At 40.0% G+C, this 288358-nt stretch overlaps 2 protein-coding genes across 10 annotated transcripts; both read right to left on the reverse strand.

Annotated features, from left to right (window-relative positions):
- Positions 1 to 881: 881 nt before the first annotated feature.
- Positions 882 to 122147, reverse strand: AMPH (amphiphysin). Of its 7 annotated transcripts, none has more exons than XM_049816838.1 (23): positions 121938 to 122146; positions 65412 to 65492; positions 53401 to 53455; positions 47179 to 47273; positions 44469 to 44564; positions 43009 to 43116; positions 42524 to 42609; positions 40514 to 40589; positions 39517 to 39599; positions 36698 to 36836; positions 35070 to 35198; positions 30125 to 30232; positions 26815 to 26838; positions 25143 to 25166; positions 23062 to 24852; positions 22468 to 22500; positions 20994 to 21044; positions 18816 to 18932; positions 12467 to 12523; positions 8251 to 8394; positions 6725 to 6991; positions 4819 to 4920; positions 882 to 2048 (listed from the first exon to the last, which is right to left on the reverse strand). In XM_049816838.1, exons 1-23 carry the CDS (start codon positions 122004 to 122006, stop codon positions 1941 to 1943), a joined length of 3843 nt encoding a protein of 1280 aa, XP_049672795.1. In that variant the 5' UTR covers positions 122007 to 122146; the 3' UTR covers positions 882 to 1940. The 7 variants fall into 7 exon arrangements, with proteins under 7 accessions (XP_049672795.1, XP_049672799.1, XP_049672797.1 ...); XM_049816842.1 differs by having other exon boundaries at positions 24352 to 24852; positions 121938 to 122144; XM_049816840.1 differs by lacking the exon at positions 121938 to 122146 and adding an exon at positions 66698 to 66739.
- A 34411-nt stretch (positions 122148 to 156558) lies between these two features.
- VPS41 (VPS41 subunit of HOPS complex) lies at positions 156559 to 272395 on the reverse strand. 3 transcript variants are annotated; one of them, XM_049816474.1, is made up of 29 exons: positions 272343 to 272395; positions 268302 to 268340; positions 250819 to 250926; positions 247784 to 247861; positions 222550 to 222624; positions 217915 to 217977; positions 216697 to 216762; positions 206281 to 206400; positions 203040 to 203186; positions 201770 to 201836; positions 193387 to 193484; positions 190846 to 190975; positions 189356 to 189471; positions 187733 to 187789; positions 185413 to 185474; positions 184561 to 184642; positions 180363 to 180455; positions 179730 to 179857; positions 178803 to 178947; positions 177512 to 177553; positions 177335 to 177385; positions 175943 to 176080; positions 172953 to 173007; positions 171718 to 171858; positions 170053 to 170189; positions 161749 to 161848; positions 160898 to 160942; positions 159369 to 159448; positions 156562 to 158071 (listed from the first exon to the last, which is right to left on the reverse strand). In XM_049816474.1, exons 1-29 carry the CDS (start codon positions 272361 to 272363, stop codon positions 157991 to 157993), a joined length of 2565 nt encoding a protein of 854 aa, XP_049672431.1. In that variant the 5' UTR covers positions 272364 to 272395; the 3' UTR covers positions 156562 to 157990. The 3 variants fall into 3 exon arrangements, with proteins under 3 accessions (XP_049672432.1, XP_049672431.1, XP_049672430.1); XM_049816473.1 differs by lacking the exon at positions 272343 to 272395 and adding an exon at positions 271579 to 271926; XM_049816475.1 differs by lacking the exons at positions 189356 to 189471; positions 190846 to 190975; positions 272343 to 272395 and adding an exon at positions 271579 to 271926 and having other exon boundaries at positions 156559 to 158071.
- Between the last annotated feature and the right edge of the window lie 15963 nt (positions 272396 to 288358).

Raw genomic sequence — 288358 nt, forward strand, 5'->3', positions numbered from 1 at the left:
CACCACAAATCAGGTGTAATAGGTTATTATGACCACCTCACAGTGGTGCCACTTGAGTCTGGAATTTATTGTAACACACCAAAACCAAAAGAAAGTTGTTTCCTTGATGAGATTCTTGGCCCTGGATCACTACTGACTGCCAAACCTGTTAAAGGAATGAACAGAAAACCAAGGAGCTTTCCTGCAACCTCCTTAGACTGTGATTGCTCATTGTGACATTTCAAAGCCAAAATCCCAGCTACCACAGTTGAGCCATTCAGCTATTTCACAAAACACAGCTATCATTAGACTTGCTTTTGAAAGCTAGTGTATTCTGAAAAAGAGACAAACCAACTTTCCTCCTCTTCCAGAGCAACAAAAACACTGTTTCTTCAACCGAAATCTGAGAAATTATAAATAGAGCAGAAACACATACCATTTGTACACAAAACGAGCCCCCATCCAAAATATCATGAAAAATAACTGAATTGCTAGGAAAATGTAGCTGCTCCTAAATATTTGCAGCTTCTAGGCATCAGCAAACACAACAGGGCAGATTCATGGAGAAAATGGACAAGTGAAAAATTATTGAGAGGTAGCAATCTTCAGTTGAGTGATGGTCAAACACAGACAAGCTCCCTTGGCGCTTGTGGACAGATATTAGCTGGCAGTCAGAGTCTAGAACAGGAAGAGCAGCTAGGAGATGTGCTAAGCTGGGTTCAGACCTTTTGGAGCTCTGGCCATAACTAGGGTTGAGAGCAAGTGCACCTGTTATGCTGTGATCCTTTGGAAAAAGAGGTATTAAATTAACATTAGATTCTCTAATACAACATATAAACCATATGAACTTCAGTGTTACAAAACTTCAAAAGCACCACAGATGAAACAGCTTCTTTGGATCAAAGGTTTATTTTTTAATGACACAGCACTGGAAAACATAAGTTACAGATGACTTTTTGATACAGGATACATTATATATCTTATTTTAAAAGGATCTGTGAAGGTACGCTGCATAAATACATATAGTGAAAATATATTGTGTTTATTTCTTCTCAGAGATTAGTTCTATTTCTTTTTTTAAATTTATTCAGCCAATTAAATAAAAAAGTATAGATTAGCATCATAACAACTCCACCTCCAGACTATCTCATTGTAACTACTGCAGCTGGAAGAGGAGACTGAGCCATGCCTTCTCAAAGGTTTAGCAGCTTGGAACATGATGTTATTCATCATCTCAGAATGAAAATTTCACATTACAAACACAGATACTGTATCACGTTTTGGCAATGGAGCAGCTAGTTTTGCTTTAGAACAAAACCATTTCCTGTAATGCCAGACAGTGAAAAAGCAATGTGTGTATTGATGATACTACACAGCCAAAGAACTACAATGAAGTCGTGAAAATGCATATATATCCATATGCACTTATATATACACATATAAGTTCTTGTGTGTATATATATTATGCATGTCCAAAAATAACATTGAAAAACATTGCAGCAGTTAATTATTTTTTTAAACACATGAAACTTATAATAGTTTGACCTCATTACTACAGGATAACTAATAAAATCTTCTGCAGTGCAACTCAATACAATACACTTAGTGCAGAGAAGTTAAGGTTTTGGTATTGAGGAGGCTAATTTCAGATTTCATGGGAAAGGACCAAATACAGGATCACCATAGCTCTGACAAAGCACAAACAAACCTTTTGCCACATACATGTGAACAAATAAGGACATTTCTTTTTTATTTGATTTTGTTTCATGTACTGCTTCAGAAATTGCTAGCTTAACTGTTCGCATTCATGCTCATTTTGATATGTTTCAACAAGCTTTGTCTGGCACCAGTCTGTAAACCATTAACAGCTTAAACTACAAAAAGGTGGGCTCCTGTGTTTCAAAGAGGTTAAAAACCTACTGACTGAGCTTTGTACCACATTCGCCTGCCGGAGCGGAGAACTACTCCAGATGGCGTGTGAAGTTCTCTGGGAAAAGTCCTTTATAACTATTTGCATCTCTGTACTGAAGCCACTCGGATTCCTTAATGCCTGTCAACCAGCCAGCCTCCTGCAAGGAAAAAACAGAGAGTCTCTTAAACTTCAGGTCTCCCCCCTTCCTTGCTATGAGCTTCAGACCTGAAGACATTTCAGAGTCACATGGCTAAAAGATTTGGTGCTTTGGTTAAAAAGCAGCCTCCGATTTTGCAAAGACTGTTTTCTCTGTTCTGCCAGACCACAATTTTGTGAGACCAAGTGACTGTGAGCATACTGTATGGCCTTTAGCCTATCTAACGCTTAGCTGAACTCAAAACTGGATAATCGGTCTTCCAGGTCATCCAGTATTAATTACACCAGATCTGCATTTGTGCAAATATCTGTTGAGACTTTTTCAAAGTTGCCACAATAATATTGGCACACTTGCACAATAAGAACATAGCAGTGGGCCAGAAATATTACACAATAACATAGATGGGGAAAAAAAATAGTTTTCAAACTGAATTTTTTCCCCTGGGAGTTCTTTTCTCTCGTTCATATATCAGCAGGCAGAAGAAATAACAATTCTTGTAATCTCTGAATTACTATCTCTAGAAACTCAAACTTAGTTAATATCCAATTATTTTTCCAAAAACTCCTGCAAATCTAAACCAGAATTTGACATGCAAAATGGCAAACAAATCACCAGCAGTCCATGCAATCAAGAGAGAGATTTCTTATTAGAAAGTGCTGGGTTCTCTTCAGTGTGATCAATTCTACCTAGAATAAAATCAATTCAGTATTTTTAAAAATGATCAACCTATTCTCATCTCACTAACTCAGCAACTCCATGCTTTGTTCCTTTCAGGAACAGGAGCCAGAGTAAAGCCATGACAAACAGAATTTCTAATGCTGCCATATTATTATTGCACAAAGGGTACCCAAGGAGATAGAGTAGCTTGAAGAGATCTTCACATACACCACCAAGCCATGATTGCTCAGTGGCTGCATGTGGTGGTGTACTGGCTCTCTGCCCCAAAATAAACAGCATTAAAGCAGATACAGCTTATGTATGGCAATGGCCGGGTACATGTAACTGGGGACATGTTTTTGAAGCACATGGAATATCTGAGAGAAAGGAGAGAGGAACTGCAGCTTTCTAGCACAGGCAGCATACACTGTATGAAGGAATGAACAGTTTTACTGGATAATAACTTCAACTCAAGACTAATGGAAAAATTGAAGCCACTGGGTGGGACTGGTTTGCTTCAAATGGGGAACACAGGCTGATGTTATCAGCTATATTAGAATTATGGTTTTAGACAGGTCAATTTTGAAGGAGAATAAAGAATAACAAAGATAAAAAGACTCTATATAAATCAACAAAGTACCTGGCAAAGGACAAAAATATTAAACTTTATGGTGATGTTAAACATGAAGGGCAAATATGTACTGAGTAATAAAGATATTACCAGAATGGTTTCAGAAACATGAATACATAAAGGTTTATTTTCTCTATCATTGCACACAATTTACTCCAATTAATGCTAATGGAATTTCGATGCACACCACAAGAGAAGAACATATTTCATGGATTCACCAAGTGAAGATTAAGCATATTTAATACATAACATCCTAAGAAAAACAGACTGAAGACGAGAGCAGATTTTGCTATCCTTACAGCAGTGTCCTATTCTGCAAATACTGATAATGAAATCAGTTGAACTGCCCATGAAGTAAGACACAGTATAATTTTAGTAAGGATAACAGAATCTATCCCTATAAAAAGAGCAAAGTGCTCTGCTGAAAAAGAAAATCTTTTATTTGAAATAAAAAAAAAGAAACACAAACACAAAAAACAATTACTTGTCTCTTGTATTAAAAGAAGGCTCAGCTGAGATGATGAACACTGGTTATTACCTACCTTTGGACAGCATCACCATCAAAACAATTTCAAATAGAGTCCCCAGCACGCATATGTGCTTAGGGCATTAGTATTTAAACCTATTTTAAGAGATACTCTTCATTCAGAGCAGTGGTCTTAGCTACGTGACTAGACAGGATCCAGTACCCCATCTCTCAACCCCCAAATCAACGGGAGACTTTTCACCAATACTACGGATGCTAAGAGATGCCTGCAAAGTGGCTGGTGCTAACAGTGTGCAGGATGGTCTTCTCTTTTAAAGCAGTGGCCAAAAATCAATTCACGTCACTGTAATTCAATTTAACACATGGAATAAAATTGTTTAAAAATTTACCTGAAATGCACTGTTAAAACAAAATTAGATGTCTTATATGAAATTAAACTGTTGTTTAATTCAGGTTCAGGCTTCCAGAGGGCAGAGTTAGCTGTAGAGGCATGCAGCACACATAGCAGCATCTCCATACATTTTGGCTGTAGGACAGCACAATTTGTGTGAAGTGTCAGTGCTCCCTGTGGGTGAATTCATATTATTTCTCCAAATTCACATGTAAGAACTGTGAACATCTAGGGACCATGTAATCAGTTCTACTGCAACGTTAAGACAAGATGATATATAGCAACATAATGCACAATTGATAAGTCATCTTCTGTATTAAGTCTTTGTGTACATGTGTGCCTGTATAAAATCCACCATGAAGTAGCATAAAAAAAGCCCTAGAAAATATGCTGACATTGGATACTGCTAGTAGCATGTATCTGGAACTTTAGCTGTAGCCAACTGTGCTACTTAGTCTCAAATGAAACCAAGTACAAAGACAAAATCTTCACGTTTCCTAACAGTAATGACATTTTGAACACATATTCCCATGAACTATAATCTGTGAGAAAAAAGTTGAGAGAAACAAAAATGTCAACAAAAGAAAGAACTACATGTTTTTACCTGATCAGCTGTGGTCTCAGAAGGAATTACTAGTACAATATCTCCTCGTTTTAAATTCAGCTCATCACTGTTAGCTGCCTCGAAATCGTGTAGAACTTCAACCTGAAGAAAGCAACACCGAACATATAGACATGATCTAAATGGAGGTATTTTCTCAACAGAATTATCTGTTAAATCTATATTGCAGGAAAAAAAAAAAAAAAAAGAATAATGTGCCTTCTTTATGCAAATGTGGCTATAGACAGGTACATTCAAATCATTAATGTTGACACTGATTCATGTCAAAGTTTTGTATTCATATGCTTAGAAGCAGGGACAGAGTTAAGTAAGTCTTCCTGAGGCTACCACAGGAAACCTAAGATCCTTTCCTAAGGTTACAGGATCTCAAGGACAGATGATACTGCAACACCCCACAAGTCCTGCCTCTTGGACAAGTCCTGCCACCTTTATTCCTTCTGTGTAAGGAACTTTCTTTCATTCCCCACTATCATTAACTAGATCTGAGAGAGGGGTGGCAGGATTTTGCAAGTAAAATTGGGAAAGACTCCCAGGAATGAATATTTCAGACTCTCTCCCGTTCTCTTGTTGGGACCACTGGATATTATTCTTGCTGTAAACATCCATGGAAATTTGAGGGGTACGTACAGCACCCATTTCAACAGGTGATCAAAGAGGCGAGTAATGGGAACACTACTTAATGCTTGCCCTGGAAAGAGCTCTCATTTACTGGCAGATGGGTATGCCAAAAATATCTGTCTTTCAAAGGGGTGATTATTAAAACATTGGCAGGATCAGCATGTCATTGTGAACAGACCATTTTAACTAAATGGTTCTACCTCCTTAAGAGATATGCTATTCTAATTTTCTCAAAGCACAGCCAATTCCATGGTAACTCTGCAATAATGAAAGAAAATGGCATCAAGAACCAGATGGCTATATATTCTGCTGCTTCTTATTTATGTCTGACCCAAGAGAGTGTGAGGAAAAACAAAAGGTGAACTATGTCAGCGTGTCTGAGTCAGAGTTGCATGATACTGCTCAGCCTCACCTTAATGTTATTCTCAAAGTTTGCTGAAAATATTGAGCAATGAGAATAGACCAAGAAGAATGGCATACTTATGGAGTGCTATGGGACTAATTAGTTTGAACTATGCAAATTATAATAGGAAGCATGTAAAGTTCATCCATCCTCAAGGAGCTTTTCTGCTGCTCAGTTATTCTGAAGTGAGAAGCATTATCAGAGAACCTTGTGAACCAGAAAACCCTAGGGGTGCTGCCAGCCAAGGAGAGAATTTCTCTTATGACTCGTTAAACTTTTCTGTTTGATTACCCTAACAGTTTATAACTATAATATTACTAAAGTCACAGAATGACATCTTGGCTTCATTACTGTGAATTATAGAAGTCCCATGGGTTTCGATAGAACCAGGACCTCCACTATAGATTTTCAGGCCAGAAAAATGCTATTTTCTGATATGCATAGAATCATGGAATGGTTTAGGTTGGAAGGGACCTTAAAGATCAAATATATTGTTAGTATATCAGATATATTGTTAGCATATATCATACAATATTGCTGACTAAGTCTGTGGCAATGCAGTTTTACTCAATATGTTAATTTTCAGTAGTAATTTGGTGAGATGAAAGGGTTCTTGTACTTCAGTGAGTCTTACAGCTACACAGGGATATGCACAGCAACAACCGTGTGCAGAAAATATATCTTCTCAGACTTCATGTATGAAGCAACAACACAATGTTAAAGTTGTGTTTGTGTGTATTTGTGTGTGCATGTATCTGGCTGTTAAACTAAGCATCCTTTGGCCTCAAGAAATCATCACACTACCTGTGCAGACAGACACATCCACAGATCTGAAGGGATGTCTAAAAGAAGAATGAAGAAGCAGACCTTAAAAAGAAAGCCGGGTGGCATGGCAGAAGCTGTGTCTTCTGCTGGAACAGGCTGCTCTTGAGAAGGTGCAGCCTGGATTTCTTTAGCGGGTTGCTGCTCACTTCCAGCTTGGGAAGTTTCACTGTGAGAAGTGTCAGCACCCTGGGTGCCCATCTCTGCTGCGGCATCTTTGGACTCGTTCACGATGACGTCATGTTCTTCTCCCTCTCCCTCGTTGTTTGATGCTGGCTCTATTACTACTGAAGGGATGCTGCTGACCTTTTCCTGGGGAAAAAAACCAAAAAAACCACAAAAGCACCGCAAGAGTATTTAGTACTTTATTTCAAGCAGGAAGACACAATTGTCTGTTTATTGCACAGGGCATATATGGGAATGGGGATTTCTTTCTTCTCCACAGCGGATTCTTACATTAAGAAAAGAAATAGTACTTGTGCAAGAATGTTAAGGAGTAATCCCTTCCCTGTTTTCCCTGTTCCCCTCAGTCCTCCAAAGTCTGCTTTCCACATTACCACAAATCATTGCATTAAATAATAAAAATGCTCTGCAGGTTGTTTGGGTTTCATTTTCAATGTGCATGGAAATTAACAACCTTTCTCCTCCACCTTGCTCTTAACTTTGGGTGGGTTTGGGTTAAGCCACAAGTTCCAGGAGTCACTGTCCTATATTTCTTCGGGAATTCAAGTCAGCAGGGTAATAATGATATAAAGGTGAAGAAAGAAGGAAACATGACCTTTTTCTTTGACTGATTGAGAGGATTTCTCCTGATTTACAACAATGTAACTGGGAGCAGAGAAAGCAAAAAGATTAAGTAGGTAGCACCTGACCAATAATGAAGCCTAGGATAAAAAGCATTTAATGAAACTTGGAGTATCCAACCTGAAAAGAACATGTTCACAGATCCTCTGCCCGACCATCCTATTCTGGTGCACAGAAGAAATACAACGTGCAATGACGGGAGGTGGCAACTGGCTGCCCAGCTGCAGGGTCTGCTCTAGTAGCTGTTCCCTAGCTCCTCAGAGGTTGCAGAAGAAAAGACAGCAGGCCAGATACAGATACATAGCTTGACCACCATGATTTACATAACACAAAGTAATGCTATTGATAGGACATGGTGCCAGGAAACAAGAAAAATCCCTTACTTTCTCTGCCTATTTCTCCAGAAAGCCCTGTTAGGTTATGTGATAAAGCTCATCTCCACAGAGGAGCACAGAGAGGCAATGGCAGGAGGGGGAGCCCAAACAATACCCTGCCCACGCTACTCCCAGGTCCATCACAGGAGCCATCAGCCCATCAAGTCCCATCTCCACAAGCCCAGGGGAGCACAGGGGCACAAAGGCAGGTGCAACCCAAATTAAGGACTCAGAAAGAAAGGTGTGGGTCGCTCCAGGGCTATCCCAGGAGAGCCTCAGCGTTGCCACTGTTTGGCCCTGGGGGCACAGAGCTGCAGCAGCCTTGCCTTTCTCCAGCTGCTGAATCTGTCCTGATTCCCCTAACACACTCTCCCATGCACCGACATGAGTTACCTGAGACACGTCAGCCTCCTTTTCTTCTCCCTGAGGTTTGTCACCTTCAGCAACACCCTCCTGCTCAGTGGTAGCAGCACCAGCTCCAGCTGCCACAGCCGCACTGTCTTCTGCTGCCACAGCCCCCTCGGTGACAGGTACCACCTACAAACAACAGGAGGGAGGGACCTTTCAGGATATGAGTTCTGGGTATCTGCTGGAGACACCATGAACCAGCCTCTGCTCTGAGACCTCCCTGGGTGGTGCCAACCCACGGCCTTGCTTTCCTTAGAGTTCCTCTTGATTTGTGGGGCAGAGCAGCGCTGGGGGCAAGCTTGTGCAGGGAAGCTGATTAGCAGGTGGGAGACAGACATTTGTGAAAGCTCACTAGGCACCGCTTAGCAGAGTCCTCAGGTGTTACTAGGGGAGTAACAGTTCGCCAAGGCTCTAGTACACTTTCCTTCTCTTGCCTTCAGGCTGTATTGTGGAAGGAATTCACCACAGGTTTCTGCTGAGGAAGAGGAGCTTGCAAGCTGTCCAGCGGTCCACAGGACCCTGCTAGCGGAGTCTGTTCTTGGGAAGAGGCTCCAAGTGTTCTCCAGCTACCATCACCTATCTCTAGACCTTGGCTGGCTTCAAAATATTGCCTTAATTACATACTCCTTTCTAACAGAGAGAAATTGGGCTGTATCAGCAGAAGCAAATATATTCTACAGCTGGATAAAGATCAGAAATCTTCAGATTTCGTCAGATATCAGAAAAAAAAAAATAACCATAAAGATCTATAGCTAGGTCAGCATTAAAAAAAAAGAAACATACATAAAAGCCCCTTCAGTCCGGATATGACTGAACCATGTGTAATCAGTACATGTTGAAAAGTTAATGCATATTTTGTTCCAGTTCTTGAAAGATGGATAGAAAAGCACCTGCCTATAGATCAATGTTGAATCCTTCATCCAGCAGAGACTGTTGTTGTAATTTATATATCACACTAACATTTGTATTGGTATATACTGGTATATGCTTACAGTAGCATATTGGATATATACTTACAGTGGATTAATCTTAAGGGTTGGAAGGTGGAAGGTAAATGACAAAACTCATTCTGTTAATCCAATTAGCTTCAACATGTAATTTTTAATGTACAGCAGATAGCACCAGGATAAAGTAAAAACACTGAAGAAAAATTGTTTTCTAGGTACCAATGTCAAGCTACAATTAGCAGAAATATCTCTGATCTCCAGTTAACAGCCTGATGCTCTTTGTTTCCTCAGTTTGATCTTTCCTCCATGGGAAACCAAGCTAACTCAGCTATATGAACTCAACTTGAACTACCTGCAATTGTTCAGGGGCACTCTTGAGGCTTTTTTTTTTTTTTTTTAGCAATATCTAATATTCAGCACTACTCCTATTCACTGCTATTAATTGATGTGCTAAAGAAATTCTTCTGGAGTCCCTGACAACAGAAAATACTATAGGGTTTATAGAAATCACTGGAGAAGCTTTAGTTTAAATTGAAAATGCTGCTGATGAAGGATACCCTACCATAAAAACAAGTAACATCAAAAGACATGGACAGATGTTGACATCTTCTCCTGCGACTTGCAAGGCATGCAAGCCTGCCACTCATAGTATTGCCAATTTTAGCAGTCTTGACCCATGAAGATACTCAAATAAATGATAAGTGTAAAAGCCCTGGAAGAGGCTAGTAGGAAAAAGGGTAACAGAGTGCATATCAGATTGATTTTATACCATGTACTTCTAACAGCATGCTGCAGAAATTGATCTTGCTGTCTGTTGATTAGGATCAACACTTCTTTTCTATTTATTGGATTTGTATAGCCCATTTTATTTCACTAAGGAGGAGAATACTAATTTACATGAATCAGCTTCCAAATGCCCTGCAGTGAAAGGGTGATGCTTTCACAGTCTGTAGCCATGAGTCACTGAACGTATACCACAGCTCGCACTTGCATAATCATTTGTTATTGTGTCTTAAGAGTACAAAACCAATGCAAACTAGATGATTAAAAAAAGCTTTTACAAAAATGCATGTGAGGTAGCACAGAATGAACCTCACTATCAGCCTCAAATATATTTGATTAGTAAAGAAAATAAAAAAAAAAGAGGGAGGCTCATCCCATTGAATTCATACCCAGCTATGGGGAACCACATACTTGCAGATATAGTTACCTGTATTACCTTACTTCATATTGAAAACCAGTCCTACAAATCTCTTCTCCATAGGTCATCAATAATATTAGACTGTCTAATAGTATTTCAAATTAGATCTATCTAGCAGTATTATTGAAATTTGGACAGTTGTCCCTTTATACCAACCACACGGGGGACAAAGAAACGGTCACCCAGTATAATGAGGGCTGTGACAGAAGAACCACTTGACTGTTTTAATTGCAGCAGAAATGAATGCTTCTTCACCCAAGATGCAGCTGATTCACTCGGTTGCACTCTTGACTCTTTAACATTGCTGTCAGCTCAACACAATGCTACAGACTCGGCAGCAGCAAGAACGAGCCCAGGGAGAGCAGAAGGAGGGTACTGAGTCTGCTGCTGGGGGTCTGCCAGAGGACCTCCCTGAGCTACTCCAGTTTTCCAGAGCTGAAGATCTCACCCCATGGCTGGATTTAGAAAAGGACTGGGTAATTTTTATGACAATTGATTATAATTGCAGGTAAGCTAGCTAATATATTGCCAAGAAGAACTAATCACCATGCTTTAGGGAATACATCAATTGCTTGCAAAGTCTTGGAAGACTTTTGGGGTAGTACTGAAGAATTTGTTATGCAAGTTACAGTATCAAAGGGATGACCCTCCACTGGAGGCCAGATACCAGCTTAGCAAATAGCTTGACCTCTTACGGCAGCTCTTCTGCATGCAGTAATACTGCTATTTTAAACAGAACACAGAGTCAAACTCACCAGATAAGAGACCTCAACTTTATAAGGACAAGTGGTATTAGAAAAAAGCAGAAAAGATTTCAAAGACTTAGTCTTGGTGCTCACAGGATAGTGAGGAATTTCTTGCACATTTCTTCTTGGACCAGACTTTTTAGGAGTGACAAGCCAATGCTAGAGAAGCAACGCAACACTCTCTTGCACTGTGTCAAAACCAAGCTTGGCTTGATCTACCACTCCTGGCCTGTACCTTCTTCCTAGTGTAATTCCAAGGATTTCTATGCGGATGTGGCAGCACTGGTGAGGAATATCGCACCAGAGTCCCAAACTCGCTTCCACGGATATATCCTTAACTCTAGCAGACCTAATGCTGTTTTACAGCAGGGCCACAAACCCAAGCTTGGACACCTGGACTTAACATGTTCTGAAATCAAAGTGAATGGAGACCAGTTCATGATCTTTTTGTATACATTGTGGCACCAAAATGAATAACAACAAAAAGGAGGTTGTGAGCACCTTGAGGTACAAATCCTAAGTGATTAATAACTAGAAGTTACAATCTCTTTCTCAGTCCCTACTTCTGTCCATGCATTTTGTATGTAGCCACTCCTCTTTTGCTGCTCTCTGTGGACATTTGAACACGTTACAGTTTCACTTTAGTATAGAAGGATTCAGGGTAAGTAGTTTTATCACCTCTGAAGATACACAAACAAAATACAATCATTCGAGTCTACACATGCACAGCTTAAAATATGTCACTGACCTTTTCAGTTGCTTTGTAATTTGATTTTAACTGTATCTAACTTGATGCAGAATTTGTGCTTTAGCAAACAAATTTGTAACATGATTATTTTCAAATATCTGTTTTAGTTCAGGGCATATTGTGCTTGGAAAAATAAATGAATAATCAATTATTTTTTTCTTTTTATAAAGGTGTTTGCAGGAAGGCTAGGCAAACAAATTTATGGAAAGTGTAAAAACTACTGGGAATCTATGCAACATATTTCCCAATGTCAATAGAAACAGCATTATACCTCCTACCACAGAGCTGCTTTGTTTGCTGCCCTGATATTTATCACTCTGTACTGCTGCAACAGGCAGTTTCTAAGGCATATCCTGCATTGAATGAAAGGTGCTCTGGTGTTAGAATATATACCGCAGCTATAGGTATATCTGTACAGTGTTAGGATACCACAGCTAGGTCACAGTTGCATTGTATCAGCCTGCATATTGATGACATGCAAATGGCAAATACATTTTTTGCCATGATTCTCTTGAAGATATTAAAGCACAACCACACTCTTGAGGCTGTTCGTATGTACCTCGCTTTCTTTCTCAGCAACTCCAGTTGTCTCCTTATCCCCTGCCTCGACACTGTCCTGTATGAAGAGGAAATATGGTCATCACCTTACTCATATTGAGGCAATGGCTGCAGAGAAATTGGTATTAATCAAGCTTAATGGAAGCACGGTATGTATGGGATGCAATGAAATGAATGGCTGGAACTGAATGGGATAGTTTATAGCAAGCAGGAAGATTCTTGCTGCCACATATAATCTGAAATAAAAGCAGTTATAGGCTAAAAACCAACACATAAAACCTTTTACGTATGTCATCATCATCACACAGTAAATGTTAAGGACAATTTTATCTACTCTTATTATCAGTATTCTCATAATAGCACCAGCTTTGAAGAATTTTTTAGTAAGCAACCCACAACACTGCTGACCTTGCTGTTTCCAGCAAGCTCAAATTTCTCCCACCCAAGACTTAAACTGTTCCCATTATAACCTGCTGCTGCCTCTGCAATTCACCAGAGTTTCAAGGTAAACTTTCTAAAACACTTACTTCTTCCACCCAAGCTGGGACTGCAACTAATTTAAAAGGGCTGTTCAAAAGAGGTGGGTCACAAAGTTCATAATTTTTTTGCAGAATCACCTTTCTCTACATCCACATTTAGTGGTACATGCAGCAGGTGCCTGACATTTCCAAAATTAGACATGTGTCAGTGGTTTTCCAAATCAGACACCCATTTAGGTGTTCAAGGGATCGAATGCACTGAACAGTAGTGGGTTCCCCCCAAATAGTACTTTTGACAGCACAGATGCCATCTAACACTAGGTCCTTTTCTACAGAAGGTCCTTAGTCAAAATCGCTAACATTCAGGCCTGGTTTGAAACAGTTGCAAGTGCTTTTTTTCTGTTCAGGTTTGACTCCCAGCAGACACAGGCTATTTCTAAAGACACTCTGCTGAGGACAAGAAAATCAAAGCCTTGTTATGGGAATCCACCTTGCTAATAAATTTTGAGGCTGCTTTGCAAACACAGGTAGGTCAGATTTTTCAAGAGTTGTAAGGGTGAAGAAAATTTATGCAGACCTATGTGAGGGCATGGTAGATTGGACCGTCCACTTCAGCACTCAGAAATGAGGATACCTCAAGTACTCAGGCTCCAGCTAACTGCCTTCACATGCCCACAGCTGTCACCCCAAAACTTCTACAAGTTTCAGCTAAAATGCCTGCAAGTTTCTTTTTTAATAAAAAGATGCTGAGTTATATCCAAACTTCATATCACTCATGTTTTTTTCTAATTTAATCTTCTAGTATTGCCTGCAGTCACCTCACAAGCCCCAAACATGTCCAGATGCCAGGGCAAGGCAGCTGCTGACAGCAGCGTTACCATGGAAACCTCTCACAGCTTTAGCCCCTTAAAATTACAGTGTTATATAACATTTTTTAAATGATTAATTCTTCTTTTTTTTTTTTTTTTTGGAAGCTGCCAAGCCTCTGCCATGGAGTCCTCGATTTTATAGTATATTTGAGGAGACTGTGGAGGGTCTTAAATAGAAAAAACAAATATCAAAAGCAAAATATAATTATTTCTTACTCCAGCGATGCACGCATGAACACAGCTACCCACAGAAGTCTCACTATTTTTGTTTTTTGCTTTTTTTTTTTACAGAAGAGATGTACACAAACATTTCTGTTGCCCATAAAAGCTTTCTTTCCAACTGCAAGTCAGTAGATAGATGCCTTCCCTACTTTTACTATTAAAAAGTGCTGAATTTCTGCCATCAGCTGTATTTACAAGTCAATCTGCCTTCAGAAATGAGCATCATCCTGCACTTTATAGTCAGGAACGCACCAGCCTCTGCCCTTCTCTTAATAATACACTGGCAACGTTCTCTGAAAAGAATCCCATCAGCCCAGCTTTGGACCTCTTTGCAGAAGAATCTAATATATACATATACATATTTTTAAATGAGTGCTTTTTTCCAGGGTAACTGAAAACACAGTTCTGGTGGGAAAGGGGAAAGTAAGGAGAGTTACCCTTGCTTCCCAAAGCTAATTTGACTGTTGTGCACTAGTCAAATTAGTAGCATTTTGCTTTTGCTTTTTTGATTAGCTGGAAGTTGTGATTTTGTGGATGGGAGGTTTGAGAAGAAAGGCATGGTAGCATGAACTGTACCATTTTTAGGGCATGAAAGCCTTTAGTAAAAAGGATGACTGAAATAACATCTGAGTAAAGTAACACCCTGGTTCAATAAACAGAGAAAAATCTGCTTCTGCAGACGTCAACAGAATGACACTATTCTACATCAGTCCTCCCCCGTATACAAGAGCCATATATTTTTAACAGCCTCATGCTCCAACTTTGCACCTGCACTTAGCCACACACTTAGAATTTCAACACAGTTGACCGCTCTTCTCTATCTAACCATTGTATTGCTCTCCCAAATGATATGCTCTGCCATCTGGGCACTGTGAATTGTACCTACAGTGGGATTCAACCATAATTAGATACCCTCAAAGCTGCAGGCTGTTTCCTGGCCTCTGCTGTACTTGCTCAGTGTCTGCAAAGAGCTTACCAGGAGGTAGTTTCATATGTGCTTATACACAGCTTCGAAAACCACAGTATTTAGCTGAGTGTCTGACTGCTTTAATGGGAGAACATCAGAGTCCAGGCAGGCATCAGACCCAAAGTACTGAAAGCCTCTTTCCAAACTAATGAGCATAACAGAAGTAAAAAAGCTGATCTCCGAGTAGTGCTCTCAAATCCAAGCGCTATGTCTCACATGTAGGAGAAGACGAAAGGGAAATAACAAGATTTCATAAACTTTCACTTTATTATAATGTCCTCATGTCATCTTTGAACGTGAAAAATTGATGTGTGATCCCCAAACGGGATCAACTGTTAACAGCTACTAATAAAAATTTCATTTGTTCTGTGGCATTTGAGACCTGAGATCCCAGGCAGCAATTCTGACGAGCTCTTGTAATGAAGTCTTGGCAATCTTGTTCAGGCAGACTACGAAACAGCAAGTAACTGAATCCAAAAATCCCTGAGTGGCAAGTGGTACTCTATCCCCTGGACCATTCTCTTCTTAATTTAAATGAAAACCCTACCAGAAAATTTACTGCAAAGCTCCTACAATGAAGAATGTATGCCATAAATTTTCTGGATTAATGGGATGTGACAGGAAATTTACCACAGAAAAATGAAACTGATTAGTGGCTGTCACTCCAAACTGGAAGCTACTAAACTTGATAAAAGATTCCCAATAAGAAAGTATCTATCAATATTTTACAACTCTACTTCTAAAGCAAACTGCCACTCATAAAGCAAACGAATGCAGAACTGCTGTCGAGAAATGACACGTTTTCATCTCTTGCAACTCAGTGTGCTTTTCCTTAGCTTTGATCATATTTGTCATTAATCCTAATCTTCAAAACTCTTCTTTGTAAGTCCTGGAAAGCCCTTCCTGAAATAGAAACCCCTCAGAGCCTAATTCAGAATGACTCAAATTCAGAAGTTTTTAAAATCAATACTTCTGGCTTATTTTCCCAAATCAGCAAGGACAACTTCATATTCAAAAAGCAACAAAGCACAAACCTTATCAAAACTGTCTAACTTCTATTTAATGCCTATGGTCTTCCTCCCAGATTGCTCTTAAGTTGCCTGGCTCTTGCACTGTGTTTCTCTCTGCCTCTCTCCCAACAGCTCTGCAGTCCTGTGCCTCGGCTAGAGCAGCTGCTGACAGACTGTGGACCCAGAACTCCTCATGGACGGTCAGGCAGCAAACCAGATCATCTGAAAAGGTTGCGCCAGCCAGCGAGCAGATGCGTGGTGCTGCAGCCACAGCCTGTCATTTAATTAGCGCTCAAGACATGCAACAGGCTTCAGAGCATTGCTTTGTCTTAGTGCATGACAAAAAGGAGCTGGCTTCCTTTTAGAAAAATGGTGAACTTCTTTTACAATTTTTTTTCTTCATTAAATCCTTCCAGATAATCAAAATAAAACCATACTTTCAGCTTCATTAATATCTGTTCTCCCACATTATTCCCTGCCATTGACTCATGGGAAGAGGAGAGCTCCAGACCAATGACTGATTTCCCATTCCTCCTCTCTCCACCTTCCCTCCCTCCTTCTTTATTCCAAACTATCAAATTTACTCTGACTAGACATGAGGCATTCTGGACAAGAGTTTGACAAAACGATGTGCCTCAGACAGGCAACTTCATTCTTTGCCCTACCATAGAGCTGACAAGTTATTATGGTGATTTGTATCAACTGAAAAGAAAACACACAGGAGGGGGAGAGCCTGGTCTCCACAGACTGTGGGGCTTCCTTCGTTCAGTTATGTTATTGGAAGGGGATGATCCTCAAGTTACTTGCTCCAGTGTGTACCATGGAACCAAAAAAAAAGAATTATAAAAAAAAGAAATAAATACTCAAAATTCATGCAAGTGTAATCAGAATTAAACCCTAAACATAGTTCTGGGGAACACATCAGGACTGCTTCCCTTCATAGCTGCAATGCTGCTAGGAGTCCACGAAGAATGGGAAGGATTAGACAGAGACAGGCATTATCTTCCCTTTCCCTCAAAGTCCTCCAGAACAGCCCACCCAGCACTGCCCCCCTTTCCTTCTGCAATAGATTATTTTTCCTGTCTTAGGAAGATGGGAGCAAGGGAAGAATGAATTAGGCAGGTGCTACAGTTGAAGTTTAACCTGCCTCTTTGTATCATTTGTGCTGGATACCACTTTTTAATCCCATGGTACAGACAGCTGGAACCACTCAGGCAAACTCATCAATTCATCTTTAAGAAAGGCTTTAATAAACTACATTTGTACTCCAGAGCCTTGCACACCGACACTAGTACTTCCTTCTTTCTGCTGAAGACAGTTTGCTTAGTATCAGCTGTGGCTTTTGCATGGGTCTAACACAGCCAGCGGATAACCAGCCTGTCCTTGGTGGGTAGAGCTAGTTGGCCTAATGCTACCCTCCTAAATTAATCACACTACCCAATCTGGAGTCAGCGATAAATGTCACCATTAGGCTTGTAGTCTCTGAGCCACTGACATTAATGAAAATGTTAAACAAGATCAGCTCCGGAGATAGATCCATGAGACGCTACAGTAGCTGCATATCTGGTAAGTCTTCTGTCCATGCTCTGCACTGTCACATCTATAGGTGCCACTTCTTCAGCTAATTTGCATCTACATAAGCTTAGTATTGCTTCCCATGGGGCAGTGTATCAAATGCTTACTGAGAAACACCTAATTTTATGATGAATTGGGTATACCACCCCTACTTAGCAGATGAAGATACACAGAGACTCACTCAAGGCCAAGAGCAATTCAGCAAGCTGAACCTTGTTCTTCTGGGAACATTCGCGGCACCAAACTGTGCCGATGGTCAAAAAGCACAGCTGTACAGCTTCCACTGGCTTCTGTGGCAGAGGAACCAACCCACAAAACTACCCCTTTTTCTGTCCAGTTTTTCAGTAGTAATCTGTATATTCTAACAGTGACAAACATTCATTAGAGACTTCGAACATGTCATTGTCTCGAGGAAAGCATGAAAACTGTTGGTCTACAAAAACAGATGCATTTTTCCTCCAGGGTTTCTTAGCCTGTGGGCATTGCCCACCATCAAGACCTTCTGACAGTAGTATGTAGAAGAGGAACCTCTGTTGGATAAAAAGGATATTCACTGAGATACCTGTTATAAAAAGGGATGCTAGTCAGCAGAAAAACCCCACACATACTGTCTCAGACCACCTCCTAATTTGTAGTGATATCAGGTGCCCTTCTTTGTTCTTCTTGCAGAGCTATTATTTCTTCTCCTCCCACTGTTTCCTTAATGCTGACATGTAAAAATCTCCAAACTGGTGCTTGAAGCTCCCTCTTCAGCTCATGGCTGGCTTCTAAAACCATGAGCCTTGTAGACATTTATATATTATATTATAGACACACACTTTTTTTCTGGTATTTTCATGCTCTAGTAAGGGCCATACGAAATGTACATTGGCTTAGTGCTTACAGCTCAGCTTGAAATGAAATGAGAAAACTGCTAATAAGGTCATTTAGAAATGGCATCAGTTCTTTCCCCTTCTGAAGTTCACCTGGAATCAAACAAGCTGTGAAACTACAATCACTCAGCTGAACTTCAGTCTAAAATGCCAAACATAAGAGGAATGACATTTTAGGGCTGAAAGGAGGACATGTGCTGGAGAGGCATGCTGTGACACAGTCAGGTGCTGGGGAAACCAGCCATGGATGGATGGTGATGATGGAAAGGATGGCTGAAATGCAGCAGGCACATTCACCATGACAAAAGGTGGCTCAGATGAGGTCCAGGAGGTGTCATGGGGGACAGGTCACTCACCATAGCCTGCTCTGCTGGCTCAGCAGGCTCAGCAGGGACGGCCTCCTTTTCCGCAACAGCAGCAGCAGGGGTTTCCTCAACCTTGGGTTCCCCAGGTGGAGCTTCTTCAGCCTCAGTCTTTTGTTTTATTGATTTTTAAGTAGACAGTGGAAAAATTGTTGAGGAGCACATGATAGTGGGGAGGGAGGAGGGAAACAGGAACTGTGCCTGGCACAGTGCTGCTTCAGGGTCAATCTTGCTGGGCTTTGCCAGGGAGAGAAGAGCAGTGCTTGGCCTTAGAGCATCTAAAGGGCATTTTCATCCTCAGTGTTCTATGTGTAAACTGAGCCAGTCCTACATCCCTCCCTCACAAGGAAAGAAAGCATCAGCTTCCTGAGCTAAAAAAGGGGTGATGGAAGTAGGGGGAAGGCACTCAGTTTGCTCAGAAATACTCCAGAAACTGATAGCAAGCCTGGGAGTTGAAACTGGCACTCGTGTGTACCAACCCTGGGCTTCAAATATGAGTTTTTTAAAATTATCCCCATTCCCTAGTTCTGTCTGTTCTCAGACAATATAGTCCCTTCTCCAGTGAAGGCAGAGAAGCAATTAGCAGAGACTCAAACAGTTTTTCTAAGCACAAGGGCAACCACTGACTACTTGAATTCTGGCAGTGTGAAAATCATCCCTGCTTTCTTATCAAAACACATTCCCTCTTGAGCTCTCAATCACCTATAAGGCATCCATTTATCAACCCACTGTTGGAATTTCCACCCTTTTAAATTCTGGCCTAAGCTTGCTTTTTAGCGAGAGGATCTAGTAAATATCACCAGCCCTGCAACACATTCAGTCCTGTGGCAAAATAGCTCACAGCAAAAGTGCGATCTCCAATGGAGACATCACTTTTCAAATACACATGCATACAAGGGGAGAGCTGCAAGCTGTGCTCAGCATATTCCATTTATAAGATGGCTGACTCAACCAGATAAAATAACCCCAGTAGATAAATTTGCCATAAACAAATTGCTCAGCATAATATGAAGCTCAAAAGCTATTTAGCTGCTTTGCAGTTGATAATAAGCAGCTGGCTAGGTCTCCTGTGATGAAGAGACGGCTTCCATGAAATTCTTAAAGATACTAAAATCCTCTCTTCCCTGAAATTTTTCATGAAAACCCCATAGCTCTCACTCCTTTTCTCACATACTCCTTAAGCAGACCGACTTTTAATGAGGTACAGAGAAGTCTGCCTAAGCAAGACCTTCAGGATTTGGCATAGCATAAAGAAACATTCATTTTTTTATACCATGCTGTGCAGAAATCTCTCTGTATATTGTGTTAATGCCAGCTCTAGGGAATTTCACAAAGAAGAAACAGGACTGAAATGAGAAACACAAAGTAGATTTATCCCAGGTAAGATGACTAATTAGTTTCCTGAGGTTTAATGCTGGAAGAAACTTCCAGGCTTAAAATCACAGGTAACATGTTATAACGCAGATTGCATTGATGTGCTTCAAGTCACTTGTTGACAAGCAGTCTTCAGACTAGTTACCACATTTCAGCTACAAGTAAAAATACTCTCACCGTATTCAATAACCATTATGAACACAAGCACCACCAGAGGCATTATACAAAAGCCACATTAAATAAAACTGAGTATCACTCTGCTGCTATTAAGTAGCTATAGCACTCACCCAGCAATGCTGCTGTTCCACATCCTTACTCCAGGCTAACCAAAGACTGTAAGAGAAACTAAGAAACTGCCCAAGTATGATCACTTCCAAAAAAATTCTCCACTGCATAGAAGTAGACTGTGCCTACTATTAATATGTGGAGAGTGGATAAAACTACAGCAATATTGGACACATATGTACTATCACCTGCTTGCTGTACACTAGACCACAGTACTCATTCTTGTCATTTCTTAAATGCAAAAAATGAACAAACTGTTTGACTATACCTTTGAAAAGTAAACATATCTTAGAATATCCTGGTTTTCTTCTCTTTCTCTGTGCTATCCTTGTGAAGGACTGTTTCAGTGAGTAAAGATTTACAACTACAATGATATTACCCACCAACTTCTCCAGGTTGATGTTTTGTGATTTAGAGGATGGAAAATACAAAAAAGGAGAAAATATTTTTGCATAAAGGAAAAAGGATGCCATTTTTTACAAGGCATTTAAAAAGGAAGCAAAAGCCACTCACCAAAGGCTCTGTCACATTCTCATTTGATTGCACTGTAAATGCAGAGGTATCCTAGGTATAGAAATGAAAAACAATGATGCAAAAATATTTGAGATGGGATGTTTGCAGGTGTCTATCAAAGACTTGATTTTTTAAATGGTTTATTCAGGTAAAGTCATAAGTAAATTCACATAGAATAAGATGACAAATAGATAATCTAAATCGATATTAATAATAATTATTAGTTAAGCACTATTAATATTAAAGACATTCCCTTTTCAATTATATATTCTATGCTTCTAAACTGTGCAATTTTATTAAAGGCAGTGAAAACCCCCTCATTAAATACATGTGAATTGCAAGGACTTTGTTTCAGGCACAATGCACTTCTAACTTGTGAAACTCAATCTTTTTTGCAGACTACACGTGCCTGCACTTGAGGAGCACACGAGCTCTAAGCTACCCTCACATCCTTTTGATTCTGGGCTTTTATTTGAGTAGTAACTGTAGTAATTACAGATACAAAATTTTACCTGCATTAAGAAGGTACAAAAATGGAGATGTTTTCCAACATCTTACTCATTCAGAACCAATTAATTTGCAAAATATTGATGGGCCAAATCCTTTTCCTACTGCAGTGGGGGCATCATCGTTTGATTTCCTCGGGGCAAACATTTTGCCTTAATGGTTAGAGGTGGTAGCCTTATGGTTTGCCCCTTCCTTCTTGATCCTTTACTAACTTAAACATCCTGGAGCAGAATGGTTAAGCATTGGAAGACTCATTTCCATCCTTGTATAAGCTCAGCCTTTTTGGGTGCTTTAAAAAAATGGTGTACAGGGTGTGCTGTGGATAAGCCACTCTCTAAAAGGATGCTGGAAATTAAGGCCCCAGATTATCCACCTGAAATCTGGGATCTTGGCACAGCCCTGGAATTTGAAACCATTTGAAACCATATTTGAAACCATAAATCATGCACTGTATCTCTGTGATGCCTGACACAGAGTCTCACCATCAGCACAGCAGCAAACAAATAATTTTGGTTTAACTTCCAGATTAAAATATATCTCAAATGAAAATAGAGATGCAGAAACAAATGAAACTCATTTTATATATACACACACAGAGTCACTGAAAGTATGTGAAACTGAGGAAACCATGCTTTACAGGATTTTGGGATTGTGAGAAAAATCCGCAAAAGAGCACAATAACAAAGCTAAACCAGTCCTTTTAGGAGGAAAAAATCAATTCCACTAAGGTAGTCGGATTTTTGCTATTAAATTCAGTCAGGCCAAAAGTACCAAGACTATTAGCATCATTATAGTAACATCCAGGAATAATTTCTGAGAACAAACAAGGTTTGAATTTGAGTCAGTATGATTGTTGTGCAGCTCTTCTGTAGAACAGATTTCCTGAAATTGTACAGCCAGTCCTAATCCATTCCTAACAGCACAGAAAAAAAAAAAAAAGAAATCTCAAAACATGTTTACTTCTTACCTGTGCAAATCCATTAAATGCTGTGCTGGATGCCTAAGTAGAAGTGAAGATCAGAACAAATTATCATCTGTTCACTAAATCAGAACACGAGTCAAAACATTTTTATTTGCAAAATAAAAATGTAGGCCAGACATTAAAAAAAAATATAAATAAATAAAATGAAGGGTAAGGCAGCAAGAAATTTGACAACAGTGCTATTTGATAAGAGGTGACACAGGCTTATAGAAAACAACAAAACCAAAAAGCAGAGTAACTGAAGTATTTTTATAAAATAATAATAATAATAATAATATTAATAAAGACTAGGTGCATTTAAAGTTATACATATAAAACACAAAACCTGCGAGACACAACGTGCCTTCGCAGTTCAAAGCTTCATTCACTGTTTTGAAATGCATTTTTGTCAGCCTGCTTCATTACACGGCTGAAGGGCACCACACTATGAACAGTTGCATGGCAATTTTTCAAAAAAAGAATAGCACGGGCTTAGGAGAGGCAGTGGGAAACACACAAATGGATTGTTTTTAAACGACAAGGTTATGCATGGCCTAAGGAACTCTTTGTCTAGACTAGGCTACACACTGGGGTAGGTACCTCTTCTTTATCAGCCTCAATTTCCTGGTACAACAATCCATATCTCCGGTTAGCAATTTCATCTTCAGATAAATCTGAGTTGTTGGTCTCATTGTCTTTAGGACTAGTTGAACTCTCGGTGCTAGCATTTCTGGAATTTCCCATTTGAAACAGAGCCAAGGGTCTAGCTATCTCCTTGCTCGGTCCAGGATTGCTAATGCCTGCCTGCTCCCCAGGCAAGCCTTGTTTTACTGGTGCCTCCTGACTTTTATTGCTTGTGCTCGCACCTACTTCTCCCCAGCTGTTATCAGTCCCTCCTAGGTCTTGTGTAGACCATTTATCACTAATGCCTAACCAAACATTTTCCATGTTACCTTCCTCTGAGTCTTGCTGCTTGGGGAAAAAGGGCCAATTATCCAGTCCATTGGCTTGGCCATCTGACAGATTAGAAAAACCCCAGGAATCATTAGTAACTGTTGGATCCCAGTTTGCCAGCCAGGGGTCTGTTTCCAAGGCTTCAGGAACACCACTGCTACTAGGATGCTCTTCAGCGACTGCTGCTGCTGCCCTACCTGTCATTTGGTCTTCTGCATTATCTAGACAAGGACTACCACAGCTTGCGCTAGCAGCATCAGCTGTCTCAGGCAGCAATGCCCACTCTTTTTCAGCAGCAGCTTGACCTTCAGCAGCAGCACTACCATTTGGGAGGAGGCTGATGCTACTGTCTTCAGTTCCTTTACCAGACTCTTCTGCACTGAATAATTCAGCATCACACAGAACATTTCCAGTATCTGTAGGATCCTTTTCTGTGTGGTCAGTTACCTCTAGGTCAACATGGGCTGTCATATTTATACACTCCATGGATGTACTCTCTCCAGTACCACTGTCAGTTTGGTCTAAGCCATCCTCAAATGTCCTTTCATGGTCCTGATCCCAGATACCAAAGACTCTCTCAGGTTCAGCGCCAGTGCTTTCTACAGTTTTACAGTTGTCCACTACTATTTTGTCCCCACCTTCCAGCCCTGTGGTCAACAATGGTATTTCTCCATCTGTCTCCTCAGTGACATTGACCCATTTGAATTCTTCTTCCCTAGGGTTTTCTACGTTAGCACCACTAGCTCTCCCAGTATCCCCATCATTATCTTCCAACTCATGTAAATTTTCAACCTCTGTGCTGACTAAATTTTGAAGATCTGATTTTGCTATACCCTTATGAAGTTCTGCCTCACTGTTTCCTTTGGTTTCACAACCTTGCTCTTCCAGTTCCTCTGTACCTTCTACCTCCTTGTAGTTAACAGCTCTGGTCTCTACCTTTTCACTTGGCTTGACACCTGCCCACTTGTCTTCCTCTCGCTCTTCCTCTGCCTTTTGCACATCACATGGGAGGGGTTCATCCAACAAGCTATCAGTTCCCAGGATGGGCGTCTCAAAACTGGTTATGTTCTCTAAAGGCTGATTTGTCACCACATCTTCCCATGGGACATTTTTGCCATCCAACTGGTCCTCCAGTGAAGTCCTCTGGTTTTCGTTTACAGAAGCTGACCCTGGTGCAGCATCCTCCTGCTCACCTACAGCAGGCCAAACACTAGCAGGCAGAGTACCCGTGGATTCGCTTGAGGTTTGCTCTGCCACAGGGAAAAGCAAAGAACCACCTGCAGCGATTTCCTGGCTGACACTGGGTGTGCTAACATCTAGGCCCCAGTTGAGTGAACCTAGATCAGTTTGAGATCTGTTAGTATCTTCTGATGACCCACTGTTTGGGGTTTCCTCCATGACCAGGTTACACAGGGAAAGACTTTTTGAAGAATCAGGCTTTAAGCAGACAGAAAAGCAAAGAAAAAACACAAGATGAAAAAGATAAAGGAGGACTTGATGACAAAACACAAAATTTATATTTTACTAGAGCAATTTTAATTTAAAGAATGAAAGTGACTAAATTAAGCTGTTTAAGGAAAAGCTATGTGGTTTGCAACATCTGGAGGCAATAGATTGCAATGTAAAAGAGCAGCACTGATAGACAAAACCAGAAAACTACATATTACACCACACTGATTAAAGCATGTCTCTAGAGTGGTTGTGATTTTTGGGGGAGGTTTGCTTACCGGCTGCACCAATTCGCTGCTTGTCTGTATAGAAGAAAATCAAACTTATAAAATACAGAAAAGAATAACATGATGTACTTTGTTACAGCAGCATTTTGTTAATTAGCAGTACTTTAACCAGCAGCAGCTACCAAACTGGTGTGGGGAAGGAACGGCGGGTCCTCTCCTGCCGCTCCACAAGAAGACTAATCCCAGGCCCCTGAATTTAAGCCACGCTTCCAGCCTCTGCATTACATTATAAAAGAAGTTCTACATGTATGTTGAATATTTATCACACTTTGCTTTCCTCTGCAAGCCACTGACATTTTTATTGCAGGAACCTTACTACATCTCAGTTGAAAAGAGGGGTTGCTCTGGGAGATGGTGACCAAGGTAGGAAAGAGCACAAGTGGCAGTGGGGCTTACTTGTATTTGCCCTAAGGCATCACTGCATCACTCAGGCAGTGCAGAGGGCCCTGAGCGTGCAGCTCTGATTCTACATCACCCTCTGCCATGCAGAGGCATTTACATCCACACAGAGTAAGGTATCAAGTCACAAAGCCTGCTGTCTATGCTGCTATTTTGAACAGATACAAATGCTGCAAGGAAGACCAACAACTACTCAGCGCTCAATTTATTAAGAGAAACTCAGTAAAAGGTTGAGTATCCCTAACTTCAAACATTTAGCTGTGAAGCTCACTACTTTATTTTTTTTTTAATCTACAGCAAGGAGGAAAATAATTATAATACAGAACACATATGTAATATTAACAAGCTATAAATCAAACTGTGCAAAAGGAAGACTGATAAAGCTATCTAAGTTTAGAGCAATAAATTCAAAACATTTCTGGGTTATTTTAGATGGTCTAGATATTGGCAGCCTTGAAATTTTGGCTAGCCTACATACATGACTGTTTTTTCAGGCTTTTTTAACCTTTCCCAATAGAAAGAGGTGAGCATTTAATATACATCACATATGCCATGTGTTGACAAATCAGTGCTGCAAATCTAAATGCATGAGAAGCATCCACAGATTTCTGTGCTGGCTGAAGCTGCAAAAGGTAAAAAATGAGCGTACCAGGCTCAACGTCACATCAGCTCAACTATCTCCGTGACATAAAGTCAAAAGAAAGCTCACAAAAATGAGTTATTTTCTTCCTGCAGATCATTGTATTTGATCTGGCACCAGGATGAAGAAGAAAGTTTTCATGCAGTTTCCTGAAGTAGCAGCTTCTTTTGTGAATAACTCCAGTTCACTCTGTGCCCACAGAGACAATTCTCTCTTCACTCATTAATTCTGAGAAAATGGTTGTCCATTGGGTTAAAGTCCTGAGGAACTACACTTTCAGATAATTAAAACAGGTGACTAGCATCCATTCCTACCCTCTTATAGCTGTAATTCAGGCAGGCATGAGAATAAAAGCAACACACACTTAGCTATAATGTTTGTGAATCTTATTAGCCTAGATTTCTGACATCATTTAGGTTTTGTAGGCCAAGCAATAGAGATTATTTTTTGTTGGTGGTGGTTTCAAAAGATCCCCAGTGGCTTCATATACTTGAAAGCGTTTGTCACGGTCTGTAAATTCTTTATCTTGGCTTTTGGTAAAAGCACTGTAAATATGAGTTTATGGTGTTACAAAATCAGAACCACAGAAACATCCCAATTCACAATGATAAATGTCAGGCTTACCGTCCATAGATCCCATGGCAATGTCTGAAAAAAGAGCGGAAAAAAGAAGATCTTAGAAAAACACTGTTCATATACTGTATGTTCAACATGCTACCTAACTGTGTGCATTAACTAACAAGAGAAAACTTATTTATATGCATATTTAGAATACATATATATTTTATTTATTAGTGCATGTGTGTGTGGGGGGGTACATATCTGCATAATATGCTTTTTTGGTTAAATAGGATGGGCAGTATGCAATGGATTGTGGCATTTCCTACTTCAAAGCAGTTGGTGCTTTCCAGCAAACTCACACCGCCACGTGCCTGAGTAACAGCCAGATTCTGAGCTGGTGACATTCAACAGGTACAGGAGTGTATGCAAGGTGTAAGCCTTAAAAAGCTTACATAGGTCAGGTTTTTTAGCCTATTAAAAAATGATTGAGCTATCCACTGAGAACAAGTGGGTTTTCTCATAACTGACACCAGAAATGAAAATGGCATGCTTTTGGGGAAAGAAAACAAGAAAGTTGTTTTCATTTGCTTGTCCAGTCTGTTAAGTAATAAATGTTAATGAACTCTCAGCAGAAGAGCTGAATGGACAGATGAAAGAAAAGCAGCAGACTTTATGACTACCACACGAGAAGGAACTCTGCTGGTTGGTCCCAAAAGCTGTCTGAGATGCTGCAAACCATATGTACTATATTCACACCTAGGTTAAAGTCCATGAAAAACAAAACCTAAAGGTGTTCATAAAGTAAAATGTAAAACTGTTCCTGAAATATTTGCAAATATTAAATGTGACATCTAACATTTGCCTGAGAGAAAGGATTGCTGCATTTAGCTTCTTTTCTTGCCTGCTTCTTATTTTATAAGGACAGAATGGCTCTCTGAGCAACTTCTGCTTTGACAAAAAGACACAGTAACAACTCACTACTCAGATTTACAGCAAATCAACATCAACAGCCATTCTTCAATCAGTTTAATTTGGTTTAAGTCCAGGTACATGCTTATTCTGTGGACGTAATTCACAAGTGCACCTGTTTACTCTGCTGTAACGTTATTAGCTGAACATTCAAGCTTTAAGGAAAAAATGATAGGTCTGTTCTTACGGTGCTAACTGGTATCAACCCTAGATGTCCTACTGACTTCCATGGAAGGAAAGATTGCTCATTTTTAATTTTTTTGTTTTCCCTTCATTGCTCGTGAGACTTTGAGCATGAGGGTGAAGGAACAAACTGAGGGAAAGGTGAGACAAACCACAGCTAGTAAAAGGAGGTGAGGGCCAGGCATGTTTAGAAAGGTCACTTCTGAAGCAGCCATAGAAACAGAAAAGCAAGTGAGGAAGGGTAGACCAGGGCTCACTTACTGTGGTCTGATCACCCTGGCAGAGCAGTGGAGGGAGGTAATTAATTAAATGATCAATAGGGAAGTCACGCCACATCTCCTGAGGCATCATGGCACAGATGACTACTATCTTCACGTCACTACTTCAGCAGTTTGCTGAGGGGAAAATATCCATGACTGAGGCAAAAACTATACACATATAGAAATACCACTTAAGGCACTCATCTTAATCTCCCTGCAAGGTAGCACAGGGCTCTCCAAAGACTGCAACCACAGGTTTCATTCTGTCTATGCTGCCACAACAATGACCTGCCACATACAGTGAGACCAAGACCCAGACTGCAGGACTGTCTTCCCTTCTAAAAATACTGTGGTCTGACTCATCCACGCTCTTGTGAATGTGGACCATCCTTTCTCATAAACATATGTTGGGAGGAAAAGTGAAAGGAGAGGAGAGACTGAAGGTGCTCAATGAATGCTTCCTACTCACCTAGATGAGAACTTACAATGTACTTTTCTACATGGAATTATATTCTGTATTTCACGATACTGTTGAATCTAAACTAACTCTTTTTCACTAAACTAATGAACTTCTACAATCTGTACAATAGGATGTCAGGACAAATGTGCTCTGTCACAAAAGTTAAATGTCTTTGGTTTAATGATCCCACTGCTCTAATCAGCATTATTACAAGACAAGCTGACAGGGTAGAGTTAGGAATGTCACAGCTAGAGTTTTCTGTCACTGCTGAATGCCAAGGAATTTCTTTCCCCTTCGCCTTCCCCTTCCTCTTCCCTGTTCAGAGGGAGCAAAAAAAATAACAAGATGCACAAAGCCTCTGCTATAATTAGACAATTCTCCTAGCAAACCACAATGAAAAATTTCAGCTAACGTTCTGAGTGCTGACAATGCACTGTTTTTCTGACAGTGCGTAACGCATCAGAAATCACTACAGATCTCATTATATAACTAGGACTGCACACCAAATAAGAAATTAACTGAGGAAGAGATCAGCAGAGAACCAGGACTATCTCAGCCTTAAAACTTCTTTGTCTTCTCACTCCTTTCCCAGAGCTACATTCCTGAACAGCTGATTAGTCCTCTCATGTCTCACAGTACAAGCCAGGTTAGTGATAGCCACAGGGATAATAGGTTTTGCTAACAGTGTGTTAATATTGTTTCCTTCTTTGTGTACAACACAGAGCTACAGCTCTGCTGGCCAGGAGAACTACCCTACTGTACTATCAGCGCTATGGGTAGTGAGGGCAAGTTCTGGATCTTAAAATAGCAGGTCTCCTAGAGTAAGTCAATGAAAATCAGCAATTTGATATATCAGCCTTTTTTTTTCCTTTTCCTTTTCTTCTTTTTTTCATATTGCTGCAAGAAACTACCATGGCAAATAACTACCATAGAATGCAGAATTTCTTTAACACAACATCCCGCAAGGAAACATCCTATTCCATCCTCTCATTTTCCTTGAGGTTAGGTCTAAAATAGATTTACAAAAGCAAAACCACTCAGATCATATCCACTGCTTGGTACAGAAACTCCATCACAGCAAAGCAATCACATGCTGACTCCACGAGACCTAGGTCCCCTAAGGCATCTTTCCAGACATGAAGAGTCAAAGCCAGGTCAGAAAAATTGTCAAAAAACCAGGCGCTGGAGAATTATGTTGGCACTAAGAGTTATTCTAAAGATGGAAAATAATGGCATGCCAAAGTCAGGGCCAAGGTACCAGCAACCACTCTCACTGGCAGACATCTCATTTTACCACCTGACAATTTCCTCTACTTCCAGTGCATCATCAAGTACAGAGATACTTAAGAGGAAAGATAGATGGCTGACTAGAACTGCTCAGTAAGATCAAGTTTTTCAGACACTGCAGATACACTGCTCATTAGTACAAGAGGCAAATCTTTGCTACAAAACTCAGCACGTTGTGTTCATATGCTTTGCCTATATCAAGGCAAAGAGATACCTGAGACATGGGTGAGTGAGTAACTCCTGTTGATACAACTTCTGGCTTGAAAGGGTCGAAGTCCAAATCTAGCAAAGATTCCTCTTTCTTAGCTTCAGGAACTTCATTCTGTTAGAAAAGAAACATAACTCTTGAAAAACTCATCTTTCAAAAGCTGCCTTGAGCAGCAAAATATTAAGAGGCCCAAGAAAAAAAAAAATTATATCACAGACTTTCTAGCTGTGGTGCAAGCCAGGAGGGGAGGAAGCTCTGAATACTTTCCTGAGCTTTAATGTAACTTTTAATTTTAATTTTACGAGCTTCACTCTTATGATGCCTGTGTTTTCTCTGTAGTGCAGCTTTGCCTTTTCAGCCTAAACAAGTCACAGCCCTTTTGAAAAAGTGCTGAGTGTTCAACATTTGACTGTGAAGGCCCTTTTAAAGTGCTTTGAGACAGAAACCAAAATTAAAAACTACATAAATGTCACCCAATGTCCATATATTCTAATAAGTGAATCTCTCCCTAAACACAAACATAGTAAAAAGCCAATACAGAAGGACATAAATGCATTTGAATTAAATTTCAATTCTGAACATGAATACCAATTTACATTTAATGCTGCCCTTAGCTCTAAACTTTAGGAAACATCTTACATAACACTAACTGATTCTTGCTACACTGATCTGCTCTTACAAAACTGTATTACATGGTAGAGCCTTTTTTTGCTTGCAATTAATGAATTAGCCAAGGCCTCTGAGGTCACTGTAAATATATATATATATTGGTTCAATGGGCTACAGGTCTTTTCCACTGTAAAGTAACATGAACAAATAATTAGCATGCTTCAACATAAAATTTTAATTAGTGTGAAACTTAGCTGAGATTTAATTATCACTAATGATAAACATTCTAGGCAAGCATCTTGGTTTTAGTAACAAGGCTAGTACTGCCTACTGCTAGCTGTTCAGTGTTTATTAAATAGTGAGAGAAGCTTGCCTTTTGATGTACATAATATGTAGATAGTAAAGTATTCATTAGAATGCTATTTTGGAAAGTGTTCAGATTGGAAATGGTACCATGGGAAATTATTTGTACACATACATTCACATATAATCTTTTGTAAGAATGGTAACCACGTAGCCCAATGTCCTGTCCCTGACTGTGACCAAAGTGTACACCAGGGGATGTCCACAACAACAGGGCAGTCATAAAAACAGCAAAACTAGGAGGTAATAATAATGATGATGATGATGGTAGTAAAATAAACAAACAAAGCCTTTCTATTATTAAAACATTCAAGAGTGTAAACTTTCCAAATTAGTGTTACTATTGGTAAACAGATGTTGGTAATTAATGGCTTCCATATGCCACAAGACATCTGAGCTCTCTGTGTCATCTGAAAATGTGGTCAAATTAGCTCCTCAGCTCCCATGCTAGGAATGACAGAGTGACCTGGAACTCTTCAGTCTAGAAGAGGAGTGCTAGGGGTGATGTGAGCCGGGTCTACACTAGCCTGAGAGGCACAGGGGTCTTGCTGCTCCATGACTCCTCCAAAGCAGGAAGGCAAATACCAGCAAAGTTGATGGGGGCAGATGTGGAATAAAGAAAAGGTGGTGGTGCTCCGTGTGGCAGAGTTCAGCTGGGGACTTCCTTGCCATCGGGTAGTATGAATATGAAATATTTATATGTGCTGAAAGACTGAACAAATCTGTGGCAAAGTAGTCTGTTGAGGATTACTAAATAGGAAGAAATCATGTTGAAGAAGCCCCCAAGCCGCAAATGGCTGGAGGCTAGGAGACTATAGGAAAAGGGGGTGTAAGGATTACCAACTTTGCTTGCCTTGTTTTATATTCTTCCCTTGGCCTATGCTTTTGGCCACTGGTGATGACAGGTAACTGGTCTGACACACTGAAGCCAGTGTTATGGTCTCACACTTTAAAAAGTCAAAGCCAAAACAGCCTTTACCACCAGTGACCAGCATTACATTCATTCTGTCATGCCTTTCATCCAATGTATTTAGATTTCATCACATATGCCCTTGAGGCACTAGTACTCATATGGTCATACAGCTTGATGAAACAACACAGCACTAGCTAGCACATAATCAGAAATGGATGGAGAAGGAAAAGTTAATTATCTATCAGTGAGATTGGAAAATGAAGCTGTTATTTATAAGAACTGAATCAAATGAATAGGAGTCTCACTTAGGCCAGGTGTGATGACAGCTAAGGTATCAGTAGTGACAGGGTACTGATCACTGACTTCAAAAACTACCATTACCTGTTACCTTCAGATCAAAATGAAGAGAACACTTGTTGTAACTTTAAGAACAAAGGCCCAAATAAACATATAGAATAACTGAGATAACACGTTAGATGAGGAGAAACAGGAACCTCAGGAAATCCCTTAATAAGGGACAAAACTGTGACAGGAAGGCTTGCAAATCATCCTGTCTTAATTCCCAATAGCATGACAAAGCATGAATAAATGCCACATTTGAAAGAGGTGCCTGTGGCAGAAGCAAGGCTGTACATCTCAGAGGACATGTATGCAAAAGGGAATGGAGAAGGCACAAGAAACCTGCAAGGACCACCAGAACTGCCACCCCCTCTCTGCACACAGTCTGTACAAGCCTTAAAATAGCTCTAGCAGATATGGGTTGTTCACTTCAGAGCTGTCAGAGACACTAAGACACGTTAAGTAACTGGAGGGGGCATACTATAAAGGCCTACAATGTCCAAGCTAGTAACTGGACACTAGGGAGTGATATGATGTAAAGAAAACAAGAAATAAAGCAAGGAACACTCATTTATAAATGATCCTTTCATCTGGTCACCCAAATATCATATCTTCTTACTTCTTTCTTTTACTTAGCAGTAATTAAATCCATTCTTGACAATGAATAAACCAGAAGTATAAGCTGCTTTGTTGAATCAGGGCCAAAATGTTCAACAGCATCAAGCAGAACTGTCTTTCACCATCTTGCACAACACTGAATGCATTAGTACTGCTTGGTAAAGAAAGATGAACAACAGCAATTACAGGCTATTTGTGTTCCAGAAGAGAAAAGTGTTTGGCCTGTTAGTAATACCCTCTGAAACGTGGGTGTAAAGCAGCAAAGGTCTATTCATCAGCCTGTTGGTTTTGTGCCTCTGAGTGAGCACAGTGCCAGGGACACCAGCAGTGGTCCTTTGGGAAGTCCTGCACCATTAGATGGCTCTGCAGGCTCTATAGCTTCCTCCATAGTGCCCAACAAAGGCTCTGGGAGTACAGGAGATGCCATAAGCACCAAGAGGAGTAAGTCCATGTTTCTGGTGCATTTCATGCAATATATTTTCAATAAATGGTTCTCTTACAGAAGGATATAAAGTCTATACATCACACTGTTTGGGTATGCTTTTACATACTCAGAGATCTCAGATACAGTAAGGATGCTTTAGTCTTGGGGGTGGGTTTTGTGGAGGGAGAAGTATAGATGACTCATGAGAATGTGGCCAGGGAGGGACATAAATCACTCACTGAAGGGAGATCAATTTTTCCTTGAGAGAAGAGGGAAAGATTTCAGTTCTCAGGAGCATACCCCATCTTTATTATGCCATTCCATTTTTATACCAATCTCCTGTGGAAAGATTCTGGAAATGTGACTTACACTCATTTAAAGCCCCATTCTAGTGTCAGCTCTTAATAGAAAAGCAAACCGGTTCCATTTCTGCTTCCCTGGCTGGCCTGACAGGTGAAGATTAGGTGGATACAGCATTTAATGCAGGGGGCCACATCTAGCACAGGTTACACCAACTCTTACCACTGATGTCAAGGCTCATGCTGCCAGAGTGATAACTCCCATGAAGTCAGGGTACGTGCAAGCTCCCTTCAGCAGGAAGGCCCAGCAGTGGCTGCATACTGGGAGCTACCATTAATTCTTTAATTGCATGGGGACTTAACTATAAATAACTCTTTTCTCTTCCAAATAGATCCCTGTGGATGGCAATGCCTTTTTCTCCCCTCCACAAGAAAACAAAACATCACGTGTTCAAATTCTTTACAACAATTTTGTTTTTCATTGCTGTGCCTACACCCTCCTGTGTTGTCAAATGAAGTAGTACAAAAACAATAATTCACATGAAAACAAAAATTTGTAAACATTCTGCATAAGCTTCAGATCTGCATATTTCTCCCCAGTCTATCACACACAGGCTCACATTTCAGAGTTGTAATTACCATAACAGAAAGGGTCCATTATTGAACAACCAGCAGTTACCATAACTGCATAAAAGCTGAATAATTGAATACAAATTATACAGACTTATTTTACACAGCTCTGGCTTTTCTGTTTGTTATATGCAATTTTTAAAAATTTCACAATTTCCTAATAATGAGATAAAAGTAATTTTGACCAGTTCTCTGCTGTGTAAGTAATGTTTATATGAGTCAAAACCAAGTGAATGAATAATATAGCTGGACCAAACTTTTATACCTGCAAAATGTTGATTAAAACAGCCAAGATCCACTTTTTTTAAATCACTCAAAAGTAAAAAGGAACACTTTTTATGATTTTGATAGAAGAAACAGAAATAATGAAGGATCACTGTAAAGTGCCACTTGAGATGCTTAGGATTAGCAAAAAAGCATCTTAGATGAACTCTGAGCTTGTAATGCAATCTGGATGCAGTTAAATCTCAAATATGGCTGCTTTGCAATATTTTTAGTTAGGCGTCTCAGGATACCTCTCATTTTTTTTCAGTATGTTAGCAATATTAGCCCTTTTGAGTGATTATTTGTGGCCTATTCAAAGATGAAATACAGTATGTGTGACCCTTTCAAGATAACATAAAATGGTAATTGTGCCTCTGCCTTCTACCTGCACCCTCCTCCTCCCTCCCCACAGGGATCAGCCCCAAGGCCACTATCTTGGAGAACTTAGGGTGATTGCAAGGTTGGACCCATACACCATCCTCTGAAGCTTACCTGTGATGGGGTCGTCACATTGATTTCTGGGACAAAGTTGTCGTCAAAGAAGTTAATGATGTTCTCCTGTTGCAACTCCTTTGTGGGTGTGAGCTTAGGCAGTGGTGGGACTGGTGGACCTTTCCTCAGCTAGGCAGACAGCAAAAATGTCACAGATTAGTTCAGGGATAAAAGAAAAGAGCTTCAAGCTAGGCCTAAATAATTTATGTTGGGTTTTTATCTCTGCTGCTTCACCTTAAATGTGGGAATAAGCCATGGGTTGAAAGGAACTGTTTGGTTGTTCACCACCAAAAGCCTTGAAATAAACATTGTGGGAAAAGCAAAACAACTCTATGTTTCAAACTCATTCCAACTCAAAGTTTAAGATTTCATACAAAAGCATTTCTTGGCTGATTTTCTTCTGCTGTGACAGGCACACAGTGCAAGACACTTCCTATGCAGCCCATAGTTGGAAGGACGATACTGCACAGAACCAGGCCTCTGCAGCTTTTTGGCTTCTTAGGTTCATTCCTGTTTAGCTTTGGGCTTTTGTCCCTGCCCACCTGTTGCTACCTTTAAAGCCTGCTTAATGCTACGATCATATAATCTCTGGAAGCACAGCACCTCAAAGGTGCTTAGGTTACTAATTCCCCCTGCTTTCCAGAGATTCACATAACTATGATAAAGTAATTGCTTGGAATAATACCAAAACTATTGGATAATTTTAAAATCTGTCAAAATACCAAGAAGAAAAAAATTCCACAAAAAATCCTCAGGTGGTATAGTGACATAATACCATTGGCACCAGTAAGACTAAACTGAGTCCTACCAGATGAATTTTCAGGTAGTGAGGTGTTAAGAAAACAACTGTGCTCGCATGTATATAAATGCAAAACTAGATTTCTTCTGATGTGCTCACACCATAGAAATAGCAATCAGCACAGAAACTATGCCAATTCTGAAAACATCAGTAACGTCAACACAAGTCTTTGATACGTTCAGGAAGTATCACATACAACTCTTTTGCTACAGAAGAAACTGATGCATGAAACTGATTCTTATTCCACCAATATTGGTGAGAGTAGAAATTATTCCAGTGACTCCAACAGTGTCAAACTTCTCAGTCCAGTGTTAATAATAACCAATAAGCCTTGAATTAATAATCAGTAATTATCACAGCAGTATTTAAGCTAGCTCTATTATTTAGTGTTTTAGAGGCTGGCCAGACCAATGATAGTCACTGGCTAATTTTTTTCTAGGGTAAGCATAAATTTGAAGATGAATGAAGAGCAGAAATATATAATGTACTGAAATTCACAAGGAGGTTTTAGAAATAGGTTTTGCAAGCTATTGCTGCTGCAATACGGATCCTTAGAGGCTATGCAACTTTTAAAGAAGTTTTTTGCTTCGTCACCACAAGTCCCCCCAGTTCACCAGGCACCTTAAATTCTCTTCATTCTCCCTTATATAAAAACCACTTTCCACCTACGCTTGTGACACAGGGATGAACAACCAACGAACAGAACAGAATGCAACAGGGCCAGTAGCCCCCCTGTCACTTCTCAGTCACAGCCTAGATGAAAAAACCATCATCTCTACTGTCTTTTACTGCGCAACAGGCCAGTTTCTCCTGCTAGAGTTCCACTTACCTGTGTGGGTGACTTAGGTCGGGCTGGTGCCGGAGATGCTGGTGCCAGCATATGATTGGGACTAGCAGTAGGGCTAGGCAAGGGAGAGACCTCCTCTGGTGGTGATGGTGTTTTTGCAATGCGGAGTGGACCTGAATCACTAGACAAAAGCAAAGCAATGGTGAGGACATACATGTCGTGCTGACTTATTACCTTGACAATTTGATGCAATAGTTGAACTGCATCCCTGATGTAATGCCAGTGACCACAAAAGGTAGTACATACTGGAGATGAACCGAGCCATTATATAATGACTAAAAGTAAAACCGCAATTAAATTCAGTTAAAATTGAGCGATCTACAGTGTCAAAGAAAGTTTTAATTTTCAGTGATCTTGAATTTTTGGAACATCTGTTTACCTGATCATTATAACTTGAGGGAAACAGAGTACCTGCATTTTTAAGATTCTGTATTTGAAATAATGTTTCGCATATAAGTTTGTAACTATCATAAAACAAGAGATGGAATTATTGTCTTCATTTCACACAGTTCTCAGAATAAAAGGCTCTAATGATAAAAAAATCAGGGGAAGGCATAACAATGAATAATGCAAATAATTTTAAAAGCTTGGCAACTTCAGAAAGGTTTCAATAAAATAAAACACAACCAAGATTATTATAAAGATATCACATTTAGAGGGACAACTCATCACAACTATAAACAAGCAGTAGTCAAGTGACTTCAACAGAGCTCTGCTGATACTAAGAAAAGATCTGATGAAGTCCTGAGAACTGATGTGCCCTTCCCATGAAAGGACCTGGTGCAAACACTGAGCCATATTCAGCTACCTAGAAATGCTGAAAGCTTACAACTTGGGGAGGCTATAAACTACAGCACTCGACAATCACAGTACTCGGTAAGAGAAGAGCGACTCCTACACATCTTCAGGGAGAACAGAAGCGCTACCTGATTGAAGAGACCACACCATAAACATGTTCCTAATGCTAACACAAGAAAAATTTGTTCTTTGGAAAGGACAGACTTAGCTCACACTCACCACCTCTTTCTGTGGAAATATTAAAAAAGAAAAAATAAGCAGTTATTAAGAAATTTCTTTCCCAGATTGCCTTCAGCATAGAGTATTCAGTAGCATACAAGTTTTTGAGATGTTTCTTTGTACACAGTTCTTTAAAGGAAAGGTTAGATACTGTACTTGTCTAGTATTTACTTCTCATGCATCTAAAAAGGAAAGCTGTTTTATCTTACAAAGACCCACTCCTGAGTAGTCTTTTAGAGCATCAGAACTAATAATGGAAGTCAAAATCTATCCAGATTTTCACACAAGGCTCTGTGAACAGTACAGCAAAAGAGATGAACATGGTAACTAAAATAACAATGTATTTTTAAAAAGCTTTTTTTGAAATAAGTTAAGAAGATCACACTGCATTAACCTATGTCTACTCATTTGCAGCAATAACTATTATTTCTTTCTCTCATTGATGGAACAAGCGATTCAGTAGGAATGAGCATGTGCATGCTTGACATGGTCTAGGAGACACAGGTAGACAAAATATCTGTTTACTGCAAACAAACCTGCTTGAAGTTTTCCAACCCTACATTATTTTTGATCCCATAAAAGTATTTTACAAATCCTTTGTGGAAACATAGTCCAGCTCATGAGTCCATCCTAAAGGGGCTGGAAGTGGTGATGCATAAGCTAACAACTTGGAAGGCAGTGCGTAAGTATATATGAGCATGGATTAACACTGAACTGATCCAAATCAAAAAGTTTGGACGTGTTCTTAATTAAGTAGTTCTGAATTTTGCATTAGGTCAGAAGGTTCAGTATTTCATTCTTTGTTCTTCCAATGTGAGATCAAAACAAATGTAGAAATATCAGCCATATGTTTGAGGCAGATGTTATGTTGCTTGGTCAGTCTTAATTGTTGCTAATCTGAGCCCAGCTTGAGGGCAAAAGAGCAGTAGCTATAACATTGTTCTGATTGCTTCTGATGAGCTAGGATTGGCTGGAAATTCAGGATTTATGTATTCACTCTAAATATCATTGTATTTTTATAAGTCTCACTGTTTTATAATTTCAACCTTTTCTGCCTATCGCTATTACAGTACCGAGAGATCAACTTATAGCAGAAAGGCTACATTTGTTGCAAGCAAAAAATCAGAAATAGTGCACTGGCATCTGCCAACTTTAGGAAAGCACCTTTAAAGCACCTGACTTTAAACTTTTTTTGTTTTTGTTTTTATTTTAAGACAAGATTTCTCTTGAAAGTCATTAAAAATATGGTATTTTGTGACATTCTTTTTGCTTCAGCTTTTCAGCTTTTATGATGCGCTCTCAGATCACATTTTTTACTTTTCCCCACAAGCAGAAGAGATAAAAGCTGACTTACAAAGGTTGGGATTCTTACCTATCATATGCTTTTAGGAGCTAAAACACAGCTAAATATTTCAAGGCTTTAAAGTAAATTGAGAGTTAGCAACATTGCTGTAAACTAAGCATCTAAGAATAAATGAGCTATATACTTAGTGGGTGCAAATTGGTGAAACAGTCTACAATGAACTAGACTAAACTGCAACGGCTGAGAATTTGGCCTTTATTCTTTATTTGAAAGGAAAAATAGGTGGGTGATGAAGGAAGTTTTGCACCTTTACTCATGTTGAGAACTTCATCCAAGGTACCTTCATCTACCACCCTGAACGAACAGACCCAGCAACTGTGTTGTGCAGCAATCGCTACACATGGTGTAGGTGATTACTACATATGCTGAAACCCACAAAGCCTACTGTAGTGCAATTCATTAAAAAAACCAGTAAATTCACCTTGGTGCCCCTTGAATGGTGAAGGCTTTGTCTGCGTGCTGATCTCCAAGCTTCGTCATCACTTCATACAGTTTGTGACATAGCTAAGAAAACAAAACACTTGTCTGAGTTTATATGAAGCAGTATAGTCATGATTAAAAACACAGGTGATAAATGTGGTCTGATAACTGATAACCTGATAATACACAATCTGATAACTTTAAAATGACATATAGATCCTTCCAAAAATACTCAGTGCCACATATATCAAAAGCCTCAGTGGAAACCTATCCAAATCCATGGAATCAAAGATAACAGCAGTGCTTCAAAAACATAAGCTGGTTTTCAGAGAACAATTTTCTAAGTGTGACTGACTGCTGCCTGACCTCTGATGAAGGAGGTTGCCTAAAGTTTAAAGCAACATGGATAGCCAAGAAGTTTCATGTTTTCCCCTCAAAAACCTAATCCCAATTTACATGGGACTTCAGTCAAGTGAGTTTTCCAAACAATTTTGTTTCCTATTAGTAGGTTAGTATACATAATACACTGCAACTTAGCAAGGTACATTAGAAAGAACCTCACCGAAACTGCTTGATATGCCTAACTGACAGATAAAACGTTGCATTGCTGACAATGTATATAGCAGCCTTGAGGGGAATGCTTGACACGTTTTTCTTGCACTGATTAAAGCAGTGAGATGCTTAGCAATTGGTCACGGAAAATATACTGAAAGTAACAGTATGCTAAAAAGAATAGAGAAGTTATCAAAATAGAAAGTGAATTTAGTGCTACAACTGATAACACACTGTAATCCAAAACTGTACAGGCTGCCCTTTACTTAAGGAGAGTACAAAAATGGCAAGTACAAACAAATACAAAGGTTATACTACAAATCTGGATCTAGGGCAAATTCCCATGTGTGCCTCTGCTAGATTTTTACTGCTGCATTACAAGACATTTGCTTGCTGTTACGCATATCACATAATCCATTTTACACGAGATATTCATTTTTACTCACTAAAGCTATTTCCTTGTGAAACTTGGCTTCGAGGCTGGATACATTTTTGAAGGTGTTCACATAGAAGCCAACTCGTCTACAGAGGATGGCACAAAGAAAGGAAAAAGAGAATAAAAGATAGGGGTGGGAGGGCCACAAAGGCAAATTAATTCTTTTTTTTCCAGACTACAAGCAACATTCTTGACTATTATTCTCAGCAGAGCAAATAATTGGATCAAATGTCAAAATTTCAGACTAGTTCGTTCATGATTATTTCTGTTTGTGTTAAGAACCATCATATTTCACACTGCACAGAGTGAACCAAGTTGAGACTACTCCACAGCAGAGGGCTTCAGCTTGTTTTAGAGAAGGGGAAGACTGGAAAAGGATTGGCACGAATGCAGCACAAGCACACAGAAGGCAAGGTGCTCTGGGCACCCTGTCTCCCACTGGACAGCAGGCAACTGTTGACTGAAAGGAGAGAAGTACCACTCTGGCACTGTGAGCACCTGTGCCCGAGATGCTATCGCAGCACCTAGGTGGTGCAGGTGCATCTGGAGGCAGCTTTAAGGTATACAGCTCAGTACGGCCTGGGGGTGGGTGTCCCATTCTCAGCCCTCCTTAACGAAATCAGCCCTGAAATACATGCATATGTATGTAAAAGAAAATAATTTCTATTATAGACTAGATATTTTTCCACATGCAGTCAAAAATCTGCCTGCTTGGGGTGAGTGATTACATACCTCTTGTACACTTCGAAAGTAGAAGGTGTTTTCTTAGGTTTTGAATTATTCTTTTCCTATTTAAAACTTTCATGTGTAATTTCTCCAAACCTTTAACAAAAATCATCTTTGGCATAAGAATAAGCCTATAAAATGTCAACTCAATGGATTATTTCCTTCCTGAAGAACTGTAATGACTAAAAAAAAGGACCCTGAAAGCAATTGCTTTCTAAATTATGCCTATTGCCCAAATTAAATTCTACCTTTCCCTGAGACTAGTTAGTGGGCAACACACATATTGAAATAAAAGGGCTCTTACTCTAAATCATTCATGTGCAGTTTTACTTTTAGTAAACCCATAAAATAAATATCTTGAAGTACTAAGAAGCTTTTTAACTGAAATAGGCAGAAACACAGCAGGAAAACCCTCTATTGATCTGAAATTTAACAGGAATTAATTTAGAAGGCAGAGAAGACAAAGGATACTTTAGTGATTCACTCCAGACTCTCATTTGTTAAAGAACATAGCACACTAATGAGATGCTTATTTTTCTACTGCTTTTGTTCTCCCTTTCATTTTGTCTGCATCTCTGTATAAACACAATTGATGATTAAACATCTCGAATGCCATCAAATGCTTTTACATTGCAGATATAGTCAGTGCAAAACTATGAAATGTGTATTCTGATGTAGTTATAATGTAGTTTTTCTCTTCTTCTACTGCTTCGGTAGTACCTTATAGGAACTTGGAAATAACAATTGCCATAAAATCATTATACATTTGTAAGGTTCTTCATTTCAAGACCTTTTACAGAAAAAAGTCCTACAAGTAGACCCATTGCAAATCTGGAAAAGCATGTGGCTGCTCTGTACAGTTACTTTTGACGGAAGAAAACATTTCCTCCTTTTTTTTAACAAGTGGCTTTTTTTTCTTGAAAGGATCAGGTATCCACCACTAGAGGTGTCTGAAAAAGGTTATGGAAGCAGTGGGTCATAGTCAAGATCTGCTGTTCCATGCTCTGACACAGTTCATTACCTATAAAATGGAGACCTTTTTGTACCTCACAATGAAGATATGATAATGAATCTTCAGTGCCAAGATACACTAAAAGAAATAAGCATAAATATACTTATAGTAAGTATAATTTTGTATCATTTGCAGGCATTTTTCCTTTTATTATTTCAAAAAGGTAATGGATGGGATCTTCAAGGAGCCATCAAACCATTTTCTAACAGCTCATTAAAGTCCCCTGGTTCCCTGTCCTTACTCCCCCTTTAGGCCTTCCAGATGATATCTGCCCAGGCTTACCGTGACCACAGAGATGGCAGCTCTTCTTGTAAATCAGTGTTAAACTCTTCAAACACTTTCTGGGCTTTTTGAAATTCTTCTTCTGCCTAAACCAAAATGAAACAGTGTGACTCCTGCAATCACTACAACATAGCAAAACCTACCAAAACTGGGTTTGTGCATTTTTTCTGTGGGTCTTTTACAATTTTTCTTATTAACAAAGGATGTGACTCAGTCCCACACCATGCAGGCCAACACAGGACTTTCTGTCCCCTCAGTTCATCAAGTGAGAAAGTTAGGGCTCAAACGGGACTCATTCCTGAAAGAGGCTGAGTATGCCCTCCACATGCACCAAAATACGCCATACACATTTATGCTTAAGGATATCATTATTTCCATTTCTGAGAGAGGAAAAAGAAGAGAAACTTTGTGCTCTGCCTCTGCACAGAAACAAATGCCACCCAAGCTCCCCAAGTCTTCTGCCAGCATCCTTCCAATTGTGCTACCTTGGTAATTCTGCCTTCATCTTTTCTTTTTGAGCTCTGCAGGGCTTCTAGATGATGCCTTGCACTGTCGTAGTCCACTAGCTTTCTGCTTCGTTTTGCAATGCGAGTCTGTACAGGGGTAGAAATGAAAGTCAGCACAAATAGCACTTTTTAAAAAGCTATTTTGCCTATGTTGTCATTTAAGTTTTTGACATATTTTTATTCACCCTTATCTGCTGTTCATATCTGAATTACTGTATCATGCAGAAACATGGACATAGTAAGAGAGATAAAATATTCACCTTATTTTAAATAAGGAATCCATTTACAGATGGTTTGGAAGGGTTTTTTTGTGGGTGTAGGGCTTATAGGCCTTAAAAGGGAGATATCAATGTTATGCAAGACTCGTCTCATTCTCTAGAATAAGTGGACCTGTTAAAGTCATGGTAACACCATCTTCATCCCATATATATAGCATACAAATTTAATAAATAACAATTTTTTTCTAGACTTGGAAAAATGCTTAAAAAATACTTCTCAGTACAGTTGCTCTGACACATGTCTAAGATAACTGGAGTTCAACATACAAAAGGAATTCTCATTTACCTGCTATAATTCTTTAAAAACTAAACAAAAGTCTTTTGATATATACTGACTTTACAAAGCTATATATTATATGTAAATTCCACATGCTGAGCGGGCATAAATGCAGTTTGTTTCACAAGCAAGTTTGAGACTGAATGTCAATAACGTTGGGATTTTTTAATTATTTTTGCTTTAGTCCCTGATGTAAATGACAAAGCGGATGACTGCGTCATACCTACTCAATTATAAACCATCACAAAGAACTTCCAGCTATGTCCATACAGTCACATTCAAATATAAAAGTATCTACATCTCGCCTGTAATAATTCTTTTAACTCCATACATTTCATTTAGCAACCATCTCCCTGGACTATACACTGGATAGGCATCTGGGAGAGGCTAGAATCTGCATAATAGTTTCTTCTGATGTGCATTACAAAATCTTTTTATAACTAATTAAAAGACAGGAACCATGGCTTATTTAAGAGAAAGGTATTTAGATAGCCACAGGTACACCTGGCCAATAATAAAAGCCCTGCTTTTCATGTTTTAATTTGTCTGGCATTTTAACAGCTGAAGAGCTTAATGTGTCCCTGTTGAAGTCAGTGAGAATTACCTCATACCAAATAAATAGAAGCAGGAAAAAACAGAATTTCTATCTACAAAGGCTAATTTACTTCCAAGTACTACTGCATGAAAAATATTTTTGTTCACTTGGAAAATCAGTGCAGCCTAATGTCAGGGCTTTACTTACAGAACAACATCTTTTACATTGCAGAAGAGAATGACTTCCACCTCCCCCCCTTTTTTTGTTTTTCTTGTAATGTTGTTTTCTATTTTGTTATGACTCAACAGTGATTTTACAAATTGTCCTTTACAGGAAATCATTACTGTACTTTGATATCAGGAAATTGTCCTAGATATGTATCCAAAGTCAATAACGACCCATCCACCAGTTTTTGGTGGAAGTCTTCCCAAAGTTCATCGCATTTCTGTAAAGGTAGAAAAGAGAAAAATGTGCTTAGTACTTTAATTCCACTCCAAACCTAGGAGAAATACAAATGTAATTGGTAAAGATTAACCTTTCTGAAGTTTTAAAATGTTCTTTATGGCAATAAATCAGCGTGCACTTATAAGGTAAGTGAAAAGGAATAGCTTGACATTGCAAGTTCTAAATCACAACAAAAGAAGATTTAGCTTAATAACTAGTTTGTGTTTTCATTCTTTCAAATAGTAACTGCTATGTGAAAATAAGGATATCACGGATTCAAGGTCTTCCTCAAGGTTTCAGGTCCCTGAGGGTCAACAACGCAGAATCTGAAGCTGTCCTAGTTCTTACACCTAAGTATTTTCCCTGGCGATGAACCTTCCTTACAGAGAAAAGAAGTACAACTGAAAGTAGAAGGGTAAATAAAATAAAGGAAAAAATAAAGCAGGTTTCCCATCAGTTCAAGGATTTGTAAGCTTAGTTTTGCTTGGTCATTTTTAAAATAAAAGCTGTGGAGACCCATCCTAAGAAAGGTCTTTCCATCATGTACTTTTTGTGCCATTAAGGTACATTTGATGAAATGGCTGATACACAGACAAGAACTCTACCTCACACTGCTAGAGAACTGGGAAGCCACATATGAAACATGCCAACGTCAGCAGGCAAAATAAACACCACCACCACCCCCCCCCCCGAAGCTACAGTGCTTTTCTCCAGCCCTCTTTACAGCTCTGGGGTAGTCACCAGGAAACACTCCTTGTAGTTTTCCGGTGTTTAGGAACATGTTAGTGCAGCTGATGTGACAACGATCCCGTGGGGAGCAGGGTGATATTCCTTGCCAGAAGCAAATCCTGTTACACAGAGACATAGTGCTCGACTTGTTCTCAACTGAACAAGTCATTAGCATATGTTAAACACCATGATCCCCCTTTTCTTTGCACATTTAAAAAATCACTGAACTTCCTCCTTTGATGGGAGGGAGGCTAAAGGGGGCAAGCACTGCTCTGCAGGGCTGTAATCCTTACCAGCAAGTCCGGAAAGCTATTCCCTAGTGTTTGTTTTGTCATGATCTACTATAGGGCATATTATAAATGCTGTGTGATGCCAGCATTCAGTTCATTCATTTCCTACCCTAACAGAGTCCCTAATGAATTATTACAATCTATTAATCATGCTTAAAAGAAATACCTCATTTATTAACACAATATTTAATCACAGTGGTCTACAGAGCAGCACAGCATTTGATCATAGCAAGCAACTGCCAGTCTTGTGCATTTGCCTTTCTATCTTGCTGATACATATTTTGGACAAATTAAAATCATGAAGATTTTCTGAAAGCTAATGGGCTCAAAAAAATATTGCTGAAGAGTCCTTTAAGCTATCAACTTTCCTACCATACAGAATAAGGTAATTTAAATGGACCCCTTTTGGAATGATCATTTATATCTGGACTGCACAAATATATCATTCTTTTTTACTCTAGGTTGAGGGATGCATAAATCTACATTTGTGATTATATAGGGAAAAATACTGGGAACAGAGATTTTTTAATATTGCCCACATGAGTCTCTTATGAAGAAGACACATCTAACATTTATCCCTGTATCTAACAGAGATTAAGAGCCAAATTTTGGTCCTTTCACACACAATTGCAAGTTTCCGAGTGTAAAATCTAGTAGTCTACAGATACAAGATGAGGTGCTACAGCAATATGCAGCAAGACATCTTCCAGCTGTTTAACCTAAACCAATATAAATGGTATGGTATCTTAACTTATACAGTTTGGAAGTCGTGTGCTTTTAAAATCAAAAACACATCATGCCTTCCACAGCAGAGAAGGGCAGAGGAAGGCAGCCATAAAAAAGAAAAGCAATCATTATGCAGACTTGGGAAGAGTGCTCTGTCTTCCAGTTTCTTGTTATTTATATTATCCAGGAGGTCTTGCAAACTGAATGTCAAGTGGTTAAAAGCTGCACTGATAACAGTTTGCACTTTCTTGTCACCATCAGCACATTTGCTGACTTCCCCCAGAATTAAGGCTGTTTAAGCAGGCAATTCAGAGCACCTCAAGTCAAATTCCTGCAATGTCCTCTAGAAAAGCCTGTTCTTCTCTAATCACTGGAGAAAACTAAAAAGACTAAAATGAATAGTGTCCATCAGCCTAATCTACCCTTAAATTCCAGATTCTTGTCAGCGAGGTGAGTGTTCCATCAGATACCCTGTTTAGTGCCACTGGTTCAACAGCTGTTACATAGCACACAAAGATAAAAAGATTTGGTAATTTTTAACATTCAATTGAATTGAGAATCCTGACTGTAAAACTGCATGTAAGATACCTTGTACAAACTTGTCAATCAGTCGCTATCAGGACCAATTCTGCTCACACTGATGTTGACCTCAGTGGGAGCTTATGTCAGCTAGTTTGTAAAATAGACATTGCAAATGTGGTATCTGGTCAGCAGGAGGTGCATTTCACAAGACCAATAATTTCTATGCTCAGAAAACAGGATTTTACATGCAATGAAGCATTAAGGGAAATTTCAGACTTACACTTTTCAACAGCTTAGATTAATCCATTTGCAGCCAAAATACTTTTTTCCTCTTTCCACACATCTTACCTCTCCAATCATTTTCACATCTTCCCGTCCGTACCAATCTGGCTCATACACTTCATGAAGAGACTCTGTAAGCTTCTTTGAGGCATCTTGCATGCCTGTAATTAGAGAGAATGAGGAACATATAATTGCAACATACAAGAAACACTTGCTAAATATCTTTATTTTGACCCACGAGTACCCACTATACTACTCCCTCTGGCATGTTTAGAATATTGTTTTCAAGAGCTGAAACAAAACGTTTATTTTCACCTAGCTTCCCCAGGTCAATGAGAAAAGTCCCTTACAGAAGGATTAACCCATACTTATATGCAGAGAAAAAGTTTCTACCAGATTAAGGATTCCATTTTCTATTCTGAACTAAACATATCTGAACATGAATAACAACTCAGAGGATAGTCCTGCCCACTAAAGGTATGTAATATTCAACTGAAAGACTATCACTGAGAAGACAATCTAATAGTGACCTGCCTTTGGTTATTCTCAGCTCTTCCACCCTACGGATCAGTTTCCTACCTTGTCCATAACGAGTACCATGCCAAACTGTCTGAAAGAGGAGGCATTTCCAGGGTGGCATGGTTAAAATGGCAGAGATTTATGGGAATAGCTGGCTGTAAAAATGGACTTAGGAGAAAAGCTAGAAGAGGTCTGTGTTAACGAAAAGTGCTGCCCAGAATGGGGGAGGTGGCACACAGGTAGAACATATCTCAGGATTTCTCCGTTTCCTTGTTTTCAAAGATACTTAAGTCTCAGGAGCTTTCACATGTAAAGTGAAAATGGTTGAGCTTGTTATTCTTGTGCCCACAGTAATGATGGTGACCTAAAGGTATGTTCATAATGAAACAAAGGACTGGCAAGAGCTGAGACAGTCTCTAGGGAAAAGATATGCCTGAACTTGGGGAAAGCGCCATAATGGACCTGATTTTATGAAGGATGATTATCTTGTATGCTCACCCGGTAGGTTTAGAAGTATGTGGAGCCCAGCGCTTATTTATGCTTGCAGCGGGGTGGTGTCTACAGAGAAGTGTGCTAAACCAAACTGCATCAGCCAGCTTTGGAGCTCTTGCTACCAGAGGTGAAACAAGAATGGGGATTATTGATGGTTATCACTCTGTAATGCACAGAGGAGCTGGCTTAAATGTAAAATAGCTTCAATGATATTATGAGAAAGAGCCTAAATCTATCTTCAGTGAGATCAGTTTGACCACAGTGAATAAATTACTGCCCTCAGTGAAGGCGTTGGGGTTTGCCTTTCCGTTTGGATGGAGTGCCGATACATTAGATGATGAATATGGTTCTGAATTCAGTGAAACCAAGCTGATCTCACCTAGCATGCTAGAGTTAGTTCAGAATCAGTAATTTTAAAATGACAACTTTATTTCAATGTCTTTGCAAAATCTGTGCTGTCTTGAAAATGTCTCTAGAATGATCTTCAGATTGAACTGCTCAGTGGCTGAATTTAGGAATAACATCAATGCTTGTTTTCTGCACAAAGAAATGTTCAGGAGTTGAAGAGGAATTTGAAACTTGAATGTCTAGAAGAACAGACTTGACCTAGTCAGTAGCTATTCCACCATGCACTCCAAAACACACACTTGAGATACAAAAGGAAAATAAATGCAGTAATGCACACTTCCTAATATAAAAATGGTGGTCTATGGAATGGGTAGGATAGGAAAAATTATACTGAGAAAGCTGAAAGTAGATGGCTATTCTCAAACCTTGGGTTCAAGGGACAGAATGGTGTGGGAAAGGGGAAGAACAAGTACAAAGGAAACTGGTGTTCAGAGGGTACAAGCTTTCACCCTTAAATCAAAAGGTGCTGACCCAAAACAGAGTATTTGATCTCTTCAGGGATTGTCTTGGAGGTGCTTTTTAATGACAGAGCTCAGCTCAGAGAATTGGTATAGAACAGGAACTTAAGATGCATTTCTTCCTTTCCTCCTTTGTGGTTAATGCTTAGAATGTTGTATCACCACCTAAGAAAGGGCTCCTGAATAAAGGGGAATTTTTTGCCTAGAATATGGCAGATTACAGTAAAATACAGATAATCTTCACATATTTTTCAGGCAGGACTCATTTAAAATCTTTAATGCCACTGCAAATTAATCACCTTAGGAGGTAAGACAAAACCAGCACAGTATTGCCATGCTGAAGAAGGCTGCTTCTGTCCACTCAGGGTGAATGCACAGACCAGGAAGGTTTCCATATCCCTGCTCATGCTTGATCCTTTCTGATACCTGAACTTCTGCCCTTAAGCACGCTGCATGCTAAACCCGCCACGTACGTTCTGCCGGCAGGCAGGCTAGCACAGCTGCTCGCTAATCCCTCGTGCAGCTTACACTCAGCTCGGTCAGAGACCAGGCTTGGGTAGAGCACCTTTTCCTACGGAGGCTTTCTTTTTTAAGTACTACAGGACTGAGGCATATTATCTGTTCAAGAGAATAAGTAAAAGACACTTAATATCCCATATTAAGTCATATCAAAGTTGCACAAACTTTTACACTTGTTTCAGTTCTAAGAATCTAGTAATCCTCCATTCTACCATGCTTCCATAAAAAATGTCAATCAAATCCAGCTGCAGCATGAGGCAAGTTGGCATTACAGTACTTGGCTTCTTCAGTCAGGGGCTTCAGTCTGAAATTTCCACAGGCCAGGATCATCTGTCCTACTCCCCTCCTCCTGCATCTATACTAGGTTTACTGCAATAACGCAAATGAGTGCATGGGTAAATACCAATCCAGTGGCCTCCTATTCTTTTTCATGCCTGTGAGCATAAACTTACAATGTGCAATAATATTTTTTTTATTTGGCTGGTTTTCACATAGAATTATTTCTGATGCACTGATACCTTTTATGCATTATTCAGCACTAAAGTTAAGAGGATTAGTGTCTCAGCCATAGACTGCAGGCTGCCTCTTTCTGCTTTTTTAACTGCTATCACTGAGAAAGATAAATTGTTTAAAGCAAATCATTAAAGTACTAAGAAATTTGAAAAGAATTTTTACTGCTGGTGAACAATTAGAAATTTATATTTAATATCAATTGTTTAATTTAGTATCACTTCTTGGTAATTGGGTCACTTATTTAATAACTACAAATGCCAAAATAATTGAATCGCTTAGGAAAAATTATGCTAAATAGCCTAGTTACTTAAGTTTGAGGCTCTCTGATGAAATCATCCCTCTTTCTATGGGAAAGAGTCTCTCTCCCTGGAACCCCAAAGGACTCCTAGAGGCCCCCATGTGGTAGGGATCCTGGGGGTGGTGGTGCAGAGACATTCCCATTAAGCACCCTAGAGACAGCAGAGGGTAGGTGACTCTTTGCTATCATGATTTCAATGTAGTCAAGCTCCCATGGAAATTGAGACTGGCCTGGGACTCCATGTTGGCCGTAGGACCCATACACTGTGGGGTTTCCTCACTCCCCAGCAGGGAAATCTAGGCTGAAACATGGAGAAAATTCTATTTTCCTGATGGAGTGAGGCACCTTGGTCTGGCTCTTAATATTTAATTACGTGAGTGGGGAAGAGAGCTTCATGTGTGGTTCTCTGGGGAAATGACCTATCCTGCCATAAGGGTTGGATCTGTTATTGCTAGTTACCCACTAGATTTTCCACTGGAACAATTCAATCATTTCATAATTCATTACTAAATTTTACAGAAAGATGATTAATAGTTTTATTGCTTCTAAGAAGTTACATGATTGATTTTAAGATTTGTGTGTCTGGAGGATATGTGCAGTTCTGTCTGCCACAGACTGACAACTAAGCAGCAAAACTGCTTACAGACCTCCAAAATCTCCCCTTCCCTTCCTGTAGACCAGTTAGTATTTCTCACTACATTAAGCCACCTAAAAAGTACAGTGCTTCTTTTTTGTGATGCAGGATTCCTTTTTACCCCTGCCAGCTTGCCACCTGCATGCAGATCCAGGTTTATATCTCCCCATCTGCACTGGTGCTTGCAAAGAGCTCAGGGTAGAGAATGCAAAGTTAATTTAGGGTTTCTTTAATAAATGGCCCATAAAACCTTTCAAGTCACCTACAGCTCTCAAAAGCTTAAAAACCAAACAAACCATGAAGTAGAGAACCCAGATACATGTTGCCAAGGAGACTGGAAGAGACAGAAGACTGAGGCATGAGATGACTATAGCTATGGGGGATAGTACACAGTCTTGTCAGTACAAACACCACTGATACATAGCAGATGTTAAACTATCATGCAGGTGAAATAAAACAGCACATAAAAGCCATTCACAAGTTCAACAGCTTTATGACATGGTTCCTCCGAGTCCCTGAGTAACCAGCAGTAAAGATCAAGACCCAGCTAAGACTAAGAAGCACCTCTGAGTGAGAGAAGGATTATGAATACAGCAAAAATTCTTTAAAGACTGTGTGATACTAAACCTGAAACTGTCAAGTATATTAAAATGAAGGGATAGAGGGTCATAAGAAGGCTCAGTTGACCATTCCTTGCTTAAATTGTGCCCCGGACCTTGTAGTTCCAACTTCCAATATCCAGTCACTCAAAAGTCATACAGCAAAATGAAACTCATACTGGAGTTCACAACATACCAGATTCATAAAATCCTTTTAGTTAAAGTTAGCTATCTTGCCAGTTCCTGAAACCGTTTAAAATGAACTGCTTTTCTCACACCTGTAAAAGTACAAGGCTGTCAAGTGCATTATTTTCCAATTATATGATTGACCTTTTTCCCTGCAAAATGAGCCCCTGATGACAGTGTGCCTCCAAGGCTCAGATGTCCTAGGTGCAGAAATCCCAATCCAGTGCCTAAATATGGGGGTTCCCATGCATTTGTGCATAGCCACCCCGAAACCCTTTAATGATGGCCACCCTTCAAAGAGTAGCAACAAAGAGACTGTAGCAGTTGCTGGATCTGCTTCTGCCATCTAAAATCTGGAAAGGTCTTTGCCACTGCTGAGCTAGTCAGCTTTGGGGAAGTCCCAGCCAGAGCTGTGTATTGGGGACTACTGTCTCGGGCTGTCCTCTCACTCCACAGCACCAAGGTGTGCCAACACGTCTGCCAAGGATGCCCACTGGTGGCTTGTTGGCTTTGGAGAATAATATTTTTAAGGCTCTTGTGAGCTGCTTATGACTGAGTCTTTTTTAAGACATGAAGATAATGAGGTGCTAGCAAACAGTTTTCATTCTCAGTAAGAAAGTCAGTCCTAATTATTTTCAGATATGGACTTACAGGCTGCAACAAGAGAAAGATGCTGAACAGAAAAGCATGGCTAAAAAGGCAAAAACTTGCACAATGAAAATTTCATACCAAGTTAAAAACAAAATTTGGTGCAAAGAGTAGCCCACTAGGCAGTAAACAAGCAAAAGGACCACGAATGCACAGAGTACTAGGAAAAGAAGAGAAAGAGAGAAAGAAAACTAAACATGGAGAGGAGGATTGTTGTCAGCAACATGAAAATCAAAGCATCATGTAAACAGTCAGCCTACATGACAGAAAAGCCATCTGGCCAACAAACAGCCTCATCATGCTGTTTCTGAGTATCCATCTGATAATAGGTGTGGGGAAGGGATGACTGAAAAATAAGAAAGTAAAATCAGCATCCAATGGGTCCTCAAAAATGACTGATGCTGAAATATCATCTAAGAACAAAAGACATTGTGCAAATCCCTACATGGCAAAATATCTTTTGTCTGGTACAGGATTTTCCTTGCCCAGCCCATCCAGCAAATAATAGATGGTCAAAGACATTAAGCTACTGCTTTGCTCCCTATTTTACAATTCCCATCGAAAAGAGCTTTCTTCCCTGCCTGTCAACAGCTGCTGAATCTTTATTATGACACAGTGATTTCCAGGGATGGTAATACTCATTTGTAACATCTTCCCTACTGGACTGGAGCCAGGTTAAAAATATAACACACATATATATATATGTGTTTATGACATATATATATTTATCTCAAGAAGCCATTACTGTCTGTCAGTCACCAACTCTTATTCCCTTGGACAGCCAAGGATGAGCCGTGCACGCAAGACTGTACACACATGAGTTGACATCGAAGGTGCAGAAACCCTAGCAACAGGCTAAAGAGCCTGTGCCGGATCCAAAGCAGAAATGTGGACTACTAATGACAAAAGCAGTATTACTTGTATTTGTCTTTGTATACCTTAAACAAGCCTACCTGTCTCAATATTTTAAAAATGTTTGCTTTATGAAAACATGATGTAAAACTTAAAAATCACCTTTGATGGCTGCTAAATATCCTCTCAGTTCTCTCTGGAGCCTGGAACCCTCTGCCTGGAAAAGAAAAAACAAAAAAAAGGAAGGAAGTGAAAACACATTTCAGTTATGGTATTGAAAACACATTTCAGTTATATTTTATGCCTTAAAACTTGCATACAGTATGTCAAACTTAACAACAAAAAGCAATTTCAGGAGCTATCTGATGAAAAGTGTCACACGTTGCGAGCATGCACAGGTTCATACAGAAAAAGTGGCCTGGCCAAGATGTTATGCATAGTGTATTCTCTAGGCTAAAATTTCTGGGTTTATTTTCTCAGTCATCTGCACAGGGAAGAATTCCAGCCAAAGAAAGACAAGTATATTTTATGGCCAAGGTCCAGTTCAAGTCAGCTTGGCTAATGTCCTCACCTGAAACACAAAGAAGTATAATCAAGAACAGTGCACCTCCACTGGAAATCACTCATGTGAAGCCAGTCTAGACTTGCAGAAAATCCATGCCTTTACATAAACGGCTTACTACTTTTGCAAACAGTTTTCCAAGTATTTTAACATTTTAATATTTTGCACCAAATAGCTACTAAAAACCAATAGCATTAGTTATTTTGTTTAGCTTGGCTAGTGCATCTTGCAGTCTGCTGTGAAATCTCAACTGTTTCTTTGGCAAATACATCAAAATTATTTTTCTTTATCTTATACCAACAGCCTTTGAAAAACTCAGAATAGACAAAACAGAATGGGTTGCTTTACTTTATATCTGACTGTATCACAAGTTGGACTTCACAGCTCCTAGGATTTGCAACAAAATCTGTGTTATACTATAGCACATACTTTATTGCTAAAAAGCTGTTGTCCAGGATATCTTCCATAGCCTGAAGATTTTGGAAATGCTCCACGTTTATCAGTTCCCAATATCCTTCAATTTATTTATTTAAGCAGCTAGAAACTATAGGAATATCAGCTTTCAGTCACATTTTCTCACATATAGCTACACCATATGGGAAAATCAGCTGCAAAATATGACTGACTGCTTTGGAGTTTCTCTCATGTTTTTCATGTGAAAGTCAGAACCCAAAAGGGTGCGTGTGTGAATACTTCAGAAGGCAGAGTCTCAAGTGGTTTAAGCCGTTATCACTCCACTTAAGTCAAAGGACTTCTGATATCCATAAAGGATTTGCCATCAGCAACAGCAATGCTCAGAGCATTCAGACACAGAGGATCATAAGAAATTCAGGTTGAAAGGGACCGTCTGGGGCTTAGAATCCATCTACCTGTGGCCACATTAAACCCAGATGGTGGTTCTCAAAAAATACTCACTTGCCTCACCAGTAGACACATTGTAATGCAGATTACATCCACGAAATTCACTTGCCTCTCCCAGACCCCTGCAGGGAACTGAAGGCCTTCAGAACTGGATCAAAAACCCCAAATTGCAATGCACTGTGAGAGCAACTCTTTTAATGTCCTGGTAATATTTAAGAATTTAGAAGGTAAAAATGCCTGAGTGGGCTTAGAAAGTAGACTGAATTCACTTTACAGATTCAATGAACAGAAGGTTGCTTTTACACTGATTTGATCTGAAGTGAAACTCCTTTTTGAACCTAAATCCATTAATCAACTAAATTCTGACCATGGGAATAGGTCCACCAGGGCGATATCTGAGAAGCTGCTGAGTAACAGCAAGATCACAGGAGCACCCAGCCCACCAATCTGCCTCTGGTTTGGGACCATATTTGATGCTCCAAGGAAAGACAAACCCTTCCCTTGCTTTGGGATCAAAGCTGCATATCAAAGTAGGGGCTAGAAAGGCACAGGTTGAGTAATCAATGGATTAAACCTCAGGCTTAATTACTTATAACACAATAGAAAGTTCTGAAAGTAGTGGTAGCTTGATGTTGTGTCCCTTCAGAAAATATACGTATACATCTTAATACTATTTAGTAAAAAGTATTACCCTAATGCATCATAACGACACCTTTTATCATCCTACATAACATGGTAGCATCCTAACACACTTCAGAAGCTGACTTCTTTCTACTTCTTTCCATACTAGAATGGGAGGCAGAGAGATGACAGAAGTTGTCTGCTTTCCACGGAGCAAGATATTAAGTGAACAACACTGCCGTAGAGGAAAGATTGAACCTGGGGGCAGAATTTCTCACTATTGGATCTGAAAAGGAGTATCTGTAAACATGCAGCAGAAAGAGGAGGGAAGTTCCTTTCTATGCACGGCAGTCTCCTCCTGGGAGGATCCCTGGTAATCTGAGAAGTCTCATGAAGGTATAGAAATGATCTTTGGCCTGAGCACTTGTGGTGAAAACGGGAAGTAGATACAGCAACTTGATTCTTCATCATGGTCCAGCTTAACAGGTGCCCATACAATAACAATTTTTAGTTATTAAAGAATTTCTGATGTTTCAGGTGCAGCAAACCACTGCTGGAAGACTCAGAACCCTGATAGGTGCCCTCATGTCCAGTAAAAGGTCTGTATTTACTCACACGCATGCTGTTTTGTCACTAGGACTAACTAGCACACCACAAATGGCATGTCAGGGACACACGTTGCTCAAACACTGTTTTATATAACTGTACTGCTGTGTAGTTTTACAACTGGTACCCTAAACCACTATGAGTTCTATTGAGGTTGATTAGCATTATGCATTATCAGCAACTGCTGCTCAGGAAAATGTACAAGAAAAAGTCAAAGCAGTAAAACATGATGCAAATATTTTGCCATATGTGCTGTTATGAATTCTGACAATTCATTCAAAAGAATAATTTTAACAGGGATCTCCTTCAGTCTGGGTTATTAACAGGCCACAAACCACTGAAATATCTAAGCAGCATAGAGCCATATGAATTTTCCCTTATTAGCAAATCTTGTATGAGACGTGACATTAAAGCATCCATGTGCAAGGGCCAGCTCCCACTGAATTTGAGAGGTAATACCTCAGTTTCAATGGCAACAGAATTAGACCTTTCTATAAAATACCAGAAATAAAAATTTGCATCAAAAGTCCTCAGCCCTGTGAATTCAGCAAAACGTACCTCTGGTCTACACATTTTTCTATAGCAAACTCACTATTAGTGAAGATAGATATACTTTTACCACCTACTCACTGTTAGTGAAGATAGATATACTTTTACCACCTAACAGACTAATTAATATTCACAGGATGAAAATACTGCATTGCTGGCTCTGCACATCTTGCAAACTGTGACATACAGGTTTTAAAAAGCACTGTTTTAAAGAGTGTTACATATTTAATATTGCCCCTTCTTGATGTTTACTGACACACTCTTTCTCCTTTCTGGTCTATCAGATGAAAGCATCTGGTGGCTCTGAAACCACTCCTCCATGTATCTTCATTAAGGCCATCCATTTTGTTAACCGAGAGGCAGTTTCTTGAAGGAGAATGAAAAGTAGGTGTCATTTCACAGATGTTGTGCTCCTCTAAAATGAGATTTCCCAAGACAGCACTAATGCTTTCTTTACCATTTCATAATTTCTTTTATTTGTTCTACATGAGGCAGCAAAATGAGTCAGAGTTTCATAATATGCAAGAAAATTCCAGTGAGAAATCTCAATAGCATACTTAATAGCAAACTTCTCGCAGTCAGGTTGTTTGATAACAGGAGGCATGTTCTCACCAGGCTCCAGCACCAGAAATCAGTGCTCTTAGCTCACCTGGTCAAACTCAACATATAAATTACCAAAAATCTGTCAGGCAATCCTGTTAAACTGCACATAAGAGCAAGGGAGGCATGCTAACAACCCAAAACAACATCTCTCATTAGGAAAATCAACTCAGCTCTCCACAGTGATGTCCCAAACAACAACTTGTTACTCTGAACAGCTTAGCACATAGTCAGTGTCGCTGTCAGATCCCCTTTTCCACTCTCTGGTCTTATTACATGGTCAGTATTATGTAGCTGGTAAAGACACATGCACCCATTGAGATAAGGAGGCTCAGTGTTTCAAGATCCTGTCATCTACAGCCACAGGTCTTACACACTTTTACAGCAGCATTAGGCCTTTTCAGTACTACTAATTCTTGTGTATATTTAGTTTTGGTGCTCTTTTCAAAGACTAGTATTTAAGCATATCTTAGCACTGGAATTAAGACAATGAGAGCCATAGCACTGTTGGCTGTAAGACTGATGAGATCTACAAAAACTTAATGACTAAAACCGTAAAAAAACATGGTTTCTGTCTTACCAGCTTTTACTTCCTGATGCATTAGAAAAATCGCTGCGACTACTCAGAAATTAAAGGCCACCTTCCCTCCATGAAAGCTGGAATCACATGACCTATTTGCCAGGCATCATTTATTCCAGGCAGAACAGAAGAGTTTGATTTTTCTATCATGTCACATACAGGATGTAAACACAATACATCTTTACAGGAAAAGGCAGCACAGCATGTGCTTGATACCAAAACCAAATAAATCACTCCACTTAGCAAGAGTCAAGAGCACTGTCAATTCTGAACCTGGAGCATAGGTTAACTAATAACCTGCCCCACAGAAATGCATACCAGATAATTATTAATGCAGCTCTAAGTCTTATACTGCAATTTTGTCATTCCATTGCTAAGGGACAGAGCTCAAAAGAAAGCATTTTCTGTATCGCCTGGAAGACAGCCTTTATTGTAATGTGCAGTTATTAGCCACAATGTAAAGCAGCACTGTCTCTCTGTTCACAAGCACTTTAGGTAGTATTTACTAGTAGGCCTTTTAGGGAACTCAGAAGGATGAATGCAAAGGACTATTGCATTAAGAAAAGCTTAACAAAATAAGAGGCTGTTAGGAAAAATCCATAATTCAGTATGAAATATATCTGCATATCAGAGTACACTATTTTACCATTTCTCAGTTTCCTTATAGTTCCTAGAACTCTCACCCAAATTTTGGAATCTTTTTCATAAAGAAATACATTTCTTCTTTTCTCTTTCTACAAGCTGTAAGAGACTTGGGTTTTGAATTGTTTTGTCTAGTGCATCACTTGAAAAAAGTTGGATTTGCAACCTTCTCTGGAAACACAGAGATTTTTCGCATCCCAGTACCTACAAAAATTTGTGGTCCAGCCACTAAGAAGGCTCAAGAGTAAGAATTTCATAATGCTAGTTATTAAGTAACATGATGAGTTGAAGTAAACTGCATCGAATCAAACAGGCTCCTTAGACAATTTGATCTAGTCCAAAAAGTAGGAATTCTAAAGGTAAGAACCAGCAAGCTCTGCTCTGTGTTAGTAGTGACTCCCTGTAGCCAGATGAGAAAGCTCAGTGTCTGCAGTGATGCTTAACTAACTAAATAACCCTTTTACTGAACCAATGGTCTCTGTTTCAGATGAGGACCGACCAGAAAACATTTGGCACCTTCCTTAAATGAAATTCCAACCTTCTTGCCTCACAACTAAAGCTCTCCCTCCCCGAGCTAGATCCTACATTCATACTTATCACATCTTCCTACAAGCATACTCATGTCCTCATGCAGGGCCCAGACTAATGGTTTTAATGAAAAATTGGGGTGTGCAAAGACAGCAACTGCAGAGTCTACAAGTCTATGGCTAAAAGTAATCTATACATACTAAATGTCAAGCTAGACTTTCTGAACATGTACTTGGCCTCTATTTATGCCTATAGCTGCATATCCCTAACAATATTCTTAAATAACATATATAAGCTATGCATTAACAGGTCTGGTAGAAAACTGTCCAGAAATGTCTGCTGTGAACTGCAACATGTTCAATCCATGTGTTAAATCCCATAGCTGGGCTATGTCAACTGTCCCCAGGGTTAGTAATCCCAAAGGCTTCCTATAGAAACATATACCAGTCTGCTTTAAAAATAGTCAGAAATAACTTGATCATTCAACTGCACTTCCTGGGAGAAAACAATTAGCACTGTTACTAAAGCTGCAGAGGCATAATAGTTTATATCCAAGGGGCAATCAAAATCAGCCCAGTGTGACAATGGTTTAGACTTTAGATTTGGAGCAATCAATAGGCAGAATTAAAAAAAGCAAAACATCGGATCAGCTGCACTGTCCTTTGAAGTGAGGAATTAGTTGGAATAGATCTGGGCTGTTCCTGCAGAGATAATTTTGTAGCATGAAACAGGGGGCCTCACCTTCCTGGGTATTCTGCCTGATTGGAAATTAATGAGGTTGAGATGAGATTTAATGGTACACTATGTTTCTTCTTGCCTTGGGAAAAATGGCCCCTTAGACAGAAGATAATTATTAACCATACATTTCAGGATGAAATGGTAAACAGCAGAGAAATCCCTCCCATAGCCTCCCAAATACTTTGCACATTCTATTGCTTGTATTAGGCTTAGTGGTCATCCAGTATCTGAAGTACGCTTTGGGACTGCCCCTGAAAAGATGCCTGTGAGATGCAGTCCCCCTGAAAGCAAACACTTCATGGCTCACAGAAAAAAGCTCCCTCCCACTGGTCTAGATTGTGTTTTCCTATGTCTGGTTTACTTCGAAGTATCTATCAGGGACAGCATTTGGCAACACCTTTGTTTAGCAAAGGAGTCTCCTATGGACAGAGCTGTATTGAACCAACGATATGTTGTAGCTTAACAAGTATCAAGAACGCCCTGCAGTTTAGTATGAGATTTCACAGACAACCAAAGGAATCTGAGTTATCAGCTAAGGAGAAATAGTGTCTCCCATTCAGAGTAATTTTAAAGCTCACACTTTTTGTTTACTGCCTGAATTCTTTTCTCCATCTCAAGCCCATGTACAAGATCAGTAAAATGAAGGCATCTAAAGGGAGGACATAAGGTACGTTTAAAGATGGTCAAATAAATATATGGAGTACCTAATAATTCCTAGAGAAAAGAAGGTGTGGCAGAACACAGACTGAATTTCATGTGATTATAATACATATTGAAGCTCCCCTTCTTCATTATGTCCTTTTTTCATCTCCAGACACCTATCACTGTCTACATGAGTTGGGTGCCTCTCTTAGGGCCAATGTAGATCTCTTCAGTGCAACCTGTGTAGTCAGGAGGGCAATTAAGATAAACCTATAGTCAAAACCATTCACTCAGCATAGCTGTCTAGCACCATTTGTGATACATGCACAAATGGCAAATGCGACTGGTCCTAAGGGACCTGCCAGCTTTGTTGAACAGCATTTGGAAGCCAGGGAGGACACACTAGGGCCTCCCAAGTGGCAACAGATGCCAACATTTAGACAACTGACTCACAGCCCTCACTCACAGCAGCTGCTCAACTCAGTTGGTGGGGCTGTGCCAGGAGCCACAAGTGACCCCAGGACAGACCATGCCCTCACTGATGGTTCTGCAGGGTCTGGGCTGGGCGGGCAGAGCCAGGGCTTGGTAAGAGGCTTCACTGACACCCCCACAACCTAGCAAGGCTTTGAACCAGGTCCAGGGTCTGTCTGGGAGATCTAGATGGGAGCAGCAAGAGATGCAGCCGAAGCACAGGTCCCCTAGGCATGGGGAGCAGCCTATGGCATGGCTTAGGGAGGGACTGTGTGCCCAGGGCTGAGCTAAAATGGGACTCCTAGGCCCATGTGCAGGGTTAGGGGTCCCAGATGGGGCTGATCAGAGCCATTAAGGACCACAGATGCCCCCAAGGAACTGATGGGTTTCTGTCTTGGCCCTTCAGACCACACTGCCCAGTTCAGCACTAGTGTCTGGGGAGACCCAACTTGAGCACAGACACGCACATTCAAGTGTTGCAATCTGGAACTGGATCGCTCCCCAGGGGCAGGGTTTAGCTGCCAAAACACATGTGTCTGTTGCCACTGGAGATGCCACAGGGTGCTCAAGAGGACCACAGAGTCAGCAGGTATGATACAGGACTGTGGCCAAAGCCATGTGCCTCTGTCTGGAGCAACAGCAGGAGGCCAGGTGGGACACCTTGAGGCACATCTGTTGCCTATGCATAGGTGGTGAATCTCATCTTGGGTATCTTGACTCATGCATAAGTTTTAAGAAATCAGTGGCACATCCAATGCAAAAAAAGAGCACTTCAATAAATGTTAATTGTCTCACAGAACAACTTTAAGACAATGTTGTGCCACATCTGTAAGGCAGCTAAGCATGCTTGCAGGAAATGAAGACCTGGCCAGGATACACCTTTTCAGGACCCCTAACAATTACACCCAAGGAGCAGCTCTTACTGTGAGGCACACATTAAGTAAAGAAGTCCACACAGGCAGGTTCTGCTTACTCAAAAACAGCAAAAAAGACTCTTCATTTTCACCTAATTCTATAAATCAACAACAACAGCACTTGAGGTTTTGCTTTATTCTGACAACATGTCATAGGCAGCTGCTTTTGTAGTAGCAACTGCTACATCTCAGTGTGTACATATACAATACATAATGTCAATAAAATAAGTCTCATAACTACATATGGAAAAGTAATGAGAGGTAAATATGCATACACATTAAATAGAATATTGAACTCTTACAAAAATGAAGCAAGCACTGTGAGTCATTAAAATACACTTGGGGATAAGGAAATTTCCACTTCCTGTCAAAAAAAAAGAAAGTGTAAGATGCAGTTGCTTGAACAACAGAATAGAAATGAAATTTCAGGTAGATCCCCAATGGACTTGATATTTTCACAGTCGAGAGAAATATGCAGGAATTGTCTTTTTTTCCCCCTCTCTGAACTTTAGGGTCAATTAAGAGGCTGAGCACATCCACAATTAGCTGTGCAGAAAGAACTGTTTAAGCCTCAAGAAATTTCTTGCAATACACTGAAAATCTGTGTCATCCTGTCTCATATATGAGTTTATATATGTTTGGTTTGTTCCATAAGTTTTGATTTAGAGTGGCAATTTTCAGTTTACAACTTAAATGGAAGGTGAATAACAGCTGTATTCACTGTTAAAAATCTAAATGTTTTTACTGCTGGTTTCAGCTGCAGCAGCTTACTGCTTCTGATAGGGAAAGTCCTGAGGCTCTACAAAGCCATCTTGCTCTGTTCTCTACAGACATGGGATGACTCAGTTTCTCCATGGTGATTCATCTGAGTAATTCAAATCGGGGTTGTCAAGTCCAGAAGGGGCTCTTATCCAGCAGTATTTAGAAAGAGATGGGAACAGATCACTGGGGAGTCTAAATGAGCTTTTCCTACAGATAGAACTGCTGGACATATCCTTACACATAGCCTTCTGCTGAGTTTGGTACATACCCACCATCCAATCTGCTGTTCAGGCAAGGAATAGCATGTTAAGGTTTCAGTTTTTCAGTTACCTGTTTCCTAGGTAATGAGCACTATGCTCCTTCTCTTTCCTTTCTCTATCCTTTCCCTGAGCTGAACTGGGAGTCCTCGTTTATTATCTTTGGAGAGTATCAATAAAAATATAATTCTATACTTAAGACCGGTTGACCTCCCAATTGTTGCAGGCTTAATAAGGTAGAGGGACAAGAAAGCTTTCAGATTACCAGGATCCCCAGAGCCCATGTGGCACTAGCTGCTACAAGCAATTTACAAAGACACAGAACTGAAGTAACAGTCTTCCTCAAAACCGAATGCAGGTAGGTGAGATGGCCAGGGAACAGCCAAACCACTGCTAAGTGAGATTCCAAGAAACAAAGTAAAGGTTGGACCTTCTCTCAAACTGCCTTTGCCATAGAAAGGCCTTGTTAGGTCAGCAACCACCACGGAGACAAATAATCCCGGAGGGAACTGCAAAAGCTGGGACAGCCTCTAACAGGGGCAGTTCTGCTTGCAAGTCACCTGAATGGCCTACATCAACGGTTCAGTGGACCTCAGCACAAGGATCAATCACCCAGACTGCCTTTTTATTAAAATCTAGAATTTAAATTTTTCTTTTTCTAAAGGCTCTACCGTTGCAGAGAGAACTGTGAAAGCAGGACTTAATGTAAATCAAGGAGAGACGGCTGCCTGAGTTCACAGAAGACAGCAGTTCTGCAAGGTATTAATCAGTAAGAGTGAGAATTCAGATGCACATTGTAATGCTTCATATCTTTGCATTGCCAGTAAGTTGTAGATCAAAGTATGGACAAAACTAAGAAAATTTAAGCAATTTTTATGCTTCTTATTGGTGAACATGGCAGAAACAGTGCTTTTGCAGCATTTTTTCCCACAACAGAACTCTTTGAGAGCAAGCCCAGCAGGGCACAGTAAGCACCTGTGATTATTTTCATAAATGTACATACAGTTTCTCTCATTTGGTGTGCCAGTGAACCTAGCCTAATCTGCATGTGCCCCTCAAGAGAGCTGCAGTAGTTCCCTCGGCGCTCACTCCCTACCCAATTCCTCCCATGGCCCCAAGTCACATTCACATCCAGATTTAGCATCCAGTTCCTGCAGAGTCCTTGACAGTTTATTACTGCCTCTCTGAATATCAAAGAAGGAGGAAATAAAAAGGAAGCGATGCTAAGATCCTCCTTAGCCCTTAGCAAGACTTTCAGCTGAAAATCACCATTACAGAAAATTCTTGGTAAAGGACAGAAAAAACAAACACTTGAGACATAATTTTGCTTAAAAAGATATTTTTTTCTCTTTCATATCTCTTTAATTTCACTCCGAATTTTTAGCTAATAAAAATATTCCACAAAACCCTGTTTCTTCATGGGGATGCTCCAGCTGCTCCTTTCGCACCCAATAAGAACCTCACAGATGCACCTTATTTCTAGTAATAGTTACTAGTTGTGCAAACAGCTGGGACATTGACAGCAAGGATAAGCAGCAACATAAGGACAATCAAGAAGAAAGAAATGCTCCATTGATATCCCAGTGTACTTGGAAAAGAGGAGGGGGAAGAAAAGGGAAAATACAACATCTCTGCAGGTTTTCAAAGCTTCTGAGTGCTTCTTCAGGCCTATTAAATCCCACCATCTTCCTGACCTCGAGAAATTTGAGGGAGGAACCACCCTCCTCAGAGAAACAGATTCTTTTACTTCCCATAATTTTCATCTTTGGGGAAGAGCACAGATCTACACAACAGTCCAGTGGCTCCTGAAACCTCCCTCCCTTCTACACTGAGAGAGGAAAATAAAGGCTAAGTGACCACGAGATGCACCCCAGCCGTCAGGATGCAGGGTTTGTGTTTACACGGAAAGGACAGAAGTCCATGTGTCGGATAGGACTGATTCAGGGCAGAAGTTGCAACCACTGACATGAGCCAATTTTTACATTGTGTAAAATGTGTGGGAGTAGTTCTCTCACCCTCCAGTGCCTTTCTATATGAGCTCTAAATGATAGCTCACAAAGATGACAGACACCTCAGTTCATCTTTACATAACATGACTATTTTCTTGGTGGCATTTATCTGGCTCATGGTAGGCATTAATTTGTACTAGAAAGCTACTATATAATTAATCACAATTAATCACCTCAGAACCAAAAAGTCTGCCCAACAAAGCAAGGAGTAACTGAGGTTAGCATTAGGATGGTATTGGGAGTAGATTATAAACTCTTTGGGGCACCTTTGTTTTCACGTGTTGTGTTTACAACATTAAGAGTAATTGACCACTGCTCCCCAGTACTGCTTCATCAGCACTGCCACCACAGCCCCCTGCACAGACGGGGAGCGTAACAACACAGAGCAATCTGAATTTATTCATCTATTCACTTTGTATAACAGCAGTATTATTATACACGACTGGTGAAAGCAATCTACAAAATGAAACCAAAGAAATACATCTCTTCTTTGTAAGAAGGCAACTACAAAGCTGCATTTAGTTGGGGTTGGGTTCTATTCTCAGTTACGCTGTTGAAAATGTGCTGTCACTGCTGATACGAAATGGTTTGAGCGTGATGGTGTTATATATGATTACAATATCTCCTTTTATTATGAGCACATTTCTTAGCCCTCTGCATGCACAAATCCAACCGTTCTTTACTTGAAAATAGCAGAACAAAATCTTACATCCCCCCCCCGCAAATAATCTTCTTACCTGTTACCCTGTAGCGCCTTCTTCAAAATCAGCAAGTTCAAATACCCTGCATTCTTCTTAAGACACAATTAAAGAAACTGAAAAAGTAACTGACCTCTTGCCGTTTGAAATTTTGAACGTATTCTTCAAACTGTTCATCTTTTGTTTCATCTGCTTTTCCTAGTTTTTGAAGTACCTACATTGAAAAAAAAAAAAAAAAGAAAAAGGAATAATTTAGTATTTATGTTACAAAACAAAAATGCTGCTACTTTCAACACTTCTGTTCTTGCAGCTAAGCTTGAATAGCATTTCACTTTTGGGGTTGTTGCATGCACTACTGTTTCTGAAGTTCACACAGGAAACCATTTTGTCAAAATAAAAAGGATAAAAGCAGGAGTATGGTGTGTGTATGTGTGTGTGGAAATACACATCAAAGTATGGAGTCCTTGGGGGGGTATGTTTTTTTTTTAATGAAGCAACTTTTCTTTTAGCAAAGAATCCCAGAGAAGCAAAGAAGCTTCAAAGCAAGGAAGAATGAGAGAAATTTGCTGGCACTGCAAGTTATCCTCCAGTTCAGACAGAGAAAGGAAAATAAAAAAGAGATAAATGTCATTAGGTTTTTCTTCTGTTTATGGCTCATTACATTGAATGGTATTAACATTATCTGTTTCCATATGATTTTCAACATGAAATCATAGAGAATAAAGAACTGTAAGGCTGCATGAGAAATTTTTACAGCTGATGTGTATTTAAAACTTCTACTGGGGTTCATATTTGCTCCCCTCGTTAATTCAGAAGTGGATTGTCATTCACTAGATAATAAATATACTATAATATGTCAGCAGTTAGGGCTATTCATGTGATAGCAATCTCAAAAGTAATTTGACACAGCTACACTTTATACTGTATTTAACTACAATAAATGCACTCTATTATTAAATCCTAGCACTATCCATTCATTTTAATATTGAAGTATTACACATAGCTGCAAATAGGCTTCACCCTTCTTGTCAAGCAACCCCCAAATCTTTATAGAGCACTTCTATGTGGGATGAACCATCTCACACAGTGTCTTCAGATTGCTTTCCCATGACAAATTGACCAAACTTTCCATTTTCACAGGACACCCCCCCCACAAACAAATGAAAAAAACCCCAACACCACAAAATAGAAATAGTAGCAATTAACTGTTACTATAAGTAAACATATAAACATCACCACCTATTTTTCTCAAAACAAAGACTGTACAGCTCCAGTTCTGCCATATTCTCTCTCTGACCACCTGCCTGTTCCAACCCCAGCCAGCCCCACGCCATAGAACCAGGCTGCACAAAGGGGTGGCAAGCATTGCCACTGTGGAAACTGGGGGTCCAGATGATCATGAAGGTGATGCAACACTACCTGTGGACCTGGCATGTGGAACTTCAAGGAACTTTTGATGTATCTACTGCAGAAAGACAGAAAGAACAACATCAGAGAGGAAAAAAAAGGCAAAGACCAGCCTTTTGCAGCTGATAGCTATGTTTCAGCTTTTCGTTTCCTCTGCTCATTTGGGCATTATGGGTTGCTTTTAAGCCTGCTGACTAGTCCCAAAGACCTCATACACTCTCATCACCAACCTCTTCATAAAATATTAAAAAGTATCATAGATGGTTTTACAAAGGAATAATTTAATTTAACATTTCAAATCATCACAGGCCTTCACATTGCTCTTTGTCACCAATGAGCCAAACATCTGCCTCCAACTGTAGCACGACTTTAATTCACACCAGGCGGCTCTCTGAAAATCCAACATTTCCTTTTCAAAGAGATGGCTGCCAGGTAAGCCTCCTGACCACAGCAATACATTCAAATCACGTTGACAGGAACAAGCAGCAGGCACGTTAACTGTAGCCTGAGTGATTAATAACATAGGTAACAAACCACTGCAAGAATGGTTGTCACAATAAACTCTTTTCTCTTTTCCCAAAAATCAATGGCACACATCTATGCCTCCAGATGTGCACTCAGGCCCAATAGCACAAGGCTCAGAAGGGAACAACCTACCTCTTACAGCATCTACCTCCTATGGTTTGGTGTTTTTTTATCCTATCTCCAACTTTCAATTTCTCTACAGGTATTTAGCTGAACTGAGACTAAGATGCAGGGTTAGAATTTGGGCTCTGCAAACACCAACCCTAATCTTAATCCAGGGTTACATCAAATAACCATTAATAACATAGCTTCCCAATTTTCCTAATCCTAAACCAAACCAGAACTACAGGTATGTCACGTGGTTGGAACTAGGAGTTCCAAGCCAGAGGCTTGGCATCAGCTAAAGATACTTGCCCTCATGGAAATCCTGCAGCCCATGCCATACACACAGATAACTAGGGTTCACTCACTCTTCCTAAATGCAATCCTAATCCTAACCCCACAATTCTATAGACAGTGGAGCAGACTGGGGCTAGAATAAACTACTCCTCACAGGTTCCTTTAGATCCCATTCATATAGCCTCAAGGACCACTGAAGGTGTAGCTCAGCCTTTTACAACCATCCTAATTGTGATTACAACTTTACCACAGGTAGTCTAAACAGAGAGGTGACAAGACTGAAGGTAAGTCTTAGAAACTGATCTACCTTTCAGCACTTATTTGTGCACTTCTGTCTCAAAATGGAAGTCTCTTGTCAACAGAAGTCTATAGTTTGTAGTTTATTTTTGCTCAGTTTGGTCACCACCTACAGGGTGTCTTTGAGGTATGGTTAAGGCCAGATGAAGGCTTGTCTACACTACACATGGGTTCCTCTAACTCCAGCCCCTCTTGTGGATAGGCTAAAATAAATTTTAGACACATTGTTCATCTTGTTATATAGAGTACCTGGGTCAAGATTAGAGTCAGGGTCTGGTTTAGGGCTCGGGTTAGGAAAAGGCAAGTAGACAGCCTACTAGCATTAGGTTTAGATATTGGTCAAGAGAAAATAGACTTAAAACGCCCAGGTTACTGGAAAGCATCTGATGGCCCTCAAAGGTAAAATGAAGGCTGTGGTCAGGAGCAGGAAGTGCCTAACCTCCCCCTTAAGCCTCCATTCAACCACCCTTCTAGATAAGGATTAGATTTAGTAACAGGAATAGCTCAGTTTATTGGTGGCCCCTGAGGACATGAGAAGGGTAGATGGACAGTGTTATACAGAAGCCTTGGAGTGCTCTACAATGTGCCAAATAAAGGAGATCTGGATGCATAAGTGGCTAATATTTAATTTAGGTCCATGTGGTAAATAACCCATATTGGGGATTTGGATTCAGGCATTAGAAAAAGAAAGGGCAGACGAACCAAAGCTGTTGCTGAATATTCAATGGCCTATAAGGCTTGAATGAGGCCTGGACTCAGAGAAGGCAGGTGGCTAGCATTATTTTTTTTTCCTTAGCATGCCCATACAGAGAAATAATGTGTGGTGTTAGGGTTAAGAACATCTATCAAATACAATAATATAAAAAAATTAAAAAAACAGATATGAACTAAATCTCAATAAACTTTCTACAGTCAAGTATTGTGTAGTCTTCCGAAGACTGTATAAAAAAGCTGGTAAATACAATAATCCTATCCAAAAAAGAAATAGGTAAAAAGATACCCCATTTCATATAACTAGACTAAATCAGCTACCAGTAAGTTTTCTCTTAAAGTGCCATAAAAAGACATACATGCCCCCCCGCAAAAAAAGAAACAACAACAAAAAAGAGACAGAATTTGAAACAACTGTTTTATTTTTTTTCTGAATTTACCTGTGGTCTCCAAATGTGATATTGTATAATTTGCTTAATGCACTGCATTACGTGTTAAGGATCTAAAATGAACATCAGTGTTGACCCAGGATGTCACTAAGAATATATGAACTAAATGATTAAGTCCAATTAGAATTGAGAATGAAGTAAAAGCTAAATTTGATCTGATGGTAAATGTAGATGCTGTCGAGTGAATACATGCAGCGAGGAATTGTCTAGCAATGCGGTACTAAGATAAATAAATGACAAATACTACACAAACACATAAAATTTGAGTAAGGACATCAAGCATGTCTGATATAATTCATAAAAGTCATCAAGAGTACACATCTAGATACAAAATGCAAGAATATTTCCATGTGGGGTTGTTGCATCTTCAGTAAACCTTTTTGAAGAGGTAAGACTGAACAGCTCCCCTTTAGTCTTCTTAGTACCTTCATTTACCAAATAATACATTTCAGTTCCTTAAGGATCTGAAGTGTTAGGAAGAAAATTAGAAAAGTTAAGCATGATCCATGATACCCTGCTGGTATTTGAGAAGTGTAGGAACATAGTCTAAGAAACCCTGCTTGTTCCAGAAATAAAAGCTAACTTGGAAGACAACATATCAAAGTATGAAGCTTGGAACAGAACTAATTCCAAAATGTATCTACTGACTCTCACTCAAGCGTGCGAGCAGGGTGCTAAACACAAGAAATAGAACAAATACTCAAGATTCACTGAAGCTACATGAGATTCCCGCCTCCTCACTGTTAGCACGTGGGTAGCTGAAGTGAAACCACAGGGAGAATCATTACAAGGATGCTACTTGGTTGCTCCCCTGCAAAGGGGGACAGGAAGTGACAGTGAATTGGATTACAGATACATAAGTGTAAAGTTTATGGAACTACATGTTTAGTCCAACTAATAAAAAGTCTCCTTTCCAAAGAGGTAACATTCATACATAACTACTCAGGATCTACTTGGGTGGCATTTAAAAACAAAACAAAACTCTTTTTACCATGATGTCAAAGTCTACAGTCTTATCCTGCCTCCATTTCACTCCAGCAATGAAATCTCAAAATTTGGTCAGAAAAAGAAGATGGGCAGAAAGGTACTTTTCAATACTGTTACATGGTAGGATTAAAATATGCACAATGTATTTCATAAAAATTAGATGGAATTTCCTAATTAGAAAAATAATAAATTAAAGATTCTTTAAAAACATTTTAATTTTTTCTCTAGTGCTGTTCTTTGCTTTCTCTTTGGTTTTTCAGGGGGTTTTTTTGAGCAAAGTTACAAGTGTATATAAGCAGTAGGCATTTTAAAAATATGAAGTCCAAGAACTTTTTGGTATTTTAATAATTTCTGCAGAAATTAATTTACATAGAACATGACTTAAAGTCTCAGGGTACATGTGCAAAGCAATCGTTGTTATCTAAGTGTGAAAAGTGAGTCACGGGTAAACAAGGTGGGTTTTGTTTGGGGTTTTTTTCTTTTTTTTTGCTCCAAGAATTTCCATTTCAGCATGCTGGAGTAAGTTTCTGACTAAATAGAATGAAAGATCAACATTCTTTGACTTTCACACTAATAAGTTAGGCAGCTGAGCACTTTAGGGAGAAAACCCCCAGTATTTAACACTTTCTTTTTAGGGTTAAAGCCTTGGCTTTCCAAACAAGTTCAGGTTTTTGGCCTAGCCAGAAACCATACCATATTTAACATTACTAGGATTTTGTGAAGTAAGTAGGTCAGCAACCAGAACATACCCAATAAGTATAAATTACCATTTTATCACGGAGTTAAGATACACATCTTAAATAGCACAGTGTGTTGCTCAGTTTCAATTCTGATATGAATATTTTGATCCCAACACAGCTGCAATGCAACAGGCTCCATAGCTTCTCTTGTCCAAGAGGCTGACTGAATTTCATACTTTCCACACTATACAGCTATACACTTTCCAAGAACTCAGGCTTGCCTTTGTACTGCTGTTGCTATTCCACCATTGTGCTCCTGCAGAAACAGCAGGTGACAGCGACAAATGTTTGTCCAAGCCTCCGTTCTCATTAATATCTGCCGGAGGGTTGTGGAAAAAAATCCTTTGTCATTGACAGACTCTCAAAAGCCTGAAAACCTGTTTAAAACAGAACCCTGAGCATTTTACTAAGAGGGCTATAGAAAATGCGAAGACAGTACAATAAAGCTCTTGACTGACAAGCAATTGCTTCGTGTAGTGCTGGTTTGTAGCAGAACCACTCCAGGCATCCCGAGGGCTGCAGGTGGCCAGCAGGCAGACATGGGAGCCGAGTCAAGAAGAGTGATGCTTTGGCCTCTTTTTGAAGACTCAAGAAGATCCACTGGTGCATAAAACACAGAGATGATAATTTAAGAAAACACTCTTTAAATCATTAAGGAGCAAACAATGACCCTACAACCCAGAACACACAATACTTTTTTTTTAAAAGAAAGAATTGCCTTGGAGATGGCCAGTAAATTTACAAGAGTTCAATCAGACACAGAAGGAAGCAGAAGTCGTAGGAAACACCTATGCTCTCACTCTCCTCTGACCACTCTCCTCTTCTTCCTCTTCAGCAGAATCTGTGGTCTGCATTGTTTCTGTTACTGATCTTAAGAAATGACTAAACTTAGCTCAGGTTTCCAGATCAACATTAGGCGATCTGTAGTTACCACTCCTTTTTTCTGTGCACACTTGCACTATTAATGATATGTAGAACAACTGATCATTTGGCAAATTACAGCCAATCTTCACTGTCATGTAATGTATCTTATATCTCTATTATTTTACTGGTATTTGTTCCCCAGCCTCCCATTTAGGTCTTCTTTTACACAAGGCACAATAATCCTCATTTGCCTACCATTTACAATTGAATTTCATTGCTGAAGTTTGACACAGTAGATCATATACTAGGAGAAAGGCCATCATGGTAAACTGCAATTTGGGAATATACCATTTAGTGGAGGACTGCAACTCCACAATCACTATACTAAGATATGACAGAGCCAATTTCTGCTGTACAGTGTCACAAAGCAAAAGAGAAGTCATATCCTGAACTGCATAAATGCCCAAGCAATGGAAGAGGGCAGCTGCTAGGTACCAGGCACTCTCCAGTATGGAAGAGCATAAAAACAACTCTACAGGTCAGACAATTGTCAATATAATATACCAACCTCTCTCCAACCCCCACAAAAGAAGATGCCTAGGGAGGATACATGACAAGTGTGCAGCAACATTCCTCTAGTATGCTCTCCCAACCCCAACAAACTGCATTTCAATGAATTCCTTATGTGGTGTCTTTACATTTTATAGCCCTGATGGATTTTTCTTATTGATGGATTGTCCTGATGCATGTGAAGGTCTGATAAGGTATTTGCTGTTTCAAGAAGCATGAAGGTCCGCTTTCCTCATGGCTGCATTTCTTTTGTTAATTTTTTGTCAGCTTTTTGCTTGCTGGTGCTTTGAGTATTGTAAAATACTGTGATGCATGGGAACAGTTTGCTAACAAATGAGAAGACTACTGAATAATATCCAGACAAGCATAGAACACTATGATAAGATATGTCCTCTGAATCAAAATTGAAAGAGAGAAATGTAGTCTTTCTATGCAGCCTAAATGACAAATGTGAACATTACATTATGAGAGATGATTATAATAACCTTTCTGCAAATTACAGAATCTAATTGTACATCATTGCCCAGATAATGTAAAAATGCTCTAGAGAGATCCACAAAATAAACAAGATTAAGATTCCTCTAGAATGAAGCCACAGACTTCTACATTGCTCCTTGGTCATTTGGTTAAAACCAGAAAGTACTTTATAGAGAGCACTGACTTGCACATTGCAGTGTACCACAATGCATAGATCATTACTCACCCTTTTCTTTGCAACATCCAGCAAATTTGGTCTACTGGAAGTAGGCACCCTTGCAAAATTTAACACAATAGTAGGTGGCTATTGTTCCACGTAAGTGTGATCCTAAAAGGTACAGCAGTAAAACTTAGCTGGGCAGTAGGAATTTAAGGAGACTGAAGGATGAACTTTGAGGTTTGCAATGCCTCATTTTGCTGGTGAGAAGGGAAGGGATACTACCAGCTCTGACAATGTACTGCTAGGGACTTCTCCTTGGTGCTCGTCTTTTAGCACCTTCCCAGGGTTTAATGCTATGGGGCTCTCCCACATGGTAAGGTGGCTCATCAGACACTCTCCGCATGTATTCTGAAAGGTGCTTATCCCCACTGGATGTGAAAGCCTGGCACAGCTTCAAAGAACTGCCATGTACTTCAAAAAATAAACAAGCTGTTAGACCAGTTTTCTCCAGTCTGCTCTGTATGACTAGCTTGTATAATAGAGGACAGCATCCAGGCAGAGGTGCTGGAATGGTGCATGGCAGGTGATTTTCATGAGATGTAGCTTAAAGAGGAAAACAAAATGGAAAGAAACAACAAACAACATAGAACAAGATGTAGACAGAAAAAAAAGAGTGAGAAATCAAAGAAATAATTAAGAGGGAGAAAAACCATTATGAGAGAATAGAGACCAAGCTAAAAGCAAAGAATCAACTTTGAGAAACCATGGGTTTGATTCATTTGCCTTCCCATAGGCATCTTGGATTGCACAGGATGCCTCAAACATCTCTGTGCAGGTAGCAAACATGACACAGGACCTATGGAAGTGTCTTCTGGAATAGCAGCTTGAGGCAAGGCAGGATACAACTCAAGCAGCCTATGTGTGGGCAGCTGAATTGAGCTATTATTATCATAGCAACACCTACAATCCTCAAGCTTTTGAGTATTCTTTTTCCTCACAAAATCTCTTAATGCAGTAACAGTTCGTTCTTTGCTCACTTTACCTTTGGGGAAACAAGGTACAGGAAAGGCAAGTAACTTCTACACCAAGTTCAGAGGAAGTTAATAAAAAGGAGGGTACCAAATCTAATTATTCTAGACTAGCATCTTAACCTCTGGGCCATCCTCCTGTGAAAAGGAGTTTCATAGCACAGAAGTCTGCTGTGTTCAGATTATCTGCACTAGAGCTATACAGAAGAGGAAGAGTGAACAAAAAGGCATCATAAAGAACTGGAAAGACAATCTGTTTGCCCTTCTCTGGCTATTGTTGCTCTCACGCTTCTTGAAAAGATTGTTCACTCCTTTTGGTTGAACAAGAGCTAAATTTAACTGCCTGCACAATTAGCAATAATATCCTTGGCTGAATTTCTGTGACCTTTACTGCATCCCAGATAAATCAAAGCGCTACTCTGCTGAATTAATAAAAAATCCTGTTAGTTGCTGTTGTTTCTGTCTATAATTACTTATCTAGCTGCAAAGTACCTGGATAGCTTTCTAGTAGTGACCAGAGTGTCTCAGCACTGTAGAAACTTGTGTGCATCCAGGCTCACTTACAGTCTCCTCATTGCCTTTTATTTCCCTCCTTCTTACCAGCTCCTCCATTTTCCTACTCCCCTTTGGTTTGTCCTCTATACTCTACTGTTGAGCAGACACTTTTCTTAATACTGCTCGCTCCAAAAAATAACAACAGTGGAAGAAATATGTTATTTACTGCCCTGATAATGTTTCACTGTTCATGTGACTACTTCATTTACCTGATCTTCTGTTCACTTTCTGCCCTATTTGGGCTGCAAGCTTTTCAAAGCAAGAGACTGTCTGATCCTTTACCCTTTCACAGCACTGAAGACAAGGGGACCATCATCTTGATTTGTTTGAAGATCCTACCTACCACAAAGCCATGATTAATAACTTCTTTTCTGATGTTTACATTCACCTGGTGACCAGCTAGTTCTTTTGCTGTCTATTTACTTGATACTCCTGGTCTTTAAGAACTAGGAAAAAAAGGCTAAAGCAGCCACTTGAAAAACATTTTTCACCATATTTTCAAAGCATAAAAAGTAGCATAGAATCAAATGTAAAAGAATTGCCATTGACAAAACTTTAATCATTCAAATTAGATTTGGATAATTATAAAAAAATGCAGTAGATTGACTGTATAGAACTTTTAAAAAATTAACTTCTGAGACCTTGTCAATGGAACATTAAAATCAACTGCAAAGACATTTAGCACAAAAATCTTTTAAGCTGGAAGCAGCCACAATGCAATAAACAGTTCTGTCTCCTTTACAGAAGGGCCACTAAAGTTCATCCTTGCACAAGGAGCCTAATATAATTTATCCTACCAAAGTCCTCAGCAGTGATACCTGACAAGCAATCTGTTATCTCTAAATTAATCAACTTTTTCCTGGGCCAAGAAGAGAGGTATCAAATATAAAATTGTAATTTATCTGTGGCTACCATAGTTCTGCTATCTTAATTAAACATTTAAATTCTACCTGGAAAAAGACAATTTTGTCCTTTACAGACTGCCTCTCTGGATTTATCACAGCAAGTATGTGATGTTCTTCCTGTCTGCTGGGAGTTAGAAAATATTCAAGTAAAAAGCTTTTCAGTCACAAGTCAAAATAAAGATTACATTCAATATAACAGACCTTGAATTTAAAAGTGCACATGCATTCTCCCACTGTCTAATTCCACAGGATATTTATAGCAGACTCTTGTTTACTTTATTTAGCTCTGATGATATGCTTCCAGTGGATCAAAGAACTTGAGGAAACCAGGCTTTCACTTTAAGTAGTGATGCTTTTCAGGCTCATTCCCCTTATAGTCACATTGTGGTACCTGATTTTCTATACTCAGTTCCGAGGTCCAGTGACAATATTTCCTTTTGGTCTTGATTAAAATCAAACTGAACCAATTTATAATAAAAGAAATTGATTTTGGCACAAAGTAGATAAAGGTGTTAGCGGTAAAATATAATGTCCCCTCAGTAGAATGATATGAAGTTAGTAAGTCTCATTTGATAGCATTACAGGTATCTCTAGGTTACTTCTCATCACAGAAGGCAGACAAAATTTAATTTCCAAGTGAAAATAATTTCTTCAATGTGGAGGAAGAACCAGATAAAAGCTTTTTTAAAAAAATAAAATCAGAACTGCTGGGAAAAAAAAATAATCTGATTTAAAAGAGATATTTTTAATGTTTTTCTAATGGTTGCCTGTGAGATTATAATCCACATCCTCAGACCCCAAATCACAGTTACATCAGTAAATGTGTAGAGATGATGACAGAGACAAGATTTCAGCCATTCCTGACATGGGTAATTAACAGAGCTCACACATTTCTCATTGCACAGCCTCAAAGAGTTAACAGGTGAATTTATTTTCCTTCCACTTCACCATTATCTCTACAAGACAGGCTACTAGTATTTGTGTGTCTTATTAGTTTGGCTTCTAAATTAATCCATATGCTCAAAGTAGCAATACAGATGCCTAATCTTGACTGCCTCCTCCAGTGTGAGCTGTGACATTTCCACAGATACTCTTACTTCTTGAGAAAGGTATTGGCTGAGGCTAGCAAGAGACACCCACACTTGGTCCAGCACTCACTGAGGTGCGGATGCTGCCCACCCTGAGGCTCCTTCAGTCCAACAAGGACAGGATTTCTCTCTGCAGACTCAGGGCAATCTTCATTACAGGACTGATATAGTGGAGCCCTGGGGAAAGAAAACCAAAAGTTTCCAGCATGGTTTGATGGCTTGCCAACAGAATATTTCACCACCTGTTAAGACAGTCTCATGTCATGCTACACAAAGCAACAGAGAACATGAAGATAACTTTGTGTAGTACTCTGCAAACCATTTTCCAGATTGACATTCATCTGTGGAGGTATTTACTGTTTCTTCATAGATCATTAATACATTGCACACTAAGTATCAGTGATGTGCCTGACATGGCAACACTTGCTGATGAGGTGCTCTTCACCTTTGGGATGCTCCAGACCTCTCTCTTCATACAGTGACACTGATGTAACACTTCCAGGTGAATTCACTCCTCTCTAGATGGAATGATAAATAAGTTTGTATGCAAAAAATGGAGGAAATTATCTCCCAACAGTGTGAAAAATTAGATACAGCATATACACTTAGTTCAAATAATTTAACAACTCAGGAAATATTTAAAGCTACGCAGGTCTGTCTTTCTTTTTTAAGAATAGCGTTTTCAGAAATATAGTGATCCACAAGAGATTTATTTCTGATTTATTGGAATAATTTGTGAAGGCATAATCTCACAGCACTAACAAATTCCTCAAGACCAACTCTATGAAGGAATAATTAAATCAGCGTAACATGGCTAGCTTATGTGCTAGTCAGATATTTCTGAAGAAAGTTACCAGTTTTCCTCCTCATTACTTTCTAGAATTATTCAGCATTTTTGCATTACTGAAGGTCAAACAGTACCTCACAACATTAAAGTATTCTAAAGTTGCTCAGCTAACACTGTATATTTCTACTTTCCTCATTAATTGCTGCAGAGGATAAGCTTGCCTGTTCTCAGGAGTTCATGTGCATCATTTCTTCATGCTTATCCCAGGTCATGGCCTTTTAGTTACTGAAAAGGAAAAAAGCTGTGAACTGAAGCTGAGGTCAGCAAGGACTACCAGCAGTGCTGGTGTCAGTGCTTCAGCTTTGACACCTAGACTTTGCATGAGACACTGCAGGCAAATAGTGCTCCCTCCTCTCCCATGGGGCTTGGGGATGAGACTCCAGAATTAGCCCTGAGAGCTGCTTGCTGAATGTGGAAACAGATGTGGTGTTGCTCAGATCAGCAGCATGCAGAGCAAACAGCAGTCCCATTCTACTCAATGTGCTTCTGTAAAAACAACACATTTAAGAGCTCTCTAACAGTCACAGTTCCCAAGCAAAAAGGTGTCCAGAAAAGGAGTCTATCTGCTGATGCTAGAAAAGAAATGGCATGCAAGCACTGCTTTACTGCAAGAGAAGCCATGTTCTTCTGAGGTTACTGCTCGTCTGGAGTCATGTTCTGATGCCTTTTCATGGTCCTTAATCAGACAAACACTGAGTCAGAGGAATGTACCGCAGTGAGAGCAAGGTCAACAAGGAGAAAGAAGTCAGGATCTGGACAAAGGACATTTTCAATACAGAGAGAGGGTTAAGACAGGTAAGAAAAATACCACAAACTCTGTAGGTGTAAGGAAATTTAGAAAACAGCACTTCCAGAATTGAGACAAAATAAAGTAACAGTGGGATGCCATATAACCTGTTAGCGTAGTCACCAAGGCATGCTGGAGAAACAGCAGCAGGAAAGACAACCTGGAGTGACCTTCATTAGCAAGTTCTGTGCTGTGTGGCCTCTCAAACTCTTCAGAAGCAAACTGTTTGCACTGAGGCTGAACCCATGCTTCAGGGAACAGCTCAGCAGAAATCTTTGTCATTGCACTTGAGATGGAAGGAAATTCTTCCAGGGGGAACGGGCACAGGCTAGCTACTACTGAAAATCACCAGGAATATGGTACATAGCTGAATTCAGCTGGAGGGAAGAGGACAGTAGGTTAATAGTCTTTCACACCTTAAGTGTCATAGAACAGCACGGGATAGTGGCAAACAACTCCAGTCTTTCTTTTGAAGGTCAGCTGTGCTGGTGTCCTGCATCCAGTGGCAAAGATGGAAAAAATTATCACCATTCTCCCTAAAATAACTTTTTTAAAAAATTATTTATTTAAATAAATTGGAAGACCGTTATCATTCCTGCCTTCAGTCTACTCTCTTCTACATTGAGCAAATGCCATGACTTCAACTTTCCCTTGTGGTCAAGTTTTCTAATGTTCAACTATTCTCTTGCCTTTTCTCTAGACTCTCTCCAGCTTAGAGGTAACTTTCTTCTCTAGTAATAGTATGTCTAAATTAGAGTTTCTTTAAATTACTCCACGTCCTTGAATTCCCTTTGAATTTCCCATCTTTTCAACAGCTTTGAAAATCAGTCATATGTAGAAAAATAATTTAAAAAAACACTTGATGTATTTTAAAATCAGTGGTAGAAAGAAATGTGTTAAGCACCAAAAATCAGCTTACATGTGAAAATGGATCTGAAAATGGTGTCAGACATGAAAAAGCGGCAAAGGAGATTAAACTACAACAATTTGATATGCAGGGTTAAATCCTATGAAAAAAAAACTTTGTACAACTCTCATTAGAAAGATACCCATTCTTCAGTGTCTCACTACACTCGAATTTGGAGCTCGAATGTACAGTCAGACTAAATACTCCTATCCACCATGATCACCACAGTAAGTGACTATTGTAAGCACCTCTTACAATCACTCCGAGACTGGATTATAACACCTCCATTTCTAGGGGGAGGAAACTGAGGGACAGGAATTGATTAAGCAGCTGTGCCAGCCTGTAATTAATCATACAATAAGCCAAAAGGAGAGCTTTAAACTGAACATGTAGATGTTGTGCATCAACACCATGCCTATACAATCCTCTCTCAACAACTATTGAGCAACACAAAGAACTAAAAAAGCACGTGTATCAGAGTACAAGTATATAAAAAGGTCCTAATCTCAATTATTTCACTCAGGTAATTAGATTTGTGGATCTGAATGTGTGACAAAAATGAGCAGGATTAGGTTTTATGTCACTCCCCAAAATATAGTGATACATATGGCGACCATTACTGAATATTGTCTATCATACCTGCTCAAGCTGTGATATTTCTTGTAGCAAAAATTTAAAAGTTGAAGATACTGGTGCAAAAATAAGTACATCAAAGCTTACTGGGAATAGTTCTGTAAGTGTAAAGCCTGATTTGATTTTTTTCCTTTGTAACAAATGCAGTCCCTGAAATTTTCAGCTGTGTAAAATAGCTTCTGCAGCAAGTAATTTTGTAACAAAGACATGCTTTAAGTGATTTTGATACATGCTTTCGTGAAGGATGCTTTTCACATAATGAACCATAATGGCTTTAAAAGGCAAGCAGAACTGTAGGCATTTATAAATATAAATTTAACCTCTGGCAGCTACTAACAGGTTAGAAATGCACCACAGTCATAACATTTTGTACATTTACAGGAATATAAATTAGTTTTTCTAGGAATACAGAAGTATTTGTCACCCACAGGTTCTGAAGGATGTTAGACAGGAGTACTTTAGGTAAAACATGATCTTCTTAGGTGTTTTAAAAAAAAAAAATACTGGTTTTGTTATTTAAATGTATAGAGACATTGTTTCCAACTAACAGAGATCACTCCATGCATTGTAATAGCACAGAAGCTTGTCTAATGGAATAACTAAAGTTGCAGGGATAAATTGTCTGTCCGGGGATGTTTATCTCAGGTAGCTTCAGGATTCCCTTGACTAAGATCATAGCTTTAATGATGTAAATCCCTTCAAAGCCAATGGGATTAATCACGTAGGGGGACGTATACTGTGGTGTTTACGCCTTGGCCCATGTGTAGCAGAATCAAAGCCTGACAGTCTCATTGGAGGGCTTCTGGAAAATCTAGCTTTACACCAAAGACTTTCTAGCATTTACACTCAGGGTAAGTATTCTAATTACATGATGCCTTATGCTGTTGCAAGGTAACAGGAAGATAACATCTAGGACTATGAGTACTGCATTGAAAATTGATCCAAACAACAACTCTATACAAAAGGAAGGAACTTTCCTTCTAAAACCTGCAAAATATAGACTGAAACCAGATCAGGGATGTGTGGCATAACTCTACAGTAACATGGAAGTGATCCACGCTTGTGACTGTCTCTGTTTTGCCTGCCTGTATGCTGCAGAAAGCTCTCCAGTTTGCACCCTAAAATGTGTTAGGACTCCCTGATCTCTAGAGGTCCCCTTTAGCTTGGATGGAGGCACCACCCTTTATAACCAAACATAATTGCTGTCTTTACCTGGTATTTTACTCTGTTAACCAGATGCTATGAAGGACAGTATCAAGAGGATTTGTGAGAAGTTTGATGAAATGTTTTTTAAATGTCAAGGTGAAGACTGCTATCAAGTCAGTCTCAATTTATCTAAAATATCCATATGATACCCTACTTAGGGCAGCACAATATATACTACAGTTGAACATCAGATCTGTCCCTAGAAAGCCAGCTTTTGACTCAACAGTAGAAGGTATTTATGGCTGGCTGCTGAGGGATGCAGAAGGGTTGGATACAAAAAGGCTGAAGAGAAAGGAGATGTACCCTGCTCCATGGTGTGGAAACCCATGTGCATCTGCAAATGATGCCAAATTATTATAATACAAGAGAGGAGTATTATAGAGCCCCTCTTGATCCAACATACGTATGAAGTAGTACTTGTACTTCAGTCTGAGTCTCAGCACCTCCCTGTTGCTGAATTCTACCTACCCGCTCCTTTCATACAAGATGGTTAGGATGGTACTTGAAGGCAGCAGCTCCCAGAAAGACTTTGGATTCCAGAGAAATAGATGATTATTTTCAGAATCCTCTTATCTACTGTAACAATAACAAAATACTCAATAGAAGCATTTAATGCATTCCACAGCAAAAAGTCCCATAATAGCTGACATCTGGAAGTTGTGGAAGTCGGTCAATAGTTTGCTTCTTTTATAATTTATCTCTGAGTATTGGATTACACACTATAACAGACAGTCTATTAAATTTTGCCCAATGCTTATCTCTCCACAGACAGTGAGATTGCTGATAGAGCTAAAATAACTGCAGTTCTCCATGGGGACTATGGGAGGAAAAAAAAAAGAACGGTACCTACATCTATGAATTTCTAGAAACAAAAGCCTTTAAAGGCCCCCCTAATCCATCAATCAATGGGATCGTGGCACATCCTTTGCCCAATCCTGTTTATGGGGGAGAAAAGGCCTTCCAGGTATTTGCAGTGGTCCAGTTGCTTATACCCTTAGACTATGGACCAGAGATTTTTAAAAGCTGTCAGGTCAGCTTTTTCCTCATGAGGGAAAAGGTACCAAGTCGTTAGTGTTAGTTAGATTGGACTTTTTCAGATTAACTAACCCCTGCCTTGTTCATGAAATGGAACTACTGCAGCAGCACTCTGGCACCCAGTGTCCTTCCTTTGCTGCCTTTCAGCAAAGACTGTGTCTTTGCTCCTCAACAAAACAACAGGTACTTTAGAAAGCTAAATGTTTGCAAACTTTAGAATGGGGCCATTACACTGATTTCCTGTCACAGGAGCAGTATAACATTAAACAGTCAACTTTTATACTTTACTGCAAGCCCTTATTCTAGAGCAAGCTACTAGTATTTGCCACTGCTCTGACTTGCTTGTGGGATGCTCACTGTAATCACAAGGCTATAAACCTGCCAGGACTGCAGGGAATGAGACATCCATGGGTAAGTCTGTCCAGGGATATATATACATACATACATACAGCCATATATTTATGGCATATATACACACACATATATATGCGTGTCCAGTGGTGCACGTATACTTTTTAATTTTATTTTTATATATATATATGCACACACACCCATACGTGTATATCTACCCTCCAGTACACTCCAGCCTCAAACAGGCATTCAATCCATGGTACTAGATCCCAAGTTAAAAAAACCTAGAAACATGTAGAGTGCCAGGTCCTCAACACGTACTGTTTTGATTTAGAGATAGACCATCATCAGTTCACAATCCTAATGTAGACATAGCCCATGTGTCCTGGCCTCCAGGGAACTGATAAAGACAAAATTGATTGCACCGTGTGCCATTTTATCCTGGATGGGAGAGTCTTGGGGCCAATCTCTCCTTCAGGTGGGCACATCTGAGTGGTGTGGCATAATTTAACCCCAGCTTACATAGCACCTCTGCTACAAGTAGATGGTACAGGCCCATTCAATTCTCATGTACTCCTGGAATGTCCAATTTTGGAGTTTTGGTGTTGTTTTTTTTAAAAAGCATTAAGAAATCACAAATGAGCGTGGATCATATAACCACAATATTACTGTTCACCTGTTTTCAAAGATTCTATAGACGACTATTTTTTCACTCATCCTTTATGTTACAACTGATATGAAATAGTTTAAATAAAAATGTAAATATTTCAGTTGCATAATTATAAAATAATTAAAATCTTAAAACTACTCTGTCAAGTCTCCTTGAAATTTCTAAAGCAGTTCCACTAATATATACATAAGGTGCAAGTCAATACACTAAATTGAGTAAAACTTTTTTCTTTTAAAATTTGTCTATATCTGTCATGTTTATCAGACTACTTTTACAATGTGAAGAACTCCTTTTGTACCGAAATCTGAACCACAACATTAAGGAAATGTAGCATCATCAAGTACCACACACAAACCTCTTCTGACTCCATTAATAAATCAGAATGCTGTGGGAAAAGCAGGAAAAGCTTTATTTAATACACACTATAAACTCAAGGAATCAGCTGTTAGTGACTGTAATTTTACAGATGTAATTTCCTAATTCTTAATAACGATCCCAGAGGTAGGAGACAGAAACCTTAAACTGACTTATGACCTATCCTGTTGCGACCTAAACCACAAACACACATTAAAATCTGATGCCTCTTTTAGACTTCCTGTCATGCTGAGTGATAAAACTTTAGGACAAGACTTTTATATCAGCAGTCCTGGTCTATTTATGCCCCCTCCATTTTAATTTCAACGTGACTCATACTAATTTAATCCATTCAATGCTCTTGACTGCTATGATTCCTGTAGGCCTGCAGGTATATTGATGAAAATAAGGGCAGGTGATTATGTGAGAGATTTCTAAACTGTGACAGTGTTAAGGCAATGAAAGCTGACAAGATGCAACCTAAAGGAAAGGTTGCCTGAATAACAACACTATTCCTCCGAGGGTAGCTCTTGCCAAGTTACCCATATGCTCCTCTTTATAAAGACCCAGGGCTCTACATCAAGAGCTCATAATATGCAAAGTAATAACACGACAGTGTTATTAATCTTAGCTTTGTGCCTTTTTATAACTTTTAACCTTTTTTTTTTTTCTTTGGGAGATGAATTTTATTTACTAGAGATCTACTAAGATTGATAACCACAAAGCAAATCCTAGATGCTGCAAGAAATCATGTTAGTTATTCAGTAGATGCCATTGCTTCCTCAAATTTAAATTAATCCCAGCACCCCAGCAGGTTGCTAGGAGGCCTTCAAAGATGCTATATTTTCATAAAAGTAGCGAAGCTAAATCTTATTAGTCCCAGGTATTGATCACAGCATTTTTTTCACATCTGTAAGAATAAAACTGTTCAAATTGATATGTTCTACCTTTCTTAACTTTCTCCTTTCTCATGTTCTCCCCTTCCTGCCCTCAGCCATTGTCAGCACTGCTACAGGCTGTGAGACATTTGCCACCTCCTTCAAAAGGAAGCTGCATTTCAGTAGTGCCTGAAATAGTTTCTGCATAAAATGCTGTGGTCCTCATGGACAATAAAACAACATAAATGCAAAGCTGTGTGATTAATATAAGACTGTGTGATTAAGTGAAAGTCAGTGTGATCAACAGGGCTACAACATACAAGTCCTCTGCTTTCTTTTTCCATAATAAACTTAATTGATTCTAAATCTGCTCTGAAATTAGGATGACGCTATCAAGGTTTTCAGATTCAAAGTACCATGTTGGTACAGCATTTCTCGTTCTAACCTTCAGCTATTTACTGTTTTCTTTCAGAATAGATACACATCTGTGAATGCCTGAAGATCTCTCTCAGTGTCACGGTGGCAGATTCCTGGGGAAATGACTGCGCATGGATTATAACACTGGTTTAAATAGAAATGTTTCAGAGATTTCAGGGTCATGTTTGGGTAAGAAAAAGATAGACAGTTTTACCACAGCAATACAAGACTCCTTATGAATATGGACAAGGAAGGTTTTTCATTATCAGGTATGAAAGTAGTATTTGAAAGTATATGAAATCTATTACAGACCAGAAGAAGAATTTCTCAACCCCTGGAGAAAGACGGGCAAGAATCCAGCCTGGGTGTTCAGAAATCAAATAAATAGACATACACTGCTCAAAGCAGTATCTTTCTAAAAACCAGTTATCCTCAACAGGACTCAAGCTTAGTCACCCAAAAAGCTATCTTTTTCTTACAACCATGTTCCTACATCCACCAGGTGGTCCATGCAGTGGGAGAACACTGATGGTTCACTAAAAGGTTACGTGCTGCTGCAGGCAACACCAGGCACCACTCTGGGCTCCTTGCTCACATGGCCCAAGTCAGAGTCAGCTTTGCCGCACGCAAATCGCTGTGGGCTCACAGCCTTATGTAACAGCATCCAGCGGCCTTCCCACAGCTGCCTGCTCCCCCCCCACCCCACTGACCAGGACCCCCTCATCACAGCACCCACAGTCAAGTATTAATAGCCCAAAACAATAGAACGAATCAGTGGAACAAAGACCAGAAATATAAAAGAAATCCCAAGAGCTGCTGCCTTTTCTTTTTCTTTTTTTTAGCTTTTTTTACCTTCTTTTCTTTTTTCTTTTTTTCCTTTTCTTCAGTGCAGAACTTAGACAAATGAATAACTCATGACCGTGCAACTGCATAAAAATCGCTGCAAGTAAATCACTCCCATCAAGGTGTGGAGATGAGAACAATTTACTGCAGAATGCAGTACCCTGCATCCTAGATAGCATTAAGCAGCCTCAAATATATGAGGAGTCACAGTAAGATTTTGCAATACCACAAGAATTTGCACTTCAAATGCAATACATGTGATCAATGAAAAGATTTTAACAAATAAAGACAGATTGGTCTTTGTACTGTATTTTGGTTATGAAATCAAGCACTCAGCATCCCGAGCACCTAGACTAAATTACATGTCTGAGGCTCAGTCTGAGCCCTCTCCCTCAGAGAGGCTCTTTCTGGAGAGAAATGGCTCTTGTGCTGTCCCACCTTCCGGCTCATATTCAAGGATATGCTGAATAACCCCTAGGAAATCTGTTAGTCTCTGGTCAGAGGGAGTTTTCCCATCACTCCCACACCTCCCCTTGCTAGCATGCAGTGCACGTTCAACACTATTATATGCTTAGGAGTTCTTCTCTTCTTGATATACCCGTTCTGATGAAAAAAATAATTAAGAATATTTTTTTTTCACAGTAGTGAGTCTGTCCATTCTATTGAAGAAAAAAAAAAAAAAAAGAGGAAAAAACCCTCAAAGGGATATTGTTTATACTTAAAAGAAAACACAAAAAAACCAGAAAACCTATTTTTAGCATTGAGAGGTCCATGCAAATCTTCACCTCCAAGTCAGGACAATTCAGAAAGCCATCACTATTAAATTGAAGGGATATCAGAAGGGAATCAATCAAGTAAAAGAGACTAAGAATAAGAATGCAAAATCTAACTGCTGCCAGAATAATTTTGAGAAGAATTTGAAGTAGCTACAGGGGAATTTACCCTGTTACCTTGCGCTGGTTTTGGCTAGGATAAAGTTAATTTTCTTTATAGTAGCTAGTATGAGGTTATGTTTTGGATATGTGCTGAAAACAGTGTTAATAATGCTGAATTGCTGAGCGGTGCTTACACAGCATCAAGGCCTTTTCTGCTCCTCACCCCACCCCACCAGCGAGCAGGCTGGGGGTACACAAGAAGTTGGGAGGGGACAGAGCCAGGACAGCTGACCCCAACTGACCACATGGATATGCCAGACCATATGACGTCGTGCTCAGTATATAAAGCTGGGGAAAGTAGAAGGAAGGGGGGACGTTCGGGGTGATGGCGTTTGTCTTCCCAAATAACCATTACATGTGATGGAGCCCTGCTTTCCTGGAGATGGCTGAACACCTGCCTGACGATGGGAAGTGGTGAATGAATTCCTTGTTTTGCTCTGCTTGCATGAGCAGCTTTTGCTTTACCTATTAAACTGTCTTTATCTCAACCCATGAGTTTTCTCACTTTTACTCTTCTGATTCTCTCCCCCATCCCACTAGGGGGGAGTGAGCAAGCCGCTGCGTGGTGCTTAGTTGCCGGCTGGGGTTAAACCATGACACTTGTACAGGATAGAAAGCCCAGGAAGTACTGAAGGGATTACTACACAAACAAAAAAGGAACACAATGTGTTTTCCATAACATGCCATAAAATGTAAGGCTTTAACTTCACAGCATTTTATCCATAAGCTTAAGAAAACTAATTTCTGCCCAAACAACCATGCAATCACTGCCAGTTAATTTCAATGCATTTCTCCTCTGAGCAGATTTTACATTCCAAGAAAATGCCAATAGAGTAAAGATGACAACAGAAAGAGATGAGGACTGAAAGGTAATTTGACACTCACATGCCCACATTTCAATGACCCTAAAGTTGAGCTGCGTTAATAAATATTTAGATATTAGATTGCAAAGTACCTCAATGTGTAGTTATGGACAGAAAAAAACTCATCTTAGGGTAAGCTGGAACCCTTTAGCCTGTCCAAAAGCTATAACATCTTTCGCGAGTTTCCTATGTCATGAGGTGAATTACATTCAAAAGGGCTTTTCTACCAATTTCAATTCAGAACATACTGCAGTAAGAGTTACTGTAGGTAACCAGGCATGAAAAAAGTTAATAGTCAGTGAGCACATATTTTTTAACAAGGATTAATCTGAACCCAAGAGGGCCATTCTAAACACTTTCTTCAAAAAAACTACTACTTGAGAAACTTTCTTCCCTCTGCATCATATCATTACAAATCATAAATCTGGAAACTCATACCCAGCTTTTAAACAGCTGAAGAACTGCAATAGCAATAGCTGTGATACGAAAGGTAATGAGTATTCAACTCTTCAGAGTTGCTACTCTGTACCTTGCCTAACTTAAAGGAAATATATATTCCTCAGGATAGTAGATAGGCTCCATGTTGGGAGAAAGCATTGTATATTACATGTAGCAAGGGACAGAGCAGCAAAACCTCGAGCTTGCGCCTTGTACACCGATAGTGCTGGGATTTCTGCAGAGCTTGCAGGTCCTAGATCTCCTTCTGCAGCCAGAGTTCTTCCTTTCTTATTTTGTTAAGTACTACAGCGTACCATAGATCAAATATAAATATGCTGTCACATATCAAGCAAATCACAGGCCAAAAAAAAGCTTCCTCTGTCTCTGAAACTCAAGGGTACAACAATTTTCATTAAGTGAGAGAGACTTGATGGACATGGTGCTGCCCTGCAGTTCCAACCCACGCTGCTTCTTTGCTGTGTGTTTTAATCTTTTTCTGTGGGATCCAGAGAGTCCAAACTTCATACACTGCACAAAGAGGCCATTACGTTGACATCTCCAAATTTTAACTGGAATTTGAGGTGAGAGCTGAGCAATTCAGGGATGAAATTTTTTGAGAGCAACTAATCTGCTCAGTCTGCTTTCATACAGTTTAGTACTCTACACAAGAAACTGAGCAAGAGTCCATAACTAAGGAGAATCAGAATTCCCCTATTCAAAGCTGGAAATTATTTTTTCTTGTCTATCTACAGGTTTGTACTTCTGAAGCCCACTTCTGCTTAAATTGACCTTTTATTCAAGAAGTGCAGCTCCTGCGTGATTAAAACCCGTTATATAAAAATACCTCCTTACTTAGCAGAACAATTTCCAATGCCTTTCAAGAAGTGTGTCTAATGTTGGCCTTTCAAATACAATTATTATACCTCATTTTGTTAGAATTGCTGTGCCAATAGAGAACTGGATTGTATTATACATTAAATTCACCCATAGACTTTGAGAAAGAAATCTGGTTGAAAAGTCTATTTTATCATCAATGAGTATGACAGCAGGAACTTAATTTAATTCCTACATCTTGGGTTGTGTTGCCAAGATATCAGACCAGGAAAGTTTCTGTGCTTTTTTGGTTGTTTTGTTGTTTGCTTTTTTTTAAATTGTAAATTGAGACACTTTACCCTTGAGAGGTATGGCAAACAACTGTGCCATTTCTAGAACTTCTTTCTTCTCCAGACTATCCCAAATTTATGAGTTTTTCACATGTAGCAGGGAAAAAACCATATATGGGAAAATGTTACTGAAAAACTGAAAGCATATCTAGGTATACAGTAAAACCTCTATTATGTGTTCTCAACATTTACTGGGTAATTTACATGACCTTATTTGTAGTCATCAGATCAGAAGGATCCTCTGATATTTCTGTAGTGGTTGAGCTGGTATCAGAACAGTGTATCTTCATTTTCTTAATCTTTTCCTTAGAGATCAGATAAATGATTCCCAGACAATAATACAGTCTCTGATAGGAAGATGCTGTCGCTTCTTTAAGAAAAATGTACTCTTGGAAAAGAAATTTTGTGGGACTGAAGCATCTGTTCAGTTGTTTCTCCTTCTTGAAAAAAAAAAGGGCTTTTCGTAAACAAACATTTTTCACAACCATGCTCATCTGGGGTCTGCTGCTGTGGTTCAGCTTCTCCACACTGAGCTGTTCTGCTGACTCACTGCGTCCCTGGGCAAGGTGAGTCCCGTCGTTGCCAGCTCAGGAAAAGGCTGAGCATGGGAATGGAAATAAACGCTCACTGTCACCACTTGAGGAAGCTGTGGAAGGAGGACACTGCCAGAAAGAAAACTTATGAGCAGTTCAACTTAGCTGGAAGCCCTCACTGAAGGTTACCTGCTTTTATTTAATACAGCACAGGGGAACACCAAGACAGACGTATATTCAGAGCCTCCATGCACATAAGCATACCAGTGACCCACAGGGTGGAATATTTACACTGACTTTTGGCAAGAACATGGAGTATTTTCCTCCTGAAAAAATGTACTGGTTGTACTGTTAGCAATACGCAGTATTCAATTTATACTTGCCCATTAACTGAGCCCTTGGTTTTCTTATTAGAAAAAAAACCAACAAAATCATTTCTGCTATTGGAAAGACCAGATTGCTGCAGGAAATTACCATCCAAAAAAGATCTCAATTTTTTAAAAATTTCTTATAATTTGATATTTTAATTATCCTGCTGTCAAATGTCTAAAGTTGTTGTTTGACTTAAAGGATTTGGAAGCTCTTGCAGCAAAGGAAGGAGACAGATAAGATAGCTAGATGAATAGCAGATGGCTTATTGAAAAGGCTAAGTGTAGGGGTGTGCAGAGACACCAGGCTTGAGTGGGTTTGCATGGCTTTGCTAGAGTAGCAGCTCCATCCTGGCTAATGAAACCCCTCTTCAGCTCTGGTGGGCACTCTAACATGGCTGTACAGCTCTTGGAGACATAGCTTTGGTATCACTGCACTGTATTTTGTCTTACCACACAGGCACACTTGGTTACAAATTTGGTTGAATGTTAGCAAGAGAAGAACTTAAAGAAAGGACTGGCAACCATAAAAACAGAGGCTACCTTACCCAGATACAAAAACGCTTGGGAAATATATTGTGGCTTTCTATATTATAACGGGTTTAAGGAAATAATGATGACTGGGGTTTTAGCCATGTAACCTTTGCTAACTCAGAAAATCATCTTTCAAGGTGCCCTTTATAGTACAGCACACAAATTGCTTCTGTGCTTTGTGGCTTTGTTTGTTAAAAATCCCATCAACAGGTAGCATACAAAGTTACATCAGGATTTTCTGTCCGCATAAATACTCCTGTGCAAGAGTGAAACTGTATCAAGCCCCACAGTATATCATGTGAGAAAACAACAAAACTAGTTGGCATTTCTGAGAGAAAACAACTGTTACTACCCCAAATTAAACACGCATACAGACATTAATCAGTGATGTGCAAGTGATGTGCAGCTCTGCTCTCTGCCCCTTTGTCTCCACCTACAGCTCCACGAACACTACCAGTTTCCTTTCAAACGTTTCCTTTTAGTTTTCTCTTTTATTCTTTGTTTTTCCCTTTTATTCTGTACCAGCATCTCTGAGATTTCTTGTTTCTTGCTCTGCCCGTAGTCTAACTCTCATTCCTTTCTCTCTCAAGAAGTTGTCTCCTCAACTTGTTTTCCCCATACAATCTTTGTGATCACCCCTTCTTTTAGGATAGGTGCTCTTGACCTCCAACTAAAAACCTTACCATGCAGTCTACCTTGGCACTACCTCTAAGATCCATTGCCTCAATTAAACAGAAGTTCTGTTCATGACGAGACACATAATTTTTTAGCTCTTAATTACACATGCAGCTTGATGAACTTCTCCTTCCAGTTTCAATCAAGTATATTTTTGTTTGGTACTATTAATTTATTTTAAATATTTTATAATAATAACAAAAGCTGCATGACTAGTTAAACTTTTTTTTTTTTAATTGATTTTTTAAAAAATGCAGTCTATGTATAGACAAGGCAGTGAGTGACCATGGAATACAACAATAAAGAGAAATTCAATTTGGAGGATAGCAAACCTGAAGGAAAAATAATCAAAGAGCTATTTAAAAAGTGCACTAGAGCAATTACTAACTCTAAGAAATTGCAATCTGTTTAAACACATAAAAGAAGAAGATAATCAGATTAAATTCAGAAATATATATTATTTCTACTAGAATAATTCCTTCAGCTGTAACTGGACACCTACTCACCCTTTGCTATTGTCATCTCTGGCTATGCAGAGACGCCCCTGTGCAGTCACAGCAGTGCTAGCCAGTCACTCATGAGTGGGAATCACTCCCATATTTATGCAACAGAGGTAAACAGTTCCATATTCATACGGCCTCTCCTGGGAATAAGTCACAGGAGGTTTGTATTTTTGCAGGAATAAGCTGCTACTGTTTGATCTGGTTAACTTTCAGGAGGAAATCTTGCTTTAGTGCCTTTCTTGCTGTGCCTCTCTTGCCATATGGTCAACCAACCAACAGATTTTTGGGTAGCACCATGAAGACAACTATAAAAGAAAATGGCTTCTGCATCCGTCCCCCGCCAACAACAATCAGTACATAATATTCCTAATAGCAGTAAATAGTAGTAACAACTGCCTGATCTGACAATTGCATTGCAAACTGTGGTGAAAACTTTAATCAAATATTGTATTTGCATTATTCTTTATTTCCTGGACCATTCCTTTTCTTTTTTTTCTCCTCTGAAGATGAGGCTATGAATAAATAAAATCAGGGCTTGAGGCTCTTTATCTGAACTTAGCAGACCTTAGAATGATCAAGGCTGGCTGCTCATCACGCTTTCAAATCCTCAGTAGAAAAATACAGCTTATAGTCTTCATTAACAAGTTATGAAGCACTAATTGCTAGTTAATCACATGAAATGCTTATTAGCAGTGTACAGCTCAGTCAGTAGCAGCTCGGAAAAAGTAACTCATAATAAATAAAAAATGCTCCTCTTAACTTATCTCAGTTTTCCTTGTTTATCTCAACATTTTACTATCTCACCATTAAATAGCCTGAACTGCTCCTCAAAAAGCACTTATTTCTTTAAATATAACCGCAACCTAAAGTAAACACAAATCTAAACCTATTTAAAACAGAATATAAAAATACTTCTCTTTGTTGGTAATGTGAATAGTTCACCTCTGTATTAGCCTTTCATATACTATATTTTTATAAGCATTTTATATATAACTACATTTAGAGTATAAGTGATCAATCTTTTCTGAGGAATGCATATATGGTTCCTTGGCATGTTTTCTTCCTCCATGTAAGCCAGAATTTAACAAAAAAGCTATTCAACAGGAACACAGCAAGGTCAGAAGAGTATCTCACAGGGCAGTGCACACCAGAGTCCAAAGCTCTGAGGCAGCATGGAAGAGAGGGTAGGGAAGCCAATCAGACCCATGACTCAAATTTATATACTTTCAGATAATAGTTTTGGTCTCTGGGAATTTATAGAGGATGTGAGCCAGTACTGTAAAAATTTAAGCCTTTTCTCAGCAGTGAAGGATTATACTAACCAGAATATACCAGCAGCTGTGTAACTCCACTCTGATTTGTTCAGCCATGAATTTTTAGAATTGCTCAAAAAGATAAATTTTAGTTTGAGTTTTCTTCTTTGCCTAACAGTGTCTTTTCTCTGCATACAGAAAGGGTTCATTTACCAAGCATGATGCAGAGCCATATGGAACTACATCAGCAAACCTGGAGAGCAGAAGCTCAGGGTCTCATCCCCTCAGCACTGCAGGTGCCCAGACACTTGCTCAAGGAGCTGGATACCACCGCACGATGCTGCACAGTGCAGAGCAGATACGCCCAAATGGCCCAGTTCACCTGGTCTCCCAGTGCAGATGCTTCCTCAAAAGAAACCTTAAGCTAAAATCACTGCTTTAGATTAAAACTCACTGAACAATGTGTTAAAGGCCTCATAAAAAAACCCAACCAAACAAACTGAAATGCAATCCCACAAAAGTATTAGGAAGGCATTCCTGAAATACCACGCTTGGACTCCAGTGTTTGGCACACACATATCACCAAGGGCCACCTTAGACCACCTGTTCTTCTGGAAACCAGTAAGTTTGAGGGTATTGAACAAAGACTGCCATGAAATCACCTGAATACAGTTTCAAAAACTGTATTTCCAGCCACAAACCTACTAGAGATTCTTCAACACATGCAGAACCTTGGATGTTTTTAAGGTCCTCGAAAAACACTGATAGCAAGGTGCCAGATACTTCAACTTCATGATTCCAGGTGGAGAGAGCACACGACACGAGGAGAGCGTAGAAGGTGACACTCTTCTCTTCTGTTTATCTACTCTTCTATTTCCTCCACCAGCTATAGTCTTGGTGTTTTACATCTCTGATTTCAGGCACAAGAGAGCCATGATACCCCAGGTAGAGCCAGACAGCCCAGTCACCATTCACTGGAGGCGCAGACACAAGAATGTGTATCTGTAACTTAAAATGCATCCCACCAATGAACTGTTATTCCTCCTTATTTTTTCTTGAAATCTGAATATTTTTGGTTAAAAATTGAAAGAAAACTCATTGATTAATCAAATCAATAAAGACCTGGACATCTGAAGAGAGGTATACAATATTCTCAAAACTACTGGCGAATAAATTTTCATTTGAAAATATCCATATATATAGTTGTTTAAGATTACAAGATTCAAGATTTTATTCATATGGGCTCTTTCAGTTTGACTCACTTCCCTTTGATGTTAAAAAGAAGCGGGGGGAGAAAACGACAAGTACTGTAATCTACAGTGTACATTAACACTTTTGATTATATTTTACTCTACAGTAACATGACTCACAGTATTGCTATACAAACCATTGCTCAACATATAATTGTTCCAGTTATGCTTACTATTTTCACCTGATTTCTATCATGGCATTTTTATTCAATCTCTTTTCCCATTCAGGAGGAGGTCAACAGTATTATAGGAATGCTAGTAGTATCTTATGAGTAATAGAGATCTGGGAAATGAACCTCATTTGTAGGAGGGCTGAGTTAGCAAGACCATACTGGGCTTAGCAAGTGAGCATGCCTAGTCCTTCAGCAAGCTGGTACTGGGAAAACTTGTTACTTTAATGTCTGGAGCACTTTTGCTAGTGAAGATCACAGCCATTTAGCAACTTTCAATATGGGGTCATCACCTGGCTAGGCTGGCCCCCTGTAACCACGTCACTCCACTGTAGTTTAGTGAAGTGGCATAGGTACATCAGAGCAGTGCAAGACTCATTACAGGCATGTATTTAGTAACTCATCACACAGTTTTCCTCAGCTTGTTTCATGGTCTTTACAACAAAGGGAGTATTTGCTCAATAAATGTCTCTCTCAGCTGGCTGTGTCTATAGCTTCTGCATTTAGGTGCATCCTGTTCCTGATGCCTACACACTGCTCTCTGGGAGTTACACATTCATCAAAATGAAAATATGCTCCCTGGATTCAGACATCACAATCAAGGCTTGAGAGCAAAACTGTGAGCAATCAACACATTAAGTCATTCCAGCCTTGGCAGAAGACAATAGTGTTCAAGTCAAGAAATAATTCATGCTTGAAATAAATAATTAAGGGCTGTATTGTGCCTCTGAGGTAGAGTCCTATCCTGGGAGTAGCTCACAGATATACCACCAAGCCTGGTGCCTTCTGCAGCCTCCAAAGGACTGTCAGAACAGGGCAAGATGGTACCAGGCTTGAAGAAGTCCTTTTCTCCTTGTAATTGATCTGTAAGCTAGAATGTCACTCACAGTCCAACTACTGCAAACAGCCTGCCATTAGCAGTGCCACACTCCGCTCTGTGGAAAGGAAACGAAGTGTATGCCACCTGCAAACTACTCAGGCTGGTTTGTAACTGAAGATAGCACTTCTAGCAAATGACATCTTAAGGTTGGAAATTTCCATTTGGATCCTCCCAGTGCCCCCTGAAGAGGTCCCAAAAGTCAAATCTTGACATCATTATGTCATGTCACAACACATCAACTTCTGTGACATGTTCTCTCGCTTTGCATGGAGACAAGTAATAAGACACATTAATATTGCCAACAGAGCAAAATTTAGGGAGAAATAAGTGTTATTACGAACTGTCTAAATGACATATCCTAAATGGCAAGGTATTTTATGTTATTGTTTTATCCCTCTCCCCTCCACAGGAGCGGGGAAGCTCCAGTCTCCCTGTCAGATGGTCACAAATCTGGTCTAGCAGGAAAGAGCATTCCAACCACAGAAGGAAAGACTGTCAACTCAGCAAAAGTCAAAGAACTTAGTAGTTAATAAGGTTTCCCTGCAGGCATTAATGATTCCAGTGCCTCATATTTTACCTAAAAGAAGTAAAAATTTAATCTTGTTCCTAAACAAGTTTATGCCAGCATTCAGATTCAAGACTGTGCAAGATAAATATTTACAGACTGGCTTTTGCAATTTGTCATGTTCTAGCATAGACCTTCATTAGCAAACCATGACAGTGGTTTAGGGAAAGAAAAGTCCAAAGCTTCAGAACATACAGCAATCCCCCTTCCATTAACATGGGAGTTGCTCTATTTTGCATTTTAAATACATGAAATGCACACAACTGCTCATATTTGGGGATGAACGCCAATCTTACATCAGTCTCATATTGGTGAGATTTACTTCCTTCCCATTTAAAACCATCTTAGTGAATTCACAGTCCTTATATAGATACCCTTCAAGTCAAGCCACAATTTATGGACCAAAATTTTAAAGTTGTGTGATGATTAGATTTTACATATATGCTCTTAAATAAATGACAGTCTAGAAAAGAGCTCCCATGCGTTTGAACAGACACTGAGCTCTCTTCAGCCATCCCAATTAGCCCATAAAAAGCGTACAGTCAAGATGCCAAACTTTGGGGAGGATAGGTCTGTAATTTCTATTCTCGTTTAAAAATTACTTCCAGAAGAAAACCAGAAAACTTCTGAGAAAACACAATCACCAGAAATACTACTTATAAAATGAAAGTATTTCCAAACTCATTATCAAATTATGATTCTTCCACATGACAGGAGACAAACTTTACAGCACTCCAAATGGAGTAAAGAGCATGTGCAAGTGTGCTTTTTAGAAACAGATGTCAGAGAATTGACACTTGCATAAAAAAGCATTGTTATCAATGCCCTGACTGTGAATCTTACTTCAGACACTAGAGTAAGTCCTTTCTTAGTCAAGATATTTTCCACATGAGGACTCTCTGGAGTCCTGGGTGGTGCAATTGAAGGTTTTCTTGCAGGCTAAACTTTGACATAATCCATCTTTGAATCACAACACAGACCAATCAACTGGAACAAGAGACACAAACCCATTGGAAACCAAGCTTCAGTATTTCCGTTAATCATGTGACCCCATGTCCAATAACTTCACGATGAAAATGTTAATTTTCCACATGCATTACAAGCTCACTATGCAGCTTTGATCCCACCTGTGTGAGGAACATGCACTTCTTCAGGCTTCATTATTACCATGTCATACACTATTAGGCAATAATTAATACATAATTTGATTTTTCCCCTCTGTCTATATGTAACTATATATATACACACACGTAAGCATTTGATGTATGCGCAGAGCTGAGGAGCCACTGGTGCAAGGCTACCATCTGTGGGATTATGATGCAATGCTTCTGTGCCTGAAACCCCCTAAATGGTTAGTTTTACCCTACTGATACTATTTTGATTTTCTCCCTGCTTTGCCAAATGCAGTATTTTCAGACAATTTTCCCTTCCCAGGGGAAAAAGCTATCTATGTTTTAATGAAATTTTCATACATCATACCCAGTAATATGTAGCTTACTTTTGTTCCATGTCATCTAGGTGGCTCAGAGTTTGCAGGTATGCTGCTTTGAAGAAAATAAAATAGCAAGCTGCCAGAACACATTTGTCCTAAAGTATGATTTGGCCCCACAACTGCTTTCCCAACAATGAACAAACTGATATTTCAAGTAAAGAACAAGATCAGCATAAGACAGCAAGAAAAAAGTAACTAAAAATTATTCTCCCAAATAAAAACATACAATCACACACAGAATTCAAAGCCTTGGACCCACTTCCCAAATCTTGTTCTGAGTTGAGGCAGAGTGTCTAAGGATATCTGCCATCCCTCATGTAAGTACTGTGCACTAGCCTAATTTGCTTACCCTTGGCAAGTATGAAGTATCAGACTTTACTGCTAATACAATTTTATCCTTAATACTCTTTAGTGGGTTCAAGCCTTTAGTGAGACTCACTTTGAAAGAGGTTCTGATCTACCTTCCTATACAGAAGCTTGATCCATCTTGACAGGCCATAAAAAAGGTTTGCTGCACTAAATTAAATAGCATAAAGCTGTGAAAAGACTTATGTTTAAATTACTCTTACTGCCTTTTGACTCCTCCCATCAGTTAGATAAAGATTAGTTTATACCTCAGAATTGTAAGGAGTAACAGACCTCAAGACATCATTTTTCCACACTCCTGCACTGGAACAGGGTACAGATATCCACACCAACTCTGACAGATGTTGGTCAGACCTGTTCTATAAAACACAAGCATTTTTACTTTTCATTTTTATTGAATTTCAGCTTGTTGTTTCTGTTTGCCAGATTACTTTGGATTATCATACCATCCTCCATTCTGCCTTGGGAAACCTGCATGTGTCTGAAGGCAGTCAAACACATTGTCTGTTCCATCAAGCAGCGATAACTGCAGAGCCAAGTTAGCATTATATTGGAGACATTAGCCAGAGCCTTTCTTCTCTACCTGCTTCATACCAGAAGTGACAATGTTTGCACCAAACAATCCTCTCTTTATACACATGTCCTCCTTGATTCTGCTCACTCTCCCTTCCTAAACCCAGGATTTTCTGACATCCCTGGATTTACCCTCCTCCCTGTAACACACTTGATGTCTCCTCTACCAGTTCAGTAACCATCACACTTTCATCTGTCCTTTCAGGACTCCTTTTCATAGGTATGGGATGGAAATGTTGTTTGTTTCTCTCATCCAGCTGTTGTATTTACACAAAGGCAACTTCTTGGTCAGCTGTTTTGCGGTATTTTCAATACTTCCATATGTAAGTGGATTTCAGAGATACTGGGATGACTATTCAGGCACTGTTCCCTTCCACCACCCCACCTGTCCCCCATAACTCATAAATCGAAGTAATTTAAAGTCATCTTCTGAGCATTCATGGCAAAAGTGCTCTAGAAGAAGCATGTGTATTTGCCCAAGATACCTTCTCTAAGTTATATGCCATCCAGCCCAGCATACATTAAGACATTTGTTTGGTTCAGAATGTTGCAGCTCAGCATTTGGTTAATCTTTTTTTCTGCTTGAAATTTCCTCATCATACCTATACCATTTATTAACTTCCCTTGAGTTTGTCGCTGGATTCCTGTATAGGGCAGCTGTCACAAACAAGTCTCCTGTCTGAACACTACTGAAAACAATCTCCTGAGCCAAGTACTCCAACGTTTCACTGGAAGCGTCACACAACAGTAAAGACTGAAGAGCTGACAAAATCGAAAAAGAAACATGGGAATTTTGTTTTAAAAAATGTAAGAAAAATAATCAAATAGGGGCAGAATGGCAGACCTTGTTTCACAGTATCACATAAGATAGCAAAGAAGGGAGAGCTACTTACATTTTGAAGTAGTCATTTGTTGAGCTTTTATCACTTACCTAAAAATGTATCTTATTTGAAAAGATCAGAAGCTTTTCCACAAAACTTTCTAACTTAAGAGGGGAAAATAATATTTTTGTTAGGTTTGAAAATAGATGTTATTCTGGTTTTATATCAATTAGGCCTCCAAAGTATTTTGTTTAATTCATCGAAGTTAAATGGAAAATGAACTTCCAGTAGAAATGTTTAATAAAAGTTAAAAAAAACCAAGATGCCCTGACTTTATGCTGGAGTGTCTGACTTTTTAAATAAGGGGCTCACAGAATGGCAAGAAGTAAATTAGTTTTGTTGATTTTGCTGTGAATTAAAGGTATAATGAAAATAATTTCAGGACAGGATGAAAGTAATTGACAAACAAAGTATACTCAATATTTTATACACTAAGGGGTACTTTTCAGTCGAAACTTGATTTTGTTCTCAACTTAGTAAAGAGTTTCAATGGGAAAATTTCCACCACTCATAATAATTGTATACATGTTCCTCACAATTTATACCAGAGGAATCACTTGTAGAATATTCAAATTACTTTGTCGCTGTGCTGTGATCTGCAAATGGAATTTAAAAAAAACACAGAAAAGTTTCCCACATCCCAAAAGATGACCTACAGAACACTACAAAAACAAAGCTCAGGGCTAGAAAAATTAGAGAAGTGGTAAAGATGAAAATCTTTTTAAAGTGGACAAGATCTAAAGATTTCCTGACATCCTTCCACTGTAAGGGCTGAATTGCTGACACTAGCTTTTTATCATCTGGGCTGTGTAAGGTCAACAGTTTTCTGTTGCCTCTTTTGTTCTGTCCACAGAGAAAAACAATGACCGCTAATGAAAAATGAATGCAAGCACACAATATCTGAGGTATTTTTTGACTGTCACTGGACTCAACCTGAGCTTTTCATATGAAACTTCAGAGGACTGATGGCATTACTCAACAGAAGAGATAAAAGAGGTTTGAAACATTGTTTTCTGAGCTGCCCTAGCCTTAAGGGTCTTGTGCCCACTCTTTCCCATTCCTATGTACTTTGGGGGTGGAGAAAAAATAGAAGATAAATATGACCTATCCAGGAAAAAGAACAGAAATTCTACGTTCTGTTTTATGTTTTGATTGAAGGGGCAAAAGCACATATTGCATACACTCAATATTGCAAAATACACCAGTAGTTCACAAATCTTTGGAACAGTTTCAGACATGAAGTATAGACATTTTTATTTGTAAACATCCTAAAGGTGAAAGGATGCTACAGACTACTTAATGGAGATCTCTAGACCTCTAGCCTGCAGCAGAACAGAACTTTACCAGTGGATTTACAGTTGGTCTGCATTTTGGCATTCACTATCTTAACTACATATTAAACACAGACCAAAAACTGCAAAATACAGACTGCCTGCAAAATCTGTTAGTAAAAAATTATTAGGTAAAGCACATATGGGGTCTATCCTGTGCTTCAGAGTATCTGTTTTGTCAGGAAAAAAAAAACAAAATAAAGGAACATGACAGAATTGAGAGCAATATATGCTGCAAAAGCATGACTATATTAAAAATCTAAACATATACATAGTCAAAAATCTATCACGGACTATTAAACATGAAGTTATACTTTCTGGCAAAGGGGAATGGTGGAAAGGGAAGTACAAGCCTTTTACTGACCTTGCTATATGTTTACTCAGGCAGCGAGATCCTCTGATAGACACATGCATTGTGAGCCATAAGCTCTTGGTTCAGACAAACCCTTCAGTTTGTGCGTAGCTTTAAACTAATCAGATGTGAACACAGACTAATTGTTCATTATTTTTTCAGTATTTTGGCTTATTATTCCTAAGTGGAGATGAAGCAAAGCGCATCTTACTAAGGCTATGCTCAAGACCCATATGAGAAACCACAGGAATATGCATTTTTGCTGCCTCAGGTTCATCCTTGATAATGGTCTGGAGCCCTGCCTACGGTCAGCACCTTCCAGAGGAGACTTCTCTGTAAGAGGCTACAGATCTATCAATAGCAACTACAATCCTTTGTATGGACTGTGACAATTTCAGGTAACACTCCCTCCTTATATGGCTGAAGTTTCGTGCAATCCAATGCCATATTGTAAAGTACAATCAGCCGAGTATCAAGTACCACTGTAACTGCATTAAATATTGTAAATCCCTCAGCAACAAAGCAGCAAATGAAGAGATGGCCCAGAACCCCCATGGGTAAGACAAAAACAATGCAAGTAGCAGTAGTCACTCATTATGGATAAAAACATTTTCAAAGCCTTTACTCAGATTTTACTTTGTTTCTGCTCGGGGAGTGCTCCCACTTGCGAGGGAGCTTGCCGGTGTCAGGGAGCAGGGCGAGCAGGGCCACGCCAGGAAGGGGCTGAGCTGGGAATTGCTGCGATGAGGTCCTTGGGCCCATGGGCAGGCATGGGGGGAGGCTGGGCAGGGACTGTAACGGCCCCTCGGGGCCCTGACATCTGGAATTACACTGAAACAGCAATTTAAAAAATCTAGTTTTGATGCCTACTTTTTGCATTTGCCTTTTTTTCACCCAGTGCTTTTGGAGTCATGGACAGGTATCGCCTCAAATAACTGAACAACTTTGTCTAACTCTCAGGGCAGCATAACCCTCAGAAAACAGGTAAGATCTGTCGTATGTATAATGATACTTGCTGTATTTGCACGTGTGGTGCTTTAACACATTTTCAACAAGGCTCTGCATGTATGTGGGACTCTCCCAGGGCATGAAAGCTGCCACAGCAAGAACATTACATTTAATGTAGGTAGAGTCAGTCAGCAGCAGTCAGCCAGGTTTTCACCTAGTGTAAGATAATCAACGTAAAGTCAGTGAAGCCAGGAAGCTGACATGAGCTTACAGCACCTGAGACTATAGCCCTGTATTTCCACTTCCGGTTACACCAAGTTACCTTCAAATTAGTAATTTTGACATATAGCATACAAAGGAGAAGTTTCCATAGCATAAACGTGGCATCACAGCAGGTAAGGGCAAGATGTAAAGAAACACTCTTAATCTTCCCAGGCCCAGGGTTCCCAGGCGGGAAGGTACATTCTCCTGCATTGAATACATCAATACAACCTACGCTAATCAATCAACCATACAGCACACATGGAAAAAAGTCTAGCCTGAAACTACTCCCACACAGTAAATGCATCCAGGAAATGTCAAATAAAATGTAAAAAATCTCCAGCTCTCTATGTAAAGTATGTCTGTGTGGAAAAAGGAGGGTGTCTGGGGAGAGCCTTCCCTCCCTGCTGTGGTAAGCAATAACAATTCCACCTGGTATATCATATACGCAAGGATGTTATTTCTTGTTATTGGACTCTCCAGAAACATTATGAGAGCAATTTAACAGCAGAGCCCAGACACCAGAAAGTTGATGGGCACTGCAATTCAATAATTACAATATTTTGGCTGCTGCTGTATACAAAACCATTTTACAGGTTGTATATGTGAATGAGAAATGCACTAAGAAACACTCAGCAAAGGGAAAGAAGGGCAAGCCATTTGCTCTGATTTTTAATAAATCCATGTTAGGTCTTTTTCTTTTATAGGATAAAAAAACCCACAACCTTATTCTTTTTCCAAAATATGAAGAAACCAGCCTGGTACGCTGTCCTTTCCTGCTTCTTGTGACAATGCTGGGGTTTTTTGTTGTTTGCTTTAATTAAACAAATCAACATAACCAGTCTGCATTTATACTGCAAACAATCAAAGGAGGGGAAGAAGGACTGTCTTGTACACTGGTAATTGTTTGCGTCTAGCCTACACATTGCGCACCTTCAGCCAGGCCTTAAGTGAAGTGAAACAGATAAAATAAGGTGTTGATGTGCACAGAAAGAAAAGTGAGCAAACTGCATGCACGTTCCAGGTGTCACCAACTGATTGGTACAAACAGGCAAGAAAAAATTAGCAAGATTAAAAACAGTGACAGACGGCCCCAGGCTGATCTATTAAGCCTTCTGTGTTTGTCTGTAGGTGTTTGCTGCAAGGGGAGCAAGAAGAAAGGTTGAGCAAGTGAGCCTTCATGCAACCTTGCAAAACTTAGCGCAAGTCATTGTCAGGCATTTCCCCCCAGTTGGATGTAGTAGCTGTGCAGGTTTACTCAAATTTGCTGAAACAGTTATAATTAGCTGCAAAACTCACAGTATCAGCAAATTAGAAGTATTGATTTATGCAGGCCATGGGTAGGTCAACCAGGGAAGGTCAGCGAGGAATTTTATGATCCCACGACAGATTTGCTGCTGGTGTAGCCAGGCCAACTGCCTCAGAGCAAGGAGAAACCCCAATTTATAACTGCTCAAGATTTTACAACATGGCTTCTGACATCCTTAAAGTAAAAATTTCTCTTACCTCAGAATATATGTATACACACTACTACACCTATAAGCACAGCTGTGATTTGCAGAAAGCTATGCAACCAGCAACAACTTAAATCCAGTTCCATGCAGAGCCAGTACAGAAAGTACATGTAGTATTAAATCATGTTCTAGCACAGTGAACTGGATTATATTTAACCCGCAGAGCCTCATCCTGCTGTGAATAAAATCAGCATGAGCAGAATCAAACCTTTAAAGGATAGCTACTACAGTGATTTGATATCAAGTTCATCACAATTTGTAATAGGCATAAATCCTAAATACTGTGATGGATGTAATCAGTGTTTCTTAATGCGTGGCTCTGATCTGAATTCTTTTATTCTGACTAAAATCCCACATAATTCAATTCAAGATCAGGTTTTGTATTAAAACAACTCAAAACATTAAAAAAAGACAAAGGGAATAAATGGAGTGAAGGTGGAAAGCTGGTTGACACTGTATTTTTGCACATTTCTTCCTGCAATATGTACATGGGAGTAATCTGCATAGTCCACTATATTTCCATAAAATTACTGATAGAGTAAAATACCTCTTGGTATGAGTATGAATCACAGAAATGCTCACGTGGACAAAGGACCATTCCCTTGATTTATCCCATACAAATCAATCACTACCTTTTCCTTTGAGGGGGGTGAGGAAGGAAGAGCCCTATCACTCCTACGCTTGTCAGAGACCAAAGGATCAGTCAGATCCCGGATGGGAGTGCAGGCATTTTCTCATGTCTCTGGTAAAATTAGCTACTGCAGATATTATGGACCAAGCAACAATACACACCCACACATCCAGGATTAGAAAACAATCCGCTGTTTTGAAATTATTATGCTCTTTACTATAGCTCAGGTTTATATAACACAAAGAGTAACTGGATTTGATATTCCACAACACAGACACTCTTCCTGAAAATATGAGATATTAACTGTAAATCTTAATAATTTGTCATTTTTTTCTAATACAGCTATAAAAACATTTTATGTCAGACACATCAGTGTTGATTTTTGTCCATATTTGAACTCCTAGTCCTCTCTTCTTATTTTTTAGTACATGGAAAGATATTAAGAAGTTACCAATTTTCCCTTTAATTTTAAATAGGTAGCCCACTAAAACTTAAATTCTCACCTGGAGGTGCTGGCCTTTATTAACCGTTGTGTCACTTTAGTCCTATATCAGCACTGTCTTGTGGGTATCAGACCCAACTTCTTCATTGTTTACTAAATTATAAATGCTTTAAGGCTGAGTTCTTTAATTCTCATAGCATCACACATTATATAAAAGTTATCCAGCCATCTGTTTGGGTTCAATTTATATTAACACATGAATGTGCTTGCTCTCTATATTGGCGTAAAGCTATGACACAATTCTCTTAAGACTGCAAATGTGAAAGACAATTTTTTTATCTTACTTCCTAAGTAATACAGAAAAGGACATTGTAGAGAAGGTATAATGTTTTCCTAAAAATTTAGATAGAAGTTGCATTTTGTTGTGGAACAAGATCTACAAAGAAAATCTGCGTGTACCCCTTTCAGGACAGACAAACCCTTACAGGAAATGTGGTAAAGCAGGGGAACTCAGCTAGCGGCTTTTTATCGTGACCAAACATTGGTTGTCTGCTAGCTTTCCATTACAACCAACATCCCATGACAGGCCGGTGTTCAGTTAAGTTTCCTAATGATTACTCTCATTCACTTCAATGGATGCCCAGACTGTCTGACCATGTATCAGTGTCAAGAGTATATCTTTTACAAGTCTCTGCTTTGCAACTGTTCAGCAACTTTGTTGTTATACATCAAACTAGTCTGCCCTAAAGTTTTGTGCACAAAAGCATTAGGTTAGGGATAAGAAAATTACGTGCTCTCACAGCTTATTTTGCTAATACTGTAAGGACCAGACTAACTGTGTTTAGGATGCAGACCCAATTTTTTCCTGGGTGAACATGAATGCAATCCCTCTCTCCTGCAATGCACAGAGACACCCCCCTGCCCAGGTATGGGGCTTTACACCCTTCAGGTGAGACCTTGCCTCCTGCCACACCAAATGAAGGCTTGGTGAACACCTGTTTTGCTAGGGGAGGCACTGGATGCAGATGAGGATGCAGACAATGCACCATGCTTTCACAGACTAACCTAAAATTGTATTCTCTACATCTTCCCAGAGTCACCATTTCTGGACAACTGAGGGGTGCAAGATGGAAACCCTCAGTACCATACTTAAGCAGGCGCTAGCAGCACAGAAAAGCATATTCAGGAATAAGGGACTGAGTTAACCCTAAATTAAGTGAGGAAGTACAGTGGGAACTGAGCTCTTTTGAAAGTCCCAGAGCTAAAAAACTTGGATGAAACATACTCTCTTTTTAACACTTTTCAGTAGTTTAGCAGGTAATTTTGGCCTGATAGGAAATCACTTGCTCACTACTGGTATAGCTAGAGCTGGTTTAGATACAGAGATAACCTGTCAGTGTAGGTAGAGTAGAAATGAGTTTGTGACTTTTTTTAGAAAGCCTTTCCCCACCCTTCTGCTATTTCTACCTTTTTTTTTTTAATAAGACTTAATAAAAAAGACAGAAATCCATCACAATCCACCAGAGGTGTTTTTTCATCAAGACTTAATGATAATACCTTCCCTGAAGCAGAACTGAAAATACCCTGAGCTTCAGAGAGAGAGAGGAGGATTAACAACAAGTGCTTTGCATTTGAGACTGACTTTTCACTGCCTTTTTTTCTTCAGATCCATTAAATGTACAAATATTCTGAGATGCATTAATGTGTAATAAAATTTGCTTGATTGGTAACTGCTTTCATGCAAGTAAGGAATCTCTCTGTAAAATGAAGTATAAAAAAATATCCTTCTTTGAGCCAGAGGAGGGAAAATTCTGGGCTGGGTTCATATTACTACTTCAATCCCACAAACACTTCTGATAACAGATACTACTGAGCAATCCAACAGCACTATTAAACAACATACTTCATGGTAAGCCTTTGGTAGGATGGGCTACTGATGGGCATTAGCAAACAGACATTGGTGTAAGTGCTTTGAGTCAAACTGGAAATTGGATACTGGAAGGAAAAATATGATTTATTGCTTACAAATATAGATCCTTCAGAAAACTGAATTAGCAACCTCAATACTGCACTGTGCCTCCTTTAAAATATACTTTTTAATGGGGTCCAATTTTTTAAGTTCTTTGCCAGATAAACACTGCCTATAGAAAACAGCCCTCACTATAGAAACCAGAACTGAACAGCACAGAGTTGAAACACCAAGCAAAACACACCATACTCAAACTTGCATTCATCCTGCAGTCAGCAAACACGTGTTCTTGATCCAAAATATTTGTCAGTCCATATTTGAACCATATTTGACAGAGCTGGTTCCTCCCTATCCTGCCACGTTGCTATGTCACGACTGTTGGAGATGTGACTCGTGAAGGAGTTAAGATATCATTCAAATGGCATGTGTGTTTGTCAGCTAATGGTTGCCTAAATTCCTTCCCGATTTGCTTCTCAGCTTGACTGTCAAATCAACCTGGATTCTCAGCCAACTTCTGAATTACCATTTATTTTTAGTCTAATACAAAACTTTGCACAAAAGATGCTGGCGCTATGCTTGCGACAAATATGTTCTTGGACTGGTGCTACAGGAAAACATGATGCCAGGGTGGTGTTAAGAATAAAACCCTCTTCAGCTCTGCAAAACATCAGCGAGGTTTGCCTTCTCTGAAACATGTTTTTCAGACCCTGGAAGTATGGATTTCATCAGAGGGGGTTTTTCAGCACAAGAACAGAGGACAGAACTAAGTTCAAAAGCCCTGGGGTACACTTAGCGCCTTGACTTCACTGAATCTGGAGTGACAGCACTGCTGGGCTAAACCTTGAAGTGACCAGTTGGATGAAGTTCCTGTGGACTCAGCTGGAGTTCCCCATAAAAACAAGGCTTATGAATGTAGCCCACTGCAGACTCCTTCAGCTTACACATTTGCACTTCATGCTCTGCTGTCTTAATTACTAGGCACCTTCCCTGCCTTTCAGCATTTCCCCATGTACTCAGCACTGCCTATGTGGGGTGCTGTCACTTTATTCCCAGCTTCCCACCACACGGTAAGGACTTTGGTCAGCCCTGCAGACTCTGAGAGAGTAGCCCTGTTCCAGCAGTACCATCTGTCCCTCCTCTCATGCAAACAAAACAAAATGAACATTCAGTACTCTTTGAAAGCCTGCAATGTTTGGAGGCTCAGTACTGATTTTTAAACACACAATCATCTCTGAAGTATGCAGCTGTGCTCACCTATCAAGTAACCAGATGGCACAACAGAAGTCAAACCATTTTCTAAATGGCTTTGGTTGGTAAGTCTGCAACAACTTGTTTGGTTAGATGCACGAGAAGAAGGGAAAGAGAAAGCAGCAAGGAAAAGATGATGGGAGAAGAGAGGGACAAAGAAGGAAGAGGGGAAATGAACAAACATAAAGGAAGATACAACCGCTCTGATACTAACTCTGCCTGCAAATTTTTGCTGAGAATTAAGTAGGACAACATTTAGAGATGTGCTATCAAGAAAGTTACATTTTGGCAGTTTGCAAGACTATCACATGATAAGGAATATATTCATTTCTTTACTAATTAATCCAGAAACTATTTGAGACCATAGAGGGAGAGCTGTACTGTTTTTTTTAAATCGAAGAAATTTCCCTGCACTGTTTTACTTCCACATTTCTTGAAATCCAAATTCCTTATTTCAAATTCATATCTCATCTCCAAACGTCTGGCTTGTTTTTGGACCTCAGCCAGCCATCTTCTCACCTGGACATTAACCTCATTCTGTTGTGGTTGTTTTCCACTTGCTGCTTCACATATAATGAATCCGCTTCCTTTACCGCTTCCTGAACATTGTCCTGCAATGACGGTGCTGTGGTTGCAGCAGCTAGCCATCCCCTGCCTGCCTGGGGTCCCTCTCATTACTACCGTGCACTTTTCTCCCTATGTGTTTCTTCCCTGAGGAAGGTCAGCCGTGGGGACATATGCCCTAAGTTTGCACCAGGCAACCTGCCTCTGGACTGAGCCGTGTTCCTGCCTCTCTTCAGGCCTGAGTACACCCATGAATTTTTCTTTTCCTTTGTTCTGCCTTTGATCCTAGCACTTCTGTTCCCTCTCTGATAAGAACATGGTTAGTACAGATCTGAAAACCATGAGACAATCAATTAAATTCTCTCCTCTCTGATTAGCCTCATTAACCATTCCTTATGATTTTTACAGGAATAAAATTTGTCCTATATTTAAAATTACTGACAATTTTATTTTGAAAAAATTATTTCATGGTCACAGCAGATCCATTTCAGCAGTGTGCCTTATGTGTTTTAAAAGTTCATCCAAACAGCATAGAGTGGTTATACCAGTGTGAGAAGATAACATCCACGTAAACCAACAAGGATTTAGGTGATAATGGCAAGTTGAACAACTGGAAGCCGACTTTAAATATAAGCAACAGCATCCACACACAGATCTGTACAGGTTTAATAACAGTATCACATTTTTATTTATATAAATATATTTATATTATATATATATCACATATTTATCACCTCTACCTGCCCTGCATGCAAATAAGTCTTTAAACAACTTCCAGAATCTAAACCTAATATATGCAATTTATGTGAAAAATCAATGTCATTTCTCAGACATCAAAGACTGATTATTCTACATAGGTAATGGATCGCCTTTATTCAGTCAAGCTTCTTCTCTGTATGCAGTGTTTCCTCTGCTTCTACTTTGGGCTTAATGTATATTAACCCTGGTGCATGTGGGTCACTTAACTGGGCTTTGCCAAGACATAAAGTGTGAATCATCAGTAGAAATAACTGTGTTCCCATGGCACTGCAGACCATCACCTACCTCAGCTACATACCACTAACCTCTTATACTTCTGGAAGGACACAAGCAAATGCTTACCGATGATCACAGTCCAGAAAGGAAATTAAGATCCTCTGTGTTCTTTAGGCAATTTTAATTTTCTCAAACCCCTATTTTGTTAAAAATAAGATATCAGTCTAGTCTTACAGTGTTTTTCAAATTGAAACCTGGGAAAAGTAGGACTGACAGTTTCTTGTAAGGATGTGCAGGCATATGTGTACACACTATAAAGATGGCATTTTGTGAAATGTTTCTGGAAAAAAATAATAAGGGTTTGTTTGCTAACCTAGACTAGAAATTGTTTTTCAAATGGTTGTTTTAGTGACAACCCAAAACTTTGGCAAGCCTTCCTCTTCTCTTTTGTATTATAGATAAAGAGGATTGATTGTAGTTCACAGACTGTAGCACTGGTCTCTGTATCACTACAAAGCACGGATTTAGCAATCTTGTGGGTACAAAAAAGTGGGGTGAAAGTGACTCGAAAATGAGACTCCAAGGGAGCATCAAAGGAATTAATCTGCTATAGAGACAGGGAGAACAAAGCAGAGATCTTATCTGGGAGTAAGCAGGGAGTCAGAGTGAAGTGTGGTCCAGCCCCTGACTCCTCTGTGAGCCCACGCATAGAAAGGCTGCTGAACTCCTCTCCCATTGCACCAACAAAATATCTAAACAGAATTTTACCAACTAAGTGCTTGTCCACACCAGTCCCCAATTCTGCAGAGTCTCACAGGTGCTCCTGTCCTACAGATAACTGAAGAATAATTACTGAGAAAACAGAAAGGTAGAGCAGCCAGAAAGAGGAACAGGCTATTTCCTCCATTTTCTCATAGCCAAAATGGACATTTCAGAAAAGTGTTACATGTGTCTTTACTGCAAGCCTAGGTTTTACCTTACCCTCTTAAACAGATTAATAAACTCCCATTAGCAGAGACTCAACATGGCAAAATGACACAATTGCTTTTCCAAGTTGGTCATTGGTTTATGATTCCAGCAACTATTGACTAACTAGCTACTCATTAGGTCAGGAACAAATTATCTTGTATTTGAGAACAGCTAAGGCTCAGTGACGCACAGCACTGATGCTGCAGAACATTTAGGGAAGAATGACCAGCACTTGAAACACTTTGGATTGGAGGCTCCAAGCAACTGAGTTTGCAGCAGAGCCCAATGAACTAAACCAAACAACAGTTCCCTAGGGAAAATGCTCTCCATGTTGAAGCAGCAGAGCCATCTGCTACCCCTTCTCCCCCCCAACTCCAGAGTCCCGAAGGTGAGCGGGAGGACAGGCATAGCAGGCAGCGACTGCTGCCTGATCACAGGTTTTGGTAGGGGTGAATCCCATTATGCATATTCTAGGCAGGTGAAAAAATCCCCCTGCCATCTCAAGGCGAGTTCAGGGAGCTAATGGTCCTCTTCATGTAGGCAACTGCAAAAAAGTGTTAAAAGACATCTTCCATTCTTTGTTTTCATCTTCTCCCAAACCCAGCAGTCTGTCATCCCACACTTGCTTTTATTACTTGACAAGCCAGTTAAGAGGGGCTCCCCGCAGCCTGGCCAGCCATGCTGAGTTGCTGCAGACAGGGAGGGCACAGGCACGCTGCTCTCCCCTCCACGCTCACCCCCACCTCATACTTACCCTGCTTTTCTGTGCCATTTATCCCCACTGAAATATCCTGCTATAACAGACACTGAGCAGCTTCCTTCACAGTTCCTCCTAGCCAGTGCAGAAAACTTGGGCTACTGAGATGAAAGGCAAAGCGTATTCCCTTTTCCTGCCCTCATTCCCTGCTGTCTCACCCTCACTGTCTACAGCAGCTGGTTGGACCAGGGCCAGCAGCACATCCTATTCTACGAGGCAGGCGTTGGTGATCAATCTGAACCAGGAATTCCTGTATTTTCCAGGTACACAAGTTATCACTACCCCAACATCTCTCCACTACATGCCCATAAAGTCACACTCTTAATTGTGCCACAACAGGAAGGTGGCACTGTGCTGTGGAATGGCTGCAGACCACTGATGACAGCCTCAGTGATGGCTACCATGGGGCAGACCTTGGGTCAGAAACATGGGGTCTTAGATAATGTGACAATGCAAGAGAGAGGATCTGTTAGAGGAGCAAGGTGTGGTGAAGAAGAGAGTCCAGACCCAACGCCAGCAAACTAGCAGCAGGTTTCAAAAATCTTATTTTATTTCAAAGAGAGGGTCTAAGTGAAGTGTAGAGAGAACCGTAGGGGAACAGATGCATGCTCAAGAATTAAAAAGGAAATGGGAAAGAATAAAAGTGAAAAGATGAAATTGTCAAGCGAAAACAGAGGTCGCCTTAATATTAATAACGCTTTGGTCAGCTAATATGCAGTTATGAATCCCCACAAAACTGAAGAAACAGCACTTTCTTGACTTGATGAAAGCTAAGTGACAATGAGGAAGAGTGTATTACATAGTAACTCACAGGATCATGGTTAACAATGCATATGGGGAGAAAACTGGAACAGCAGAAATGGATTACCTTCCCTCACGTAGCAGGGAAAATGTCACAAGAGAACCTAACAGAAAGGAGCCCTGGGGGTTTTCTCTCCCCCTTCTTCCATGCTTGGCACCCAGACAACCAGAATCTACCTCTACCTTTTAACCTGCACATTAAAACAATTGAAAGCAATCGTTATTTTAAGAATAGCTATTATTTGGCCTGGTTGGGAGGGTCATAAGATAAGTCTAGTTAGATCATAGGAATGCTGACAAGAGAGGAAAACCACATGTAATTTATGAGGCAAGAAGAAAGAATATGCTCCTGTACATCAAGGAAACCTAGAACAGGGAACAAAGGGCTTGAACTGCAAAAAAGGACATTTATATTCAGTGAGAAGAGAACTTTCTGACTGGAGGTGCCTAAACAACGGCATAGATTATTTTAGGGAAGCTGCAAAATCTCCACCATTACATAGTTAAAAAAGCTGGCAAGAAAATCGCTCTTAAGGAATAATTTTGAGTACAGCTGATTCTGCTTTGGTTTAGAAGAATGGGCCAGATGACCACTTGACCACTCCTCCTTTTCTACAATTTCTATGAAAAAAGACATTTAAAACAGGGAAATCCAAGTTTTTATTATACTGGAACCTGAAGCTAGGAGAATTTGAGCTGCGTAGTTCAGACCATACCATTCACATGAGAAATTACTGACTTCTAATTGGTTTTGTTTGTAAAGTCGGAGATTAACAATTAGCTCTTCAGAGGTGAAGTTGCCACTTCACTGCATGTGCCAGCAGTGCCCTAAATGTTGAGGTCTGTCATAATACTATAATGACTTCAGTGTACTAGATTTTATAGCATCTGTGGGGGCCAATGTTTTAAATCATTAGACAGTAATTTACTTTTATCAACCCAAAGTTGCTAGAACCATATCATCACATTGTAGGCAGCTCAGTACAGGTACAACATATATAACATGCCTTTCAAAGATATATTCTTGCATGCAGGTACGCATCTCCTGCCTCGGAGCTGACATCATCAGTTACAAAACACATGTACAGAATCATCAAAATCCTTTCCAGGGCAGGGTGGGTATCTTTTTCCTTTATGGAATCTCCACATTTATAACACTTCAAACACTAAGAATGCACCAAAGTTCTCATACACTGGAATATTTACTGCTTTAACTTTTGGATGAAATCAAATATAATACTTACTAGAAGCTCAATGTCAAAACCCACTTTAGTTGGAGTTTCAAGAGATACTCAAGCCCAGAAATAAGCCTTAATAAACCTGAGTTTCGGAAGTGTTGTGACAGCACCCACTGTGTTTATTATGACAGGGTGGTCACACCCTGAAACAGGCTTCCTGGAGAGGCTGTTGATGCCCCATGCCTGTCCGTGTTTAAGAGGCATTCATACAATGCCCTTACTACCATGCTTGAAATTTTGATCACCCTTGAAGTGGTCAGGCAGATGGACTACATGATTGTTGCAGGGCCCTTCCAGCTGAACTATTCTATTCTACTCTACTCTTCTTCCACCTCTTCCTTTACCTACAAATACATGCTGAGATTGCTCTTCCCACCTCTTCCTTTCCCTACCAGTACATGCTGAGGAAATATCGGATTACATGTCTACCCAGCCCTGCACCAGCAGAAGCCATTGAACACCCATAACCATGTCCCAGCCTAGGCATTGGCTCTGTCACGTTGTGGGAAGGAGGCATGTGCCTTCTGGTGGGGGTGAGAGCTGTGGATCGTCTCGAGATAAGTGGACCATCCGCACAACTCTGCAGAAAGCAAGTGTGAAGTGTGGTTTTTGAAAGTCTTCTGTGTTCATCCAGTTTAGCTGGGTTGCCACAGGATGGCAACCCCCAGCATCTCTGACACTCGTGAGGCTCAGAGATCAAGGCCTCAGTCTGAAGCAGGACATGCTCCTCAACGAAAGGGTTGCAAACCTTTTGGAGGTGAGCAATACCTGTTCATTACCCCTGGGTTTTATTTTTGCTCCTTGGACTCATTTTTAGAAGCGTCTGACGCGTTTCCTGTGCAAAAACATGCTAAAACACACGAGCCTGAGAACAACAGTACTCCACCAGAGCAAAGGTCCACCTGGCCCAACACTCTGTCTCCAAGGTGGCCAACCATCCCTGTCTAAAGGAGGGCGTATGAGCCGTGCAAGTCTGCTTCCGTCAGGGTCCTGGGGGTGCTCATAGGCCTCAATGGCTGGGCCCGGCCTCCCCTGGGACCCCCACCCTGCCCGTCTCCTGCCAAGGGCCCAGGGGACATGTCTCAGCTCAGCCTGGGGCCTTCAGTCCCTGCCTGAGCCATGTTGTAGGTGTGCCCGTCCCTGCCCCTGGCTCCTGGATGGGCCTGGCACCTGCGCTGCAGAGAGCTGCTCTCCTGGATGAAGCCCTCAGACCTAGGTCAGAGCTTCTCACGCGGAACTCTGGGCACAGCACAGCATAACGGTTCTGTTCTGTTCTGTTCTGTTTATTGCCTGCACTCACCATGAGTCGAATGACGACGAGACTGTTATTTCCCTGAAATGCCAGGGGGTTTCAGCTCCAAAAAACCCTTTTGAGGACACATAACACAAAGATTACATGTGGAAACAGGATGTTATTTTTATTTTTCTGACTCTGTTTCAGAGCCGATGCTCACAAGCATTAACACAACACGCACGTGCAGCCAGGAGCAGGCTGACGCGCTCTTCAGGTGAGCTTGAAAAAAACATCCTTTGCAAAGTGGCAAAGGCAAGTCACAGAGCTACAGAAAGTAGCAGCAAGAGTACAGGCCAAGCAGTCCCTGTGTCCTGAAGAGCAAGAACGTGAAGAATGAGGATCAGGACTGACCACACACAGAAGAAGAAGCAGAAGAAGCAGAAGAAGCAGCAGCAGGAGAGGTGTGTCGTACCGTGGGGTGTTTTCCAAAGTGTGACACGTAGCGATGACAAGCATATTTTTTTGCCTTCCAGAACTTGCTCCGCTGCTGTGCTTCTTGGGCAGTGATGCTTGAAAAGCGCTCTCACACCTGCCCTGCGCTTGTATTGCACGCCGGGAGAGCTGAACAGCGGCAGCTCCTGATGGGGCAGCAAGCCTGGAGCCCTTCCGAGCACAGGCTGTTCTGCAGAAGCAAGAAGCCCTGGGGAAATGGAGCCAAGGGAAGAGCAGAGCTCGCTCCCGTTTACAGACTGGCACTGGACAAGAGAGCCCGAGAGAGGCAGGGCACGAGCGGTGCCTTGGAGGTGCAGGAGCAGCAGGCAAGGAGCTAGCCGAAAGGGCCCAGAGGAGCCCGGACAAGGGGCTGTGCTCAGTGCTACAGAGGACAAGAAGCAACCCCCGGGAGCATCCCTTGGAGCCCACCCGGGAGTCAGAAAGCTTTCTCCCCCCGGATGCGGGGCACGAGGGCCACCTTCGTGGAGCATGAGCAGCGGGCACCTAGCCACAATGGCCCAAAGCAGCCGTGCTCAGTGCTGCAGAGGAAGGCAAAAAACCCCCGGGGGCACTTGCTAGGCCACCGTGGGGGAAAAAAAGCCTTCCTCCCCCCAGCTGCAGGGCACGAGAGGCCATCTTCGCGGTGCACGAGCAGCAGGCAGTAACCTAGCCACAACGGACCGGAGGAGCCCTGACAAGTGGTCATGCTCAGTGCTGCAGAGGAAGGCAAAAAACCCCCGGGGACCAGTGCCAATCTGCCCCGGGGGAAAATTCCTTCCTGACCCCAGAGCTGGCGATCGGCTATTCCCTGAGCACATGAGCAAGACCCGCCTCCTCGTCCCACAGGCTGGTCACGCCTGCCGGAAGATGCCCAAGCCCTGTTCTCCCTCAACCTGGAGCCGTCTCGGGGGCTTCTGAAAGTGGCCAAACGCCCCCAGCCTGATCAGCCTTGGGGGCAAGAATCCTTTCTGCGCCTTTGGGCCACCAGCGGGTGCTCCAAAGGACTGCGACCCCTGGCAACATCTCTGCATCCCATTTCTTACGGCTGCTGCCCCTGGCTCCGCAGGGGATGAGGATGGTGAGCTCTGCAGTGCTCCTCAAGAAGGCATTCCCATGGTCTTGCCACTGCTTATCCAGCTGAAAAGGCAACCGGCAACCTCGGGCAGCACCGGGGCTTGGTGGTTCTTCTCATCTCCTGAGGGGCTTGCGTCTGTTCCCCGAAGGCTGAAGCAGGATTTCCATCCATCAGATGGGCTTTGAACGTGGCCCTGCTGAGAAACGGTGTTGCGGTAGAGACCCTCCAGCAGCCTGTTCCAGTCTCCAGTCTTCCTCCCTCAGCCCCCGCCAAGGAATTCCACCGGCTCCTCAAGGACGTCCTCTCGCATGTCTTCGGTCTGTCCCCGGGCCATCTCTGGCAGCGGGGCGCGGGAGGCTGCCCCTTTTATACTGCCCCGGGGCATTGTGACTGCTGCACTGCTGGCTGCTGGCACTGTGACACCGGGGTGACGGGGCCCCCCCCGCGCAGCCCCTCCGCCCAGCATCCTTCCGAGGAAGGCCTTTGGGGTGCTGGCCCCGGGGGCTGTCCCTGTGCCCAGGAGGCCCAGGGGGCTGTCCCTGCCCTTGGTGGCCATGCACTGGCCCAGCTGCTGGGTGTCCCCGACGCCTCCTCTGCCACCCGGCTCCCAAGGACAAACCTGGTGCTGTTAACTCTTCTCTCAGGCCATGGCAGAAACCAATCCTGCAGCCCGGAGACCACCCCTATTAGCTGTCCCCTCTCTGCACCAAAGCTAATGTCCCTGAGGCTACCTTGTGCTACCCGGTCCTCTGAGTTGGAGGACCACGACTGCAGGAACAGTACCTTTCCATTTGTGGACACTGAAATTGTAAGGGACCAGTTGTATCCACCTGTGTGGCCTGATGGGATTCATCCCAGAGTACTGAAGGAGCTAGCAGATGTTACAGTAGGACCCCTTTTAATCATCTACCAAAGGTCTTGGGAGTCTGCGTAGGTCCCCACTGGACTGGAAGCTAGCCAGCATTATTCCTAGTTACAAAAAGGGTGTGAGGGAAGATCCAGGGAACTACAGGCCTGTTAGTCTACCCTCAGGACCTGGCAAAATTATGGAGAAGATCATAGGTACTACTGAAAGGCATTTAAAGAACAATGCAATCATCAGGCACAGCCAACATGGGTTCACAAAGAGAAAGTCCTGTTTAACTAATTTAATACCCTTCTATGATAAGGCCACCCGCCTTGTGGATGAAGGCAAGGCAGTGGATGTATTTTTTCTGGCTTTTAGTGAGGCTTTTGATACTGTCCCTCACAGCATCCTTCTGGACAGGTTGTCCGACAGTGGGATCAGTAGGTACACAGTGCTCTGGGTGAAGAACTGGCTGAGCAGCAGGGCTCAAAGGGTTACAGTGAATGGGGCTACATCTGGCTGATGACCGGTCCGCAGTGGTGTTCTTCAGAGGGTTCAATTCTAGGGCGAGTTCTGTTCAATCTTTTTATCAGTGATCTGGATGCAGGAGTTGAATGCACCCTTAGCAAGCTTGCTGATGATACTAAACTGGGAGGTGCTGTTGACTCTGTCGAGGGACAAGAGGCCTTGCAGAGGGATCGGGATAGATTGGAGCAGTGGGCAATCATCAGTAGCATGAAATTGGACAAGAATAAATGCTGGAATCTGCAACAGGGATGGAGTAGTGCTGCCGGACATAAGTCTAAATTGGGAGAGGAGTGGCTGGAGAGCAGCCCTGCAGAAAGGGGTCTGGGGGTGCTGGTTGACAGGAGTCTCCACAGGAGTCAGCAGTGTGTGCCCTGGCAGCCAAGAGGGCAAACCACCTCCTGGGGTGCATCAAACACAGCGGAACCAGCCGGTCAAAAGGGGTGATTACCCAGCTGTATTTAGCACTGATACAGCCTCACATTGTGCGCAGTTCTGGGCCCCACCATATAACAAAGGATGGGAAGACACTGGAACGTGTCCCAAGGAGGGCACCAAAGCTGGTGAAGGGGCTGGAAGGCACGTCCTCTGAGGAGCAGCTGAGGACTCAAGGTTTGTCCACTTTGGAGAGAAGGAGGCTGAGGGTGACCTCACTGCTCTCAACAGCTTCCTGAGGAGGGGACATGGAGAGGGAGGTATTGATCTCTTCTCCCTGGTACCCAGTGCAAGGACAGGTGGGAATGGCTCAAAGATGCATCCATCAGGGAACGTTCAGACTTGACATGAGGAAACGTTTCTTTACCGAGACATGGTCAAACCCAGGAACAGGCTTCTCAGAGAGGTGGTTGATTCTCCATGCCTGTTGGTTTTGAAGAGGCATTTGGACAATGCCCATAATACCGTACTTGAACTTTGGTCAGCCGTGAACTGGTCAGGCAGTTGGACTAGATGATCATTGTAGGGCCCTTCCAGCTGAACTATTCTACTATATTCAGTTAGAGGTGTTGGGTTACAAAAGAGAGGACAAGGAGATAACATGTCTAAATTGGGTTAGCAGCTTAAATTCAAATTTCCAGAGGAATCTAGAGATACCAACTCAGCCTTTTCATCCAAGTAATCTTGCCCTCAGAACTGACTCAGCCAGCCTTGGTTACCAATACATCTGTTCAGGTTTCAATATAAACCAACTTTTAAACATATCAGTGTTTCATTTACTTTTATGATTAGGATTTAGTCTCCTAAATTGCTCTGATGCTTTTAAAACTTTAATCCAGATTCTTCAGCTGACTGTTGGCAGCTTGATGCTGCAAGCTCAGCACATCCACACTTCCTGAATTTGGCGGGAAAAATCATTGAAGAAATGCAGTGAAGAGCAGTGTAATATTAGTAGATGGGACACTCATTGATGCAAAATCAGGGTGCCAGGGCACATGTACTACCACCAAATGTACCATCTTCTGGATTATTTGAAAAACAGAGTGACCAATTATTATTTCTAGTTGTTTAAAATCACATTTCATTTTGTGTACTAGCCTGGTCCAGCCCATTTTGGACTTCCCCTCATTAGCACTTCGGTTCATGATTAAGTGTGTGGTTTCTTACTTTCTTTAGCCTTACACTATTTTTTAATGTCATTTGCCATATCAAGCCTTTGGACACATTTACCCCACCCATATCCACAGTGTGGAATAATCTGAATATTTCTGGAATCTTACAAGAAAAAACAACATTATTGATGTTATCAAGTCTGCTCTATCACAGATGGATGGTTGCTTTTCTTTAAGCTAGGAAAAGAGCATCGAAGGATGTGTCCATGTAACTCCTAGATATAATGCTCTAATGCAGGACAGATAGATTTGGCTAACATGAGACGTTTTCATGTCAGTTATTTAGCTTTTGTCATATACATACTGACTAGATACACATGTATATGGGTACATGCACTACCTATACCATACAACTAAACTTTCTCCTAGACTGCAAGGAACTGAAGATGATAGCATCATTAGAAAAATAGTTTCCATAGATGAAGGTTTATGTTTTACAGCCATTCCATGTTTTTAATACATATGTTGCATCAATAACAAATAATAGAAAACTATGTATAAACACTTCATAAATGCAATTGACTATAAGGACACATTAAGTAAACTGAAGGTGCCCAAATCCAATATAAGCAACAAGATAAAACAACTCAGAATATATTTAATATCTCTTTAAGCCAGCGTGATTTTACACACCTGTCACAATGCCATCCTACTAACACCATCAGAAATCAGATAAATCATAGACTTTTAACTCCTAGATACAATTTATTTTTTGTCATCAAGTACCTAAAGTAAACAAACAAAAAAACCCATCATTCTGTATCATTTCCATTTGGGGGCCTTTTTTTTTTTTTTTTTTTTTTTAAAGTAAAGCTTTAGAAAAAATAAGGAAGGATTTTACATTGTATAACCATAAAGGAACTCAAAGCTAACCAAAAGTGTAGGCACAAGAGAATAGATGTGTACAGCTCGTGCAATAACTACACATGCATGCCATGAAGAAGAAAGCAAGGATAGAGAGCTACACAGTAGTGACCTACTCTGTGTCAGGCCACTAACAGCTTTCATTCCCTGTAAATAAGCAATTTTTAGACCCATTGGCATAAGAAAAAACCACCACAGATGCCATAATGAGGCCAAAATTGCCAGATGCCCGATTGTAATACATGCAGATCAAACCAGACAAATTTTCCCCTTGTTAGCATGGCTGACCACCGAAGCAAAGGTAGAGCGGCCCAGCCATCAGAGCCCACCAGCATCCCCAGTTTGCACCCAAGGCACCCCTCATGCCCGAGGCAGCTACCCTGAGGCTGGTGCATGAGCAGTCTCTGCCAGGAGCTCAGGTACTGAGATTAACATGTGCTCTCTGGTATGCCCACACATTTCTGTAAACAAAACCTCCCATGTTTGAACAGACACACCTGGAAGCGGTACACATGATTTTTAAGACTTACATCAATGCTTTATCAGATGGTTAATCGTAACAACACTGACAAAGACACAAGGAAAGAAATAGTATTTTTAGGCTTCTACTCCAACTACCAAACAAGCTCAACTCACACCATAAAGTCATCAGATCTCTTCAAACTATTAAAGAGTATGTTACATGTTTTACTCAAACAGTTGCAGTCCAAACCTGCAAGAATGGAAATGCATCATGACTTTAGTATTGATAAGTCTAGTAATTTATGACCTTGTGAGCTAGATAGGAATATTTGAAAGGGAAAATCCATCACTTGCCTGTGACAGCCTCAGCTCTTATATTCTTAAATAATGACATGATTACATATGAGACTTCTATACATATTAATTGTTGCACTTTTTATTCCCTTAGAGCTCCACAGAGTTCAATGTATGGCAGAAAGGAAGTGGGGATTTATACGCAGTGAAGTATGAGATATGGTGGTCAAAATAATCTCTTAATTCTCCAGAGCCCTATGACATAGAGCATGTAGCAACAGAGGATACATTCTAGAGGGGTACAAAGGTTTTATTAGCCCACAGAGGAGATGACTTGCAATGCTTGCTGACAACTGTGACTCCCAAATTCATGCTGAAACAGCTTTATAACGAACCATACTAATAGCTGATACAGATGCTATATATAGTCATACTCAAATGCTCTTCTGCCTGGTTTAACGTCTGTATCTACGGTCCTGTTCTCATACACCCAACAGCTAAACAGGAGTTACCTGTGTGGAACATTTGTACCTATCGGCTTTTATTACTGAAGATGAACAAAATAAACAATGGCTAACAAGGCCCTCATCTCTGATCAGAAACTTCTGCAAATTCTCCCCCACTTTGCCAGTTGTTCATTTCCAGGCTAGAGTAACACAAGAAATCGGCACCAAGTTTTCTGAGCAATATCACCATCAGCTGTAGAACGTTTTGATCAGCTTCTTGATGTTTGGAGAAGCCCCCCCAAAACTGAAGCAGCTGCTAATGAAGGCTGGGCCTCCGCCAGCACTCCCGCTCTGGCCCTGGAATGCCTGTCAGCCCCACGGGGGGGGGTGGGGGGGGTGGAGGGGGGGGGATGTCTGTCAGTCCCAACGGGGGGGGGAATGTCTGTCAGTCCCAACGGGGAGGGGGGGGGGGGGGGGGGATGTCTGTCAGTCCCAAGGGGGGGGGGGGGGGGGTGGATGTCTGTCAGTCCCAACGGGGAGGGCGGGGGGGGGGATGTCTGTCAGTCCCAACGGGGAGGGGGGGGTGGAGGAACTGTCTGTCAGTCCCAACGGGGGGGGAGGGAATGTCTGTCAGTCCCACCGCTGCGGCCGCCTGCGCTCAGCTGCCGAGTGATCGCAGCAAGGAGGATCGCTTCAGCCGGGGATGAGCCGGCGCGGATATTAAAGGAAATGCAATCCTCTTAGGAGGGCTGGCGACGGGCGGTGAGGCGAGGCAAACCCTCGTTTCCCCGCACGGGCCGGGGCGGCAGCCCGGCCACCCCGCCGCGCTGGGGGTGAGCAGCCGCTCGGCCTACCCCCGCCAGGAGCCCCGCTCCGCCTGAAGGGCAAGAAACAGCCGGATCGCTCGGGCCTGCGGCAGGTGGACACCGGCACCGCCGCCTCCCGCCGGCGCGGGGGGAGCGACCCGCCGCCGGGACGCGGGGGACAGCGGCACGGCCGGGCGGGGGGCGGCTGCCGCGGTTAAATGGGCCAGTTACATAATAACGCACCCTCCAAACTGCCGTCCCCCCCCCCCGCAGCGGCGGCCCAGCACCCCCGCGGGCGGGGATATGAGAAGCCGCAGCGGCGGGCGCGGGGGGCGAGCGGGCCCGTCTCCCCTCAGGGACCCCGGGCACCGCCATCGCCTCCTCCTTCCTCCTCCTGCCCGCCGGGTCGAGGCCGCCCCTCCGTAGCCGTCCCCGTCCCGTCCCGTCCCCCCCCCCCCCGCCCACCGCAGCGCACCTTCTCCTGGGCGCGGTTGAGGCGTTTCTGGACGTTTTTGGCGAAGATGCCGGTCTTCATGTCGGCCATGGCTGGCGGCGGGGATGGGGAGGGCGGGGGGGAGGTTGGGGTGAGGGGGAGGGTGGGGGAGGAAGGCGGGCGAGGCAGAGCCCGGCGGCGGCGAGCGGCAGCGGCAAGGCAGGGATGGAGGGAAGGAGGGAGGGCGGGCGGGCGAGGAGGAGGGTGAGGAGGAGGAGGAGGGCCTTAAAGACACAGCGGAGAGAGGCGGGGCCGCCGCGGCCTCAGGTGAGGCGCGACCCGCCCCCGGCCCCCCGGGATGCGGCTGTTGTCCCCCCTCGCAGGCGGGCAGCCTTGTCTCCTGGAGATGTGGCAGTCCCTCTAGGTAATGAGAAACATCGAGAGAGAGAACGCGCGCGTGTGTGCAAGAGGCACCCGCTTATTCCTCTAGAAATTTCCACCAGGTCAGAGTCGCTCCCAGTTTCTGACCTTCTTTGACGCCCGCCGCTGGTTTCGGGGCTGCAGCGTCGCCTGCCTTCAGCACAGTAGCTGGGTGCTGCGGTTGGGGGACCCGCACCCCTAGCTGGGCCCGAGCTGGGCTTGCTGGCGTGGCCGGCAGCTGTCTTGGGCTCACGGTGCCCGCGCTGCTGAACGCAAGTTGCCTTGCCATTGCGCTGCGCTCGGCATCCTCCTCCTATCCATCACTCGCTCTTCTCTCGGTGTAGCAGCCAACAGCAATAAACTGGCTCCACACTGGCTTCAGGTTTTTCGTCTTTTTCCTGAAATTACAACTTGCGGTCAAAACTAGAGGGCAGTTGCAACAGACCTCTCTGTCCTCCCTTGACACTCAAGCACCCCAAAACCTTTAAAATACAGAATCGGTTGCTCAGCACCAGTCACTCAAGGTTGGCAAAGTCAGCCTTCCCAGGTACCATGACCCCAAATTCACTTCTGGCATTTATTTCTTTTGTTTGGCCAAGCACGGAGTTCCCTGATCCAGAGAGTAGAAACCCAGTGGCAAACACAGCAAAGCAATACAAAGGAAAGCACTGCAACTCCGGGCTCTGAACCTGCCGCCTGTATTATTCCATAGGGAGCTGTTCTATGTTTGTGATACTTCTAATTGATTTTTTTGGTTTGGTACAAAGCACCAGCCAGAACATCTTGTACCTGCCAGAAGAAAATGTCTCGTACACCTAGTAAGTCCAGCTATGTTTCCTGAGACCTTGCGTTTCTGACATCTGCCCAGTCCCAGACCTGCATTTTTCTGTAGTATTAGGGAGCAGATTTAACATATCAACTGCAGCAGTAACAATGTTTATTAAGAAATTGTGACCTATATAAATGTAGGTGCTTACTTAATTCTCATATCAGCATCTTTTAAAAACAAAACAAAAAAAACACAAAAGCAGAAAACCAAAGAAAACACATCACAGCAACCGAGGAAACTTTTATCCGAAAGATCACAGGCAGTCTCTTATAATGCTGTTAGGCTAGTGAAAGATCAAAACAAAATCCCAGTGTGCACAAATTCTTTGAAGGAATTTTTCACATCTTCTTCAGAGTTTCTGGCCAGTTTGGCATCTGATTCCAAAAGGAACGCACCACTTTAATAATAAAAAAAATAATGAAAAGAGGTGGTCTTAACTGATTACTTGTCGGGGGATGCAACAAGTCTACGGAATTCCTGACAGTTCGAGAACAGCGCGACCTTGAGCAGCTTGTAATATATCCTTGAGAAGTCTGGAAAGATCCAAGAAGACCAGTACGAAAACAAGATAGTGATAAGAAGAACCGTCCTGACAAACTCACCAATCATGAATTGTTAGTTACTAACTAAGCCAATCATATACTAACACATACTCTGAAGAAGGGGATAAAAAGGTGTGTTAGAACAATAAAGTAGCCATTTTGCGTGATCTATTACTTGTCGTGTCCGTCTCTACCGTGACAAATGGTGACCCCGATGCGCCTGAGCGAACAGATCATCTAACGGCGATAAATCCAGCACTAGAGAGAAGTATACCAGCGGCAACAAGAGCTGCGAAAGAGTATACCGGCAGCGAGAAAAGCTGCGGAGACGGAGCCCGGTGAAGCTGAGAGCAGTGGAATCTGCCTGGTCCGGACCTGAGCCTAGACACCTAATAAGGTGAGCCACCGGGGACTAAACTGTTAGAATGGGGCAGAAATTAACAAAAGAAAAGGAGACGATTTTGTCTACCTGGAAAGCCCTGTTAAAAAGAAAAGGGGTTAAAACCCCAGAACAAAGCCTGAAACGGATTTTAATACGGTGTAAGGTGCAAGGCTTTACAGCCACAACAGTTACTGCATTCAGTGTGGATGCATGGCAAGCAGTGGGCTGGAAAGTGTTTGATGAGATCTCTAAAGGACAGAAAGAGCTCTGTAAGTTGGCGATCGTATGGCATCTATTACGTGAGACCCTGAAGGAATGGAAAGCAGAATGTGATGCGAAAGATCAGCAAAAGAAAGATGAGAAATCAGAAAATGTTATCAATGAAAAAGTTTCTGCTCAAGTAACAGCTGCGGCCGATGCTGCAATATCAGCAGTTCCGGGCAGAAAACCCCTCATGAGCAAAATCAGATCATACCCTTATTCACCTCTTCCTCCTCCTACGCCATTAATTACTTTACCGGGCGATGAGGGGCCCTTCTCACCTACTGGTGCAGCGGCAGAAGGGGTGACTCCATCAGCCCCTCCCGAAGAGAAAAATGTGGCGATTAACACTGAGCCGGAAAGCCAGGGCCGTAACGAAGGCCAGGGCCGTACCGAAAGTGAGGGCCGAAAGGATGGTGAGACTCAAACCGAATGTGAGGGCCGCACGAAAAATGAGAGCAAAAATGAAGCTGAGGCAGAAAAATCTCTAATTGACGCTATGCGATCTCTGCAGCTCACAGGTAAAACCATACCAAAAGAACCCCTGCCATGGACTCTCCCTCCGTCCACAGTAACTGTGGTCCCGAGATCCCCTGATCAATTTTGGGAGGGAGTTAGAAGATGTGCTGCCGACTCCGGCAGCTGGGATCTAGTAGAAGGCCTCAGCCCGTGCTCTCTAACACCTGCATTTCTAAAGCCTCTAGATAACGCAGCAGAGGCTCCTGGTACATTTCCTGTTTTCAAAGCTACGGCAGGCACAAACCGGCACGATGAGCACAATCCCATAGGCTGGAGAGTAGTGCAGGATTTGCAGAATAAAGTACAAAAATTTGGAATCAATTCTCCTGAGGTAATGCAGCTTATTCGTATAATCAGCACAGATCTGCTGTGTCCATATGACATTATGCACCTTGCGCAAGTGCTGTTTCAGCCCGTACAATTGCAAGTATTTCAATCCACCTGGAGGCAGATGGCACGCGCGGCGGCGCTGCATAATTCACGACTGCCACAGGGTGACCCGAGATCAGCCCTTGGAGAGGATGCTTTGCTTGGTGAAGGGCAGTAGAGTAACCCTCAGCTACAGGCTACATGGCCTCCGCTGGCTCTCGAACAAGCACGAAATATAGGCCTTATGGCAATAAAGCGAACCATGGATATGGCAGCTCCGAAGCAAAAATACATCACTATGCGCCAAGGCCCCACAGAACCCTTTTTACGATTTGTAGAAAAAATATCTGCTGCCCTGGAAAAACAGGTAGAAAATGAGGTCTTAAGACAAATGCTATGCAAACAGTTGGTAAAAGATAATGCTAATGAGGACCGTCAAAAGATCATACAGGCTCTGCCAGGAGATCCTTCTGTCCCTGACATGGCAGCTGCATGTTCTAAAGTTGGGACACTGGCACACACAGTGACCACCATAGCCAATGCTATGAGAAATTCTGGAAAGTGCTCTGGGTGTGGCAGTGAAGGGCACATCACGGTAACTTCTCCACACAAAACATCACCAGGTAAACAACCAGTGCACCACTCACCGGAGATTACTTGCAAGAAATGTGGAAAATTAGGACATTTTGCAAAACAATGTCGTTCCAAATTTCATGCTAATGGACAGCCGCTACAGGAAAACCACAAAACGAGTGCGAGAGGGCGCGCGAGGAGAACAAATCCCCTCCCGACAGCCGGCCAATTCCTCTCTGCGAACAATTGTCAGCTGCAACAGCTGGCTCAGCAGGGTCGGATGTATCCACCGCCGACACAGTAACTCTAGCCACGAAAGACATCGTTAAGGTCCCTCTTAATGCAAGGGGTCCTATAGGACGGGGACTGAGTGCATTGCTACCGGGAAGATCAAGTAGCACGTTGAATGGAATAATCGTGCATGTGGGAGTTATTGATGCTGCTTTAACAGGTCAAATTTGCGCGATGATTTCGACCCCCTACCCACCAGTACCAATCCCTAAAGGTACTTGCATTGCTCAACTTGTTCCTTTTTCGAGTTCTATTTCAAAAGCAGAACAGCGACTGCGATGCGCTGGAGGCTTCAGCTCCATGGGACCCCCTCAGGTCTGCTGGTCTCAGACTGTCTCATCATCCTGACCACATATGACGTGCACACTGTCGAATCACGGAAGATCTCCAACTACAGTAAGGCTTGCAGGGCTCCTGGACACCGGAGCTGATGTGACTATTATTGCCGATTATCTGTGGCCGTCTACCTGGCCAACAGAGGAGGCTGGTATGGGAGTAGTGGGGCTGGGAGGATCCACACGTGCCATCTTTATGGCAGCCACTCCAGTTCCGATTGCCAATCCTGAGGGCCAACAGGCAGTTATTAAACCATATGTGATGGCAGCTCCCCTCAATTTATGGGGGAGGGATTGCTTGTCGCAGTGGGGGGGTGAGAATTATCACAGATTTTTAACGGGGGCCACTGTGCTGCAGGGTGTTAGACAACCCATGCTTGTTTTAACTTGGTTAACAAATAACCCTGTGTGGCTGGATCAGTGGCCCCTACCACTTGAAAAAATTAAAGGCCCTGCAAGAATTGGTAGCAGAACAACTAGCTGCCGGACACATTGAACCATCTCACAGTCTGTGGAATGCTCCAGTGTTTGTGAAAAAAAAAAAAGAAAAAAAAAAAAAAGACATCAGGAAAATGGCGATTTTTGCATGACCTGTGGCAAGTCAATGCTGTCATGGCCATGATGGGGGCTCTGCAACCAGGCATGCCTTCACCTGCCATGATCCCTCAAGATTGGGAAATCATTGTCATGGACCTTAAGGGTTGGGTTTTTTTACAATTCCACTAGCTTCCCAAGACAAAAAAAAAAAAAAAAAAAAAAAAAAAAAAAATTTTTGCATTCTCTGTGCCTTCTATCAATCATGTAGAACCAGCAAAAAGATATCAATGGAGAGTTCTGCCGCAGGGCATGAAAAATTCACCAACCACTTGTCAATCGTTTGTTGCACAAGCTCTGTCACCTGTACGGGAAAAATTCCCTACTAGTTATAGTTATCACTATATGGATGACATTCTGTTAGCGTCAGACAACAAGGAGCAGTTGAATGGCATGAACAATTTGGCCACGAATTTGCTACAACAATATGAGTTAGTTATTGCCCCTGAAAAAGAGCGAAAAATAGCACCCTGGAAATATTTGGGAACGACAATTACAAATAAGCAGGTTGTGCCCCAACCTGTGAAACTTAACCCTGCAGTTAAGACACTCAGTGATGTACAGAAATTAATGGGATCCTTGAACTGGATCAGGCCCTATCTTGGACTGACCAATTCGCAGTTACAACCTCTATTAGACTTATTAAAAAATTCCAATGATCCAACAGAACCCAGAATATTGAATAAGGAAGCGTTAAATGTAATTCACAGGGTGGAACAATGTATACACAAGAAATTTGTTTCTCAAATTGATCTGTCTCAATTGGTACAATTCTTTGTACTAATTGACAAAACTGTGCCATTTGGTGCTTTGGTGTAGTGGAATTCTGAGTGGGATATCCCATTACATATTTTAGAATGGATGTTTTTGTCATTTCTGGCCACGAAAAACTGCTCCTGGCTTGTTTGAACTTATTGTTGATGTAATCATAAAAGCCAGAAAATGATGTGTAGAACTAACATGACGTGATCCAGCTACTGTTGTTTTACCTGTTCAAAATTGGTACTTTGAATGGTGTCTGGCAAACAATTACAAGCTGCAAGTGGCTATGGCGGGTTTTCAAGGACAGATCTCGTATCATCTACCGTCGCACCCGCTCCTGAAATTTGCTCGAGAAATACCATTTGGTCAGAAAAACTTAAGCCAGCCAGAACCTGTGAAAGGCCCTACTGTCTTCACAGATGCTTCTGGAAAAACAGGTAAAGCAGCAGTAGTATGGTATGAAAACAACAACTGGAACAGCAAAGTAGTGTATCAAAATGGTTCTCCACAAATAGTAGAGCTGCGTGCACATGGCACACTGAAGCAGCAGCTTCAAAAACAAAAAGGGGGAATGATTGGGGAACCACCACAGGCATGTTTAGATAACGTGGTTTATGTTCTTAGCTTTCTCTATTATGGGGATAATTCTTCTCTACCTCCTTTTTTCAACACTTCTCTTTTTTCAACACAGAATTTACAAAGAGGCATCAAAGTACACATTAAAGATTTAGTTACTGGTCAGTGGAGTGGACCATGTGAGCTGTTAACCTGGGGGCGAGGTTGTGCTTGTGTTTCTACAGATACAGGCCCACAATGGACTCCCGCTTGATTTGAATGACCATCATCATCTGGAACATCCCAGAGGGTGCGGCAATATGAATACCACCTCAACCAAAAACTAAGTGTAGGTCACCTTGGCCAATATAACAGGTCAAGATTCTCTGTGCATTGCAACCGCATCACAAAGTCCATGAACCAATAGGGAGGATGACTATGACTCATGCAGCGCACCTGGCCAGCGAGCGCATGCGTCATAGGTTGCAAATGAGGCGGATTTTTGGCACCCGCTGGCCACGTGTGCTGAAATCTGTTCCTCTACAAATGTATAAATACCGGGATTTTCCAAAGAGCATCGGACTGGTGTATGGCAAGGCCATCGTTGCCTCCGTGGGGACGCCCACATAAAGCTGGCACCTACCGATTGCTGGGCTGAATTCGCGGAGCAAGACAGCACAAGAATGTACAGATGGTTCATCTACCTCACAGTCCTCGGATGGACGTAGGCATGGATACCACCGCAAACCAAAGAAAACATCTGGATGACCCTGGCTGACGTGACTGGACAAGATTTCTTATACCTTAGTACAACAACACCAAGCTATCCCTTTTTCACAGGTTTCATAGGGGGTTACACTGACATCGACAAAGTTTAAGAACTTATTGATGGAGACCCCTGTGCAGCAGGTCATGGACTCAATGGATGGGAATGCCTGGTTTTCACGGATCGGGCATTAACCCTCATTGCCACCCCAGGAATCACAAATTCTGGGGTCCCTGAATACAGACTGGTGTAGTATCAGATTTACTGCTAGACATTGATAGTGTCAGACATGCTACACTATAAAATAGAGCTGCAATTGATTTCTTGCTTTTAGCACAAGGACAAAGATATTTGAGGGTTGGGGATTGTCTGGATGGTTGATATCTCTGCTCAAGACTGTGGGGGTAGTGATCTTGATTGTGATAACTATGCTCCTAATGTTGCCCTGTCTTTTCAGCCTTCTGCAAAGGGCCCTGCAGAGGGCAGCCAGGATATTTTTAGCACAAATACAAAAAGGGGGAATTGTTGGGGGATGCAACAAGTCTACGGAATTCCTGACAGTTCGAGAACAGCGCGACCTTGAGCAGCTTGTAATATATCCTTGAGAAGTCTGGAAAGATCCAAGAAGACCAGTACGAAAACAAGATAGTGATAAGAAGAACCGTCCTGACAAACTCACCAATCATGAATTGTTAGTTACTAAGCCAATCATATACTAACACATACTCTGAAGAAGGGGATAAAAAGGTGTGTTAGAACAATAAAGTAGCCATTTTGCGTGATCTATTACTTGTCGTGTCCGTCTCTACCGCGACAATTACTCATGCATTTTCTTCACCAAAAGATAACCAAGGTAGCGCATATCACCAGCAGAGTATGTTATTGCATTTGGGCTATTAGGGAGAGGGAGAGGACAGTTCCACGCCTTCTTGTCCCCTGTTGTCTGATGTAACGATAGTAGATCCCCCACTACCAAGCCCGAAAATGCTTTTTCATGCTGGTAGATGAGGAGCATGAAGATGTGTGAGCTGTACTCAGTCACACAGCCGGTCTTTTCCTCCTCAGTCAGTCGACCTGTGCTGGCTTTGCCCCATTTAATGGCCTTGGACAACAGCCAGAAATGGCTTTTTCACTGGCCGGTTTAACAATGCACGTGTTGCTCTCCATCAACTAGATTTTGGAAAGTAATTGCCAGCAAACAATCAGGCTGATGTTTGTTGCATGTAACATTTATTGTTAATCTCTCTTGAAAGAAAACTTCCCCATTAAGGTGTGTTTTAAAGCAAATTTCTTTCCCTGTGTTGCTGATGTCTTAGTCTGAAATAGACGATGTTTAAAAATGAAGAATCATTTACTACAATTTACCCTGCTTGTTTTCTCCTTACACTTGTGTTATTGTTTATTTTTTGATATTTTGAAATAAGATTTCAGTTTGGTTTCACTCTTGAATAGCAGGGATGATCAGTCATTCATAGAAAAATGGTCCTAATGGAGTGGTGATTTTTGAATGTAAAATCTCTAAGGGGAAGGGAGAAGGTAAGTATTACCACTACTGCTATGTCACCACTTTTGCCAGGTGACAATCCCTGTTCACTCAAAGTATTAGTCAGAAAAAGAAGAAATCTGCATCTCTTCTGAATCGTCAACAGCATGGTTTCTCATCACACATTTCTGCTTTTCTGAGCACTCCTCATTTGTGTGAAGCAATAAAACTAGAAGACAGTGGTCCATAGGAGTCAATTTTACAATAAGAGAAAAAAAATTGGCAGGTGTCTTGCAGCCCTCTCCACTGCAATGGTAATGACAATATAGATATCAACTGCTTCAGAGTAACACAGCAACTTTCAGCTCACAGAGCTCTACAGACAGCAATGTATAAGGACTTACAACTCACACCCCAGACATGGCAGATAAAAGGCATCCCCATCATAGCACATCACTTTAATAGTCACTGCAGTGGCAAATTGGAGTGGGAAATGAAGATTATCCAAATGAAGCTGCAGGACAGCCCGGGAGTTGAAATCACAGTGTGATTGGGGACTTTGGGAAGCAGAATATACAGACCTAAGTTTGATGCCAGTCAAGACAAACAGATTAGCAATCATGGGAAAGCAACATGAGAAGCTAAATGATTTCAAGTGTAGAAGACCTGAATTTTAGATCTCCTTTTACAAACAACAGCTTGGTACTATGCTTGCAGTTTAGGTCAGCATATAATGGGCAGAAAAAGACTAGTTAAATTATCAGGGCAGCTTCTGTAGGTCTCATCTTTGGATGTGGGTCGCAGAGAGGAGAGCTGCCAGAATCACAAGACAAGGAAAGTGAGGAATACAGTGGAAAATACCCATCAAAAGAAAAAATGTTTTCATAAAATAAATGTGGTGCCAAGACCTGTAAAAATCCAGTTCAGTGGAAATTTTTAATAAACATCTGAAATTAACAAACATACATCTTCTATATTTAAAGACTCAGGCATTTGTTTTTAATTAAAATTCTTATTATTAAAGTCAAATATAGTTTGGTTTTTTTGGTTTTTTGTGGGTTTTTTTTTATATTTTCCTTCCCTGCCAGAATTTCACATTAACACCTCTCTCTCAGCCATTAACATGCTAACATATGTTAAACCTGCACTTACATTCTGGCACAGAATACCAGTTCCATTCATCTGAAAGGTGCCCTTTGATTTCAACTTCGTTATATGAACCTATCTGGCTTCACAGAGCTGCATACATGTAGGCAGTGCTTGGCACTGGCATCACTTTTTTCCCCTGGAGGTCTGTCCTGCCACTGACTTCAATCAGCGAACACCTGGGTCAACACCCCAGGCTCTGAACCCCCCGAAAACGAGCCTTATGTGGCAAAGCAGCACTAACAAGGAGCCTGAAGAGCTCACTCACAGAACGAGCACCAGTGATGCTTCTGTATGAAATTCACTCCTGGGTAGCACCTGTCGGACATGGATGTCTGTGCTGGACTTCTGCAGGGGGAGAGGTGTGTTCCTTCCCCCCTCCAAGTCCTCTTCCCTGAAAAAGAAGGAGTTAGAGAAATGAGCTTTAAAAAGAACAAAAAAAAAAAAAAAACCATGCTAGAGAGAGAATACCTGGAATTACTGGTGCCTTGGGATGAATCTTTCCAGGTTTGAGGCTGCACAAATAAACAAGAAGACATGACAAGAGATCCAAAACCCTTTAGGTTTAGCAGGTGGGGGTAGGAGTGAGTTATTAAGTGCCAGTTAATATCAGGTGTTTTTACTTTCTATACAGTTGGAGTGTCAATAAAATATAAACTTGAAGAAAAGACTAGGGTGATGAGAAGGACAAGCTTTCCTGAGACCCAGGAATGAGTTTCTGCAGGGCCAAAGCTGCAGGGATCCACAGCTCCCTCCCCCAGTAAGGATAACTGCTGATCTCTTGCAAAAGGGGCTGGGTGCACAAAGAAGTTGGCTTTAAGTTGTATCATTTAGATGGCAACAGTTATCTTGATAGGCTGTGTATACAGTACCGATTCCAGCATTAGGAATGAAGGCTGGATAGGATACTCATGCTCTGATTGGCCTCGTCCTGATGTGTCAGGTTTTAAATTAAAAACACAGGGAGTGGTACAGAAGATGAATTTTGGAGAATCATGCTGACAACATATGAGCTTTCCCACCATATGAGCTTTCCAACCTAAGTAGGAAAAACTCCCGTAACACAATAAAAACCCAAACCAAAGCAAACCAACAAACCCACCCCCACTCGCCTCCCCGGTCCCAAACTAAGACTCTTAGAAATAGGTACTTTTTCTGAAAAGTACCAATCACTCTTAGCAGTAATTCAGGCTCCCTTAGCTTATCTGAGATCAACTTTCAGAGGTCATTGAAAATCGCTTTTGAAAAATCTGGGCATAGATGTTTTTGACACATTTCATCTTCTCAGTCGGAAGGTCACAGGCCAGTAGCAGAAACATCTGCCCTTTTAACTGGCAGGTAAAAAGGACAGAGAGGCTTTCTGTAGGATATCCTTTGGATCGCTCCTGAAAGAAAAGACAACCTCTTTGCTTAAAAAGTGTATTCCTCCACACACAATTTTCCATACCCCTGCTCTTCTCTTTCCCATCAATTTTTTTTTTTTTGTATTTATGCATGTATTTACGATATTCCTAGTATTTACAGTGAGAATCTAGAAAACCGCACCCTTCATTTGCATAACAATAAAAATGAATATTTTTACACTTAATCTCTCTCTTTTTTCTTTTTCTTTTTAAAGCCAATCCACCACAATCTCGCCTTCTTTGGGGAGTGCTTCACTAGTGGTGAGTTCCTCTCACAGGTTAGGCACTTATAAAGGGAACAGCTGCATGGCATCAATTTGATGCCATAAATGTCTCTTTGCTCATGAATTGGCTGATAATGGCATTATGAGAACATTATAGATCACCTAGCCTCCCTATTTTTATTCCTAGTGCTAATGCACATTTAAACAGTGCCATCACTTCCCCCATCCATGTGGGCTAGGAGGACGGATGTAGTGAAAGATGTGTAATCTTGATCCTGAAATGTTTAAAATTTAGACAAAGATGACTAGCCATAACTATTCTGATTGTGTGTGCCCCTAATTTAGAAAGGCCATGAAATGCAAGATAATATATACATGCAAAATAATAAATACATTTATTTTATTACAAAGGTCATAGGATTTGTTTTTCTTCAAGAAGACAGATGTATGTAAACCATTGTGGACTAATTGTGCTGGTTTAATATCTGACAGAACATTCTCTAATATCAGTAGATTTTTCCTCCTAGTCACCTGGAGCTCAGCTATGGAGATTGGAAGCCTCCTCTCCTGCAGCAGATCTTCTTGTCGTGATGCTCACTGCTTTCAAGGAAGTGATAACAATTTTGAGGAACCAGGGATCTGCTTGCAAGGATACAGAAGATCGCCTGTGAGAACAGCACTGCCCAGCTGTTGCTACAAACCCTATACCCACCAGGCATGTCCTAAAAAGCCAGGGTCTGCAGGCAATGATGTGACCTCTGGCCACAGAAGAGGCACTTTAATAATGAAAATCATACACCATAGCAAAGGATTAATCCCAACTTCAAAAAGGCATCCCCTCTCAAGACTGTCAAATTGTAGCATCTGGTGCTTTAAATCATTGAGTCAAAAGTCAGGTTTAAACCTATGGACTCTCTGAAGATACCCCTAGTTTTTGATTATCGGGGATCCTTATTCAAATATCTCCGATCTTCTTTCTTAATACATGGTTTGTTCTTAATTGAGCTAGATTGGTCCTGACTTCTCTTACCATAATCCATAAATTGTTTCAAGGATTCCCAAACTGAATTTCATGCCTGTGCTCTGCATCAGAGCTTTGGGAATGCCAGCACTTCTCTCATCAAAATTAGTAAGAGCAGCACACAGAAAAGTTGCAGCATACATTTCGATTTGCAGGAAGAAAATCTTTCATTTACAACAGCTCCAGTTATATTACTATTCATCCCAAAGGTGTCCTGGAGGGATGCAGGGGGAAGCAGTCCCTAGAGTCAATAAAATCAGTCCTACCTCTAAATGGCCTGAATGGCTGAAGAGATTGTTATTTAGCTGTGGCTAGTGTATTCTTCAGCATAGTTGAAAAGTTGTGTTCCAGGTTTGCTTCTTTATTTATTTTCCAGAAACGTATGACTGCAGCATTTAAAAGAGCTATAAGCAAATAGCAGGGATTGAAGACAAGATAGCCTTCGCATCCAGATTCTAGCAAAACTTTCTTTGGCCCATCCCCAGACTCCATTTCTGATCTGTATCACCTTATTATAGATTTATGCATGATAATAAATACTCCACGCATCCAGCAACTGTCACTGGAAGGAGATTTTTCTGAACTATTTCAATCATTAGACGATAAGACACTTTGGATGCTAACAGTTGCTGTAACAGTCACTATAGGAACCAAACTCTATAACTGTTGCAGGCTTCCTAGTCCTTGGCATCTGAGACAGTGATTTTTCTCACACTGTGGGGAAAAAAGTCCTTAGCTAATAATGTTATACTAGTCTTATTTTAGAAGCATCTTTTTGCAGCTTTTTGCATCTTTTACCAGAGGCAGCCTTGGTAAAAGTTAAAGTTATACATAATCCAAATTAAATTTTAACACCTTCTCCCTTCCCTTTCCCCTCTTCAAAACAGTAATGAGAAATGTTCACACATTGCTACTCTTCTCCCTGTTGTATCTCAGAAACAGCATGCAGCAAGGTGAGAGAGCTAACTACACAGTAATTGTATCTTCTAACTGTATGTCTCTTAAAACCAAGGCTTTTAGAAGGAAAACCTTTAGTAAAATCCTGGATCATCAGTGAATTCAGGACTATTGCATATCAATTAAATTTAAAAAACCTGCAAATGCCTTTAGACAAACACGTCTTGAATAATCAATAATGAATGCGTTGCTCTGTAGAGAGAGGTCATGGACTTCATATACTTTTCTGTATTCCCTGAACACCTGTAAAACAGGGAGATAAAATAAAATCTGTCATACTAAGGAAAATGAGGAACAAGGTCAGAGAGCAGATGACTCAGGCCCCTTGGTGCTGTACTAGAATGAAAATTTTCAGTGGATGGGGCAAGGATTTGCAGAAAAGGCATGAGTAGAATCTGGTGGTGAATATTTTCACTGTGCACTGATTTCTCTTCACCTCAGCATAGCATTGTTCAAAACCAGTATTTTCAGGTACCCTCCTACTTTTCTTTTGAAGCAAAAAATCTAGTCATGTCCCCTTCAATGTCAAGGGAAGAATCTCTGATCAAGGTTAGTGGAATAGTAGATGAGCATTAAAGAAATTTAAGAGTGTTAATAGTGTAAGTGCAGGTGTCAATAGGTTCACTACGCCGGAGCTGACGTGCACCTGTTGACGTGCACTTCAACAAGGAGCTCTAAGAGGCTGCTGAGAAATGGTGCGGAGGCACGGGTCAGAGCAGCGATACACACAAAGCTAATTATTTCAGTATAGCTGATATCTACCAGTGAACAAATCTTTGAAGCCTCCACTGCTTCTGTATGTCAAGCGTACTTCTGATCATTCTCTTCGCATCTGCCAAAACCCCCTTTTTCCTGTTCGCCAGTATCTGCTAAAACACTTCTAAAATCCAAAACCAAGATGAAAAGATGTGGGCATTTTTGGGAAGGAAGAAGAGGAGTCTTCTTAGAAAGTCTTTTTTTCTCATTATAACACCTCACACTTGGACTGAGGTTGACTTCATCTCACTCCACCTTGGTGGCAGCAGGGAGAGCTGAGGTGAGATGTCTGGGGCTCCACTTCACAGGTGGAAGTCCAGCTCTGCACCTGAACCTGCTGTGACACCCATGTTGGAGGTGCTGGTGGGAGCGGACCCACAGCACAGGCAGGCACGTGGCTTCTGCCCCTTCAGTTTAATTCCTGGAGCAGGAACTGGGTGAAAAATCTGGAGGAAATGTTACGATGTGTCAAGAGTTCATGAGGAGGTTAGGGATACTAGTTTGCTTCACGAGAACCAGGCCTATTAACCACTCATATCGAGTTTCCCCCAAATGATTCTTCCATTCCTTGTCAAAAAAGACTCGGGGTGCCAACCAACTCAGATTTCTGAGGCAAACCATAAAACTGAAGAAATTCCAGCCTGGCTGCACATTTTTGGCCTATTTGCAGGATTTCACTTGGACTGCGGGGAAGTAAGGTCCACCTAATGCCAGGAGACTCCCTCGTAGCCTCCACGTTAGCCCCATAGAGAGCCGTGCTGGGCTGTGGGCTGCTGCAAAGCCGTTCCCAAGCTCTGCCGGGGCAGCCCCGCGTGGGCAGGCGCCCGCTGCAAAGCCAGGAACGGCTGCTGCTGCTGCTGCTGGACTAACTGCCCGCCAGCCCTGTGCTCGCTGTGCTGTCGTGGGATTTGAGAGACAAGGGTTTAGGTGGGGCCCAAAACCTATGTCTCCCTTTGCAGAGTAGATGCTTCAAATGCTAGACAAGTGGGTGGTAACAATCTCACCTCCCACCCTTCCCACCCAGAGAAGAAAAATCATGATTAAAGGCGTCGGGCGCTGAGTCTGGGTTTCACAAAGACGCCTAGCTACGCCTACATTCATGTGAGAAAAATGTCCCTGTCTTCAGCACTTCATAGCAACTGGCCGAGGTGTGCCCGCAGGCGGAGTCACTCTGGGGATCCTGTTGGCGATCTTCCTCCCCAGGATGTGTCTGCGCGTGAGCCAGGGCTGGTTTTGATATGGCCCAGCTGCACAACCCAGGCTTAGGCTCCTGAGATAACGGCTGAGATGTGAGGAGATGCTGTGAGAAAGCACATTGGCTAGGGATGTGCAAAGTGTGGAAAATAAAACAGCAGGCAGAGACAAGTTTGTTGAGACTGGGATACACAGTGAATTGAGGAAATTTCACAGGAAAAACTGTGACCTGAAAAGGTATTAAAATATAAGGGAAAAACAATGACTTGGAAGAGCAACATGAAGGTTCAGCCCCAGTGCACGGAAGGACGGAGACCAGCCCGTGGCCTGCCAAGATGCACCCCGTGCCTTGCTGGCGTGGTAGCGTATTAGCTCAGCAGCTCACCAGTCTTAGCTAGTAGTCAACAGTGAACTGCTCTGCAATTGTAAGTCCTGTGTATGTGGGATATGCTGTGTAAACCCCCTATTAGTTGCCATCTGCTCATGGTAAAAGTTGCCTGAACAAAGTGACTAAGGGAGCCTGGGTAGCACAGTTAACAAGTCTTTTCTCCCTCTCCCACTCCTCAGAGCTCAGGAAACTTTGGAAACTATCTCATAGCCTCTAGACCCAACTTTACAATGCAGTGTAGGCTTTGCAGAACTGAGCTGCTGAACTTTTTATTTGCATTTGGGCCTAACAACCTAGGTAGGAGATGAAAGGTGATGGCAACATATGGAGATGCAGGGGTGAGCAGAGAGCAATAGAATGTGATAAAGATGAGCAGAAGCAGACTGAACCAGATTGGTATAGTGTAGATGTGAAAAGATATTTTAAGTAATGCTTTATGTTACATGAGTCATCAAAATATTGCTTAACATGTAGCATTTATGTGACACATTTCCACATGCTTTGAGATATAACTCAAAACCTTGATCCAAAAGAGCAGTACTGCCAATTCCTGGGCTCCAAAATTAGCCTGCAGATGTCAGAAGGGCAGTGAGATGGGATCATTTGACAGCAGGAACCAACAAGACCCCTCTGCTGACATCATCTTTTGCAACATTCATTACTTTGAATAATTCCCCTATATAAAGAATTTGGAAAAGGTAAACAGCACTCAGCAAGAGAGAGGGAGAAGTTGTCTATGCTCATATTGAAGCATATCACGATGCAGATGAGCAGAATCTGCTTTCCATATTGATTATCACCTTTATAACTAAGATAACTAAGAACACATTTAATTTAGGTACATTATGAAAATGGTTTTAGAAGAAAGCAAAAAGAGAGGAAAAGAATTTGCACAAAAGCTTTCAGTCTTTTATGGGGAATGAGAATTAAAGGACCACACGAATGAGTATAACTGTCAAACCTATTGCCTGGTTCCCACAAGTAGATCAGTGCCAAGTTAATGTTGGTCTCCTTTGTAACCTGATGCGATCAAGAAACAGCCCTTGGTAGAGGACCAGGTGGAATTGCTTACATGTTTCATGGCTTTTTAATTACAGTCATAGAGAACTACAAAGCTCCTTTGAAATTCTGGGGCTTTGAGGCCTGTCCCAGCAACTATCGAAGTCAATAAAAACTTCTGTTTGACTTGAATAAGCTTTGGCTTAGGCTTTCATACTCTGAGGCAGCAGATGCATCTATCCATGTGTTTTGGCTCTGTGCAACACAAACCAACTTTAATTGTAACGTAGGCTTTGGTACTACCCAACCTTAGTGGGCAGTTGCCTATGCAAAGACAATGAACAGTTTTGCTCTGAATTTTCAGTGCCGCTGTTACTTTTAACTTGTTTTTAATGTGAGTTTCAAGGCACACATTTTTCTTAGTGAGCTTGTGTCATAAGGTGAAAGTGAAAGCACGCTCCTTTTGAAATGGAAAAACTCCAAGCCTAATCTCTCTAATTGTATCGCATCCTAGAGGGAACAAAATTGAAGCACAAGGCCAGCTTTTAACATTGTTGAGGAAATCAAATTCCTTTGTAAGCTTTTACAGTAATTGTTAAGGGTGGGTTTCATCTCCTCTCCCTGCAGCCCTCTACAACTTAGACCTCTGAATAGAAATTAGGCTCTATTTAGACAAATGGATAGAAGCACTCTCCTTCTAAGGCAAATGTCAGCAACTGCCTATAGCCCACCCGCTATGAACTTTAAAGCTAACATTTTTCAATGGATAAAATTTGGACTGATGAATCAAAGTCATCACCAAGAAAAGCCACCAAGAAGATTAAAGTAAACTTCTAGCCAGGTAGATGCTGCTTAGTGCCTGAAAGGCCAGAGGCTGGAAAGGGGAGAAGGAGAAGAGGTTGGGATGCATATCAGATCATGCTGTGGTATCTAGTTCAGCCAGCGTGTTTCAGGCAGATGGCCATGATGAATATTTAAAGAGATGTGGCAGGTGAATTGTAATGGAAGCAGAAGTAATAGTGGTGACAACATGAAACCATACAAATATTGCTCAAGACCATCAGTTCAGAAGTTATCAATTTTAAAAATATTTTCCACTGTCCCATGTAACAGGATCACAACATCATTTTGATGCCATAATTTTTCCATTGGTGATCCATTGTGTACATGACGGTTACACCACTGCATTTATAAATTCCAGATGTACATCCCTTGTGAGGTATTCATAGAAGCAGTCTCAATATTTTACTGTAATATCTTAATAAATCAGTTCATGGACTTTATGACTGTACTGGAACATTTGTCATGAGAGGAACATATTAGGAATAGCCATTTATTAATCCTAAGAGATGCTGTGCATAACTCACCACAGAGCAAGGAAAAGGCAGCTGCCTGAGAGCCACCATAATTTCAAAATCGACAAGACAACAAAAGGCAGCAAGCAGAACTTCACTGGTTTTTTCCTACACCTACAGAAATCCTTCTGAAGTGCATAATTAACTTAATTAGGAAAATCTTCTTACTAAGCTTTGCTAATTCATCTGCCTATGGAGAAACTGAAAAGTTGAATGATCAGAAAGATTATATTAGCTAGCCAGAATTGTGTGAATTTGGTCTGAGGTTTATTGAGGGCAATGAGACTCTTTCAAATATCTTGTTTGAGCAGACAGTTTTTTTGAGTCAAAATCAATAATCCAGTGAGTTTTTTGAGTAATGTGCAGATGAGGACACACGGCACGTGCTGATAAGAGCTAGTGATGGGAATATATTTAGTGCATTGTAGCACTCATCAGCAGGTAACAGAGGAGACACTGCTAATGACAGGATAAGCTAGAGAAAACAAGCCCACTTTGGAACAAACCATTTGCTCTAAAAAGAGCACATTATATATTCATTAGTGCTAGTAGCTAAAAATGCAGAAGTTGGAAGTATCATTTCAGGCAGGATCTCCAGGTTTGGACATTTGGTTTCATCCTGAATTTTACTGAGCATTGAGAGATATTAAGTAAAATTAAAATTCTTGAAACAAAGATCATGCCTGTACTACAATATTTTTCTCACCCATTTCTGCTTTATGTATGAAGTTAAAAAGTGACTAAATGAAAATGGGATTTATGTGCAAATAAACACATATCATATGAAACCCAGAATATTTTTACTCCTCCTTTTTTTTTCCTCCAAGGTGCTCTTTAAAATATTCAAGTGAAACTGAATATTTGCAAAGCAGTGCTATTTCTGTACTCTGGCAGAATACTTACAGCAGCTTGACGTGTAAGTCTATTGCAGACACAAAGAAGCAATCTTATAAACAGATTAATGCAACATTAAGAGGAGGTTCTGTAGCTGGTTACATACCACCCTTTTGCTTCTTAAAACACATAACTGAGAACAACCAGAATATATGTTGAATAAGATAGCACCATTTTCTTCTGTTGTTCATAGTTAAATTAGGCTTAAATGTTGAAAAGAAGGATGAATGCTTGAGTATAATCAAAATTACTGCAGTGAATAGAGCTATCACTGTGCAGAGATTCTGCTTTCATAATTCTTGCTTTACACAGTTGATCCAAATGGAGTCCAGAATAACAAAAAATTCCAGACACAAAACTGAATATATCTAAGCAATAGCATCTGTAAAAAACAAAGTAACTGTTATCGCATATAGGATAAATCTATCCTTACCTTTTTGTTCATAAAAACCATTAAAAATCTACCAAACCAAGCTTCCATGCAATTCTGACTGAGTTTTGTTATCCTGTTCTCATAGGTGGAGATCACAGCCGCAGACTCTCACTCATCTGTGCTGGCCTTGTGCTTCAGGCCATTCTTGAACCATCACCACTCACTGTGCAGTCACAACATGCAAACCAGATTCCTTTTGGATGTAACAAAACCAGAAAACGTGCTCCCGGATTTGATCTTTTTTGCTCCAATTGCTTGTGGTGCACAGGACCAAGCTACACTGATTCTAAAGCAAGGCAGGTAAAGCATCTGTAATGCAGATGCTGAATCCTCAGGACTAGTTGCTTTGCACCACTCGCACCATGCTGCTTGGTGATGCCAGCGTAGTCAGAGATCACTTTTCTCTGTTCTTCAGTACCATGAAGTCACTCCAGAATATGGATTTCTGCCACCTCACTCTGGCATGGATGCACCAAGGTCAGAGTGCAAGACAGAAATTTTGCTTTCATCACAGGAAGGTTTTCTGTTAGGTATTTTTGCCTGTCTTTTTTCTCATGTGCTTTTTGATTTTTTTTTTTTGAGTTGTTTTTTGGTTTTATTTTTACAGTTCAATCACATGATGAAAAGAGTCACAACACATAAATAAAAAAAGTTATATTTATTTCTTTGTGAAAACCAGATGAAAAGGACATAAAGGAAGCCTATGCACTGACTGGACCCTGTGTAGCTTTTCATTTATTTGTTTATTTTAACCCAAGCAGCGAGCCATTTCATTCTCATTTACAAGGTCATCTTGACCTTTATATGTGTATCAAGTCATTGTGGTGCCCTGGGTTCTCAGAATAGCACCAGCTATGAATTTTCTCCTTCATCGTGCTTCTGAAACCTAACCATCTGTCATTCAGTGAGATTTATTGGCCATTTGAAGCAAAGCAGGAATTGAACTGTTGCCTTCTCAGGATCGCCACTACCTTGGGTATGGGTTTCTGTTGTACCACCCAGTAGCCCGAGGAGCTGAAAGTGCTGCAGTGTGACATTCTCAATGACAAATTTTGGCTGAGTGAAATAATTGATTCTATTTGCTTTTATGCCAATGACCCTTTTAAGAGAGATTAATAACAGCAAAGCAATGACGGCTGCCTCAGAAGGACAGTAATGCTCCCTTCTAGTACATCACCCCCACTCCCCATACCAAAACCCAAGCAGCAGCCAGCCAGAAGCCTGCTGCGGTGAGATGCAGTGGGAGGGTAGAAATCAGACAAACCCTGGGACAAGTCCTGGCTTGAGAGAAAGAAGGATCCAGATTTTCTACACTGTGCAGCTGAAATGAGGGATCCTCTTTCACTTCTCCTTCATGCTTAGAGTAGGAACGCTAAATTGCTTTTCTTGGCTCCATCACCAGGGAGAGTTTAGCATCCCAGCACAGCTTGTGCCAAAAGAAGCAGTCAAATGGTGGAGGGTAGGGGATCTCGTGCACAGCAAAGGCGGATACACATCCTTCAAGTGAGCTGCCACCATGGTAGATGGGGCAGCATCTGACATCAAGGGGAGGTAAGGGGAGCCTGTTCCAGTGTGCTCAGGCAGAACCTGCCAGAGACACGCACAAACACAGGCCTTCTGCTGACATACTGACCTGCTGCCGATTGCTGCCACAGAGCATACCTGGTGGGCTCCACGCCTGGACGCAGGACGCTCACCCCCACGCCACAAAGCACCGAGGTTCCCCAGAAGGGTTTTCTCAAAGCTACTTCCTGCATCTTCAAAACATTTTAACCAACTGTAAGCTGGCTTCAAAACAGATTTGCTACCTTAGAATAGATTTGAATTGAAAAAAGTTTACTCTGGTTCACTAACCCACAAACCTCTTTGTCCCATTGCAGGGATCATCGGAAAACTGACTGTGTACCTGATGAACGCACATCAGGAGAGGAAATTCATCAAAAACTGAATGAGCCTTTGCATGAAGCCACTATAATCCCAGCATCATTTCTGTTTTGTTTTTGAAGCTTCTATTAAAGTTAGCTGAAGATTTTTTTGTGTGAAGAAGCAGTCGAGAGCAGCACTAGCACAAAAAAAAAGGGCTACAGTTAGAGGAACTAAATGCTGTAGCTATCCTGTGCAATTTCAGCTGTACAGCTCAAACTTTTCTAGAACAACTGTCTTTGTATGAGGGTGAGAGGCAAAAGAAGATAAAAAAAATCCACACGCTCAGTATAAGTTTTTAATGGTATGATCTATTAAACAGTACATGTAGACCTTCAAAGGACATGTAGGATGTGGTCCTACATTTTGCCAGGTCCTGAGGGTAGACTAACAGGCCTGTAGTTCCCTGGATCTTCCCTCACACCCTTTTTGTAACTAGGAATAATGCTGGCTAGCTTCCAGTCCAGTGGGGACCTACGCAGACTCCCAAGACCTTTGGTAGATGATTAAAAGGGGTCCTACTGTAACATCTGCTAGCTCCTTCAGTACTCTGGGATGAATCCCATCAGGCCACACAGGTGGATACAACTGGTCCCTTACAATTTCAGTGTCCACAAATGGAAAGGTACTGTTCCTGCAGTCGTGGTCCTCCAACTCAGAGGACCGGGTAGCACAAGGTAGCCTCATGGACATTAGCTTTGGTGCAGAGAGGGGACAGCTAATAGGGGTGGTCTCCGGGCTGCAGGATTGGTTTCTGCCATGGCCTGAGAGAAGAGTTAACAGCACCAGGTTTGTCCTTGGGAGCTGGGTGGCAGAGGAGGCGTCGGGGACACCCAGCAGCTGGGCCAGTGCATGGCCACCAAGGGCAGGGACAGCCCCCTGGGCCTCCTGGGCACAGGGACAGCCCCCGGGGCCAGCACCCCAAAGGCCTTCCTCCGAAGGATTGCTGGGCGGAGGGGCTGCGCGGGGGGGGCCCCGTCACCCCGGTGTCACAGTGCCAGCAGCCGGCAGTGCAGCAGTCACAATGCCCCGGGGCAGTATAAAAGGGGCAGCCTCCCGCGCCCCGCTGCCAGAGATGGCCCGGGGACAGACCGAAGACATGCGAGAGGACGTCCTTGAGGAGCCGGTGGAATTACTTGGCGGGGGCTGAGGGAGGAAGACTGGAGACTGGAACAGGCTGCTGGAGGGTCTCTACCGCAACACCGTTTCTCAGCAGGGCCACGTTCAAAGCCCATCTGATGGATGGAAATCCTGCTTCAGCCTTCGGGGAACAGACGCAAGCCCCTCAGGAGATGAGAAGAACCACTGAGCCCCGGTGGTGCCCGAGGTTGCCGGTTGCCTTTTCAGCTGGATAAGCAGTGGCAAGACCATGGGAATGCCTTCTTGAGGAGCACTGCAGAGCTCACCATCCTCATCCCCTGCGGAGCCAGGGGCAGCAGCCGTAAGAAATGGGATGCAGAGATGTTGCCAGGGGTCGCAGTCCTTTGGAGCACCCACTGGTGGCCCAAAGGCGCAGAAAGGATTCTTGCCCCCAAGGCTGATCAGGCTGGGGGCGTTTGGCCGCTTTCAGAAGCCCCCGAGACGGCTCCAGGTTGAGGGAGAACAGGGCTTGGGCATCTTCCGGCAGGCGTGACCAGCCTGTGGGACGAGGAGGCGGGTCTTGCTCATGTGCTCAGGGAATAGCCGATCGCCAGCTCTGGGGTCAGGAAGGAATTTTCCCCCGGGGCAGATTGGCACTGGTCCCCGGGGGTTTTTTGCCTTCCTCTGCAGCACTGAGCATGACCACTTGTCAGGGCTCCTCCGGTCCGTTTTGGCTGGGTTACTGCCTGCTGCTCGTGCACCGCGAAGACGGCCTCTCGTGCCCTGCAGCTGGGGGGAGGAAGGCTTTTTTTCCCCCACGGTGGCCTAGCAAGTGCCCCCGGGGGGTTTTTGCCTTCCTCTGCAGCACTGAGCACGGCTGCTTTGGGCCATTGTGGCTAGGTGCCCGCTGCTCATGCTCCACGAAGGTGGCCCTCGTGCCCCGCATCCAGGGGGAGGAAGCTTTCTGACTCCCGGGTGGGCTCCAAGGGATGCTCCCGGGGGTTGCTTCTTGTCCTCTGTAGCACTGAGCACAGCCTCTTGTCCGGGCTCCTCTGGGCCCTTTCGGCTAGCTCCTTGCCTGCTGCTCCTGCACCTCCAAGGCACCGCTCGTGCCCTGCCTCTCTCGGGCTCTCTTGTCCAGTGCCAGTCTGTAAACGGGAGCGAGCTCTGCTCTTCCCTTGGCTCCATTTCCCCAGGGCTTCTTGCTTCTGCAGAACAGCCTGTGCTCGGAAGGGCTCCAGGCTTGCTGCCCCATCAGGAGCTGCCGCTGTTCAGCTCTCCCGGCGTGCAATACAAGCGCAGGGCAGGTGTGAGAGCGCTTTTCAAGCATCACTGCCCAAGAAGCACAGCAGCGGAGCAAGTTCTGGAAGGCAAAAAAATATGCTTGTCATCGCTACGTGTCATACTTTGGAAAATACCCCACGGTACGATACACCTCTCCTGCTGCTGCTTCTGCTTCTTCTTCTGCGTGTGTGGTCAGTCCTGATCCTCATTCTTCACGTTCTCGCTCTTCAGGACACAGGGACCGCTTGGCCTGTACACTTGCTGCTACTTTCTGTAGCTCTGTGACTTGCCTTTGCCACTTTGCAAAGGATGTTTTTTCAAGCTCACCTGAAGAGCGCGTCAGCCTGCTCCTGGCTGCGCGTGCGTGTTGTGTTAATGCTTGTGAGCATCGGCTCTGAAACGGAGTCAGAAAAATAAAAATAATGTCCTGTTTCCACATGTAATCTTTGTGTTATGTGTCCTCAAAAGGGTTTTTTGGAGCTGAACCCCCCTGGCATTTCAGGGAAATAACAGTCTCGTCGTCATTCGACTCATGGTGAGTGCAGGGAATAAACGGAACAGAACAGAACAGAACAGAACCGTTATGCTGTGCTGTGCCCAGAGTTCCGCGTGAGAAGCTCTGACCTAGGTCGGAGGGCTCCATCCAGGAGAGCAGCTCTCTGCAGCGCAGGTGCCAGGCCCATCCAGGAGCCAGGGGCAGGGACGGGCACACCTACAACATGGCTCAGGCAGGGACTGAAGGCCCCAGGCTGAGCTGAGACATGTCCCCTGGGCCCTTGGCAGGAGACGGGCAGGGTGGGGGTCCCAGGGGAGGCCGGGCCCAGCCATTGAGGCCTATGAGCACCCCCAGGACCCTGACGGAAGCAGACTTGCACGGCTCATACGCCCTCCTTTAGACAGGGATGGTTGGCCACCTTGGAGACAGAGTTTTGGGCCAGGTGGACCTTTGCTCTGGTGGAGTACTGTTGTTCTCAGGCTCGTGTGTTTTAGCATGTTTTTGCACAGGAAACGCGTCAGACGCTTCTAAAAATGAGTCCAAGGAGCAAAAATAAAACCCAGGGGTAATGAACAGGTATTGCTCACCTCCAAAAGGTTTGCAACCCTTTCGTTGAGGAGCATGTCCTGCTTCAGACTGAGGCCTTGATCTCTGAGCCTCACGAGTGTCAGAGATGCGGGGGGTTGCCATCCTGTGGCAACCCAGCTAAACTGGATGAACACAGAAGACTTTCAAAAACCACACTTCACACTTGCTTTCTGCAGAGTTGTGCGGATGGTCCACTTATCTCGAGACGATCCACAGCTCTCACCCCCACCAGAAGGCACATGCCTCCTTCCCACAACGTGACAGAGCCAATGCCTAGGCTGGGACGTGGTTATGGGTGTTCGATGCCTTCTGCTAGTGCAGGGCTGGGTACACGTGTCACCAGAGGTTTCCTCAGCATGACAACTAAACACACCCCGTGTCCCCAGCTGCTCCTCAGAGGACGTGCCTTCCAGCCCCTTCACCAGCTTTGGTGCCCTCCTTGGGACACGTTCCAGTGTCTTCCCATCCTTTGTTAAACGGTGGGGCCCAGAACTGCGCACAATGTGAGGCTGTATCAGTGCTAAATACAGCTGGGTAATCACCCCTTTTGACCGGCTGGTTCCGCTGTGTTTGATGCACCCCAGGAGGTGGTTTGCCCTCTTGGCTGCCAGGGCACACACTGCTGACTCCTGTGGAGACTCCTGTCAACCAGCACCCCCAGACCCCTTTCTGCAGGGCTGCTCTCCAGCCACTCCTCTCCCAATTTAGACTTGTGTCCGGCGGCACTACTCCATCCCAGGTGCAGATTCCAGCATTTATTCTTGTCCAATTTCATGCTACTGATGATTGCCCACTGCTCCAATCTATCCCGATCCCTCTGCAAGGCCTCTTGTCCCTCGACAGAGTCAACAGCACCTCCCAGTTTAGTATCATCAGCAAGCTTGCTAAGGGTGCATTCAACTCCTGCATCCAGATCACTGATAGAAACATGTTTTCAGTGAGCTTTCAGTTTTGACTCTGGCTACTTTTGTATCATTAGGTAATGTGTTTTTTTTTGCTATCCGGCCCTTTTTCAGATGATCAATGATTTTGTTGAACATCCTGAGCCCAAACACTTACCTCTTTGGAACATTACAGCAATCATTCCTGCTTTGTGAAAGCTGATCGTACATCTAGGTAATTTTCAATAGATTGAAATCTATTAGAAACCTTTTGCTTCTTGTTTCAAGGCTGATTTATTATTTTTTTTAAATCCTGTTGAAGGGTTTTAACATGAGCTTTTGGGTTTTTTTCAAGTGTAAAAACACTATACCATCTGAATCAGTTATTGACAGGTTCATCAAGTCCTTCTAGAAACTCAGATAAATGGGAGGCATAACTTCCATCTCCATAATCCATTTTCACTTTTCCCCAATCTAAGATATAAAATAGATATATCCATGTGTCTTTTTTTAAAATAACGCTTCTATTGATTTATCCAGTAAAGAAGTGAGAGTTACTCGTCTGTATTTCTATGGATTTGTCATGGAGCCTTTCAGAAAATATTTGTGTCATATTTACTACTTTCCATTCTTCTAGTATTAGGATTTTAAAGGCAATTTACACATCACAGTCAATTATATAGCAATATCCTGTTTTGAGCTCCATCAGAGTTTTAGGTGAATACGTACTGATGCATGTGGTTTGATACTATTAATTGTGGTTTGATACTATTTATTGATTTTTTTTCCTACATTTTCTACAAACAGTGTAATTTCAGAAGTTTCCATGTTAAAAAAGGCTCCACTCTAGGCTTTCCCTGAACACTTTCGCAATAAACACTTATTCAATACTTACTTCAAAGAACTAATCTGTTTTTCCTGCTGGGGTCTGTCTTTGTCGAAACCCTTTTTTGCTTCCGTTTTCTACAGGTGACCTTGTATATAGCTTGCCGATGGAATTTTTATTGTTAGCTTTGTCAGTTTTACCATATTGCTTCTCATTGAGCCTCTTGGCCTACTTTATTGTGGCTTGACATTATCTTGCCAAAATGTAACACTCTTTTCCGTTTTCCTTCTCTAGACACAATGTGCATTTTTTGAAGATCTCTTAAGTCTAAGCAGTCTCTTTACTTTGCTATCAAGGATTGCTTTGGAAAGGGTAGATGCTTCTAAAAAAAGTCCACTATTGTGAATTTAGCACTTCTCATACCACTTGTAAACACTTAACTATTGCTTTTAATTTGCTCCTTCATTTTTGTATAGTTTTCTTCTTTCTGTTGTTTTTTTGAACAGTTAAGCTTGACTGTGACAGATTACTTTCTTGCTTCTACATCTTACAAGGACATTGAATTTGATCACATTAAGGACTCTCTTACTAAGTGCCTTTCAGTTGTAGCATTCAGGTTCTGTGCAGTTCCCAGGGCAAAAATCAAGGACTGCTTCTCCTTTTGTGCTCTTTGATGAGATGCTTCAAGGGGTACTTCTTGCACTGCAAACAGTCTTCTCATGATGCCTCATCGTGACTTACATGGGCATCGCTGAAGTCTGCCAGTGTTATTGCTCTTTCTGTCCTTGACTCCTTGCACTCCATGCTACCATACTGGTTGAGTGGCTAATAATATAATCCCTACTATTATTATGCTTTATATGCAGGCATAATATTTCAGGGCATTACTGATTCTCTATTACCTGTTGATAGTATTCATTTATTTACCTCCTTTGATTCTAATTTTCCCTAAAGGTATACTGCCTGCCTTTCACTCACAAAGTTTTCTCTGATACTTCTATGTAATTTGAATCCTGGTATCGTGTTGTCTTAGCGATACCTTCTTCTCAGAAAAACCTCAAGCCTGGACTAGACGACCTCCAGAAATCCCTTCCAAACAGCGCTTCTATGATATACATTACATCTTGCTCTGAATTTCATGTTACTCAGTTACAGGGTTTAGGGATTCTTTTTATAATATTCTTTTTCTACTGTTGCCTACCTGAAATATATTAAAGTCTGTCTTTTTGCTTTACAGAGGTTCTGCAGTTTCACCCTTGGAGTCTTCTGGGTGAAGACTAACAAAATTCCGTGTTAGTCTTTGGTTTAAAACATCTCTAACTTATTTCAGTGCTAGAAACTTAATTCAATACCAGCTTAGGTGGAACCCACTTCCTTATGATCTTAAATCTGTTTTCACCACGCTATTTTCTCAAGTATATTTTGGGACTCTGCCTTTCTACTTTTCATGCTTCAGCTACTGGGAATATTTCAGAAGTGTTACCATGAGGATTTTACTATACCTAAAAGTTTTATATTCCTAATCTCTTTTAGGTTATTTCTTGTACATGATCATGTGCTGGCAACAGTTACTATGAAAACTCTTGAGACAATACAGCCACCATCACAATGAATAAAAAGGGAAATAGGAAGGGGTTTTTGTTGGGGTCTTCCCCCCCCCCCCCAAAAAAAACCCCAAACAAAAAACCCAGAAATTTGCAGTAGACAAGAATCAAATGACAAGCATGACATCACACCAGAATTCAGCAACCAGTTTTAGATTTCATTTGCTGGGATTCATCCCCAACAAAATATACAAAATCATCTCATCACCTGCCACTGCATGAATTGTAAGATAGTAACTGAACAAATAGTAAATTAATTCAGTAACATGGTTTGATTCAATTCAGCATAAAGGCTGTTGCCCTCACAAAAGAACATGTTGGGGTGAGGCACAAGAGGAGAGGAAGGATTCTATATCTAGAAAAATCTGTTTAAGAATGATAATTTAATTTCTTTACCTAACGTCATTGTGCAACACTAGATTTTCATTCTTCAGATTCAGCAGCATAAGCCTTTCCAGTATAACACTGCAATGGAAAGAAGCATTTGAAAACAACTACAACACACATATTTCACAGGAGCACAACAAGGTACAATCTCTTTAAATGCCCTTATAATTTTGTTTTAATACAGTTTTGGAAATACACATTATTAATGAAAATAGTTTTTTCTGTTTCCTAGAATGATAAATGAGAGTCATAAACCTCTTTGTTAATGAATCCTATGGATGACCACCAAGCTCCACTATTAAAGTAATTTTGTACTACATGCATCTAGGCAGTTACACACTACCACAGCCAGCTCAAAGAAAAGTTCCTGATCTAATTGATTTTATAGTATTTATTCATAGTGCAAACTACTATCTAAGGAGGGTCGGATGCTCTCCTCATTTAAGTCAAGGCAAATTTGTCATCAGTTTCAGCAAGAACAAAACCTGCCTCATGTTTCCAAAGCTCCAACACAGACTTCAGCAATCAAAGGTCCTCCTGACAGCAATTTGCAGCCTTGGAGCCTGTGACTACTGAGCTGCCTGTATATATAGATACAAAGCGTGGCTGTTGACCATGGAGGAGATGCACATCCAGGCTACCGGCTTTTCAGCCTGTTAAAAGGTGAGCGAGTCCTATCATGAAAAGTAAACCAGAGGGAACAGCAGCAAATACAAGACACCCCATAAAAGCAGAACCTTCCTTAAGCTCTAAAATAGCTGCAGAGGATTTTGTATATGCTGATGCCAGACTTGAGCCCATCACCTCTGATCAATGCCATCTAGCATAGGCATCACAGCTCACTTTATGCATTGTTCACCAAAAAAATCTTTTTTTTTTTTTTTTTTTTTTTTTAAATCAGTACCTAATCCTTTGTATTGATTCTGCTAAAGCAAATTTCTCCCACCCCTCCCCCAAAAAGGGCCTGCCATTTTTTCCTCTTCCTAACACATTGCAATGTATTTTCATTCATTCCTCCTTGGTACTTAGAGTAAGTGCCCAGTTTCATCCTTCATTCATCAATAATGAAAAGGCATTACATCTGCTTGTTGAGCTGATGCAAGATTAGCAGCTTCAAAGCAGCCTGATACAGCTCTTGGTACAGATAATGGAAGAACAGAGGATTCCCACTGGAATTCCCAGGCAGTGAGAGCTGCAAGGGCAATTCTTGGTTATGTGAGTAAGGAAGACAAGAGGAGCAGTTACCTCTGAAAGAGAGAGGCAGCAAAGGAAAATTTGCATCCCAGAACCATGCTCAAATGCAGCTGCTAAGGAAGTGAGCACTGTTTCTGTGAATAATGACTGTAAAGACTGAGTAACAGTTCTGCCAAGCCAGGTGCTTAGGAACAGCCCCTTTTGTTGGGGACCGTGATCTAACCCCACAGTAATTTATACTGGCTTCATCTCTGGACTGGACTGCAACGTTATAAAATACCCATGCACAAAGCCTTCAGCGTGAAGAAAGCATTCTTCATTATCTTTAAAAGGGCATGTCAATCAGAAGAGGTTCCTGAAGGGTGGAAGAAAGCAAATGTCACTCTTCAAGGCTGTAGTCTTCCTTTCCATCATCCGTAAGAAGGGCAAGAAGTAGTATCTGGGGAACCACAGACTCATCAGCTTCAACTCAATCCCTGGGAAGGTGATGAAACAACCAAATCTGGAGCAGGGGGACTGGACTAGATGATCTTGAGAGGTCCCTTCCTACCTCAATGATTCTTTTGGCATCACTGAAAATTACTGTTATTCTGGAAAGTTCACCTCTGAAGGAAAATGTTTTCCTTGGCCTGACAGTGGGGAATGAACTCCCCCAGGAACTAAGGATGATCAAAGATCTGGCTACCTCCCATGGGATATAGAAAGCACGTGCTTCTGATCTTGCCCACCTTAACACATACACAGCACAGTGTCTGTGTTTGCAGATACTGACTGAAAATCACTATGCAATTCAAAACAAGGCACTCACTCCAATGCACGTACTTTGGGGGGGGGGGGGGTGGAGGGAGGAAGGGAGGAGAAAGAATGAATATGGGATAATGTAAACAGAACATAGTCCCTGTAGAGCATCACTAGAAAAGTTTTTTTGATACTGCACAGGGAATGAAAATCTGCATAGCATAGAAGTGAGTTATGCCAGAAATATATTCTTGGCTCAGCTTTACAGATTCCACAGAGAAAATGCTTCCCAACTTTGGTTTTGTTTAAGTAAAGATCTCTATTGCTTTGCAGAAATTCCAGATTGAAGAATCTTAATAGCTGGTGTTGGACACACTGAAAAGTGCTTCAAGTGATTCTTGGGCCAGCATGTGCAAAAATAGCTGCTACTGAATGGGTCCTACAGAATAAAAACACTATTGCCACATGCACCTTGCAGTGCTACTACTTTATTGTGTGCAAGACATGGTAATATGTGAGACAATTGCTCACTTTTAAAAACATTTCTGTTAATCTGATTTTTTAAAAAATCCACAATCGTTTATTGTGGCTCTCTCCCTCACTGCCACCAGAGACAGACAAAGCTGCATCCTATGTGAACACTATTTGGAACATATCATCCAGCTGACATGTTGCTAAATGCGATTTTACAGCCATCAGACACCAAGATACCATTACCTTGTCAACCTAATTGGACTTAAATCCTACTGGGATCAGACTAAAAGCAAGGCAACCCCCCCGCAACCAACAATTTAACTGCCCTCTGCAGCTCCTGCCACTTTCTAGTCCTTAATTACTCTGCTATACCTCTACCTCTGGCAGTTCCTCCAGGCTGGAGGGGTACCAACCTCCATTCAGCAGGTTTCTGACTCCTGCTGCTGCAGGAGTCCTAAGCATAATCCAGGAGCAGAAGCCACTGGCAGCCTTGTCTGTTCTGAGTGCAGACTCCTGGGGGAAGGTCACAGCCTAAACACATCAGAGCCTCTAAGACCTGCTCTATTGCAAAAGCTTATTATGATCGCCATTTACTGAAGTCTTCTAAGACTAAATTTAGGTCATTCCCACTATGACTCATTGACTTCTCTTAGAACTTCTCACACATCCTATTCTCTTGTGTGTTTGATGTCTCAGACACTTCAGTTGTCCTGCTTTCTGCATAATTTGATTATAGTAAAAGAAAGCACACATTGTCTTGAAGAACAGAAAACACATCATCTAGGGATTTCCCTAATGCCAAGAGAAAATTAATCTTTCATGGCACAGTGGAGTAAGACAGTCCCAAAAGTATATAATTAAAGAGTCATTCTCTAAATGTGGTACTTTGTTTCTTACAAGTCTTGTTTTCATTGTTTTGAGAGTACAGCAATTGAATTAGACCTACTATTTGGCAAAGATCTGCTCAAGGAGGAAGCTCTTCTAGAGAGGAAGAGACCCTGATGTTGTGTCTAGGATTTGTAAACATGGGTAGAAGTTATGCTGCATAGATATGAAGTCAGAAGTGTACAACAGAACGGGAGAGAGGGAAAACAGGCTTCTCGGAGTTTTTCCTCATTCATATAATGGTCCTTGTTAAGCATTAGGTAAGAATTTTCCTGCAAGTATTTTTTTCAAACTGCTATCAAACGACACAGGCAGGGACCAGTCCAACCAACCTGCAAAGATGACATTTTATTTTCCAAGGTGACCAGAAAATATTTGAATGCTAAATCACAACATTTCAGAAATGGGAAATCCAGTGTGAGGTTTTCATTTAAGAGGTTATTTGCAATTCCAGTTCCTTTGAATCACAGTCAGGAACTCTACTCACCAAGCAGAAAACCACTGTGGTAGTGTACACAACAGCAAAGAGTAAAATTGTGCCTGTTTAAAAGACTCTATCTGAATTACCATTAATCTAAGTTAGAAAGTGATTACATTTCCTGAAACGAAAACTTGATAAGCCAACCTGTGCAGTCTATAGAGAGTATTGACAGCCTCTGTCCAGCTCTCAGCCAAAATTTAGAAAAAACATGTTGCAGCATGGTCGCCTACTAAAAATACATTACCAAACATAACAGACAACTGCATATTTCTTGTTCTTTGCTTTACAGTAGTCCTTGACAAATCTGCAGTCAAGTCCTCGGCAGCAACTCTCCATGAAAACACTTATTTCAGACAGGAATATGATGTGGATCTAAAAATGGGAAAACCCCTCCTTTTGTCTTTGCTCTGGCTCTGTAACACAAGATCAGTGTCAGACACTGAAAAACTTACTCCTGTTCCAACACATAATACCCCCTGTGTTCAAGGTTTCCCACAGGTGAGCAGCTGTCAGATGCAACTATAGCCAGAGGACATACCTCGTATATAGAATGACTCCCTGAAGTATTAACAGATCCACTGATTCATGTAATGCTGGGCAGCAGACTCTTGGCCCAAGCACCAAACACAGCCAATTCAATATATCACTCATCTGGTCAAGGGACTGCCTCATGCCCACTAATACACAGCTACTAGCAGGAGATGGAAAAAGCCAGTCATGCGCCTCTCAACTTCAGTGCAGAAGACCTGCAGAGCCTGTCCCAGTCCCTTCCAGACATTGTCCATCAGCCATAAAAAGATCACCCAATAATTAATTAATTTATTACAAGGGCAACAGACACCTCTTACTTGCCCTGCAAATTGCTGGCTAGAGCTTTACTCCTGGCAGGTCCCTCCCAGTCCCCACAGGTCTGCTAGGAACAGATTAACTCCTTTTGCAGAAGTCAACCTTTATCCTGATGCTGTCACTTTTAACTAAGCTCTCAGCAGGATTAAATAGCCTCATGCTCACCAAGCACCACTAGCTCCTCACTCTTTTGGGTCCACCAAAATCTTCAGTGTAGCCCAAAACTGCCACCAAGCCTATAGCACAGCATTGTGGGTCTCAAAATAATAAAACAAAGACAGATGAGAAAAATCATCCAAAGACTTATTCTAACCAAAATACTTTTGTCTCTCTGATACGGCAGACCGACACATTTTTACTTGATCCATCACGCATCCTTTCAGTTAGCTTTACTGGTCACTATTGAAGAAATCGCACAGAACTGGATGGATCAGTGAATAAATAGTATTTCCCTTGTTAAATTTAGCTTAAGTTTACCTTAGTTAAAAGTACAAGCACTTTGATAAACAGACTGGCATTTTAAATAGGCTCTGGTAAAGTGGGTAAAGTGCTATTCTGTACTTTTCTGAAGGGTTATGAAACTTTAAGTTTACTTCTTAGTCTGAACTGTTCTTCAGAAGTAAAGCTCTTGGGCAGCTGAATATTTAAGGCTCTAACCTCAGACATTTTCTATGATCTGAAGGTTTCTTAGGAAGAAAAGTGAATCAAAGTCAGGACTGTACATTTCTTGCTGAATCTTAATGAGCAAATTTAGAATTCAGGAACATGAACAGGGTAGTCCCTGAAGCCCAAATGAAAGAAGCTTTGGATTTAGAGAAGATTTTGATTAGATTTTCATACAGTGATTTTAAAATTACTTGCATAATGCAAAGAATATGTCAGGGTATAATGCAGTATGATTGTCAGTGATGGCAGGCTAGCAAACTGAGTCACTGAACGTTCAAATGCTTTAGGGAAATTAAAGCCAAGCTGAAGTAAACAATATACCTGCTTTAAATTATCATATAACTGAGCCACAGAACACTTTGTGGCATAACTGTAATTTCACTTTTTCCTCACACGCGCTGACCGCTTATGGCATTGCACAATGCATTCTTACGGTATAATACATAAAAGCTGCTTAGCGCTACTGAGGAAGTTTTTTGGGGAAGTTTTTAAACTTGTCTACAGGCATGCAGTAGCTCAAATATCATGGTGAAACAGCCCTTGAGCTCACTGGAGCATTTCGTTTACTAGGAATCAAAGCAGCTTTCCTGATCAGTGTAGTAAAGAATGGATAAATGAACAATATACCTGAGAACGTGTACTAGCCACTGAAAATTAACTGCTACAGAGCCAGGCAGTAATTCTTATGGGTGAAGCTTGACGTATGCGGACTATGCTCTGCACTACAAAGCTCCTGTCCTTCTGGTATTTCATCTACTGCATGTCCATAGATAATCTGCACCATTTTTTATTTTTGCTTCAGCTGTCTGTATTACCACAATAAAATATGATTGCTATGTTCTTGGGAGATCTATCCTTTTAATGATAATTTTGTCCTGTAACTATGCAGAGTAAATCGTAGTATTTCTAATATACCTAAAATTTTATTCCAGTATTATACAAATCCACACAGTGGACAACAAAAATCACTCTTCGGATTGCTAGACCAGCTCAGCCAACTGCCTGGAGGATATCAAAAGAAAATAATGAATTTACATAAACTAGAAATTCAGGTTTCTAAAATATAAATTATTTTAAGGTGTACCTACATGGCAATAAGCTACATAAGAACTTAGAGGTGTTACATTTTCCAGTTTTACAGATACACTGCAGTATCACTATACCATTGTTTCAGAGCTTATGATGTTAACTACTTGTTTAAACCTCACAATTTGATGGTAAAACAATGTATTTGTTCTTTCAAACTCCAGTTATTAAAAGGAGGAAAACTATCATGTGAGTTCTGAAAAATTACTTTTCTCAGGGAAAAGATGCTTACATTTAGTTTAATCAGTGAACATCATAAGGAGATTACATTACTGTGAAGACATTCTGAAAGATCCACTCCTCTGGATCAACAAAACAGAACACTGTTGAAATTAAAAATAAATATGTTTTTTGTTAACATTCGAATACACTTAGCTATTAAATTGCTAAGGCCAAAAGAAACTCCTAGAGATCTGATCTTTGAAGGGTTAGATGGGTTCCACCCCCCCCATACGTAAATGAAACCATACACTACAACCACACTTACAAAGTAAGCGTTAAGGCCTACTACTAACATTTAAAAATAAAGTTTCTGGAGGAGTTTAATATGAGAAAAGCTCACCTTAAACTGCATTGTGAAGATCAATTGAGATAATAACCAGTTTATAACAAACTATGAATGTGTAACCATGCAACCAAGGTAAATTGCCAATGTGTGGAATTCACAGTTAACAAGTTTGTTAATTTAATGTACCAGTCAGCACACAGCTAGCTTCAAGTCCTAAAGCAGTTCCACTGAAAGCAGTCAAGACTCCTGTGTGTATCAAGTTAAACAGTTCACTAATAAACTAAATCAGGACTAAAATAGTTTGGTGAGCTGAATTCACAGCAATTAATTTTTCTTTATGATAACTAACCATGAGCCTGACACAGCTCCAAACTGCAAAGCACATTAACTGATAGCAAGCACAAATCTCCAAAGTGGATTTTTTTTTTTCCTTCCCACTTTATTTCTCTTTTCTGTTCCAGAGTTAAGTAACGAGCTCAGGAAACGAACAGTGATGTAAAAATTGCATAACAAAGTCTTACTAGGGAAACATTTTCACATCTTCTCTTTTCTGAAAATGGTCAATAAGGTGGATAACTTATAGAAACCAGTTTTAAATCACAATTATACAGAAATGATGACTAACAGAAACTACAGTGGCTTTGCATGGTCCTAACAGATTTAGTGTCACAGACTGGCATGGAAAACTAGGGGACTGCTATTTCTTCATCTCCAGGATTGCGCTTCCTGGCCCTCGATGTTTGGCACTGCATATGTTGCAGAACTGGACAGGAGATACCTAGAAATTAAAAAGACAAAAAAGAATCTCTTAGAGAAATGTAGCCATATTACAATGTGGGAAGATGAATAAAAAAGTGCTAATGCCTTTCTCAACATCACTGTTCACATTCAGGCTGTTCCCTGTCAACATATTCATGGCTAGGTGTAGGAAGGCGATATAGAAGAACATAATAAAAGCAGGCTGTTCTGGAGTCAGAGGGCAGTACACCTCACCACCACCCTCCAGGAGAGTAAGGTCAGATTTCCTCCACAACAAAAATGAAAAATACAGAGTCAAAAGTATCACTTATTATCTTCATGGATAAAGAAGAGAGTAAGTCACTTGGTCAGCTGCACTGACCACTGGATGTCTTTAGTCACAGCTTAGTCACTGTCTTTGGATAGTGCTCCACAGATTTCAAACAGCTGAGAATATGGCCTGAATACTGTCCATCTGATATCAAATATGTGTTTATTGTTACTCCTGTGTTTAGCTCTGTGCAATGCTTTATGCATGCATTACTTTCCTTTCAGTATGTCACCAGTAACCAAGCACCAGTAATGTAACTGATTTTGTAAGGCCAGGAAATACCATAGCAGTGGAGAATTTAGCTCAGATATACACAGATACCTGTGTACTCATTCACTAGATGTTCATTTTCAGAGACAGATATGGAATCAGAAAAGCTTAAATTTCATTTTCTTTGCAATTTTGTTACCATTCTGATGTTTTGTTACCATTCCTAAATTCAAAACTGGTTGTATCTAGGAGTTACTTTTTTGGTTCGTTTTCACTGAAAAAAGAAAGAAAGAAGAAAGGAAAAAAAAGCGTTCCCTGATGAAGAAAAACGTGTTCTGAGCATAAAGATAATTACAAAGATATTTAACTATTTACTCTGAAATGATTCATTTTTTTTTCTCCTTCCAGGTCAGAATCAAATATGGTTCACTTGAGAAAATATCTTTATTCTTGTCTTTAATTAAACACACTTAAAGTGAGAGCTGCAATGGAAAAGAATTAATAAAAAAATCAAACAGGTTGTATTCCCTGTATGTCTCAAAGCTGCATTGCATATTCAGACTGCAGAAAGTGATAAAATACTTCTCAAACAGCAGCAATTTCTTTCTAAATTGAATGAACTTTAGTTGCTCCCTTTATTTAGTCATATACTACTATGGGGTATCATCACAAATTATTACTGTGATCATATTATAATTCCTGATAGACCCATGCCCTTCTCCATAGTTGACAAAAGGAAATAATTTGTCCTTTTATCTTTGGCAAAGGTGTCAGAGAGATTAAGCTAGTTCCTTACTGTGTTAGATACTGGGAGGCACTCTTTGTGAAACATATGTCTGCAGTGGAACACTACCACGTTGAAGGACTTGGATGCATCTGGGAAAGAGAAAAGTAAATTCATCAAAACAGGGCAATGAAAAAAATGATTCAGTGGCTACAGCTGTATATGCCTGCATTCTATTATACACATAGAAACATAAATTAACAGCTGTCATATTAATTTTTGAATTATTCTGGCTCATTTATAGAAACCATGGGGACTGATGGTTTCAGGTAATGTGTCCCAGTGATGGAGTTACAAGACAATTTTATTCTGTGGCTTAAATTGCTGTATACCTTTTCATCAGAAATTTTTCATGTCAATATGTGCTATATGCTAAATTTGGGGAGGGAGAAGAGTAAACTACCACCAAATAATTCAGCTGTTTTGAAGAAAAGCTAGCAAAAAGATTCTAGCGCTACTGCGGGTTGAACCAGAACATTAAGCAGCTCTAGCACCTATGCTGCACACCATGATCTTAAAATTTGGCAAGAAGCTGCCAAAGTGCACAACGTGCCGTTTGATTCCCACATGAATATTTAGCCCAATTAGAAGCCTACATACAACATCCACATATCCAAAGAATAACCATCTCACTTATCAGCATCATCCACATTCAATTCCTTGGCTCCCATTTCCTCGACACACATATCTGAAGGCACTAGCACATTCAGCTCTGCCAGGTTTTCTATCACCATGTGACTGCTGTGGTCTGTATGCTGGTGCATGTGATCATAGTATAGTTGTTTTTATTTATTTAAGTGAAAAATGGTAGAAACCAGGTTAAAAAACATGTGATTCTATTGGCCTACACACACTCGGCAAACAAAAAAAAATAGGTCCATACATATACTTTATCTTATGTATTCTTGTTTGAAGATGCCATGACAGATACTCTCCTAGTAAAACTATTTCTTCTTAAGATTCTCAGCAACTATATTGGTATTTCTGACCTATAGTTGCCTTGCAGAATATACATCTTCAAAACAGTATACTGAGTTTGTTTCAAAACTAAGTTTAGAAGATGTTTTAAAACTATAGTCTGTTATAAGTTGTTTCAAAAATGACAGCACTGACTGAAGCCAAGAGTTTTCCACCACTCAGACTAAAATTTTATAATCTACAAGTTCAGTCTAAATTGTTCCACAAAATTGGACAAGATTTGGTGTCAAGACCTTAGTTTTGTGGTTGTAATAATCTTTGAGAATACGTATGTTGATGGAATTAAAAGCTGTCTTGCATTTAATGTATTTCAAAACAGAAAATAAGGAAGTCAAAGATGAATAAGAAAGAAAATCTGTTTTTTCTGCAATAAAAAAAGTTCAAACTAGACACCACTCCCATGTCAGAATTCATAAGCAAGCTTTGCACACGAGACTGAAATTTATACAGTGATTACCAAGGGAGACTATTACACATTTCTATGAATAAAAGCACACAGTAGTTCCCCTAAAAATAAATTAAAAAAATAGACAACATCATTCTCTTCTAGAAAAGCATCCTACCTGAAGGAAGTATTGGAGACAGGCATGATTCGCAGATATTCTCCTCTGGAAAAACAAGACAAAACAAACTTGTAACAGCTTTGTTAACAAACTCCATGTTTACTTTTTTTACAAAGCAGGCACAAACATACTGCTATTACAGAAATAGAGCCTGGTCTTAAAGTTTTTTACTTAAGATGCCTAACAGAGTCTATTAAAAATTGAAGAGCAATACTGAAGCAGCATTTCTATTAACAGCATGAGAAATGCTTAGATCTTCTGATTCTGATGATGGCAGAACTGCAGGAATGAGGCTGTTTAGGATCAGCGCTATAGAGGCACAAGACAAACTGAGAAAAAGGAACATAGGATGGGTGCCTGATATCTCTGCAGCATTTTGCAGCAGAAGCTCTGATTATCTGTCCTTCTGTCAGCTTTTGCCTCTTAGTATTAACACTCAGCTGATGTGAATTACAGCACTGCTCACACGCATCATTAGCACCTTACCAAATATTTTCAACTATTTTTGAAAACTATCTTGTAGCTTTTGCTTTGGTTACAGATTATTATTATCTGACTATCTGTATTGGCACTGAACAGCATTTTCAGCTTTATAGACAAACACAATACATTACTGGCTATGCAGAGACTGATCAAGAGAAAAAGCTGCATGCTGGGTCTTGTAGTTTTTGAGATATGAGTAGCTCCTATGCAAAGGGGAAAGCAGCTAGAATCCTACTACACTCTACAGATAAGATACAATACTCAGTCTTTTGGGCAGCTTCCAAAGTGGAGAGTCATGTGGCTTGGGTCTATAAACCAAGTGAAAGACTTCAAACCCTTGAAAGTCACCACACTTCCTCCGTACCCACCGTCTACTAGAACACCCTTCATCTGAGTTCGATGCATTTTCTTCAACAAAGAAAGAGAATCGGCAACAAGTATCTTTTTGCAACCTTCCCGCAGCAAGATCTGTTGCAAAGAACACAAAACACAGTGGTTGTTGAATAGATGGGCATATCAACTGCCTTGGCAAGTCTCCGCTGGGTTTCTGCTGCTAAAGATAGCACGAGGAACGTTTAAGGCTTTTCAAGCTATTATAAAGGAGGGAAAGGAGGAACCTCCTGTTACCACCACCACTACCTAAATGAAAACCCCACATTATAATAAACCAACTCAAACCACTCAAAAAATCAAATCCTTTACCAATATATTATTGTCATAAATTATGATCTTCTTCCCATGAGGTCATCTTAACAAAATACAATGGTGAGGGATTTTTACAGTGCCCCTCACAATTGGTTTCCAAACCATTTCAAAACTTCCTCTACCTGTATCTTTCCTGTCTTCTTTAGGAAAGGCATCTGATAATCATAAAACCTTTGTAAACACAGGAATTTGAAATTTCATTTGTTCAAACATATTTCCTGCTGAGGTGTCATTTTGTAAGCAGTATTAAATGTCCATACAACTAACTAAAGGTCCAGAGTTCGTTCCTCTTTAGCAGAAGTCTCAGCCCCTTTTCTACTTATTTAATATTTTTCATTACATTGACACGTCCTTGCCTGACAATGTTGTGAAACACAAAAAAGAATCAAGGGCATCAAAATTATACAGAGCCTTATTTCACAATACTTAATGAAGTAAGCATGAAAATACGACAAACCCAAATAAGTCTTGTGGAATTTTACTTCTTCCTCCTGAACTGATGTTTGGAAATTTGTTTTCCAAGACAACAATTCCTCTGAAAAGTGCTTTCAAAGGAGGGTCACAGTCAATTCTAAGCTGAACAACCCTACCAAAAAAGTGGTATAAAGAGGCAATGTCCATTCCTTTCTCCTGATTATTTGCATTACAGGAGACATTGAGCATTCTAAAATAGTCCAAGATACAGCTAATTCAAATACCTAAAAAGAAGTACAGTAATAGATTTTACAGCCAGGTGAACACTGTCCAAAACCTTATCTTCTCACATACACATTGTGAAGTCATAAGGACACACTGCCAAGAATGATATGCAGTTAAGACTGCAAATGTGAAATACATTCAAAAAATTAAAATTGAGTAACACTTTAAGCATTTCAAACTGGGCATGTCAGTGGGTAAATGACATTCTCCGGTATTAGACACACTGAGCTATAAAACATTTCAGAGCACCAGAAACTGAATGCATCTCTACAAGACACCTAGAAAATTAATCATTTTTATCTGTGATAATCTCAGGAACTACTTGAGTATGTCTTTCCCCTTCCAACTTTATCCAAGGTCAAGAGAGAATGTTAAATTTTGTTTTAAATATAGAAAAATGTCACTAGCTTTGAAAAATACACTAGAAACTTTTTTGCAAGGACAACTGAATGAGACTACCTTTCAGAATGAGTGCTTGCCTGATTCAAAATATTCTCAATCTGCAAATTATATCCCAAAGGTAGGTAAATAATTTAGAGCAGATGAGGTCTTGGCTATATACTGGAGTCTGCTAGCTGCACTCAGCATACGCAAAGTATGTTTAAGTAAAAGGAGCAAAGCAAGCATATTAAATGAGAGGTGTGGAACAGAGATCCAATGGGAAGAAGGGAGCATGATTTCCTATTTTCTACTGAAAATACAGTGTGCCAATAGGAAAACTTCATTTTAAAAAAGAATAAAGAGGAAAACGATAGACATCATTAGGTCACTGGAAAATCTCAATACTGTTTGATGCCTTAAAAAACAGAAGTAACAAATATCTTATAGCACATATCTTATAAGACACATGCACTATCTTTCCGCCATTATTTAAACTCCACTAACATTTTTCCATACCACATTCAATGACCGTTTGCCAGACCTTATTTTGCTAGAAATGGAATGTAGTAGGCAGCTATTGTTATATAAAAGGAAAAGTCACAATGGAGAATGTAAAATGCCAAATCTCAAGGTAATAAATCTCAATGCTTCTGCAGAAACAGATTTGAAGAGCTCAAAGATGAGATGGCTAATTTAAGAGAAAGAGAAGCAGGAAAGGGAATTTGCAGGTGAGACAGAGGGAGAAAGAATGTTTGAATTAACTACTTTACATTAAAAGGAGGGAGAAGTATATAACTGTGCACCCTAAGATTAGGCTAAACTAGTTAAAACTGACATTCAGGCATAAATCTGTAATAAAACCCTGTTCCGGGGAGAAGAAATAGGACTCGGAGAGGATGAAACTGAACTTTTTTTACCCTTTAAAAGCACATCATTCTAAGCACAAGCAGCAGCATGGTACACCTACAGAAAGAAGTTTTAGGCAGATATAATGCTTTTTACTAAAGTAATGAAAACTGCTGAAACAGAAATATTTATTGCAAAAAAGAATCCTAGTTCATTTTCTGACTATATTAGGGAAGATGCCACTGCATAATTAAAATCAGAAGCCATAAAAACTTCTATTTAATGAAAAAAATCCTGAATTACAAATGCCTAACATCTTTAAAGGAAAACACTGCAGTATGCAGTTAATTTGAAAGGGTATACTCAAAGCTCTGGGAATAAATTCAGGCCTTGATTCAGCTTAGCACTCAAACAAGTCCAAGTTTCTCAAGGATAATCAACCAAATTCTTCCAAATGGCATCGCGACCACAATTAAAAGCACATTATTTTTAGTCTTTAAAACCAAAAGGCGTATGTCCCGCTGTGCAAGCTGCCACCTGCCCCCTAGTGCCTCCAAGGTGTCTGAACAGCAGCTTATTCATGTTCAGGAATGAAACCCAACAATTTTTCCAGGTGCTGTTTCAAGCAGCATTCATCAGATCATCATTGGGGTCTATCAGTTCATAAACTCTGTTATAGAATCATAGAATCATTTAGGTTAGAAGACCTTCAAGATCATCGAGTCAAACCATCAACCATGCCCACTAACCCATGTTCTGAAGTGCCTTGTCTACGCGCTTTTTGAATACCTCCAGGGATGGTGACTCAACCACTTCCCTGGGCAGCCTGTTCCAATACCTCATAACCCTTTCAGTAAAGAAATTTTTCCTAATATCCAATCTAAACCTCCCCTGCCACAACTTGAGGCCGTTTCCTCTCGTCCTATCTCCAGCCACCTGACAGAAGAGACCAGCACCCACCTCACTACAACCCCCCTTCGGGTAGTTGTAGAGAGCGATAAGGTCTCCCCTCAGCCTGCTTTTCTCCAAACTAAACAGCCCCAGCTCCCTCAGCCGCCCCTCGTAAGACTTGTGCTCCAGGCCCCTCACCAGCTTGGTTGCCCTTCTCTGGACACGCTCCAGCACCTCAATGACTTTCCTGTAGTGAGGGGCCCAAAACTGAACACGGTACTGGAGGTGCGGCCTCACCAGTGCCAAATACAGGGGGATGAATGGATAGATGTGAATTCTATGAATGGATGAATCTGTTATCCATCACAATTACTGCAGGTTCAATCAAAGTGCAAACTAATAAGTCAACATTTGAGTAAAATGGCTAATCCACAAAATCTAGAGGTACTGTATCTGAACAAATTGCTTTTATATTTTAAAACTAGGGGATAAAAAAGTCTTGGAATAGTGACATGTTTTGAAACTTGCTTCTAACAACTGTCATAAAAGGGTGAGAAATTAAGCATTTCTTTCTGAAATGAGAGAGGTATTTAAACCTCTCCCAACACCACAAGCATTTCCTAAATTGCACTCAGGTATAGACCACAGCTGAAAAGACAGCTATGTTATATATTTGGAAAGTTTAACAGTCTTAATTGTAACTCACAAGTGCACAAATAAGGGATTTTTCTATCAGCCTTCTCTGTGAGACGTGTGATACAATGCTTTAGAAACCTGGATTACCTGACTTATTTTAAGAAAGGCTCCTGCATTCCTCCTTCATAAGTTAAGACCACTGTGTAATCAGACACCACAGACTTAAAACATGTGTGAACCATGTCATATTCTTTTTCACTTTAATTTCCAGGGAACTGAATATAACAGGCAAATACAGAGTTCAACAGTACATTTGAGAAAGAAGGTCTTTGTTAAGATCAAATCACTGTACCACTGACGAGTTTCAGTCCAAAAAAGTTGTACGAAAACAACATTAGTAGCACTGGTTTCACTGAAAAAATATAATAGTTTGAATTTATATTTTACATAGCAATACTAGTAAATGCTGATTTTGCTACAATTTTCAAATAACAGCTTCACTGCCCTAATTGTGTTGGCTAAGGGAGTTTTTAAAAATTGTTAAATCCCTAATGGGAACAGAAGTTCTGTATGAGTCTCAGAGAAGCAATGTCTATGTGCGGGAACCAAATTAAAGCTACACTGACAACAATTTTTCAATTGTATGGAGATAAAGTTGAATTTTGATTCTGTGTCTTTGAAAGCACTTTTAAATGCAAGCAGTAAAGATGAAAATTATTAAACTTTTGTCAGGGTATCAATATGGCTTGACTCAATTTGGTTAGCTTGCCATAGATTTGTATGGTATTTAGTTATGTTGAAAATGTTGTTGGAAGAATGGTGATATATTTTCCATTAAATAAAAAAAATGTGCTAGGAATGTGTCATTTCTAATAAATAAGTAGGTTTCTCCTTTAGACAACACATCTTCAGGAGTTTATAAATTCAAAGGAAGTAGTGTGTGGTCAATTTTATCTATAAATTTATGGCACCAAAGAACTAGATTTCAGGAGTTAAGATATAAAATATAATGAACAAGTTTTAGACTACACTTTACTTGATAAATATTCCTGCTAAAATTCAGACAACTATAACTTTGTCTTTGTTGCCTATGTCCTCATAACTTTGTTGTCTATGAATGTTACTGCATATAAACCCTAAAATCAGTATTATTTCAGCAGTAAATAAGCTTTCATCACTACAATAAATCAGTGTCACTCAATTATGTACTACGGTTTTCATACATTAACTCAGATGATGACAAAGAGAAAACATTATAATGAATGATCCTCAGGAGGGAAAAAACAAACAAACAAAATCGCTTGGAGTTTCAATCCCAATTCAGAAATACACTTAAATGAGTACTTAAATCTCCTCCTGCTTAGGAGAATACTTAAGAGTGTGCTCAGTTTTAAGATCATGGCAGAACTGCATTTCCTGAAACTGGAAAATAAAAATGGGTATTCTTGAAGAATAATAAGGCATCTTAATAGATCCCTACTTCTAAAGCAGAGCTGTAATGCCAGAGCAAAAGCAAATTAGTAGTACTTAATTGAAGCTGTAGCCTAAGAACAAAGTCTCATGTTATCTACATTTTATTTTTACCCAATAGAATACCTAATTCTATCTTAGTGCCATGCTTGGTTGGTTGGTAGTGAACAGATACTAACTCCTTTTCAAAGGTGTAAGTTAACCACATTACTTTAGAGCTGAGGTGAGCTTAGAGTAGCACATAGAACAGCTGCAGTGGTTCATCTAACAGGTGGTAAGTGAAGCAATTAGTCTGCAACATGCCACCATTAATAAAAAAATAAATTATTCAGGGAAGATCCCAGATTAAAAAAAAAAACAAAACCAACAAATTTTGTTGCATTAGTAGACTTCCTTGTTGGATTCTCTAATGCACACTGTAAGCCACATATGGCATGCTTTGGCAGCCACTCAAATTTGATTCACTTGGTTTTGCTGAGATGTAAAGAATTGTTTTCAAAAAGACAAAGTCTGTCAAAGGCACTGCTTTTAGCTCCTACTCATATTTCAAATCACATCTAATGTAGAGTTTACTGCTATGGAAATTTAGGAGCATAATAGGAAATTTGCATCCACATACTTACATAAGCATAAAACAATCTTATCAGGGCTTGCAAAAGGAGGCCACAATTAAATATAATGGCAAAGCTCTAATACCTTTTGGAGAACCAACATTATAAAAAGATCAGCATAGATTTCACTTTATACAGTGACTTGCAAGCCAAGCAACAGGTTCTAAATTCACCTGCGCGCCTCCTTTGTGGATCTTGACACAAGATTTTCTTTTTTGCCTTTGAAAATTGGAACAATAAAACTTACTTGCATACAGAGCTCGAGATTCAAAGAGATGAAATTACAGAAAGTCCTAGCCAGTGAAATTTGGGCTTTTGTATGAGTTCAAAATGTCTGGTACGTTAGGTGATACAAATCAGGAAGTTTTTACCAAAATCCAAAGAGTTGTGCCAGGCCAGAATAGAGGACATGGACATCTCACCATGAACCTACACAACATGATGCGAAGGTGTGACCAGGCATCATGCAAACACACCAAAGGCTAGCTTTAAAAAGCTATATGAGGCAGCAGTAATGATGAAGCTAGGGCAGAATTGCCCTCAGCAATGAGAGGCCACTTACGACACTTGAAGTTCCAGCCATGTCCTGAAGCTTACACTGAATGCAGAAACAGTCCTGCTATATAAAATTGGATCTTGGCAATCTAAAGCTACTTAGACGAGTGTGCAAGAGCTGCGATTGCATATCTAAATTTCAGTGTAGACACACCATCTGTTCATAAACGGTGCACTGTACATCGCCTGTCTCAGGAACAGTCTTATTTTAAGCTATAGCTTACATTTCTCTAAATAAAAATAGTCCATCCCCCCCTTTTTTTTTTGGCTATCATATAAGCAAGACAAGCACAATTTCTATTATTCCTATGAGATCTAAATTTTAGCCCTAGAGCTATCCAAATCTACTTCAAAATGAATTAATCGGAAATCCATGAAGCATTTCAATGCTAACAGCAAATAACTTTAGCTATCATTCTGAAGGTTAAATACATACTTTTAATCCCAAAGTAATTTTGTTAAAAGGTATTTGAAGACAAAACGATTCTTCTCCCCCCTCAAAACATGACCAAATGATGTCATCAGCTTTGTCTGAAGCCACGCAATATACTTTGCATACGTGTAAAGCTGCAGCTATGCACACAGCACTTTCTCAGTCTGCCTGCAGACACACCAAAAATTACATTTTGATTTAAAGAGAATGCAGGAACAAGAGGATCAGCAGTGCAAGGAGCAGGGTACTGACAGCAACAAGATAAAAGTGCAGCTGTTCAAATGCAGCGTGCTATTTAGCTAGTACCATTTTGGAAGGATATTGGTATCTCATGAATTCAATTAAAAACTGAATTCAATTTAAAAATGAAAGTAATGTTACAAAGTGAAAAGTCATAATCTAAAGCCCCTATGATAATAAAATAATGGAAAAGCCTTCGAAAGGCTTAAACCCTGCCTTTTTTAAAGGCCTTCTGACATCACTGAAGGCTCTAGCAAATACAAGCTTTATTTGACCTGGTAAGAGACCAGCCATGACCTTACTGAAAACTGTCAAGTCCATCTATTTGCTAGAGATGTCCAAAGACTAATAGCAGATGGGAAACAAATGTTTATGAGGTTCAGAAAGTTGGAGTTTCAGCTGCTTTCTGGGCTACATTTTCTTGGGACTCCGCACACCCACACCAAGGCATTCAAACTGCTTTATACCCTTATGTCTCTCAATAGAAAGGTGCAGAGCAGCATCACAGAGAACTCAAATTTGGGCCTCCTTTGGTAGCAGGGAGATTTAAAGTATGCAATGCAACACTCACTGTTGTTACTTTCAGGAACATTGAAGGGCACGCTTCTTGTAACTTCTTAGAAACACCCATCAGAACCACTCATGTAGGGAACTGCACATATCTGTATAATTATGCTGGGATAAGAAGTCCCACAATACAATGAGCAGTTCTTTTTTTTTTTAAATGCATAGACCTCACCACATTATGCACAACAGATATTAATTTGATTTTTAAAGATCATCTTCCTTTAATTAGTATGACACTTAACATACTGCTCTAATACCTGGTGAATGTTTTAGTCAGTGCTCCTCATATATGAAACAGAATGAAAAGTACTGGTCACGAGACTTTCCAATATTAGACAGTCAGACAGTATAAAAATAGTCTGAATCATCCAAGATCCTTCCAGTTCTACTTATCCACCAGGCTTATGATAGCATGGTAGAGACTTAGAAGTGCTAGAAGCCATAAAGAGAAGAGACTATTTGTCTTGACAAATTTCCACCCTTTTTGTCATAGTTCTGTACCAACCCACAGTGCCAATGACAGATGTCTGAACAAAATGAACAAACCTTCATGAAGGCCATTTCTCGTGCTGTTCAGTGGCAAAGCGGTTTTGCCATCTCTCTGAAAATGAGAATCACAGGAAGAACACAACATTCACCTGCAAGTTGTAGTCCTGAAGAATTTTCACTAGTGAGTCTCTCAAATTAGGAATCTCCATGCCTTCCTTAATGCGGTGGATCAAAAGAATGGGATCAACGTGGGTTCCAATATTGTTCAACAAACCAGTAATAAAAGCTGTGAAAACCAAGAGGCAAAGGAATTAAGAAAGAAATCTAGCAAAATACCTGATTAAAGGATGCTTTGGTGACAAGCTGCAGACTTTGGCTGATTCTATGACAGTTCTCTACTACGCAGTAGCACTAAGCCTCTTTTACATAGCCTTCATACATTTCTTGCAGCTGTTATTTACTTGAATACAGGCCTTTGGGGAAGAGAGGAAGATACAGTTTGGCAATTCACAGAAGGTCTAAGGTATTCAGAAAAGGGGTAACAGAGTATCCAGCACAAATCCAAAGTAAATAATGCATTTCAATTCAATAAAAAGGGCACTTGAGCAAATAGAGCCAGAAAATTAACTACATTATGTGACTACTCCATTCCCAGTTCCAGGGTTTAAAAACAACTTTTCAAGCACTTAACCTAACTCTGACATGTTTCTAAACATTGGTGAGAGTGACACAAAAGAAGTCTTTTGCTTTTTGAAGTGCACCTGCCTAAATGAAACACTAGAAGAATGAACCTCAAGGCTGTGTTTCTTCAGACCCCAAAACTAAGGACTATCAGTGGATTTGCTCTGCACATGGGCAGATGGAACTGAGAGAATTCTATATGGTTTGAATCCCTTTTGCTCTAAAGATGTCAGTAATTGTAGCATCACTTTTAGTGATGCACTACATTTAAGTATAGGTAAGTTGAGAATGCCATTCTTCTAAAGGAGTAACAGATTTTGGTTGCTTCTTCCTGTCAGAATTAGTGGTGAAGGGATGAAAAGATTTGTATTCTGACATTAATCCTACAAGACATTCAATGCTTCAGAAAAAAGATCCCAAGAGAGACTTTGAAGCCTTGATTTAAAGCCCAGAAGAGGTTGCAAAACTAATGGAGTAGATAGTTAAAATAATTCCCTGTTTCTCAGTCCTATGAATTCCTCTGGATCTGCTTCCTGAACAAAACTGATGTTGCTTATGAGATTCTGAGAGCTTTTGAGTCCATCTAAACTTTAAACTGTAGTAGCTATTCATATAATGGATGAAAGACAAAATGCACTCATTGTTACAGATCTTACCTTTGTGCCACAGAAACAAAACAAATTAGATATTCTACTGAGGGGCAGAAAGGTGTATGTTCTTTCTTCATTTTCAGAATTTCAAAGAGAAGTAGCTGCAATAAACACACTACACAACATCTTCATCACGCCTGCAGACTGTGTTTTGAGGCTGTCTAAAAATAAAGCCTCATTCTGCCAAATTAAAAACACCATTCTCCCCTTGATTTCTCATTAAGGACATAACTATGCAGAACTTAATCAAATGTTAAATCCCTAAGCACTCATTCTGTAGCATGCCCACACATTGCCTTACTGGAAGTTTTTATTCACAGTAGGACAGCTATGTTGTACTCCACAAACCAGAACACCTCCCTGGCCATCCATAAGCACCTTCTCTAACATGCTAACATGCATATGGATAATTCAATCCTTTAACTGCAGTAGCATTCCACAAAAATTACACATGCAAGGTTTCTGAGAAACTATCCCACTTACGTGGTTTGTCAATAGAATATAAAATGAGGTCTTCCCAAAGTTCTCCATCGTCTTGTTCCTTGGCAAATTCAATAGCTTTATCTACATCTTGCAATTCTTCCATTATCATCTTCAAGGCACTGCGGCTATTACCCATTCTGCCTAGGAGTCAAAAATAAGTAGATTATAAATCCTACACGCTTATCAATACTCAGTGCTTTAAGAAGCTCTTTCAATATAAATTTTATAAGTGTGAAATTGCCTCAGACTAATTCAACCAAAAGCAAACCTATCTAATCTAATCTGATGTAGGAACACAAATCCCAGAGCAATCAGTATAATCTAAATAAGCACTTGGAGCACTGGGACCTGGAGCCTTTCTTGAGGATGTGTTGGGTCATATTAGGGGTTCTGAACTGCAGCAACATCTAACGTAAGGGGGAGTGTGTGTATGTGTATGCATGTGAACTATGACATGAAATGCCCCCTTTAAGAGCCCACATGGGCACTCTTAATTTGCAGTTAAGTATAGCACAGCTTACACTCATGGAAAATGAGAGGAGGGAAGAGGAAGAAGTAGTAGAAACACTAACTATTCTTTCTATAAATTAATGAGTAAATCCTACTTTGCTCTCAAACGGTCCACAAAACGTTCTTCTTACTAAAACATTGATTAAAAAACCACTTTCCATTCTGTTCATGACTAATACATAAACATACATAAAAATCTTAAGTCTTACAATGCCTCCCATTCAGAGGTAGATTCCCTGGCCTGCTGGAGGAGTTAATTTACATTTAATTTTATTTAAAAAAGAGAAAAGGAAAAAGAAAAAAGGCAACATAAGCAAATCTTCCACCTCAGCAAAAGATAATACTAAGCTTCTGAGAAGTATTCAGAATAAAGCATTTTTCTCCCCTCTTTTCAAACTGACAGTATTACTCTCCACTTTGAGATTGTCTCAAAAATATCTGCCCCCCAACCTGTTCCCAATAGCCCCCAACACCTCCAAACCCCCAGAAAAAATCAAATCGGAAATGCAGTAACACAATATATGGAGTTAAGACATCACATGAATAATCCAGTGCTTTGTTTTATTTTCTAAATCATGTTATTCAGTTGTACTGACTGCATGTCAACTTTGTCTCTGTGAAAGAGTGTTAAGCGATGTTAGACAATACTTCATATATTTTCGCAGCATAAACTTTACGACAAGATTAAAAGCATGTTGTAATTTATCACATTGAGTGTTACTTACTCAGAAGATAGACTGTCTCTTCTACAAAGTTCCTCTGTTGGCAGATCTCAAGAGCCTTGAATTTAAGGGAAGCGGGGAAGGAAAGAGAATACAGGGAACCATGTAACATGATATTTTATTGATCACAAATGCTGCAAGAGGCTTAAAGATATTTTTCCATGAAGTTGCATTACTCATTTTGACAGGAATAGAGCTCCCTTAATATGCACTGTCAGGTCCTCTGGCATTAATTAAGAGAAGAAACTCCATGGCATTTTTTTTTTAATTTTTCTCCAAGATTAAGTAAATCTGGGGACAAGACAGGTGTTTCAGTCTGGATTATGCAAATCTCTACCTTTAAATCTACTGGCAACTTCTTTCTTCTGCTTCCAAAAGTTGGTTAGTCCAAAAGCATTAAGGTTATCTGCTGTCAGACTTGCTTCCTGTGGGTGGACTTACAAGGTTTGTAGTGATGGAGGTCTGCTTGACATTTATTCCTAACACAAGACTGCAGGTCTCCTCAGGATAACCACAATGGTTTTGGGAGGTAAAGTGCCCTCCAAGAAGTGACCTACCAGTGACCTCCAAGAAGACAATAAAAAAATAATCTAGTGCAAATATGAAAGAATAAGAAGGAAGCATTTCGTGTAAAGTTGGTTTAAAGACCTGAGGGCTAAATACCATAAGCAGTTACAGAATCTGAGTGTAGTTGAAAAACACTTAGCACAATCACCAAAACTACCAAACTGATTACCAACAAGTTTTTAGTAACAGAAAATTGGCAGGGCTGGTATGCCATAAACAATGCCATGTCCATTTTCAATTTGGAAGCAGAAATCAAATTCAAGATTCACAGCCTTCCTGTGAAGACAACTGTTCACTGATAGAAACTTTCATACTTGGAAATCAAAACTAAAAATGCATAAGATACAGCTATAGCTAGAGATGTAGGTAGGAATTAACTTTTTCTTCCATTCTCAAATTATTTCAGATGGGTTACTATGAAGACTAGAGATACGGGCAATGAATTTCGGAGTAGGTGTAAGTGAATTACCAACCAGCTACGTCAGGGGAATGAAGGTATGAATAATACTAATAAGTTATAAACACAGCTGACAGACATTTTTCTCTCCGCTTAGAAGTTAAACTACAAAGTACCAGGTATTCAGTAATTCTGGATGCTGCATATTTCTTGACTGTCATGCTCCCTCTAGAGGAAAACATGGAACATTCATACTTCTCTTTCAGATCATTTTATAAAACATTTGCTGAACTGCACTTAAATAAAAGTGGCTTACTTTTAAAGAACAAGAATTATTTCTTCCTGTCAGGTTTATAATTTCTTTAAAGCAATAATGAGCATGAATTTGTTCAGATATCATGGCTTTTTGCAGTTTATACACTGCACTGGAATCTGCTTAACAGGAACTTAAAATACTGGTAACTGGGAAATTCTTGGTCTCCTTATTTCCTTAGAACAAAGATTGGTATGTGGCAAAAAGCATTACTATATGATATGAATGGTAAGAAGTATAATTACAGAATTAGCAGTGACAGTAAATTCAACTAAGTTTTATACAGTGTTGATATCTTTCCTCACTTCCTTAGCTTCTTACTGAAACATATTAACATTTTAATGTAAGGTTAGAACGACGCTTTTTCCAACATCCTTTTCTCTGACTTTGGTGATTATTGCACCAGACCTTCCAAAGGTTCACAGGTCTCTGACATACTTTTGCCCACAGCCCATAACTTCAGCAAAGCAGTGTCAGCAATGTGCTTGCATCATTTACACACAGCACTTTTCTGCACCACCCATCATTGAAAATAGGTGGCTGGATCTGCAATAACTAAAACCAATTTGCACCAAGAGAAAAAAAAAAAATGCAGGTAAGGTTTTATACATAAAACCATGACCACACAAATAATACGTAAGGCAAAAAACTCAGAGAAAATCAGAAAGTTAAAACCAAACATTGTAGACAAAAGTCTTTGGCTGGAAACCTCTCAGGCTCATTGCCTAAAAAGATCATTGAGACAATCTAGTTTCATGTGACAGTTTCAACAAAGACCAAGCCTGCAATCCTAACAAAGTATTTTGCAGTTGTTTCCTGCTGCTGCATAGTAAAGTTGACAAAAGCATGCAAAATAAGAGAGGTGCCAGGAACAATACTAGTTCTCTTTAAAATGTCTACCACATAAAATGCGATATTCAGCATAACATTTAAAAATACTGCTGTCATCATTATTGCTGCATACAGAGAGGCATCTTTTCAGAGTCCGCTCTGCTCAGCCATTAACAGCAACAAACAGAAATAATAAAATACTGGCCCAACTAAAAAGGAAAACTGAAATTTCCATTCGATTCACTTTAATTCAAGCAGGGGGAAAAACCCCAAGACTGCCCTTAACTTTATTTATTTATTTATTTTAATTTGACAAGAAAGTGAAAGGAAGAAAAATGTAGAAAGATTAAAGAAGGTGGAAAGATGGTATTCTGTAAAATTCCAAGTCTGCTGGTGGAAGTAAAAAGACAAAATACTTTTAGCTCCTCTAGGTCAGTGACTGTTATATTGTGCATATTATTTGAAAGCAACTATGACATTAGAATACAAAGTTAGAAAAACTCCAGTTACAGCTACTCATTTTTCAAGATCTAACAGTGACTAGTCCTAGATTTGGCAAAATGATTGTTGATTTCTTGCAGCCACAACCTGCTGCTCAGTCAGGCCAGGCACTGATGAGTAGATATGCTGTAGGTACGCATCAAGTGTGAATTCAGAACTTCTGCATTAAAAATCCCCACCAATTCCTGCCCTGTGAGCTGAGAGAGGAAGGTCTCAGCTGTCAACCAGCTCTGCAAACCAAACTTCTGCAGGCGATGGTCACAAACTCAAAGGATCCCTCCTTTCGGCAGTAGAGGGCAGTACCAGACCCAGTTACAAATTCACAACACTACAAGCTACAGACATAAAAGTCGAGGATCTGTGTTTTAGATTTTGGGGGCTTACCTTCTCTAGTGGACAGTGTGTGCTGTCTCTGAGAAATGGTAGTAAGTTTGGACGATCATATTCGGCATAAAGGCTGATCTGTTTCTCATGATATCGTTGGCCTTTATGGTGGTCTCTTTTAAAGAGCTTGTGCAAATACTAGGAATCAAAAAAGAGAATCAGAACCCAAAATCGCTTATACAATATTATTCATTCACCACCAGTAAAAAACCCCTCCTAATTTCCTCAGCAATGTGCTAACAAATACTAAAAGGCACAGAGATTAAATCCTGATACAAAAGACTAACTATATTTTTCTGAAGTACACTCATCACAGCAATCTCCAAAACCAGCTCTGTAAAACAGGTTTTCAGCTACACTTAAGTAACTGTTCTTTAACATTTGAAGAAGCTACTGGATTTTTAATGTTATGTAAAAATTCAGAGAAAGATGTCAAATAAAACATTTTGGTTATCTAGATACGCTTGATCATTGCAGGTAACTATAGATCAAATTTTTAGCACATGAAATGTTTTAACCAAAGCACCTTGAAGTATAGATACTATGGAAAAGCTCCTTCCTCCCTAGATGAGCACAGTAAAGCCTTGAGAATAATCATGAGGGTCACTTTTATTCAAAGGGAAGTAGGCTTCACACTTTGAAACTGATGCATCCCTTCCATAAACTGACAGTCGGTCGTCTCTGCAAAGCTCCTGGGCTGCAGGCTGCACACTTCATAGAGCTGCTTCCTATTATCAGATCTCTAACACATAAACCTGCTCTCCACCAGATTGATGCCCTGAGCCACACCTGTACCCAGCAGCAAGTTAAACTTCCCTCACTAATACAGACCAAGCCCACAGTTACACATTATGTATTCCACTGACAGCACATTCAAACCGAAGAGGTGCTTTTAGCACTGTAGAGCCACGGCCTTACAGTGATATTATAACTCTGCACAAACAAGAACATCCCTGCAGCGTATGGAAGTTACAGCTCTAGAAAGAAAAGCAGTTCACTGTCTCTATGGATCAGCAAAATGTGCTTCAGAGTTGTACCCACCATCCAACCCCGTTTTTGTGTAGCGAAAGAGGAGGAATACAAGCAAGAAGTAATTGACCAGAGAAGACAAGTGTCTGCAATGCCATAATGAGTACCTCATGGTATGTTAACAAGTAAGCAGTATGTTATGAAATTCTCACAGGTACACATTTTTAAATTATTTTACTATTGTAAAAAATGCTATGGCCATGTTAAAAAATGGATTAGCAAAAGTAGGCACTCTGGCTCTGATAATTTATGACATTCCAGTGTCATGTGCACTTTGACAGGATAACCACATCTGTAAAAGATATGCCCAGCGAAGGGTTTATTCAGCTCAACTTGAAAGCAACAGAATATAGAAATATTTACCACATGCTGTAGCTCAGGCCTGTTTTCTAATTCTTCAACAACTCTGTCAATCTGAAAGAAAACAAACAAAACCCAAGAGATGAGCAAACATGTGATGAACAGCATGTTTACAGGACTGAAAGGACAGGTAATACAAGCAAGCATTGGACTGGCATGCCATGAACTTGTAATACTTACGGAAATTTTATCTTCATTATCCAAAAGCATGTCTACTGCTTTCTAAAGTAAAGAAAGAGAACCCACTTATAAAACAGGTACACACATTTTCACACACTCTATATAGTATTATGCTTGTTCACTGATGGGTGTCAGATAGATATTGCAGACCTACTCTTTTCAGCAACAGTAATTCAGAGAGCAGTTTGCATAACATCAGCATTCCCCGATAGCACAGCATTACAAAAGAACACATCATGTATTCTTTCAGAATACTTCTCCTAAGTTTCCACACTAATAGCAATCAATACTGTGCACTTATACTGGAGGTGAAGTACACCCATCGAACCATGGGTCACAGGCAGTCACTGTCAAATGACATAGAAATACTATTTGTCCCATTGCAAAATGGAACTGCAAGGTGATGGCTGTATAAGAAACACACGACCCAACTTGCCTTACAGCTGGATTCCCCCAAACTATCTGCACACCAGTACTGCAACAGAAGCAGACAAGACCATGTAAGCAGAGTGGCCACTGGGATTCCAGTTCTGCTTCCTCTTACATGAGCAAACTTTGATTCACATTCAAAAAATGCAAAACCACAGATTGATATGATTTACTCTATTTAATAAAACCAAATTATACTCTTTTCTTCCCCCATGTAGTTTAGAATGAGCGTACCAAAGATGATCATCTTTGGTAGAGATGGCTCCATATTTTAACTCCAGTGCTTAAACAACCACTGCAATGAAAAAAGAGCAGATCTACTTGGTTTCCCCCCAAGGATCATACCAAAACTCATTTGCTGAGGTTTTATAGCCAACTGAGAATAAAGAAGATTGAATTCAGCACAAAATGCACACTTCTTGATTTTTGGAATTTAGGTTAATAACCTTGAAAACTTTCAGAAGCAGATTAATTGACTGCAGTGAAAGAGAAGTGGCAAGTATATTTAACATATGCCTCACAATAAATTCACTGCCTCCTTCCTTTGTCTTATTAATAGTATTATTTGATTAGAAATGCAAAAAGATTATTGTGGTGAAAGTCTACTTGAGAATCACAACAATGATCTCGGATCTGGCACTCTTCTCACTATGAGTGATACTCAAATGGAAATACAAAGGAAAAAAATCATCCTTGGGTCAATTATTTTGCAGTCTAGGCAAATGTCATCTTCCTTACATCAGAATGTATCCAGCACAGGAAACACACTCTCTGCCTTAACACTATCTTTAGCTCATCTATTTTTAATCTGTTAAAATATCTCTAGTGGAAAGTGAATATAAAATCATTAGGATCACCATACCTCTGAATCAAAATCCATGAGCAGAACAATTTTGTCTCTGATAGAACTGAAAAGATTGTGCTTGTGGATCAACTGGAAGACGTCTTTGTGCCTCAGAGTTAGGTAAATTTCTAAGGCTCTGCCATAGCGCTGGTCATAAGTATACCTGATAAAAACCAATGTATAATACATGTGATCTTACATATCTAAGTGTAGGAAAACCATCTATGAGGGAAAATATAAATATACTCTAGGATATAAAGCTTGTTAGGATGCTACTTGATTTGATAAATATCTAAATAGTTGCTGTGATTAATTTTTGTTAAAGGAAAATAAAACACTGGGTAACACTAATTTCAACTCTGTTTATACCAGCCACCGCATTTGTGTTCTGACCTGTGGTTCTCTGCATTTTCATTTTCCCTTTTTCAGACCACAGGGGAAGCCACACAAAACACTAGTTTTTCTATTTTTGGAAACTAATTGGAACTCTCTTCAGAGCTAAAAAACATAGCCTAGAACCAGATCAGTTTTGGCACATTTTCCAGTCACATATTTCCAGCCACGCAGTAAACCTAAATATACTACTTTTGAAATAGTGGGGAAAAACCACCATTTTATTTTCCTGTGGGTAATTCTGAAATGCACACTTCACAGAATAGGCTTCCTCTGACAGCATAAAGAAGAATGCTAGCTATTTGCTTTGGAAAGAGGAGCAGATAGTCCAATCTTACACTAAACTCTTTGCTTTCATACTCAGTGTACACTCTGTAAGGAAGGGAAAAGAATTGCTAAGCTGTGCAATCAGCAGAGTGGAGGAGAGAGCGTCGATATGCTGTAGACTGCAGCAAAGCAGGTATTTCTGTTAAGAGTTAAGCAAATATTTATCAACTACAGTACACTATTTCAAGCTTACTTTTTGCAACAGGAGTTTAAAATTGTACTTACAATTCTGCAAGTGTTCGTAGCAAAGTCCTGTTCTGTGGATCTTTCTTCAGGTGATCCACTACAGCTTGAACTATGATTGTGTTGTTGTAGAGATCTCCAGGCCACTCTTTTATCAGGGTTGCAAAACCCTAAAAGTATAAGAGATTGTAACAGCAATAGAAAGAACTGCCTAAGGAACATTTCAAAACATCAAAGCTTCAGCTAAGCCTCTGAGATGATACCTGCTGTGCTTCACCTGTACGCCACTTTTACGTGCCCACAGATGTGCACAGTGCAGAACACAGATTTTCCTTCTTAGGGCAATGTCATTAAGATTCATGAAGCTGAGTCTCTTTCAGGTGCTGTAGGCTTTGTGCAGCACCTCAACCACTTATGCTACATTAAACAAACTAAACATAACGGTATTTATAATAAATAATCCATCTCACAGTATTTGTGCACTCTTAAGAACATTCTACTTATTCTCTTAAAAAACAAAACCAAAATTCATCTTTTTAATCTTTTCATTATTGTGGAACTGTCCATCAATGATCTGTTCAAATTACAACAGAGAATTTGCTGTCAGAATTCTAAATTACTGAGGGTGTTTGGCTGGCAATAGCCATTACATGTGGACATGTCAGGCTGCAGTACCTCGTAGTCACTCTCCAAAAACTCATGCAGGACCATTTCATAGATCAGAGGTTTCAAAATTGGATCCCGTCTCGGCAAGTAACGACTAATTGCCTATAGGACCAAAGAGAACAAAGTGTCAGAAGGTGAAGGACATGTAACATCCTGGTACACTGATGATAGAAAAAAATAATTGTGAAACAAAAAAACCAAAGCTACATGCAAAACATGGCTCTTGGTAAACCCTGGAAGTGCTGTATATTCATATTTGTAAGCAGTATCCTGAAGTTATTTACTTTAGGATTGCACACATTGGAATTGTATTACTTATCTGAAATTATCATTAGAAAGATAGGTGTTAAGGTTAGAATGGGAGAGTCAGTCATTACACTTAGAGAAGTCGGAATATTTGCTGTTAGTCATTTAGAAAATAAAACCCATACAAGAACCCTCAAAAGAAGAAAGTTTTCAAAATCCATCTTGTCCAGTCTTGGTCTTATATCTTGTAAAAAGGTATAAGCATTCATTAGCTGAAAAATGGGTCCTTTTGATTAAGACTTACTGCGAGGTCGCTACATTTCATGAAAGAGTTCTGTTTTGCCAGCTATTTTTACGAACCCAAATGAAAATTAATTTGAGAATACATCTCTCCATGGAAAGGGTGAAGGCGTGTGATCTGTTGCTCTATAGGAGGTGTTAAGGAATTGCATTCTGGCTGGCAGGAGTCAAGAACCTGCCACAATGAATCAGCTCATACCCTGGAATTTCAGCACAGCATCTTATTAGCACTATTATTCCATGCAACTGGAGGCCAAGGTTATTACCACCTGCCAAAATAAACCCTACTGCTACCAGCTGTGTTGGGACTTTGGGGTTTGTAGCTGAAGGCCCAACAATGATGAAATTCCTCCAAACACTCAGAGATGTTGCCTGTTGCCCACTAATGGCACCTGGTGCAGTAGCATTTTGTTACTGAAGTTGCTGGAACAAAGCAGGAGAAATAACGCCTCACTACATCAATTTTTTTTGCAGTTTTACAGGCAACAATGACTATTCACAACAAATTCTCCTAGTATTTAAATCAAAACAATTGCCTAAGTTACATATTTCATTGAAGTCTTCCATCTGTAGGTGAAAAAGGAGGGAAAAATAAAAGACCAATAAAAAAAGCATTGTTAATGACTTTGCAAAAATTAAAAGTTCATTGCTCACAGGAGACCTCTTCTCTCCCCATGCTGTTTGAGCTTGGGCAGACTTCGCAATGTAGCATGCTGCCAACATCAGCTTCTACCGTCTGTCACAGAATTTAATAGCTAACTCAGGGCATAGTCTTGCCAGCTGCCCTGGGGAATCATATTCCTGACCCCTCATAAAAAAGCCTCTTCCAGCCATAAAGAAAGCAGGCTGGACATCAGCTGGAGACTCGAAGGCAGAGGACATTCTCCAACAGCTGTTTTCATTCCCACTTTCTACCTTCCTGCCACCTCTTAAATGAACAGCCTCACCCAGCAGGCTTTGCTGCAACTCTTGGCTGCAGTTTGGTCGCAGAGCGAGCTGAGGAGCAGTGCAGCTGCCTTCGTTGCGTGGGGGCCAGGCTGCCTTGGGAAGGAAATCTCTCCTGCCTCAAGTCCCACTGCTTTGAAGGTAAAGCACAACCACGTCCTGCAGTTTGGCCCCCATGCTCAATAAAGACTGAGAAGCATCCAAGTTATTTTTAAGCCTAGGCACAAAGGTGAACTAAGACCCATGCTGGAAGTTAAAAACTCTTCCTATTTTATTTTTAAGCAGTAGTTAAGGAGCGAGGTCAGACAAGAAAGCTCCAGAATCAGGATGCCTTTGTAACAATTCCCGAATCACATGGTGAAAGTGACTTTTTCTTAAGACCTGCTTTCAGACTTTTGATCAATAGGTATAAGGACAGGGTATACACAGGAAAGCCCATATAAAAGTTGACATGAGATAGCCTAGAACATTTCACCAATAAGCCCAAACCACAATTATTTATTCCTCAGAGGATACCTATGAGATGAAAGAGGCTGTCTGGATAATGCTGCTCTATGCTATGCCCACCACAGTCAGGTGAAGTCCTTCATGTGTCCTCTAGCCAACATTTTGGTCATTAAAGCATTGCTGCCGCCAGCTGATCATTCTACACCCCTGCTGAAAGTCACTGCTGTCACAGCAGAGTCAACAGAATGGAGCGTATCCCTCATGCCACAACGGCCAGCACTCGCAGAGTTTGGCATCTTCCTTTGAATCCACCTTCCTCAGCTGTTTGAGCTGAGACATTGGATTTTACACTGAAGTGACTTGAACATTAACACGTAACTCCACAAACCACTGCTACTGGAGGAGGAGAGGAGCAGATCATTGCAAGGCTCTAAAATCTTGAAACTACCATAACAAGGTTTGCCAGAGGACATTCACTGAAGAGAGGAGAGACATCAAGATACCAAAATGCAGCCTCTGGTAGCCAAACAGGGCCTTTTAGTACCGAACACTCAAAAACCCCCTAAAACCACAAGCAAACAAACAAGACACTCGCCCCACATTGGGGTATAACTAATTAGTCCGTCTGCAGGAAGGAAACTTTAAACCTTTAGTTTACCACCACCTTAGCTATTGGCAAATCACGTTAGATTGGAAACGTCAAGATTTCAGGCAACCACTTCCCTTTCAAAATACATCTTGTCTCCAAATCTCAAACAGAGTCTCCTCATCAGGGCTTAAAGCCATCATAGCCCAGTTACACTACTGTGTTTAATACCTGCTGGTTGGGTAAATAGGTAAAAATTCCAAATAGCATACAAGCGACCCCAAGCATTACAACAACGGCTTCATTTAGATTTGGCTTAACTTAGTTCATCCTTTATGATATTCAGGTACCTTTAGGAACTTGGGAAAAAGTTATATGCAATTGAAATAGTAAAATAAGAGAGGCATCATCTAGAACTGCAACTTGAAGCTGAATAATGTAACAGACTGCATCTTATATTTTTCTAAGTCCACTTTCAAGGGGCTGAAAACAACCAACTGTTTAGAAAGGCAGTAATTTAGCAGAGATGTTTTTGCAGCAGAACTGCAAATATTTTTATATTTTACAGTCTGCTGGATGACATAAGTGGAGACAAGAAAAACATCCATTCCAAACACTTGCATCTAAAAAACAAAATAAACCTAAAAGGACTAAGAAGCAGTGTATCAAAATTTCACCTGTACCTGCACTCAGGTCCTTTATTGGATTGAAATAAAGAGAGAGAAACATGAGATTTCATCTTCCAAGGTGGCAAAGAGTGCACCGAACCACTAAGAACTCATACAAAAGGCAAGACTGTTCTTGCACTGGACTGGCTCTAAAACAAAAGCCAGACATTTCTGAAAACTGTAGTGCTGAAACATTTTCGCTCTTTGAACAGAATTAAACAGCTTAAAACTAGCAAGGGACTGCATGCTGTGAGATCTTAATAATATGTCCTTTTTGGCTCATTGAGTTTGAATAGGAGGACATAAAATTCAGAAATAAATGTACATGTGTTACCAAAGGGAATGTGCATAATGTTTTCTACTGGTTTGGCAGTGATAGCGCTATAGCCTTATGTCCTGGGCAATTTATTAACTGAGAATCTCACATTAAACGTGTACTGTTATGGTAGCTGGCTTGCGACCAGGGAAAACACAAGACAGGGCAGACTGATCTTCTTTCTTGCCACCTTTTCTAGCATACAACATAGGTTTCCCTTGTTGCTTTGCAATTTAACTGTTCTTTGACACTTAAAAGCTCTGTTACAAGGTACTTGGATTTTGAGGAAAGGCTGGCACCCACAGAGGCTATTTTCCTTAAAAGTTTGGGTAGGATTTTTCAGGACATACTGGAAGGAAGTGAAAAGCAAATGGGAAAGATGCATTTAACTATGAGCATCTTTGCAAGTAAAGGCCTTAGGGGTGGATCTTTTACTTGGGGGCTGTCAACAAGTTAAAAATAGGTAGCTGAGTAGCTGGATGTGCTATGCCTCCAACCCTGTTCTGAGTCATGTTAACATATACACATCAATCTGAAAGACAACTGTACAACTAGAGGTCTGGGCAGGAATTTGAAGGGCAGCGTTGTATCCTGCTACCACACTATGGCCATTAAATGCAAGCCTTTAGATACTTGGTCAAAACATACGGTAAATACAGCATACCAATTACTTGAGTGCAGAGACAGAAATTAACTTACCTTAAGCTGACCTATTTCTTTAAACTTGTAAACTTCAAATTCCCAGAGTTCTGTGTTTCTGCCAAGAATTTTCTGGCACTTTCTGGAAGGAAGATGAAAGGGGAGAGAACAAAAAGTAGGTACATAGAATAATACAAATGTGACAGCATTACTGCAAGGATTCCTTTTTCTTTCTTCTCCCTATACAGACACTTTCAAAGGTGACTTACTTTGGCAACCATCGCTTCAAGCAGAGCATACCAGGTATTCTTCTTTTCAGATCTTACAATTTTGTTGCATCCAAGAGGACTTAACTGCTTACTATGCATTCACCCTTATTGATTAAGGCCATATTAGCTTTATGAGTGAAGTTTTTAAATCTCAGCTCAGAAAAACTGAGCACTTAAAAAGATATGCTTACGCTTACACATACATGAAAACACAAACCTCAGGTAATTTCTGATCCTTACTTTAGATACCCATATTTGACATTTTTGTTTACACCCACATAACCACAAATTATTTTCTGATGGTCTTACATGTAATGACACACTAATAAACTTAGATTATCAACATCCAAAGAAAACCTTAGTTTTGAAAATCTAGCGTGACTTTGAAAAATCAAGGCTGTCTTTCAAAAATATATATGCCTCAATTCTAGCTAAACTTCAGAAAGTTTACAGTAACTTTTGAGTCACTACAGACAAGAAAATATAGGGCACAGTAATACATCTGTATGTTTTGGAACTTCAGAAACTCCAGAACACATAGAAAATCAATATCACAAAATACTTCAGAATCAATAATTTGCTTTTGTTTCGTGCCCCCTCCACCCGACACACTTTAGCCAGCAAAGAAAATCTAATAAATTACCGAGCAGCCATGTCATACTCTCCTTTCTCCACTAGGTGATTTATATAGGCTAAGCCAATGTCCTAAAGAGAATAAAAATAAAGGATTAGTTATAAAAGTTTGGAAGTCAGCTACTTGACTGCCACAATAACTATCATTCCAGTTGTATGCACTGCTGTTAAGTCAAGCACCAGGCCCTAAGTGGATACCCTGAGTTCTCCTTTAGATGTAGGGCCCACAGAACAGTCAATATAATACTTGCATAGACTACTCTTTTAATTAATTCTCATAACCTCATAGAAGACATATTAAGGATTGTTCAAAACACATAGCTGATCATTCAGTGCTTGCATTAGTTATCTCAAAAAGAAAAACACCAGCCATGATATGAGACACTTACTTTGTCAACACAAAGTCTGCAGGTGGGAAAAACACTGGTTGAGAATGAGAATTTAGCAAGATTATTACGTATTATTACGTACTGAATTCCCCTTCTCAAGTTTATCACACAGGTCAGCTGCAAAATTTTTCTGGTAAGCATTTAATATATTAAAATTTTGGCAAAATAGCCATCCCTTCTGCTGTAATCTTAACACTGGTCTCAAACCCAGTGTACCCACTGCATAACTTAAGAATCACATCACTAAAAGCACATTGTTTCGGGGGGGGGGGGGGGGGGGGGGCGGGAAGCTGTACAATAAAAACAACTCCTTGTTTCCTACAATATGTTTCCTACAATAATAAACATTTGGGTCTTCTGAGGCACAACATAAATTTTTGATCAATATCAAGGACAGTACCAAGTGGAACAGAATATGAACAGAGGTATCCAACAACTCCAATTGGCCAATCTACTACAAAGTTTTTAAAAAAATAAATCATGCACATACACCAGATTTTAGAATTTCATTCCACTATAGGAACCACCTTTGTATTTTCAACTTCACCATTCTCAAGAATGAAGATTTTTGTCAGCCTCTTTCTCCTGCAGGCCAGCTCCCCAGTGAGCAGAGAAGACAGTGTAAGGAAAGGAACTGTACATCTGTGGTTGTTTAGGACCCTTGCATTCTGCTCAAGAGGTGCAAAGGGACAGTGATCATTACTGCATCCTAAAAAATCCTCAAGACCACCAGACAGGTAGTGTGAGTGTGGTGTCATTGGTCTGATAGCCGCTGGGCAGTGAGAACATAAGTTGTTTTAAATCCCTGTATCAGTAATCCTTCACTTAGGGCTTGATGTCAACGTTTTTTCCCCCCAACACGTTCTGTGGGTTTTGCATTAGACACCAAACACTCAACACTCTGCTTGTATATACCCACACCGAATTTCATACTAGCAGAGCAAATTTCTGCAAACCAAGAGAAAAGCCTTTTTTTTTTTTCCCCCTTTCTTCTCCTAATGTATTGCCAAGGACCTCCTTTAAGAATTCTTTACATCTTTTGCAAGAGTCACAGAGCAGCTAAATCATACAAACTCTGTGATAGGTGATGGCATGCTATTAGGTCTTGATTCAAATTCTGGACTACACAAGAAGAAAAGAATTTTTAAGACATACTGATATACAGTGGGTATATTATAGCAGTGATCTGGCTAAAAATTAAACACATCTTCTAACACTTTGTACTTAAATACAAACTTCCATTTAAAAATGCAGCAGTATTAATGAAATACCGATATGATCACACTGATGTCAATTCAAACAAACAAAAAAAAGAGCTAAAATTAGCTATGCTTTTGTGGCTATTACATTACCCCCCTTCTTTTGTCTTAAACATCAATAGCCTTTGTTGCTCTGTGAAGGGACTATAAACATGGGAAATAACTACACAGGAGAAAAGGAGCTTAACTATGTAAAATAATGAGAATTGCAAAGCAATACAAGAGCTAGGTGTAAAACTGCAGCTGAATTTCAATAGCATTTAAAAGGTCTTCCAATTGCACCTTTTAAACTCCTGCCAAAACCCTGTCACATGTACAAGGTAAAAGTTAGAGCAATGTGTCACCCCCCACCCAATCTCTTAATATTGCAATACTGTGTGTTAGTTGAAACAACAGCAAATTCAATACAGAAGTAAAAGCAAACAAAAACCCCATCAGCAATCAGAGAAGTGGAATTCTCTTCTTTTTAATGTCAATAGCACCTTCACAAAATCCAGATCCTTTCGTGTTTCACATCCTAGCATTCCTGTTCTGCAGCTGAAACCAAGAAATCGAATGCTAGTTGGAGTATGCCTCACAGCTATTGTCTGGTGCAATACAGAACAGGGAACGTATTTGTAGTATCTCACAGCATTCTAAAAGACGTCAGATTTTTTGTTTGAATAGAAGTTTTGAGACTTACCAAAATCTTGTGCTTTTTTATGGTTTTCTGACTGATCTCAGCTGCCATCAAAGCTTCCTATATTAAAAAAGTAGAAAACATAGATACTAGCCAAATACACAAACTTTCAATACAGAAAGCTCTAGAACTGCATAAATCAACTATTTTTCAGAGCAGGGTGTTTGAAGCACTAGAATTTTTTAATGCCATGGTTGGATGAACAGCTTTGAATTCATACTCAAACAAAAGCAGTCAACCGAAGAGAAAACTACTTTTGTTTCCATCTGGGTTCACTCCACATTACTATATTAGGATCAAATCGCAAGATTACAACAAAACAGACAATGCAATCGCATTGGATCATTTTCAAATAAGAACCCTTCACTACCAAAACCTGTGAAAAAAATAATCAGGAAAGGGGGTGGGGGAAGGCTACCTTTCACTTCTGCAGACCAAAAGTCTTCTCCAGACTGATTTATATTTAAGTACCATTTGCCGTTCTACTTCTTTCAAAGAAACAAAGCTGGCACTTTTACAAACAAAATGAAAACTTTAACATACATCATAACACACAATCTATCTACTACATTGAATGGCTTTCATAAAGGCACACGCACAGCTGTCACTTGCAAATTACTGGAGTCTTCAGGGACCAAATGCTGTGATTTACATAAACTGCAAAACTGCACTCATCATATGAGTTTGCCATTCAGATGCAAAACCATCCACAAGGATTTAAACAAATCTGCATGAGGAATATCATGATTGCATTAACAAAAGGAATACATGCTGAATGGCTTTCCCGCATATTTTTTCCTTATAATGGGCATCCAACAAATAACACGTAAATAGGAATTTGCAAGTTATTTTATGCATCGTAACAAGTGTTCTAAGTCATTAACTTCAGGACATCAGAAACTGGAACACTAGGTGCATGATACTGTCTGTAAGAATTTATTATTATTGTTTTAGGTGTTTAGATATACATGCTTAAACACACCAATATTTATGCAGCCAAATACTGAGCTGCTTTTTTCCAAGGGAGCTGTATAGCCTTGTTTTTTAATATCGGCTCTGCTTTTTGGGGAGTAACACTATTTTGAGCACCAATACCTACAGTTCGAGCCCATATTATTTTACTTTTAACAGCTTCAACACTGAAGGCAAGTAACACAGAGCAATGCACAGTACTCTAACACAACCTTTTATAGTGGAAGTAATATAGAATGGGAAAAATCTAATATTGCTCATCAAGTCCATCTGCCTTCCCTCTTTAGTTGGGATAGATCTAGAAAAATATCCACATAGCTCATTAGTTAACTATTCTGCTGCTTTAAAGCCAAAAACCAGCTTTAGTAATTTTCAGTGACAGCTAATACATTTCATATCTGATGTTGAGAGCAGCATTCACAGCATCTAATTCAGCTATCTCACTTGGGTACAATTCCGATGAGTTGTTTCAGTAGGAAGACTAACTCTCCAGAGAGATGAAGAGATGTATAGTCAACTCCTACCCTTTACAAGCATTTTGTTAATGACTACAGGAACAGAAACTATCCAATCCAAATGACCTAGCAAAGTTCACCATGCCACTCCAATTTCCAAACCAAGAAAGCCTGAAGGAAAGAATGTTGTAAAAATTACTTCGTATTTCTTCTTTTCAAGAAGCCAGTCAATGTGGTCATCTTGGTCCCGCTCTTTAGCCACAACCACATCTCTTGGGCTGATGATATAAAAAAGTGATTCACCTTCCGAATACTCTGCAAATGCATACACAGTTTTATTATTATTATATTTTCCTTAAGTAAAGCCCTGCTTTTTAGTACACCCTTGAGGGGAATTTAGAAAGAGGAGATGCAAGGAAGACAGCAAGGCTACTCCTGCAGAACATGCTTGTTTGGGAAGCTGTATTCTCCAATAAATTAAAACTGGTTTAAATGGCAAAATATCTTTAAAAAAAAAAATCACTACAGCTTATTGCAAATTCTGATTCATCCACTATGTGTAAACTTTATGATGGTTTAGAACACATTATTATACTTTTAGAGGACTATTACACTACATAGCCTGCAATAAACTTATCCTCCCCATCAAGGTCAAGGCCATCAAAAGCATAAATGATAGATGCCATAACCCCTGGGGACACAGCACATCATTACAGCAATGCATTTGCAATGCTATAAGTTAAGGTTATATGTATAATGCATTTGCTTATACCATAAGCCTTTATTTTTGAGTAAGCTCAAAGTAAAAATGTACTTAAAGGTAAAAATCAGACACAGAAGATGACTGTTCAGAATAGTTATTATTTCCACAGAACCCATGAAGAAACACCATCAATATTTTGTAGGTACAGGAAAGAAAACCACCCCCCATCCTTTATCTGTATCTACACATGCATACAAATGCACTCCTGAACTGATAAGCAATTCACATAATAATGTTTGTTTTAAAGCCATCAAAAAAATTTAGCCTTGTCAGATTAACTAGAATATTCATTAAGCATAAAAGTACAACTGTGGACATCAATGTTCTGCTGAGGGACAGGTATAAAGAAATCGCAATTCTATTGATAGCAGCAGAGATGTTTTGGAGATAGGAGGAGATATACTATACTTCTAGTGGCTTAAGGGCATTGATGTACACAAAGAGGCCTGCCAAGCCTATGATTTGAAGCATGCTGCCAGAGAAGATGCTTAAAAATCAGATTCATGGATTTTAAAAGCCAGAAGGAATGTTTCTTTATAACACAGCCTATATAATCTTCACCAAGGAAATCTGCATCAGCTTTGCCATGCATCTTTCTGAACTACAACATATATATCAGAAACCCTCCCACCTTATTTAAGAGACTCTGGTATATATTGTGCCAGGGCTTAATCTTCCTGCCTGTTACATAATTAAACTTATCTTCTAGGCTGAACTTGCCAAACTCCAGTTAAATATACACATCTGTTTTCTTTCATGTAACTGGTTCTTGTGGATTTCCACTTTACACTTCAGTGTCATAAGCAATTATAGATAGTTATTCAAGGAGGTGGCATAAAAATGAAAAAGGAAGCTGAGTCCTCCCAAATCAAGTCTTTTTTAACCAAGTTATGAAAATAAAACAAAACAATATTAAGAACACCTACCTAAGTGATAATCTCTACATTCATTTTCCTGAAATCCTCGTACTGTTAGTGCATCAGAAGAGATCTCTTCACAGGACTCAGGTAGGGGTTGTACAATATCCAGTCTAGGCCTTGCACAACACTCCACCTCCTAGAAAAACCACCAACATCTTAGTTGCATCCTACACGATTTACCTTAGCAATGCCAACTGATGGTCATATACAAATAAGGCTGAAATTCAACAGCTGCAAACATTCCCAAAAGCCCAGTACTTTGCACTGGGTACTCAGTTGCGAACCATACAACCTGCAAAGTTGTGCCCCACAGAGTGGCTGTAATCACATCTGAAACACAAAGGAACGTTATTCCTAGTCTTGGCTTGCTCCCCTTGAACAGATCAGCACAGAGAAGGAGGTTTAGACAAGACACAGGTCTAAACCTTCCCCTAAGTTTGCTTGCTATTTTTCTGCTCTTGGTCATAGAAGTTGTCAGGGCTATCACAGATGATCATCAACCATTGCATTCAACAAGCAACAGACCAATTTAAGACACATTCTCAGCTGGGCCCAGGCCCCAAAAGACAGAGCTCTGTGAATCAATGATAATCTGGTACCAAGATGAACATGGGGGTTTTTAGCTAGTGTTTAAGTTTGCACTTTTAAGCATCCAGCAGCAGGAGGGAAAAATTAATCTGAGAATAATATAAAACCCTTGCTGTGCTGATGATTTTAGAGTAACATGAACTTTAAAGTGCAATGTAGGTGGTAATGGTAAGACATAATGGATTTTCATCTTCCATCCAAGGGAAACCACTGTCTTCAACTAGCTCTACTTTTAATTAAGTCAAGGTCCAAGACAATCCCCTAATTTCTACTTCTGGCTGTGAATCATAACAAAATGCAGCATAAAAGAGCAAGGAGACGTACAAAGTGGATTTACACAGCTCTAGCCTACCCATTCGGCAGCAGCACCACTCAGGTATTTTCTCAATTGTGCTGTTCCAGCGCAAGTGAGAAAAAAAAAAAAACAGAAAAAAGAAAAAATATCAAAGCAAGCCATGAGTTCAATTCTGATCCAATTTGTAACAAGTAGGAAGCTGTCGTTTGAAAGCTGTGAAATCAAGCGTAGGAAGAAGTGTTCCTCATAACCCTACAGCACTTGTAGCGAGCAGCATTTCTGCTGCAAGCTCAGGCAGCTCGGGCTCCATGGAGCCAAGACAGTTACAGAGGGGTTCCTACCACACCAGGGCACTGACACGGTGTCAGGGAGGAGAGTACTTTTGTTTCCTTACTGGAGTTACCCAGAGGACTGAGAAGTTATCGAAATCCAGCATTTGGAGTTTGTTTAAAAGGCTAATTAAGAGCAAATACATGAAAAAAATCTCTTTCCTATGTTCTATTACCATTGTATCACCTGAAATTCTCTTTTCATCTTTCTTTCCTGAAGCAGTTAGAATGACTTTAACCTTTATCAGTCACTACCTCCTTTACACTAGTTCCTTTCCCATGCTGCTACTTCATTAACGGTGGCTTCCCAATTTCCTTGCTCCCTAGCATTTCAACCCATTTTTTCCTCCCCCTTCCTTATCCCACTTGTTTACCTTCTTTTCTTTCACCAACTCTCCCACACCAGAGGACTACTGCACTGGCTCTCTTGGGAGACACTGGCATGACATTATTTTTCTCCTTAATATAAATAAAGAAATAATAATCTGACATCCTGCAGCAGAGCTGGAAGCTAACCCTATTGATTTCAGCAGGCTTGAGCATTTGTTTGAACCTACAGCATTTCATTGCCTAGCAACTTGTGCACCCAGTTGCTTAAGGTTACTATGGTGATGGTTGTCTAATGCAGACCTACTATCAAAGAGATGATCAAGAGCATCTGCCGTTCTCACACCGCAACTTCAAGGATTTCTTCCACTGCCTCGCCTTTCATTTGGCAATATGAAATAAATGTTGGAGACTGACATGGCACTCACCTGCACACAGGAAAAACGGCTGACATGAATTCTAATTTCTACCTATCTACACACATATCTGGGAGTACACAACTAAAGGTCTTGGAAGCAAGGGAGATGATGCCACTTCCTCGCAATCATGCATCCTACGCCGCCACAGTGGCTCTTATTGCTTGAGTTGATCAACTTCACTACTCTCATTTCTTCTAAGATGCAGTGTCAGCATGCCCCTCTTATGGCTAAAAAAGATTCTTCATTTCATCTGGTGCAGAAATAACAGAAAGAAAGAGAGAAAAGGAGACAAAAAAGGGGGGGGGGGGGGGGTGGAGGAAAAAGGAGGGAGAAGGACTATCTAGAGACTTCCTCTGCCTTCTGCAAGAAATAAAGGAACCCAGACAGGACTTCTGAAAGGTTAAGTACACTAGTCTTCAACATCACCTCCACTGACCTTATTTTGTAGGTCAAAGAAGTTTCGAGCACTGTTCAATACCAGCAGACTACAAATTTTTTCACAGATAAACAGATTTGCGTGACTAGTTTTAAGGCCCAACTCACAGGGCAGTTAAGTGCTGTGAAGAAACTCTAACAGAAAAACAATTACCGTTTTTTCGGAAATCTCCTTTACATATGAAAGTATAACAAGCTGGTCGCAGAGAGGCGCAAGTCCACTGATATAGAATTCGGTGTCAAACTGGAAAACTGAAATACAAGAAAGACAACAGATTGTTAAATAAGTGAATGTGTATGAACTACTTCCTAAGAAAAACACACAACCCCTTTTCAGTGGCAATCAACAGCATGCAGTAGCACTTCAGAGAAATAAAGACTCAATACATATAACAAACCTACAGACTTCCCAGGTGGATCAGCAAGATGAAAAATTACATTTAACAGATTAAATTCCATTAAAGCTTACAAGAATAAAGGTTTGTGCTCCAGGACATGCTAGGGATGAAACATTTTAAATGAATGGTCAGCCTGATTTTTAGTCATCACATTGAAAAAAAGGAAGCAAAACCAACCCCAAACTCATTAAACAGTCAATAAATAGAACAACTTCATTGGTTTGCATATTCGCAGCAAGTTCGTGTGGCCATAAGAGAATACACCTGCTACATCTATTGGTATGATATAAGAAAACACAAAGGTCATTATTTATTTATCATCACTATAAACACAGGAAGATTTACAGATACCCTCATTACAAGGAAAACATACAGTTGAATAGTCCCTTATTCATAAAACTGAAAATGTAATTTCCTAAAATTGCTCCTGAAACTGAGGCAGTTATGTGATGACTATTTTGAGAAAGAAAAAGAGAGCTGAACTGTATTTACAAAAAGGCTAATTAAAGCAGACCTCTGCCACAGAACTAGCTATTCAGTTTTATTCTGCTGGATTTACAGTGCAGCCCTTTTTGTGGGCTCCTCTCTCATGGGGTCCAGAACAAGAATCATTCAAGTGCTTATATTTAAAAAAAACTTATAAGCTTTTACAAAAATATCAGATACATCATCATTTGCTCCCAAAACATTGTTTTAGGAGAATCTAAGCGTAAGTAGAAAAAAAAAGTTTCTTTGCTTACTGCTTAGCATGCTACATTACTAATATCTACTGTTTACTAAAACAGTTACTATTTTAGCAAAGCAAACAGAAAATGCAGCATAATGACACTAAAAATAAAGCTAATTTTCTTTAGCTAATAAGAAGGAACAGGAGAAATAATCGTCCTCCTGCTAAAGGAGAAAAAAATACTGTCAAGTAAAGTACAGATTTGACACCTGTCTCTCAATGAATAAGCAAATACTGTTTTTCTCTTAATGACTGCTGACACTTTGACATCACTGGGGGACCAAAGCACGGCACAAGGCTAGAACGCTCAATCTATCCTAGGAGAGAATAGGTTTAAATTTGTAATCCTGTACATAATTATTTTGTTCTAGCCTGCAGGACTGATGAGATTACTTTGACTGTGTCACATATTGCACTGAGTAATGATTTTAACCCATGTCAGAAACATCTACAGAATATATCTTATTCCCAGTTTACAATTTAGTATTTGGCATTTTAAAAGAATATGGAAAGCAGGAGGAAAAAAACTGAAAAGAAAAAACAAAGTGAAATCCATAATGCTGGCTAGAAGAACAAGCAAAGAAACTTTCAATTCGGCTTTAAAAAGTGACAAGAGAAGTCTCTCATAGGCATGTAAGATATTGTGGTTTGAATTTAGACAGGGAAACAGTGTGGTGAATGGTACATTTATAAAGACTATGGGGACAGTTTTAAAAAAAAACACGTGTGTTTCTTTGACTTTCACTGGAACTTTAGTTTCTTTGCCAGTGAAAATGTTTGTAATGTCCACGTAATGGTGTATTTAGGATCAAGCAGTAGTAGTGTTCCAAGAAAAAAATAAACAAATAAATAAACCCCATCACTTCAAGTTTTGGTTTTAAATAGAGTTTAGTTTCCTTGGTTTCACTTTCAGCTTTCTCTCAGCTCATCCTCCTCAAGAGGCCTTGTTGAAACACAATGCTCTAGCTCTGCTGCTACAGCCTTGAACAAAGAAGCTGGCATAGACAGTGCTTCTTGACCTGCTAAAAACCTTTGATGCAGCTAATCAAAAAAGTCTTACTGAAAAAGATTACAGAAGTTATAGCTGCACAGAACACTAATACGTTAATTTGACTTACTCTCTGGATACTTTGTTGTGGTCAAGGGGGAAAAAAAATCCAACATAGAGGCATTGCAGAAATGCTGTTAATTTGAAAAGGATCCAAAACAATTAAAACAAACGTAGTAGTGAAGTAAATGGGAATGACCGAGGTACGGCCATGTGTCAAACATGTTTATGCCTGTCATAAGAGAAGATGGAAGATATGCTGACAGTGGATCTACTCCATGTTCAGCATCTGTGTATAGCTGTCAAACAAATTACCAGGAAGCAAAAAGAAGAAACCTGTACATCTTTTTTGTTGTTCATTAAATTAAATGTATGAAATATATCACATTACAGAAATAAAACAATATATAGCTACATTATTTACCCAAACTCTATAAAGCAACTTTCTCTGAAATTTCAAGATATACACACACACTGTGGATTGAAACTAAAAGAAGTCTATTTTGTTTTATCAAATCTCAAAAAGCAGCCCCTGCTTTTCCACTGCAGATTTATAGAGTGAAATTCTGGTTACAGTCAGAGGTTTTTGCCATTGATTTCAATGGGGACAAGGTTTCAACATTGCCTTCTAGGAAAGTAAGCAGGAAGCTGAACTAGCATGCAGAGAATTAACATGAAACTTAATGTGTGGAGAAAAAGTAGGATTTGGGTTTTTTTTTTTTTTAATTCCATATAATATATGAAAGAAATTGAAAAGCCAACACACAAGCTAATTTTTAGGTAGCCCAATCATGTATCAACATCAGCAGAGCCACAAAGCACCACGAACTGGCCGAGCTCACCCAGAACTCTAGTGCACTGTTAGCTGCTGGGGTGATGCCACTACACATTCCCAAATTACTTTTTAACCGGCTACTTCAGGTACATCTGCAAAATTTGCAGTCATTGCTGTAGGCAACACCACAGCATACCATTCAGTGTTTTCAAGGCAGTATCTCCACCACCACTGCTTTTACTGAACTAGGCTATTTACGCAAAACAAAATATAATACAAAATTGCATGTTTTGATTAGGTAAGATCATGTGCATGCAGTTGCATTTTATATAAAATATAAAAAGACTTTTTTTTTCTTTTTTTCCACAATATGTGCATTAAGCTCCAGCTAGAGGACCAGAAAAGGTCCCATATAAGTATCACTTAAGTTATCTTTAGATGGATAGAAGCAAATCACAAAGCATAAATATATATACATGGTATATTTTTATTGAAATAAAAGAATATTCTTACTTATAGGTACTTACTTTAGTACTACCCAACTAATTCTTGAAGAAAATACAAATCTCATGTTTTTTTAACATTCATATTTTTCTCTGAAAATCTTCATATTTGAACACCTGCCCCAGCATTTAAGTATTTCCTAAAACATGGTTTCTATCTCCCATAAGACTCCACAACAGCCTTCATATATTCAAATTTCCAGGGCAGACCTACCTCTGACAAGAAGCCTGAGAAGAAAGCTCAGGATGTGCTCAGTTAAAGAAATGTCAACTGTGACTCGAAAGGAACTGTAAACTTCTGGGGTGGAGCAGTGAAGTAACCCACATGAAGGTCCTTTATTTGGGCTTGAATATCCTCAGAACTCCCTGCAAATTTTCTACTTGTACTACTATATGTGAAATCAAGCAACTATTTACCTAATCATGTATATATTGTGATGGGATTTTAGTTGACTTTTTCCTTGAATTTCAGTAGGAAGAGCAGTAGGGTAAGACTAAAAATCAATGGTGGGTCCTATACATCAACAATTAGCAAAAACTGATGCTTCCAAACTTGGAATTGACACCCTCTACTATTTATTTATAATCAAAATGCTTGGAAAAGTCATATTCATATTTATTTTTGTCCGAATGTTGAACGTTCAGAAAAGCTTTAGAGAAAATTTAGCAACCATTAATCAATCCTTCTATATATAACTTTGAATGCCACACAGCAAAGAGGATGAGCATTTTCATTAAAGCAAAGCAGGGCAATGAAAAAGATACTATTAATTGAATATGATCACTGAACAACAAAAAAACCCACCTAGGCTTAAAATCAAAACTCTGTAAAGCCGCTGTCACTGAAAGCTGTTGCCTTACTACTTGCTACCAGCACAGAATGGAAACGAGCAAGAATTTTGCTACCAAAACAAAACAATTTCTCTCAATTATAGTATTACACTAATCAGAAACATCAGGAAAAAAGCCCACTACCTCATCATGCTAGTATCATCCAGCTGGTGAGGTCTACTCTTTCAATTAAATTAGAAAAATGTTTTGTCTACTGGAAGCAGTGTTACAATTTGCTGTTTTACCTGCAGTCATATTTTGTGTAATAGAGTGCTACCATGGCACTTAAATTGTCTTACCCCTATTGCATCTCACACAGCAATAAAAATCATCTTTAGAAATACAGCAATTCCCTGTACAACTCCCTAGCTACAGACACATGCAACCTTTAAGGAAATCCCGCAGAATCCTTGATGACAACTGGCAAGTCAAGAGCTTAAGTTTCAAAGCTTCAAAGTTGATTTTCTGAAAAAATCTTTTTTCCATTACATGTTGAACTGAGAAAACTTAACCAACAGGGAAAATATTTAGCAGTCTGATAGTCATGACTAATTTTATCAAGAAATTTATAAATTATCAGTTTGGCTTGTAGCAAAATGGGGTGAGAAAAAGTCTAAGTGGAATCAGCTATATAAATGGGTTGCCCCCCCCACCCCCCCTTTTTTTTTGCAATTTGCTTCTCAGAGTGTAGCAGGCATGCTCCAATGAAATGTTTGCATAAATCAGCATATAAAGATGATGACATTTAGTCACAATTAATTTCCTGCTCATCATCATCACACTCATTAATTAAGCTTTAGGTTTGCCTATATAAAGAGAAAAATGCTGGTATGATAGATTCCAGTATCTCACTTTACAAACCAAAAAATAAATATTCCCATGTTTTCTTTTCAGATAAAAATGTGCAATCTCAATGCTTAGTGGTAACTTGCCATGCAGTTATACAGCTATTCCCTCACAAAACATACAGATGTGTTGTTACAAGCATATCCACAAAACACGTAATTTTCAAATTAGAATTCTACTTTGTGGGGAATATGGGGGAATGCAGAGGGGAGACAAGTTCTCAAGAGGCATTGCTGGCTGGTTGGCACCTGGAATTAAGTTGAGATTCCTCAGATAAAATTTGGGCTAAAATAAATTGAATAGGAACTCTCCAACAGACTTCAAGTCTTCTACTGACTTCCAGTGTTAATCTCTATTTTCCACTACCATTAACAATCTGAGTAACTGAAGCAGAGATGAAGTACTTCTCCACAAAAGTATATAAAATCCCAAGCTACCTGACAAGGCTATCGAAGGCTAGATGCCCCGTTTCACTTTGAAAAGGCATCATATTAACTGTAAGTGCTAATTAGTTCTTTAGCAACCAGCCTTCTCACAAGGTCCTGTTGAGGAAGGGTTCCCTGTTCAGACCTGAAGTTGTCCAGCACTACAGCTTTTGTACACGCATCAGGAGCGAGTACAGAGGTCAAGCACTCTTTAAGAAGGATCACAACGGCATTTAGTCCATGTTAAGCCTGTAATACAATACCAATACTTTCTAATCAATACACTACTTCACAGCGGTAGCTGACAGAGCTAAACTGATAGGATCTGCTCAGCTAACATACATTTAAACCTAAATAGAAACATTTCACTGGAGTTTATCTTCAATACTGAATGAAGACCCACAGAGGCAATGAACTGTAACATAACCAGAGACAATGGAAAAGATCACTGAAGAAAAGCACCATTAATATACTGAGAGATGTAAATAAAATCAGCAATGCCACGCAGATCTCAGTGCATGAGACCTGTATAATTAATCTAATTTCTCTTACAGGTAATCACAGCATTATCTTCTTTAAAACAGCTAGAACAGTACAATGGTGTTACTTTCCCTCATTATGGGCCATTGGGTTTAGCATCACAGTAGACACTGTATTTATTTCTCAGAGTAAGTATAGCTATGTGTCAAGACAGAATCAGAAGATGAGGAGGACCTTGTTACACAGGGTCCTGTGTACTGAACTTGCAATGCAGGAAATGCTCTGTTTCCTTATTCACTGGGCTGCAAACCACTGAAGAAACATACACGATCTACTAATGCCATCACAGTTTACTATGATACTATTGTGGAACTTTGAGGTCCTCAGAATGGCTCTAAAAGAGCATAAATCTGAAACTGTTGAGACACGAGAAAACACTGTATTACCACAGAGTTCACATGCATTACCCTGATGAGCAGAGAAGCGACTATGAAGTCTCCTACTTCACTTCTGGGTTTCATTCCAGGTGCAAAATTGTAAAAGTGGGGGGCAGGGGAACCAAAAAACCCACACCAATGAACATGACAAAAATTAGACTGTGTTACGGGTTTCATGTAAGTATGTTACCAAGATATTATGAGTCAAAACACCTGAAAGATATTCAGCTATCCTGCCACTGAAGGATATTCTTGCCTTGTATAAATTCTTTGCATTCTGAAAGTGTATCAACTTATTCATCCACTTAGGATATTAATCGTCTTGCAAAAAAACTACACTGGTTGCTGGTCTGCCCATTAATAATATCAGGCCTTCCAGCTATGCCTTTGAAAAGTAAAGCTGAAATAAAATTGAAATAGATGCTATGGCATGACACAGAGCTCTGCAGAAGACTTTCTATGTGACTACATCAAAAGGTGTTGTAATTTATTTTGAGGCTTGAACAAATAATATTTCGTCTTTTCCCTCCCAAATATGCACATTCCAATGAGTGCTGCTGACAGCATTTGGCAGACCTGTTTCAGTGCTTTGACCTGAAACCAGAAACACAAATCTCAAGCATGCTGTTAACAGCTTAAGTGAGATAAAATGCCAGTCCTCAAGCATACAGAGAAGATTTTAGGCTAAAAATTGCAAGATTAAAAAGTTACTTCCACAAAAATCTCTGACCTTCAGGTCTGCACCTAAATAGTCTGATGACAGCTTTTTTTTTTTTTTTTTTAAATGAAGTTCCAATAGACAGTCACGTAAGAGAAGCTCCCTCCACAGACACATTATAGCTGAAGTAGAAGTTGCCTCTGTTCACTTGTCACTATGTAAACAACCCCATTTAATTATTTTCTAAAAGCTACTTACAGGTACAGAAAAGATTATATAAAAGGTCTGAGGCTAAAACTTCAGACTGAACTTCTTGACAAAATTCTCTCTAATATTCTAGAATTCCAGAGTTAATTATTCTGTTGGGACTATGTAATCTTAAACAACAAATAGCTTCCAGGTCTCAGTTAATTGTCAGGCATGCCACCATCTCTCAGTATCCAGAGTTCCTACAAAGTTTAAAAAGTCTCCTAGTTGATTTTCAGAAGCTATTTTAAAACAGTTCTTTCCTGAAATCAGAAAGCAGAGTTTACACCTATGCCATGCACCATTGTAACCTGACATGAGTCAGGATCTTGCTTGAACACCCTTGTCTACAATCTCATGTCATTACAGTCAAGACAAGGAAACACCAAAGTTTACAAACTATTGTCCACTCCGGTCTGCAGAGTCCCAGAGGGCCTGTTTATCTTTCCAGCACTACCTTTTCACAGGTATTTCCTTTCCCCAGAAGAAGCTTCTGGTGACAGTTATTACTTTTTGTTTACATCCTCTCTTCACCTACAATTTTCCTTTGAATTCCACTTTACACTTTACTTAATACACACATTTTGTCAACACCTTTTCCATTAATCAGCAATAATGAAATTTATTCACATCACCTAAGCTAGACAAATAAGAAAGCAAAGGAGAACATAAAATGCAGAAGCAAAAAAGGCAACAAAAAAAAATTCAAATCAACTTTCTAGCACTATACCAAAGAGATATTTAAAAAAAAAAAAAAAAAGAAAAAATTTATGAGCAGTGTAGTCAAACAACGCATAATCAAATAAAGTAGCATCTATTTTCTCCTTACCACTACGCTGATCATCATTTAACCAAGATAAAAAATCAAGTACTCTGTAGGAATCTGCATGAAAGGAAAGTTAAGACATCCACTGTTCACACAAGAGTCTCTGATTTTAGCTGATCACAGAATTTAAGACTCTCTACAAATAAAAAAAAACACAAACCAACCAACTATGCAGCATGATATTATGACAACCTCATCAACTAAAAATGAGGAGACATTTATATTATGACTACATATTGCCTCTGAACTGTAACAGCTTTTTCAGGCTAGAATGCAAAAACAGACCTTTAAAGCTTTTATAAAAATTTTGAAAAAGTGCCCGTTTGTACAATCATACCTATTTCCACATAGCGGTTTGGAAGGTCACGCATTTCACTGGCATGCCGTTCTTTTACTGAGCAAATCTAGGAACAGAGATTTGGATCATTATGATGAACAAACTGTAATTCCTAAAATGATACTATCTTTTCCCCGAAACTCCTTTTCTGACTGAGGCATTCTCAGACACGCATTTCTGTATTTTGAAAAACACAGGCTGTAAAACACTGACAATGCATCGCTGAAGAAGAAAACCAGACAGGGAAGTTGTAGCTGTAGTCCACAGCCTTATAAATAAACTGGGAGAGAAGGAAGATGGAACACAGGAGAGAAATCTGAAAACATCTACTCACTATGACCTCTTCATAGTAGTATATATGTGAGTTTGGTTTTGGTATCTTCTCACACTTTGCGTCTCATTACCTTACAATTTCAGTACGAATATGCTATTGCAACTCCCAATAACAGGAGGGGAGTATGTACATATAAAGAAATGCAAATACCCAAATGTTGTGAAGTATGTGCGATACAAGGGAGAAGACAGATGCCAAACTTAGGACAAACCTCCTCATTTGTAAAACTCTAAGTTTAATGCTTCGAAAGCTTTTTACATTTCACCTACCTCACTCTACCCTCCTTTTCCATCTACTCCTACTGAGCGCTTTTAATTTCCCACTGTGCAGTGATGTAGCAGTCTGTTATTAGAAAACAGCTAACATGCTTCTAACAAACTCATGTCAGGTGCTGGTCTGAGCAAATCATAGTCAGTCTGCAGCACACAAGTTCTAAATGCTAGTACCCTGCTGAAAGCAGAACAGAACCCCAAGCAGCCTGTCCCCCCACGTCTTTTTTTTTTTTTTTTTTTTTTTTCCTATGGTTGACTGAAATCATGTGGCTGTTCTAGCAGTCACAACCTCTTCAGCCCCCGAAACAATCCCCTCCAAAAACACCTTATGGTAAGCTGTTCTTCCTTAATGCTAATCAAAAGAAATGAATTCAACAGCCCACTAAAAGCTTTCAAAAGAGGAAATCTCTCCAAGGCACAGAGAAGTGTCCCTGAGGATTACATTCGCTGCGTGCTCACACACAGAGATCTGTCTGACCGCTGGGTGTCTATCACTCCTTCTCCTCATGAGGGTCAGTCCAATGACATTTCTATGGCAGCAGGAGTTTTGCACACTGTAGTCAAACCAAATTCTATTTTTTTCGATTGTCTTTGCTTTTCAGAAATAATCCTCTGTTTGTCTGTGATAACAGCAAGCATTTATTACAAAGACAGGTAATTGCACCTTTACTGAATTTCCCCAGCCAATAATCAGCGTTAAATTATCCTTCCAGCAAAGGCTGCAGGGATACATATCTGGGCGAAGGCTTATGTCATCTCGAGGCACATTGGTAATTCTTTGCTTGGAGATCATGTCAAGTATCTTCACGCCCTGAAAGTTTAAATACAAGAGAACTTTATTCAGTATGACAAACTCCTACTTACCACATCCCGTATCATTTTGTATGCTAAGGCAGTCATAGCAGTTTATGGCATAAATTTCAGGGTAGGCTGAGTGTGCCAACAGAAAAAGCTGTTGATACAAAGACCCATCTAACTCAGGGGGTGACAGAAGGAACAAAGTGATTAGAGTAAGTTAGGTATTTTAAATTCACATGTCAAATGAAAAGATATAATAAGTGAATGAGTGACAGATTAGCAACTCCAGTCGTGAACTAGTTCAGATTCTTGGGCTGGTGCTACTACTGGAGAAATGAAAATATCCCAGCTCTTCCTGGGATACAGGCCCTGTAGAGAAGCAGAAATTTCCACCTTGGAAAAAGAAAAGGGGTGAAGCAACAGCTCATTAAGGCAAATGAAGCCAATCTGTACTTCTCCAGAAATGCATTTCTACTCTTACATTAAAACAGAAAAGCAAACACATTTAAATGATGCTTGGTTTTGTATGTTGTGATTTTTCACTTCCTCCTAAGGGAACCCTCTAAACTAATAGAACAAGAATTTTAAAGAAAGGAAGCTCAAAGTAATTTGGGGGGGGAAGAGTCATTAATCAGATTTTTCCATGCCATTTAGACAAGGTGAGCTATAACCTTTCCAATAGCAAAATAGAGATTAATTTCATGTTAAGTAATGACTTGTTCTTAGCGATTTAAAACCAAAAGTCCCCAAAATGAAACAAAGTATTTTAGTACATATTTCTTTTCTGCTCAGTGAGCTTAAAGAACAACTCTCATGATCACAGAAAAGGGGATGGAAGGGACCTTGAAAGGTCAGCGTCCAGGATGCCATTCCATGTTAGGATTTTTCTACTGACAAAACTGATTTAAAAGATTCCCCTGCCTGTTTCTGTTCCCACCCCGCCCCATGAGTTTCTATGTCACCAGCTGTTTGTAAGTCAGAGTCTAAACATGGGGGTCATAGTCTAAGCCAGGTTTAGCCTTTTTTTGTTTGGTTGGGTTTTTTTGTTTTTAAATCACAAGGAGCAGTAAGTGGTATGGGGGTAGGCTGGCTTCTTTTTTTCAGTGATCTTTGTCACTGAACAGCTGTAAGCATGGAACATACTATTGGTTAACAGTCATCAAGGTTTCAGAAAAAAACTTGCACATAGCACCTGCAACGTATGGAGCCCAGATCTCTGGGTAACATAAACAAGGAGTTTATGCTTTGTGTTTTCTAAGCTCATCTGATAAAACATGCAGTCTTGCTTGAACTGCATTTTAATAAAATTGTCTTTTATTAATCTTACCACTTTGTCTTCAAGGATGATTTGCAGATAAAAGTGACCCATATCACACTGTTTTTCTACAAGGCAGCAAATCCTATATGAGATAGGCTAGCTTATGTTTAAAATGCCTTTCAAACCAATAGCGTAGAATCCCCTATAGTTATAAGTATGCCATTTGCATCATGAACTGAAAGGACTTTCAGAGTCAACTTCCTATCATGAAGGAGCCTAAAACTTGTTCAAATGGGAGTTAGGCAGCCAAATGCCTCTAAGGATTTGGTTCTCAGGTATCTCAGTTTGTAAAACTTACACTCTTGGCCATGGAGGAAGGAAGAAGAGGGCACAGCAGCAAACATGGGTTACCTGAGCATCTGAAAAGCAGAATTAGACCTTGCCTAAATAACCTGAGACTATCCAATGTCTAACAAGGTCACATACAGTGTGCGAAAACAAAAAAGGCGTAAGAAAATAAAAACTGGGTAACCCTGCACAGACAGTAAGAAGCAAGGCTATAAAAGATTTTCTCTGACTTTGAAAGAAAAAAATGAAACACAAAACCTTGCTAGACGATGGAGAAATTTTAAAAAAAGTAAAGGGGGAAGGGAAAGGCCAATAACCAAATATATTAATCTTTTGGAGGGCAAGTGTCATTTCATTTTTCATTGAAAGATAGGCCCTGACCATGGCTTTTTGTCTCTGACAGATGGCTCTCAACATTTTATTAGTATTCTGCGTTCTGATGTGGCACATCATCTCTAGGGATAGCTATCCTCAACTGTCCTATCCATTCCCAGCAGATTCACCTAGAATATGTATTTTGATTTTATGGCTCCAAAAAGAACAAAACCTTCAAAAAAGCTAATGTTATGTCGACCAAGCACTCACTGAAGTTTCAATTCTAATGCAGCTATTAAAGGGGAGCAAATAAACAAAAGTCCATCTCTAATAATTTCATATCAAACTGGTTTTGAAATGAATAAAAGAACAATAGCTTTAAAATAGTTTAATAAATGCTTACCTTCAGGAAGGAAAAACAATAGAAGGGAAAAAAGCTAGTGTTCCAGAAGTACTTTCACCACATATTTTAAAATAGGACTTTAGAATGTAGACATGATACACACTTAAAAACATATCCCTCACTGCTGAGCTTTAAAACATAGACCTTGACCCATCAATTAGATATACAGTGATAGGTGAAATGCAACACTCAGCATGAAAGCAATGGTTCCCTTTAAAATATGAATTACACTTAGAACAAAAAAGGCCTATTTTCTCCTAAGTCTAGCCTTTTCTAGTGGCCTACCAAAATGAGAAATTATGACTGTCATTTTTTTTATAATCTGCAACATTAGAAGTGCATATAATGTCACTTCAGTACAAATTACAAAGTCCAGACAGGTTTGGGATTTTATTTGGGGGGGCGGCAGGTGGTGGAGATGTTCTATTATTTTTATAAAGAGTTACATTGGTATTCCTTCCTCAGTTTGCTTCAATAAATTGCACTGCTCAAAACTCTGCTATACAATAGTGTACAGTAGTGACCATCCCTAACAGTGGTATGTAGAGCTACTTTTCTTAATTTCTTCAGAAGTGGCAACCATATAGAGAACACTAGCTCGCCAGCAGAAAAATCCAGAAGAAATGTCCACCAAGAAATGGGATCTAAAACATATCTTTCAAAGCCTTTTATACTTGATTCTTCAAATGTACCATTTTTCAGTAGAATATTTTGGCAATTAACATCAAAACATTTAAAATATCAGGTATTTTTGTTCATGTAACAGAGATGACAAATACTTACCATATTATTGGCCCAAGCAATTAAGTGTCCTCTCCATTTCACATTTCTTATATTTCCTTCCCCTTCATGTAAAACTGAAGGCTTCCATCTATTCATCCACCCTCTCTCATATAACAGCAACTATGAAGAAGTACAACAAGAAATATTTCTGTGACACAGTGCTGTATGTAAACATGGGAGGTATTTTTTGCTTCATTATTCCTTACTCTGCTTGGATTCAAGAGCAAGGAAAAATACACACCTATCACAAAACAAAAGCAAATACAATCAAACATTTTCATATAGTACATATACATTGAGAATCTTGTATACTATGGCATTCAAGTTACTTCAATAATAATATTAATAAGCAGACCTTCCATCAAGTTTCTCCAAAGAACGGTAAGCATAATTATTTCCATTTTAAGGATAAAGAAATTAAGCCATTTGAGAACCTAAGCCTACAGGACTAGTGACAATGCTTTAGAAAGCTGGTAAAGAAGCCAGGCCACCTCACACCTATCCACTGATCTCCTGATAAGCTGCTTCTTCCCTCTAAAACACAGGTGGACAAAGAAAACTGTTGAAGACCCCCAAGCCTGTGATCTTTTGCTTGGCTCCATGTGGAACTACACGGCCTTCCACAGGGCTCTAGAGATTCTGTGTGTTAGTCCCACACATGCAAAGTACACTGGACCACAAGTGCTGCTGATTGTAAAATTTGTGTGACTGGGAATTCTGGATTTTGCAAATAAGGAAGGTATTTTAGAATATCTAAATGCATAGGAGAAGTTATGAAATGCTTTGCAGTAGCAAAGAAAAACCCAACTACACGCAGGCAGTTTGCACAACAGTGCAGCTCTTTTACTGGCTCCTGTATAGTTTCAGGAAGTTATTTGATAGGATTATAACATGGAATCACTTTGAGCGTTGCAAAGTGCAGTGCTTGGAGGGATACCTAAGTAAGAAGATAAGGCGTCTACGAAGATTATACTCTAAGGTACCAGCCCTGCCAACTTTTGCATGAGCACACCCACATACAGACACATGCTCAACCTGAACGCGAGCTCACACGAGTGCACGATGACCATTAAGAGGTATAAAACTGCCACCTACAAGGTCTTTTACCATGCTAAAACCTAAATCAAGTACCTATGTTGCTAATATTTCCTACCTAAGATCGAGCTGTACATGCTTTTTTATACATGGTTTCCCGTATTTGCATAAATATGTCAAATGTAAGACACTAGCTGTTTAAAGTAACATCTTTTAACAAAATAAGGCATTTTTAACGGCAGTTACAGACTGCCTCTCTCTCCTAAAGCCACAAGATGGCACCAGAAGACAAGTATTTTGTCTAAAAGTTTAAAGCGGTCGCTATCTAGGAAAGTCAGTCTATCAAACTTTTGCGGGAAGCATGCTGCAGACATCAAACCTCTCACTCAAGCGTATCTTGCCACTTCAGCCCCACCCAAAATGACTGTGTGCCCTTCACATATCTCACATGAAGGCCCACCTTTTAGACAGTCTAGGGGTTTTTTTTCCACTTACAAAAAAATACTCAATAAAACTCTTGCAGAACATGCTATTTTACAGCAACCAAGGCCAGATGCTGAAAGCGTAACATCTACACTCGTAAGGCAGTGCCATACAGAGGGATTTCCATTAGCAGGCTGGAAGGTGGATCTGAAACTGGGAGCAACCCCTCAGCCCAAACTAATTAGCTCCACTCAGAAGCTGAGGATGTCATTAAAAACTAAGTGCTGTGCTGATCCAGACTTGAAAATTACTTTTTTTTCCTAGTTCACAAACTCCTAAGGAGAGGCTCAGTGGAAAGAACTGTCACTTAGATGCTTTTTTCAATACTGTCCAATAAAGACAGCAGCAAAATACATAGTATTTTCATCTGGACTTACTGGACAAGGCTGCAAAAATTCATGTGGATGATGTCAAAGGTTAAAACTGGTTGATGTGAATTATATTAACTGAACTTTGAATCTTTTCTGCTTGTGACTGAATCATGATTTAAGTTTATTACACACAAGATCCAGAGTGAGCTTGGAATGACACTTTGCAGCTATTTTGTAACTGTTCATGGCTTGTGAACATCATGCTTTTTCATAACTACCTGACTAAGAAACTGCAAAGAAAATAAATGATCTGAGAAAGAACTGGTGAGGAGAAAAGAAAATTAAAAAAATCCTGCTTCAGTCTATGCTCAAGTCTAAGCACATGCTTAATTAAATTCTCAGACCAAGGCAGTAGAAGACAACAGTCTGATATTGCCTGTAATAAAGATGTGTCCTAGTTTCAGCTCAGATAGAGTTAATTGTCTTCCTAGTAGCTGGTACAGTGCTATGTTTTGAGTTCAGTATGCAAAGAATGTTGATAACACTGATGTTTTCAGTTGTTGCTCAGTAGTGTTTAGTCTAAAGTCAAGGATTTTTCAGCTTCTCATGCCCAGCCAGTGAGAAAGCTGGAGGGGCACAAGAAGTTGGCACAGGACAGAGCCAGGGCACCTGACCCAAACTGGCCAACAGGGTATTCCATACCATGGGACATCACATCCAGTATATAAACTGGGGGGGGGGGGGGGAGTGGGGGCAGGGAATCGCCGCTCGGGGACTAACTGGGTGTTGGTCGGCGTGTGGTGAGCAATTGCACTGCGCATCATTTGTACATTCCAATCCTTTCATTATTGCTGTTGTCATTTTATTAGTGTTATCATTATCATTATTAGTTTCTTCTTTTCTGTTCTATTAAACCGTTCTTATCTCAACCCACAAGTTTGACTTCTTTTCCCGATTTTCTCCCCCATCCCACTGGGTGGGGGGGGAGTGAGTGAGTGGCTGCGTGGTGCTTCGTTGCTGGCTGGGGTTAAACCACAACAAGATGGAAAGTGAATCTGAATCACTGCAGCACCCAGAATTCCCCGTTTCATATCAGCAAGTGCAATAGGTCCAACACTGAAGCCAAAGGACATGCAACGTTGTGGCTTCAAAAAAAAAAAAATTAATCTCAGAACATGCTTTACTAATTTATCTTCAGTGCAATTATCTGCATTTTATTAATATACATAATGTGATTTATTTATTATTTCTTACAGCAATGACACCTGGACACTGAGTTACTGAACCCAGAACTTTGCTATGCGTTTTTAAACTGCTATCCACTGTATTCATCTCTCTCAAAATAAGCAGCCTAATTTATTTCTTAGTCTTCCTTTCTGTCTTCACATTGAAATGTTTATTGCACCAGAAAGCCATTTAAAACTTCAAGAGAAGCCAGACACATAACAAAAATCCACTGTTTCTGGAGGGGTTCCTCCTACCACCACCCTCTCTTTTTGGTAGGGGAAAAATATTTTAGGGCTTTATTTCCCATAAATCCCATATTTTGGCAGTCAGCATTCACAGTACTTATATTTCAACCGCAGCCACAAACATCACTTTCTTGCATTCTCTGCAATACAGTTTATATTTTCCCCTTTTTGATTTGCTCTGGTAAATCTTTCTAGTCCTTTGTTACAATACAGTAGTGCTTAGCACTTCCAACATCTCTTGCATGTACTGCAACATGATAATATAGCTAAAACAAAATAAACTTTGACTTCAAGGGTCCCCACTCACACTCCTTCATAGTATATTGCAATCTTCTGATAGTTCACTACTTACTACTTTGCGAGTCATCTTAACTGCTTATACTTGTCCATTTGATCATTAAGAAAAATGACACACTGAAATGCATGAGACAAGTGGACAGTGCAGGACACTTTTTGGTTTTAAAAACAAGCGGATATAATTCTCTTGAATAAGTGAATACATCTTCCTGTATTTTTCACTACCAGGAGAATAATAGCCTCCAAAAAGGGCTCAAAACTCTATTTCAGAGTGCATCTGCTAAAGAGAATAGACTAGTGCTTGCATTTAATGGAGCCTCTCATGCAATTAGCATTAACAATAATTACACGTAATCCCAGTCTTTAAACTATATACAGGAATTCTCAATCCTCTGAACAAAGAGGCCAATGATTGCAGCTTTGGTAGTATCAATATAGTGAAGTAATTCAATCCAATTTCACCCCACCACCAAATACCACCTTCAAAACACTGAAATAAAAGATGTCTGTTCTCACACAGAGACAAGTTTCAAAGGAAACATAGTTTTACTGAAGCACTATGCATAGCATCATTACTTTGTTTCAACACAGCACCTTCTTTTTAAAGATCTGGAGGTGTTATACAGAAGAAAAAGGCTGAGATTTCAATTTGTAATTGAAGAGCCACCCTTCCCTTCCCTATTGCAGCACTGCTGGATTAGTTTTTATTTCACAAAAAAAATTTAGGAAAAAAAACTCCCTGTATTTTCCTTGTCCTGTTCTTTGTTTGCCTTAATGTGAAGATGTGCCTACCTGTGGCATTTGTTCTGTTTTTTGGTGCATATGTCAGCAAGTCTCCCCTCTGCCAGGCAAGATCACAAAAACCTAAAATGCTACTGCCATGGTTACAAGTGATCACTATAGATATTTATTGTTTTCAGCATAAAAATAACATTTACAGGCACAGTCAAGATTAACAGGTATCCCAGAGTAACACAGAACAGTATGCCACATGAAGACTTACTGTTTAATCGTGCATCCCTAGGAAAATATATAGCAACAATAAAAAATTATCACTTCTGTTTGGAACAGCAATGGACTGGATGAGCTCAAACGAGGCAGAGAATAATGTAAGCCTCAAGTTTTCAACTGAAGATGAGTTTTCAAAATATCATCACAAAATGCTGTTGTCTAAGGAGCTGGGGTGTGGATGGAGGGGAGGGCAGGAGGTGCAGCCAAGGGAAATCAAGCAAGGAGGCAGTGGCAGACAACAGCAGCATTGGGAGGTAAGTGATGGCAATGGTAAGATATGAAACAGGAGCTGCTGCGGTAGTTCATGGACAGAGAAGCTAGAAATTTTGAGATGTTCAATACAAACAAATGCCATAGGTCTTTTATTAGGCTGTACTTTTAATAACTCAACTGCCAGATTCCAGCTGTCACCTATTCACAAAGAGCTACAGAATTAACACCTTGGAAAGCAGCCTTGCAGGCAGACACAAGCTCTCACACATTTCATATATTTAGATCCTCTTTGCTTGCCACCTCAGGCAATGAAAAAAGTTTTCTACACAGATATTTGCAAAATACACAACTATAGATTACACGCACACCGGACTACAATCCATTCTCTCTTTACACAAACCAAATTTGTTTGTTACAGCACAAGGAGAATGTTTTGTTTCTCACGATAAAGAGAAATGCACATCCAAATAATAATAAAGAAGAAATGTAAGCCAAATAATTTGCTTATTAAGCAAACAGCACATCACTACTTATCAAAGTCTCATCTGCTTAATAACATAGGATACATCCGGGCATTATACATCGCAGCAAGCAAATCACAGCCCTGTATTATTGTGGCTTGCTTGCTGCTACAGTTTGTTCCCTGCTTATGGTAAATTATTCAATGCATGGATAGAAATTGCCATAGTATTTACTCTTTCTTCACTTAAACCAGACCTTTGAGTATTTACTGACTGACATTTTATAGCTTACAAAGCAATCTGCCCTTCTTGTCTGGTACTCTTCTACCCAACATAATGCCAAACAGCTGACTACCTGCTTTCTAAAAATGGACTGTGCTACAAACAGCATCCTGACAATTTAATAATTTGTCAAAGTAGTCCAACCAGTTATTATGAAGTACATATCATAGGGTTCAGAGGTAAAGGTCATCATCTACTTACTCACAAAGCAAAGTGCATCTCCTGACACTAAAAGGCAGACAATTAAAAAAAAAAATAAATCTGGGACATTCTCTGGCAGACTTGACTTTAACATAGAAATTCCACTACCCACAACAGCAGTTGTAGATTCCCAAGAATGCTATTTCTCTTCCCGCTTGTGAATTGTTTGCAATTGCTATCCTTTCTCTGTATGTGACGTTGCTCTACCCGGAGTGGAAAGAATTTAGATCATCTTGTTTTGCATCTCAGGCATGAGATACTGTGGATCCAGCCCAGGATTCTAACACCAAAATAGTATTTAAGATTTATTATATTTTTAATAATGCGAAATTTGCCCCAGGTAACACTAAATTCTCTCTGCTTTTGTAACGGACAAAGAAAAGAGAGTCTAATGTTTAAGCATGGGCATTGATATGCTCAGATGCTAATTCTGGGAGGATAAATGGGACAAACATGTTCAGACACATCTGCATTTGCAAACCAGTTCTTATAGTGTATCTTCTCTAGTAGAAGAAATACAGACCCCATTAAATATATATTTTTATACCTATTTCCACCATATATATAACATAAATAAATTGTGTAGATACAGACACAGGCAGCTATAAAGATGTGACTGCTGACAGTCACAGGGTAAATTTTCAGTTTTGTCTTGGTTCCCTAGGTTAAAATGTTTCAGATTGGATACTCAAATCAACACTTATACAAAATGTATGTCCTAGGCAAATGAGGAGGTCCAATCCTTTAAGATTCTGAATGTGCTACTCCCATACTGGCTTCAGAATTCATTTGCTTAATTGTGCTGGGTCCCCATTACCATGCTGGGTAGAAAACCCCCCAAAACCCCTTCATTACCACACATTCAGCAGAATGACTCAATCACTCCAGAGGATTCACTCTCATAGGAATTTTACTACAAAAACCTTTGCATCTGGTTATTGATGTTAATCAAAACATGAAATAGGAAGTCTTATCAATGCCTCTCCCAAGAAAGAAACCTCAAGTTGTCCTGCACTCCTAAATTATCTTTACATAAGATGCAGTAGCTGATAACTTGACTTTGGAACCAAAATATCCTTCAGTCTTCTCTCTTTGTTAGTTCTGCCTCTTTAACCCTCTGGATATAATGGATACTTGGACTTTGCCGTAGCATTCATTTAGTTTATGTTTTGGGAAAGACCAGCACTCTAACAGTTAAATAAAGAACACCCTGTTTTCAGCTGTACCACCCTCATTTAGTTGGCTTTTACCCTATTATTTTTTAAGATTAGATCCTTTTTTAAAAGGTGGAAGGTTATGGCCTTCAATAGCACAGTATTTGTCTTTTCCCTTGCTTTGAAGCTCTACTGTCTGCTCTGGACAGGAATGCCCTGTTATTTACAATATATGGTATTATTATTTCAGGGTTACCATAATCTGCCAAGTCATCACAATGGTGCTGTAGTTAATTGCAGAGGTAAGGGGGAGGGGAACAGGGAAGTACCTCTATTTAGGATGGTACCTATTGCTTCTCACTGCAATTGTGTCAACGTTTCCACAGTACCTGCCTTGTTTCTACTAGGCACAGATAACATTCATTCATTGAAAAAAGGGGGGGTGGAAAAAAGCTTTTCCAGCACAAAATAGAAGGCAATGATATTAACCCAAGCTTATGAAAGTTCTTTACTTTTAAAAACCAGTACTTTAGCAAGCAATTTAAATTGGTTAATTAGTTTATAATAAAAGAGAAAAACCTCTCAATGGACTCTAGTACATGCCTAGTTAAGCAACTGTATAAACATATGCACAGTAGAGTTAGGCTTCCAACAATCTGCAATGATTTAAACAGTTACCCCAGGGAGCACCGCTCTTAAGGCAGCTTTAGGTCAAGCTGAGCGTCTAAAATGTGGCAAATCTCAGCATCACACACAAATTCACCCAAGTTCCAAACATCCACCTGTACTGGGAACCGAGGACCTGTCCTGCGCATTCCTGAAGCACATCACTTAGCTTTTTTTCCCCTCCCTTTCTACAATTGAAGAGATTGTTGCTCACCTTGAACATTTGCAGAATGCAGTGGGTCTTTGAACTGAAAAGTGTAATTTTTTATACATTTTTATATTGTTATGAAGAACTGTATATTTCTCAAAAAATTAAGGAAGTGGTAATTTACAGTTATAGCCTCCCCCCCCCCCCCCCCCCCCCCTTCTTTAAGGATATTACTGAGGCAGATGCTTGGCTATAAAATCAATAAATTTAAGCAGATCTGAAAGTGGTTTTTTGAGATGAGACAAAACAGAGTGTTAAGGTCAAGGGAGCAAGTTCTTGTTTCCTGCATGCATCTGTGGTTTGGCTTCTTTATTTTGTTTCACCATAAACCAAAACCAGCATGAAATTCAAGTAGGAGATCAAGAAGGAAATCATATTCCAAGACAACAATGTTCATAATGCAACTAGAGGGGTTTGAGGAAGTGACGAAATTTCTTTCTGGGTCCTTTTATCTGCTCAAATTATCTTGGCAAACAATTTAACACCCACCCCACCCCCCCACCCCCCCCAACATTTAAAATGCTAATATACATTATGTCACCATCTCCCAGAATAACAGAAAAAAAGACAGACCCTGCAACCCTTTGGATGAAGAGTTCACACACTTCACACTATGTTTTTGAATGCAGCTCAGGCAAGGAGCATAGCATGAGGGCTCTAAGCAAAGCTTTTCTCTTAAGCTTGATCCGAAATGAGGATAGCCTTACCTCTATCATTACTGCTATCCCTGCCTTGGTGTGGGTGGGGAAGACAGACGGCATGCCTCCCACCACTGCCAGCTATCAGCTGTGAAGTCACTGTGTCCATGCAAAGGCTAAAAGCACAGAGAACTCAGGAGCTACAGGAGGTCCCATCCCCCTCCCCGAAGGAGCTCACCCAACTACACAACCTCCAGACACAGGGAGAGATGCGAGGTCTGCAGCCTGTGGTGATATGCTTCAGCCTGCTTCTCCTCGCTCTTGTGGACCAACTCCCCATTGCCTGCTGCCCCCATACAGCTCTTTGGCTTTACACTTAAGGAGAGGTGTAAATAAAATGCAGGGATGTTTTTCAAGGCCTTTTTCTTTCCAGAAAAAGAAAAAAAATTCAATAAATAAGTAGGTGGAATTTAACTTTCTGAATTTCCACAGAGCATTTTGTTGTTGCCTTTATAAAAGCACGTATGCTCCTTTTGGAGGAAAGGAGAAAAGGGGAAGGGTTTCTACCACAAGGCTAAGAGGTTTTATTTGCTGGTTTTATGTATCAATAAAATCAGGTGTCGAGGAACTTTTATTTCCATGCGAAATACCTTATGTTAAGATGTCAATTAAAGTTTTCCTGAAGAGGAAAGTTCCTCAGCAAAAAATGAATGCATTAAGAACGAGTATACCATTCCCCAGAGGACAGAATATAAAACAACCTGTCAAGTAATCAAAGATAACCAAAGAGAATGTGTTAACTCCCTGATGTTTTTTTCTGTTCGGCATCAGGTGAATGCAAGCTCTTTTACCACCTGACGGAGCCCTGTTCTATTAATTCCTTTCTTCCCTCTTTCCATACCCCTTTTATCAGCAGTAAAAAGCTTCACAGACTGGTGGCTGACAAAGACGTACACTGACTGTGCATTATTTTAAGGGCACCACCAATTCTGACTAGCCAGCAAAAGCTGTCAAGCATACGTGCCACTTAAAAGCAAAATAAAACACAGCTATACTTTGAAACATATTGAACTGCTAATGAAGATTAAGTTGTATTCAGCACTAGAAGTCTATATTTCTTAGACGCTGGTAAAGGAGAGCATGGCATTCAGTTTGATGCATCTGTAAGCGAGGATTGTTCATCCTTAATTGAGAAGAGAAGGCAACAGGAAAATTCCATGAATTCAAGAAACTGTTCCTAACCAAACCTTTCATATTTTGACTGAAAATACGCAATGTGACACAAGATACTTGTAGGAACTGGACACAGCTGTAATCTGCAAGTCAGAATTACACCCTACACCAATAAGACACCTAATGCACATTTAAAATAACAACTGCCCCAAGTAGAAGACTTCAACTACACAGGTATAAGTACTTCAAAAAGTGGGAGCCCTACTCTAGCAAGAGCTCCCCTGAATTACTTTAAAAATAAACAAGCAAAAAACCCCACACCAGGAACAAGAACTGATGAAGATACTTGGGTTTGCTTACTTAAACAACACCCTCCCTCCCCCAAACAAAAAAAGAAACAAAAGTCACAAACAGGTAAAGCAAAAGAAAAATCCCAAACACCAAAACCAACATGCATTATAAAAGATCAGTATTAAGGTCTAACTTCTGCTCCCACTTCAACAAATTAAAATGAATAGAGAAAATCTGGCCTAGGAAATGCAATTGACTTTTTTTTCAGACTATGTAGACAGAAATATTTCTACTTTGAAGTTCAACTTGTTGCAACATGTTTTTAACGTAAGAAGTGCACTTCTCCCCTCCACCCTGGAATTAGTCTTAATTAAGAAAAAATGTTTTGGAATATAATGCATAAAGAGAAGGAAACAAGAATTCTTTGCTCTAGGTGTTAAAAATTACATACACGGCGTTCGGAGCTAATTTTAAAAGCTGTTTAAAGATAGCCTAAGCTCATTACACTAGGACTGCTTACCTTTTTCCCTCCTGTTACAAATTGCTTGAAGTGGGATCTTACAAAATGAGGATGAACAGCAACAATCTGCGGGGGGGGGGGGGGGGGGGGGGGGGTGCAGGGAGAAGGAAGGAAGAAAAAAAAAGGATTATGGCTTAAATACAAGTTTACAGGGAGCACCACATCACTTTTTAAACTAGATAACCCTTTGCCAAGTATCAACTATTACTGCTGAGTTCTTTCTCTGAAGTAGAGCCTAGTTGTTTCAGACATCTCCGTAAGCTTTCCCTAGAAAAGAAAATTCTCCATATTATATGGCACATGATAAGTCACATGCCTGACACCGAGGACCATGTTATACACCAAACAACTACTTTTTTGCACAGTAGGTAGCAGAATTAGGACTGTGCAGTACAGGACTGCCACAAGCAAGGGTTACCCCGATTAAGTCTTGTTTGGGGCCTGCCTAGAGGGCACACACCCCTCAGGTCTGTCGCAGGACAACCTTGTGTAGCATCAACGCACCTTAAAGAGTCTCTTTGCCTTACTTGTTATGAGTCAAGTGCGTGAGATTCAGCTCTAAGAGCGGTAAGGCCCCAGGAACCAAGCAAGCTGCATCTGATGTGTGTGAAAACTTCATGACCTCATTCCTCCCCCCACAAGAGCAGCTGCAATTTGGAAGACCCTCAGCAGCAAAATGCAATCATTTGCCCACACCACCTTTCATCCTGTAAGAAACATCTCTTGTTAAAAAAAGCAAGATCTTTTCAACAGCCAGGCAGCCACACATCTCTCGAGCAAAGTATAGCTGAAGTTTTCCCTTCAGACAGGGTACATCAGCATCACCACCCATTACCTTATCCCAAGGTAGGTTTAACAGATATGAATTGGTTGCAAAATATTGACCTCACAGTTAGCAGAACCCTCAGAATTTGTATCACAGAGCTACAAAGAAAGAAATATGTTGAGACAGGTAACAACTGAAACAGGACAATTTCTCTTTCACTTTGCCTTTTGTATTTGAAAAACTCAATAATACTTCTTACAAAACCAAGATAGCCTTTCTTCCTGCCTAACCAGATCAAAAGCTTTTATACTGAGATAGATAACTATTTTCTAGTGACCTGAATAACATTACAAGGAAGCGGTACTCCTCTCTCTCCATTTAGATTCAATGTGACCTTTCTGTTATTAAAGACGACAACAACACAATTACTAAAGATTAAAACAAGCACTTACTTTAATGGGACAGTCAAATGTTTCATGAAACTCCTCTGCTGAATACAATCCAAACACCTGCACCTAAAGAAGTGTATAAAAAAACCCCAAAATATTTACCTAATAACAACTTGACAATTAAAGATGAATGTAAATCACTTACAACTAGAAGATTCATTTGAATGCTAACAGTTACATCTTTTTCCCTAAAGAAAAAAAAGTTGTATTTAACAATTCAGAGTTAATTTAGACATCTTGGGCTTCTATTATGGCATATCTCTAAATATTCGCAGCAGCACAAAAATACTTACTTGAATCTTTTTCTTGTCTTTTTTGTTACAAACACAGCAAAAACTACAAGTTCCTTTTGCTTTAGGCTGGTCAAATCTGTTTAACAGATACTGATCTAAGTAAGGGAAGAGCAACATAATAACATTCAGAAGAAGATAAATTAAACCCCCTTCCTTTCTGAGAAAGAACTGTAGGATTTTTCCCCCTCCGAGCAATATAGGGTTTACATAAGAAAAAAAGGAATTTGTGACAATAAAGCAAAACCAGCCTGAAAACCAAGTCCCATATGTTTATTGGCATCCTCTCCTCTTCCCAAGTGCATTCAGTGCTATTTTGTTTTATTCCATGACCACTGGAAGTGTCTTTCTCTGAAGATTCCTCACTTCTCATCTATGTTGATGTCCCAGTACATTTAATAGTCAGAACTGAAGTTGTAACCATAGGCCATCAGAATATCTATCAGAACTAATCCATCTGAAGAAGGCTCAACATTAAAAAAACCAACCCAAAACAACAAAAAGTATGTTTCTACTATCAAGAGCATTAACAGTTTTTAAAATGTTTTCTTCCCTTTACTTACAGAACAGGTACAGAGGTATCAAGTGTTAAAAAATGTTACTAGACTTAGATGCTATGACTACAGAACAGGGTATCTCAAACTTTTTGTAAGTACAACCCTCTTTTGGGCTCATGTCTCTTCATCCAACATGCAACATTCCCTTCCCCAATTGTCAGATGAGAAAGTTGACAACTCAGTTCCTGCAGAACTTAGAAGCAAAATCAGGCTGAAGACTTATAGCCAGGAATTAGTAATTGATTTACTAATTATGATTTCCACAAAGAATAATAACTGGTTTGCTTTTTTCATTATGATTTTAAGAGGTTTCCACCCACTGCCAGGAGCTGTTTGAACAAAATCACCCCAGCAGGGATGGACGCTGCTGGTGGGAGAAGGGAGAAAAAAGAGCATCCCACGGAGTGATCAGTGGAAAACTGTATCTGACAGCAAATCTACTTTAGAAGGTAGAGATTAGTCAGGTTTAGTATTCATCCTTATTTTCTGGAAAAGGTAATCCCTTCAGTAACTCTGCTCTGCATGCTCAACAAATTGGATTCAAAGATCTAAGAGATCTTTTAACCTTATTTCTTTCCCTCTCCCCATCCCCATTGTGATCCCTTCAGGGGGAAAACCAAAAAACAATAGTAACAAAAAATAATAACAAAAAAACCCCCACTAGACAAAGATCTGCAGAACAAAGCCAGTAAATACCAGTAAAGGGCCACAAAATGTGAGGCTAAATGGCTCTAAAGAGATCAGTTCAGAGGACAAGAACCCCCAAAATTCCTGCAGACAGACAAGGAGACGAGTAAAAAAAATATCAGACTTTAGGTAAACTACAAGAGGAACTAAGCCATTCTCAGAGTGGCTCAAAGTTCAGCAGTCTCAGTGAAGTTAAAAACATCTCAAACCACCTCATCTCCCTTTCAAGCTTGTCTCCTGGATACATCTCCTAAGCAGCATTATCAGCTCTGTCCATTACTCATTAGCGAATATACTGCCTCTAACAACATGCTTTAAAAATACTGCTGCATGCACTGTGCAGGGCTGAGCTACTGCTCCAAAGGATTAGAAAATCAATATTTGGAGACAGTGAGATGTACCGCAAAGCTGTGATTATGTAAGCCAACCAAAGGGTTGTATTTGAGTTGGGCCTGGCTGTAAGCCTAGAAAACCTTCGGGCTGATGTCTAGAGGATTTTGTTTTCTGGGTTTTTGTTTTCATCAGTTGGCACAGCATATCCAATGCAACAGACTAAAAGTAAGAAACAGAGGAAAGAGAAAATGAGAAGAAAGGAGGAAGGAAAAGAATCGATGTGGTTAAAACACAACACTGCAAACTCCATGGAAGCAGAATCCTCAAAAATGACAAAACACCCCTCTCAAAAATAATTAATAAAAATTAACATTAGCAACAGTGCCTTCGACATTTTCTTAATACTGCTTTGAACGTGGCAATATGATATTCCTTTAAGAGTATGAAAACAAAATAGAGCCAGTTAACTAAACAGGAAAAAACAACTCAGCATAAAATACATGTTATCATGTTTACTCTAGGGACACCATATAACAGTTTATTACTTCTTAATGTCTTTTATTCTTCAGAGAGAAAGTGATTCTTTTCATATTACAAACCTATATTGTATTTATCTATTTCCACCTTCTATGCCCACTCAACTCATGATGGTTTTGGGTAGCTGGAAAAAGGATCTAATGATGAGAGTCCACTACATTTTGCTAGTCCTGTCTTGATTTTAAATACCCAGAACCCACTACTCCAGTGTATCCAGACTTAGCTGTTTCTTTGCTTCTACATGTGGAAGAAGCAGCCAACCTTCAGTGATCAAAAGGCAGGAAAACAAAAAACATCTTACCTACAAGCCACATTTCTTGAAAAATGATCAATGTAATACTTCATGGATATTCTTAACATAAACGTCGTTACAGGCATTAAACGTGACACTAAAACATGTAAGCACATGGGTTTCCAGTATAATTTATACTTCTTCATATAAAAAAAGTTACAAGGCAATAAGGGTGCAAATTATATCACTGTTATGTAATGACAAGAGAGAGCTTTAGCAAAACTGGCAGTCAGATCCAGGTTTTTCAAGACAACATACAAGCAGGCAAAAAAATAACGTAAAAAAACTTCACTCCTGGACTCTATGAATGCAAATACGATTAATACTGAACTTGTGGTACTCCAGCCCTGCATCAAAAACATTACCAGAATTAGCCCTGGTAGCTTGGGGGACCATGGTTTAGACTGCCTTGCATAGCATGTAATGTCACCTAATGGATCCACAATACCCATTTCACTAAATGAAGGCAGATTCACCATTTAAAGTATTGGGGTCTTTTCAAACACAGCCACACCAGACTAGGGATTATGGATTTTTTTAATGCTTCTGAAGTCAAATACCTATTTTTAATATTAATTTAATATATGAAAGATGTGCATGGCTTGTAGTCTCACTGCAACATACACGTTCTGAGTCAGTAATCCACAGTCACATCTGAGGAGCCCTTACAGCAAGTGCTTGCTTCCCCCCCACCATTCAAAACACCCAAACCAACAATGCTAGCTCAACATTTTTATTACCTTGCACAATTACTGACCCTTCCCTTATCTTGCTTAGACAATTAGGACACTCTTGCTGTGTTTCTCAGAGGCTGTAAAATTCTACAACCCACTTTGATAGGCACTAGTATCCCAATTACTGTGTCAAGATACTGACATCAAGATATCTCTGAGAAACAAAAGACCTGGATACATAAACTGGCTGCCTGCCTGTTGAGGAAAAAACCCAAGCGCATACAGTCTAAAGAGGTTGTTTTCCCACTTTGCCTACTACAAAATCCAATTTTATTTTTAATTTATAGAACTTCTACTGAATGGGATGCATCCATTAGGATCAGCGACATTCCTCCTCCCCCCAAGTCTGTAAGAAATGTTCTCCTCAGTCAGATGGATATTGAGAAATGATTTAAATTATTTTTAATGCACTGCATTTGTATATAAGCATTATATTAAGAAAGAAGCTTAAATACACCCTGTGCATTAGAATTTTATCATCACAAACCAACATTAGAAAAGACTGCCATTGACTTAAAAACAAAAAAGACATTCTTATAAGTGGAAAATCAATCACCAAAACCACTAAATGTCACAGCTCAACATTCCAGAGAAGCACTGATAATTGTTAGTTATACACTGCACAAATGATATATGTCCTCAGTCAAGGAAGTAGGTGCCAGTTTTTTAGGAAACTGTACATATATTGATTTTACATTTATTTAATGTGGCTGTTGTAAGACACTTTATTCTTCTGATAAACTATGATTGCTTATCAAAAGATTCTATAATTCAAGAGAAACATTCATAACGTGTGTGAAAATGAAAACCACCAGCCCACAGAAATCATGCCCACAAAATCCAATTTTGTGGATTTATAGCAGAAAGGCATTAAACTACTGTCTTGCAGGAACAGCAGAGTAGTCACTGAAGTATAACTGGCACAGCAGTAATGATTAAGGTGACATGTCCTCCTGCCACAGCTGTTAATCAGCTTAATACTAGTTACATTATTGACATTCTTGTAATTACTTTTCCTACGGCACATTTGTGCAAAATATATCTGACTTTAATTTTGAGCATTCAAAGGTGAGCTCAGTTCTCAAAATGGATGGTCAAAGTGGTGGTGCTAAATGCAGGAATTAACTCCACAGGTATCACAATTATCTCAAGTGTAATACTGAGGACTACCTGCTACCTCATTTAATACATAAATGGGTTTGTTGTACCTTGCCATCTTCTGAGCAAACACCCATGTGTTCTCCACTTTCATCCAGGCTGATCTGATTTATCTTCACTGGGCTCTAGACAAAGAAAAGAAAAGAAAAGAAAGAAAAAAGACTTTTAAAGTTGACTTCAAAGTTACATCACCAATCGCATGCTTTAACAACCCCCACACTTCCCGAGATTTATGTGTTAATGGTTGTGTAATATTTAGTTGCATGAATCAAAAAAAAAAACCCCAAAGAATAGGTATTTCTATGACGATACCAAAACACAGCTTTCTTTCCTTCCTTTTGCCTAACCCAGAAATTTGACATTTTTTGCAGTTACGTGCTTCAAGGCTCTGGAGCTCTCATGAAGTGCTAGGCTCCCAGACCTTAAGCCTCTGCACCTGTGCACCACAGCTGTTTGTTAAGAACTTCTCCCGCTATCAAAACTCAGCATAAAACACGCTGACCACGCAGGCATCAAGGCAACTGAAAATTCTTCTGGTTTGGTCTGATGGTTATACTGGTCATTATTTCTTCCTTCAAGCCCTTCTCTTGGTTTCATTTTTGCCTCTAATAGTGTTCTCAGAAGCAAGTATTAGAAGGTATTGAAGTGCGACATAGGTGTACTCCAACAAACACTGAGAAAAGCCTGAAGACTGCCCCAATTTAATAAATCTTCCTTTCCCTATCCAGATACACTTTTGGTTCTAATCTACAGGGTTATATGGCATCTGTTTCTGTTTACTTTAGCTTAAACTTCTATCCTTGCCTTAAGTACTAAGGACTAACTTATAACATCATTTGGGTAACACGACACATATCCTCTCGCACACAAAACCCAATCCAATTATATTCAAGTACCAAGAACCTTCTTATGTACCATGACCCTGATGTCACCCTCTGTAACAAATACCTCATCATTTCAAGCATCGCTGAAGGATCTTCACCCAAGTAAGTCTCTCTTACACATTTAAGAACAACTTTTCTTACTCTCATAAAATTACGAATAGATTGAACCACAAAACAGATCACTTCTGTGGTTCCTAGCATGATAAAAGAGAAATCCATGGTATGTTTGTGTGCAAAGAAAGCATCGCTGCAAGAGCACTGGAGTCGTGCAGTCACATTAGATGTTACACAACTAAAATATCACAGGTCCTTATATACACTATGGCAGTGGGAATGATGTAAAAAGTACATCATAAAAAGTTATATCAAAACACACTGTCCAGATGGACTATCTACAGGAGATAAACTGAGGTCTTCTCATAGACTTTGGAAAACTTCTCCCCCATAATCTTTCACACACACAAAAATTCCAACTCAGGGAAATGAGGTTTTCCTCTCTTTCGTCTTGAAAAGAATATATGCCCAAATCACATTTCATTTTCTAGAAGCTTCTTTCTAATCAAGGTTGAACAACCGAGTCCTGCACTGCAACAGTTGCCTGATGAGTTGAGAAAAGGATGCTGCCAGCCCTTTTGCTTTCCTGCTTCCTTGCCTGCAGAAGACACCATTCTCAGTCTCACTTTGTGTTACCTACACAAACACTACCTGGAAATATTGCAATTACTGCCTATCATGAAGTGGTCTTTCTGCGGTGCATTGTTTGCCTAAAAGTGCACTGCCGAGGAAGAAATCAAACTAATTTTCCTTATGTGCTCCAGAAGTATTTTCATTCACCACAGAGCGGTTACACTGACTTGCTACATTTCAAAATCAGAAGCAAGAGCATCACTGCCAGTGCAGGCAGCTGGTGCACATTCCCCAGCTGTTTTCCTCCCAACATATTTAAGGGGTGTCAGCTGAAGAGCACAGCTTAAGCCCATCAGCCTGCTGGTGTGGTCAACATCCTTGTGGAAGCTCTGATTCTCAGATGCTATACACACAGTCAGCTAATTCCAGGACTAGAGGATGCTGAGAAAAGCAAGACATGTCAGTTGTCAGTCTCACTTCCTAGAAGCTTCATAAAAATTGTTAGCATGCTCTTTTATTCCTGCTTTACCTCGAAAATGCCTTTCTAAACTTCTGGTTTGCTCATCAAGGTGCAAGAGGAGATTTTGTCTCTGTCTATGGGGGAAAAAAAATAAATAAATAAATGCCAGCACTTCTCCACCACTCCCTCAACAATGAGAAACAACTCTGGCCTTCTGAAAGGACAAGCACAGAAAGTTCAACTGATTTCATCATGGAAGCAGCATGGTTTTTTGTTCTGGGCTGCATCTAACTTGCCATCACCACAACTTTCTCACAAAGGTTCTTCTCTTCTTTAATTACTCTGCGATTGGAAAGGGAAAAAGTCCATTTTGAATAGCCCCACCTTGACACAGGGTCATACACTAAGGTAGTGTTCAATTGGCCATGTTCTCATCTCTCCAGCACCTATACCTGTCATCAGGGCTGACATGACAGCAACAGCAGATCTAGCAGCACTCCTGTGTGATGGGCCTTCTTGGAGACACTTTACTGCAATAAAGTGACAACAAGAAACAAACCAGGACATACCAGAAGAGTCGACAGCTCAATCCTACAGTCCACACTGTTCCCACTTTGCTGCCAAATGGCTTGGATAAAGTTTGATGCTGAAAAAATGAAGTGCAAGAAGTAGGCAAGGTGACTATGCAAGTTGTCTTCACATAGAAGTTGAAGACAAGGAGCAGAATGATGGAAGCCACGTGGCCTGCTTTGGTGATTAAATATGTGATTGCACTCAGGTAACCAAACAGTGCCTAGCAAGGCCAAACACCTCCTTATATACACATAGAATGTTGTCGGAGGGGGGAAAAGGTGATTCCACAATATTTGCATTCTTCCTACATGCAAAATTACGCACAATAATTCAGAACAGTTTGTTGAGTAGAAATTTTATGATACAGTATTTTGTAACGCTGTGTATAACTAGCAACTTGTTACAAGCCTTCTGCAGGCCCAACACCTCTATCAGTTGCTTTTAACTTTTCCTTTCTCCAATTATTTTTTTCCTGTTGTCTGCACTATACACAGTTGACAATCAGGGAAGACAAATACACTCAACTAAAAGCAGAGCTGCTCACTTACACAAACCTCCAGCTAAGTTCCAATAGGAGACACTATTCTAGATGATGTACACAAGACAAAGCAAACACAGAGTAATTTTTTTCAGCACTCAAGTTGAACTGGCACTATTGGCTACTAGCCTGTTCACTGACTTTACCAGTCAGAACTTTCTATGGAGCTCAGAAAGTGATGAAAGGCCATGAACTTAAAAGCAGTCAAGGCTGAATATTAAATGCATTTTAAAACAAAGTTCCAGGCAGAGTAGCTAATGCCAGGATCTTCTTGTTCAGAGCTGAGTAACAGTCAAGCCTACCATTTCCAGAACTACATTCCACGGGAAAGCTATTTAAGATTTGTGTCTAAAACTATCCAGGAAATCATAAAAAAAAGACCACTGATAAAATTGGTACATGTGTTATCGAAACCAGTGTTTCTTCCAGAATCAGCTCCAATTCATCTTTTCATATCAATTACTTTTATAAATATACTGCTGTTCCAGTCAGCAAAGTTACAACTAAATTTGAAATGGTAATTATTAATACCCTGCCAACACCCTGTGGATAATTTTGATATTTCAGAAAAGAGAAGCACAGATAATTTTGTGGGTTAACCTCCCTCACCCTACTTTTATTTTTTCATTAAATGTTACCAACTCAGTCATGGAGTTACAACTGTTTTGTGGGGTTTTTTTAAAACCAGCTAACGCACTGAAGAGTTTAATTTGCCTGGCAAAAAACCCCAGGTTTTGGTTTTTACAGTATAGAGAATAAATGTCCCTCCTGCAACAACCACCTTTACAGGTTGACAAAAGATGAAGAATCGCTCAAGGTTAGAGAGGACACGGGTAGTCACTAACTCATCACAGTCTGAATAACTGATCGTTTCATACAATTGGAACCAGGATATGCTCTGGGATTTGGTCAGTTGACTGTCTTAAAGGTATTTTAAATGGGTGGGGAAAAAACCTGTCCAAATTTACAGGCATCATATTTAAAAAAAAAAATTAAAAATTAAGAATTACAACAGCAATCTGAGGGCAAAGTGTCAATCTAAAAATTAGGAACATATAATTGTTGTGGTTTAACCCCAGCCAGCAACAAAGCACCACGCAGCTGCTCACTCACCCCTCCCCCCCCATCCAGTGGGATGGGGGAGAAAATCGGGAAAAGAAGTAAAACCCGTGGGTTGTGATAAGAACGGTTTAATAGAAAAGAAAAGAAGAAACTAATAATGATAATGATAACACTAATAAAATGACAAAAGCAATAATGAAAGGATTGGAACGTACAAATTATGTGCAGTGCAATTGCTCACCATGCACCAACCAACACCCCGCCAGTCCCTGAGCGGCGATTCCCTGCCCCCGCTACCTCCCAGTTCCTATACTAGATGGGACGTCCCATGGTATGGAATACACCGTTGGCCAGTTTGGGTCAGGTATCCTGGCTCTGTCCCTGGCTTTCTCGCTGGCTGGGCATAAGAAGCTGAAAAATCCTTGACTTTAGACTAAACACTACTTGGCAACAACTGAAAACATCAGTGTGTTATCAACATTCTTCACATACTGAACTCAAAACATAGCACTGTACCAGCTACTGGGAAGACAATTACTCTATGCCAGCTGAAACTAGGACAATAATCCATGTAAACATTACTCAATTAAGAGATGATCTAGACTTAAACCTCATGCCATAAAACCACAGGCAGCTGCATATAAAGTGTTGAGGAAATTACTAATAATTATTTAACTAGCTCTACATTGGGTAATCTCTTTTTAACCTAATCAGGATGCCTAGCTTTAGGCCAAACAAGTAAAACCACACAACTTTTGTGCTCACAATATCTCCAGCACTGTATAAATAATAGCAACACACATAGTATTTCTAAAACAACATAATTCAAATCTGGCAATAGGGAGGATCCTGCTAGTTAGGAAGGGAAATACACTGACATGATTAACCTGAGAACAGCTTCAGAATTTCATACAGTGTGGAAGTTCTGGCAAAGAAGGAAGAAATGCCTTCAGCTGAATTTCCATTAGCTGCAGTTTTCTTTCTGATGGAGACATGTTTGGAATTCTGGACAACATAAGTAAGTTTGACTGTTCAAAATCAATAATGTCAAGCTGACACTATAGAACAAAAAAAAATGTTACCTTAATGGAAGAAAGAAAAGTTTAGGGAGAGGGAGAAAAAGCTAGCAAGCACCTTGCACATAAAGATCTAAATGCAGGCTTTCCTAAATCCTAAATTTAAAGGAAAGGAAAATCAAGTACCTACCAACAAATGTATCTCATCCGATAATCAATTACGTAATGTAAAATGCTTGAAATAAATGCAGTTAGTATGGATTATATCAGCTCTTCAATTAGGAGTAAATTCACGGCCACTCAGGAAGGTTCTTTTAATTGTGTTCTTTGTGGCAACTCCTTCTCCCCCGACACTCATCATCAACCCACCTTATACTATCAGTCCCCCAATGGTGAACCTGAGAAATCAATCTGCTAATGTATAATTTGTAAAGCTCCTCTGACTAACAAATGGATAATTGATTCTTTCACAAATGCTGCATCCCAATGGATATGAAGTGGATGAACAAGAAACACAAGACTGGATTTCACTCCAATTCTGTAAGAAATGCAATATTTACAAGCTAGCAACCCAAATGTTTTAATAGTTGCCTGTGACTTCATGCCTTTTAACCATGGTTAGCAGGCAAGCAACAGACACATTAGGAGTGTGAAAAGCAAAGTAGTGTTCAACCATACTTACAGCAAAGCTCATTTTACTTCAAGAGGTTCCCATTGCTAATACAACCCCCTTAAGCAGCGTTTTCACGCATTCTTTAAAAAGAATTTTCAGAAACTTTTCCTAAATTAACCCAAATGTTTGTATTTATCTATCTATACATACACACATATAAATGCCCAAAGAAGAAAAACACCCATAGGTCTTTTCTGCTACATTAGTACCAATCTGGATCTACATAACCACTATGTAGCTGCTCTCCATACTAAGGCAAATTATACGTACACAGAGATTGAATTGTAATTAAAAAAATAAATAAATTTATCTCCTACAAATACCTATTTTTCGTTTATTCATATGTTACCATCTGTATAACATTCACATAAACAAGCACGTAACACTCCAATGTACATTAATATGACCAATCAATCCACTGCTTAAAATGTCAGCCCACTCAAATAAGGACTACCATTTTTATGTTTTTTATTTTATTTTATTTCCACCATGGTGGAGGTATCCAAGTGCAAAATACTGGTAAACAGAAACTGCCTTAGTTATTGTCATAACTAAGCTAAGATCCTCTCAAAACACAAGCCTTGCTTTACGTAGGACGATGAACTTGCTTTGAATAGAGCCCCAACTCTTTAGCTTTTACACCTGTAAATTAGACACTCTATATGCATCAACACCAATGAATTGAGAAACAGATGCCATTAAGACTACTGGGAAAAAAACCACAAAACTAGACAAGTACTGAATATTCTCTTTCTTCAAGAGTGCCTTTCCAATCCAAAATTATACCCTCAACCTACCTAGAAGGAAGCCTAATTTAACTAACTTGTCAAAAAAGGAGTTCCATTTTTCAGGGTCTTTTCATTTTGGGAAGTGATAGGAGGTGACAGCAAATAAACCAGATAGTGAGTGTCATGGTTTCAGCCCAGCCGGTAACAAAGGACCACGCAGCCGCTCGCTCACTCCTCCGCCCTGCTCCGGTGGGATGGGGAGGAGACAGAGGAGAGAAAAAGAAAAAGAAACTGGAACCTCGAGGGTTGAGATAAAGGCAGTTTACTGGGACAAACACAAAGAGATTACAACAACAACAACGGCACTAATGAAAAAGTATACAAAAAGAGTGATGCACAGTGCAACTGCTCACCACCCGGGACCCGACACTCCGCCACTTCCCCCACCGAAAACAGAGCCCACCCCTCGGCCCGCTCCCCATTTATATACTGGGCAGGATGTCCCATGGTATGGAATAGCTCCTTCGCTAGTCCAGGTCAGCTGCCCCGGCTATGCCCCCACCTCCCAGGTTCCTGTAAAAATTAACTCTATCCCAGCTGAACCCAGGACATTATCCACCCCTTATTCTATACCATCTACATCATGCCCAGATCTTACATTTTCCAATCAACCACTACTACTTTCCTTGTCATATATATAAGTATATGGACTCCACCCCCCCGACCTCGCACACACACACACACACGGTGTTCCTTTAGCCTATGGGCTATCCCTCTAATGTGTCCATCTATTCTGGGGCTCTATCTGTTGTAACAGTTCTTCAGGATAAGAGAGAGATGGTGTGAGAGGTTGGGTTGTTGTACGCTGCCTCTGGAACTTGTGGCTAGTACATTTGGTGCAACTCATGCCCTTGGTCTGCAGGTCGAAGATGTTGATCTTGAGGAAATTGCTGGGTGCCAGTTCAAGTTCTGTCGCTGTTGTACTTGGCTCAGTTTCAAAAGTCCATCCTGTAGTCATTTGGATAATTCTCACAATAATACCCTTGATATGGCATATAGACACTGTAGATACAATGACATGCATTGGCAGGTTATTTAGCAGTTAAATATCATACAGCCCAATTCACCGGCTATTCTCTCCCAAAATCAAATCTCCCTGAGGTACACATCAAACCTCCCCATCCTTCTGCATCACCCACCAGGTATACCCAGGTCCTTGAGCAAAAACAACCCCTTGAATGGGTTTGCCTCTGCTTGAGGGAGGACTAACCCAGACTGTCTTTCCCAACATACTCCTCATGCGCACTACAGGGTCTTTTATCCCCTTCTACAGTATGTGGAACTCTTGGTTGGGCGGGGCCAGCCCGATTGGCGGATCCTCTAGTATTAACTAACCAGGTGGCTTTTGTTAAATGTGTATCCCAATGCTTGAAAGTTCCACCCCCCATCGCTTTCAATGTAGTTTTCAGCAGTCCATTGTACCGTTCAATTTTTCCGGAGGCCGGTGCGTGATAAGGGATATGATACACCCACTCAATGCCATGTTCCTTGGCCCAGGTGTCTACGAGGTTGTTTTGGAAGTGAGTCCCGTTGTCCGACTCGATTCTTTCTGGGGTGCCGTGTTGCCATAAAATTTTCTCTTCAAGGCCCAGGATAGTGTTCTGGGCAGTGGCATGGGACACAGGGTATGTTTCCAGCCATCCAGTGGTTGCTTCCACCATTGTAAGCACATGGCACTTGCCTTGGCGTGTTCGTGGGAGTGTGATATAGTCAATCTGCCAGGCCTCCCACTGTTTATATTTCAGCCATCACCCTCCATGCGACAGGGGTTTTTGCCGCTTGGCTTGCTTAATTGCAGCACATGTTTCACATTCATGGATGACCTGTGCAATAGTGTCCATGGTCAAGTCCACCCCTCGATCTCAAGCCCATCTATATGTTGCATCTCTTCCCTGATGGCCTGAGGTATTGTGGGCCCACTGAGCCATAAGTAGCTCACCCCTACGTTGCCAGTCCAGGTCCACCTGAGACACTTCAATCTTGGCGGCCTGATCCACCTGCTGGTTGTTTTGATGTTCTTCTGTGGCTCGACTCTTGGGTACACGAGCATCTACGTGACGTACTTTTACCACTAGCTTCTCTATCCGAACAGCGATATCTTGCCACAGTGCGGCAGCCCAGATGGGTTTACCTCTGCGCTGCCAATTGCCCTTCTTCCATTGCTGTAGCCACCCCCATAGGGCATTTGCCACCATCCATGAGTCAGTATAGAGATAGAGCACTGGCCACTTTTCTCTTTCAGCAATGTCTAATGCTAGCTGGATGGCTTTCACCTCTGCAAACTGACTCGATTCACCTTCTCCTTCAGCAGTTTCTGCGACTAGTCGTGTAGGACTCCATACAGCAGCCTTCCACCTTCGATGTTTTCCCACAATGTGACAGGACCCATCAGTGAACAGGGCATATTGCTTCTCATTTTCTGGCAGTTTATTATACAGCGGAGCCTCTTCAGCCCGTGTCACTTCTTCCTCTGGCGACATTCCAAAATCTTTGCCTTCTGGCCAGTCCGTGATCACTTCTAACATTCCTGGGCAACTGGGGTTTCCTATGCGAGCTCGCTGTGTGATCAGTGCGATCCACTTACTCCACGTGGTGTCAGTCGCGTGATGCGTAGAGGAAACTTTCCCTTTGAACATCCAGCCCAGCACTGGCAGTCGGGGTGCTAAGAAGAGCTGTGTTTCAGTACCAACCATTCTGAGGCGGCTCGAACTCCTTCATATGCTGCCAAGATCTCTTTTTCAGTTGGAGTATAGCGAGCCTCGGATCCTCGATATCCCCAACTCCAAAACCCCAGAGGTCGGCCACGGGTCTCCCCAGGTGCTTTCTGCCAAAGGCTCCAGGTAGGGCCATTCTCCCCAGCTGCAGTGTAGAGCATATTTTTAATATCTTGTCCTGTCTGGACTGGCCCAAGAGCTACTGCGTGAACAATGTCCTGCTTAATCTGTTCAAAGGCTTGTCGTTGCTCAGGCCCTCATTTAAAATCGTTCTTCTTCCGAGTAACTTGGTACAAAGGGCTTACAATTTGACTGTAATTTGGAATATGCATTCTCCAAAAACCCACAACACCTAAGAAAGCCTGTGTTTCCTTTTTATTAGTCGGTGAGGACATAGCTGCTATTTTGTTGGTGACATCCACAGGGATCTGACGACACCCATCTTGCCATTTTACTCCTAACTGGATCTCCTGCGCAGGTCCCTTGACCTTACTTTCTTTTATGGCAAAACCAGCCTTCAAAAGGATTGGGATTATTTTCTTCCCTTTCTCAAAAACTTCTTCTGCCATGTTGCCCCATACGATGATGTCATCAATATATTGCAGGTGCTCTGGAGCTTCACCTTTTTCTAGTGCAGCCTAGATCAGTCCATGACAAATGGTGGGGCTGTGTTTCCACCCCTGGGGCAGTCGATTCCAGGTGTACTGGACGCCCCTCCAAGTGAAAGCAAACTGAGGCCTGCACTCCGCTGCCAAAGGAATGGAGAAAAATGCATTAGCAATGTCAATTGTGGCATACCACTTAGCTGCCTTTGATTCCAGTTCATATTGAAGCTCTAACATGTCTGGCACAGCAGCACTCAGCAGTGGTGTGACTTCATTCAGCCCATGATAATCTACTGTCAGTCGCCATTCCCCATTAGATTTCTGCACGGGCCATATGGGACTATTAAAGGGTGAGTGAGTCTTGCTGATCACTCCTTGGCTCTCCAGTTGGCAAATCAGCTTATGGATGGGGATCAGGGAGTCTCGGTTGGTGCGATATTGTCGCCGGTGCACCGTCATGGTAGCAATTGGCACCTGTTGTTCTTCAACCTTCAGCAACCCCACAACTGAAGGGTCTTGGGAGAGACCCGGCAGGGTAGACAGCTGTTCAATCTCCTCCATCTCCAATGCAGCTATACCAAAGGCCCACCGGTACCCCTTTGGGTCCTTGAAATACCCCCTCCTGAGATAACCTATACCAAGGATGCACGGGGCCTCTGGGCCAGTTGCAATGGGGTGTTTATGCCACTCGTTCCTGGTTAGACTCATTTCAGCTTCCAATACGGTTAGCTCTTGGGATCCCCCTGTCACACCAGAGATACAGATGGGCTCTGCCCCTTTATAACTCTATGGCATTAGGGTACATTGTGCACCAGTGTCTACTAGAGCCTTATATTCCTGTGGGTCTGATGTGCCAGGCCATCGAATCCACACTGTCCAGTAGACTCAGTTGTCCCTCTCCTCCACCTGGCTGGAGGCAGGGCCCCTCTAATCCTGGTTAGAATATCCGTTACTCACTTTCTGCACACGTGAATCAGAAGTCCCTTCAAGAGGATCAGAAATGAGATCAGCCCATCTACCGCATCCGGGGGACTGCTCACGGGAAACTGGAGCAGCAGTTTTCCAAGAAGAATTCTCTTTTCTGGTTGCTTTTTCTCACAACTCCTGTACCCGTGCATCCAAGACTGAGGTAGGTTTTCCATCCCACTTCCTCATGTCCTCTCCATGGTCACGCAGGTAAAACCACAGATTAGCCCGTTGAGTGTACTTTCTCTCTCCTCTCTCTTGGGCAGAGGAACACTTACTCCCAATAACTGCGATGCGGGCCTGTATAGGTGAGGAGGAGGACAGATCCACTTTGAATTGCTGGAACTCTCGGGACAACTCCTCTACAGCTGAGACACAGGCCCGTAGGGAGGAAGAGAGACTTCCTTCGTATTGCCAGAGTGGGACAGCCAATTCATCCACCGTTTGTCCATAGCCTTCTCTCCAGGACATTACTGCCAATGAGTTGGCATAGGTTGGTGGTGCACTTCGTAGAAACTTCCACCACATGGGTTGTGTGCACTGGACTTCATCTGGATCTGTGGGTGACTGCGCATTTTCTGGATCATTATAAATCACCTCCAGCACGGCTAATTCTCTCAGGTACTGGATACCTCTCTCCATGGTGGTCCACTTGCCTTGGTGACATGTAACTTCATCCCTGAAGGGGTATCTTTCCTTTACACCTAACAGAAGTCGCCTCCAGAGGCTGAGGACTTGTGTTTTTCTCCCAATCGCCTTGTCGATGCCCCCTTCCCTAGACAGAGATCCCAACTGCTTGGCTTCCTTACCCTCTAATTCCACACTACTAGCCCCACTATCCCAGCATCGGAGCAGCCAGGTAACAATGTGCTCACCTGGGTGGCGGCTAAAATCTTTTTGCATGTCACACAACTCACTCATGGATAGAGATCGGGTAATTATTTCAGGTTCTGCCTCTACCTCCTGTTCTCGCGATGACCCTGGTTCATCTTCATCTCTCACTAAGCGAACTGATTTCTTTGTGTGTTTCTTTTTCTGTACAGGGGCAACTGATACTGGCACAGGTTGGTTCTCTGGTTTAGCTGCAGTGTCTGTCACCGGGGTAGGGGTAGTCACGGTACCTGTTGTCGGGGTAGGGGCAGCCACGGTGCCTGTTGTCGGGGTAGGGGCAGCCACGGTGCCTGTTGTTCTGTTTTCCATCTTTTCTCCCTGAGGGTGCTGCCTAGTATCAAGCAGCGTTTGGTAGATACTGGCCAGGGCCCAGCACAATGTAGTGAGTTGTGTGTCTCTGGGATAGCCACAGCATTTTTCTTTCAAATATTCTGTCACTTCATGAGGGTTCTGTAGTTGTTCGGGAGTGAACTTCCAAGTCACTGGCGGTGAGAAGTTCTCTAGATACCTGCCCATATCCTCCCGCATGCTGTGCCACCCATGAGTATCCAGCTTTGGGAGAGATCTCTGAGTGGTACTCTTAGAGCCTTTTTGTAGCCCTAAAGAAGACCTGAAACATATTCAGGAGGCATAGCACTAACAGCACACTGGCTTGTGCATCCCAAGGATATTCAAAATTCTCAAAAGCTGTTGTAATTAGTCGGAAGGAGAAAAGGGAGGTGAACGGGCAGGGGGAGGTATCCCCCTCTAACTTCCCCATGGATTGGGTGTAATTACCAATAAAATCCAACAGAAGGCGCCCAAAGTATGGAAATGTTATCACTGCCTCATACAGATACCAGCTTAACCTCATGACCAGTGATGTAATCATTTCATAAGTCGACATTGCCCAGTACAGCAAAATGATAATCCCAATCACTCTCCCAGAGATGAGATACGCAACTACAGGCAATACATAGAGCATATAAGAGCTTACAAAACGCCACCATGTAAACAAATGAAACAACATTGTGACTAACATCTATTTATCCAAGAAATGCGTTTGGCAAATTTGTTTCAACACGCTCTGGCCAGATCTGTCGTTATCTCAACCCTTCTGCCCCACGTTGGGCGCCAAAAAGGACTGTCGTGGTTTCAGCCCAGCCGGTAACAAAGGACCACGCAAGCCGCTCGCTCACTCCTCCACCCCGCTCCGGTGGGATGGGGAGGAGACGGAGGAGAGAAAAAAAGAAACTGGAACCTCGAGGGTTGAGATAAAGGCAGTTTACTGGGACAAACACAAAGATTACAACAACAACAACAACGGTACTAATGAAAAAGTATACAAAAAGAGTGATGCACAGTGCAACTGCTCACCACCCGGGACCCGACACTCCGCCACTTCCCCCACCAAAAACCGAGACCACCCCCCAGCCTGCTCTCCATTTATATACTGAGCATGATGTCCCATGGTATGGAATAGCTCCTTGGCTAGTTCAGGTCAGCTGCCCCGGCTATGCCCCCACCTCCCAGGTTCCTGTACAAATTAACTCTATCCCAGCTGAACCCAGGACAGTGAGTGAGTCTTCAACTATTTTAAAAAAACAAACCACCAACGAAACAAAAACCAAACAAACAAAAAAAAGGAAGGTGTGCAACAGCTAAGCACAAGTGTATTACGTCTTGTTTGTCCCATCTGTTTTGACTTCAGAACACTGATGCCCAGAGATCTCTTGTACTGAGGAACTATATTTAAAAAGAAATTGAACCCATGTACTTTTCTTGCCCCAGATGCTGCAGTCCTGCACTGACTTATGCATATTTTGCATATTTGTAGAGGTTTACTGATACCATACAGGGAAGAGCAACTCAGAAAAGCAAATTCTGATGCTATATTATGGTTTACCTGTAACAAGGTACAAGTACACACATACCTATGTGTTTATACACAACTGAGAAATGTAATGTAGTAACACAATGGTTTAAATTGAAAAGGCAGCTTTAAAAGTTACAGAACAAGCTGTTCACCTCTGCCTGCAATAGAAGTAGTATACTCTGAATTTATAACACTTAAATTTTCATATGATGAAAATTTACTAATATCCACACCTAAAAGGTTTTGTTCAACAATACTGGCAGCCAAATTCTGGTAAGTAAGTGAGGATTCCTGCTCCAGTGCTTTTCCTATAACACTCCTGAAACTGTCATTCTCCAAATGAAAAATGGGACATTATATTGGTTAGAAGAAAAGGAAGGGAGGAAAGCTGGGGAGAGTGACAAGGTCTGGGACACAGAAAAATAACAACATTAACTTTTATTTTGTCTGCGGGAAGGCAGACCTTGCCTACAAAAAAGAAAGATCTCAAAAGCTTGTTTAAAACTAAGGGGATATGAGGACAAGGAATCCCTCATATACAGTCTGAGAAAGTGAGAAAGAACAAAAAGCCTACAGTGATTTCAATATTTTCCACATCAGTGAATCCCTTAATCTTGTCAACTACAGGGACTAAGAAAAAAAGGAAAAAAAAACCCGCAAACATTCAAGGAAAAAAATTAACAAGGGATCTCCCTAAATCTGTAGTAGTTACTAGATAATCAGAATGCTTGTCTAGGAATGATGGAACTACTACTGAAGACAAATCTACATTGAAAGCCTACACTCCTCCTCAGCAGTTTAACTGTTAGCTAGTTCCTGATGGATCCAAAGTAGAATCTTTTTTCTATTAAAACACTGGCTTGTAAGGAGATATCCTCCTGGGAGCTCTGTGCCAAAGTAAACAAATTATTCCTGTTTCCTCCTCTCCTCAGGTCCCCTTCACCATCCGCTGTATAACTGTAGGATTTCAATGATAGTATGTCCTAAGCCTACCTTTATCTACTTCTTTGTTGCTATCTGTGTATTAAAGCCATCTGAGAATATAAAGCAATATTCCCCATCACACGCCCATGTAGAGGTGTGGAAGTACAGATGGAGGGCTGAGGAAAGGCTGCAGGCAGTGACTACATACACCTTCCTCAGAAGACCCAACACAGCGTGGGAGAAGACTATTCCAGGCAATCTGGAGGTTCACCTCACCGATTTCACTAACTGCTTTCTTTTCAGAACAGTTGCCCCAGCACAATGAACTCAGAGAATTCATCATTGAGCATTAACTTTCCACACAGGCTACTGAATTATAAATTGGGCTTTGAAGAATGAGCCAAAAAGCGTATCTCAACCTCTGAGGATGAAACTTACTGGGGTGCTTTCACAGCTTGTTTCCAACAGAATACCACTGCCACTGTCATTAATGTATTTAACAGGATTTTGTAGAATTCTGCTCCCCCAAAGTGGAGAGCATGCAATTTTTCTGCATTTCTTGATAAACCACATTTCAAAGACATGACTGATGAGAAAGGCCAACCAGATCATACAGTTCTGCGAGTTCTTGTCAGGACAGGTTTTCTTTTTAGAGATTATTTTATTGGTGCTTTGAGCAAGCAACTTTTAAAGAAGCAAAGAGGCTTGTGACTATTCTTCTCAGGGATCATGCATTGTTGTGCCAACATCATTTCCAGGAAGGTTTTCACAACAGCCATGATGCTCATCCCCCTCCCTGACCTAACACAGGACAGAGGACATGACCACATGGAGCCTAGTATTCCTGCTTCTCCTTACATTCCATTACATAACCATTATTTTCTCCATGACTACATAGTTTTCTTCCTTCTATCAGCTCGTGCAATGAAAAACTGATGTATTTTTTCCAGTTATTTTAGCCTGTCAACCATTCCACTACAGACAATGATCCCAACCTGATAGCTACTGAAATCAGTGAAAAGATCTCTCACTGATGGAATTGGACAGAAATATTACAAGAGAAGGAATTCCCTTTCCTGGCTGAAAATGACGTAACTGGTCATATTCCTGGCATAGTTAAATATTACACTAGCTGATCAATGCTGAAGTTCAACCAATAGCTAGAGCTGAAGTGCCATTTTCCATGTAAACATGCAGTTATCAACACTGGTATAGATTGGCATAAGTCAAAGCTATATGCAATAATAAACACATTTCCTGCTTAATGAAAGAATTGTATTCTCTTTGGACACCAACTCTGGAACTTCATTTATTTGCAATTATATCATCTGGGAAAGTCTCACAAACCCATCAGAGATACTCAACAATGATCAACATTGGGTGTCTGATTCTTGACAGGATCCTAAAAACATGTGCAAATCAAAAAGATAGGGGAGAGGGAGGAGAGTACTCACACAAGTAGAAACTATGGATCATGAAGTGCACTGTAACTTACTGTAAGCACCATACTGTATGACATACCCTCACAGTGACAGTTAAGAGAGGGAAAGCTAAATGTGAAGATGAAGTGATCCCGTGCAACTTTCTCAATGCATTTACATACAAAGAGGCTCTATTTCAATACCAGTGAAGTGTAGACATGATTGCCTATAATAAATTTTATTTAAAGTAGATCAAAAAAGCAACCAGATTAATTCATTCCTCCATCTTTACACTGCTCACATTTCACAGCTCCTGTCTTCAAAACTGCAAAGACCTGCAGCAACTACAGACTTCAATTAGCAGCCAGTTTAGGGTTACAGTGGTGAACCTTCCAACACCAAAATACTGACTTCTGAAATTTCTTATACTTTTATTTCTCTGTCACAGGACACAGAGTGGAACTAGCTCCCTCAGCAGGATCACAGTGGAGATGGCCAGCTTGAAAGTAGCGATTTTTTGTCAGTGGCCACTCAGGGTATTAATACCGAAGACTGGTCAAATCTGGTCTGTCCACATTTAGCATTTCATCAGGAGTGCAATAAACAACTGCTATATAAACTGTCATGTCTTTTAAAACAAATAAGTCTCATCCTTCAGAAAGGAATTTTTATTAGATTTACAAAGTTCATTATCAATAATGTCTTACCCCCTATGGGAAAAAATGTTTAGTTTTGCCTTCATGTTTTGTTCATCATATTATGCCCCTGTTATGTCATTCTGTGTTTTTAATAGTGCTGCATTTTTATTGTTAATGGAAACAAAGGGCTGTAGCTCTATCATTAATGTCAACTTGTATATAAAACATTGTCCTCCAGAACTCAGTTGCTTTGGACTTTCTAACTAGGAAAACATTTTCTAATGCAAATAATATTTTATTAATGCCAGAACTCTGAATAATTCTGACAAGCAAACTGCTATTATTTTTTATACGTGCACGTAAGTGCCTGTCTTCTGTATAGAGGAAAATGCCATGCAGGTATAATATGCCATTTGAAAGGAAAACAGCTCTAGGAATCAGCAGTATACTAGTTTCTTAGGAATCAAACCTTTCCAAATCCTCTCTATGCTTCTAAAGGTTGTTAGGGTTTTGAAAATGCACATCTGTGTTATCAGTCTTTTATGAAAAGACTTCGTCAGTGCTACCGGAAACTAGCTGTTTGACTGCTGCTAATAAAAACCCTAGAGCAACTTGGCCCAATGGCCCAGCTATATATCAGCAAAAAGCGTTTAGGGGGAGTATGAGACAGATGTGGCACAATATGCTTCTGAGATGACTGGAAAAAGAAAGCAGTGAATCCCTGAACGTATGTCTCATGCCAGTCAACATCACCTGGTCAGATGAGAAAGTTCCCAGTAGGGCAGGGACATCTGATGGTGAGAATCTGTGGTTCTTCAAATACCAACAAGGAGTAAGAGACAGAACAACCTAGCAGCATCTAGTATTCCTTGTCAGGGACTAAGCCTCTGGAAGGCACAGAAAAGTATGTTCCTTATTTAAGACTTGTTTGAAATTTGTTGGGAGTCTTTTGAGGCTTTCTTTTAAGAGTCAATTACACTCTAGAAAAGCAATCTTTTGCTTAAATCAGAGATGACAAAAATATTATTGTGCATGGTGGTTTAATATGTCCTTGAAATTAGAAACAATGTTTCTGTGTTTTTCTTAAAAGCAAATAAACTTTGTTGCCTAATATTGTCAAATTATGATGCATAGGGCAATTTTTTAGAGGAAAGGTCAGTAATAGTTGCAAACACAAATTACATTTTCTAAATAATCACAGGATGTAGTATGCATTCAAACAGCAAATGTTACCAAACCTGGATGGTGAAAGAGTTAGAAGAAAAAAAAAAAAAGAAAAAAAATTGTTTTGATTATTTTGACATCACAAATAATTTTGTTGAAAAATGTTTGAAAATGCCACATGTAAATTCACTTAGCAGAATTACAGTAAGGTCCTCTACTTGATCTTTCACAGAAATAAACTCAGAGCTCCTACAAGGTCTGGCAAAAAAACCCAAACAAACCAACAAAAACATTGGAAGCTTTGCCCTTTCATTGACTAACAATGCTATATTAATTACTAGAGTAGTAGTGTCTTTCATGTTTAGCATTCTCCCAAATGAGATATTGTTCCCCCTATAATTTTTCAGATTTCAACTTTTTTTCTGAGAAAACACACACAATATGATAGGACCCTACCAAGTCAAGAGAAACTGAACTATTTGCTATGTTTAGATGACTGTGACAAAAAGAGTATTGAGTCAAAGCCCTTTACCTCATTAAGAGGTGACATTAACAAACTCTTACTGAAATCAGTGACATTGAAGAGGGCTGCTAAGGTACCTTAAATGTAATACCTTTAGAGTTGGTCATGAAATGCAACTGACAGACAAGATATCCACTCTGTAGAAAAGTGATTGATACTGGATAACAAAAAGGAGACTTCTTCCTATGCTTCCATGTCAAAAATAGAGGAAAACCAATATGCATTTGGAGAGTAATGAAGTTGTAGAAAGATCACTCAGTCTAAGAATGGGGCTGACATCCTTCTGAAAAGAAGGTACATGGGCAACATAGCTGCTAGTGAAAAGTTCAGAAACAGGAGGCAGAAACAATTGCAGTCCCAGAAACAGCTGATAAAGTACATAGGCTTTATACTTCAAGTGAAAGGAATTTACAGCATACATGTTACTCTTTGTGACTGCACAAGCATGCATTTGACTTGTATGAGCTAACAGCATTCAAGAAATAAATGGCTGGTCCATACAAGACCTTCTGTAGCTGAACCTATACTCTCAGTTAAACTTTTTGTATTATTCTGCACTAAACTACAAAGTTATTGCAAGCTACAAGCTTGAAAGAATAATGGAGGAACCACTTTCCTCAGTTTTGAGCTTACAAAAATTAGTCATACACGATACTACAATTATTTAAAACTCTCGTGTTTCATCCATACTCCAAGCAACATTTCTAGTAATAATGAATGCCTTCCACATCCATCTGGTCTCTTTGTTTAAGTAAAAATTTAAGCAACACTCCCTTCAAAGGAAAGTTAGATACAGTGGATACAAAGATGATATGCAAAACAACTATGAAAGGGGTTTTTTTTTGTTTCAGTTGTGTCAGACAAGAAACTTTTCTAGACCCATGGAATAACGGCCCTGACACCACAATTTTTGCTGGTCTAGGCAAGCTACCTCACTTCTCATCCAGACAGAGACACCCAGATACACCACGAATCCTGCCAAGGAAGGTCCTAATCTTCAATAGCTGCGCAGTTCCCATTGGAAACACTCCAGGTCACAAACAACCCAATAAGCACAGCACCAGAACAAATATCGTAAGACATACTTTCCAAGCCTTTATAACATTCGAAAAGCCAGACTCAAAAGGCCATCCGAGTTACTCCCAGAACTACTGTAAAAACTTCTGGCTTTCCAAATCATCTGCAGTTAAAATGAAAAGACAGGTAGACAGAAGTAGAAGAAGAGCTATTAAATTGGGTGTAGACATGCAAGTCTAAGAGCAAAATCCCAAAGGATATCACTTTTCTCCAGTTTTTCCATTGGGCAGAGCTGGGAGTTAACTTAAAGCATTTAAGCCATAGGACTGCACCACCCATTTGGCTGGGAGGTCCCATGGAGGGGAAGGAAACCTGTCCCCTGCATAGACAGTTGCTCCTATCAAAATCTTAATCTTTACTTTGGTTTTTGGACCCTACATTTATAGCAGCCTGCTTGGTTTTGTACAAAGCACAGGATTTCAGCTTCAAATTTAACAGATACAGTGACACCCTGCAAATACTAACACACAGCTACCCAGATATTTACTCTAAATTCTATTGCTTCAGTTCATTTCCCGATTAAGTCTTCTTTCATAGTCTGACAGTGACAACTAAAATGATGTAGTTAAAGTAATAAACAGGGAATTTTAAGTAGTCTGTCAAAGTAAGTGACATTTATATCATCTTAGTCTTAAACTCTCATGTAAAGTTCCATTCAAAGTAACTTCTTCATTATACAATCACATGCTAAAAGTTACCTTCCCCATGTAAAGATGCTGCATTATCTCTCACAGCAGGTAGTGGGCTCCACATCATTTATAGCAATAGCATTTAGTGCTTAACAACAGCTGTTTCTTCATTAGAAATATGCTTTTCTTGTCAGCAATTAAACTCTTTCAAAAGCACATCAAGTCAACAGAAACCTCTGACATTTTATTTGCAGCCTGCTGAGTTATCAGCAAAACCAACAGGCCACTGACTGACCTTCAAGCAACACACTTGCTCCAGAGGCTGGCGAGTGCTGTAGCTTTAATACACCCAAGGGCAACAATACCACCACAGAAGGAACTCCCCTTTCATTTTTCAAGGTAGCAGAGATGACCTAGTGATTTTGGATTTCTGTCACTCCGATTAAAAAAACATAAAGAAATGTTTATTGCTAGACAATGTGAGACAATTAGGAAAAAAATGGTGAGGCCAGGAAAGATATACGTGGTAAAAAGAAATGCTGCAAGAAGGGGCCTCTACTTAAAGTTTCATTCTTTCTGAAATCCCAGCAGTCTTGAATAGCTCACAAATGTTGCATGCTAACAGGACTTCAATTTCTTTGCACTAACAGAAGCTTTAAAACACTATTTACATTGTTTTCTAGGCTCATGCATCATCTCTGAAACACCTCCAATGCATTAAACATTAAAATCTCCCCTACTTGTAAAATAGACAGTGTTTCCCTTTCTCACAGAATATCACTGGCACCAGCCAAGTCTTCTAACCATTTTTGCTTTAAGCTTGATGTTTACTAGAAGACCAGAATGGGGGCAGGTTTTCTTGCCCTTTGAAAGGTTTCTGATTTGTTACTTAACTAAACACGTTTGTACAGCTTTCTTCATATCTACAAGTCCTTAATCCACAAGATGTCAGTTGAGGCAATAATTATATTAATAAATTGTAGACAGTCTAAGAAGAAAAGAAAGATGGAGAGGCATTTGGAATTAACATGCTGTGAATCAGTCCTGCATCATCTTTTGTCAGTGGCATTAGCGGGCTTTTTTTCCCCCCTTCTTGATGCCTTTTAGTAATAATTTTCAGTGTGTTTGACACATTTCATCTCACTCAATGCACTGAACCCTAATACAAAAGAACGCCAGTTTGTCAAACATACGTTATTTGAGGATGCATATCAGTTAATCTTAGGCAGCTGACATTGTCAAAGACAGCCACACTGGCAAGAGCTAAAAACACAGTAGGAAAGGGGGAAAGAGGGATCATGCGAGAGCACAAGCGTGGCTGCTGAGATACCAGCACCACACAAGGCCAAAGCCCCCAAATTCCTGTCTCTCAATTCTCCCCAAATCAAAAGTCTCCCATGCCAGTTTCAAAGCATGCATTTCCACTGCTGTTGACAAGAGGAGCTGCAAACCTGAAAATAGTCATCCACCTGGCACAGGATCCAGCATCAGATATTTTAAGAGCGGGATGAGAGCAAGACTCTCTTCTGAAGAGACTTTTTAGTTGTTTACATTAGTTTCACAGAAGCCTCTGTGAACATTTATGGGTCAAAGTAGAGCACATGATTAAGTCTTTGCAGCACTAAGGCCAGTGCTGGCAATTCAGGATACCCATGTTGTCTTGCTGCTATGGACATTACAGAATGAAGTCCTAAAAGGTTTGGTGGTGGTTTTTTTTAAACAACAAACAAACAAAAAAGCATGTTAAAATAGTAGAACTTCTAGGAATGCCAGGCTTTTAGTGTTTCTTACAGCTGTTTTTAGCAATTTAAAATGCTAAACGCATTCAGTCTTCAACAGGAGGGCCATGATTCAAAAATTGGCCATTTTGGAGATTATGCAACATACCTGTGAGTTTCTTCCCCCAAAGTTCACAGAAGCTGGAGACACAATAAAGTAATTATGCTGCAAATCCTCCGAGATCAGTCTCTATTTCTGTTTTACAATTTGGCACAAATCCAGATGTGAGCCAATATGGAAAATAAATGATTTATTCTACAAAATTCCTATTTCTTCAATTTCCAAGCCCATTTATATTATTGAATATGGTTACCTAAGATTAGGGAAAAAAAATTGAAATCAAGACAATTACGGTGGCAGTAATGGTATTTTCTACATGTACTTAATATGAACTTGCCATTAAAATAATTTTTTTTTAAAAGGTTACAATAAAAAACCCTCCCACCTTTCTGGTTTATGTCACATACTAACACTATTTCGGATCTAGTGACTTTTAAACTTTCCTGTGTATGGTTTGGTTTTTTTCTATTTACCCATTTAACAGACTCAGATGTACAGAAAAGTAACTGATTTTTTTATTCCCCCAACTTGGCTTAAAAAAAACCCAAAAACCAAAAACCCCTGAAAAATACAGATAGACTCAAACACAGAACAATCCTTGAATTACATAACTGATTTCTTCCAGACAAAGGGCTTCATGTTGCTATCCTTATTATTCATTTCTGCCATCTCACAAGACAGAAAACATTTGCTGAAAATATTCTTTCAAAAAGAAAAATATGTAAAAGTCACTCCCCGGGTACACTGTTTACTGCAAAAAAATAAAAGGTTTCAGTGGTAATATTGCTTGCTCTTTAATGGGAGACCATTTTATTTACTCAGAACAATTTTTATACACTGCCGATTTCCAGAAATTAGTAATAACGGCTACTTCTCCTATTTACAACTTCAAGGTAAAACCATATCTGCTAGCCCACTAGTGGAAACACTTCTCAGAAGGAATTTACTCATTTGGGACCCAACAAAGAACGAGAGAAAACACCACTAGAGAAATTACTCTTTGCCCCAGCACATTTACAAGGAATGCTTTGCCTCTATAGGACTTCAGAAAGTGACTCACTTTCTTCTCAAGAAGAAGGTTTTATCTGGGATTTACAACATGGCAACACTCCAACGCAAATCCCCCAGGAAGAGAGACGGTAAACATGCATTGGTAGGAGACAACAGAAGGAACACCCCACCAAATGCTTTGATATCAATGCCTCTAGTCTGCCATCCAAGATCTTGAAAAGTTCAGGTTAGAAGGAAAAAATTCTGACATACAGCAGCCAGTTCAGAATAAACTGTTCTAGGGGCTCAACAGCCAACAACATTTATTCAGAAAACTTCTTTGTTTAAGCAGCCAAGGATGTCACAGAGCTGCTTTGTTTCTCACATAGGCAGCCCATTCTGTTCTACAACACTTAGTAGTTCCTTGGAAAACTTTTCCTTCCAAGACAAGTGGTTCTAGATCAAAATCATTTTTCTTCAAACTATAAAAAAAGAACAAAAGAAATACCCTTTCCACCTGATCCATGATACAATTTATCTGTTGCACTGGAGACACGTACATTACAAAAAGAGACAGCAACATTAAGAATAGAATCCAAGAAACATTTCTTTTTCCCATTCTCCATCTGAAAAAGCAGTTTGTACTCAAACAATATTTAAAAAAAAAAAACATTGCCATCTCTATAAGAAGACACGGCACAAAAATCTTCATCCTGAAGCAGGCTAGGGTTGGAAAAGGGATAACCAAGTAAACACTGTATAGCATAAAGTGGTTTATACAGCCCAACCTTAACTTCACTATAAGAAACTACTCTCCCAGCAGGCACTGGTAGGACTTTTTATTAAGGAAAAGAAAAGAATAGCACATTTGGGTGGGTTGGTATAAAGAGTATGCAGGGGTTTTGTTTTATAGTCTTTAGTAGACAACAGGTCCCCTTGTTCCTTGCTCTACACCTAGGCAGTGTCCTAGGTCTTTACAGGAGGATTTCACCTTTCAGAACCAGTGTGGGAGAGCAGGGTGTTGGTGATGCACTTAGGAAAAAAATGGCAGTTCTACAAATGAACCCTTCCAAGCACCTGACACAGAGCAGCTCAAATACAAGTCTAAGACATTTAATGCCTGGCTCAATAGAAAAACTCCACTTCATTTGAGTGAGTTTTTGAGTCAAGTCTTTTATTGCAGAGATGGAAGAGAAGAATTCAGGTACGCTTTAATCAGGCCTGCCCCAAAGAGATTACTTCAGGAGAAAGAAACTGTATCTTTAGCAAGTAGCATACATGTAAAGTAATCAGAACTGTAAGGGAGACACCAAAAGATTTTCCTCTTTTGAAACGTAGTCAGCATCTCCTCTGTGGGGCTGATGAACGTACAAAGTTAAAAGCAATAGAAAACACAATTAGCTTGACTTTCATTAATACCCAGTAAGGTCATTGCCAATCTGGCCAATGCTATATATAAAATTTCTTCCAAAGGTTGTGCCTAGGAGACCCAGTTTTGGCTATGACTTTCCCCCTGCCTTGCACAATTGCATAATTAGATTTTTCAAATATATGAACAAAACCTTTCAACCCTCCCATGCAGCTAGCTGCGTCAGCTTTAGAACATAGGTTCTCTTTGCAAACATGCCAACATCTTGTGATGGATACTCTGACAAATGCTGACACTACTATGAAAAACCAATGCTTGGCTACTAGATTTTGTGACAATGCCAGGAGGAAAAAAAAATGGCTATTTCTCTTCCTCCCACCTCCCATGGAAGACAGGAAATTTGAAAATGAGATATTAAAAAACAAAACCAAAAATAATCAACAAATATCCACAATTAAAAGGAACATTTAATACTCTACAACAGAGCTTTAAATTTAGCATTTCATTCATCTTCTAATATCAGGAACCACAATAAGGAAAAAGTCTGCTGCTTCTCCTTCAATCAATACAATCCCTTAAGAGTCCAAGCTTCAAAACATTCACATAAAATATTAGCGTTATATATTTGCAGTAGATAAACTGAACCAGCAAGGCAATCAATCAATTTTCAATTACTTGTGGCAACTAGATAAGATGATAGTGCACACACTAACAACTGACAACAGTCACCTAACGAGCAGGCTCATGCCTTATGGAAGTCATGAACCTCTGGGCTACATAATTAATAATAGCCATTTACAATCATAAATATGCATTTCCTCTTCTGTCTTGAGGAATAAAGTTTATTATATGTAAACTGAGATGCGCTCATCACAAAACCATGCAGTGTAACTTCTTTTTGTGAGGACCACACACTGCCTTTTATGTTATGGAGAGGGAGTTCATGAAATGCATTAGTAAAATTTCAGGTGTAACAAGAGCATTAACTTATTTATTGCTTAGTACATCACAGCACTTTTACATCCCAGTAGATGTGTGCTGAATAATGCCATACTTACAACATCAAACTTCTGTGTGATGTTCCCCTGGACATCAAGTAAATAAACTTTGCCATAATGTGTTCCCAGAGCCAAAAACTGTAAAAGAGAGAGACTGATTACATAAGCACAAAGACACCACAACCAAAACTACAGCAATGCTAAATGAATTCTGGGATGTTTACCAGACTAATGATTAGCAGCGCTGGGGGAAAAAAAACCCACCACCTTCTACAGACAAAGGTTCTTTTAACTGCACCTAAAGAATAAAACAGGGCTTCCAGCCCATATTACTGTGATAGTGCAAGTTAGCTGTCAGAATGAGTCATGAGGACCCTCATCCACTGACAACTAATGGTGTGTCTGCAGTCTGTACACACTGCCTGATGGACTGTGGCAGCAAATTAAAAATGCAGCGTGAAAGCATGGACCAACACAGACCTGAAATAGTTCAGCTTTTTTTCAATCATAATGGTTTCCTTTGGGCTTTATTTTAATTCTCCTTCATCATTAACATAAAAAACAAAACATTCAAACACAGCAAAAGGCCACCAGTAAGCCATTGGTAAAATACTGCTGAATTATGGAAGGTCTCTGACAGTGCATTTAAGCACAGAGATAACCGCTGGGTTTGCTTCCCTTCACATAGTAACACTCCTCCATTGAACACTCTCAAGACAAATACACTTTTCCTCAGAAATCTCAGGAGTTTCATTCTAAAAAACAGTAGCAAAATAAAGAAAACTCCACATGAATGCATGCTCTCACAAACTTATTTTCATACAAACAAGAGGGGAACTGATTCTGAGAGATCTGCTGTTAATTGAACCATGTGAACTACACCTAAACAGAAAAGGAAGAACTTCAGTACTTGATTTATGACAGAGGTTTCTTTTATTCCCCCCCTCCTTTCAGCATTACTCAAATAGTCTAGGCTCCTCAATTCTCTGTATTTCACTGCATGTGAGCATGCTTCATTGCAACCTATAATGAAATGCTCAAATTTACAGGCACTGCTAAGCATGTCAGTCAGGCAGCACAATCTTTAAAAAATAACCTTACAGAAAGTCAAGGTTTAAAAGGATTTATCCAAATGGAATTGCTTAAAATGAAATTTCAGTTCAGGCACTTAAAATATGAAGCTACATTAAAAGGAGTCAAGAAAGGAAAAGAAGGGGTTCATTAGAAATTCATCCCCTGCAATGCCTTTCACTCCTGCAAGGTTGCCTTTTTTCAGGAAGAAAAAAGTCCCCCGGGTGAAAAAATCAATACTGGTTAATAAAACATCAGGTGTGCAGACATAACTAGGTATGACTATTCCACTGCACAGGCCTGCTTGAATGCACCAGGTGCCATGACGATTAGTCATCCAGTGCAGACAGCAAGCCTGGTGAAAATATGATGCTTTAGCAGTGAAAAGAAAAAAAAAAATAATTCTGGGGGGAAATTAGTCTGAATATAGAATCCAGATTTTCAGTATTCCCAGCAAAGTTAAAATGCTTTAATCAGAGGCATATTTTACATAGTAATGTAAAATTTTGCTAACGATGACTCTAGCAGGGCTTTTCCTGCTCTTGCAGGGGAAAAAAAAAAAACAACCCACAAAACAGAACAAAACAGAAAGGACCCTCACAAAACCTATAACCCAGCTCCATTTTCAAGCTCTCTGTTGTAAAAGACCTATTCCTAAAAGACTCCAGTACCTGGCTTCTAACACTATTGATTCTTCTCATAAATAGTGCATCTAGATTGCTGGAAAACTAAAAGTGCTGAGATACTTAAACAGCTTTCCCGTATTGCCACTCTTTGTCACACTATAGTTAAAGCTTTATCTGTGCACATCCTTATAGGAAAACCCTGTTCAACTCTCGGCTTTCAAAATTTACCTGAGGCTGAGGAAAAAACGGTAACACAAACAGGCCACAGAACCAGGAGGAAATGCTTGCCAATTTTCCAAATATCTGTAATTCTAAGTTGTCAAAAACATTTTAAAAAGACTTATTGTTTTCATTCGCACAGTTAAAACACAAGCTTCATCTTAAGAGCCTCTTGAGCCATGGCAACAGTCCTTTGAGTAAAAGAAACACAGCACAAGTCAATCTAAAAATATAGCCAAATAATAGAGATAGATCCCTCAACAATAACTATTAAGGAGCTATTACTGGCTGTGAAAAATCATACATTCAATAAATAGCTATTATGTTTTACATATTAATAGTTACTTGACAAATCATTAACTCATACTTTCAGATGCTCTTCAGCATTCCTCAATATTTTAAAATGTTCTTCAGTATTTATAAAAGAGAAGAAAGCTCAGAAAACAAAAAAGCAATTGTTTAAATCACTAAAGAAACATATGAAGTTTCTTCCTTGTAATAACAAAGGAATGATTCTTTGTAAAATTTCTTTACTTTGCATTGTCCTCCATTCACTTTCTCCCTTTCATTCTCTTGCATGTCTCAAACCTTACCAGCATTAGAGCATGAGCATTCCATCTCCTTGTTTTTAACATATTGAATCAGGGAAGGGGAACGGGGAAGTATTAGTATGACATCCCCCCCAAAAAACCCCAGCCAAGCAAAAAAGGAATATTGTAATTACTTTCTTCTACACTGTATTAACAGAAACTCTGCTGTCTTCCACAGCTGAATATATGCTAAGCTGGCCCCTGGCATGATCAAGTTTGTCTTCAGTGATTCAGGCTGTACAAATAAGCACAGTATATGCCAACTTCCTTTCTGAATAAAAGAAAGTTGGGACTGTATCCCAATTCTAGTTCATAATACTGTTTATAATTAAAATTGAGTGAGCATTTTCCCAGTAGCTTATGAAAGCATCCCATCCCTGCATCTTGAATTCTCACCTCGTTTTCTCACTGAGAAAGTGTGCATTGTTCAACACAGGTTTACCACAAATGTTGTTTATATTAGTGTTGGCTGGCACTGCACCTCTAGATTTGGCAGCACTTCTACACAGAAATATACTGATGCATTATAAGCACAGAAATATATAAAACCACGCAGAAGTTCTCTCTCTGCCACAAAGTCACATAGTACCTTTTCATGCACCGTCATGCAGCTGGCTGCATCCTTCTGGAGAATTTCAGTCACTCCATTAGAAAGCCGTTCATACTTCAGCTTAGGTTCCTCTTCACTCTCATCTTCCTAAATTTTTAAGAGTGTAAGGAAAAGGGAGCAAGAGAAAAAACAAGCATTTAGAAGTTTATTTTAAATAAAAACAAATTAAAAGATACCCCCAAACTATCACACAGCAACAGACAAAGATGGATCACTGCTATCTCTTAACAACAGCCATTACAATCAAAAGCCAAGCTTCCACATTTTTATCATTGGAGGGGACTTGGGTTGTGCTTTTTTGTTACTGGTTTCTCTTTTTACTCCAAAGTACTGGGTGCAAACAAAGACTGTATAGCAGCGTATCAATTCAGCTGTAAGAGGCACTTAGTTGGTATCTCAAAAGCAGGAAAAAACGTACATGTGAACTTTATTACTGACGTTAGTCATTCACAATTTAGAAGAAAAATATAAAAAGGATGGATATGGAAAAACGGATGATGATAAAATAAAGTGTGCCACTGTAGCCACAAGTAACTCTAAGCTGAAGCATGCAGGTTACAAAAAACTTCAAGACCTTTACAAGATGCTGCACCTCTGTGGGAAGGATAGAGACAAAAGAATCCACTAGGAATAAGTTAATTGTATAAAACGCACCAATGGGTTTATGTTTAAAAAAAAAAAGTATAAATATGTTGTTGCAGAACTGTCTGGGAAGAGGATCCGGACACAGCATATTCCTATGGATCACCTATAATCATCTGCATGTTCAAAACTCTTCCTGGTAAATACCAAAGCTTCCCTCTCATTTCAAGCATGTTAGGTATTATCGCCAAATCACTACTTAGATGCAAAGAAAGATGATGCATCAAGAACAGAGTGAAGAGGAAGGAGACTGAGCTAAAAAACACAAGCAGCAAATTCATTGATCAAAGAACACCCAACATGTTTATCTCTTCAGAAAAGAAAATCCAAGGTGCAAAACAGCTCTGTGGTCATAGGCATCTATCTGTAACAGATGGTCTACTAAAGTAAAATGCCAGAGAGAGATTTCATAAACTTCAGTAAGCCTCAGTTAATACTATACATGCACAGAAATACACAAACCCATATATATCCCTTGGTCCTCACTGAGAAACAGTATACCTGCAATAATAGTCTCCTACACTCACTATTAGTTCTAATGAACACATCAACATTGAGTGTGTTTCCCACATAAAACATGTTTTTCATTCCTAAGCAACCAGAATATACCAGTGCAGTGCTCTAGTAAAGGAGTGCCTTTACTTCCCACCAACCACTGCTTTCTAATCCCTAGAACAGAAAATAAATATGTACAGTGTCAGCCTATGGCAGAAGAACTATTTGTGCAACATTTTCTTGTAGCTAATGATGTGAAAAATAAATTTGGAAAGAGACATATGTTAACATATTAATTAAACATATTTTGTTTAAATTGCCTTTGGAGTACTAAAGCCAGTCTTTCCCAAGTTAAATATTATGGCCATTTACCATGTGTGCTACCATCACACACAGTAATATGTACATACCCTGATACAAAACAAATAAAAGCCACACAGACCTATGGAAACACTTAATATTTAGCCTCATGCTTATATAAATACGCTGCAAGAGAGGCCCTTTTAAAATGTTATTTGAGAGTTTTATGACAGAATAGAAACGAGATTAATATAGGGATGTCAGCAGTCCATGACGTAGCAGTCTGAAGTGAGGTGTCAAATTGTCCACCAAGAAACAATTCTATTCAGTAAATCTAACACTGAACAAAGTTGTTACTAGACAGAATGACAATGTCAAATTACAGGGCTGTATATAAATCAGCCAAATTCTGTGCACCTACAGATCCTTAATAAATGACTACAAGGTAGAGGGAGGAGATAAAGTCCAAGAAAAAAGCATACATGTGATGGAAGGTGGGCATAAGGAAGTATGCATCCATTTTACAGCAATTAATACATTACTACATTTTATACATTGCTTACAAAGATTACACTTGAAATGCATGGGTAATCACTGAAGAAATTCATAAAAGTAAAAACTGAACTCCAGTCATCTAGTTTTTCTAAGATTCCACATGTTGCTGAAATCTGGACATCCAATGTGCAACCAATATGAAAAGTTAATTCTAGTCTCTTGAGCAGTTTGCATAAAAGCATTCATCCATGGACCATTAGATAAAGTTACTGTAAATAAGTTTTGCCTGTCTTGTTTATGAGTGAAAACTAAGTAATTTTTCCTGCACATGGATATACAAAAAATATATACTTTCAAAAGTCAGTGCACCGAAGCATTCTGCCAGGCTTCAAAAAAAGTATGTAAAATGAAACTTCAAGTATTAGGCACGATGATGTACCCATTTCACGCTTTCTTGACAGGTATCTTTTATGTTAAGTAAAAGTCAAGCCAGAAGGTGAATTGAAACAGGGTGGGGCCACTTCACTGTAAACAAAATGAAGTGAAAAAGGCGATTTGCAAAAATGCAAGATTTCTCTACTACTTCAGACTCTAACTGATATATTAAATGCATTTGATGGTCTCTTATTCAGAGTATCAGAGTTTAATCATTTTAAAGGTATTTTTCTATCAGGAAAAGCTTTTATGCAGTCTGAACTTCTAAAGTAAACATAAGCCAGTGTTAATAAAAAGCAAATCAATAATTTTTGTTAAATTTTAATAATCCTGAAAACCTACAAATAAAACCATCAGCAGCCTGAGTTGAGATGACAGTTAGCTGCGTTTCTATGACAACCTAGAGGAATAGTACAAGTCCTGACTTGCAGCAAAGCTAAGATATAAACAGAGTGACATTTACCCCATACAAGAAAAGTCACAGCATTCCTTTTTTAAAGGAAAAAAAAAAAAAAAAAAAAAAAAGAAAAAAAAATTGCTCAACTAACATGGATTTTTACTAAGTGTATGGTAGTTTTAATTAAAAATAAGTCCTTTAAACCATCCTAGAGGTTTCTAAACATTTGAAAAAGAATTTTATAGCACTGCTTCTTGTACCACCACTTAACATTTCTTCCATATTTTCTTCCTAAAAAGAGCCAAAACAAAACAAGCCCAACAACACTGAATTTTGAAATTCTTAACAAATGTCTTAAGAGAAAAAGAAATATATACTGCACAAAATGTGCAAAGGGCTCCACACATGGCAGCCTTAAATTCTGAAAGGGAAGGAGACCCACAGAGCTGACAGGAGAAAGCTACCTTCGCAGTGTTATAAAATAAATAATGACCATTTTTCAACCACAGGAATGCTAATTTGAAACTCATATTCCATTTAGTTTTCTAGTTGCCTTTTACTGCTGAAGCTAGCAGTCAAATTGCTAAAAATATGCTGTAAAGAACCTGTAAAGAACAGGTATCCATAAACATTGAAAGCACGTTTCCAATTGAATGAAACAGTCTAATTAATTAATCAGTAAGACTAATACAAATTCTTTCCTACTAAGAGCTCTTCCATTTGTCACTGCTGAAGTCCTGAACTGAAAACAAATTCCTTTTCCAAAACCTAACAGTTAGTAGGTCTGAAACTTGCTACCAACTCTTCTCCTGGAGCAGATGTACAAAACTGAGGAGAGCTGCAAATGTGCAATAAGCTTCCAAAAGGCCAGTGCCACTGCAACAGATGCTCATCTGCCTTTCTGAATGCAGGTTCACAACCTTCTACAGATATTCTGCCCCGTCTTTCCTAGCTTTGCCTACATGAACAACTGTGGTGAATTCGCGAGTAGAAAAAAAAAATATCTGAAATCGGTCCTCATGAAGAAAATTTCCAGATGGAACCGGTAGGCAGCTCCCAGAGTTATTCCATTAGCCCACATTTGCTCCTGCAGCAGAGGATCTGCCCACAGGACAGTCTGTCACATGAACTACATGCTCTACTGATTGCGGATACTCTAATTACGTTACGGGCACTGACAGCAAAGTGTCATCCTTCCCACATGATTTGCCCTCAAAGTTCTTCAAAGCCTTTATGGAAATAAACGGTGCATACATTATATGGCAAGTGCCCTTCCTCTTTGCTGCACATCTTCTGTCCAGTCCCAGCTAGAATTCCAATTACTATAGGTGGCCATTCCAGCCTTGTTTAGGCCTGCAAGTTTTAACCCTGCAAAGCATTTAAACTCAAATACAAAGATACCTGAGGTCCATCACTTAAGCAATTTCAGAGGAGCTACACCCACATCCTACTGCAACAAGGCCCCAGTGTCTAAAGCCTTCCTAACAGGCCATGTCTTGGAAAAAAAGACAAAACAAACAAACAAACACAGCTCATCTTCGCTTTTTCGTGCTTGCTTTCAAGTTCACATCGATTTCAGAGATTATAAGAAAAATATTAAATTAGCTCATTTCCTCCTAGCTTAAAGGCCATTAAAAGTGCTCTGCCTCTGTGTATCAGCATAGTTAATGTTTAGGACGTATTCTAAAATCTCATTTAAAAAAATGAAAAGAAAACAAAACCAACAAAACACTCTGCTGCCAAAGCAGAAACCCAACATTACTGCTAAAAAAGTGAGAAGAGGCTACTTCGCAATTTGTGAGAGCAACTTTTCTTGACATTTAATACAGGCCAGATCTTTGGAAAGAACCTACTAAGAAATCAGCATTTTTATTTATTTAAACAGTCATCACATCACAAAGAAGAAAAAAAATAAAACTAACTAGTTAGAGCTCCAGAATTATTAGTTTACAAACTATATGAAAATCTCCAGTAGAACCAAAGAAGCCAACGCCATTTATTTGTGAGTTAAAATAAAGGTTCACAGAATATCCTCATTTATGCAAAAATGAATAAACACATCCTTAGTGCTCTGCTGGAGGCAGCTTCACTTATTAGAGAAATTCAACAACAAATATATAAAAACCCAAACCAAACATAAAAAGACCTCAAGTCCCAGAACGCAGTCTCCAGGCAAAACTATTTACTTCTCTTCTATATGTACAGAAGCACAAAGTGCAGCAAAATACCCAGCAGAACTCAGTTGCCAAGATCATGCATTACCTTTTTGGTCTTGGCTTGATCCAAAACATAACCATCACCAACTGTTAATTTTTTAATGGAAATGATGTCTTAATCAGGGGGTCAGATTGGTTGTCTCAGTTTTGGTTTTGAGGGCCTGTGGGACCATGGGCTGGGAATGATCTTTCCTCTACAAATCCCCTAATTGACATGGGAACAATAAGTACTTATCGGAGTGGCTGGTACCCTGCTGAGAAATGGAAGGTGATTTCTAACCACAGTGCTAGGAAAGGCACATCATCAGTGGGGATTTACACCACCACCCGACCCCTAGGCCATCCGCAACCCCCTCCTATCACCAGCATTGCCTGGGAGGGCAGAACTGCACCAGGGAGCGGTGCAAACCTCAGTTTGGACAAGGTGGCCCAAAAAGCACTTTACAAATTGTAGGATAACTGTCGTGAGATTTCCACGAGGAAGCAAGTACTACCCAACAAAAGATAGAGCTAAAATTTTTTATTTAACCTTCACCTCATTACCACACCTGGAAATTGTACCAATTAGGCTGTAATGCCTCCTTTGGCCTGGTAAAGAAATGATGATTACTTTCAGTCTTTAACCTCTCCATTTCAGATCCCAGAGCTTTGTTAGGACCTGACTATCTCCCTTCATTCAAGGTCAAGAGATACTGAAGCACTAAGTTATAAATCAACCTGACTTTAGCTTTGCTGAACACCACTCCCCAAATCTTCAGAGAAAATACTCACCTAACACCGAGTCCCTCAAACAGGTTCGCTATTCCATTAATGTCATCTCTAGTCCTCTCTACCCAGATCGTATTTAGGCTAAATGTGGCCCAGATAATCTGGTAATCCAGATGACCAGAAAGAAGCCTCCACATTCCCACTACCACCCCAGGAATATTCATATGCATCATTTCTCACTTCCTGATTTACCCTATTTCACACAAAGATACTTACTTTTTCTAATAGCTGTATGCTAGAACACCGAGACTTCCCATATTTTTTGTACCTAAAGGCAGCAATTAGGCCTGACAAACTGTATAGTTTCTCCACCCTGGAAATACTGCTTCAGTTTAGGCACCCACACTCAGTTAGGACAACAAGCAGTTTCTTCAGACTGGTCTGGAGAGCAAGGCAAGATGCAGGCACAGCAATTCTTTACTGGAGCTCTGCAGGGGCTGGGTCTGCTGAGTGGGCTACTCTGGATTTTGGGACACCAATGGAAAAGGAAACAAGTGACTCTGCTCGCCACAATATTATATCAGATGAAGGTTGAAGGGTGTGGCCTGCCTTCAAAGCACCACTTGATCCTGCCTATAATCCAACTATCCAAAACAAACAGGTTAAGGGTGCTGGCTCCCAGTGTAACACTTAATCTCCACTTTTAAGACTGCAGAGTCCTGAACCCTCACCAGCAAGAGGAAATACAGCCTAGCACTCCCCTAGACTCCACCTTCCAAACCTGCTCTGCTTTGTCCCCTGGCAACCTTCAGATGGACCTTTGCTGATACCCTAACTCCTCTCAAACACTTCACCAAACCCTCCCAGCCTCGACTCCCATCCCAATTTCAACACCTTCCAGTGTGCCTGCCAGGACCCCTGTTTTCTTACTCTTCAAAGCCACCATGTCCTCAGCTGGAAGCTCACTTCCAGCCAGGCAACCTTCATGGCAGAGCAGTTTTCCTATTACAGAGTTTTTAATGACTGCTTACAGTCTGGCATGAAACAGCTGTTCACGAGACAGCAGAACCGAGAATGAACAGCTCAGCAAATACACTAAATTCAGCTAAGGAAACGCAGAGCGCACCTCCCATCCCAGCAGCACACCCACGCCAACTCACAGACGCTTGGGCAGACAGAGAACAAGACTGACCATTGAGCAAGAGGATTCGGAAACGCAGACAATTACCATCCTGTACTTCCGTGTCCTCCTTCCATGCTTTAACAGCATAGGTGTTCTTCAAATACATGGAAGGAAAAAGCAATTTTATCTAATTCAGGGTTCACATATGCAAGTGAATACACTGCCCATTTGCAATACACGGGAATATGGCTAGTGAATTAAAAAAATTAAGCAAAATATCTGCTGCAAGTGAAAACATCACACCAGAGAAGCATGTAACATAACACATGCAGGAAAATGAATATTCCTAAAGCAGTTTTAGAAAATATTAAAAGGCAAGTTGTAACAAATTGCTGATGTCTGTTGATGAATTTAAGGAAGTAACATCACAATGTCGCAACACAGTTTGAAGATCCCTTCAATTTCCATTCCAGATCATGTTTTAAAGTCCCTGTATTATTTGGTAATAACACTGAATAGGTTTTTTTGTTTTGTTTTTTTGAGAACATGAAAATGAAGAAAAACTCCTAACCTTTATCCACTAAACAGTTTATCATACTCATAATTTTAAGTACGATAACACCTAGGTTATACCTGTAATGGTGTCAATCAGCCTTCTCCCCCTCTTCCTTGTTATATTCCCATTTAATAGTCACGAAACACTCAGTCTTCATAAATCCTATTCTTGCCTTAAGATCACAGGCATCAGATTATCACTTGTACTTTAAAGATGAGAGGTAAAAGCTTTGAAGCCCACATATTAAATTTGAATTGGTGTATCATCTACCTGATATAAGAAGGGATCCCAGAATATTTTTGGACATTTGTCCACTTCCCTCTACCCCAAAAGCAAACATGTTTTTTGTTTCCTTACAGCAACTTTGAGTAACGTGACTTGCTATTAACTGCATTGAGCGCACACACCCGCAGAGTCTTACTCAGCACCATTTGGAAAGCTCACCTTATTTGAAGATGATGACCAGTTCTGGTCAGAAATGGTGGGAGGAGGGAGGTTTGCCTTTGGAAAGTTTTAGAAGTCAAATTTATCAAAAGATACACATTACCAAGGCAGGCAAAGATGACATATCACTATATTTGTAAAAGACATAGTTATTTACTCAAATTTCTTCTGCTGTAACATGTGACTTCTTCAGTGTTTGCCTCTGATGCTGCCATTTTTTAAGGAAACTGCCCACAGGACAACCTATCGCCTAGCATTCTGACGTGGAAGTCAGAAAAAACCCTAGTCCAACTCAGGTTTCTCCTCAGAACTGGAACCTAAACACTGGTTTTGAAAAATAAATTAAGGAATCATTATTTCTGATAAAAATAGCTGGAAATTCACAATACAAAGATTTGCCAAAATTTATGTTTTCATTGTTGCAAAAACAGTAGTGGATTGTTACTTCATATACTCAAGAAACACATAAAGTGCAATTTAAAAGCCCATTCAGTCCTTAAGAAGATAAAACCTCAAAGTCATGTATTAAAGATCTTCAAATAGATCTAGCTGTATTTGCTTTTTAGAAAAAGATTCCTATGTTCTAAAATAATGCAAACACCACACCTTTCCTGCTGCCCATTTCTAGGTCTTGCCCTGCCTTCTTTTAAACAGAAGAAACAAATCCAAAAGCAAACCAGAAGAAAGCACTCTGTCCTCTGCTGTTTTGGCAGATATATCCACTTGTGTTGAAGAAAGAAGTGACACAGAGCAAACAAAGAGAATTATAGTAGAAGAATACATAACTATTACAAAATGCAGCTTCATCACTACTGTTTCTTCATCCCCAGGATACGGTTTCCAGACTTGGGTTCCTGTCTCAATGATAAAGGGACTACCTATGCTGTTTTCAGGATTAGGATCCTGACTCAGTTTCTCTCAATACAAACAAACCTCTAACACTAAAGGGATGCCAAGAAAAACTCAGACTAAAGCCTTTAACCTTCAAAAGCCCAGTTGGCTAGATTGTGCACAAATTGGAACACAATTTTATTGCAAGTTCTTGTTCTATTTACTGTGCTGAATTTAAATATTAAGCACTTTACCAGACCCTCTGGAGACTAAAACTTATTGAGAGAGTGTAAACCTCTTTTCCTCTGTTACTTTCATATTAAAAAGTTTGTTCCTACAAGAAAATTTTAACAAACCAGAAAAAAATAAATTAGTTGGTTTAAGAATAGCAAAGAGCATTTCATCTTTAAGTCACTGGTTCAAAAGCCAGCAGAGCAATAGTGAATAAAAACTAGAAACATCAATAGTCTTGTTTATTAGCCTGCTTAGCCAAAATTTTTTTGGGGAAAAAAAAAATCCCCCAAAAAATTTCCTATAAAGAGAGGCATATTATACAATTACTGCTTTCAAGTGACCACCTGGGTAGCAATTTCAACAAAGACACAAACAAATTACTGAGGCAGGCATGAAGGACATACCATTCTCTTTGTAAAAGACCCAATTATTTATTCAAGTTTTGTAGAACACTTGCATGACACAGTGCAAAAGAGCACAGGCTGCTGTATTTTCAACCCTATATACATAAGTTTTGTGAGAATTAATATAGTTTGGAATAAATGTTACAATCGTTTGGAATAAATACTAAAAACCTATTCAAGTGTCCAACCTGTAGGAGAATTAGTTTCTCTTCCGCAATTATTGCTACACAAGACAACAAAACACACGAAGACTGAAATTTCTAAGCCATGAACACACATTTGTGATTTATGCTGCTATAATATTTTCCCCCAATTCTATGGTGGAAATACAGTAATGTTAGCTCAGTGAAGGAAGTGAAGTGAATAACCGCCCATCCAGTTCCTTTATGATTCCTCACAAGGCAAATCACCAATACTTTCCCAGTACCTGGCTGTAAAATTGGTAAATATGGATTAGGATGGTCACATTTCACACAACAGTTTTCTGTTCTCCCCATGCATTTTCTGCAGGGATTTATTTAATACCTTGACCTCTTTGGGAAAATGCAGACATACAGCAGGAGCAAGGAATTAAGATGATACGGCTGCCTGTGAATATGTATCAAAATGGGCTCCATTCACAGTATAAAATGACACACAGATGAAAGGCAAAGCAGAGAGCATTTTATTTCTTCACAAAACTGTTGTGGTATACAGAGTATCACACTATATTTGCAGAACACGAATTGAAGATTCACTCCAGGTTTGAAGGAGCTGGGCACTAGCTAAGTCATGAAGCAGAAGTAACACAGAGATGACATACTGCACATGAGCAATCATCATAAATGGCATGTTAAAAAAAAAAAAAAAAAGAGTAGCAAGAAGTCCATATGGTACAATTTGGTTTCATTTCAACTCCCATCAATTTGTTTTATTTTACTGGTAGTTTTGTGTGTGGCAAAGAACACCTGAAAAGTTTCAAATCCACTTCAGTGTTCAAAAGCACAGGATCAGTCCATCAAGTGCACTGTACCAAGGCAGCACAGGATAGGCTGTTTTATCTTCCACATCCAAATCCAATTCCAACACTGAAAAATCCAAGCAGTTCAAATCTCAATGAAACTACACATTTCTACTTGTATTTTCCTTTTGCTGAGTAAGGAACTTGGGCAAACATTTGTTTCCCCTGTGAACACTACTTGAGCAGCCTGGTTGCCACCTTGTGATGTACTGCATATGAAAACCCTACAGTGCAGTTTTGGAAACAGCATACAAAAATCCTACAGTGCAGTTTTGGGAACAGCAGTTTTTAAAGTTCACCCATTTACCACAGTGGAAGAGCAAGATGGTAAATAGCTGAATTTCCCTGCAACTTTCCTTTTTTCAGGCCAGAGCGTTATTCCACCCAGATGAATACATTTAGTATTTTGGAAAAGTCACATCTGCATACTTTCTTAACACAAGCTTTGCAATTGCATTTAATTTATGTAGCACGCACAGCAGCATTTTTACTTTTTATGTATTCCACAACACACAGATAGAACAGGCACTTCTGGTTAATATTAATAGCTCATTAAATGAGGTATCTAATTTTCACTCAAAACCACAAGATATTAGAAGAATATAGCAATAATCCATTTTTCCTGCAAGTCAATCCTCTAACGATGTATATTATAATGTTAGTTACTAGTCACTGCAAACTTGTTTTTCAAATTAATGTATTAAAAGATTCCATTTAAACTTCAATAAATAATTTACTATGCTCATCCTACTGACTCAAATTGATAAATTATTTGCATGATACATTTTCTCATTAATAAGGAGGAGAACTTTCTATTTGGAATTTATATCTATTTTCCTTCCATTCTCCCCATTTAAAAGGCCAATTTCACTTAAAGGCATGCGGGGGGAAGCAACCTCTCTTCAGATTGCTCAGGTATGTGAAAGAGAATATGCTTTTTGACCATTTTCCTCCCATTTTATATTTTTAAAACAACTGGAAGAGAAAAATGGCAACCTAGTGTACAGCTATTCAATAATAAGGAAAAGAGGCATGATGAAAAGAAGTACTTTGCCAAGGGTCAGACAGGAGATCAAAAAAAGGCAAGTTGGACTGAGGTACACCAGTCAAATGTACTTTTCAACCATGCATTTTTTGTTGCAATGGTGATGTCCCTTCAAAAGCTACTAGCCACAGAAGAGCTCACCTCTTCCAGCCCAATGCTCCACGCTCTATGTTAAAAGAACATTTTGATGGAAACAGAGTATGACAAGGAGCCTTTTTTATCAGACGCTTTATTTACTTGAAATGATTTAATTGCTTTGACCTAATCCAGACCCAACCAACAAGACTAAGATTTGGAGTGCACTGAAAAGGAGGAAAAAAAATAAAAAAATCAAGGCTTTTTAGTTGCCTCTTTTTAAGGCTTACATGTTTACTAACTGTGCTCCTGCTCTGATTGGTTTTCAAAACCTTAAAGGACAAAACCACTATCAATTTCAGTGGTAGAAATGTCTCAGTGAGGGATATTTCTAAACCACCAGAAATTGTTTCAGCACTGGGTTAATGAAGAATTTCTACAATACTTTCCTCTCTACAAACTCTCATAGAACTTATTAATGTAGTGTATAAATAACTAAAAGAATAAACTAAATTAACAAACACATCCCTTTTACAGGGTTCCTGCGATCAAAGATCAGAAAACCAGCCAAAAAAAATTAAGACCAAGAGATAAAATAATGGAAGTGCTAGAATGGAAACATATGCAACACTGATGACTAACACACACAGGTACCTGGTAAAAAAACCAGCAATGCACATATTAATGCAACTTTTTAAAAAAAAGTTATTATTTTTAATAACTTTTTTCCAGACAATTTACAACTGCACCCACCTGCCTTTTTTTTGGTGATTTCCTTTAGGAGGCCAACAATACACAACAAAAATTTACCCTGTAGTGCAGCACCCACAAAAAAAAAAAAAAAAAAAAAAAAAAAAAAAAATCACTGAAACTCCTTCCATAATCATATTTCATGGGACTTCGCATTCATTTTATGATTCCAGTGACACTTTTTCTTGAAAAAGTGCCCCTTGTAAAGAAGATACATCCTGGATCAGGGCAATCTTCTCATATCCCCAGCAGTAAATTAGAAAGGAGCAGAAAATTTTAACAAACAGCTAACCAAATTCCAGAATGACAACTTAGCTTTGATTCCCTCATCAGGTAGGAAGGTTCTGTTTTTTGATATATCATTACTTTAATTTTACAAGTACCTCACATTCACAAATAGGGTTTGAAACCCTCTCTTTACTTCTCAGAGGTAGGAAACTATAGCTCCATTTTATAAGGGGGGGATGGCAGGGGGTGGCAGGCAGGCAAGAAAGAGGCAGACCATAATTAACCTGTACACGTAGTCTGAGGTTGAGACAGAAGCTGTAGGTCCTGGGACACTGAGGCATGGTTCCAAACACTTTTCTGCTACATGCAAGTTAGCTGAAATAACCATGATTAATTTATGCAGACCAGTAATTTTCCAGGGTGCAATATATGCTTTTATCAGTACAAATTAAATCTCAGTAGGAATGTTTCGTGCACTACATATACAGTGAAAACAAAAATAGCATTCACTTGACCTCACAAGATTTCACAGTGTAACATAATGAATGGTGACTCTGCCATACTGTGCAACTATAACACACTGTAAATAAACACACTCTATAGCAATACAGTGCAGAGCAGCATGGACATTCAGGGAAACTCAAGCTGGCTCTTTAATAAGCTTTCTTTTGAATTAAGAGATACAAAACCAGTTCCTTTCTTCATAGAATGCAAGTGATTCATAGGTGCATTTTGCATTTCACAATACATGCTGTTGTGTGCGCTACTCCGTTAATTATTCCTCGTTTTAAATTAAAGGTCACTTGTTCTAAATTAAAATAAAAATTTATTTAAAGCACTCCACAACAGTCCATTATGTAATATAACAGGATTCTCTCATTAAAAGCAAAACTTTCAAAGACAAAATTACAAGCTAAGCAGCAGCAGCAACTTAAAAGCCAGAAAAAAAAACATTGTGCATCTCACCTCACCACCACGTTGCCCTCCTACTGAAGAAAGCTTAACTATTTATTTATACATTTAGTAGCATCATCTTTTGCTAACTAGCTGGCAAAATGTAAGTATCTGCCTGACAGAAAACAGCTCAACTGAGAAAAGTAAGATTTTACAGAAATAGACACATCGCAAGCAAGAAAATTAATTTGAAAACAGAAATTCAGGTTCAGGCTGTACATAATTTATGCAGACTTTTTTCCTCCACAGCTTACAAAGAGCCAAAAGTCAGATTACTTTGTTGTCTATTTTTAAGATCTCATCAAATGTGACAGTCCAAACATGTAGCTCCAGGTGCTGTAAAATAAATTTTAATAAGCCAATGAAACCACATTGTACTAGGACTTTTCAGCCAAACCAACCTGCTCAGGCTTAGCCCCAAATGTGATGATTAGACAGGGTTGGTAGAAATAAAGCAAATATACTTCACAAGCACAACTTAAAAAGCAAAACCAAACAACCAAAACCATAAGATACAAAAAAGAAAATAATTAAGCTTCAAGATTGCAGTAGAATTACTTAGCAAACCAAATAGTTTTTTTCTTGAGAATTAAAAGACTGTGTTAGATATACTGCTTCCCCATCATAACGTGGTATAATATATAGCAGTCTGTCTATAGGAAAAGAAAAAGCTTATAATACCCCCTATTGTATATAAGGATACGAAATAAAAGTGTAAGTTGTACTGTATTTACTAGGAAAGATCTATTACATTTCTACAACTGCTGACACAAGTAACTACCACTATCTCCATGCTGAAAGGTCTGTTTAACATCTGAACATATGCACCACCTCTGCTAATGAACACCTTTGAATTTTACACATTCTGTTTTTAAACATGTCATGGTTTAACCCCCAGTCAGCAACTAAGCACCACTCAGCCACTCACTCACTTCCCCCCCACCTAGCGGGATGAGGGAGAAAATCGGGAAAAGAAAGAAAACTCATGCGTTAAGAACGGTTTAATAGAACAGAAAAGAGGACACTGATAGTGATAATGATAACACTAATAAAATGACAATAGTAAAAATAGAAGTATTAGAATATACAAGCAATACACAATGCAACTGCTCACCGCCTGCTGATTGACACCCAGCTAGTCCCCGAGCGGCAATCTGCCGCCGCCCCACTCCCCAGTTCCTAAACTAGATGGGACGCCACATGGTATGGAATACACCGTTGGCCAGTTTGGGTCAGGTGCCCTGGCTATGTCCTGTGCCAACTTCTTGTGCCCCTCCAGCTTTCTCGCTGGCTGGGCATGAGAAGCTAAAAAAACCTTGACTTTAGACTAAACACTACTTAGCAACAACTGAAAACATCAGCACGTTATCAATATTCTTCACATACTGAACTCAAAACATAGCACTGTACCAGCTACTGGGAAGACAGTTAACTCTATCCCAGTTGAAACTAGGACAAAACAGCTGAAAACTGTTAAACACTTAAGCAGCCTTAGGAACTCAATTTCCCAGGAAGCATGAGTTGGAACCAAACTTAAAATGAAGGGCTTTTAGCTGACGTACATTCAAGACAGTCCATTTTTGCAGACTCCCACATTTGAGGCCTATTACAAAGCTCTAATACCAAGTCTGTGTGAATAAGCACCCTGGCATTTGTTAAAGAGCCTGTCATTCAAAACAAACCAAGCAAGCAGCAAGTTAGAATTAGCATCTTATTTAATATGAGCTACTAAAGGAATGATACTAGAAGAGCTGCTGCACAAAACAGAAGCACTGTATGTTTGATCCTTCACTAAGATAATGGCACAGCAGTGTAAAAAATACAGAAAATTTTTGTTTACATGTCCAGTTCAGACAGGCACATCGTTTACTCAAAACCAGGAATTTAAAAATTGCGTTCCTCCATAATAGAAAAGACTTCTATAGTATAGCTTGGATATGCCATGTGCCCTCTGAAACCAATAGTAATAACTTTCCATTTTATGGGAAGAAATTAAATTGAGTGCAAGACCAATTGTATATGCAAAAATCTTTATTACTATGATGATAAGATGTCTACAAATTCCATGCCATAAATATTTTATTTTCAATGGGTAAAACTGGACACAGGCTGCAAGGATTAGGGTCTCAGATTCTAGTACTGCCACCATAAAAGTCTATCCCTAACTATTCAAACTATGGGCCACCCAAAAGAAATAATACAATTTTATGATCACAACAGCTAAGAGTGAAGCCATCAGGTCAATCTTATCTCTGACCATACTTCAAGTAACATAAGCAAGCACTGACAACATTTAGACTTTGTGAGCCTACCACTATTTTTGGTTTCTATCTGAATGATCATTAGAAATACTCTAACAAGTAAGGTAAACACTAAGACTGTAAAAATTGTTCACTACTTCCTTTAAGTACTTTCTAAACATGGTTTCAAAGTTTCATTTCATCAGCTACCTGTGTAGTGTCAAGACAGTACAGATTAGACTTGCTATATGAAGACAACTCATGAAAAACATTTTCACAGGCATTTGAATGACAATTGGATTGTCCTTTTGATCCAACATCTACGTTCTCAATATGAAAGTTTCCTTTTCACTTCTCGACACATGTGAAATTAACATTAAAAATAGACATCAACGTTAACAGAGGTCATGCTGAAATTTTATGACTGTCAATTTTGTGAAAGCTGCATGATGCCTGTTTTTACTTAAGGTAAAAACAAATAAAACCCCAACAATCTGGCAACCCATTTATGATTAATTCTGCTGTAAATACTTATTCACTACAGGCTAAAATGTTGAAAGGCCATTAAAAAGGCCACTAAAACAAGTTCTCGCTTGCAGTAGGCTTTAAAGAAAAAAAAACACCTTAGCAGGTAGGTATTTGTGTTCACCATCCTGTGAATGTCAACCCTTGACAGGATTACTACTAAATTCTACTACTACTAATTATTCTACTAAATACCGAGTCTTTGCCTAGTCATCGCCTATGCACACTTCACATCACAAAGCAACAACCAGAATGAAACCATTTTACATTGGGCAAAAAAAGTCTGGTCCAGGCAGCTGTTCCACACAGCAATGTTAAATGGCCAAAGAAATCCTTGCTTTCTCACCAGAAATGCCCTGCAGTGCCACTGCAGACAGCCATTCATCAAAGGCAGAGGGGACAAAAATTATCCCACAAGAAACAAAGCCACCATCGCCTGTGAAAAGATTTTTTCAGAATCTACCACTGCAGTCTCTGCAGTACCCACTGTCCTGGAAATTAGGACTTCTGCCTGCTTAGTGTTTAAACCCAGATCCCAACCATGAAGATTTGTCCCTAGGTGAAGAACGGAAAATCTTCCTAACAGCAAGTCCATTAAAGTTTTGGAATCCTAGGAGCCACTTTCACTTAGATACATTACGGGTGAAAACACTCCATTAAGGTAATACCCTGCTCTGTGTCATCTGTTCTTCCTGGTGCCCACAACTGAAGCTGCTCAACCACTCTTATTTCTGCCTTCTTGTAGCCACCCTAGACCACGGTGAAGTCAATTATCTCTTTCCAGATCTCCCATGGTTCCTTCAGTGATGGCAGGTTTGGGGTTACTGCACTGCTGTTTGGGGACAAATTGTTGAACCCTCTGTAGCTCCCTTGCTCTCTTTACCCCCAGCCCACTTTTTCCAGCACCTACAGCAGGGTAGGCCGACCTCTCCAAAACATGAGACTATTTTTGACAAAATGTCATCTCAAGAACAGAGACTCTACAGAACATGATTAAAACTAGAATATGAAGTGAAGCTATTAAAATAACATAGTAATTACCTGAATGTAGTATTACTGTATATATAATTATACAGACCATTAAATTTTTATTTGATCAAAACAGAAGTGCATGCACTTAAATTTGCCTCTCAACAGAATTTATTTTACTATAATGGGGCAATTCTGGGTTTTTTTAATATAAATAAGCTTCTAATAGCAAATCACAGCTCCTTTTTAATAGTTTAAGACCAGATTACCATTCCTTGCTACATAGTACCAGCAAAACTTCTAAAAACAACCAGCAAGGTAGTATTTTTCCCTCCATACTGACAAAGAACCAGCACTGACACACATTAAAGGGTGAAGCATTTTAAGCAGGCTTACCTCAGATTCATCTGTTGATTCCTCATTAGATCTGGTTTCCTGAAAATAACACAAAGAACAATGGGGAAATTAGCTAAGTATATAACTGAGCAGTATTTCCCTTTTTAAAGTACTTTTTAAACCTTTATTAAGAAACAGAAGACAAAGCGGAAGCAACTCAAACTTCAGTTTCCATCCTTTCCATTGACACCCAATTTGTGCTTGCACTTGCAATCTAGTGCCACACTGACACTCAGTGGCACCGATCGACTGTGATACTATCATCAGTTACCCTAAAAGAGCGTGATTGGATCACCTGAGAATCTGTCCCTGTGAGAGCTTCCCTCCTTCCAGAAGTAGTAACAAGTTTTGCAAAGCAACTGCCCATGTCTTGACTTGCAAGGCAGAATAGCATTCTCATGTCATCCACAAACTAGCTTTGGTATTCAACTATCCAGCTGTTAATAGGCTTATTTTAAACTTAAATAATTTCAAACTATTTTCCATAGAAATCCAGCATTTAATGACACTCCTTCCCATTCTCCGTCAATGCAAGCCACGTGGCTTTCTCTTGCCTTTGAAGCAACTGTACCTTTAAAACATCTCTCTCTGGCAAGACAATGATTCTTACTGTCCTACAAAAAAAAATTTTGTAAGTAAACTCCTGCTAATCTCTCACCTGTCCACTGAGAAAATCTGCTGATGCAATGCCTCCTCAAAGAGGTCAGCAAAATGAAGATTTACTTAACGTATTTATAGTTATCAATAGCAATAAAAGATTACAACTAATACGCTGACAGTGAATGTAAGCATTTTAACAACGAAATATGATATAAACAAAGAACAAGCAAGAGAGAAGGCAGCATTTCAAATCTTATGAAGTAGTATTTGGACAGTAAGATAAATAGATATAGAATTTCACCAGAGAAGGCAAAAAAAGAGACAGTTACCAACAATTTAAAGAGAAATGGAAAGAGAAGAAAATTTAATGCACTGACAACCAGTGTAATTTTTAGTTTATCACACTTATTTATTTTGTGTTCATAAAATGCACTGATTGTGACCTCTAGGCAAAAAGCAAATTCCTCCTTTGCATTAGTGGAGGTTCACCTTTACTGACCATAATGACCATTGTGACAGATGGGGAAGAAGAAAAGCAGCATTTCTACTTGCTCGTCAAAACTCAGTGCAAAGTGTTACCATGATTACTGCCATCTGTTTCCTCCACTTTACTCACTACAGCCAGGTCCACCTCTAAAACACACATACCATAGAAGGGTATGATATGAGTTGGGAAATTGCAAGGAGAAAGAACATGGGCATCAAGGGAAGATGAAGAGGGAGTAAAATCCTGGCACCCTTTCAAGATTAGGTTTGACTTTGCAAGTAAAACTATTTGTCCATCAGTCTCATAGTCTCTACTCACAAGATGCAGTTACCTTTCAGGAAATAAAAATTTTGTTGCATATAACCTTTGTGCATCTTAAAGTCTACTTAACAATACCCAAATGAGGACAGAACTAAAATATTGTGGTTTAACACTGACAGCCTACTGGACAAGCTGGAGCAACACACAAAGTCCAATGCAAAATATCACCAGATTCCTTGTAAAAACACCTGCCTTTCTCTCCTGAATACCAAGAGTTGCCTACTCAACTCCTTAATAAATCAAAACTATTGGCACTACCATTTTGATACAATTCATATAGTTTGTAACAACAGGATAATTCTTTTTTAAAAAAAATAAAATCTCTTCTGCCAAACAAAATAAGCAATTACAGCAAGTGACATTTTTGTTGGTACACATGAGACTTTCTAGTGCAGCTACACCACTTACATTCCACACCCCACCCACCCCCCCACCCCCCGCTTCTAATTGCTTTGGCTATTCAGAACATAAATGTAGGGAAAGCCAGTGACGATAATTTTCAGGATGAGTTTGCTGTCTAACACCACGCAGACTCACACACATGCAGGGTGGAGTAACAGCCCACTTGCTGTTACAGCAGCTGATCCTTTACATCCACCTGAGTCACTTAATAAAGATTAAACTGAGTTGCAAGTTGTTATGTGCGAAGGCAGCCTTGGAAAATACTGGCCTACAAAATCAGGGCACACTGGAATTTGATTCAAATAATCAATCTGTTTTGATTTAGGATATGTAAAATGGTATTCCTAATGTATTCACAAGCCACTGCAACTGCAGCTGCTAAATTTCATAAACAGCATACAAGTTCAGGAAAATGCTTCATGGTCTTTATGTTTTACTGCAGAAAATAACATGCAAAAATTCAGAGGGAGTCTTGGCTTGGGAAAGAAATGCAGAAACTGTATTTGTGTTCTCTGACAAGAACCTAGCTGAAGGTGCTTAGAATTGACGCTTACCTACTAACTCTGCTAGCAACTTACTATGAAAAGTTTTTTGCCTGATTTCTCCCACCTGCGCAGGCAAACTGGAAGAGTAAACTGCAGTTATGACTGCCCTGGGGTTTTGTTAGGTTCCTCTCCCCTCCCTCCAAATGCATGAGGGGAGAGGATTATCTCCCACTTCTACTTTTTAGTAGCCTTGTAACTGTGAGAAGGAAATCACTCACAGGGCTTTGTAGATGACCAGAATCCCAAATCATGTAGGAATAGCTGTCATTGGTAGGTCTTAGACTCTAGGGGAAAATCAGCAGTACACTTCAGCCAGCTGGCAAATGCTGTTGCTCAAACAGCCTAAGAATGGATAAAGGGAACACGGATGAGGAAACCACAATCTCTCACCATTATAATCTCCCACTTAGCAGATCCAACATAACTTCTCAATAAATTCTTAAGCTGGTCTTCCAATATGATGGATATAGGGTTTTCCCTTCCCTGCCTTTACAAACATCAGATGCTATCCACTGTATGTTTAGGCCCATTACTTAAAGCTGCTGGCAGGGGAAAACCGTGAAACTTGGGTTTCAAAGAAACCTACACACCCAACATACACATCCCTCAACAAGGGCAGGCATGCTCCCTGCAGGAAATAAACAGAAATGAGTAAGGTAACTTTCCTACCACACTCCAAAGATAACAAAACACAGGCTGTTTTAATCTATTATTAAACAAAAATACTTGTTCAGAGTTGGTTTTACCCTGAGAACCTTTTCAAATGCTGCCACAGTTAAAAATTCAGCAAACCAGGGGATAAAGCCTCCCCCAAAGAGGCCAACCCCTCCCAACAAAACCCCTGATAGCAGGGAAAGTGGAAACCAGGTGCCAATGTGCAATTAAGCCCAATTCCCTTGAAGTAATTCTAAGACTCTCCCACCTTTAGGCATTCAAGACAGACAAGCATCGAACAGCTTAGCTGTGCCTCAAAATCCTGGCTCAGCAAAGAAACATTCAGAAAGTATCTGGAAGGACCGAGAACTTCACTTCTTGCTTTTACTTTATTTTTCTTCCTCAGGAAAGAGCAGTCTAGGCAGGGGGAGCTTTAGGAGGACACCCACTTCAGAGAAGCACGGGTCACAAGCACCAAACTCCTCAAATTTTGTCCCAGGAGAAAACTCCCCTGTTGAGATGAACTTGCTCATGGCCCTTGTGCCGCTTGGTAAACGATAGCTTCTCAGTCATTTCAGACGGACCCTTCAGCTCTTTAATCCCGGCTCTACAGCGGTACCAGCTGTATTTCTAAACCCCCCCACCCAGCTCCCGGTTTCTGCATCGGGTGTTACCCAAAAAGCGGAGCCGTCAGGGCTCGCGCCGCCTCCCCCGCCCGTCTATCAGGTTTTTTAGACAAAACCCCACAGGCAGCCTCGGGCAGCCCCATCTGCGCAGCGCGGCGGGGGAGAGGAGGCCTCCCACCGCCGCCTCCATCTTCTCTCCTCCGCCCCGGCGCAGCGAGGCTCCAGCCGCCGCCGCCGCCGCCGCTCCCGTCCCGCCGCCGGCCCTCGCAGCCCCCGCCGGGCTGGCTGACGCCCTCTATCCCCTCACACACGCGCTGTCCCTTCGCCCCTCTGCTCCCCAGGGCCGCCCCGCTCCCCGCCACGCTCCTCGCCCCCTCCGGCGGGACAGTGCCCTCACGGCCTCTACCTTCTCCTCGGCTTCCGCCATGGCGCGGCCAGGGAGCTATCATGTGAGGGGCAGGAAGCCGGCGAGTGTGGAGGCACCCTGGGAAATGTAGTTTCGGGTGTGCGTGGTTCCCCCTCCCCCCCCCCCCCCCCGTGCTTTTTTTTCTTCTTTGTTGTTGTTGTTGTGGTTGATTATTTTGGGAGGTGGGAGTGGCTCTTGCCTAGCTGTGGGTATGGTGCCATTGCCTTACAACCTACACCAAGGGCAGAGGCAAGGCTGGGCCCAACAGGAACGACACATCCCAGTCAGGTTTTCCTTCTGCCCTCCTTAGCTGCAAGTGAGAAGCTTTTTAAGCTGAATTCCTTCGATTCCCTTGGGGAGACCTTTGTACACCCAGCTGTGATGAGACTGAAGGCAGCCACCGTGGTGAATGAGGAGATGGCCTCTGGTTAGCGAGGGTTTGGGTGTAGCTGAAGCTGAGAGCCACTTGCAGCGTATCTGTGTCCGCCGACATGTTGCGCACTGGACTGCCAGTTCTCCAGGACAAGGCCCGTTTACTGGGGCTCATCTGAGCTGCACTTGGTGGAGCACAGCTCCAGTTTCCATTAGATCCTCAGGTGAGATGTGTAGCGGCCTCTGTTCTCTCTGTACTTCTTACTTAATTTGTCAGTATTGAAATTGCCCACGTGCTTTAGTGTCTGGAGAAGGGTTTTAGAAAGCCTAAATATCTTTCTACAATTATAGGAGCTGTTGCATTTTCTCTTTTACAACTTTAAACCAAGACTTGAACGCCTTGCTTGCACCCAAATTACTTTCTTTATATGTTAAAAATAAAACCAAAGCTATAAAGCAATAGGCAGTACTTTTTATCACTTGGGTTTTGCCATTGGACCTATTCCAAATCTAAAGTGGAGCTACAGTGTTAATGTACCCAGTCTCTACCCTTGGGATCAAAGCCAAGAATTTAAAAATGTGCAGGTCAACTTTGGCAATGAAAGAGAAATCTTCGAATATTATACTGGAAGACCATAAGGCCATATGGTTAAAGTTAATTGCAGAGAGTATTACCTTGGATATGAAAATCATGTATATCGTTGCCATACCTTTAGAAACTAACTGCCGGAATTTTGACTGAGAAGAGACAGAGCTGTCCTTTAAAATCACACTGAGATGTTGACACTGGGGTGAGAGAGAGCTACCAAAGTTAACACCGTCAGTACAAGAACATATTAATATAACTATCATTAATGTATTTCATTTGCAAATGACATCAGAAAACCTCCTTTTTTGGTCTGTTACCAGATGTCTATGGACCACCAGGGTACCATGGCAAAGGAGTGTGTAAATGTCGTCCTGGCCATATAAGCCAAGAGATACCTATAGAGAAGGAGATGTTTGGCTGCCATTGTACAATATATTGTTAAGACCTCATCTGGATATAACAGTAAATTTCAAGTCACCTTTGTTGCAAAAAAGATGAATTCCAACTGGAAGGGGGCGAAGGACCACTGAAAAGGTCAACAGAAATTTAGGGTCTGTTCTACTGGAGAAGACTAAAAACAAAGAAGGGCTTGGCTTCTTCAGTCTAGAAATAAAAAAGAGCTGAAGAGGAAGAAGAGCTATTAAAGTAAAAAGTATGAGATCAAATAGGTATCAGCTATTTTCAGTGCATTTAGGCTGGAAATGAGAAGTAGATTCCCATGTGTCAGACGTGTGGTCCTCAGAAGAACCTTGGCAGAAATTTAACTGATTTCAAGATGAGACTTAATAAACTTATATAAAAGATTGTAAGAGATGTTTGCTGACAGCTGTGTTGCTTATCCAGAGAACTCATTCCAGTCCCATTCTGACTTCCTTGAATCTTAGTCCTGTTCAAATCAATGAAAAAAGATATTGTTGCTGTCAATGGAGACAGGATTTGTCCTGTAGTATGTAATGCACAAGCTATCTTATCTGGTACTTGGAGACTGTGTATATCTAGTGAAAGGAAGACTTCCCACACACACACACACACACTTTCAGGGGAAGAAAAAACAGTAGAGAGGTTTTGGGTTTCAGGGTTGGTTTTGGTGGTTTTTTTTTTTTGTACTTAACAGAGACATTTTGTGGCACTTTTTAAACTGGAAGGAACATTAATAACTGACTTTATAAATGCCAAGAAAAACAGAGTATAAGGGAAAGGGTGGCAGATCTTGTAAACTCTGCTATTATAACAGCTAACAGTGCACATTTGTTAGAAGCAGAGCAGTCAAGGAACAGCTGTTCTTGTTTTCATTGCACATAGAATAAGTGGTATAAACAATGTGATTTACTTACAGTGTGCTACTTACTTCTGGCAGAAATGCATAAAACTAATTTTTTTGCTTGTTTAGACTTAAGGTATGAATTCAATCTGCCATGATTATAGGTTTTTATTGTGTCAGGAAAATTTAATATGTTGGCATCTGATTCTGCCATCCCTCCCACACACACCCTCCAAAAGTGCTGAAAGCCATCAAGAATGTCAAAGTTTTAAAATCTTTCAGCACCTCCCGCAAAGCACTCAGCATCCTATGGACACAGGCCTGAGAATATCCCAGTCAACCTTTGGAGTTAAAAAAATTAAGTGTTAGGTCAGCATGAGTGGAAAATATAGCACTGCTTAAGGGAAGTAAATGTTCTGTCCTAACCATAAAAACTATTCTCTCTCACTGTCTGCCAGCACATAGATCTGAAGTTTGGATTAAGTCAGTTTTACAAGAGAGAGAGGTTTGGGACCCCTGGTGCAATTATGAATGCTTTGAACTTTAGGTAGAGCATTTTGGCTCAGATACATCTCAAGTGATAGGCTGGCTCTACCTTATCATTTAGTTTTAACTCGGTTCACTGAAAATAGCACTCTTCATAAGTCTTTTTAAATGAAGATTTTAGCTATATACCATGATGCTTTTAATGTTCATAGTGTCTACTTTAATGCAGAGCTTCCAGTTGATGGGAATTCTACAGGACACTTCTAACAGGATGCTGACACCCCCATCCAGCTTTCTAAAATTCAAGTCTGTCAGGAGTTTCTGATTTATCTTTCGCCATAGAAATCAGAGTTATCATTGAAACTTGGACCTTGACCAGCATGCAGATTCCAAATACTGCTAGAATTTTTATCTCTTGCTTTAACACACTTTCTCCTGACTACTGTGAAACATAACAAGTAGCAAGTATCCATGCCATTTGGTAGAGATTATTGTATTTCAGTCTCCAAGAGCTCTCAGTTGCTTTCAAGTAGGACTGATTCATCCAACAAAATATTCAGCTGGGTTATCTCTCGCCACTCTCGCCACCACTTATTCGATTAAAAAAAAAAAAAAAAAGGCGGTCTTGTCTGTAAATTAATAGCATTTAAAAACACTATGCTGGATAAAACATAGCTACTATTGTCAGAACAACAGAAGTTCAAAGGCTTTCCTCTTTCTGTTTGTTTGTTTGTAGAAATAAACTCGCAAAGGCTTTTTTTTTTTTCCTCTTGCTATCAAAGAATTATTTCTGTGAAGATGCTTTCAATTTGTACCATAGCTTCCATAAATATAATATTGAATATGTTCAGGAACATCATACCTTAAAAAAGATCCTACTTCACCTGCTAGCATTATGTTGTTTTGCAGTTGTTTACTTTTTTATTCTTAATCCACCTCTAAAATTTTTTATCACATTTCTTCCTTAAATAGGTATCAGGACAATGACTATAAAGACCATTTCAATTACAAATTAAAAAAAAACCAAAACAAATAGCACACTTCAATGACTTGAAGCTAGATGCACCATGCTTAAAAAGCTAAGCTCCCATGCAAATCTTCATAGGATAATCATTAACAAGGGTAAATAAATATCTTTTTGTTAAACATAGTAGTACCATATGAGCATCATGGTAACTGCCTTCTTCAACTGGTGCTAAAGATTACCCCTGTGTAACCTGTGATATCACCAAAAAGGAAAGGTAAGAAACGGAAGGATACATTACCACTATGTCCCACCACTGCAGCATATTTAAATTAAGTCTAAATGGTCAGCTATTTTTATAAAAATAAGAGTAGTAATAATATCAGAAAGATTATTACAAATTCTTTAAAATAGTTGATCTGTGTTCTCTGACATATAAAGACTTTTCCAAATTATAGTGAATTATTTTCAAATCCCTCAGGAATAACATTCCCCTTAATCTTTTCTTTCTCTGACCCTCACTCCCTGTCTGTGCTGCTTCTGCTCCCTTTCTTCATCTTCACTCTCAGGCAGACTTTATTGAAAGATACCTTCTTGTGCTGGGTAGAGCACACAGAGAAGATGAAAAAATGCGAAGAACAGTAAACAACATAAAACCAGTACAATTATCCATTTATTAAAGATAAACAAGGGCTATATATAAAGGGAGAGGTAGTAAGGGACCCTCTTAAAAACCTTATAGTTAAAAATATAAAGGGCCTAGTAGAGAAGGAGTCTGAAATTGAAAAATAATTATACTACGAGAAAATTTCATAGATCTATAGATTATGAAGCCAGGTGGGAATAGCACTGTGATTTAATCTGAACTCCTCCCTAACATGGGCCATGAGATTTACCTGAATTAATTCCTCTTTGTACCATTTTTTTAAAAGAAAACATACCTTGACAAAACATTTCCAATTACACAAACTCCCTGCACTTCTGATAAGTCATTTCAAGGGCAGTTATACTCACTGCTAGAAAAGCAAAGAACACAAAAGAAATGTCTTACCAGGTCAGAACAGTGGTCCATCTAGCCCAGTGCTTGGTCCTCAACAGTGGCAATAACAAATGCTATTTAGGCAGAGCACATACCTCTGAGCTCCACTCCTGTTGTCTTACCCCAGCATCTACTGGCATGGAATTAGGGATGTTAGAAGGCACATCCCTGACTGCTCCTTCTAGTATCTGTTAATGAATCTGCTGTTGATGAATTTGTCTCTTTTGGACCTGCTGATACTGCTTGCCTCCACAATCTCTTGAGGCAATGAAGCCTAGAAGTTCTCTGCCTGCTGCTTAAAGAAGGGTGTTTTGTTTTTTTTTCCTGTTTTAAACTGGTCTGCTATGGCTCTCCTACCAGTTTTCATAAGTGCCCCTTAGTTCTAATATTGCAGAACTTGGTATGTAATCGGTTTTCCTTATCCCTATGGCAAATTTAAATTTGTCTTACTTCAGCTTTGAGCCACTCTATTATGTCCACTATGGCATTGTCTGTCAGCAGCTTCTGAAAGTTCTGTATTAAAAGATTTCTGTTCCCCATTGAGTACTCATAGCCTAACATGAAATCACTTCCTGGTATTTGTTAACTTAAATAGGAAGATGCCACTGATTCTTTTACAAAATATGTTTTACATCCTACAAATAATTTTTGTGACTGTTGTGTGCTATACCTCCAATCTGTTACCATCTTTTTTAATTTGTGCCTAGCGGGACATGACTTTATTAATGTTAAACTAATGGAAGATACTCACCCCTGTTGCATTTATTTTATTATTGTGAATAACTCTACAACTCCTAGCTGTAGTTCCATTTTTAGGATTCCTTCTCCTTCCTAATAGAATCAAAACACTCCTTGTCTTTAATTCTTCTAACATTGACTTATTTTTTTCCTGTTTCCTATAATATGTATTTTTATGTTTCCTACATTTTACTTGACAATTACTGCCACTGATTTTTTTCTCTTTGAAACAAAATATAAAAATGAAAGTCTATAGATATAAACCTATAATGGACGCTTTCATGTCTTCCTCAAGGATATTTTGTGGTTTGTTGTCTTGTAGAGTCCTCACTATTCTTTTAAGAGTTCCCACTTCCCATTTTTATGTTCCTCCTATCTGGTTATTCATTAGTTTCATCTTTTTAAAGCAGCATTAATGTTTGTTTTTAGTAAGAGCCATATTCCACTGTCAAACATAAATGTAATTTCAGTAATGAGCATTTTTCATCAAAGAAAGCACTCAGATTTTATCTAATTTGAAATTAACGCATAATGGTTAGAACAGTCTTAAGATACTGTTTGGTTCAAGAGTCTCAAGAACAAGCTTACATTTAATCCCCTTGTTCATATTCAGGTTTTGTTAGCTTTTAGCAATTGGACTTCCTTCTTGTGTATTGAGAACTGCTGTCCATCTTTATAAGTGAGACCAATTCTTAAAAGAAAATACATATTTAGGTAGGACCCCAAATCTTGATGCCAGGATTTTATAGTTTTATTAACATTTCTGGAATTTGAAATTGAAAATCCAGAATCCCAATTTCTAAAACTTCAGTCTAGGTTGTTTTTTACAAATTATCTGTCTTACAACGTGACTTTAACAGAAGTTATCATGCTCATTATGATCAACTGTTTATCGTGTACGTTACTGGCATAATGAAGTGTTTGTCATTACTGAATTATCAAGATACTTCTGTCTATATTGTTGTTATAGGTTCCACCAACAAGAGAATCCTGGTTCCCAAGGTGATTGGTGCAGACTGTCCTGAGGCATTGCTTCTTGTGAGTTTCCAATTTTAAGTACCAGAAATGATGCAAAGATAGTTTTTCTGTCTGTCAGGTGGGTGTCTTGCTTTATGCTGGGGTTTTTCATGTCCAGGAAGGAGAAACAAAGGAACACGCAAAGGCACAAAGCCTTCTGGAATAGCTCTGGAGGACTGTCTCAAGAGGAAGGAGCCACACTTGATGGGGTCTGCCATGGTATTATCAGTCTATAGCAGACCCTGCAGCAACCTGTCACAGAGGGCACTAGGTTCTTCATTACAGAGGGGAGCCTGGATGTGAACAGCCATGTGCACAGTTTTGGTGATCAGGGCAACAGGGCACTGGAGATAAAAAGTGAGCCAAGCTGGCAGTATGGACCCATAGAAATAATACTGTTGTTCTCCTGTGGTCTTTCTAGATACAGGTGATAATATCCAGGTATTTTGCTGTTGTTTTGCTTAGGCTGTTACAAATCTGCATGAATCTCAGTAATATACTGCTGCTTTCATTCACACCCACCACAGCTGCTTCCAGATATTGATCATGGGTAACCAGAAGATGATGTAGTAGTAAGTTTGCAACAGCTCTGTGGAGTGTGTATTTCCTTTCAAAGACCACCTATTTTAAAAGCATCTAAATTGCAGTTATTTAAACTGACACATCACAACAATCCCTTTTTTCCAAATCTTGGTAACATTCTTCTATATACACTGTATTACAGTGATACACAGACATACCTTGGGTATAATTGGTCTACTTGTATTTTTATCTAAAGGAAAAGGAAGTTTCAGGATACAATAGAAAAAAATTAATAGAACATAAACCATTCTTCTTTTAATCTTAAATTTCATGCCTGATGAAGGTTTTTCCATGGTTAGTTAAGAGGCATTCATTAAAAGGGTCAGTGGTAGCAACATTTGTTCCAATACCTTAGAGAAGAATTTTGCAAAAACAGTGAAGGAACAGATTACTACCTAAATAGCGACATTTTCATCAAATACAATCCCAAAGAAAATGTAATATGGTATATTTATATATATAGTGGATAGATAAGTAGTCACTGGAATATGAAGCTTCTCTGTCTTAGGCTTGGGCTGCCTCACTTGCTGTGTTGTGAAGACACAGTATATCAGTTTGTTTATGCCACATCTTCTCACTGTTAAAGATTTGGAGTTCTTTTGGAAGTCTTTTCCACCTGAAACAAAAGTGGTATTCTTTTTGAACTTGTCATGTTTTGTGTGATTTCAAGGTGAAAAAACTATAGATTACATTTATTTTCAAAATAACCCTCTCCCTCCACACACACAAAAAAAAGCCCCTATAAAATAATATTTTCAGAAGCAGCTGCTTATCCCTGCTGCTTATCCCAGCTGATAGGAGTTTTATTATTGATTTCAGTAGGAAAAGATTCAGACCAACATTTTATGCTTTTGAAAATATCAATCATTATTCTTCAAATAATTAATATATAAGAAATAAATATTTAAAATATTGGCATATAGATATAGAAAATTCAATTTTCTTTACAGCTGTGTTGTATCTTGCCCTTGACTCTCAGGAGTCAAATCAGCAAAGCCTAGTAAAGCGCTCTCCTATTCCTTTTCTTCACAAGTGTTATTTCTGATAATTATTTTCCCTCACTTCTTCTGATCTGCTCTGTTACTGAAGGTTTTTAATGGAGTCAATGTTAAATAGATCATTGGAAAATCTGTTTTGTATTTACAGTGAAAAACACTTTTCTTCTTCTTCTTCTTCTTCTTCTTCTTCTTCTTCTTGACATACACTTAACCTCAAGGGAAAATACTTAGCTTTCCACTTACTTAAATAGTGTACATAACATACAGGAAATGATTGATGAGGTTATCAGAGTTCCTACCTCAGGAATACTGTATACTTTCCATGCATAATATTCTTGTTATAACCATAGAGCATATTACACTAACATTCTGAAGTGAATTTTCAGCTTTGCCACCTTTGTATATATGTTTTGTAATACTGCTTAACTGAGATCCAGAGAGTGGAAGGAAGGAAAGAACTAAAAACATGAAAAGGGAGGAGAAGCAACAAAATAAATTAAGCCACGATTAGACTCCTGCCAGGCAGATAGCTACTGATACTGCCATTTGACAGATGTGACATAAACTTCTGGTTCCACTAAATTGAATAAGGGTTTTGCTGTTCATCAGCAAGGGGTTAAGACTTCATGCAAATATTCCATATTCCTTGTTAAACAGAGGATTGAAACATTCAGTAGGTATGAAGACATGAAATTAGAGGCATATAGCTGGTTACAACAGAAAAAAAAAATGTCCATGTATTTTCTGATGATGTAAATTTGCCTTCATTCTCAGTTATTAGAGCATAACTGAACCATCTTAATTTGGGTACAGATCCTGCAATTTCATTCATGAGAGAAGTCCAGTTAACTTTCCTGCAGCCCAAAACATTAAATTAAATGTGTCACAAGCCTCTACAGCCCCTCTAACTGGTGCTACCACCATACCAAGATGTGACACTGTTTGAGCAGAGGTGCAGAATAGATCCTGGCCAGTAGAATAAATGCTTGATTGTCTCATTGAGCTCCCCTTTCTTTCCAGTTGTGTATGACATTTACACAAATAATCATTTACGTTTCACACCCTTTTTTACACTCACAGGAAGCTTTAAAAAAAAAAGGCCTCAGTGTAACTGAGGATCAGGCCATCAATTTATTGCCATTGGGCCTTTTAATTACAAATTCCTGTACCTATGAGACAACCTTGCCATTTACTGAAAGCACAATCCTCACTGTGTGTTCTGTTTTCTGATGCTCTAATCATAACCTAGCTTAGAAAAGAACTCTTAAAACCAGTTCTTTCTTTCATTACTTCTTTAGCTGTGTGTATCAACCTGCTTCTTTGCACAGCCATGTTTTCGTTGCCATCTCTTCCCATCCTCTTACATCCCCTCAGGATTTGACCCTAGAACACATAGCTGAAGTCTGACAGTTCACCCTGGGACAATCCTTGATTATGAAGCAATGTCAGAGTCAAAATCCAGGTCCCTGGGGTGTAGGGTAGTGCCTGTAAGTGGTGCCTGAGGTAATACAGACTGTATAAGTATCTCCTCTTATCTCCCTCCACCTTGGAGTGGAATACCTTCTTAGTCAAATACATTCTCAGTGAGTTTTATTTTGATGTGGGACACATGCCTAGCTAACATACCTAGCTCTGGTAACGTATCAGCAAGACTTCAGCAAATTCAAGTCTAAGGCTGTTGAAATTATGTTATCCAAAGGCTGCGTATTTAAAAAATGCTGTACAATCCACCAACCTCTGACATGGAAATAAAACTAATGAAACATTAACAGTCCTGCTGAAGTCAATGGTCCCTACTGAGGAAGTGATTCACCTCCAAAGGTTTTAAAAGATATGAGTATTTCACAGAAGAAAAGGCCACACAGCTTTTATACATAGCATTCCTACACAGCATTCCTACAGCATGTGGTTATAGTATAAAAATGTTAACGAGATGATCACTCTCAACAATGGATCTGGATAAATACAGCTGCCCCAAAAGCCATTTTTTGAATTTGAAATAAATTCTTTCCATTCTTCTCATTCTTTAGCCCCCAAGAAGGTATTTTGTGGATAATAACACTTTTATGAGCTGTTGGGTTGGATATTGAAGGGCTCTACCCATTGCATGCTAAGTGTGCATAGCAGCAGTAGAATGCCAGTCCTTACCTTCCCACTTCATTTAAGTAGATTTTTAGTTCAGTGCTAAGAAGCAGCCTCAGTTTTATCTGTGCCTGGATTTCTGTCAGTGGTGATAGTGACAGGTCACCAGCAACACTTCTCCACAGTGTTCACTGCCAAGCCAGAAAATACCCATAGTGCTTGAAAACTGTTATGACCTGTTTGCTTCATGCAGCACCCATGAGGAGCAACTTCCCATTTTTTCAAGTGGAGAAAGTGACTCAAAGAGCAATACTAACTCATTTTAAGCAATTCAAAAGGAAAATCTGCCTCCTGATTCCCAGCCTTATGCTTTGGCTACAGGACAGCCCTTCTGCCCTTGATGGCCTGCCTCAAGTATTGCCTTTTTCCATTCAGCAAATATTGATTTTGTTCTCCTGCTTGAAAACAGAATAGTAATTAACATGGCTCTTTTTGGTTACTTCATTGTTTGTGAATCACTTGGGAATAGTATTTATTAGTTAACTGCTGTTGCTCATCCAATGGGCACTCACAACCTTTTTTTCCCATGGTATGTGTTAAACAGCAGCTATTAAGAATGCTCCTCCGTGACAAAGTCCCAGGCTTTCCCTTTAACTATTTAACATCATGCAGACAGTCCAGCCCTCAACATATAAAACAGATTATATGATTTAGAAGAAACAGGATGGGGTACTCAAAGATCTAGTTATTTATTTTATGACCATCCGATTCCTTATTATAATTAGCCATTTATATTGTGGTGGTGACGACAGCACGCTACTTATTTTTGAACATAGATGAGAGGATACAATTTCTCTCTGAAAGAACAGACTTCTAAATCAACACAGGATCTCATTTGAATTCCGTCTAATCCCTTGAAGTAGCTGGGATTAGTAAGAGATGGGGAGGATCAAAGGATGATAGGAAAAGATGCAAGTGAACTGCTATGATGAGAGTTGGTGGTGGCAGGCACAGCACACTGGGATTTTGGAGGTTTACTAATAACATTTAGCACTAATCCTGAGGGATCAGTATATAGATCTTCTCTGTCCAGTGATACATAACACGTTACTTCAGAGTTTAGTCAGAAGGGGGGCAAAATTACTGGAGTAACAAGCCTAACTATTATTTCCTAAGGCAATCTCTGTGAGAAAACTTGATTGAGATGGCAGAAAGGGAAAGTCATGGGAGCTGACTACTATTCTGTGATGTGCCACAGACTCACTAAATGATAGGGAGAGAACTGTTTCACTGTTCTATACCTCAGTTTCCCCATCAATGAAATACGAGTAATGAAATGTACTGATTGTTGTGAAGTATTTTGATATCTAGAGATGAAAAGTCCTAAGAACTTGAGGCTCAATCCAAAGCCCTTTGAAGTCCTCAGAAGGCCCTTGATTCAGCTATCTTAATTTGCATTTGCCTTAGTCTGCAAGTCACCCACCAGTCTCCTGAAATTTGGAAATGTACCACCCAACACATTTCTCAAAGATGGAGAAATATATTCTCAAGTAATCATTATCATTATCTTTGACTATTTGACTATTCAGTTTGAATTTACAAAACAGCACGGCAATATATGCATTTGGATTATTTGTAATATTTTACAAGATCAAGGTGAAAACTTAGAAGATGGAGAAGGAAAAAACCCAGCATGTTTCCCTGACACCAAAGAACGAACTCTGACAGAAACAAGCATTTTTTTTTATCTTTCTTCTCTGAAGGTAGATGAAAAAGATCAGGAGAAACTATGTCTCATTAGAAGTAAATGCAGTCTGTGGTAATCCATACTAAATTTACCAGGTCGTATCTTCTAAGAAGATATTAGGCACCAAAGGGCAGGTAGTTAGATTGCAAAAAAAAACCACTAAAAGTATTTAAAAGTTGGTGTTTATTTTTTTTTTTCAATATAATAAATGAAGTGGCACAGACTTTCCAGAAGAATTTTAAATCTTTCAGCATGATAGGTAAGGTGAAAGAAGGTTGTAAGACGAATGACAGTTTTGCTCATTATTCAACAAAGCTCACAACAAATGAAATGGGTGCCTTTAGAACATACTTTGTTTTCTTTTTCTGGAGACTAAGCAGCTTCCTTTTGCTAAAAGAGAAGTATTATCTTTATGAAGAAAATATTTTTCCTAATCAATATTTTTTTAACCTCTGGGTTATTACTTCCTCAAATCTCTTTTTAATTTTTTTCCTCAAGATTGGTCTATGTACTTTAATGAAAAATCTGCAGAACAGACACATACTATTGTTCACATTAAAGCTTTCAAAGGTTATTAACTGTGATGGGGCATTACTTGTCTTCAGCACATTTTTCTGTAATGTATCACGTTCTTGGGATGTATGTGTGTGTATATATATAATTGGGAGCGGAAAGAATTAGCTGTTGGCAAAGCAGAAATATCCACACACCGGTTAAAGTCAAAGATCCAGGAAACACACATTCTGTTCTTGCTATGCCACATATTCCCTGCATCTTGTATACGCCGCTTAGCTTCTTTCTGCTTCAGCTCAGGTGTCTGGTAAATGGGATTAATACCATAGGGACATTTATGAATCTTTCTTGACCACTTCAGAAGCCTGGTGATTACTGGAAACATTTACATTTATTTTTATTAAACTTCCTGTGATGAAAAATAATTTAACTCTTCAGTTTTCTTATTTTTCTTCACTTTTAGAATAGAAAATACACAGAGTATAAGAAGAGATTTACATCTAAAAAACATTATGCCAGCTAGTCATTCTCCAGAAGCCTTTCCTCTTCTCCTGCCAGGTCATTATTTTGCATCACAAAGAAGCTTAAATTCTCAGGAGTACAAAACTCCAGTTTACTTCTGTCAGAACTTTGACTGTTCAAGAACTGTTGGAATTAGCCCAGCGCTATTTCTTTTGGAGCCCTCCTTCCAGATCTAATACTAGTCAACAGGTTTGAATGTATACCCTCTAACCAGATGTAGACCATACATCAAAATAGAGCCTTAGATGTTTTATTATTTCTTGAGCTCTGGCCAGAACAGCATGATGAACACTGTGTTTGAAACTGCTGATGCTATTGAAAAACCCTACAATGAAATATCTCTTGCTATCTTTTTTACTTGATTACCAAGCTGAAGGCAAGATTTTATAATAAATGGCAAATCATGATCACTTTCTTTTCTATGTCTGTCACCTCTCTTATTTGGAGAAACTTGGACAACTGTTGCCTTATTATTGGGCTCAATTCCAGCACACTTACAAAATTTCAGTGTTCTCTCTCATCCAGCTCCCACGTTATCAAAGTTATCTGTGCACTCTTCCCCTGCACCTCAATCCTTTTACAAGCTACGCTCTCTATCCCACGTGAGTCTGAGTGCACAGTTTTAATTGACCCTATATTACAAACTTGATCACTCATGTTAAAGTAGATAGAAGCCCAGTTCTCGCTTCACTCATAAACACTTTTAAATTAGTCATGTCCTTAATTGCACTGGACCCACTTTTAATTACTAATCAAGCTAAGTCCAGAAAACCGATTGTAGTAGAATAAAGATAAATATATAAGTGGGAATACATGATATAGTAGTATGTAGTATCATGAGACTGGGCTTGATCCTAGATGTTCTTTCCTAGTGTATCTGCTATGTAAACAGGAGCTTTTTTTCTTTTTCTCCTGGTTTTTTTTTTTAATTTTTAATTTTTAAATTATTTTATGAGTTTTGGGACTTTTCCAAAGTGAACAATCTTGCTTTAAAATATACACATAAATGATATAAGTGTACATTTCTTTTTGTGAGATCTGACAGAAGGGGTGGGGGGGTGGGGGGGGAAGTTGCAGGCACTGCAGGGAAGAATGTGACATTCCAACTTTATATCCAAACTCTTCTACAAGTTGAGGCTGTTCAAACTAGGGGCCAACCCTCTCTACTTCAGATTCTTGTTTCAGAACTCTTTGTATGTAAGATTTTGGCACTTTTTGTTATGTTTAAGAACATGATCTGATGCTATTAAAAGTACTAGAAACATTCCCATCAATTTCAACTGATGTTGCATCAGAACAAAAGATAATAAAATACTTAGTGGATTCATTTTTCACTCAACAGGTCCTTAAGGTTACTTAATTTTTTAGAGCTTGAATAAATCATCAGGAAGGAAGAAAGTATCTCTAATGTTAACGTCAGGGGCAGAATAGCTTTGTCAGCAAAATGTACAGTATCGTTCTTGTTCATGGTGTGTTGAACACATCACTGGATTGAGCAAAGGAAAACTGGTAATGACAGATCTTGTTTTCTAAATATATAATTAAATCTGTAGTGGAATAGGTTCTCTGAGGCAAGTAAATGGATGAGAAAACATGTGATAGAGATACCAACAGATATCTTAGTGAACCTCATGCTTCTAAAATTTACCAGAAAAAATGATAATTCCAGAATCCTTCTTACCATGCTTTCTGTATCATATGCCAGATTCAATTCTTTGCAATACTGACAAAACAAATTATGTACATCGTGGTTAATGGCTCAGAAATTAAGTTTCTGATCTTGTAATAAACATGGCTCAGGAAATACAAATGGAAGGCCCGTAGCATTATGAAGGTTAAGGCTCCCAGGGCACTGTGCAGCACTATCCTAGCAATCTCTGTTTTTTTCTTATATGGTACTTACCCTTCCAGTTGTACTGCATCTGCTGCAAACACATGGTTATTTTAGCCAGGTAGGCACAGGTTCCATTATAGCCATAGTCATAATGATTAACAGATAACTTAATGAGTATCTTTTTTTCCTGTTTTCTTGCTGCATCCTACTTGCTTTATTTCTGCTCACATAAAGAGTACTACTTCTGGTGTCAAACTGATCACAACAATGTGTAATAAACACCACTATTATCCTTTGAAAGTTTTCTTCTAAAGCACCAAATCATGTCTGCTAGTGAATGAATACCTAAGATACAAGCTTACTGAGATTAGCATCTATGTTTTCTTCTAAGACCTTCCTTCCAAGCAAAACAATGTACAAAGTACCTTCCAAGGTCAAGTTCAATAGCAGGAAATCTCCAGCCGACAGAAGTGTTAGGATAACTGATACAGGCACATGCTGGAGAATGAGAATCTGCAATGAGCAAACATCCACCTGCAGCTTTTGCCTCTGAAGCATTAATACAGGACCACAGGAAGCTTCTGTTGTTTCAGCTTCTCAGGAATTATAGGCTATTTCTGTGTCTTGGTGGTATATTAAACAGAGACTGAGCAATGCAGATGCATATGAAGAGACTCCTTCTGACATGCTGAGCAGTTAAGGGACATTGGCACCTCACAGAGTTGGGCCTCAAAGGAAGACATCCCTATGGCTTTTCTAAACTTAGATATTTTCTGAAATAGATGTTACAGAATAGCTATTCTAAAAAGCTCTATATCAATAACTTTTTTTCCCAGAAGAAAATTGTGTATGCATAGGAGGTTGAGGAGAGGAGGTAGGGGAGATCACTAACCTAAGAAAAACTTTGTGCTATAGCCAAATGTCTTTCAGTATTTATGTTCTGGTTTAAACATAAATGTAGACAAATCCACAGGTTAGTAGAGGTTCCAGAGGTATTTCTCTTTGCCTTGCTCAGGGCTGAAGGCAGTGTCCTGGTTTCAGTTACGATAGAGTTAATTGTCTTCCTAGTAGCTGGTACAGTGCTATGTTTTGAGTTCAGTATGCAAAGAATGTTGATAACACTGATGTTTTCAGTTGTTGCTAAGTAGTGTTTAGTCTAAAGTCAAGGATTTTTCAGCTTCTCATGGCCCAGCCAGTGAGAAAGCTGGAGGGGCACAAGAAGTTGGCACAGGACAGAGCCAGGGCACCTGACCCAAAGTGGCCAACAGGGTA

This window comes from Accipiter gentilis, chromosome 14 (genome assembly GCF_929443795.1).
Source record: "Accipiter gentilis chromosome 14, bAccGen1.1, whole genome shotgun sequence".
NCBI lineage: Eukaryota > Metazoa > Chordata > Aves > Accipitriformes > Accipitridae > Astur > Astur gentilis.

Coding starts and splice junctions, on each gene's coding strand:
- AMPH (XM_049816838.1), bottom strand. CDS start 122,006: ATGGCCGACATGAAGACCGGCATCTTCGCCAAAAACGTCCAGAAACGC. Junction 43,117..44,468: donor GACAATTTCCTGATATCAAA/GTACAGTAATGA, acceptor ACCCCTGTACAG/ACTCGCATTGCAAAACGAAG. Junction 25,167..26,814: donor TGCCATGGGATCTATGGACG/GTAAGCCTGACA, acceptor TCTTCTATACAG/ACAAGCAGCGAATTGGTGCA.
- VPS41 (XM_049816473.1), bottom strand. CDS start 271,605: ATGCTTGTCTGTCTTGAATGCCTAAAG. Junction 250,927..268,301: donor AATCAACAGATGAATCTGAG/GTAAGCCTGCTT, acceptor TTAAAAATTTAG/GAAGATGAGAGTGAAGAGGA. Junction 171,859..172,952: donor AGAGACAGTCTATCTTCTGA/GTAAGTAACACT, acceptor TTTGACTCCTAG/GCAGAATGGGTAATAGCCGC.